The sequence below is a fragment of the Chamaea fasciata genome, unplaced genomic scaffold, assembly GCF_029207755.1.
Source record: "Chamaea fasciata isolate MVZ Bird 193981 ecotype frontalis unplaced genomic scaffold, bChaFas1.0.hap1 SCAF_7, whole genome shotgun sequence".
Classification (NCBI taxonomy): Eukaryota; Metazoa; Chordata; class Aves; order Passeriformes; family Sylviidae; genus Chamaea; species Chamaea fasciata.
The window spans coordinates 3090132-3376398 of NW_027094092.1; the positions used below are offsets into that span (position 1 = coordinate 3090132).

Genomic DNA, 286267 nt, shown 5'->3' on the forward strand with positions numbered 1-286267 from the left:
CACTTGTTTCCCATAAATTATGGAAATGTGGTACAGAACTGAGAACTGTGAATAATTGCAGAAGACACTGCGCTTGGCAAGTGAAAGCTGTCAGTGATCAGTGGCTGGGCCAAGGTTTGTTGCTTGGGCTCAGCCATCAGTTCAGCTACATTTGAGAAGCTGATTTTCAGACAGCAGTGTTCCTTTTCTGGAGTACTGAACTCTAAAACAACCTTTACTGAAATGGAACATGGCACAAAATGAAAAGGAAAATGATTTGTTACAGCAACTATCTAGGAAGTCCTGTTCTCATATAGTTGAAAAAGAGAACTGTATTTGAAAATTGTGGTTGAGAAGAAATCATTCCCACATAATTAACCATTAATTTTCTTTTTGCATTTTATTGCATTATCTTCAATTACAGTACCGTGCTTAGATAAAGCAAAATAAGATGCTGCCAATATCTAAGTAAAGATGCCAACAGCTGCAGGAATTCAGTCTTAACTAGGTTTTCTCTTGCCACAGGTATCACACTAGTAACAAGTAAGAATTTAAAATGCTGGTATTAGCCAAACACACTGGTATCTTCAGTTCTCTGCATTATTAACCAGGGGAAGACCAAAGTTATATTTATTCTTAAAAATTAAAACTTTAAGATTCTAAAATGCATTTACCAGTTGGTCTACCCAGACCAGGAAAACATGTAGAAATCTTAAAAAAATCAACACCTAGACGAAGAGTTTTTCATTTTTAACAAAAAAAAAAAAGTAAGTTTATTCTGAAACCATATTTTACTCATCCTTTCCCCAACTAAAAAAATTGACTAAATCTTTAGATAATATCATTTCTAGCAGGGGTGGAAAAAGATTTGCTTTCTCTTTCTTCCCCTTCTCCATTTAAAAAAAAAAAATACAAGCAAGCAAAAATGATAATATTGATTTGGCAGGAGTTCTGCTATCTTTTCATTTTTGGACCAAACACAAAATATTTTCTGTTTTCTAGAACTACATATTCCATGAAAAAGTAGACCAATTCAAATCTTTAACTGAGCATAATAGATAATCTAGTCCACTGAGACTAGAAAAATGTAATTTATTATATTGCAGGAAAGCAATATTTTCTTTGTTAAGGTCATATGATGACCATAGGAAGCTTACACTGAGACAATGCAAAGTTCCACTAAGTAACAATACAGAGCTGAGCTTTTCCCCAGGGAATTTTCGGATGAATCTTGCCTTCGGGTGAGGGGCACGTGGCCAATAAACAATAATCAGAAAATGCAGGAAAAACCATATCAAGTTTTTGTACCAATAGAAAGAGGAGATAAGGTTGGCTACTCAGCTGAGGAATCAAGAACATGCTGATAATGAATTTTCCTATAAATTATGCATCCAATAGAAAATTTCTAAAAAGAACTGTAATCAAAAAACTCTTGTTAATGCATCACTACCAGCCCTGGGTCTGTGGTTTTTGGTCAAATGAGAGAGACACTACAGGGATGAACTCCAAGCATCTGTCAGTCTTTGGAGAAATCTTTCCTCATTGATTAGAAAGACTACTCACACAAGCACCTTTAAACTGGCTCAAATCACTCAAAATAAGACAAAAATTGCAAAAGAGTTACCATTCTTGAAAAAAGATCCATATACAGCAGTTTGCCTGTCCATATTAAGAAGGACATGTTGTAAATACATAGTAAGCTACTCCTAAGGTAAAGAAATGTTATTCTAGTTACATCAAAACTCTGTCTGTGGTCTAAGAAAAACCATTGCTGAAGCCCTGGACTAGCAAAAAAAATCATGTTTTTAGAAAAAAAAAAAAAAAAAAAAAAAAAAAAAGAAGCTACAAGCTAGAAATAACCAGCATATTGAGGCTGATAGAGTGGATTGGATAAACTCAACAGGAAGGCAGAGAAGGCAGGAGACAAAACACCTGACTTGGATGACATCCAGACACCCCCATCTGCACCTCATCTGCCTCCACACACACACACACTGCTCCTTATTCCTGCTCCAGGAGTCTGAGCCTGAAAAGAGAAACCTCATGCCTTTAAGCCACCCTGCAGCTCTACTTTTATGAGTGGATTACTCCTGGTAATCAATTGGCTTTGTTCTATCCTGGGAGATACCAGTCTGGAAAAGTTCCTCTCCTTGGAGGCTAAGCTGGAAAATCAATTGCCCTGAGTTCTAAGCAAGACAGTAGGAGCTGGAAGAGAAATGAGATCCAGGACAATCTTTCCATCCTGGGGTGGCTGCTGCAGCCTGGCTTTTACATGGTTTGTGACGCAGAGCCTGACAAAGAGGGATTATATTCAATTCAGTTGCTGAGTGCTGAAGCTGTGATCCACCAGAAGAATCTAAAACTACAGAACTTGCACTCCACTCCTCGTGATGCTCATTTTTCCTACCAACGTCTGTAGACACCTCAAACTTTAAGAAATGGGGAAAAGGTGGGAATCAGATTCTCTGGTCACAGTGGGTTCAGCTTTCCCTGCAGCCTGTTTCAAGGGGAACAGCAAAACCCACATTCTGACTGTTGAGAGGTATTTCCAAAAAAAAAACAATCCCTGAATCACGAGGAGAAAAATTTAGCAAGAGGCTCTGGGATAGGAAATAAGGCCTGAGAGGAATAACTAAGCCAAATAAGTTCACAGAAAAATGAGGAGCATTGAAAAGCAGCACAGTGACAGAAGAAGGATTTACAGACTCATGTTCTCCAAACTCACTGATCTTTTACATGAAAGCAGCCACTGAACTCAAGGTTTCAAGGGCAGTGGTTACAGACAATTCTAAAGTATGAGACTACATCAGAAAACTGAGACTTAGCTCTGAAACAACCAGAAACTCATGACTGGTTTTTTTGCAAGTAAATTTATCTCAGTATTACTCTCCTGGATAGCTCAATTTTTTCTTTCTTTCTTTCTAAAAGTAGCAGCATTTAACAAACAGGGAGTGCTCACACCACACACACATACAAATGGAGTCAGGTAGCTTTATTTGGAGTCTTTTCAGGCTGGTTTGTACATGTTCTGCCTGTTAACTTCGGCTATTTTGATGTTACTCACACAGCAGGGATGTGGTCATTCATATCAACATCAGCACTGGGCAAGCTGGGGTTCAGGTCTCATTCAGAAAAGAGTGACAAGGGGACACCGTCGCTCACACAAAAGTGGCACTGAAATCTGAACGTGAGATGAAAAATGTTATGTGAGCAAAACCAGCAGCACAGAATCCTGTCTACATGACAACAAAATACATGGGAAAAGGTCCACAGCATGTTCTTTCTCTGCCCTGCCTCCACCCCCAAGGAAAAACCAGTTTTCTGGTGCCATAACATGGTGTCACTTCTACTGCTGGCCTTAAAACTGCTTTGCCACCAATGGCACGTGTGCTACCATCACTGAGCAGAAATCCTGGATAAGTGGGTTCCCTGTGCCTGTGAAGGGGAAGAAGAAAACCCCTTTCTTGGATTGTACACAACTAAACCTTAAAATGCCCCCTCGCAGCATTGCAGCTATGGCACCACCATTCATTGCCTCCTGTTTGAGTGGGCCTGCCATGTCCCTGTGGGAAGAGCCACATGGAATTAATTTTACTTTCTTTGCACAGGCCACTTTTGAGTGCTAGAACGCTGGGAAGAGTTTAAGTAACTGATCAGGCACTTTGTTTGTGCTTGGTGAAAGGAAGAAGCTGAGATTCCCTCCCACCATCAATTTTCCTGACAGCCTGTCTTCTTTCTGTGTTATCTCTTTCAGCCTTTTATGAGGAAAGCTCCAGTGAAAGATGTTTCAGTTAAAGGTTTGCTGTCACTGCAAGACTATCTAAAAGAAAAGCATCACCTGGGACCAGTATAAAGCCTAAAAATATTACTAGAGGCTTTTGGGTTGCTTCCTTTGTGAGAGGATACGGGGGAAAAATATGTCTATCAAGACCTTTTTTCCCCCCTTTAATAATTCTGCCTACCCTGACAAATATATTTTTCACCCTGCATTGATATCAAATGAACATGATTCTGTGATTGCAGCAAGCAAGCTTGGCTTGCAGCAACAAGGATGGCTTTAATAGACTCCTGATGGAATTCCTATTAATTTCTCCTCCCTTATTTGTGATAAAACATTTAGCTCTCAGTCTCCATTAATCTAAAACTTGGTGCTCTGAGCCAGCTTATACAGAATGCCCACATTTCTGGCTTCTCAAAGCAGTGTAACCCAGCACAACAGAGGATTGGGGGCCTCTCCTAAAAGCTAAAGGTATTGCCTGAAGTTGACATTTTGGCACACAATAGACTATACTGTATAACAGAATAACAGACTTTTCTTGTTATCAAGAACAGATAATTGACCCAAAAAGTCCTTGCTGCATGATCAGATGTTGTGCTGAATGGCAAGATTTGGGGGCTGTTTTTTTCATACTTGCTAGCAGGAAAATTGAAGAAATAGAAGAAATAGGGGGGGGGGGTGTCTTCTTTATTCTGATAGATATGGAAAGCAATAGGGTTTGGAATTGTTTAAACCTTTTAATAGGTGTCTTGGTTTGAAAGACAGGTGTCTGCTAAGGAAGGCAGAAGTCTCCCTTAGAATGGAGAATGTAAACCCCCTCCCTCTGAATTACCATCATTTTGAAATTAAGGGGCTCTCAGGCAAAGATATGGGAATAGGAATAACAGTTCTTTACTGGTATGTATAATAAAGCAAACAAACAACAACAACTATGGCATTAACACCAAACAATCACAAACCCAGTACCAGCCTTCTCAGCCACAGGCTCTTTCCCTGGTCAGCAGGAAATGAGCAAAAATAAAGAATAAGTCCTGGGGAGGTGGAGGAGATGGATCAGGAGCTCTGGAGCTGTGGCTGGAACCAGGGGATGTCCTGGCAGACAGGGGTGGGAGAGCAGCAGCCCGGCTCCCAGTGATGCCTTGAGAGGCTGAACCTGGAACAGAGACTGGACAGAGCTAGAGAATAAAGTAGATATTTATTAAAAGGCCTTTAAGGACACACCTTGGGCAGGACAAGAGCCTGGCCAGGGCTACACCCAAGGTGGACCCAAAATGGTCACAAAATGGTCATAAAATGGACACAAAATGCACAACCAGTCATGAGGTCTCACGCTTTTATAAGTTTTGGTCCATTTGCATATTGGGGTTAATTGTCCAATTTCAGGTTATGAAGTCCCATCCTTCTTGTTCCTCCCTTCAGCCCACCATTGTTTGTGCTTTTGGGCCTGAAAATTTGTAACAGTAGTCCTTGGTGTCCAGCAGGAAAAGGATTTGTTTTGTCTCCCTGCTCTGTGCAGAGAGCTGAGTGACGCTGAATGTGAGACTCAGAACTGCACCCCTGGGCAGCACAGAACCTGAAATACATGGAAGCTAAAAGTGAAGGCATCACCAGCAGGGCAGAGGGGCAAGCTCAAGACCCCAGGGCACCCAAGAAGATGGGCACAGGTCCCCCTGCTAGTGAGGTGGGTGTTAATAAGGTCCCAGTTCCGTGGCTGCTCTTACAAGCAAAGGCTCACTCTAAGGCAGGAGAAAACAGGACCGAGCCCCTTTATCTGCCCAATTCTCACTGTATCTCTGCCCCTCAGAGAGAAACCCCCAGAAAAGACAAGCGCAGCCCTTTCCCCTGAGCTTGGCCACTTCTTTGTCTTCTTAAGTACCCAGTGTGTTAGTGTGTCCTAGCAACTTATGGGAAAAAATCCACAAGTGAGAAAGGAACAAAGGAAAAGAAACCTAACCCCCAACAATAGGGTATATTTCTGAAGATGTTAATTTGTTTAGTCCTTCTTCCACAATACAAATTGCTAAAATATTCAGATTTGTGCCCCGAGTAATTTGTGGAACCTTTGTTCCACAAATTCCACTTCTGCCTCTCATTTCAGTAAATTACCAGCCAAAACTAAACAACAATTTTTTGAAATTACGCCTAAAAATCTTTTTGGCTCATTGGATTCCAGTGAGACAGTTTCACTGATAATTTCATAGCATTATTTCTTTCGACCCCTTCTCAACAAGGCTGAGAGGGCAGCACCTCTACTACCAAAATTAGATACCTTATGTTCTAAACCTTTAGTTTTTTTGGTCCTTCTGTGCTTCAGCAAGGAACAAAAAGTACAACTCGAAATTAATATATTTTTAAAAAACGAACAAAAGAGAAGAAATCATTTCTTCTGCCCTTTTGTAGATCACTTTTGTCAGATACCATATTTAAGATAATAATGAATTGCACACAGACATTCCCCCATATTCAAGAGAGGACCACAGAACTTCTCAGTAGACCCTTTGCCTTTTAAGATGTATTTCTCTATCTAAAACAAAGTTCTGGAATCTCCCTTTCCTTCACTCACAACAGACAGCTTCAATTATAAAACCTGCTGAGATAAGGTCTCTGCTTCATGAGACTAATGAACACTTGAAATGATGCACTGAACTAATGGGTATTGAATACAGAATAGCTATTTGTTGTGTGAATTCCATCACCCCTTATTCCTTGGATGTTATTTTCAAAAGGCAGTAGCTTGTAATGGAAAACTATTGATATAATAAAAAAAATTAACTCTCTAGAAGCCAACCTGAAATATTTATTTAAATGAAGGCTTTGTTTTGTGGTATTATATATGAATAAGTTACTTGGAAATGTGGATTTTCAATTCAGATTATATTAATGTAAAAATCACTTGGACAAAATAATAGTTTTCTTTTTCAGTTATTTATCATCAAAATAAAACTCTGCAGATGGAGGATGATATCTCAAATTAAAAAAGGGTATAAAAACTGCACAGGAGGAAGGTTCAGTTGGTCAGCTGGAAATGGGCTTAGCCAGGGATGCCAACACACCAAAACTGATCACTTTGTGCTATTACCTTTGATTTAAAATTTTGCTCCCTCCCGCAACAAACAGTCACAGAATATGAAAACAAAAACCTCTGAAACTGTGAAATAAATTTTGAAAATATTCCATATTTTTTAAAAAAACTTCTAATTTCCAACCTATTTTCTGAAATCACAAAGCTGGAAATTTTTATTTAGAAAAACAAAATCAGCTGGAAGTTCATTTCAATTCAATTTTATCCTTTACTGCTGGCCAACAACAGAGTCACCCCCAGCACCTGATGTTGTCTCTACTGCTACTCCAAAGACACAAAGCAAGAGGTCTTGTGGGCTTAACTTGCAATTGAAACAAATGAATTTATAAATTTTTCAATTTCAGCTTTTGATAACCCCCTAAAAAGGCTCTAAACATCCTGCATAATTCTCTCTGAAAGAGGAAAAAAATGCTGGTGGTTTTTTTCTAAGTTATGTTGGGAGCTGGCAGAATTCAAGCCACCTGTGAGGAACTCCAATTTTCATGTTTGTTTCCAATGATTTTTTTTTTAAAGTCATTGAAAGTTGTAATAAAATTGAAATAAACAACTGTTGCCAAGTACAAACTCTTGGTACAGACTGTGCAAAATTGCTTTCTATTTGCAGAACTCTGCTACTGACCAGAAACAGAACCTGGCACAGCTGCCTGGCAAGTCTTTGCACTAGAAATGGTCTTCAATAATGTTCCACAGGAAACACTCGAGCCTTGTGCATCCTTCTGCCTCCAGCTGAGCATCTTTGGACCCGGAAGTATGGTCTGATTCCTCAGTGACCAGGTGCAGGGTGTCAGTTTGGAAAGACTTGCCAGGGAAAAGCCGGAGCTTCCCTTGGAATGGAGAATGTAAACCCCCTTGCTCTGAATTATTACAATTTTGAAATTAAGGTGATTTCAGGCAAAGATATGGGAATAGGAATAACAGTTCTTTAACAGGAATATTAAAAATGCAGTAATACAAAAAAAAAATGAACAAAGAAAGAAAAAAATACTGTCGGAGTCAGAACAGAACACAACCTGCCACCCTGTTGGTCAGGGTGCTGGGAGCAGTCCAATCAAGTCCTCCCGGAGTGACAGATGTGGTTCTGTGGGAGCAGAGATGATCCTGTGGAAGGGTCCAATGGTGGTGAGATGGGTCTGGCCTTCCTCTGGGAATCCAGAGCAAACAGGCTGCTCTGGTGTTCTTAATCTCAGCTTTTATCCAGGTAGGAATATTTGGCTCCTCCCCCTGGGTGGAGCATCTCCCAATGGGATGATGTAATTGTATCAGCCCTGCAGTGAGCCTCAATGGCCCACGAACAGCAGATATCCCCTGGAGGGAGGATGGGTCATGGAAGAGATAAGGAACACTGCCCCGCCTGGTTTTAACAGCTGGCCCAGTAACAGAGGATCCCCTCCGGAATTATGAGGGCTGGGTCATGGAAGAAATAAAGAAAACACTTCTTCAACCGGTTTCAACAGATGGGAATAGAACACATCTCGCATTGCAACCCAAGACAAGGAGTGCTCGGGCGTTGCTTCATTATAGAGTCATGTAGAATCTCCAAGAAGATTCATCTCAGCAGCATGAGATGACACTGAAATGTCTCCTACAAGTGGAAGACAAACACTGGCAGGGCTGGAAATGGCACCTGCACCCCTCAGATTGAAGTGACATTTAACAACAGATCTGCCCATGAATGAATTAAAAATCAAAAGTATTTCATCATATGATCATATGCAGTTTTGGGAAATCTTCCTTGCACAGACAGAAATTCTTAGAGTACAGCAATATATGATGTAAGAAATCACAGAAATGGGGCGGAGAGAAGCTACTAAAATCTCAAGAGAAACACGAGGCTGAGCTAACTGTGGTGATCAACCGAGTTATTTTACTCATGCCCGGGCAAAAAAAAAAAATTAATCTGGATGCTTCCTTAGTTCCCTTCTACAGCACCCAGTGGGATTATGAGGAAATGCCTGGAAGCAGGAACACACCCAAAAGAGGTCCCAGAAACAGACTGGCTGTGAAGCAAAAGATTCTTCTTTTCTCAAGCACAGAGAAAATGTTCTTGAGTCATCTCCAAGCATAACTAATAGTCATCTTTAATTGATGTCTCCACTGTAAGGGTGGAACTTCCCAAGCAGGTAAACCACCCTCAAACCCTGAACTGACCTACCTGCACAGCAGGTGGGGCTAAAATATGTTCCTGCGGAACAGTTCAGTGGTGAAATCCGTCATCTCTCCACTGTGATTCCAGCCAGTGCAGGGTGGGATCCCTCAGAGGTTTATTGGCTGCTCATGCACTTCAAACAGTGCCATGAAGGAAAAAAGGGAAGCTGGCTAAAACCCTTGGGCAAAAAACTGACCAAAACCTACCTGATTCTGAGGTGTTTCTAGTACTGACAGGGTTGTTTAACTACAATAGGGATGGCTCACACGTGCTCATCAAGCCAATTTATTACTACACTGAATCACACATTGTGTCTGGGAGAGACACATATATCCTCCCTACTACAGGAACATGTTTGTACATAAATTTAATCTGGCGTGACTGCAAACCTGGGAAACTCAGATGAATCCAGGTGATGCCCTAGGACAGATATGCAATTTATTATTGATGTTGTTGGGTAGGAAAGGAGATTTATACATCTCTATCATGAGTAGATCTATCCCCAATTGCTCAGTCAGAGCCTTTTAACACATTCATTTCAAAGTTTTCTGAAATCTGTTTTCAATAGTAAGAATTTCTCAGCAGATTTTCTTCCTGGCCGTTTGAAATTTAAGTAAATCGAACAAGCTGAGCAAATATCTGAGATCTGCCTGCCCTCTGTCTGGAAAAAGGATTTCTCATTCTGTGTATCACTCACAAATGACTGAGGAGCTCACACAAAGTTAAAACCCAGGCTTATCACAGTGAAGGTGAAGCAGATTTGGTTTTGATTAGAAGTTAGATATAGACCCATCTTCAGTGCCCTGGGTTAATAACAGCAAAGTCACACATTCAAAAGTCAGGAGATTATGGAGCACCTTCAACTTCTACTTGGATCCAAAATAATTCAAAGGTATAAAGCAAATTACTGTCTTGGATCGCAGAGGGAAAACTAGGAAAGAAGTGCATAGTACCAGGAAACACTCCCTGATTTAAATTATCTAATATCTCTACAGGGTGCTACGTGCTCCAAATACCTTGGCTATCAAACACAAGGAAAAAATAAAATTTCACAGTAGGTATTTCTATGATTGAATTGCTGCCAGAGGATGTTGCTTCCCTGGGAACACCCATACGGGTCACCACAGTTTTACTCAGTACTTTACCCAGGACTCCCAAGCTTTACCAGTACCTGCTCTTCAAGATTATTATTACAAGAGAAGAGAAAATAATTTTTTAAAAAAGTTTTATTAAATTTAGTGACCTTCAGGATGCCTCAGGTGCATCTATAAAACTATTCTAAGTTTTCCAATCATTTTCATATGCACATACATTTTATACTTTTGTTCTTTTAATAGCACAGATCTCTAAATCTAGTTACACAGCTTATACAGCTCAGCATGATTCCACCGAGAAATAGCTTGGAAGAACCAGAAATATGTTTCTTTAAAAAACAGAAATTGTTTATTGCAAAACAATCTAGTTTATAAGCTAAGGAAAAGCAGTTTGAGGGAACATAAGAAAATAGTAATATAAAAAAAATCAGAGCAAAATATCACAATTTTTAACAAGTATTTCCATTAATTTCCAAGCCAGCAGCTCAGTATACTGAAAAATATGTGTTTTGGTCTGTGGCAAAGAGCCAGAAATTATAGTCATAGGGTATTCCTGATCCACAACAATAATAACAGAACGTCTTCCAGCAAAATCAGAGGAACAACACAGCCACAAGCAACTGACAAAACTAGGGCAAAAGAAATGCCAAATAGCATATGAGAAGCGAGGTAAAAAAATCTTCCAAACCATTCTCAATTGTGTTTACATGGACACCTCTACAATCATAAGAAATGAATTGTGTCCGAGGAACATACACATTACTGCACTGCATCTTAGTTACCAGCACCAGAACTTGTGAGCAGGCTGTCCTACGCGCGTAAGGAATGTGGTTTTCACTCACCAGGAAAGGCAAAATCCAGTACTGAACTGCACTTCTGCAGTGCTGTATCCATCTTCTTAAGGGGAGCCTCTAAAACCTGCAGTTTCAAATCAAAGGAGGAAACTGGAGATTACAAAGAAAGTGTTGCACCCTCGCCGCAATAAAGCCATTTTTACTAGGAATGCATTATTCAAAATGAATCATAGGGTTGTGGCAAGTAAGTGGCATTACAAAAAACCAAAACAACCAAAAGCAAGTGTTTGAATTTACTTATAATTATACCTTACGCAGAAATTTACTCAATTCAGAAAGGAAGAAGTTGCATGAAAGCGTAAACAAGCCAAGCGGAAGTAATTATTTAAATATTAAGCTGCAAGAAAAGTTTTTCTTAAAGCAGTTGAAGAAAAACTGTATCTCTTTAAATGAGCAACTCAGTAGGGTGGAGCCATTAACACCTTGCATTTGTTTTCTGAATGCTACATGGATAGGACTCATGATCTTAAAAAGACCAACCAAACAACCCCTCAATATCTGACAGGAGAGGCGGAAACTCTTAATTCATTTTGTTCCCAGAATTTCATCTGTATGACCAGGACGTGGCAAGAGCCATTGTTGCCTTTCCCAAGCTCATTCACGCTCCACACTCAGACCTTTCCCCATCCATCCTTCCTTCTGTCACATTAAATATTTAGGTTGCAATTATGAGAAACTGCTCCCTGAGACAGAGATGGGGAGAAATAATGAATTGCAGCTGGAAGGGATGGCCTGAAGCGTGATGGCAGTGGGCATTCCCTCACAACTGCAACATAAAACTTTCATATGCCAGGAGGAGGTAACAGCACAAACATCCAGGTCAGTATTAAAGAGAATCAATTTCAGCTGAACTGTGGTTTTAGGGATATTGGGGCATTTAAAAACATCGTATATATGTAATGGCCAGAGAACAGGAGTGGTAGAGTCCTCGAAGGAAGGCAGTTTGGCTTGGGCATTAATTCACCATGGGAACTCTGCCATCCAACTGTGCCTCCCTATCTATTTCATGGACAGGTTTAATTCTGGCAGCACAAGAAGGATGGATGTCATCATGACCACACTTGAGATACGCCTGCAAATTAGTGGACTATAAATATACTTGACAAAACATTTTTATTTGAATCACTTAGCACTTACTCTGAAATAACTGGGTTTAAGGACATTTTAGCAGGACTATGCTAAAACATCGCACATTTTGGTTCTAGAATCACTGAAAAGATGCATAATTTTTATCTTATATGATTTAATATTATTTTACTCCTTCAAAAAAAAAATCTAATGGATCTCATCAAAAATTCACAGGGAAGTTTTCAAGTACATCCCATTATTTTTTTATTCTCTATTCACTGCGTGTTTTGTTTAATAGAAATTCTTCCATTTGCTCAAGTTCCAGAAATACTACTTAAAAGGAACATTTCAAATTATTTGGGCTTGCTTTCTTATTCTACAACCATTAAATACAGTATCTGTTAAAGTTCATTCACTGTTTTTCACCTAAATTGAATTCCTTTTTTCATTTTGCACTCTAATTTTTCAAAAAGTCCTTATCAGAGGAGTCTAAAAGCATTAATATTCCACATTTTAATCACTTACATTCCTGAACTGTTGATATCCAGAAAAGTTAAAATGGAAAAGAAGAAAAAAGGGAACCCCCCAGATACTCCGTTTATTCTCTTCATAAGAGAAACAAAGTACAGAAGAAAATAGGAGAAAATGAAAGATGAGCTGCCCTGAGGGAAGAAATCAAAACACTTGGATAATATAATTTTGTTTAATTTATCACTTTAATCTAAAACTTAAATCAAAAATGCTTTTCCATCCATGGCTTGTTTTATTATCTTTCTTACTGTGAATTTTCTGCGAGATCCAAAAGAAATTTTCAATGTTATGCTGAGGTAATAAACACACGGAGGGGCTGACTTGAACAGCAGTGATATTTTTATGGGGGGCAGACCAGGGACTTTCTAGCAGATGGGCGTTCCAAGATGTTCTCATCAAGCAAGAAGCCATTAAGTATTTTCACTATTTTTTGCAGTGATTTTGCTGCATCCTCTTCTCTGAAAACCGTGCATAAAGTGCTAAGGGGGTAATAATAATTTAAATTTACCAATAGAGGAATCAATATGCAGAGGACATTGTCAGCAGGACAGATCTGATTTGGGCATCCAAGAAAGGCTGAAATATACCTGCACTTCATCATCACCCATCCACTGCATTCTCTAAGGCAGAAATTAAGAAGGCTTCCAAAAACCATTTTCATTTTTGGGATAGGTTTAAGGCTCTGGTGACATCACAAGCAAGAGCTGAAGTTAGGGATCCTTAGCACTGTCTTAAAAGTCTGAGTGAAAATACAAGTTCAGAATGTTAAGAGGCCTAATCATTAATTTCTTGAACTAAAAATAACATTTCACCCTAAAAGTATCCCTAGGAGATGAAATTAGAGTAGACTATTTTCTAACCAGTTGCTAGTGGATGAAGATTTTCAAGACATCTATGTACATAAGTCTCCTCAAGTGAATAATCAAATTTACAAATATGCAAGTAAATCTTCATAAATATGCAAAAACAAGTCCTTGTACGGCATCAAAGTCCCACTCTGACAGTTATTAAATCATCACCCAAAGAGGATGCTAGAAGAATACTAAAGTGGCAAATGTCAATCCTGTAAAAGCAATCAAGCCCCAGCACAAAACCTGTGTTCATGTACTATAATGTGGTTGTGGTCACGTTTACCCACTGCTAATTCCATTTACAGACGAACTGACCTCTTTAAGTTAGAATATCCGTTAAGTATTTTCAGCATTTTTTTCTAGCCACAAAAAGCTCCACAATCTACTTACTGAACACTGATGATAGAATTATATGTATTGCTCATGGGATTTTCCAAGACACTTTTCACAAATCCTAGTGTGGTTCCACAGCTTCCAGGAGGCAAGGGGGTGGAGGAGCCTTTTTGCAAATGGGGAGATGACACCTGCGGAAGTTATGATCAAAAGTGACTTTTCATGTGTGGATCCGAGTTAAAGGCCTTCCATCAGGTTTTTCAGAGTAACTCTCATCATATAAAACTACACTGAACATTTCCAATGCTTCTGCTGTTCCTAGGAATGTTTGGAGATCAGAGGATTTAAGCTGCTAACCCAACACGCTTTTACTGTACATGCGCAAAGTGCAACTTTTTGAAGCCCTGAAGGTTGGTTAAATTCGGGGTATTTTCAGAAAATGTCACATTCCTGATTCCCCACCAGATTTCAAACCCTCATCCAAATTAACATACCAAATTTCTCTTCAACTGAATACCACTGATTTTTTTTTTTTTTGACTATCATTTCTCTCAAAAATGCAGTGATTTTACCCAGAAATTTCTATGTTATTTCTAAAAAAACACCTTGGGAAAGGGGAAAACAGTATCTGCCCAAGAAATTACTGTCTGACAAGGCTACAAGCGTGCCACTAACTTGCCCATAAGCATCACCAGCAGGCACATCCATATCATAAAGATGAAATATGTGGGGGAAGACTCAAACAGGGTCCTGAGCAAGAAATCCAAACAAGCCAAGAAAGCGTTGTAAGGATTGCAGTGTTATTATTGCAGAGTCACCGTGGGTTGTTCCATCTGTTTCCACTTTGTCCTGATGAAGCTAATTTTAGAGGGGTTTTGGTCCAATTTCCTCTTTCTCAAGCCCTCTAATTAGGTACAAAGGAATTCCAGTTTTATGACAGGGCTTGAAGAGATTCAGTGGTCAGCAGTAAATCTGCTGTCACCCTTCTGAGGGAGAGCAGAAACTCCGAGGCTGGCTCCAAACTTACTCCCCTTTACACCAGAGGAAGAAGCCTCAAAGAACCTCACCCACCAGATACAACCAGAGGCAAAATACTAGCTGATCTGCAAGTACCAATATTAAATATTTTGTTGTTGAAGGTATAGCTCTATTTGGTTTCCAGTTCAGGATTAAATGCACTCTCCAGCCAAGGGATGGAGCTGAGCCCTGAGTGTCACAGCAGGCACAACACAATGACCCCAAGACAGAGAGGGAGGTGGCAGAGCACCTTTTGGTCTTGCTGCTTCTTTTCCCAACATGCTCACATCTGCCATGGTAGATAAAAGCAATGCCTGAATCCTAATTTTGTCTTCTTTAGCTTAAAGCACCTCTAAAAAAGAAAAAAAAAAAATTAAATGCCTCAAAAAATATTTCAAAAAATGACTGACATATAAATCTAAAACTCTTTCTTTCTTAGCAGTTCATAACTGGCAAATGCTATCTCCTTGTGCTTATGCATGCTACACTGAAGATGAAATTTTGGTTTTATGTTTATTATCACCACTCTCACATCATATTTGATTTTAGAAGTAAACAATATGCGTATGATTTCACGGATCAAAAAACAAGTCAAAAGGCATTTTTATTTTGAAAACTGCATCAATTAAAACAGTTTACAGCTCAACAAAATAATAAAATTAATGGAAAATTCTGAAAGAGATTTCCATTTAAACATAATTTTACATTTTCTAATTGAGACCCTCTTACATAAATTTCTTTCCTCCCATCTCTTGAAAAATCAGGACACAGGGTTATTTTAGGAAACTCCAGAATATGCGACTGCTAGGTCTGCATGCAGCACCAGCACTCCTGTAAATCAATATAAATATAGGGCACAGCATCCTACACAGCCAATAATCTAAAAAGCATGTTTTCAAACACCATAAATACTAACTTTGAAATTTATCTTATAGTTATCTAACAATAACAGGTCTGAATTGTTCTACACTGCCATAAAACTGCACTTTTTGAAGGCTCTCATTTCCCCACTGAAAGCTTCTGATGAGCGTGGTGGCATTTGTAGATCACCACCTGTCAGTGTCATGCGGCGATCTGATGCTAATAATAGGCATTATGCCTTCTGTACTGTTTGTTGAACTTGGTTATGTTCTATAACTTCCTGTTCTGGAACATTAAATGTAGGCTTTTTTTTTTTTTTTTTAAGAAGTCATTAATATTTTAGTTGGAGGGTTGTTATTACATTAATTGCAATCTGATGTTTCTTCTCCTCAGCAGAGATATTTAATTCTACTCAGGGGACATGGAGGCCCTTCACAATAAAAAAGGATAGTGAAGGATCACCTGTAGCAAGTGAGGACAGAAGTGGAGGAAACAGAAAATTCTGTCTCCTCTTGCACATTCCTCAACTCCGGTCCAATGTCTCTATGTAGCAATTTAAATATGAAATGTAACTTTGCCAATCCACACAGAGATGTAAAAGAATCTCCCTGAGCAAACAGAAGCATCTAGGGCAGTTGAGACTTAAATACAGAATTGATCACAAGTAGCGTAAACGTGACAATCCAATACGTTTAAGAATCCATCCTCACTTCGAAAAAACAAATTTTGGCGCACAACCAATTCAACATTAGGTTGAAGTTTAGCAGAGATGTCCGAAAGATGAAACAGCATGAGATGTCAACCTTTTTCTGTTGTCACTTCACAAGCTGATAAAAATGAAACTCTACTTTTTAAATGGTTGAAACATTCTAAAGCACATTTCAGGAGGTATTTCACACTTCCAACAGTTTCCAGTTGCTTTTTACGAATAAATCTATTAAAAATAAAATAAATGTAAGACCTTTGAATGCTGTATTTAAGGGGAATTACATGTCTAAACTTTCTAAATTGCTTTCCCAACAGTTTAAAAATCATTGTTTCTTTTCCGGTACTTTTGAACGTGATTAAGAAACGTTCCCTTTTTCTTTTGCAGGTGACTTTCATTCACTTAAAACTTAACTGACGCCTTCTCTCAGCATTCTCCATCAGTTCCCACCCTTAATGTGGTGCTAAAAGCTCCTCTGGCTTAGATGTGCCTGAAGTTTTCAGCCTCAACTTACTCTGTGATGGCTTTAGAAGGGAGAGACCCAAACTCAATATAGCTCAGAGGTCTGAATCTAAAAATCAGCATGCATAGCAAGACACACAACACAGCCCCAAAAGTAGAGTACCAGGTCTGGTGAGAATGAAACCCCAGAGAATTAATTTGAAATCCCTGGAGAAGTAATTTTGAAGGAAGACTTCAAAGGATGCCAAGAGGTTCAGAGCTAAACTGCAGCGAGACAGAAGCAGCAGGGACTAACTCAGGAGTGGCAATTTTTAATTTATTGCTTGGATCCTTGGCTAAGACAGACAAGGAATCATCTCATAGTAATTTGTGCAGTGAAGGAGTTTTCCACTGCCACACCCAATCCACTCTGCTGAACTGCACATCTCTGTGAAACCTCCAGGCTCTTTTGGAAATCTCATCAACAGGAAAAAATTCATTACTTCCCTTCCTTTGGGGACCATTATCATCATACTACATCCATTCAAATGTCTTTGTTTTGACTTTTGACTCAGTCCAAGAAAACCTTTTTGAATCCAACTTACAGCTCTGAAATTTTGACGCCTGTAATGAACAAATAGATTGAAAAGGACAATTTGCCAAGTTAAGGCAGTCCCAAACACAAAATAACTAATATGCTATGGGAAGAAATCATCAGTATGATGGAAAAAAGGGGCTGGGAAAGCTTGTTTCTAGACTCAATGGCAAACACATAGCTGTTCCAGGTAACTGATCCATGATTCGATCATAAATCTAAAAGAAAATGCTAAACCTGTTGCTACAGAGGTTCTGGAAAGTCCTCCCAGAGCAAAGAACACAGAGGAAAAAAATTGGGAAGAAGATCCTAAATGGATCTAAATGGATGCTATTTCATGGCCAGAGGCAAACATGCAAAGGTCTCCACAAAAGAGATTCCTACAACCAAAAAAGACAGCAGTCTGGAATCATTAAATTACAGCCAAGCATCCTTTGGGAAAGGCAAGACATGCATAGAACTGCTTTCCTTTCAAAGGATATCCTACATCCTGGATTTATACAGATATTTCTGTATCCACAGGATACAGATACTTTATACAAATGAAACCTTCATTCACAAGCATAATTAAGAATTAGTAGACCTAAGTCCTGTACCTGTCATTCTGAGCAAGTGCTTTGAAAATATCAAATGGCACACATGCTACATTATAACTGTACGAAAGCGTTTTTTAAAAAATAAATAAAGGAAAAACAGAACAATTTCCATGTATTTGCTCGGAAGAAATGTCTTGCATCCTTAACATATATTGCTGATAAAATGCTCTGGGTTTGGAAACACTCTCCACATCTGCATTCCACTGTCATTCTTTGTGCTCCAGCATTTTTACAAACTGCACCTGTAGCTAACTGTATGGCTGACACATCATGGAAAACCTTTGCATTTACATTTTCCTCTTGCTATTTTATGGTCACTCGTAAGTTGTTCAAGGCCCTGCTCTGAGTGACTTGCTCCTTGCTTCCTAGAAATAAATTCAATTAATTACATTCTCCAACCGCATTTCAATTTCTGTTTCTATTTTGTAAAGCAAAAATCCAAGTCATATCAGGTTTGGATTGCAATCCACATAAATAGAGCAGCCCCACCATGATGCCAGTACCTTCACACACTCAAGAAACTGTGTGCCATGTTTTATTTTTGGGTCAGCAGATGTCCTTTCTAAGCCCCCTTTACCACACACTCTTTTTGTCACAGATCCTTATCAAACTGTGCATTGGCCAGATAAGGCAGGTGCTACATATGAATAAGTTCATTTTCTGTATCAGGACCAGCTTTATTTATGTCACTTGGCATGCTATTGAGCATAGATATTCACAGACCAATGCTTACATTTCATAACTGTGAGAATACTGTGGTTTAGGACCTACGAAATTAGAGAGTTTCGTATTGTTTGTCTGTTTGTTTAGCGTAGGAGTTCCAGACAAGGCATTTCTAGTGCATAAGTTAACGTATAGCAAAAAATTAAGAGGTACTATCAGTCTGTGCTTTTGACCAATTTGTGCAAAAAGAGTGGAAATTATGGAACATCAACAAGAAATTCTCAAATAGCTTATTCAGTGGTGATGGAATTCCCTGAAAGAACTCATCCACTGAAATGATAATTCATCAGATATTAATAATATCAAACAGCTGGGTTAATGTGTGCAATCATTACTGCAGGCTAAAATTTCCAATTCAAAAATTAAAAATCAAGCAAAAAGAATTTCTATTGCAAAAAGAATTTATATTGCTGGTGCCTTGCACTATGAGATTCATCTGGCTAAATGTGGATAGCTAAAATGTAAATGAAAAAAATTCTACTTAAAAAAAAAAATAAAAAGCCTCCATCTCAGCTCTTCCTTTTAAGTTCCCTTAGTAGGCAGCAGGAAAAAAGGGGAACACTTAGATTAACCATATCTTAAGAATTCTTTTTCTTTTCCTTATCTTTGAAGGGAGCGACAGGCGACAGGCTCAGATGCAGATATCAGACACAGACACTGTAGACACCAAAAGGGAGGTGAGAGCAAACACACTCGAAGATCCTGTTCCAGAATTTGCCTTGGCAAGGTGAACAGGATTCTCACATTCCACAAGTCTTCAAAAAGAACAGTTAGGTATCCACATGATGTTCCAGAACTGAAATATTTTATGGACTAGGACTGGCACCAGATACCTTGCCACAAGCACCCACCGCTGTGAGGTAAGCGGACCTCTAATGTGGGCAAAACAGGCAAGATATGTCTGAGTTAGATGGATTTTTCCCACTAAAAAAATAAAGACGCTGAAAAATGAGATGCCACCTTGTGAATCTGAAAAGCTTGTGCTGCAGCCAGCACAAGTGAGTAACATTCATCTACAGAGCATCCCTTCCTTCAGCCCTCCTACGCCCAACCTGCTTCAGGGCTCCGGAAAGCAAACCAAGCTGCTCCTCATGGGGAGTCCCCAGGGAGGTTCTGGGGCTCTTTATAACTGGGGCATTCATAAAACATAAACCCAGCAGTCACTGGGGCTGCCAGACACAACAGCAGCCTGGCTGGAGCTCTTTGTCCCATCCATTTCATCAGCAGGTTAAGCCATTTAGTGCCGTGCTCTGCACCTCATCCACGGCCTTTCCTGGGAAAATGATCTTTGCACACAGAGGTGGAGCACTATCAGCCATCCCTCCCAAGGCTCAGTTTGAGCTGCACGCTCTCTTTTTAGCTGGTGTTGTCCAACAGAACATCACACAGAGCGGTTTGAACAAAGGAGATAATCGCTGTTTGGTCGTGTTTTCATTTGCTCTCTGTACTTACTCCAACGTTTGTCAGAGGAACAAAAGAGCCAGTTGGGAAAGGCATAGTGAGAATATGCATTTCCTTGAAGGGGCACGAGAAACAAGATCGTGCTGGCCTACTTCCAGACATCCTGAAACCGCTGTGGAAAGTAACACCTACTGATCATCTTTTAAATCTACTTTTTTTTCGCTTTCACACCGTTAATTAATTTCCATTCCCTTCTAAGTAATAATGTAACAGTGCTTTACCTGTGCTTTATCATAAACCTGAGTTAAACACGTTCATGGCACTGCAGTGAAAAGGGGCAGTGCCCTCTCCATGAGTGTGTGCCTGCCTGAACATCATATTTCACATTTATACTCTGCCTGGAAGTTGTCAGATATATTATGTCATGCCCAGAAAGTACTTTGTAAACATCATCGTATTTTAGCGAGAGCAATCTCTTCCTGCGAGCCTGTATAAGGTGATACATCTCAGCAAATAAAATTCCTGATTGAAAGATTACTTCCTTATCTGCTTTGTTTTCCTTATATTAGTTCTTGAAATATTGAATCTTTTACTTCATGTCTCTACACTACTTCGACCCTACTGATAGCACATAGCCAATTTTACTCAAACATTTTACTTCTGTCTTGAAATTAACTTCCTCAAGACAATTTCAGCCTTTTCTTTCAATTAAATACATCTAGAAAATTTTGGTTTTCATCTGGATAAGTTGAAACGAGGAATTTTTTTTCTCATTGCTGATTTGAACCCTCCAACACCAATTGCCATAAATTTGTGGCATAAAGACAGCAGAAGTGTAGCTTCTGTTCCAAGAGGTCAGTCAAAACATTTCCCCCCAAGCTCCGATTTATACAGGTGGCATTAAAACACAGCATGTTTTCCCCAGTCAAGATTCAAGGCATAGAGTTTCCTCTAAGACAGCTCCATACCCACTCCCTGGTATAAATTCACTTTAATGTTGAACTGTATTTGTGACATACACATTTTTAGGATTTTTTTTCAAGGAGCTTGGCTTAAGCTCTGGGCTAACAGAAAGATTGAAAAACTTGTCACTTTTGTAATCTAATTTTTTTTTTTTTTTTTACTGGTATACCGAAAGTTTTCAGCCTTTTATTTGTTACACAGAAATTACTGAGTGGTGGTTCCTATATTATTTCATTTGAATCAAAGACATCCAATTTAATACAAGCCACTACTGGAGGAGCAGTTATGTTAACAATACCTAGAAATGAAATTGGCAAACAGGCTGTCCCTTGAGGTTCCTTCTGGTGGCTTTACAAGTGAGACTTGAGGCTTACTCTGAATCCTCCTCCCCTTGGAGAATTTCTTTAAAGAATTTGCAAACTGCCCAGCTCTCTGCATAGATCAGAAAATGAAATCTCAAGGTTTTTTCAGCATCTGCAGAGGAAGAATATTGCATTTACCTTGCTTATAGTGCAATGAATCAGTTTAATTTTTAAAAGAAGAATCTGAGATTCTATACCCTTCCCCCCCCCCTCAACCTTTAAATTTCAGAAAAACATGATAATAAAATTTACAATAAAATTTGTCAAACGCAGGTCTGAAATCGTGACACCTGAGTTTTAAAAGGATGTGGCCGCAAGAAATCCATCTGTAGTACCCAGTTAATTAAGGCCTTGCATTCCTATTTATCAGGAACAACCTGAAACAGGGATGTTTTTAGACTGAACATGAAAATTTCCAGCCACTTTGGCATGTGTTAATTTTTAAAATATTCACTGCCTTTTTATTTCCTTAAAATCCGTTGGTGAAGGCAACATAATTTCATATCAGTTGTCAAAAATTCTTTCATCCAGGACGTGAAGTAGTATGACTACTAATGGTCCAAAATAAATAACACATAATGTCCATGTTTTATGCTGATTTAATGCCAGAAGTTGCAGTTAAAATTGATTCATAGCCTGACAACAGTTCCAAAATCACAGCTCAAGCTGGGAGCATAAAAGCTACTCTGAGACCCTAATTTTGTGGGTAGGAGGTACAAACCTGGCTCTCTTACATCAGGCAACTTTCCCAATGTCAGATATGATGATATTACATCTCTTTTTTGTAAGTGGTACCTAATTACCTCATGATACATTCTGTTAATTTAAAAAAACCCAAACAAACTAAAAAGAGCAGTTTCAGTTTTATCTTTCCCTGGTTTTGTGGGAAACATAGTTTCAAAGGAATAAGTTCCAGTTGCCTCAAAACTCCACTTCTCACGGACCAATAATTTCTCAGAATGTTTCTATTTTGTTCCCAAATTTTCTTTGTGTGCTGATTTCATGCTGCTAAAAATTAGCAGTCTGCAGCATGTCAGAACACGTGTATCGAACTGTCAGTTTCGTTCATTAACTGATAATTAGACTAATTTCACAGGGGCAAGAGAGGCACCAGATCTGCATTGGGAGCTGGCGGGGAGCAGAACGAAGGGAAGATCACAGAATTAATGTCTGTTTGTACAGATTTCTCTCTAAAGACAACAAGGTTTATTTTCTTTCCTTACAGCACCCATATACTCAAGTGAATCACTCAAATACACGAATATGCTGATTCCTCAGCGTTTAAACTAATTTATGCATAATGGGATTAACTCATTTGTGCGCAAAGAAGAAAACCAGGAGAAAATAAAGAAAATACCTAAAACCAAACACTCTCAAGTGCTTGAGATACCAGTTCCAGACACTGCTAGGCACACTGGACCGATAATTGGCTGTATGCACGTGGAAATCCATGGAAGACACCATATTATTGCACTGTTAGCACTGAAGGGGGGCTCAAAAAGAGATTAGATTAGTTTATGGAGAAGAGATCTCACCCCTCAGTGGCTATTAAGCATGATGATCCAGATGAGCCACTGAACCGATATCTTATTCAGAGGAAACCACAGCACTTGACATCTACTGTCTTTCCTACACTCCTTATCTCCTTTTTTTGGTAACACAGAACACATCAAGTGCCCTTTGGGGTCCATCTCTTTCAGATTTAGCCCTGTTCCAAAGAGCACGCTCCATCTACAACTGCCAGCTTAAGTGTGTGTCTTCATAATAGAATTCATTGCATTGGGCTTTATCTTCATTTTCCACATCAGCTCCATGAGTAAACAATAATTACTGATGATAATTTATCAGTGTAACTTCTCAAAAGCTTTTAAGAGCTGATCTGCATAGATATTTTGAAAATTTTTTGAAAGGACTGAACTCATCAAGATCTGCAACATCTATTGAATTTTAGGTAATGGTTATTTCTGTCCAGGGCCAGAGGAGCTTGAGTGGCTTTAGTGGGTAGCCTGGCTAAAACCACCACGCACACTCAGCCTCCAACAGCAACAGCACAAACCACGCACTGCACATTAATAATTGTCATCCCTGCACCAGATTTAGAACAAAAACTTTGTCACTCCCAAACACCTCTGAGGTATGCAAGAAAATGTAATTCCTGTTTCTGAACTCCGTGAACGAGTTGAATGCTGTAGAAGTGTGTTCTTACTGATGGTCTCTGTAAAGGTATTTAGAAAACAGATAATACTTAGATAATAGATAATTTCTTAGATAATGCTTAGCAGGACTGTTCACATTTGCACCCAAATGACCTGTTTAGAAACTGCAATGCGATTCATCATTCTGATTCACAGTGCAGGATTTCTCTGCAGATTCAAAAGCCTTTGTTTAGCCAGGATATCTCTTAGCTCTTGATGCTATGTGCAAATTAGCATCCATTTTATAACCTCTCTGCTAATTGTTATTTGCAGAAGGATTAGCACTCGGTGTCAGCAGTGCTTTAGTTATTTTATGAATATTCATTAGGATTTTATACATAACCCCCTCCCTATTTGCAGCTTAATCTCTTTATTTTGTGGTGCTCCTGCTTTACCCATCTGTGCAAGTAGCTGCCATTACCACAATCACATAACCATCCATGTTTTAATCGGAAGATCTGTTTTCTTTCTACCCCTGCATGATCTTCTGCAGGTGCCAACACAAATTACAGCCCTGACAGCTTCTCACATGTTTTATCCAGGCACACAAAGGTGTTTCTGGTCATTACAGAAACTGAAGTAACTTTACAACAATGGGACAAAGAAGTGGTTGCATGGAGTTTTGATGCAAAGCCCTAAAACCGCTCTGTTCAAAGCCCACGTGCCAAAAGAACATTTTCCAGGGGTGATCAGGACCTCAGATCCTGTGGTGATTGTACAAAACACAAAAAACAGTATAAATTTGGAATATTGTCTCTTAACAGTAGAAGCGTATTTACATGCATGTGTGTTTTACCATCACCAGTTATACCTGAGGAGCAATCGAGACCCAAATTTAGAATTCTTCATTATACATTTTGTAGAATTCTACGTGATCCTTTGACACATGTATTATTAACAGAATCTTCAAATTTCAATTTTTTATCTCAATTCACTATTAATTTTTAAATACTGTTTCATGGAACAAGTTCATCTTTTATGAAATGTGGTTTTTTCCCAAGATTTAGGTTTATGCTTTTGGGTCATTTCCTTAGCCATTTGTTGTTGTAGGACACAAAAGAAAGGTGAGAGACTCCAAATATTTCAGAAGGCAAAGAGCATAGAAAAAAAGGCTTTATTGTCTAATTCTTACTACCTTTTAAAAGGTGTTCCAAAACAGACTTAACACGATTGGTGAATAGGAACCGCACCTCTCTAATCCCATGGGTTAAACTAGAGAAACAGCAAAACACCACCTGGAGATAGATAGTTTTGAGAAAGGATAGTTGTTTACCAAGATTGTTTTGAGAAAAAAATTTCTAGAGAAATTTTTCCTTGGGAAAAGGTTAGCAGCTGCTAGCAGGCTACAGTCTCTCAGACCCAGAAGTATCAGGCCCACAGCCATTCCTTTTTTTTTTTTTCCCCATTAATAAACTTTGCTATTGACAATGGTTGTTCCTCCAGTACTTTTAGGAGTTTATTGTTTCTTAGTCACCTGGGGCTTTTTTACAGATATTCTTATAATTTTTTTTTTAGCGTTGTCCTCCTATCTCTGTTTCATAAAGCTCTCTCAAAACCTGGGGTTTTTTTGATACAAATATTTATGATCATCTTTTTCTTTAGATGGAGAAGCCATTCTTGAAGGAATAAATCTAGCCTGTCCAGTTTGAAACCATATATCTGACTACTGTAATTAATAGGTGCACAAGGCTTTAATTCTACTCAGCCACCAAACACTATCTCAACTGACGTGAGCATCCTGAAGTACTTTAGCAGTACTGAAAAACAGTAGTGGCAAATGTTAATTTATCCATGTTGTAGCAAGACATCAGAAAAACCAAAAAGTACGAGATTCAAGAAACACTTGTTCATTTAAATGTATGTACTTCCTAATAAGAAAAAAAAAATACAGAACTTCAATAGTAAAGAAAGATTTGGAAAGCACTAGGCCTGAGAAAAAGAAACCCCAACGGGGATATGACAGAGCAACAAACAGTTTCAATAAACAACAAATAATGCAACTGGGGAAAGATGAGCACCTCTGTTAACAGAAAAGATTGATATAGTAAGCATGTTACTGGTACAAAAATCCACAGTTTTGATGTGTGCCTTCCTGGGCCTATTGAACAGGATCATGACCATACCAGGTCTTTTTTCCCTGTATCTTCACAAGTGGAAGGTGACAGCTCTAAGTATGGTTCACACTCTGGGTGTTCAGGCAGCTGGTAATCGCAGACTTTGAGAATTTCCTCTACCATGACACTTTGCCCTTTAAAAGCTGCAGAAAGTCCATCAGGTAGCTGAGAAAACTGCAATACACAATACAAGCTGCTCTAGATGGTCTTAAAAACTTTTCTCTAGAAATACAACACGGCTTTTTCCTAATGCAACAATTATGTCACCCACTTAGTACGGCAGAAAAATACAAGGTCCAATTTGTGAGTAAAGCACACAATAGTGTGCCAAAAATGTTTACATTATAGGAACGTTATATGCTATAATCATGTGAAATGTGCAAAACATTTCATTTCAGTTTAATCTTCTTTTTTCCCATCATTTTTAGTTTCTTTTTTCTTTTCTTTATCACTCAGGATAAGGCATCTTGTAAAAAAGAGAGTGTATATTCAAATGTGCTACATAAAGATGAAAAGACATGCTCTTCTAGCCTACTAAACTGTTTAGTCATTCACCTAGTCTGAATGCCAGGAAAAATTTACCATGGCAAAGGAGCGGATTCATCCCAGAGGTAAAACAGAGGAAGGAAACAGACAACAAATGAAAATGTGTGAGAGTATTTCATGGGACAGACAGGGTAGAGTGGATCAGGTGTAGGGATACACTGAGACACAAACCTGCCTAAAATCATCCTGCTCTCATCCCACCATAGTGACCATTTTAAATGCTTCCTATCTCCATCTAACTTAATGAACTGTATTCAGAAATAACAGGAAAATACCAGGAAGGAGCCTGATGAGTTTCCGTAAGGAACGGGAATACATCCTGGTAAATAAGTCAGGAAGCTGTGTAGGGGCAAAACAGTGTCTCCTCTTTGATCACTTTTGCTTTCAGCACAAAAATCTGGTCATTATTTGTGACTAGATAGGGTGACACCATACAAGGACACAAAGCCACTAACCTATTTCTAAGCCAAGCTAGAAGAGGACCCAAATACTCATGTAATTGAGAAGTCAGATGGAAGAATTTAGGTCAAACTAAATGATCTGAAACTTGCTTAAGCAGTGGTAAATTAAGAGAGAAAAAAGGCTTCAGCTCCTCTTATCTGAATTTTTGGAAACTCCAGAGTCATATTTTCAACTTTCCTCAGCAGTCAATTACGCCTGAAAGACAAATTCTTTTAAAAATGAAAGCTGAGACTCTTACATCATTAAGTGCCTCTAGCCAGTGAAGAAATATTGCTAGACTCCCCCCCCCCCAAAAAAAAAATCCTAAAGAATCATTTTATATGAAATCACAAGGGATGAGAGACCTCTGTTAATTATATTCATAGACTCATTTGTATTCCTATTCTTCCAAAAGGCACAGTTTTCTACAGGGGAGTTGTTTGAAAAGATTAAAAAGTACCAGTCTCACTGATATTTTCAAGGCAGTACCCACTACCATGTGGTCCTCATTTTACCAATCTAGTAGCACGTCACAAGACTGTTTTATTTACTATCTCAACTGATGTGAGAATCCTAAACAGTATTTCAGCAGTACTGAAAAACAGTAAAGTGGCAAATGCTAATTTATTCATTCACGTTATAGCAAGACATCAGAAAAACTGAAAAGTACAAAATTCAACAAACATTTGCTCATTTATTTGTGCGTTTTTCCTGAATTTCCAAATAAGAAAAAAAAAATCAGAACTGACATCGTAAAGAAAGATTTGGAAAGCAGTTATTCTGAGAAAAAGAAATCCAAATGGGGATGTGGCATGGCAACAAAAATAGAGCAGGTGGACCTATGGCCAGCTGATGCTAATGCTCAGTAGCTCTTAGAAATGGGCTGTTCACAAATAAGGGATGGCAGGAAAATAAATTTTAAAAAGGAAAAAAGAAAACGTGAAAAACCAACCACAGAAAGCTTAAACATAAATCTTCACAGAAAAATTAAGATTGGATACTAACCAATCAACAACTGAACTACGGGGGAAAGTAGTTGTCCAGAAATATTCGATGAGCCAACCACTTAGGTAAAAGGGGAATTGTTTCATGCGATACCTAGGGCTGTAACAGCAAAAAATAGGATGAAATTAAGAGGGAAGATTTAGGCCAGATATCAACAAAACATCACAGCAGAGTTATTGTGCTGTGAAATGATCTCCCAAGGGATGCAGCTGAAACCCCATTGGATGGGAAATTGAAAACTAGCTCAAATTAGAGCGAAAAACTTCAGTGCAGCAAACAATGCTGCCTCCATGGAATGATGGCCTGCATTGACTTGATAGCTTTTTTCTCCAATTTCTATTCTCCTCCATCATAGAATGCACAATGTAAGACAGTTTTAGAGGAAGAATGTTTTTAACAAAAGACACAGTTTTAGCTAAGTGCACTGAAGTTTAAACATCTCCTCTGCCAGCCATTACTACAGTATCTGAACATGCAATATGGACAAGGTTTTTTTTGTGTGTGTGTGTGATCCTGGCCTTCAAAGCTCTGTTTGATCTCCCATTTTAATAGCTGAAGTAGATCAAGCTGAAACTCCACCTGAAAAGATGATTAGGAGCACTCACCATACATAGCAGCATACCAAAACCAGGACAATATTACTGCCAGTCTAAAAAATGGATGCAATGTTTATCACACAAAAGCTAAAATCCCCTTAAAAAGACAGTGAATTGTAGCAGTTCCACACTCTTCGAACTTACTTATGCACAAACAGTTTGCCAAAAACTGCTTGTAGTTTGCTTGTTTTTCATTTCCCAACACTGGAAAGAGGCAATCCCTCACTTTATATCTTCGCAGAGCTCCCAGGTGACCCTATGAGTGATAAATCCATGTGGAAAACATACTCAGGGGCATAATCCTTCCTCATAAAATGCACAAGTCATGCTATGATTGTTTGATGTAGTTTTTTCCTCACCCAGCTAAACATGAAATGAGAAGCACCAGTAAGACTGGCACACCCAGAGTTTTTCCTACATATACCTGTCCCTGGTAATACAATTTTCTACTGTTCCCATTTGCCTTCTCTTCAATGTTTTCTGCAGCACTCTCTGTGGTCAAACTGATGCAACAGCCAGGTGATGAGACACAGGCAAATTTCAGAAATTACCAATTTACACTATGCATGAGCAACTGAAAAGAGAAGAAAGCACAGCAACTTCAACAAAATTATAATAAATGCTTCACTTCCTTCTGCTTCTGTAGGACTCTTTGTATGATCTAATGGCTGCTTTTGAGTCCTGGTAGTAGCTGTAATACAAAGGAATTAAACTACATCTCCCTGAGTGCAGAAGACAGTCCAACCATATTCAATAACTGTTGGGTTATAAGCAATATCCCATAAAAGATGGACTGGACTTTTTCTTAATAGACATTTGAATTAATCTAGAGAAACCTCCTCTTTTTTGACAGTACATAAGGGTGTACATAAGCACATAGCGTGTGCTAATTTGAAGCTAAAATTCTGCATTAAAAAAACCCCACCTGTAATATTTTCCCTAAACTGTAATTGGTTCTGCTGTCCAGAATTCAAAACCTTTCAAGACATGTGCTAAGTCGCAAATTTTACACATAAAAGTATGTTTTAATGCTTCCCTAATGACATCCAGGGCATGACATAGGCAGGAGATATTACAGTGCCAGGGGCGAAACTCTGGGTGCATTTTCCACGTGTGCCAGCGTGGAGCAACATTAAACCCAGAGACTATTGTAACAACATCAGGACCTCAGCTCACATTAACCACTTGGAAAGCCACAAAAGCTGTGTGGACTCGCATCTCCAGTTTTCTAGGAAAATTTTCTCTGCCACCCTGGCTGTTGCAAGGTGTCCTGAAAGTACCCGGCTGCAGAAAGCATTTTGCAGCAAAAATGACCAGTGCCGCCAGTCTCCACAGAATCCTCACCAGGCCTGGAAATATTAGGGATTTCATGGGGCACATTCATGACATTCATCCCAAGCAGTCGCTGCCTTCTACCAAATGCATGTAAGTTATCTGATGCTAATGTGTGGTGCAAGGGCTGGTAGAAAGTTACTATCAATTTCTAAAAATCACTCACTCAGGGAAGTCTTACAGCTCTCTTGCACTAAAGGTGAATTTTCACTGTCTCCAGTAGCTATGGTTGGATGATCCAGAGGGACCTGGCAGCAGCCACAGGATACAGGAAGATGGTTATGTTCTCTTTGGCTTCCAGAAAGTGAATCCCATCATCTTCCCAGGAAGTGAGAAGAGTTAAATGCATGGGAACTGCTGACACTTGCAAGAATTTGCAGAGCAGTTGTTTTCTGTTTTAAATAGAAAAATCCACAGGAAGTCTGCAACCAGCAGGTAAAGAACCAATTTTCAGAGCAATTTTGCTTTTGCATCTGCATAGCAGCCTTCACCAACAACACAGCTCAAATTAAAAACATGGTTGCATAGATTTAACACAGATACAATTCTGGGTGCTTTCAACAGAAATCTAGGACTAGACTTCCAGCTGAATGAGAAAATTTCTGAGAAATTTTTGATGGATTCAAGCAGGAAAACTTTTGGTATTGTGGAATATCCAAAGCACAGGAATTGCTACACTACAGTGCTCTACCACCACATGGAAAAGAGTGAGTGGATAATCCTCAACTATTACTTTCAGACAATTATTATTTTGGCCCATCCCTCTCCTTAATAGGATTTGCAAAGAAAAAGGACTAATTAATTTAAAAGGATGCAATTTAGTAGGATTTGAGGAAGCATTAACACAGACCAGTTTTGATATTGATGCATGTCTAAAAACATGCAGCTTTATGTTGCTCATACTGTGTATTTACCACATTTAGTCCCAGTAAAACCTTCAGGTTCTTATAGTAACCTTAGCACTCCTAAAGATAATGAGCTACCTTGCCAGGAGCAAACCTCACACAACTTTTTCTGTCATTAAAGAGTGTGGCACCTTCAGCACATGGTGTACAGACCTTTATTCACAGAAACACAGGATGGTTGAGGTTGGAAGTGATCTCTGGAGGTCACCTTGTCCAACCCCTGCTCAAGTAGGGCCACCTATACCTAATTGCCTAGGACCACATCAAACGGCTTTTGGATTCATCTTCAAGCAGAAAGACTCCACACCCTCTCTAGATAACCTGGGTCAGTGTCTCATCACCCTCACAGGAAAAGGTGGTGCTTTTTTTACCCTCTTATGTTTAAACAGAGTTCCCTGCATTTCCTTTTGTGCTCATTGCTTCTCAGTCTGTCACCAGTCACTGCTGAGTATAGTCACAAAAAAAACCAAACAAACAAAAAAAACCCCAACCAAACAAAAAAAAAACCAAAACAAAAAAACCAACCAAAAAAAAACAACCAACCACATTCACAGGAGGTGACAGTGCTAGTCAAAAAAAGGTATATACAGAGTTCTCATTCTCCTACAACTCAGTGATCGCTGTTTGCTTTGCCTCTGCTTCTCCAAGCTACGGCTCTGAAAGCTCAGCCTGACCTGTGTCTTTCCTTGAGTTCCCCTCTCCAAGTCCAATGCAGGGAGTCAAAGCAAAGCCATGGAGCACACAGAGAGCATGAGGAAGATCTGTTTTCCCATTCAGAGTTGTTGCAGCAGCCCTCTTATCAGAGGGTAGAAGTGAGGCAAGACACAGACTCCTTGTTTATCACAGCATGAAAAGGGCCCTGGTTCATTCCTCTTTCCAGCTCAGCCATCCTGACTCCAACCATTCACTGACTCTGGCTGCAGCAAGCTCCTGCTGGAGGTTTCCCTCATGGTCTCTGACTGCTGGTAATTTCCTGCTAAACTCTGACCGCAGCCTTTTACCCAGCTAGACTGGCTGCAGGTTCTAACAACAGGCTCTGACTGCATCCCCAGACTGACCTCGCAGTGATTCTCTCGCCTCAGGATCCTTCTTCTTCATGGTCCTCAAGGCTCCTCCTCCTTCATAACTCCCTTCCCCAGCTAACCCACTTCCTTTCATCACACTTATCTTTATTGGCTATATTTGTGACTCATCAGGGGCGAGGCTGAATTGGGTAGTTAACACAGCTGTTACTTATCAGAGGCGAGGTCCTGATAAGGACCTGTATTCCCTTCTCCTACAATTAGAGTAAGCTGTCTCTACTGCCAGTTTCATTAGTCTTAAAATCAGGGATTTCAGCAAATTAATAAATCACTGAGCTCCACTAAAGCAGCTGTGAATAAGAGTGTCCCTAATAATGATTTAAAAAAATTATTTTAAAAGCCCCACAAAAACCAACAAAGCAAAACCAAAAATAATCTTTAATCTTTTAATTCCTTTCTTTAAAATGGAGACTCCACCACTCACCCCTACCTGACAAGAGCATTATGAGAAAGAATGATGTGTTTAAACTTTAACATAGTACAGACCTCAAGAAGACAATGTGGTTTGGACTAATTTACCCAAACTGAACACAATTTTCACTGCTTCCTTAGGAAAACGGCTCAAAATAGGGCAGAAGTACGAATGGCCTGAAATTCTTCTTAGTGCACACAGTAATTCTAATCCACTGGAACACCGAGTGTGCCAGCACATCTGCCCTTACCATGGAAGCACCTGCCAGCAGCATCTGACAAATCTGGTATCAGAGATATTCGATATCAAAAAAAAAGAAGGAAACCTGTCATACAAGAGCATCAAAAGGCGATGGAGGAAAAGCTTTATCCCCACGTCTGCTGCAACCACGTTTTCATTCCAATTAAACCTACCTAAATACGCAGGGGAATTTCAAAGCAGTGATTTCACCGTGGAGCTCACACTGCCATTCCTGGAAGTCAGGGTGATAAATCCCTTCCCGCTGCTCTGAAAGTTCCTCAGCATGTTGGAGGCATGTGTCAAAGTCAAGAGAGCTCTCCTAATGAGAACTGCTGCCTTTGATGTTTCCTCTGGATAGCAGATCTGGCACGGAATGCATATTTTAGATGTCTTATGCAAAAAAAAAGTCAGAGAGTTTAAACCTCTGATAACCATACATCTTACTTTAAAGGCTTTAACTTCTAAATATTGGGGATGAGAGGTGATTCTTTTATGTCTTTTTGTGCCATTGAGAAGTAATGCTCTTTTTTTATTAAAAATGAAGAAGGTTTCACATTTTGCAGCCTGGGTACACTCAGCCAACCAATGACATGCAGGTTAGAAATCAATACACACAGTTAAGCAGTGTTAATGGGCAGCTTATTCTCAATTAAAAGTATTTTAAAACCGACCACATTCATTTTCAGGTAGCCATATGGAAAAGCCTATGGAGAAAATACCTGGAATCTTAAGGACATTAACCAGAGATTCTGCTGAGCCAGACCTCTGGGTGCAAAGTTCAATTGACAGGTTTGATTTTAGCGTCCTTAGGTACAGTGTTTGAGGTTCACAGCAAAAAGTAAAATAGAGAACATCAGGCACTGATTTTCAATAATGCTAATCAATTTCCTTAAGATGAACTTGCAAAGGAAAATATTCTGCCTCTTTTGTGCAATTAATGAGACATCAGAAATTCACAGCAAGGAAAAAGGTCAAATAGGCAGAAATTAGAAATCCCTAAAGAGCAGGAAAATAATTTCTCCTATTGCTGTTTTTGCCCCATATTTGCGAGCCTCCCCTTAGTTTTAGAGAAGAATGAGAGCCCCTGAGGTTTTGGGATGATCTCTTTGCTGATCTAAGAGGGTCTATGCCTTTGCTCATTCAAGAAATTTCAGAACTTGAAGAACTCATCAGGTCAGAGTGCACTTCAGAAAAGTCCTAAGCAGGTTCTGGGTATATTTCAATGGAAAGCAAAATCCCAAAATTCAGAAAGCACACAACAGAGCTCATCTGGGGAAGATTTTCAAAGAGGTTTTCAAAGCGCAAAACATGATTTAGTACCCTGATCCTCCAGCTCCAAGGGCAACTCTCCTTGCTCAGCCACAGACCAGAGCCTCTGGAGACACAGCCATGCTGGCACTGAATGGCTCAACAGGGAAAAGAGCATCGGGAGCTCCTGACTTGTGCCCAGCTGTGTCTACAACAGCAAATCACACTCTGGTCCTGGTTCTGTTCGAGAAACACAACCACTGATCTTCAGAAGATTTGATCAAATGGCACATGCAGGGTATGACTTGGTGCTTTATGCTGAGGTCTCCTGGAGACTGTACCAAAATCCCTGTGCTATGACAAAGGCTGCCTGAGGAAATGGAAACTCTTCGTGATGATTTCTTTTCACCTTTTGTTCTGCTCCTCTGTAGGGCAGAAGTCTCACAGAAGATTTTCTTGCTCACTTTTCCTGTGCAGGTGCAAGGACACTCTCAGCACAGTACACCCAGGACAGGTTTTTTCCAGTCTCACAGATACACCCCGTGAGAATATTTCCACAGCTACAGCCAGACACCAGAAATACTGAAAATAAGAGGTGACCTCATGGTTTGTCATGGGCTTTCAACCAGTCTCAACCCACAAGGTTGGTGGTGTAGACTAAAATTCCTAAAAGCACAGTCAAGGACACGATTCTGCCACTCCTGCCCAGTCATGTCTTTGTTTGAAGCTTGCTGATTCTTGCTGATTTTATTTCATATTTCAGACATTACATTCACAGAGTTACACCAAACACAGGACCTCAGTGAGACCCTTCACAGGGTTCTGAATGTACAGCCAAATGTATAGAAGATGATTATTTTGATTTTCAATTATGAGGTAAATTCTTGAATATCTAACCATCCAGCACTGATGAGATGATTATGAAAAGTAGATTTTAATGTGTGGTTAAGTCTCTGAGTACGTTTTGGGTCATATGTAACAGACTAGCAAAGGGAAAAAATCTTTATTTCACCATTCTGATGGATATTGTAAGATACATCTTCCAATGTTCTGGGTACCACCATCTCATTGTCATTTATCTGTATAAGCAACCTTCTGTGTTCCACTCCCCATCCCTGGGCTCCTGGCTCAGTGTCCCACTGCTCCTGCCTACCTCACGAGGAGGAGCAAATGATCCAGAATGCATTTTAATACCTTCCTCTCCTGCAGAACCAAGACAGTTTCCAAAAAAAACCTGCATTTGCATTTGACAGATTTCCAGCAATACACAGCACTGCCAAGAAAAAACAAAAAACAAAAAACCAGAGTGCTCAACAGAAACTACAATAGAAGGTTAATATATGAAGCAACTGGGAGTTGACAAAAACACAGGAGTTCCAAATTACATGGACTTTAAAAAAAAAAAAATTCTGTGTTACCTGACATCTGGATACTTCAGGAACTTAAGTACTGCAGCACCAGTGCAGTGCAATCACAACATTGGGGCACTGAGTAATAACGGATTTTAGTACACCTGAACAGCAGGAAGTAAACAAACGAATGGAAGACGTTCCCTGAATGGTGCCACAACTTTTGCCTTGGATTCTAACACATCTCCCGTCATTAGAAATTGAAATTAAATCTAAAAAACGCCTTTTGCACGGCCCTATGCAGAGCCAAATTTTAGAACAACTCCTTGACGGCACATTTGGAAGAAATTAGCTTTAAACGAGAGTAATTGAGAATTCTTTGCATCACAATATATTTAGTGGGAAATCCCCTCACCCTGGTTGACCCTTCAGTACTGTATCAGAAGCCCTGGCCCTCCTCAGTGTGCTTTAGGCATAACACACACCAAGCTGTAAGAGATAAAGCTGGCACAGCCAAAGTCAAGACCTACACAATGAAAACACCGGGGTTTTCGGTATGCATTAGAAGGAAAAAAAAGTAAACTACATGATTGTCAGCATAGATTTTATCTGCCACTTGTTCCCTCTTTTCAGCCATCCATTGTGATGCAGACTATAAGTACACGATCTGTTATTTTTCCCCCAAAGATTATGATCCATTCAGTACACAAACACCTGCTGAAGAAAAATTCAGCCCTAGCAATTAACGTTTGGCAAAATTTACTCAACTGACAATGGCATTAAGCTCAAAGCAGAGCATTCAGCTCAATCTGAAATCCATTAAAATTATTGTATTTTGATGAGCATCTAAAAAAGACAGTAGGTTTTGGAAAAACAGCCTGACACAAAGCTGCACATACAACAGATAATATGCATGAAGTAGAACTCCTTGTCAGAAGAGAGACTTCTACTGAAACCAGCAACATTCATTTAAATGGATATTGTCATGGAAAAAAAGGTGAAAGGTTAGAAAATCAAGGAACTGCAGTAAACAAAAGTTAATCTCTTCTATTCTGCAACATCTAATCATGCCAGCCTGTGGGCATGCAGGTGAGTGAAGAGCACTCATTTAAATTTGAAATATCTCTCCCAAGTTTCAATAGTTTCTTTTGTCAATAGTTTTCCTTTGCCTTGTTTGGTTGATAATGATTTCCTGAATCTGTCATGGTTTAACCCCAGCCAGCAGCCAAGCCCCAGGCAGCTGCTCCTCACTCGCCCTCCAGTGGGGTCAGGGGAGAGAACATGAAGGTAAAAAGCTACAAAACTTGTGGGTTGAGATAAGGGCAGTTTAATAGGGAAAGAAAAAGCCACAGACACAGAAGGAAAGGGAAAAAAATGGAATCAATTAATTGCTTCCCAAGGGCAGGCAGGAGCTCAGCCTTCTCCAGGAGAGCAGGGTCCCATCACAGGTGACGGTGACTTGGGAAGATGAGCACCACCACCCCAAATATGCCCCTTTCCCTCCTTCTTTCCCCCAGTTCATACATTGAGTATATTGTCCCCTGGTCTGGACTCTCCCTTTGGTCAGTTGGGGTCACCTGTCCTGGCTGTGTCCCCTCCCACCCTCCCAGGCACCCCCAGCTCCCTCACTGATAACTCACAAAAAGCAGAGAAGGCTTTGGCTCTGTGCAAGCCCTGCTCAGCAATAACAAAAACATCTCTGTGTTATCGACCCAAATCCAAACACAGCCCCACACCAGCCCCTGCAAAGAGAATTAACTCTACCCCTGCCCAAACTAGCACAGCACCCCCCTCCATTGCAGGAGGGCACCAGTAAATGATGCACAGAAATATTCCATAAAAGAAGCCCTAACTGCTGTGCCATGCTATCAGGCTGCCCCAGGATCCTATTTATTAATTTCCTTCACTGCTTCTGTTGCTTACTGAGCAGAAAGCAACCCTAAAATTTGGCAAACACCTAAAATGCTCTTGGATGCCCCCTTTTTATGCTCATTTTTTACATCCATTCTAGCATATCCTCACAAGCTTTAAGATTATTCAGACAATAATCTGACTTTCTGCAGTCCTAAGACAATGTTACAACATGGGTTTAAAACCCTGAACTGCTTTCTTGTCATAGCAGGATCTTCCTCCAACGAAAGAAAAACATCTGAAATCTAGTGAGCTAAGGAGAAAATCACTATTTTATTTCTGTGAAGCCAGTCATTAGTGGGGTCCTCCACGGGGTCAGTTCTGGGGATGATGCTTAACATCTTCATTAATGGCCCAGTCAGTACATTTTAGAAGGCACTTTGGCTGGGGACAAAGTGGTTTCCTGCTATTCTCTTTGAAAAGGAAAAAAAAAATCATCAAAAAGGGAAAAGAGAGGAGGAAAATAAAGGAAAAAAGACTAAACGGGAAATAAGAATTTTAGAAGAAGGAAGCTCTGACCTAAGAACAGCTCTAGTTATTCAAGCACAGCTCTGTATTACAAAATTTCCAATACTTCTAAGATCCAAAATCTCTTAGCATTATTACACCATTTGGATCTTTTTTTTTTAGTAAAAATTTGAAAACATCACACTTATCTAAATTTTCAGTTCTAATTGACAACCGCATTTTATCATAAATCAGCTTCAAAAACACCGATTTTAGTTTTGCCTAAAATTTATTTTTTTGGTGATGAGTGCACTGAACTCGTGAAAAATCTAAGAGTTTTCCACTGGTTTAACTCAATTAATTTGAAATTCTACTATTCATGAAAGTGGAACAATTCTGAATACCTGTGACGTAATCTGGGTGCCTAAATCTCATAAAATCGAGTGGAAGGCAACTCCTAAGTGACTTGGAACCTTTGGCAACTTTGTCTCAGAGCCCAGCTCCACTTCCAATATCTGCACCCTGGATCAAGACTGGGAAAATGGACAAGATAGCACTCGCATGGGCACACCTTTGCAGCCTGCTAAAAAGCTGTTAAATGCAGGATTTAATCAGAGTTGTACCTTGCAAACTCTTTACCTGTAGGTAAGAATAGCTTTTAGAGAATTGCTCAAAGCAGTCTTTATTAAACCCCTTGCTAAAAGAAACTGTTCTCTCAGTTTGCCTTGCTGCAGATAAGGACAAGGTCACACACTTCACTCCCCAAATACTTTTTTTCAGCCTGTTTGCTTTAACCCAGCGGTTGTCAGGTTCGTTTTGGATTATAGCCTAGTTATTCTCTCCTGCACCAGAGCATCAGGCTCTTCTTCCTACTTACTCCATCCTCCCAAATCCTTACAGCAAATCCTTACCACAGCAGACACAAAGTGCCTGCCACTGAGCACAGCCAGCTTCAGCAAACACAAAATAATTCTTCTAATCAGCCGAACAAAAGAATTTTGTCTTTGTACCTTGTTTCTTAATGCAGCCAGTTCTCAGTGTTTTCAGATAAGGTCACCTATGCCACTTAAATAGAGAATATAGGTTATAAATTCATATAACTGTATAACTATCAGTGTGGGATTAAGATTTACCTGAAGGGAATATTTGAGTACAAGGCATGAGCAGCTGCCTCTCAGTTTCTGCCAGTTATTTTTGTCATGGTTACAGCCCCTTTGAAAGCTCTCAAGGACACCTAATTACGTACTTCCACTGGGTCCCAACTCTACTGCATCCTCCCAGTATTTTGGGTTAGCACACACCCAGAGAAGGCAGGCGCCCCAAGCAGCACTCCTGAAGCCTGTGCATCCCAGGTGTCAGCCTAAATATTCCCCTCTGCTACTGCAGCTAATTATCACCTCCACCTCTTTGGATCAAACACCAAGGCCTCTGCAGCACCCATTAGGGCTAATGATGTTGGGGGAATAAGTACGAAGCTGCTGAGACAGATGTCAGACACCTCACAAGGACCTCAAGGTAACACAAAAGTGGCAATTAGTTGTTCCTTCAAGAGCAAGGCTGCTTTCTTGGCCGCGGAAAGCGTGAGTTTGCACAGAGTGCAACGATTTTCCATTCGAAATCTGATTTTTAAAAGTACTTTACAGCTCCTGCAGAGATCGATCATTAAGCTTCAATGCCTTTAACGGACTGTGTAAAGCTTTAAAAATAATAATGAAAAAATTTAGAAAAGAAAAAAAAAAAGTTTTGCCCTTTTGAGAAACCTCTTGAAAATACGAAACTACTAAATTTTCCAGTTTTCACTTAGATGAAAGTGACGTCCTAAAATTATCCTGCACCAAGAAGAAAAAAGAAAATTTTAAAAAAGGGCAGAAACAAAAGCAAACCCCAAACAGGGGAAAAAAATATATTACTCCTTTACTAGCAGAAGGATATTCACAAGTGAGTGTGAGCACGCTGACTCATGGACTCATGTCCTTGCCGTGCCATTTTCCTACATCACGTGCCTTAGGTGTCAGATTGCATGGGGAGGGTCTTCTTTCTCTTTTCTGCCCCCAAAATCTGGTCCAAATATACCTTTTTGGATAACTTCTTTCCCCCCCATAAGTGGAATGTTCCCAAGAAAATGTCTGGTTTCAATAATTCAAGTATTTTCTGGAAAAAAAATCATAGAACAAAATAATTGCTGAGCAGTTCTGGCAATGTGTGATATAAAAAGAAATACTTAGGCTGAGATCTTTATTAAAGAGTCTTCCAGGGAAAAATGGTTTCCTCATTCCAATGGGCAGGGGTCACAACAGTGAAACACAGGGAACATAGAGAGAATTTCTGCCATAGTAGATTGGGGTTTACAAGCACTCAATAGCTAAAGATATGTTTAAAGCACATGGAAAAGGACAAAAAAAACCCCAAAACACTAATGCCTTAAAAAAAGGTTCTATTTCAACCTGTTTCTAAAAATTAGTAAAACCATGCAGAAACTTGAGGGGGATTTTAGGTCACGATGTAGATAAATAATTCGATTCAGATTAATCTGTGGTTTGAAGAGTGCATCAACCTGGCTCAGGATTTGAACATCAGTAAAAGTAATGTTGTTGTAAAACCCCAGCTTTCATCACCTCATCTTTTTAAGAATCCCTGAAGTCCTTTTTGGACTCTAAGATTTTCTCCAGGACCTGCTTGTGTGTGAGAGAGTTACCTGAGCAGTCCTGATCTCCCCAATTTTCAGGAAGATGCTTCTTCCAGAAAAATTGTCAATGTAAGGTTCCAACAACAGCCCCAGCTGATGTTTGGTTACATCTGTACCAATAAATTAAAAATAGTCAGAGCAATTCTCCCTGTTCCAAATCCTGTGGAACTGTCCACACAGAAATCAGTAAATCTCCAGCACTATGCTGGCCTCATCTGTCTGTGGGAGTAACTCTCAAAATATACCCAGGAATTCTCCAGGAGGACAGGTTAGGGATCAAGAGAACGCTTATCAGTACCTTTCAACATCTTTGTTTGTGTGCCTGCAAACTGCCACTGTTGAATTTGCTGGATTAAAGGCATACAGGCAGCTTTTGCATTTTTTTTTTTTAATTATTTGAAGTGCCACAAAAATGAGGCAGTGTCACAGCTTGCTGGGTCACACACATATAGGAATGGTGCATTTTAGAGGTTGGTAGATTACTGTGGTTCAGCCTTACTTCTAGGTAAAACTTAAATTTATGCATCTTTTCAAAACCACAGATTTACATAAATAAGAAAAATATATGTTGGTATTACTGCAACAAATATGTTGCAGTAATACCAACACAGATTGAAATGACTTCTTATATCAGAGATTGACTTGGCTTCTCAAATGGCTCCTAGAGTAGGACAAATATCTTCCACAACGTACCCCTGACTGGTCTGGGAGTTAAATACTGCTTGGTCCTGTCTCACAGACCCCCTAGTGTCATCTTCAACATCCTTGTACCATTGTACCTCACAGTCAATCTACAGCTCATAGGTGTTCTCAAAATTGCCCCCAAAAAGCATTTCCTTTGCAATAAAGAAGACCAAAATGAGAGACAACAGGAAGAAACTTGTTTACACCCAACGTACTTGACCATGCTGGCAATGCAGAACTGGGAAACTTCCCCCCTCTGCTGTTGTTGATGTACTGGTTACAGACAGGAGAGGAGTTGTTCTGATATAACTTCTCCTGAAACTTCTTTCCATCCTTTTCCATTCCTCGCCTTGAATTATTTTTAAATGTGCTCTGAGCTACAGGAAACATACATTCCTTTTCCCAGGAGAACGCTGAGAGCTTGCAGAGCTGTCACTTATTTCACAAGATTCGTTAATTTTTTGTTTAGTCTGGAGGAAAGAAGATTTTTATAACACTTTGGTTTAAAGAAGGGTTCCAGCAGCATGATTTCTTGTTACAGCAGTAGCTACTCCACAGCTTCTTGTACTTCTTATCACCTTCCTTGATAAAAGAAAATGGCTTATTTTAGAAGAAACCGTCAGTGGCATTGAAAAGAATCAGAATCGCTGCTTCAGGGTTTGCAGAGGCTCTGGAGACCAGCAGTAACATTTTTTCATTGTCACAAGCTGGTATTAATGTGGCATTTTATTTGAGAATTTCAGCACCCAAAAGACAAAAGTCACTCCAAGTCCTTGAGGAGGGGAAGGCTGCAGACTGGTGTCTGTTCTGCACTTAGCACTCCACAGTTCACCTGGGACTGTGCAGAACAGGGGCCAGCAAACCCAGCACGGCAAAACCTTGAAGCCGCCCCTTTGTGGTGCAAGAGGAACAAAGTTTGCTGCATCACTGGATTCACACCAGCTCGAAATATTGGCTCAGATTTGGGCCTGACCTCCACTTACAAACCCATCCTGAAGGATGGAGGAGCCTCGTTGGTGTCTCCCCATTGATGGAGATTTGTCCTTGCAGAAAGGTTTGCTGAACCCGTGTACAAAACCAAGCCCCAGTGGCAGGCAAAAATGAAGAAAAAGTTCTCTGTAGGAAAGAAATTTAACAGCTGTGAGGATTGCTGCACTCCTGCTGCTTTAATCACTGCCAGAGCTGCCTTCCCTGCTCTGCCCAGCCTATAAAAGAGAAACCTTCATTACCTATTAAAGAGTAATTTTCTTACAGAAACAGATTTCTTGGGATGCATATTGATAGTTTTATTTGCCTCCGGTGGAGAAGACAGGCTGTTTAAATGTCCAGAAAAGGTATTCTACCCACTTGCCTTTCTTGCAATAGTTAACAAAATAGAAATTGGAATAATTACCAGTGGAGGCATCTCCAGTCCTTCTTACCAACAGGATTTTCAGACCTGGGAAAAGTTTTATGACCTATAAGACAAGAGATGGATGAATTTAACCACTGGCTGAATTTAAAAAGATAATCACTTGCAAAATCCTCACAGAAAAAAAAATCTTACACTTTTATTTTTGAAATTGATAATACATTAATTTGTTCACCTAATGCATCATTAACACACTGCTTCATCACCTGAACATTCAAATGCACAAGAAGCAGCAGTGCCTCATAACCATTGCAAACAAAAGCCAATGTTACTCTGGAAAAGGAATGGGCTTTGATTTTTATTGAATTATAAAAACACTTTCTTCTTATTTATTTTTTTTTCTTTTGAAATCATACCAGAAACACGTTTATCTAACTTTGGAAGCCAATAGACTTATAGCTTGCATGAGGGAAAAATCTGTGTCAGGGTTGTTATTCTTCCTCAGAAGAAAATGGAAACAAATAATACGGTTTCATACCAATTTACTGTTGATGGGAATATTGGAATTCCTTGTATCCCCTCCCATGAGTTACACAGCCTTTGAGCAAATTACATCGTGTTCAGCAGTCTCAAATTGGGAATTACAAACAATACAACAAAACCCTCCAGCTATCAGGCATATAGTGGTAAATATAATTTGCAGCAGATTACATGTTTCTAAAGTTGTGTTATTGTTACCTAAAGAGCGATCCGTGGAAAATATTTTTTTCCATTTTCCTTACTTTTATAGAGCCTGACAAAACACAAATAGATGTTTCACTGAGGAAAACACGTATCTGTAAAATGGTGACAAGTAATTACCTTCATCAGTGTCTCAGAGAAATAACACATTTGCTGGTTTTGGTGTTTCCAGCTATAAACAAAATGCCTCAATATTTTAGCATGATATGTCATCTGCATTCACTGACCAGGTATTTTCTGGGCAGCTCCCTCAAAGAATAATTTTTCCTTTTCTTTTCTATGGACTGCCAGGTTGGAATAGCATTCACATGTTTTGATAGACACTTTACAAAATAAAATCAATGTTTGCAGGAAGTTGATAGCGCCCAACTTGCAAGTGACTGAGAAGTCTTGTTCTATATTTGGTCTTCAACTTAGGGGCCAAAAACATAAGGAATAACTCTTTTTACTAGACAATTTAAGCACTATTAATATATTCATTTCCACGACCGGGAATAAATTAACAAAAAAATTAAAAGGGACATTTTTCCCAGTAAAGAGTGCAACGGCGACAGAATTTTTAGCATCCAGAGGAAGTTACTATTTTCAGCCAGCAAATATTTCCCACCAGGTTCAGTGCATCTGTTGTAAGTAATGAGGACCCAGAAAACAAGGCAGGGATTGCAGCCCAGAACTAGCACTCTGCTTGCACCTGCTGTGATACTGGGAACGGACAGAAAACATCTTCAATATCTTTTTGTTTTAGATGTGATTGACAAGTTCAATTTATTTGATGTACTTCTTAGTTATGGGAACAGCAATAATGCAACAGAAGGATGGTGCAGAGTTGCCGTGGCAACAAAGCACTCAAAGTCAAGGCATGAAACATGAAGGGACTGTGTACAGAGAGAGAATTCTCCCCTGGCATGGGAGAAGGAGAAGTTTTACGACAAAAGGCAAATTGAAGTAATATAACACGCCACTCGCCCCTGGCGCTGGTAATATCCAGAATATGTGACTCTGAACGTCCTCCTTTACAGCTCCCAATTTGTGAACACTGATAGCAGCCAGAAAATCGTGGCAAACACAGAAGTTAACAGCGTAAATCTATATGATAAACCAGGACATCATTGTCCACTCTAGTGTCTTGCTGCTTGAAACAATGAAACTTAGAGAAAAACAGATTTCCTGCTGTCCCTCTTGCCACCCCGTGCCCTTGCGCAGGTGAAGGTGCGAGTCCACTCAGTATTCTCCCCAAAGTAGTGATACAGAGTTTTCAATGCTCTTATTTCCAAAGCAAGTAATATTCAGGACAGATGGATGCAACAGCTTCCATTTTCATTAGCTTCATAATCACTGGAAAGTGCCAGAAAAACATACTGTATTTTGAACAAGAAAATTTTCATGGGCAATATTTTTAGGCCCCACTGCAAGTATTTCCTTGTAGCAGGCGCTTCCTTTGCTTCCATCACTGGGAAATCAAATGTTAACCAGAAATGCTAAGCTGTGCATACTAATGGCTGAGAAATAATTGAAACACAGTACAGTTACAACAGTATAAACTGCAAGGGACTCAGCCATCTGGAAATATTGAAATCCCTCTATGTTTCATTAGTTTGAGTATTCCTGTGGTGCTGCCTGGCTGCACAGAAGGGAGCCCAAACCTCCCCAGAGTGCATACCCCACCTGGGCTTCCTGAGGCAACCCAGACACAGAGGCACTGTGCAGGGGAAAAATGTTTCAGGGAAAGAAAAGGACTGACCTTTTCCAGCCACCAGAGCTGCTCCAGTGAGGCCTGTCACTGGAAAAGGATGAGAAGAAATGTTACAGGTGGCAGCCAGCTGATGTGGCCCTTTGTAGGTCAGATGGGAAGGGAGGAAGATTTTAATTCAATACTTCTTCTTGAGTTCCATTGTGTCTCATTGCACCTGCAACTCGCAACTGAAAGCAGTTCCTTTTTTTACTGTTTATGTCTTCTTTGTAACTTTGGAATCTTTTACGCATGGCATAAAGGAAATAATCGCATCTGTGACTTACAATGTAGTTACTTGTGCTGTAGAATTTGCTTTCATTATAAAACATCTGCCCTGCTTTTCAGCATGAACATACCTTTGCTTCTGGAGTGCTTTATGTAGTTTATGCACCAGTAAAGTTTAAGAGATCTTCTGTTCACTTTGCAAGTGGCTTTACGATGAGCAGTAATAATACCATTATATTTCCTCTATATATCTTTTTACCAGGGCTGAAACTGGATCAATACTGTAAACCTCAGCCTGCTGCATCTCTCAGTAAAATGACTTCAACAAGCTGCATTAATCAGTTCATGGTCATGTTGATAGCATCAGGCATCCTTGAAATGTTTCTTGATATTTAGCCACTCCCATGCTGGACGGCTGTAGAGCTCATTCTACAGCAACCATGACAAAAGTTGCTCCTCTGCCAGGAGTACCCTGAGCACAAATCACTATAAATCCAATAACTCTATAGGCTGTACACTATTAATTTCTCACACTCATGTCCATTCCAGGGCTCTGTAGCACCTTTACACCAATGAGTTGGCTGTATTTGATCCTCTGTCTTTCTGTTTTCATTAAAAGCACGGAGGGAAAAAAATAGAAGCAAAAATATTTGCAGTGAAACTTTACTAAAAACAGAACCTGTTAAAAATTAAACGACTTTCTGGCAACGGATGGAAAGGCCTGATTGTATTAAGACTAAAACTCTTGTTAACAAAACAATTTCTATTGTTTTGTTAACAAGACAGTTAACAAAAAATAAAGGTTCTTTCTAATTAGAGGTAAATATGCTTGTAATAAAGATGCTTTCTAATTACAGGCAAAATTACAAGGCAAAATCTGGTTTTATGTCAACACAAGCACTTCATACTTTTTCAGTGTTCTACAATATATTAGTATCTTTATGTACTGGATTTATTCTCTACAACGAAACAAATGTTAAGATACCTCTTTTGTTTCAACTGGTGGTAACTAACTGCTTTTCTTGGCAAATCTTTCCTTTGGAGTTTCAGTCAGATTTTAAGATAATTGCACATCTCAAATCAAAACCATCTGTCAAAGCACAGAATTTTCAGAATTTGAGGGAGATTTTACCTCTAAAAAGAGTTTTAAAGAAAAATTTCGTCCGCTAGCTTTAGTGAACTTCCTTTGATTGCTAAGTTTAGTGAAAAATAAATGTCATTTAAAAATAGTCCTCTATTTAACTAAATCAAGTTTACTATTAAACTACATTTAAGTTAAATTTCCATTTGGGTGCATACAGTCAAACAAATTCCAAGTAAATAACATTAAGGAAAAAAGGTTGCCTGATGAAAACACAAAAATGAAGTCTCTAAATAAATGTATACAAAGCTACAGAACTCAGCATTCTCCTGAAGAACAGCACGACTCTGAGTTAGAAACAGACTCCTGAAGATTCTGTGCATTGTGAAACAACCTTTACTTAGGGAGAAAAATAAAAGGATGAAGCATGAAGTTTAACCAAAAGTTCCAACAAACATTTTAGAGGGAGTAGCACCCTCAGCAGAGCAAGACCTGAAGCCACTGGCCTAGAGTGCCCCTGCAGCCACTCAAATAAAGTGCAGAAAGCATCTTTTTCTTATTGCAGTGCAGGAAGCCTGGGAAGGAATTATTTTCTCTCTTCATTTGGCTGTGACTGAAATGCTTTCTGGAGCCCACGACACTCCTGGCTGGGCTACATTTTCTCCTTACTACAAAGCTTTGGCTTCAGACACACAGGCAGGAGGTGGTTCCTTTGAAAAGATATGGCATTTTCCTGAAAGTAAAATAAAAGAAGGGTGGAGGGGAGACACATCCTGCGAGGCTGTGGAAAACCTGCCCTTACAGAATGCTTAAAACACAGCCAGGCTGGGACTGAGGACGTTGCTTTCCCACTCCGGCTCCCGGGGAAGCATGACGGCTCCCAGGAAAGCAGGCTGAAGTTTAAAGATAAACCAGCTCCATCCTGCCAAGAGAAACATGGTGTCCCTGTCTGCTGGAGACAGCCCTGCCACTGCAGCTCCTCCAGCTGCCAAAACAAGAGATGAGCAGAGTCCAGCTGCTGGGTAAGGGAGGGATCCAGCCGCAATCCCACCACCTCGGCTCCACGCTCCTGAGAGAGCTGCGACTGGCACTGGAGCTAGAAGATCCTGCAAGATATTTTCCTCTCCACCACTTGCTTAGCTTGGAAATTAAAAAGAAGCCATTGATGGCAATTTATGTGCACCAGGATGGCTGGGAGAGGAACTTGAGCGTGGCTAAACTGCAAGTGATAATTCTGTGACAGCTTAACAGAAATTGACCTCAAAATTTGAAAAGTAAGATTGGGTAAAAGGACAAGAGGACAAAGTCCTTCTCCCCACTCTTCTCACAATGTTTTTCTTTATAAGCTTTCCAATGAAGTCTCTGATTGGGGACGGGAATTTAAAAGTCCCTAAGACACTGTGGCAATTTCTGCAAGAGGACACCTGCATTAAAACCAAATCTCTGTGCATGAGTTTAATTCAAAATCTACCCAAAAGCCAAACGGGCTTCTCATTTCCATACCAGATCAAATTCCACTTTGATGGGAATTACAGGCAGTCAAATGGACAAGAGACTAAATTTTATAGACTGGACATCTCTTTTGTTTGTACCAGTAAGCACAAAATCCATTTTTCATAGAGGCCCTTTCTGTGGAATGTCCATATCAAGAGCTAACTACATATTTCCAGTTGGCTCGTGCTCCACAACTCCCATTATCTTAGGAAGGGGACTTCCCTTCTTACCTTCAATTACAATTTGAAATTTTTTCTTGTCTGTTTTCTTATCTTTTCAGCTTTAAATCAATTTTAGCAGCTTGAGAGAAATGTGGATACTTGGTGCAAAGATGAAGGCATTGGCAAAAGGCTGACAGAACATGCTGGAGCCAGCCAAATACCTGAAGAAAGGGAGGAAAAGGAAGGAGACCAAAAGCAGAAAGGAAAAGGGATAGATGCGCACACACACTGCACACACAGCTCAGGTAGAGATAAAAAAGGTGCTATATGTAGTAAGTCCTCTGCTGTTTTGTGATAAATGGAAATATGGTAAGTGGTATTCAATGGCACAAATCCCTTTTCCAGGAGCAGTGCTAATCCCTAAAATCTCAGGCATCTGAGAGACTCCACACATCCCTATTAAGCTACAACAGCAGAGTCAAACTGAGTCTTTTTAACTTTGTATGAATAAAATAATTTATATTGCTGATTCTTTCCTTCACTGACTCATATTCCCACACATTACTTGTTGTGCTTAAACCTTACGATTTTCAGATGGCAAATTAAGGGTGAGAAGATTCCTCACATTTGACTGCAATTCATCTCACTTTCCTGCTCAGTTCATAAAAGCAAGAGGGAAAAAGACATTTCACCTACCACCTCTTATTTCTTTTAAAATGACAAATGAAACAGACTTAACTGCATTTTGGAATAGCGTACAGAAGAGTTTGCTTTTGCCACCAGCACCTTAATGAGATGGAAAGTATCATCAGCAAACCCACTCTTATCTGAGTTTTGGTATTACCCACCTGACACCACTAGTCAGTAGTCAATTTGAGTGAAATAAAGCTTATTTTTCCACAACCTTTAGATAGAAAAAATATCTGAAGGCAAAAATCTTCTCTGTGGGGGTTCTTTCTATTCTTACAGCAAGCAGGCAGTCCGCATTTTACTCAGTACAAAAGAGGTTTCACTCACCTGCTCCCCTCTGCCTTTATTTCCAACTTTCCTCACGTAGCTGCTCCCTTACCTGCCGTGATTGCAATTGGTGCCATAAACCAGCCCAGCAAAGAACTTACACAGCGAAATTCATGGCCAGCAGCAACAACAGCAGAGACTTTTCTACACCACCAGTGAAACTAATCACATTAACCCCAATAATTACAGCTGACAATGAGCACAGCTGTGAGCCAAATTGATCTCACAGGGGTGCCCACAATGGCATTGTCCCTGCTGGCACCTCGCAGAGCTCGGGAAGCAGGGGGGACAATAAGTGGGAAGTCACTTTGCATCCAAGTTGGCATGTCAAGGATAAAATACTGTCTCCTGAGGAATGTTTGCGTAAATTGAAGGGAAAGCAAATCCTCAGCAAAAGCCCTGAGATCTCCAGATCTAGTCTGTTAAAGGAAGGGCCGGCCCAGCCTGGCTGCAGGGGGTCAATAAACAGCATTAAGCTCTTTTTCCATATCTGTAGTGAGAATCTTGTTCAAAATGTTGTGTGTGACACAGAGGCCTCCATTTCATCACTTTCCACAAAAGTTGAAAGATACGCTGTCTGAAGATGTGCTATCTACAGCCTGGATACAACTGAGCAGAGCACATTCCCACAGCAATGGAGATACTGATTTGTAAAATACCTTTGTGTCTTGCAGAACTGATTTTCCACAGGCTAAAGCCCCTCAGAAAGAATAGCATGGCACAACGTGGAATGAGAGGGTGGATCTGCACTAGCATTTCATTTGGGTGAGGAATAGGCACTAGAAACAAACCTCCTGATGGCTTCTGCTCCCAGTGCTCCCATTTGCTCTGGCGAGCTCCAGGTCTGAAGCCCTTGGTGTGAACAGAGTAATGACACATTTTCCCAACCTTCCCTACTAAGGGTTGTGATTTGCTGTTTGTTGCTATTGCTCTTTGCAACTTTTCACTTAAAAAACCTCAGAAACACTAAAAATCACCTGTGAAGGAACTGTGTAACATATTCAATTAAACAAAAAGTCCTGTTCAGGTCAGTATTGCAATGTTTTATTTTATTTTATTTTATTTTATTTTATTTTATTTTATTTTATTTTAGACCGTCTTTACAAGGCACCAAAAGTGCACTGGTGGGTAAAAAAACAAACAATGAAGGAACAGATTCTGCAGAAGTAGTTCATTTATAATCTTGGAACAGCAGGTCATAATAACATTTTTAGCAGATTACAATGTATATCCTTGTTATACATTTAAAATTCCCCTTCATCAAGGCAAGTGGCTATTTCAGCTGAAATTTTGCAGCACACTTATCAATGTCATAATTCAGAGTTCCTAAACAGACCATTCTGAGGAAGACCATTTTCAGTGTTTAAATAATCCCTACAGGAGTTGGATGGGTTTAACGGGGACAGATTTTTTGTCTGCAGGAAAAGAAAGGTGGTAAGAAAACAGACCAAAAAAATGCATTTAGGACAGTAGCAGATCATCAGTAGGAAGGTCTGGAGGCAGAGGGGACAATTCAGGAACTGAGAGAAAGATGAGATAAAGCATTAGACATTTTGAACAAGGACAGAAAGATGCAAACATGCTTTTGCAGGGCAAGAAAGGTCTATTTTTACCCTGCTTTCTCCACACTAGAAGATTCCATGATGGAAAAGAAAATAACGCTGTAAGAGAAAACGATTGTGACCTCCACAATGAACCTGACCTCTGCTAGAGAATGTGCCAGTGTGATGAGGGAAATGAAGAATCTTAATGAGGTAAGGGGAAAGCCAGTCATCCTGATGCACTGGGCTCCCCCCAGGAGATCAGCTGGAAAACAGCATTCACTGCATTTTGCAACTTTATTTGAATTCATCCTGATTTGTCTTTGAAACAAAAAGCAGGACAGACAGAGACAGAATCTAACTGTGAAATTCTTTCCCCACCCACCCCTCCCTCACATTTTCCCCTGAAGACATAAAAGTGTGCATGTAAATCCTGGCAGCTGTAGGACAGTTCCGTGGCAGAGGGGTCTGAGGAGCCTGTGCAGAAGGCTGGGGACAGAGAGTTGGCCACATTTGTGACTTGCAGGAGGAAGACAGGGTGACAGGCAGCTCAGAACAGCACTTTGTCAGTCCAAGACACACCTGTGTCCCTCAGATCCATTCCTGTGCTACAGAAAACTGGTAACCTGGTGCCTGCATTTCCTAATACCTGGGGCATTAGGTCAGACTGTGCTAGAACAGGATCTACCTTTCTCACTCAAATCACACCACGCAGAGCCAAATGTAAAAATTATGTCTGTGGCACTGAATTAAAGAGGCCTTTTCCCTTTCCATGGCTTAGCCTAGTTCTTATCCATCCTGCTGTGGAGAGCTGTCCCTCAGCGTTCACACAATTCCCCAAATCCTCTGTTTACCTCGACCAGGAGTTGCAGGGTCCCAGCCCTGCCATGCAGCACACAAGCATTTAAGTGTTATAGCTGATCATGTGCCACTCCTCAAACCTGTCCTCTAGCCATCTTTAGTTTATTATTATGAACATGGCATTGGAAGCCACATGGGCAAGACATAAACCCCTCAACCTCAGAAAAATAACCTAAACAATTCCCATGTGGACAGATTATCCCACACATGGCCCGAAGGTGAATACGGGCCATGACAATACGTTACTGTCAACATTACCATTCTTTCCCCTTTTATCCATTGTTTCCTTTTTCTACATCTCTTTCACAGGCAGGGAAGCAAATTTAAAAATGAAGCTCTTTTTTGCTTGAAAAAAGTTCCTGACTGGTAGCCCCTTTTAATCTTCTCCTTTTGTTCCCAGTCAGCTGCTCTTCTAACACAACCTGGATTTGATAAAAGAAAGCTGAATATAGAGGATAAAGCTTTGTTTTCCTGAAAAAGCATCTTTTGTAGAAAAGCTACAGAAATTATTAGATTTCGGGTGCTCAGTCCATTTGAAAGTTGGAGATGATTGTCCTGAACAATGGCTGCTTTTTAGGCTCTGGAACTTGCAGGGTTATGGGGGGTTTGAGTTTGGTTTGGTTTTGTTTTTTTTTTAATAAGATGGGAATTTTCATGTAATTTCCAATTTGATCAGGTGAAGAATACTAGCCCATCACTTTGCCTTCCGACACCTCACTTTCTACCTTATGCATTTCTTTTTTAGGCCTCTGTGTGACCATTTTCACAAATGGAGTCTTTTTATAGGATCACAGAATATTTAGGTTGGAAAAGACCTTTACAATGATCAAGCCCAACCATTTTTGTCTCTCATTTGTCTGTCCAGATAATAAACAGGTAATTTAAAAATGCCCAAATCATATTGTGTTCACTGCAGTGCAGGGGTGACAAACCAGCAGAGGACGTCTCTGCTCACAGCATAATTCCACACCCAGCTCTGAGGCTCAGGAGGTTCAGTGAGCTCCATCAAGCACTGCTGATTCTCCCACACCATAACATTCTGTAGTACAGGAGTGAGAAGCAGAGTTCTGCTGCAATTCTTGCTCATTTTTCCCTCTTTTTTGCACACAAGATCTTCTCTGAAGTGCAGAAAACAGTGCGTGAACTTTCACTTCATCTTTGCAATAGAGCAAAGATGTATTTATACAGTACAAGAATGGCACACGCATAAGTGCTGCAGCCAGGCATGACCTGGAGTGGTCTTGATTCCCTTCCAAATTTCAGAGATCAAAACAAGCCCAGCACGCCAGCAAGAGAGAAACACTTGATCCTGCTTAGCCACCTCTTTCTTCATCAGTGGTACAAGGAGCCATTCAACCTTTTCATTTGCCATTTGAGCTGCTTTCTGAACCTTTAGCAGATTCAGTGGTGTGCTCTGGTGATAGCTGTTTTCACTTCAAGACATGGCAGTTGATAGAACCAAATGCCCTTGAACAAAACACGGTGCTGATATGAAAACTCAGTGTACTTGTTACTCAAACAGCACATTCACCTCGTTCAGAGCCTCATGTCCTGACAAGCCAGACAGGTGAGTAATTCAGAAAAAACAATACAAGGAAGGGCTGTAGTGGTGGTCAATAGTAGCAAGCTACTGTCGGCAAATGTTCTTTTTTGGGCAACTTGGCCTCCACCTCTACTTGAAACCCTGTGGTGGGTGCTGAACACTCTCCTGCTTGCTGGAACCAGAGTGGGCTCAGCTGAAGTAACAGAGACACAGTTAATACAGGGCAGCAGGTCCCACCTTTTTGAGCCAATCAAGCAGATAAAATACCCTCTGGGATCCAATGTGACCTTAATGAATGAGCCACTTGGAGCATAAACTCCAAACTTGGTGACTATTATGACTTGGTGACTTTATGACTATTGGACACAAAAGGTTTGGTGAGATGACCCCTGCATGTGCTATCATAGTGATTTTGGTTTTCAAGGTTTTTACAGCATCCTGTTTGCCCAGCAGTGCCAGCCTTCTCTACTTTTGAAAAACAATGACTTTGCCTCTTCTTTATGTGCCAAAAACTGCTTCTGTTCGAGTTCATGAAGAATACCAAATATTAAAAGTCCAATTGTCATAATGTAGCACCAAATCCATTTTGTCGAACTTCAGGTGCCAAAAAGTTTCAGCCAGATGCATTTCATCCTTGTTGAAAAGTTAACAGGCATAAACAGTGTGGCTTTTAAGGCTTCAGCGGGATGAACCCAGAGCTCTGAGACATACTTAAGATGGCCCAAAAAATACGGAAAAATAACTTCTGTACCTCCTGGATTCTCACAGTTTGATGCCAACATGACCCCCCAGGACAGGTAACAGATAGTTGCCACCCAAAATAACCCAGTCAAATGGTACAAAGACACAATGACCGACAATATTGGCAGAAACTGGCCATAACATGCTTGGGAATCAGAGATGGATACAGAAGTCCTGAACAGATACAGAAATTCCTTGGGTGCTGTATTGTACCAAGAAGTTGGTTTGTTTTGCACTGGGTGTTTTTGCTTAGACTTTCCCACGTACCTTTGCACTTCCGTCACCAGACACGGCCCATATCTCCCCTCGCTCTAGGTCAGTCCCCATTGCTTAACAGACGCCCGCCCCTCCCACTCTTCCCTACTGCTTAAAATTACCCACACGGGGGGTCTGGCTCTCTCTCTCCCCTCCTGGACGCGAAGGTGTAGGTTCTACATTAAAGCTGTGGGACTGCTCTCCATGAGGATTAAGAGCACCTCTTGTCTTTTATCTTTGTCCTCGTGCAGACCTGCCCCTGAGGTCCATAGCAAACATGGGCGAGACCGCAGGGGCGGGGGAATGCATGCAGATAACAATGAGCGGAATGTTAAAAGTCACTTTGACAGCCTTTCAGAGGAGCTCAACCCGTTGCTTGAGGTGGACCTGGAGAGAGGTTGCTCGATGATTAGTTACCTGATGGGCAAACTGACGCACATCTTTGGACAAGGCTTGTCCAACAGTTTCTACCCCGTGCCACAAGATGCCATCGGAGTGGGCAGCGCCTTTGAAGGCTGGAGTCCCCGGGCAGAAGGTGCTGTCTATCGTGTGCTTGTGCCCCTGAGTCCCCCTCCAGGACACAGATTCCAGCTGGAGCTGGACACCGCAGGGATGCCCCAGAGGACCTTCCGTGTGCGTGTGGAGCTACTGTGCACCTGCACGAGGGAGCAGCTGGGGCAGGACATGCTGTGTTTCCTCCACCACCCTGAGGAGGAGCTGAGAAGGAAACAGAAGCCCAGCCTCCTGCACACCCTGTGCACTGGCTCCTACCTCGATGTGGAGATAACTGCCCACTGGTTCTGTCGGTTTGTCAGACTGGCCTGGCTGCTTTTGCCTCTGTCCCGCCACTGGTGTTTCAAGTGGCAGCCCTGCAGCCGCTCCTGTAAATTTCAGCTAAGCAAGGACAAGGAAAGCTTCACGGCTGAGGTGGTCTTTGGCGTGCGGCGAGGAGACTCCGATGTCTTTGTGAGCAGCCAGCCGACAGAAGCGGGCGTGCCGAGCACGACGTGGCTGGAGACTTGTGCCGTGGCAGAGGCCAAATTCTTCCGGCACATTGCCAGGCAGACCCCCTAGGACAGCTGGCACTGCAAGTGCCTGCAGCTGCTCAGCCGCTCCCTGCTGGGTGTGGGTTTCTCCAGCTACACCTTGAAGACGGTGCTGATGCACCTCCTGACCACCATCCCCCTGACACGGTGGCGCAGGGGCGATTTCCGGCAGCGGCTGCTGGATATCTTGAAGTTCCTCCACGGCTCCCTGCAGACAAAGCGCCTCAACCACTTTGTGATCGGCAACGAGAGGCTTCCTCTGGAGATCAGCCTGCCCTCAGACCTGCGGGTGGCTGAACCGCCCAACCTGCTTCAGCACCTGGCCAGCGATCTGGATGCCCACCTGAACGCCGTGCAGGAGTACATTTCTCTGCTGAATGTATTCCAACAACTGCTGATCCACAGGCACTGAACGAAAGGGCTGCTGGTGCCCAGAGCTGTGCTTGTGGAGCCTGCTGACAGAGCCTCTATAGAGTACCGTCCCATAGTTAGCACATTTCCCGTATATATGAACCTCCTGGAGTTTTAGCACCTCTTGTACATGTTAATAGCCGGTAAATAATGCATTTATTTTATTTATTAAACCCCCCCCCCCCAATAGTGCTCTTACGATATATATTGAGACCCTTTAGTTAGTGCCTTTAGTAACCCTGAATTCTCTTGTTATTTGTTACAATAAACTGGACTTTTACTGTATCTTGCTTGCGCAAGTTTCTTCTTGAACTCCACCGGAGTCCTAGTCTTGCTGAGCTGCACTAGTGAATTTGTGACTGGCTGGGAGTAGGGACTGGTATAAAAAGCCTTTCAGAGCAAAGGCACACCAGTTCTCACTCTGCAGTGCTCCTCTCCACGGTCTCCCTGGTGCAGCAGCCACTGCAGACCACGGTGGCTATAGAGATGATCTTCAGCTTGTGTTCCCCTTGCACTCTCAGCCCATTCACGTGGGCTCTGAAAGTCCCTGGCAGCTGTGGAGGGGCAGGGAGCAAGCAAGAGGCACTGCTGCTGCGCCTGCTTGTGTTCACTGGTGAGACAATGAAGATTCTGCACATCCCACACACTCGGCAGGGCTTTGGCACCGCACAAATGCACTTGCTGGACGTGCAGAATGCGGTGCTCTGTGGGCTGTGGCAGGTGCCCACTGGAAACCAGCCCCCACACCTGCTCATTGCCCCGGGGACGTGTCTGCTTGCAATCCAGGTCCTCTCGCAGTGGCACTGCAGGAACAGGGATCCTGCCATGGAGAAGACCCAAGCCAGCACCAGGTTATTCACCACTAGGCACTCAGGGGTGTCACTTAGGTGCCAAGAGCAGCCCCACAAGCACGGAGCTCAGCACCCAGGCAACCTGTGTCATCTGACAGCAGGAGATTTCACAAACAAAGCCTTTGTGGCCATGTCCCCAGTTCCGTATTTGAAAAGGGTTTGGGGGCTTCTGTCTGGGGGTGGTTTTTGGCCCGTTGAGGCGCGGGCCGGCACCTGGCGCATGTCAGGTGTTTGGTCCCCGGGGCCATGGAGAGCCCACCCAGAGCTGAGGTGGAGATGACGGCAGGGCCGGGCTGGCCGGGCCGCTCTCTGCCGCTGTGACATGGCAGCGCCAGCGTCACAATGGGGGCAGCCAGAAACAGAAGCAGCAGCTAAAAGGCTGCCCCAGTGCAGCCCGGGCCAGCGGCCAGCGTGCACGCAGACAGGAGGTCGTGCTGAGCACTGAAGGAGGGCACAAAGGCGAGTCCCCGGGGAGCCGCTTCTCAGCGGGCATCCAGAGGCCGGTTCGGCAGCCTGCCAGCTGCCCGGGCCCTCTGCTGCCCTCACATCCCTGGGGCTCCTGTCCCCCCTTCCCCTAGCACTGCCTCCCATCCCCAGTGAAGCCCTTGCCACCTGCTGAGGCCATGGTGGCCACTATGTTCCTTCTCCTGCTGCTGCAAGGCCTCATCCAGTGCCCGCGGCAGGCCGGGGACGGGCTGGATGAGGCCACACGGGAGCGCATGCAGCAGCGGGCTGAGTACATGGACCAGGAGATGGCTCGGCTCATTCAGGAGCTGAAGCAGAAGAGCCTGGAGCAGAGCCATGGTGCCTGGGGAGCCCTGCTCGTCTGGCACTTCTGGGCTCTTCTGGGGATCCTCCTCGTTCTCCTGGTGCTGTGCTTCAGACTTGAGAAAATGAGACGCCATCCCAACAACAGCGGCCAGAAGGAGAGCTCCAGCAACAAGGACATTGTTGCTGAGAAAGAAATACAATACAACGAGTCAAATGTGGAAGAGAACAACGCGGGATGTGAAGCAGGCAGCTGTGTGGATGCAAAGGAAGAAGTAAACAATGATGAGAAAAGAGAGGACATCAATGGTGCTGGACATGAAGAAGACAAACAGGATGCAAAGGAGGAAGATGACAAGCAGAATGTTAAAAGTCACTTTGACAGCCTTTCAGAGGAGCTCAACCCGTTGCTTGAGGTGGACCTGGAGAGAGGTTGCTCGATGATTAGTTACCTGATGGGCAAACTGACGCACATCTTTGGACAAGGCTTGTCCAACAGTTTCTACCCCGTGCCACAAGATGCCATCGGAGTGGGCAGCACCTTTGAAGGCTGGAGTCCCCGGGCAGAAGGTGCTGTCTATCGTGTGCTTGTGCCCCTGAGTCCCCCTCCAGGACACAGATTCCAGCTGGAGCTGGACACCGCAGGGATGCCCCAGAGGACCTTCCGTGTGCGTGTGGAGCTACTGTGCACCTGCACGAGGGAGCAGCTGGGGCAGGACATGCTGTGTTTCCTCCACCACCCTGAGGAGGAGCTGAGAAGGAAACAGGAGCCCAGCCTCCTGCACACCCTGTGCACTGGCTCCTACCTCGATGTGGAGAAAACTGCCCACTGGTTCTGTCGGTTTGTCAGACTGGCCTGGATGCCTTTGCCTCTGTTCTGCCACTGGTGTTTCAAGTGGCAGCCCTGCAGCCGCTCCTGTAAATTTCAGCTAAGCAAGGCCAAGGAAAGCTTCACGGCTGAGGTGGTCTTTGGCGTGCGGCGAGGAGACTCCGATGTCTTTGTGAGCAGCCAGCCGACAGAAGCGGGCGCGCCGAGCACGACGTGGCTGGAGACTTGTGCCGTGGCAGAGGCCAAATTCTTCCGGCACATTGCCAGGCAGGCCCCCCAGGACAGCTGGCACTGCAAGTGCCTGCAGCTGCTCAGCCGCTCCCTGCTGGGTGTGGGTTTCTCCAGCTACACCTTGAAGACGGTGCTGATGCACCTCCTGACCACCATCCCCCTGACACGGTGGCGCAGGCGCGATTTCCGGCAGCGGCTGCTGGATATGTTGAAGTTCCTCCACGGCTCCCTGCAGACAAAGCGCCTCAACCACTTTGTGATCGGCAACGAGAGGCTTCCTCTGGAGATCAGCCTGCCCTCAGACCTGCGGGTGGCTGAACCGCCCAACCTGCTTCAGCACCTGGCCAGCGATCTGGATGCCCACCTGAACGCCGTGCAGGAGTACATTTCTCTGCTGAATGTATTCCAACAACTGCTGATCCACAGGCTCTGAACGAAAGGGTGCCCAGAGCTGTGCTTGTGGAGCCTGCTGACAGAGCCTCTATAGAGTAACGTCCCATAGTTAGCACATTTCCCGTATATATGAACCTCCTGGAGTTTTAGCACCTCTGGTACATGTTAATAGCCGGTAAATAATGCATTTATTTTATTTATTAAACCCCCCCCCCAATAGTGCTCTTACGATATATATTGAGACCCTTTAGTTAGTGCCTTTAGTAACCCTGAATTCTCTTGTTATTTGTTACAATAAACTGGACTTTTACTGTATCTTGCTTGCGCAAGTTTCTTCTTGAACTCCACCGGAGTCCTAGTCTTGCTGAGCTGCACTAGTGAATTTGTGACTGGCTGGGAGTAGGGACTGGTACAAAAAGCCTTTTTGAGCAAAGGCACACCAGTTCTCACTCTGCAGTGCTCCTCTCCACGGTCTCCCTGGTGCAGCAGCCACTGCAGACCACGGTGGCTATAGAGATGATCTTCAGCTTGTGTTCCCCTTGCACTCTCAGCCCATTCACGTGGGCTCTGAAAGTCCCTAGCAGCTGTGGAGGGGCAGGGAGCAAGCAAGAGGCACTGCTGCTGCGCCTGCTTGTGTTCACTGGCGAGACAATGAAGATTCTGCACATCCCACACACTTGGCAGGGCTTTGGCACCGCACAAATGCACTTGCTGGACGTGCAGAATGCGGTGCTCTGTGGGCTGTGGCAGGTGCCCACTGGAAACCAGCCCCCACACCTGCTCATTGCCCCGGGGACGTGTCTGCTTGCAATCCAGGTCCTCTCGCAGTGGCACTGCAGGAACAGGGATCCTGCCATGGAGAAGACCCAGGCCAGCACCAGGTTATTCACCACTAGGCACTCAGGGGTGTCACTTAGGTGCCAAAAGCAGCCCCACAAGCACGGAGCTCAGCACCCAGGCAACCTGTGTCATCTGACAGCAGGAGATTTCACAAACAAAGCCTTTGTGGCCATGTCCCCAGTTCCGTATTTGAAAAGGGTTTGGGGGCTTCTGCCTGGGGGTGGTTTTTGGCCCGTTGAGCCGCGGGCCGGCACCTGGCGTGTGTCAGGTGTTTGGTCCCCGGGGCCATGGAGAGCCCACCCAGAGCTGAGGTGGAGATGAGGGCAGGGCCGGGCTGGCCGGGCCGCTCTCTGCCGCTGTGACATGGCAGCGCCAGCGTCACAATGGGGGCAGCCAGAAACAGAAGCAGCAGCTAAAAGGCTGCCCCAGTGCAGCCCGGGCCAGCGGCCAGCGTGCACGCAGACAGGAGGTCGTGCTGAGCACTGAAGGAGGGCACAAAGGCGAGTCCCCGGGGAGCCGCTTCTCAGCGGGCATCCAGAGGCCGGTTCGGCAGCCTGCCAGCTGCCCGGGCCCTCTGCTGCCCTCACATCCCCGGGGCTCCTGTCCCCCCTTCCCCTAGCACTGCCTCCCATCCCCAGTGAAGCCCTTGCCACCTGCTGAGGTCATGGTGGCCACTATGTTCCTTCTCCTGCTGCTGCAAGGCCTCATCCAGTGCCCGCGGCAGGCCAGGGACGGGCTGGATGAGGCCACACGGGAGCGCATGCAGCAGCGGGCTGAGCACATGGACCAGGAGATGGCTCGGCTCATTCAGGAGCTGAAGCAGAAGAGCCTGGAGCAGAGCCATGGTGCCTGGGGAGCCCTGCTCGTCTGGCACTTCTGGGCTCTTCTGGGGATCCTCCTCGTTCTCCTGGTGCTGTGCTTCAGACTTGAGAAAATGAGACGCCATCCCAACAACAGCGGCCAGAAGGAGAGCTCCAGCAACAAGGACATTGTTGCTGAGAAAGAAATACAATACAACGAGTCAAATGTGGAAGAGAACAACGCGGGATGTGAAGCAGGCAGCTGTGTGGATGCAAAGGAAGAAGTAAACAATGATGAGAAAAGAGAGGACATCAATGGTGCTGGACATGAAGAAGACAAACAGGATGCAAAGGAGGAAGATGACAAGCAGAATGTTAAAAGTCACTTTGACAGCCTTTCAGAGGAGCTCAACCCGTTGCTTGAGGTGGACCTGGAGAGAGGTTGCTCGATGATTAGTTACCTGATGGGCAAACTGACGCACATCTTTGGACAAGGCTTGTCCAACAGTTTCTACCCCGTGCCACAAGATGCCATCGGAGTGGGCAGCACCTTTGAAGGCTGGAGTCCCCGGGCAGAAGGTGCTGTCTATCGTGTGCTTGTGCCCCTGAGTCCCCCTCCAGGACACAGATTCCAGCTGGAGCTGGACACCGCAGGGATGCCCCAGAGGACCTTCCGTGTGCGTGTGGAGCTACTGTGCACCTGCACGAGGGAGCAGCTGGGGCAGGACATGCTGTGTTTCCTCCACCACCCTGAGGAGGAGCTGAGAAGGAAACAGGAGCCCAGCCTCCTGCACACCCTGTGCACTGGCTCCTACCTCGATGTGGAGAAAACTGCCCACTGGTTCTGTCGGTTTGTCAGACTGGCCTGGATGCCTTTGCCTCTGTTCTGCCACTGGTGTTTCAAGTGGCAGCCCTGCAGCCGCTCCTGTAAATTTCAGCTAAGCAAGGCCAAGGAAAGCTTCACGGCTGAGGTGGTCTTTGGCGTGCGGCGAGGAGACTCCGATGTCTTTGTGAGCAGCCAGCCGACAGAAGCGGGCGCGCCGAGCACGACGTGGCTGGAGACTTGTGCCGTGGCAGAGGCCAAATTCTTCCGGCACATTGCCAGGCAGGCCCCCCAGGACAGCTGGCACTGCAAGTGCCTGCAGCTGCTCAGCCGCTCCCTGCTGGGTGTGGGTTTCTCCAGCTACACCTTGAAGACGGTGCTGATGCACCTCCTGACCACCATCCCCCTGACACGGTGGCGCAGGCGCGATTTCCGGCAGCGGCTGCTGGATATGTTGAAGTTCCTCCACGGCTCCCTGCAGACAAAGCGCCTCAACCACTTTGTGATCGGCAACGAGAGGCTTCCTCTGGAGATCAGCCTGCCCTCAGACCTGCGGGTGGCTGAACCGCCCAACCTGCTTCAGCACCTGGCCAGCGATCTGGATGCCCACCTGAACGCCGTGCAGGAGTACATTTCTCTGCTGAATGTATTCCAACAACTGCTGATCCACAGGCTCTGAACGAAAGGGCTGCTGGTGCCCAGAGCTGTGCTTGTGGAGCCTGCTGACAGAGCCTCTATAGAGTAACGTCCCATAGTTAGCACATTTCCCGTATATATGAACCTCCTGGAGTTTTAGCACCTCTGGTACATGTTAATAGCCGGTAAATAATGCATTTATTTTATTTATTAAACCCCCCCCCCAATAGTGCTCTTACGATATATATTGAGACCCTTTAGTTAGTGCCTTTAGTAACCCTGAATTCTCTTGTTATTTGTTACAATAAACTGGACTTTTACTGTATCTTGCTTGCGCAAGTTTCTTCTTGAACTCCACCGGAGTCCTAGTCTTGCTGAGCTGCACTAGTGAATTTGTGACTGGCTGGCAGTAGGGACTGGTATAAAAAGCCTTTCAGAGCAAAGGCACACCAGTTCTCACTCTGCAGTGCTCCTCTCCACGGTCTCCCTGGTGCAGCAGCCACTGCAGACCACGGTGGCTATAGAGATGATCTTCAGCTTGTGTTCCCCTTGCACTCTCAGCCCATTCACGTGGGCTCTGAAAGTCCCTGGCAGCTGTGGAGGGGCAGGGAGCAAGCAAGAGGCACTGCTGCTGCGCCTGCTTGTGTTCACTGGCGAGACAATGAAGATTCTGCTCATCCCGCACACTCGGCAGGGCTTTGGCACCGCACAAATGCACTTGCTGGACGTGCAGAATGCGGTGCTCTGTGGGCTGTGGCAGGTGCCCACTGGAAACCAGCCCCCACACCTGCTCATTGCCCCGGGGACGTGTCTGCTTGCAATCCAGGTCCTCTCGCAGTGGCACTGCAGGAACAGGGATCCTGCCATGGAGAAGACCCAAGCCAGCACCAGGTTATTCACCACTAGGCACTCAGGGGTGTCACTTAGGTGCCAAAAGCAGCCCCACAAGCACGGAGCTCAGCACCCAGGCAACCTGTGTCATCTGACAGCAGGAGATTTCACAAACAAAGCCTTTGTGGCCATGTCCCCAGTTCCGTATTTGAAAAGGGTTTGGGGGCTTCTGCCTGGGGGTTGTTTTTGGCCCGTTGAGCCGCGGGCCGGCACCTGGCGTGTGTCAGGTGTTTGGTCCCCGGGGCCATGGAGAGCCCACCCAGAGCTGAGGTGGAGATGAGGGCAGGGCCGGGCTGGCCGGGCCGCTCTCTGCCGCTGTGACATGGCAGCACCAGCGTCACAATGGGGGCAGCCAGAAACAGAAGCAGCAGCTAAAAGGCTGCCCCAGTGCAGCCCGGGCCAGCGGCCAGCGTGCACGCAGACAGGAGGTCGTGCTGAGCACTGAAGGAGGGCACAAAGGCGAGTCCCCGGGGAGCCGCTTCTCAGCGGGCATCCAGAGGCCGGTTCGGCAGCCTGCCAGCTGCCCGGGCCCTCTGCTGCCCTCACATCCCCGGGGCTCCTGTCCCCCCTTCCCCTAGCACTGCCTCCCATCCCCAGTGAAGCCCTTGCCACCTGCTGAGGTCATGGTGGCCACTATGTTCCTTCTCCTGCTGCTGCAAGGCCTCATCCAGTGCCCGCGGCAGGCCAGGGACGGGCTGGATGAGGCCACACGGGAGCGCATGCAGCAGCGGGCTGAGCACATGGACCAGGAGATGGCCCGGCTCATTCAGGAGCTGAAGCAGAAGAGCCTGGAGCAGAGCCATGGTGCCTGGGGAGCCCTGCTCGTCTGGCACTTCTGGGCTCTTCTGGGAATCCTCCTCGTTCTCCTGGTGCTGTGCTTCAGACTTGAGAAAATGAGACGCCATCCCAACAACAGCGGCCAGAAGGAGAGCTCCAGCAACAAGGACATTGTTGCTGAGATAGAAATACAATACAACGAGTCAAATATGGAAGAAGAGAACAACGCTGGATGTGAAGCAGGCAGCTGTGTGGATGCAAAGGAAGAAGTAAACAATGATGAGAAAAGAGAGGACATCAATGGTGCTGGACATGAAGAAGACAAACAGGATGCAAAGGAGGAAGATGACAAGCAGAATGTTAAAAGTCACTTTGACAGCCTTTCAGAGGAGCTCAACCCGTTGCTTGAGGTGGACCTGGAGAGAGGTTGCTCGATGATTAGTTACCTGATGGGCAAACTGACGCACATCTTTGGACAAGGCTTGTCCAACAGTTTCTACCCCGTGCCACAAGATGCCATCGGAGTGGGCAGCGCCTTTGAAGGCTGGAGTCCCCGGGCAGAAGGTGCTGTCTATCGTGTGCTTGTGCCCCTGAGTCCCCCTCCAGGACACAGATTCCAGCTGGAGCTGGACACCGCAGGGATGCCCCAGAGGACCTTCCGTGTGCGTGTGGAGCTACTGTGCACCTGCACGAGGGAGCAGCTGGGGCAGGACATGCTGTGTTTCCTCCACCACCCTGAGGAGGAGCTGAGAAGGAAACAGAAGCCCAGCCTCCTGCACACCCTGTGCACTGGCTCCTACCTCGATGTGGAGATAACTGCCCACTGGTTCTGTCGGTTTGTCAGACTGGCCTGGCTGCTTTTGCCTCTGTCCCGCCACTGGTGTTTCAAGTGGCAGCCCTGCAGCCGCTCCTGTAAATTTCAGCTAAGCAAGGACAAGGAAAGCTTCACGGCTGAGGTGGTCTTTGGCGTGCGGCGAGGAGACTCCGATGTCTTTGTGAGCAGCCAGCCGACAGAAGCGGGCGTGCCGAGCACGACGTGGCTGGAGACTTGTGCCGTGGCAGAGGCCAAATTCTTCCGGCACATTGCCAGGCAGACCCCCTAGGACAGCTGGCACTGCAAGTGCCTGCAGCTGCTCAGCCGCTCCCTGCTGGGTGTGGGTTTCTCCAGCTACACCTTGAAGACGGTGCTGATGCACCTCCTGACCACCATCCCCCTGACACGGTGGCGCAGGGGCGATTTCCGGCAGCGGCTGCTGGATATCTTGAAGTTCCTCCACGGCTCCCTGCAGACAAAGCGCCTCAACCACTTTGTGATCGGCAACGAGAGGCTTCCTCTGGAGATCAGCCTGCCCTCAGACCTGCGGGTGGCTGAACCGCCCAACCTGCTTCAGCACCTGGCCAGCGATCTGGATGCCCACCTGAACGCCGTGCAGGAGTACATTTCTCTGCTGAATGTATTCCAACAACTGCTGATCCACAGGCTCTGAACGAAAGGGCTGCTGGTGCCCAGAGCTGTGCTTGTGGAGCCTGCTGACAGAGCCTCTATAGAGTACCGTCCCATAGTTAGCACATTTCCCGTATATATGAACCTCCTGGAGTTTTAGCACCTCTTGTACATGTTAATAGCCGGTAAATAATGCATTTATTTTATTTATTAAACCCCCCCCCCCAATAGTGCTCTTACGATATATATTGAGACCCTTTAGTTAGTGCCTTTAGTAACCCTGAATTCTCTTGTTATTTGTTACAATAAACTGGACTTTTACTGTATCTTGCTTGCGCAAGTTTCTTCTTGAACTCCACCGGAGTCCTAGTCTTGCTGAGCTGCACTAGTGAATTTGTGACTGGCTGGGAGTAGGGACTGGTATAAAAAGCCTTTCAGAGCAAAGGCACACCAGTTCTCACTCTGCAGTGCTCCTCTCCACGGTCTCCCTGGTGCAGCAGCCACTGCAGACCACGGTGGCTATAGAGATGATCTTCAGCTTGTGTTCCCCTTGCACTCTCAGCCCATTCACGTGGGCTCTGAAAGTCCCTGGCAGCTGTGGAGGGGCAGGGAGCAAGCAAGAGGCACTGCTGCTGCGCCTGCTTGTGTTCACTGGTGAGACAATGAAGATTCTGCACATCCCACACACTCGGCAGGGCTTTGGCACCGCACAAATGCACTTGCTGGACGTGCAGAATGCGGTGCTCTGTGGGCTGTGGCAGGTGCCCACTGGAAACCAGCCCCCACACCTGCTCATTGCCCCGGGGACGTGTCTGCTTGCAATCCAGGTCCTCTCGCAGTGGCACTGCAGGAACAGGGATCCTGCCATGGAGAAGACCCAAGCCAGCACCAGGTTATTCACCACTAGGCACTCAGGGGTGTCACTTAGGTGCCAAGAGCAGCCCCACAAGCACGGAGCTCAGCACCCAGGCAACCTGTGTCATCTGACAGCAGGAGATTTCACAAACAAAGCCTTTGTGGCCATGTCCCCAGTTCCGTATTTGAAAAGGGTTTGGGGGCTTCTGTCTGGGGGTGGTTTTTGGCCCGTTGAGGCGCGGGCCGGCACCTGGCGCGTGTCAGGTGTTTGGTCCCCGGGGCCATGGAGAGCCCACCCAGAGCTGAGGTGGAGATGACGGCAGGGCCGGGCTGGCCGGGCCGCTCTCTGCCGCTGTGACATGGCAGCGCCAGCGTCACAATGGGGGCAGCCAGAAACAGAAGCAGCAGCTAAAAGGCTGCCCCAGTGCAGCCTGGGCCAGCGGCCAGCGTGCACGCAGACAGGAGGTCGTGCTGAGCACTGAAGGAGGGCACAAAGGCGAGTCCCCGGGGAGCCGCTTCTCAGCGGGCATCCAGAGGCCGGTTCGGCAGCCTGCCAGCTGCCCGGGCCCTCTGCTGCCCTCACATCCCTGGGGCTCCTGTCCCCCCTTCCCCTAGCACTGCCTCCCATCCCCAGTGAAGCCCTTGCCACCTGCTGAGGCCATGGTGGCCACTATGTTCCTTCTCCTGCTGCTGCAAGGCCTCATCCAGTGCCCGCGGCAGGCCAGGGACGGGCTGGATGAGGCCACACGGGAGCGCATGCAGCAGCGGGCTGAGTACATGGACCAGGAGATGGCTCGGCTCATTCAGGAGCTGAAGCAGAAGAGCCTGGAGCAGAGCCATGGTGCCTGGGGAGCCCTGCTCGTCTGGCACTTCTGGGCTCTTCTGGGGATCCTCCTCGTTCTCCTGGTGCTGTGCTTCAGACTTGAGAAAATGAGACGCCATCCCAACAACAGCGGCCAGAAGGAGAGCTCCAGCAACAAGGACATTGTTGCTGAGAAAGAAATACAATACAACGAGTCAAATGTGGAAGAGAACAACGCGGGATGTGAAGCAGGCAGCTGTGTGGATGCAAAGGAAGAAGTAAACAATGATGAGAAAAGAGAGGACATCAATGGTGCTGGACATGAAGAAGACAAACAGGATGCAAAGGAGGAAGATGACAAGCAGAATGTTAAAAGTCACTTTGACAGCCTTTCAGAGGAGCTCAACCCGTTGCTTGAGGTGGACCTGGAGAGAGGTTGCTCGATGATTAGTTACCTGATGGGCAAACTGACGCACATCTTTGGACAAGGCTTGTCCAACAGTTTCTACCCCGTGCCACAAGATGCCATCGGAGTGGGCAGCGCCTTTGAAGGCTGGAGTCCCCGGGCAGAAGGTGCTGTCTATCGTGTGCTTGTGCCCCTGAGTCCCCCTCCAGGACACAGATTCCAGCTGGAGCTGGACACCGCAGGGATGCCCCAGAGGACCTTCCGTGTGCGTGTGGAGCTACTGTGCACCTGCACGAGGGAGCAGCTGGGGCAGGACATGCTGTGTTTCCTCCACCACCCTGAGGAGGAGCTGAGAAGGAAACAGGAGCCCAGCCTCCTGCACACCCTGTGCACTGGCTCCTACCTCGATGTGGAGAAAACTGCCCACTGGTTCTGTCGGTTTGTCAGACTGGCCTGGATGCCTTTGCCTCTGTTCTGCCACTGGTGTTTCAAGTGGCAGCCCTGCAGCCGCTCCTGTAAATTTCAGCTAAGCAAGGCCAAGGAAAGCTTCACGGCTGAGGTGGTCTTTGGCGTGCGGCGAGGAGACTCCGATGTCTTTGTGAGCAGCCAGCCGACAGAAGCGGGCGCGCCGAGCACGACGTGGCTGGAGACTTGTGCCGTGGCAGAGGCCAAATTCTTCCGGCACATTGCCAGGCAGGCCCCCCAGGACAGCTGGCACTGCAAGTGCCTGCAGCTGCTCAGCCGCTCCCTGCTGGGTGTGGGTTTCTCCAGCTACACCTTGAAGACGGTGCTGATGCACCTCCTGACCACCATCCCCCTGACACGGTGGCGCAGGCGCGATTTCCGGCAGCGGCTGCTGGATATGTTGAAGTTCCTCCACGGCTCCCTGCAGACAAAGCGCCTCAACCACTTTGTGATCGGCAACGAGAGGCTTCCTCTGGAGATCAGCCTGCCCTCAGACCTGCGGGTGGCTGAACCGCCCAACCTGCTTCAGCACCTGGCCAGCGATCTGGATGCCCACCTGAACGCCGTGCAGGAGTACATTTCTCTGCTGAATGTATTCCAACAACTGCTGATCCACAGGCTCTGAACGAAAGGGCTGCTGGTGCCCAGAGCTGTGCTTGTGGAGCCTGCTGACAGAGCCTCTATAGAGTAACGTCCCATAGTTAGCACATTTCCCGTATATATGAACCTCCTGGAGTTTTAGCACCTCTGGTACATGTTAATAGCCGGTAAATAATGCATTTATTTTATTTATTAAACCCCCCCCCCAATAGTGCTCTTACGATATATATTGAGACCCTTTAGTTAGTGCCTTTAGTAACCCTGAATTCTCTTGTTATTTGTTACAATAAACTGGACTTTTACTGTATCTTGCTTGCGCAAGTTTCTTCTTGAACTCCACCGGAGTCCTAGTCTTGCTGAGCTGCACTAGTGAATTTGTGACTGGCTGGCAGTAGGGACTGGTATAAAAAGCCTTTCAGAGCAAAGGCACACCAGTTCTCACTCTGCAGTGCTCCTCTCCACGGTCTCCCTGGTGCAGCAGCCACTGCAGACCACGGTGGCTATAGAGATGATCTTCAGCTTGTGTTCCCCTTGCACTCTCAGCCCATTCACGTGGGCTCTGAAAGTCCCTGGCAGCTGTGGAGGGGCAGGGAGCAAGCAAGAGGCACTGCTGCTGCGCCTGCTTGTGTTCACTGGCGAGACAATGAAGATTCTGCTCATCCCGCACACTCGGCAGGGCTTTGGCACCGCACAAATGGACTTGCTGGACGTGCAGAATGCGGTGCTCTGTGGGCTGTGGCAGGTGCCCACTGGAAACCAGCCCCCACACCTGCTCATTGCCCCGGGGACGTGTCTGCTTGCAATCCAGGTCCTCTCGCAGTGGCACTGCAGGAACAGGGATCCTGCCATGGAGAAGACCCAAGCCAGCACCAGGTTATTCACCACTAGGCACTCAGGGGTGTCACTTAGGTGCCAAAAGCAGCCCCACAAGCACGGAGCTCAGCACCCAGGCAACCTGTGTCATCTGACAGCAGGAGATTTCACAAACAAAGCCTTTGTGGCCATGTCCCCAGTTCCGTATTTGAAAAGGGTTTGGGGGCTTCTGCCTGGGGGTGGTTTTTGGCCCGTTGAGCCGCGGGCCGGCACCTGGCGTGTGTCAGGTGTTTGGTCCCCGGGGCCATGGAGAGCCCACCCAGAGCTGAGGTGGAGATGAGGGCAGGGCCGGGCTGGCCGGGCCGCTCTCTGCCGCTGTGACATGGCAGCGCCAGCGTCACAATGGGGGCAGCCAGAAACAGAAGCAGCAGCTAAAAGGCTGCCCCAGTGCAGTCCGGGCCAGCGGCCAGCGTGCACGCAGACAGGAGGTCGTGCTGAGCACTGAAGGAGGGCACAAAGGCGAGTCCCCGGGGAGCCGCTTCTCAGCGGGCATCCAGAGGCCGGTTCGGCAGCCTGCCAGCTGCCCGGGCCCTCTGCTGCCCTCACATCCCTGGGGCTCCTGTCCCCCCTTCCCCTAGCACTGCCTCCCATCCCCAGTGAAGCCCTTGCCACCTGCTGAGGTCATGGTGGCCACTATGTTCCTTCTCCTGCTGCTGCAAGGCCTCATCCAGTACCCGCGGCAGGCCAGGGACGGGCTGGATGAGGCCACACGGGAGCGCATGCAGCAGCGGGCTGAGCACATGGACCAGGAGATGGCCCGGCTCATTCAGGAGCTGAAGCAGAAGAGCCTGGAGCAGAGCCATGGTGCCTGGGGAGCCCTGCTCGTCTGGCACTTCTGGGCTCTTCTGGGGATCCTCCTCGTTCTCCTGGTGCTGTGCTTCAGACTTGAGAAAATGAGACGCCATCCCAACAACAGCGGCCAGAAGGAGAGCTCCAGCAACAAGGACATTGTTGCTGAGATAGAAATACAATACAACGAGTCAAATATGGAAGAAGAGAACAACGCTGGATGTGAAGCAGGCAGCTGTGTGGATGCAAAGGAAGAAGTAAACAATGATGAGAAAAGAGAGGACATCAATGGTGCTGGACATGAAGAAGACAAACAGGATGCAAAGGAGGAAGATGACAAGCAGAATGTTAAAAGTCACTTTGACAGCCTTTCAGAGGAGCTCAACCCGTTGCTTGAGGTGGACCTGGAGAGAGGTTGCTCGATGATTAGTTACCTGATGGGCAAACTGACGCACATCTTTGGACAAGGCTTGTCCAACAGTTTCTACCCCGTGCCACAAGATGCCATCGGAGTGGGCAGCGCCTTTGAAGGCTGGAGTCCCCGGGCAGAAGGTGCTGTCTATCGTGTGCTTGTGCCCCTGAGTCCCCCTCCAGGACACAGATTCCAGCTGGAGCTGGACACCGCAGGGATGCCCCAGAGGACCTTCCGTGTGCGTGTGGAGCTACTGTGCACCTGCACGAGGGAGCAGCTGGGGCAGGACATGCTGTGTTTCCTCCACCACCCTGAGGAGGAGCTGAGAAGGAAACAGAAGCCCAGCCTCCTGCACACCCTGTGCACTGGCTCCTACCTCGATGTGGAGAAAACTGCCCACTGGTTCTGTCGGTTTGTCAGACTGGCCTGGCTGCTTTTGCCTCTGTCCCGCCACTGGTGTTTCAAGTGGCAGCCCTGCAGCCGCTCCTGTAAATTTCAGCTAAGCAAGGACAAGGAAAGCTTCACGGCTGAGGTGGTCTTTGGCGTGTGGCGAGGAGACTCCGATGTCTTTGTGGGCAGCCAGCCGACAGAAGCGGGCGTGCCGAGCACGACGTGGCTGGAGACTTGTGCCGTGGCAGAGGCCAAATTCTTCCGGCACATTGCCAGGCAGACCCCCTAGGACAGCTGGCACTGCAAGTGCCTGCAGCTGCTCAGCCGCTCCCTGCTGGGTGTGGGTTTCTCCAGCTACACCTTGAAGACGGTGCTGATGCACCTCCTGACCACCATCCCCCTGACACGGTGGCGCAGGGGCGATTTCCGGCAGCGGCTGCTGGATATCTTGAAGTTCCTCCACGGCTCCCTGCAGACAAAGCGCCTCAACCACTTTGTGATCGGCAACGAGAGGCTTCCTCTGGAGATCAGCCTGCCCTCAGACCTGCGGGTGGCTGAACCGCCCAACCTGCTTCAGCACCTGGCCAGCGATCTGGATGCCCACCTGAACGCCGTGCAGGAGTACATTTCTCTGCTGAATGTATTCCAACAACTGCTGATCCACAGGCTCTGAACGAAAGGGTGCCCAGAGCTGTGCTTGTGGAGCCTGCTGACAGAGCCTCTATAGAGTAACGTCCCATAGTTAGCACATTTCCTGTATATATGAACCTCCTGGAGTTTTAGCACCTCTTGTATATGTTAATAGCCGGTAAATAATGCATTTATTTTATTTATTAAACCCCCCCCAATAGTGCTCTTACAATATATATTGAGACCTTTTAGTTAGTGCCTTTAGTAACCCTGAATTCTCTTGTTATTTGTTACAATAAACTGGACTTTTACTGTATCTTGCTTGCGCAAGTTTCTTCTTGAACTCCACCGGAGTCCTAGTCTTGCTGAGCTGCACTAGTGAATTTGTGACTGGCTGGGAGTAGGGACTGGTACAAAAAGCCTTTTTGAGCAAAGGCACACCAGTTCTCACTCTGCAGTGCTCCTCTCCACGGTCTCCCTGGTGCAGCAGCCACTGCAGACCACGGTGGCTATAGAGATGATCTTCAGCTTGTGTTCCCCTTGCACTCTCAGCCCATTCACGTGGGCTCTGAAAGTCCCTAGCAGCTGTGGAGGGGCAGGGAGCAAGCAAGAGGCACTGCTGCTGCGCCTGCTTGTGTTCACTGGCGAGACAATGAAGATTCTGCACATCCCACACACTTGGCAGGGCTTTGGCACCGCACAAATGCACTTGCTGGACGTGCAGAATGCGGTGCTCTGTGGGCTGTGGCAGGTGCCCACTGGAAACCAGCCCCCACACCTGCTCATTGCCCCGGGGACGTGTCTGCTTGCAATCCAGGTCCTCTCGCAGTGGCACTGCAGGAACAGGGATCCTGCCATGGAGAAGACCCAGGCCAGCACCAGGTTATTCACCACTAGGCACTCAGGGGTGTCACTTAGGTGCCAAAAGCAGCCCCACAAGCACGGAGCTCAGCACCCAGGCAACCTGTGTCATCTGACAGCAGGAGATTTCACAAACAAAGCCTTTGTGGCCATGTCCCCAGTTCCGTATTTGAAAAGGGTTTGGGGGCTTCTGCCTGGGGGTGGTTTTTGGCCCGTTGAGCCGCGGGCCGGCACCTGGCGTGTGTCAGGTGTTTGGTCCCCGGGGCCATGGAGAGCCCACCCAGAGCTGAGGTGGAGATGAGGGCAGGGCCGGGCTGGCCGGGCCGCTCTCTGCCGCTGTGACATGGCAGCGCCAGCGTCACAATGGGGGCAGCCAGAAACAGAAGCAGCAGCTAAAAGGCTGCCCCAGTGCAGCCCGGGCCAGCGGCCAGCGTGCACGCAGACAGGAGGTCGTGCTGAGCACTGAAGGAGGGCACAAAGGCGAGTCCCCGGGGAGCCGCTTCTCAGCGGGCATCCAGAGGCCGGTTCGGCAGCCTGCCAGCTGCCCGGGCCCTCTGCTGCCCTCACATCCCCGGGGCTCCTGTCCCCCCTTCCCCTAGCACTGCCTCCCATCCCCAGTGAAGCCCTTGCCACCTGCTGAGGTCATGGTGGCCACTATGTTCCTTCTCCTGCTGCTGCAAGGCCTCATCCAGTGCCCGCGGCAGGCCAGGGACGGGCTGGATGAGGCCACACGGGAGCGCATGCAGCAGCGGGCTGAGCACATGGACCAGGAGATGGCCCGGCTCATTCAGGAGCTGAAGCAGAAGAGCCTGGAGCAGAGCCATGGTGCCTGGGGAGCCCTGCTCGTCTGGCACTTCTGGGCTCTTCTGGGGATCCTCCTCGTTCTCCTGGTGCTGTGCTTCAGACTTGAGAAAATGAGACGCCATCCCAACAACAGCGGCCAGAAGGAGAGCTCCAGCAACAAGGACATTGTTGCTGAGATAGAAATACAATACAACGAGTCAAATATGGAAGAAGAGAACAACGCTGGATGTGAAGCAGGCAGCTGTGTGGATGCAAAGGAAGAAGTAAACAATGATGAGAAAAGAGAGGACATCAATGGTGCTGGACATGAAGAAGACAAACAGGATGCAAAGGAGGAAGATGACAAGCAGAATGTTAAAAGTCACTTTGACAGCCTTTCAGAGGAGCTCAACCCGTTGCTTGAGGTGGACCTGGAGAGAGGTTGCTCGATGATTAGTTACCTGATGGGCAAACTGACGCACATCTTTGGACAAGGCTTGTCCAACAGTTTCTACCCCGTGCCACAAGATGCCATCGGAGTGGGCAGCGCCTTTGAAGGCTGGAGTCCCCGGGCAGAAGGTGCTGTCTATCGTGTGCTTGTGCCCCTGAGTCCCCCTCCAGGACACAGATTCCAGCTGGAGCTGGACACCGCAGGGATGCCCCAGAGGACCTTCCGTGTGCGTGTGGAGCTACTGTGCACCTGCACGAGGGAGCAGCTGGGGCAGGACATGCTGTGTTTCCTCCACCACCCTGAGGAGGAGCTGAGAAGGAAACAGAAGCCCAGCCTCCTGCACACCCTGTGCACTGGCTCCTACCTCGATGTGGAGAAAACTGCCCACTGGTTCTGTCGGTTTGTCAGACTGGCCTGGCTGCTTTTGCCTCTGTCCCGCCACTGGTGTTTCAAGTGGCAGCCCTGCAGCCGCTCCTGTAAATTTCAGCTAAGCAAGGACAAGGAAAGCTTCACGGCTGAGGTGGTCTTTGGCGTGTGGCGAGGAGACTCCGATGTCTTTGTGGGCAGCCAGCCGACAGAAGCGGGCGTGCCGAGCACGACGTGGCTGGAGACTTGTGCCGTGGCAGAGGCCAAATTCTTCCGGCACATTGCCAGGCAGACCCCCTAGGACAGCTGGCACTGCAAGTGCCTGCAGCTGCTCAGCCGCTCCCTGCTGGGTGTGGGTTTCTCCAGCTACACCTTGAAGACGGTGCTGATGCACCTCCTGACCACCATCCCCCTGACACGGTGGCGCAGGGGCGATTTCCGGCAGCGGCTGCTGGATATCTTGAAGTTCCTCCACGGCTCCCTGCAGACAAAGCGCCTCAACCACTTTGTGATCGGCAACGAGAGGCTTCCTCTGGAGATCAGCCTGCCCTCAGACCTGCGGGTGGCTGAACCGCCCAACCTGCTTCAGCACCTGGCCAGCGATCTGGATGCCCACCTGAACGCCGTGCAGGAGTACATTTCTCTGCTGAATGTATTCCAACAACTGCTGATCCACAGGCTCTGAACGAAAGGGTGCCCAGAGCTGTGCTTGTGGAGCCTGCTGACAGAGCCTCTATAGAGTAACGTCCCATAGTTAGCACATTTCCTGTATATATGAACCTCCTGGAGTTTTAGCACCTCTTGTATATGTTAATAGCCGGTAAATAATGCATTTATTTTATTTATTAAACCCCCCCCAATAGTGCTCTTACAATATATATTGAGACCTTTTAGTTAGTGCCTTTAGTAACCCTGAATTCTCTTGTTATTTGTTACAATAAACTGGACTTTTACTGTATCTTGCTTGCGCAAGTTTCTTCTTGAACTCCACCGGAGTCCTAGTCTTGCTGAGCTGCACTAGTGAATTTGTGACTGGCTGGGAGTAGGGACTGGTACAAAAAGCCTTTTTGAGCAAAGGCACACCAGTTCTCACTCTGCAGTGCTCCTCTCCACGGTCTCCCTGGTGCAGCAGCCACTGCAGACCACGGTGGCTATAGAGATGATCTTCAGCTTGTGTTCCCCTTGCACTCTCAGCCCATTCACGTGGGCTCTGAAAGTCCCTAGCAGCTGTGGAGGGGCAGGGAGCAAGCAAGAGGCACTGCTGCTGCGCCTGCTTGTGTTCACTGGCGAGACAATGAAGATTCTGCACATCCCACACACTTGGCAGGGCTTTGGCACCGCACAAATGCACTTGCTGGACGTGCAGAATGCGGTGCTCTGTGGGCTGTGGCAGGTGCCCACTGGAAACCAGCCCCCACACCTGCTCATTGCCCCGGGGACGTGTCTGCTTGCAATCCAGGTCCTCTCGCAGTGGCACTGCAGGAACAGGGATCCTGCCATGGAGAAGACCCAGGCCAGCACCAGGTTATTCACCACTAGGCACTCAGGGGTGTCACTTAGGTGCCAAAAGCAGCCCCACAAGCACGGAGCTCAGCACCCAGGCAACCTGTGTCATCTGACAGCAGGAGATTTCACAAACAAAGCCTTTGTGGCCATGTCCCCAGTTCCGTATTTGAAAAGGGTTTGGGGGCTTCTGCCTGGGGGTGGTTTTTGGCCCGTTGAGCCGCGGGCCGGCACCTGGCGTGTGTCAGGTGTTTGGTCCCCGGGGCCATGGAGAGCCCACCCAGAGCTGAGGTGGAGATGAGGGCAGGGCCGGGCTGGCCGGGCCGCTCTCTGCCGCTGTGACATGGCAGCGCCAGCGTCACAATGGGGGCAGCCAGAAACAGAAGCAGCAGCTAAAAGGCTGCCCCAGTGCAGCCCGGGCCAGCGGCCAGCGTGCACGCAGACAGGAGGTCGTGCTGAGCACTGAAGGAGGGCACAAAGGCGAGTCCCCGGGGAGCCGCTTCTCAGCGGGCATCCAGAGGCCGGTTCGGCAGCCTGCCAGCTGCCCGGGCCCTCTGCTGCCCTCACATCCCCGGGGCTCCTGTCCCCCCTTCCCCTAGCACTGCCTCCCATCCCCAGTGAAGCCCTTGCCACCTGCTGAGGTCATGGTGGCCACTATGTTCCTTCTCCTGCTGCTGCAAGGCCTCATCCAGTGCCCGCGGCAGGCCAGGGACGGGCTGGATGAGGCCACACGGGAGCGCATGCAGCAGCGGGCTGAGCACATGGACCAGGAGATGGCCCGGCTCATTCAGGAGCTGAAGCAGAAGAGCCTGGAGCAGAGCCATGGTGCCTGGGGAGCCCTGCTCGTCTGGCACTTCTGGGCTCTTCTGGGGATCCTCCTCGTTCTCCTGGTGCTGTGCTTCAGACTTGAGAAAATGAGACGCCATCCCAACAACAGCGGCCAGAAGGAGAGCTCCAGCAACAAGGACATTGTTGCTGAGATAGAAATACAATACAACGAGTCAAATATGGAAGAAGAGAACAACGCTGGATGTGAAGCAGGCAGCTGTGTGGATGCAAAGGAAGAAGTAAACAATGATGAGAAAAGAGAGGACATCAATGGTGCTGGACATGAAGAAGACAAACAGGATGCAAAGGAGGAAGATGACAAGCAGAATGTTAAAAGTCACTTTGACAGCCTTTCAGAGGAGCTCAACCCGTTGCTTGAGGTGGACCTGGAGAGAGGTTGCTCGATGATTAGTTACCTGATGGGCAAACTGACGCACATCTTTGGACAAGGCTTGTCCGACAGTTTCTACCCCGTGCCACAAGATGCCATCGGAGTGGGCAGCGCCTTTGAAGGCTGGAGTCCCCGGGCAGAAGGTGCTGTCTATCGTGTGCTTGTGCCCCTGAGTCCCCCTCCAGGACACAGATTCCAGCTGGAGCTGGACACCGCAGGGATGCCCCAGAGGACCTTCCGTGTGCGTGTGGAGCTACTGTGCACCTGCACGAGGGAGCAGCTGGGGCAGGACATGCTGTGTTTCCTCCACCACCCTGAGGAGGAGCTGAGAAGGAAACAGAAGCCCAGCCTCCTGCACACCCTGTGCACTGGCTCCTACCTCGATGTGGAGAAAACTGCCCACTGGTTCTGTCGGTTTGTCAGACTGGCCTGGCTGCTTTTGCCTCTGTCCCGCCACTGGTGTTTCAAGTGGCAGCCCTGCAGCCGCTCCTGTAAATTTCAGCTAAGCAAGGACAAGGAAAGCTTCACGGCTGAGGTGGTCTTTGGCGTGTGGCGAGGAGACTCCGATGTCTTTGTGGGCAGCCAGCCGACAGAAGCGGGCGTGCCGAGCACGACGTGGCGGGAGACTTGTGCCGTGGCAGAGGCCAAATTCTTCCGGCACATTGCCAGGCAGACCCCCTAGGACAGCTGGCACTGCAAGTGCCTGCAGCTGCTCAGCCGCTCCCTGCTGGGTGTGGGTTTCTCCATCTACACCTTGAAGACGGTGCTGATGCACCTCCTGACCACCATCCCCCTGACACGGTGGCGCAGGGGCGATTTCCGGCAGCGGCTGCTGGATATCTTGAAGTTCCTCCACGGCTCCCTGCAGACAAAGCGCCTCAACCACTTTGTGATCGGCAACGAGAGGCTTCCTCTGGAGATCAGCCTGCCCTCAGACCTGCGGGTGGCTGAACCGCCCAACCTGCTTCAGCACCTGGCCAGCGATCTGGATGCCCACCTGAACGCCGTGCAGGAGTACATTTCTCTGCTGAATGTATTCCAACAACTGCTGATCCACAGGCTCTGAACGAAAGGGCTGCTGGTGCCCAGAGCTGTGCTTGTGGAGCCTGCTGACAGAGCCTCTATAGAGTAACGTCCCATAGTTAGCACATTTCCCGTATATATGAACCTCCTGGAGTTTTAGCACCTCTTGTACATGTTAATAGCCGGTAAATAATGCATTTATTTTATTTATTAAACCCCCTCCCCAATAGTGCTCTTACGATATATATTGAGACCCTTTAGTTAGTGCCTTTAGTAACCCTGAATTCTCTTGTTATTTGTTACAATAAACTGGACTTTTACTGTATCTTGCTTGCGCAAGTTTCTTCTTGAACTCCACCGGAGTCCTAGTCTTGCTGAGCTGCACTAGTGAATTTGTGACTGGCTGGGAGTAGGGACTGGTATAAAAAGCCTTTCAGAGCAAAGGCACACCAGTTCTCACTCTGCAGTGCTCCTCTCCACGGTCACCCTGGTGCAGCAGCCACTGCAGACCACGGTGGCTATAGAGATGATCTTCAGCTTGTGTTCCCCTTGCACTCTCAGCCCATTCACGTGGGCTCTGAAAGTCCCTGGCAGCTGTGGAGGGGCAGGGAGCAAGCAAGAGGCACTGCTGCTGCGCCTGCTTGTGTTCACTGGCGAGACAATGAAGATTCTGCACATCCCACACACTCGGCAGGGCTTTGGCACCGCACAAATGCACTTGCTGGACGTGCAGAATGCGGTGCTCTGTGGGCTGTGGCAGGTGCCCACTGGAAACCAGCCCCCACACCTGCTCATTGCCCCGGGGACGTGTCTGCTTGCAATCCAGGTCCTCTCGCAGTGGCACTGCAGGAACAGGGATCCTGCCATGGAGAAGACCCAGGCCAGCACCAGGTTATTCACCACTAGGCACTCAGGGGTGTCACTTAGGTGCCAAGAGCAGCCCCACATGCACGGAGCTCAGCACCCAGGCAACCTGTGTCATCTGACAGCAGGAGATTTCACAAACAAAGCCTTTGTGGCCATGTCCCCAGTTCCGTATTTGAAAAGGGTTTGGGGGCTTCTGTCTGGGGGTGGTTTTTGGCCCGTTGAGCCGCGGGCCGGCACCTGGCGTGTGTCAGGTGTTTGGTCCCCGGGGCCATGGAGAGCCCACCCAGAGCTGAGGTGGAGATGAGGGCGGGGCCGGGCTGGCCGGGCCGCTCTCTGCCGCTGTGACATGGCAGCGCCAGCGTCACAATGGGGGCAGCCAGAAACAGAAGCAGCAGCCCAAAGGCTGCCCCAGTGCAGCCCGGGCCAGCGGCCAGCGTGCACGCAGACAGGAGGTCGTGCTGAGCACTGAAGGAGGGCACAAAGGCGAGTCCCCGGGGAGCCGCTTCTCAGCGGGCATCCAGAGGCCGGTTCGGCAGCCTGCCAGCTGCCCGGGCCCTCTGCTGCCCTCACATCCCCGGGGCTCCTGTCCCCCCTTCCCCTAGCACTGCCTCCCATCCCCAGTGAAGGCCTTGCCACCTGCTGAGGCCATGGTGGCCACTACGTTCCTTCTCCTGCTGCTGCAAGGCCTCATCCAGTGCCCGCGGCAGGCCGGGAACGGGCTGGATGAGGCCACACGGGAGCGCATGCAGCAGCAGGCTGAGCACATGGACCAGGAGATGGCTCGGCTCATTCAGGAGCTGGAGCAGAAGAGCCTGGAGCAGAGCCATGGTGCCTGGGGAGCCCTGCTCATCTGGAACTTCTGGGCTCTTCTGGGAATCCTCCTCGTTCTCCTGGTGCTGTGCTTCAGACTTGAGAAAATGAGACGCCATCCCAACAACAGCGGCCAGAAGGAGAGCTCCAGCAACAAGGACATTGTTGCTGAGATAGAAATACAATACAACGAGTCAAATGTGGAAGAAGAGAACAACGCTGGATGTGAAGCAGGCAGCTGTGTGGATGCAAAGGAAGAAGTAAACAATGATGAGAAAAGAGAGGACATCAATGGTGCTGGACATGAAGAAGACAAACAGGATGCAAATGAGGAAGATGACAAGCAGAATGTTAAAAGTCACTTTGACAGCCTTTCAGAGGAGCTCAACCCGTTGCTTGAGGTGGACCTGGAGAGAGGTTGCTCGATGATTAGTTACCTGATGGGCAAACTGACGCACATCTTTGGACAAGGCTCGTCCGACAGTTTCTACCCCGTGCCACAAGATGCCATCGGAGTGGGCAGCGCCTTTGAAGGCTGGAGTCCCCGGGCAGAAGGTGCTGTCTATCGTGTGCTTGTGCCCCTGAGTCCCCCTCCAGGACACAGATTCCAGCTGGAGCTGGACACCGCAGGGATGCCCCAGAGGACCTTCCGTGTGCGTGTGGAGCTACTGTGCACCTGCAGGAGGGAGCAGCTGGGGCAGGACATGCTGTGTTTCCTCCACCACCCTGAGGAGGAGCTGAGAAGGAAACAGGAGCCCAGCCTCCTGCACACCCTGTGCACTGGCTCCTACCTCGATGTGGAGAAAACTGCCCACTGGTTCTGTCGGTTTGTCAGACTGGCCTGCTGTCTTTGCCTCTGTCCCGCCACTGGTATTTCAAGTGGCAGCCCTGCAGCCGCTCCTGTAAATTTCAGCTAATCAAGGACAAGGAAAGCTTCCTGGCTGAAGTGGTCTTCGGTGTGCGGCGAGGAGACTCCGATGTCTTTGTGGGCAGCCAGCCGACAGAAGCGGGCGTGCCGAGCACGACGTGGCTGGAGACTTGTGCCGTGGCAGAGGCCAAATTCTTCCGGCACATTGCCAGGCAGGCCCCCCAGGACAGCTGGCACTGCAAGTGCCTGCAGCTGCTCAGCCGCTCCCTGCTGGGTGTGGGTTTCTCCAGCTACACCTTGAAGACGGTGCTGATGCACCTCCTGACCACCATCCCCCTGACACGGTGGCGCAGGGGCGATTTCCAGGAGCGGCTGCTGGATATCTTGAAGTTCCTCCACGGCTCCCTGCAGACAAAGCGCCTCAACCACTTTGTGATCGGCAACGAGAGGCTTCCTCTGGAGATCAGCCTGCCCTCAGACCTGCGGGTGGCTGAACCGCCCAACCTGCTTCAGCACCTGGCCAGCGACCTGGATGCCCACCTGAACGCCGTGCAGGAGTACATTTCTCTGCTGAATGTATTCCAACAACTGCTGATCCACAGGCACTGAACGAAAGGGCTGCTGGTGCCCAGAGCTGTGCTTGTGGAGCCTGCTGACAGAGCCTCTATAGAGTACCGTCCCATAGTTAGCACATTTCCCGTATATATGAACCTCCTGGAGTTTTAGCACCTCTTGTACATGTTAATAGCCTGTAAATAATGCATTTATTGTATTTATTAAACCCCCTCCCCAATAGTGCTCTTACAATATATATTGAGACCCTTTAGTTAGTGCCTTTAGTAACCCTGAATTCTCTTGTTATTTGTTACAATAAACTGGACTTTTACTGTATCTTGCTTGCGCAAGTTTCTTCTTGAACTCCACCGGAGTCCTAGTCTTGCTGAGCTGCACTAGTGAATTTGTGACTGGCTGGGAGTAGGGACTGGTATAAAAAGCCTTTCAGAGCAAAGGCACACCAGTTCTCACTCTGCAGTGCTCCTCTCCACGGTCTCCCTGGTGCAGCAGCCACTGCAGACCACGGTGGCTATAGAGATGATCTTCAGCTTGTGTTCCCCTTGCACTCTCAGCCCATTCACGTGGGCTCTGAAAGTCCCTGGCAGCTGTGGAGGGGCAGGGAGCAAGCAAGAGGCACTGCTGCTGCGCCTGCTTGTGTTCACTGGCGAGACAATGAAGATTCTGCACATCCCACACACTTGGCAGGGCTTTGGCACTGCACAAATGCACTTGCTGGACGTGCAGAATGCGGTGCTCTGTGGGCTGTGGCAGGTGCCCACTGGAAACCAGCCCCCACACCTGCTCATTGCCCCGGGGACGTGTCTGCTTGCAATCCAGGTCCTCTCGCAGTGGCACTGCAGGAACAGGGATCCTGCCATGGAGAAGACCCAGGCCAGCACCAGGTTATTCACCACTAGGCACTCAGGGGTGTCACTTAGGTGCCAAGAGCAGCCCCACATGCACGGAGCTCAGCACCCAGGCAACCTGTGTAATCTTACAGCAGGAGATTTCACAAACAAAGCCTTTGTGGCCATGTCCCCAGTTCCGTATTTGAAAAGGGTTTGGGGGCTTCTGTCTGGGGGTGGTTTTTGGCCCGTTGAGGCGCGGGCCGGCACCTGGCGTGTGTCAGGTGTTTGGTCCCCGGGGCCATGGAGAGCCCACCCAGAGCTGAGGTGGAGATGAGGGCAGGGCCGGGCTGGCCGGGCCGCTCTCTGCCGCTGTGACATGGCAGCGCCAGCGTCACAATGGGGGCAGCCAGAAACAGAAGCAGCAGCTAAAAGGCTGCCCCAGTGCAGCCCGGGCCAGCGGCCAGCGTGCACGCAGACAGGAGGTCGTGCTGAGCACTGAAGGAGGACACAAAGGCGAGTCCCCGGGGAGCCGCTTCTCAGCGGGCATCCAGAGGCCGGTTCGGCAGCCTGCCAGCTGCCCGGGCCCTCTGCTGCCCTCACATCCCTGGGGCTCCTGTCCCCCCTTCCCCTAGCACTGCCTCCCATCCCCAGTGAAGCCCTTGCCACCTGCTGAGGTCATGGTGGCCACTATGTTCCTTCTCCTGCTGCTGCAAGGCCTCATCCAGTGCCCGCGGCAGGCCAGGGACGGGCTGGATGAGGCCACACGGGAGCGCATGCAGCAGCGGGCTGAGCACATGGACCAGGAGATGGCCCGGCTCATTCAGGAGCTGAAGCAGAAGAGCCTGGAGCAGAGCCATGGTGCCTGGGGAGCCCTGCTCGTCTGGCACTTCTGGGCTCTTCTGGGAATCCTCCTCGTTCTCCTGGTGCTGTGCTTCAGACTTGAGAAAATGAGACGCCATCCCAACAACAGCGGCCAGAAGGAGAGCTCCAGCAACAAGGACATTGTTGCTGAGAAAGAAATACAATACAACGAGTCAAATGTGGAAGAAGAGAACAACGCTGGATGTGAAGCAGGCAGCTGTGTGGATGCAAAGGAAGAAGTAAACAATGATGAGAAAAGAGAGGACATCAATGGTGCTGGACATGAAGAAGACAAACAGGATGCAAAGGAGGAAGATGACAAGCAGAATGTTAAAAGTCACTTTGACAGCCTTTCAGAGGAGCTCAACCCGTTGCTTGAGGTGGACCTGGAGAGAGGTTGCTCGATGATTAGTTACCTGATGGGCAAACTGACGCACATCTTTGGACAAGGCTTGTCCAACAGTTTCTACCCCGTGCCACAAGATGCCATCGGAGTGGGCAGCGCCTTTGAAGGCTGGAGTCCCCGGGCAGAAGGTGCTGTCTATCGTGTGCTTGTGCCCCTGAGTCCCCCTCCAGGACACAGATTCCAGCTGGAGCTGGACACCGCAGGGATGCCCCAGAGGACCTTCCGTGTGCGTGTGGAGCTACTGTGCACCTGCACGAGGGAGCAGCTGGGGCAGGACATGCTGTGTTTCCTCCACCACCCTGAGGAGGAGCTGAGAAGGAAACAGAAGCCCAGCCTCCTGCACACCCTGTGCACTGGCTCCTACCTCGATGTGGAGAAAACTGCCCACTGGTTCTGTCGGTTTGTCAGACTGGCCTGGCTGCTTTTGCCTCTGTCCCGCCACTGGTGTTTCAAGTGGCAGCCCTGCAGCCGCTCCTGTAAATTTCAGCTAAGCAAGGACAAGGAAAGCTTCACGGCTGAGGTGGTCTTTGGCGTGTGGCGAGGAGACTCCGATGTCTTTGTGGGCAGCCAGCCGACAGAAGCGGGCGTGCCGAGCACGACGTGGCGGGAGACTTGTGCCGTGGCAGAGGCCAAATTCTTCCGGCACATTGCCAGGCAGACCCCCTAGGACAGCTGGCACTGCAAGTGCCTGCAGCTGCTCAGCCGCTCCCTGCTGGGTGTGGGTTTCTCCATCTACACCTTGAAGACGGTGCTGATGCACCTCCTGACCACCATCCCCCTGACACGGTGGCGCAGGGGCGATTTCCGGCAGCGGCTGCTGGATATCTTGAAGTTCCTCCACGGCTCCCTGCAGACAAAGCGCCTCAACCACTTTGTGATCGGCAACGAGAGGCTTCCTCTGGAGATCAGCCTGCCCTCAGACCTGCGGGTGGCTGAACCGCCCAACCTGCTTCAGCACCTGGCCAGCGATCTGGATGCCCACCTGAACGCCGTGCAGGAGTACATTTCTCTGCTGAATGTATTCCAACAACTGCTGATCCACAGGCTCTGAACGAAAGGGCTGCTGGTGCCCAGAGCTGTGCTTGTGGAGCCTGCTGACAGAGCCTCTATAGAGTAACGTCCCATAGTTAGCACATTTCCCGTATATATGAACCTCCTGGAGTTTTAGCACCTCTTGTACATGTTAATAGCCGGTAAATAATGCATTTATTTTATTTATTAAACCCCCTCCCCAATAGTGCTCTTACGATATATATTGAGACCCTTTAGTTAGTGCCTTTAGTAACCCTGAATTCTCTTGTTATTTGTTACAATAAACTGGACTTTTACTGTATCTTGCTTGCGCAAGTTTCTTCTTGAACTCCACCGGAGTCCTAGTCTTGCTGAGCTGCACTAGTGAATTTGTGACTGGCTGGGAGTAGGGACTGGTATAAAAAGCCTTTCAGAGCAAAGGCACACCAGTTCTCACTCTGCAGTGCTCCTCTCCACGGTCACCCTGGTGCAGCAGCCACTGCAGACCACGGTGGCTATAGAGATGATCTTCAGCTTGTGTTCCCCTTGCACTCTCAGCCCATTCACGTGGGCTCTGAAAGTCCCTGGCAGCTGTGGAGGGGCAGGGAGCAAGCAAGAGGCACTGCTGCTGCGCCTGCTTGTGTTCACTGGCGAGACAATGAAGATTCTGCACATCCCACACACTCGGCAGGGCTTTGGCACCGCACAAATGCACTTGCTGGACGTGCAGAATGCGGTGCTCTGTGGGCTGTGGCAGGTGCCCACTGGAAACCAGCCCCCACACCTGCTCATTGCCCCGGGGACGTGTCTGCTTGCAATCCAGGTCCTCTCGCAGTGGCACTGCAGGAACAGGGATCCTGCCATGGAGAAGACCCAGGCCAGCACCAGGTTATTCACCACTAGGCACTCAGGGGTGTCACTTAGGTGCCAAGAGCAGCCCCACATGCACGGAGCTCAGCACCCAGGCAACCTGTGTCATCTGACAGCAGGAGATTTCACAAACAAAGCCTTTGTGGCCATGTCCCCAGTTCCGTATTTGAAAAGGGTTTGGGGGCTTCTGTCTGGGGGTGGTTTTTGGCCCGTTGAGCCGCGGGCCGGCACCTGGCGTGTGTCAGGTGTTTGGTCCCCGGGGCCATGGAGAGCCCACCCAGAGCTGAGGTGGAGATGAGGGCGGGGCCGGGCTGGCCGGGCCGCTCTCTGCCGCTGTGACATGGCAGCGCCAGCGTCACAATGGGGGCAGCCAGAAACAGAAGCAGCAGCCCAAAGGCTGCCCCAGTGCAGCCCGGGCCAGCGGCCAGCGTGCACGCAGACAGGAGGTCGTGCTGAGCACTGAAGGAGGGCACAAAGGCGAGTCCCCGGGGAGCCGCTTCTCAGCGGGCATCCAGAGGCCGGTTCGGCAGCCTGCCAGCTGCCCGGGCCCTCTGCTGCCCTCACATCCCCGGGGCTCCTGTCCCCCCTTCCCCTAGCACTGCCTCCCATCCCCAGTGAAGGCCTTGCCACCTGCTGAGGCCATGGTGGCCACTACGTTCCTTCTCCTGCTGCTGCAAGGCCTCATCCAGTGCCCGCGGCAGGCCGGGAACGGGCTGGATGAGGCCACACGGGAGCGCATGCAGCAGCAGGCTGAGCACATGGACCAGGAGATGGCTCGGCTCATTCAGGAGCTGGAGCAGAAGAGCCTGGAGCAGAGCCATGGTGCCTGGGGAGCCCTGCTCATCTGGAACTTCTGGGCTCTTCTGGGAATCCTCCTCGTTCTCCTGGTGCTGTGCTTCAGACTTGAGAAAATGAGACGCCATCCCAACAACAGCGGCCAGAAGGAGAGCTCCAGCAACAAGGACATTGTTGCTGAGATAGAAATACAATACAACGAGTCAAATGTGGAAGAAGAGAACAACGCTGGATGTGAAGCAGGCAGCTGTGTGGATGCAAAGGAAGAAGTAAACAATGATGAGAAAAGAGAGGACATCAATGGTGCTGGACATGAAGAAGACAAACAGGATGCAAATGAGGAAGATGACAAGCAGAATGTTAAAAGTCACTTTGACAGCCTTTCAGAGGAGCTCAACCCGTTGCTTGAGGTGGACCTGGAGAGAGGTTGCTCGATGATTAGTTACCTGATGGGCAAACTGACGCACATCTTTGGACAAGGCTCGTCCGACAGTTTCTACCCCGTGCCACAAGATGCCATCGGAGTGGGCAGCGCCTTTGAAGGCTGGAGTCCCCGGGCAGAAGGTGCTGTCTATCGTGTGCTTGTGCCCCTGAGTCCCCCTCCAGGACACAGATTCCAGCTGGAGCTGGACACCGCAGGGATGCCCCAGAGGACCTTCCGTGTGCGTGTGGAGCTACTGTGCACCTGCAGGAGGGAGCAGCTGGGGCAGGACATGCTGTGTTTCCTCCACCACCCTGAGGAGGAGCTGAGAAGGAAACAGGAGCCCAGCCTCCTGCACACCCTGTGCACTGGCTCCTACCTCGATGTGGAGAAAACTGCCCACTGGTTCTGTCGGTTTGTCAGACTGGCCTGGCTGTCTTTGCCTCTGTCCCGCCACTGGTATTTCAAGTGGCAGCCCTGCAGCCGCTCCTGTAAATTTCAGCTAATCAAGGACAAGGAAAGCTTCCTGGCTGAAGTGGTCTTCGGTGTGCGGCGAGGAGACTCCGATGTCTTTGTGGGCAGCCAGCCGACAGAAGCGGGCGTGCCGAGCACGACGTGGCTGGAGACTTGTGCCGTGGCAGAGGCCAAATTCTTCCGGCACATTGCCAGGCAGGCCCCCCAGGACAGCTGGCACTGCAAGTGCCTGCAGCTGCTCAGCCGCTCCCTGCTGGGTGTGGGTTTCTCCAGCTACACCTTGAAGACGGTGCTGATGCACCTCCTGACCACCATCCCCCTGACACGGTGGCGCAGGGGCGATTTCCAGGAGCGGCTGCTGGATATCTTGAAGTTCCTCCACGGCTCCCTGCAGACAAAGCGCCTCAACCACTTTGTGATCGGCAACGAGAGGCTTCCTCTGGAGATCAGCCTGCCCTCAGACCTGCGGGTGGCTGAACCGCCCAACCTGCTTCAGCACCTGGCCAGCGACCTGGATGCCCACCTGAACGCCGTGCAGGAGTACATTTCTCTGCTGAATGTATTCCAACAACTGCTGATCCACAGGCACTGAACGAAAGGGCTGCTGGTGCCCAGAGCTGTGCTTGTGGAGCCTGCTGACAGAGCCTCTATAGAGTACCGTCCCATAGTTAGCACATTTCCCGTATATATGAACCTCCTGGAGTTTTAGCACCTCTTGTACATGTTAATAGCCTGTAAATAATGCATTTATTGTATTTATTAAACCCCCTCCCCAATAGTGCTCTTACAATATATATTGAGACCCTTTAGTTAGTGCCTTTAGTAACCCTGAATTCTCTTGTTATTTGTTACAATAAACTGGACTTTTACTGTATCTTGCTTGCGCAAGTTTCTTCTTGAACTCCACCGGAGTCCTAGTCTTGCTGAGCTGCACTAGTGAATTTGTGACTGGCTGGGAGTAGGGACTGGTATAAAAAGCCTTTCAGAGCAAAGGCACACCAGTTCTCACTCTGCAGTGCTCCTCTCCACGGTCTCCCTGGTGCAGCAGCCACTGCAGACCACGGTGGCTATAGAGATGATCTTCAGCTTGTGTTCCCCTTGCACTCTCAGCCCATTCACGTGGGCTCTGAAAGTCCCTGGCAGCTGTGGAGGGGCAGGGAGCAAGCAAGAGGCACTGCTGCTGCGCCTGCTTGTGTTCACTGGCGAGACAATGAAGATTCTGCACATCCCACACACTTGGCAGGGCTTTGGCACTGCACAAATGCACTTGCTGGACGTGCAGAATGCGGTGCTCTGTGGGCTGTGGCAGGTGCCCACTGGAAACCAGCCCCCACACCTGCTCATTGCCCCGGGGACGTGTCTGCTTGCAATCCAGGTCCTCTCGCAGTGGCACTGCAGGAACAGGGATCCTGCCATGGAGAAGACCCAGGCCAGCACCAGGTTATTCACCACTAGGCACTCAGGGGTGTCACTTAGGTGCCAAGAGCAGCCCCACATGCACGGAGCTCAGCACCCAGGCAACCTGTGTCATCTGACAGCAGGAGATTTCACAAACAAAGCCTTTGTGGCCATGTCCCCAGTTCCGTATTTGAAAAGGGTTTGGGGGCTTCTGTCTGGGGGTGGTTTTTGGCCCGTTGAGGCGCGGGCCGGCACCTGGCGTGTGTCAGGTGTTTGGTCCCCGGGGCCATGGAGAGCCCACCCAGAGCTGAGGTGGAGATGAGGGCAGGGCCGGGCTGGCCGGGCCGCTCTCTGCCGCTGTGACATGGCAGCGCCAGCGTCACAATGGGGGCAGCCAGAAACAGAAGCAGCAGCTAAAAGGCTGCCCCAGTGCAGCCCGGGCCAGCGGCCAGCGTGCACGCAGACAGGAGGTCGTGCTGAGCACTGAAGGAGGACACAAAGGCGAGTCCCCGGGGAGCCGCTTCTCAGCGGGCATCCAGAGGCCGGTTCGGCAGCCTGCCAGCTGCCCGGGCCCTCTGCTGCCCTCACATCCCTGGGGCTCCTGTCCCCCCTTCCCCTAGCACTGCCTCCCATCCCCAGTGAAGCCCTTGCCACCTGCTGAGGTCATGGTGGCCACTATGTTCCTTCTCCTGCTGCTGCAAGGCCTCATCCAGTGCCCGCGGCAGGCCAGGGACGGGCTGGATGAGGCCACACGGGAGCGCATGCAGCAGCGGGCTGAGCACATGGACCAGGAGATGGCCCGGCTCATTCAGGAGCTGAAGCAGAAGAGCCTGGAGCAGAGCCATGGTGCCTGGGGAGCCCTGCTCGTCTGGCACTTCTGGGCTCTTCTGGGAATCCTCCTCGTTCTCCTGGTGCTGTGCTTCAGACTTGAGAAAATGAGACGCCATCCCAACAACAGCGGCCAGAAGGAGAGCTCCAGCAACAAGGACATTGTTGCTGAGAAAGAAATACAATACAACGAGTCAAATGTGGAAGAAGAGAACAACGCTGGATGTGAAGCAGGCAGCTGTGTGGATGCAAAGGAAGAAGTAAACAATGATGAGAAAAGAGAGGACATCAATGGTGCTGGACATGAAGAAGACAAACAGGATGCAAAGGAGGAAGATGACAAGCAGAATGTTAAAAGTCACTTTGACAGCCTTTCAGAGGAGCTCAACCCGTTGCTTGAGGTGGACCTGGAGAGAGGTTGCTCGATGATTAGTTACCTGATGGGCAAACTGACGCACATCTTTGGACAAGGCTTGTCCAACAGTTTCTACCCCGTGCCACAAGATGCCATCGGAGTGGGCAGCGCCTTTGAAGGCTGGAGTCCCCGTGCAGAAGGTGCTGTCTATCGTGTGCTTGTGCCCCTGAGTCCCCCTCCAGGACACAGATTCCAGCTGGAGCTGGACACCGCAGGGATGCCCCAGAGGACCTTCCGTGTGCGTGTGGAGCTACTGTGCACCTGCACGAGGGAGCAGCTGGGGCAGGACATGCTGTGTTTCCTCCACCACCCTGAGGAGGAGCTGAGAAGGAAACAGGAGCCCAGCCTCCTGCACACCCTGTGCACTGGCTCCTACCTCGATGTGGAGAAAACTGCCCACTGGTTCTGTCGGTTTGTCAGACTGGCCTGGCTGCTTTTGCCTCTGTCCCGCCACTGGTGTTTCAAGTGGCAGCCCTGCAGCCGCTCCTGTAAATTTCAGCTAAGCAAGGACAAGGAAAGCTTCACGGCTGAGGTGGTCTTTGGCGTGCGGCGAGGAGACTCCGATGTCTTTGTGGGCAGCCAGCCGACAGAAGCGGGCGTGCCGAGCACGACGTGGCTGGAGACTTGTGCCGTGGCAGAGGCCAAATTCTTCCGGCACATTGCCAGGCAGACCCCCTAGGACAGCTGGCACTGCAAGTGCCTGCAGCTGCTCAGCCGCTCCCTGCTGGGTGTGGGTTTCTCCAGCTACACCTTGAAGACGGTGCTGATGCACCTCCTGACCACCATCCCCCTGACACGGTGGCGCAGGGGCGATTTCCGGCAGCGGCTGCTGGATATCTTGAAGTTCCTCCACGGCTCCCTGCAGACAAAGCGCCTCAACCACTTTGTGATCGGCAACGAGAGGCTTCCTCTGGAGATCAGCCTGCCCTCAGACCTGCGGGTGGCTGAACCGCCCAACCTGCTTCAGCACCTGGCCAGCGACCTGGATGCCCACCTGAACGCCGTGCAGGAGTACATTTCTCTGCTGAATGTATTCCAACAACTGCTGATCCACAGGCTCTGAACGAAAGGGCTGCTGGTGCCCAGAGCTGTGCTTGTGGAGCCTGCTGACAGAGCCTCTATAGAGTACCGTCCCATAGTTAGCACATTTCCCGTATATATGAACCTCCTGGAGTTTTAGCACCTCTTCTACATGTTAATAGCCGGTAAATAATGCATTTATTTTATTTATTAAACCCCCCCCCCCCAATAGTGCTCTTACGATATATATTGAGACCCTTTAGTTAGTGCCTTTAGTAACCCTGAATTCTCTTGTTATTTGTTACAATAAACTGGACTTTTACTGTATCTTGCTTGCGCAAGTTTCTTCTTGAACTCCACCGGAGTCCTAGTCTTGCTGAGCTGCACTAGTGAATTTGTGACTGGCTGGGAGTAGGGACTGGTATAAAAAGCCTTTCAGAGCAAAGGCACACCAGTTCTCACTCTGCAGTGCTCCTCTCCACGGTCTCCCTGGTGCAGCAGCCACTGCAGACCACGGTGGCTATAGAGATGATCTTCAGCTTGTGTTCCCCTTGCACTCTCAGCCCATTCACGTGGGCTCTGAAAGTCCCTGGCAGCTGTGGAGGGGCAGGGAGCAAGCAAGAGGCACTGCTGCTGCGCCTGCTTGTGTTCACTGGCAAGACAATGAAGATTCTGCTCATCCCACACACTCGGCAGGGCTTTGGCACTGCACAAATGAACTTGCTGGACGTGCAGAATGCGGTGCTCTGTGGGCTGTGGCAGGTGCCCACTGGAAACCAGCCCCCACACCTGCTCATTGCCCCGGGGACGTGTCTGCTTGCAATCCAGGTCCTCTCGCAGTGGCACTGCAGGAACAGGGATCCTGCCATGGAGAAGACCCAGGCCAGCACCAGGTTATTCACCACTAGGCACTCAGGGGTGTCACTTAGGTGCCAAGAGCAGCCCCACATGCACGGAGCTCAGCACCCAGGCAACCTGTGTCATCTGACAGCAGGAGATTTCACAAACAAAGCCTTTGTGGCCATGTCCCCAGTTCCGTATTTGAAAAGGGTTTGGGGGCTTCTGTCTGGGGGTGGTTTTTGGCCCGTTGAGGCGCGGGCCGGCACCTGGCGCGTGTCAGGTGTTTGGTCCCCGGGGCCATGGAGAGCCCACCCAGAGCTGAGGTGGAGATGAGGGCAGGGCCGGGCTGGCCGGGCCGCTCTCTGCCGCTGTGACATGGCAGCGCCAGCGTCACAATGGGGGCAGCCAGAAACAGAAGCAGCAGCTAAAAGGCTGCCCCAGTGCAGCCCGGGCCAGCGGCCAGCGTGCACGCAGACAGGAGGTCGTGCTGAGCACTGAAGGAGGGCACAAAGGCGAGTCCCCGGGGAGCCGCTTCTCAGCGGGCATCCAGAGGCCGGTTCGGCAGCCTGCCAGCTGCCCGGGCCCTCTGCTGCCCTCACATCCCCGGGGCTCCTGTCCCCCCTTCCCCTAGCACTGCCTCCCATCCCCAGTGAAGCCCTTGCCACCTGCTGAGGTCATGGTGGCCACTATGTTCCTTCTCCTGCTGCTGCAAGGCCTCATCCAGTGCCCGCGGCAGGCCGGGGACGGGCTGGATGAGGCCACACGGGAGCGCATGCAGGAGCGGGCTGAGCACATGGACCAGGAGATGGCTCGGCTCATTCAGGCGCTGAAGCAGAAGAGCCTGGAGCAGAGCCATGGTGCCTGGGGAGCCCTGCTCATCTGGAACTTCTGGGCTCTTCTGGGAATCCTCCTCGTTCTCCTGGTGCTGTGCTTCAGACTTGAGAAAATGAGACGCCATCCCAACAACAGCGGCCAGAAGGAGAGCTCCAGCAACAAGGACATTGTTGCTGAGATAGAAATACAATACAACGAGTCAAATGTGGAAGAATCGAACAACGCTGGATGTGAAGCAGGCAGCTGTGTGGATGCAAAGGAAGAAGTAAACAATGATGAGAAAAGAGAGGACATCAATGGTGCTGGACATGAAGAAGACAAACAGGATGCAAAGGAGGAAGATGACAAGCAGAATGTTAAAAGTCACTTTGACAGCCTTTCAGAGGAGCTCAACCCGTTGCTTGAGGTGGACCTGGAGAGAGGTTGCTCGATGATTAGTTACCTGATGGGCAAACTGACGCACATCTTTGGACAAGGCTTGTCCAACAGTTTCTACCCCGTGCCACAAGATGCCATCGGAGTGGGCAGCGCCTTTGAAGGCTGGAGTCCCCGGGCAGAAGGTGCTGTCTATCGTGTGCTTGTGCCCCTGAGTCCCCCTCCAGGACACAGATTCCAGCTGGAGCTGGACACCGCAGGGATGCCCCAGAGGACCTTCCGTGTGCGTGTGGAGCTACTGTGCACCTGCACGAGGGAGCAGCTGGGGCAGGACATGCTGTGTTTCCTCCACCACCCTGAGGAGGAGCTGAGAAGGAAACAGAAGCCCAGCCTCCTGCACACCCTGTGCACTGGCTCCTACCTCGATGTGGAGAAAACTGCCCACTGGTTCTGTCGGTTTGTCAGACTGGCCTGGCTGCTTTTGCCTCTGTCCCGCCACTGGTGTTTCAAGTGGCAGCCCTGCAGCCGCTCCTGTAAATTTCAGCTAAGCAAGGACAAGGAAAGCTTCACGGCTGAGGTGGTCTTTGGCGTGTGGCGAGGAGACTCCGATGTCTTTGTGGGCAGCCAGCCGACAGAAGCGGGCGTGCCGAGCACGACGTGGCTGGAGACTTGTGCCGTGGCAGAGGCCAAATTCTTCCGGCACATTGCCAGGCAGACCCCCTAGGACAGCTGGCACTGCAAGTGCCTGCAGCTGCTCAGCCGCTCCCTGCTGGGTGTGGGTTTCTCCAGCTACACCTTGAAGACGGTGCTGATGCACCTCCTGACCACCATCCCCCTGACACGGTGGCGCAGGGGCGATTTCCGGCAGCGGCTGCTGGATATCTTGAAGTTCCTCCACGGCTCCCTGCAGACAAAGCGCCTCAACCACTTTGTGATCGGCAACGAGAGGCTTCCTCTGGAGATCAGCCTGCCCTCAGACCTGCGGGTGGCTGAACCGCCCAACCTGCTTCAGCACCTGGCCAGCGATCTGGATGCCCACCTGAACGCCGTGCAGGAGTACATTTCTCTGCTGAATGTATTCCAACAACTGCTGATCCACAGGCTCTGAACGAAAGGGTGCCCAGAGCTGTGCTTGTGGAGCCTGCTGACAGAGCCTCTATAGAGTAACGTCCCATAGTTAGCACATTTCCTGTATATATGAACCTCCTGGAGTTTTAGCACCTCTTGTATATGTTAATAGCCGGTAAATAATGCATTTATTTTATTTATTAAACCCCCCCCAATAGTGCTCTTACAATATATATTGAGACCTTTTAGTTAGTGCCTTTAGTAACCCTGAATTCTCTTGTTATTTGTTACAATAAACTGGACTTTTACTGTATCTTGCTTGCGCAAGTTTCTTCTTGAACTCCACCGGAGTCCTAGTCTTGCTGAGCTGCACTAGTGAATTTGTGACTGGCTGGGAGTAGGGACTGGTACAAAAAGCCTTTTTGAGCAAAGGCACACCAGTTCTCACTCTGCAGTGCTCCTCTCCACGGTCTCCCTGGTGCAGCAGCCACTGCAGACCACGGTGGCTATAGAGATGATCTTCAGCTTGTGTTCCCCTTGCACTCTCAGCCCATTCACGTGGGCTCTGAAAGTCCCTAGCAGCTGTGGAGGGGCAGGGAGCAAGCAAGAGGCACTGCTGCTGCGCCTGCTTGTGTTCACTGGCGAGACAATGAAGATTCTGCACATCCCACACACTTGGCAGGGCTTTGGCACCGCACAAATGCACTTGCTGGACGTGCAGAATGCGGTGCTCTGTGGGCTGTGGCAGGTGCCCACTGGAAACCAGCCCCCACACCTGCTCATTGCCCCGGGGACGTGTCTGCTTGCAATCCAGGTCCTCTCGCAGTGGCACTGCAGGAACAGGGATCCTGCCATGGAGAAGACCCAGGCCAGCACCAGGTTATTCACCACTAGGCACTCAGGGGTGTCACTTAGGTGCCAAAAGCAGCCCCACAAGCACGGAGCTCAGCACCCAGGCAACCTGTGTCATCTGACAGCAGGAGATTTCACAAACAAAGCCTTTGTGGCCATGTCCCCAGTTCCGTATTTGAAAAGGGTTTGGGGGCTTCTGTCTGGGGGTGGTTTTTGGCCCGTTGAGCCGCGGGCCGGCACCTGGCGTGTGTCAGGTGTTTGGTCCCCGGGGCCATGGAGAGCCCACCCAGAGCTGAGGTGGAGATGAGGGCAGGGCCGGGCTGGCCGGGCCGCTCTCTGCCGCTGTGACATGGCAGCGCCAGCGTCACAATGGGGGCAGCCAGAAACAGAAGCAGCAGCTAAAAGGCTGCCCCAGTGCAGCCCGGGCCAGCGGCCAGCGTGCACGCAGACAGGAGGTCGTGCTGAGCACTGAAGGAGGGCACAAAGGCGAGTCCCCGGGGAGCCGCTTCTCAGCGGGCATCCAGAGGCCGGTTCGGCAGCCTGCCAGCTGCCCGGGCCCTCTGCTGCCCTCACATCCCCGGGGCTCCTGTCCCCCCTTCCCCTAGCACTGCCTCCCATCCCCAGTGAAGCCCTTGCCACCTGCTGAGGTCATGGTGGCCACTATGTTCCTTCTCCTGCTGCTGCAAGGCCTCATCCAGTGCCCGCGGCAGGCCAGGGACGGGCTGGATGAGGCCACACGGGAGCGCATGCAGCAGCGGGCTGAGCACATGGACCAGGAGATGGCCCGGCTCATTCAGGAGCTGAAGCAGAAGAGCCTGGAGCAGAGCCATGGTGCCTGGGGAGCCCTGCTCGTCTGGCACTTCTGGGCTCTTCTGGGGATCCTCCTCGTTCTCCTGGTGCTGTGCTTCAGACTTGAGAAAATGAGACGCCATCCCAACAACAGCGGCCAGAAGGAGAGCTCCAGCAACAAGGACATTGTTGCTGAGATAGAAATACAATACAACGAGTCAAATATGGAAGAAGAGAACAACGCTGGATGTGAAGCAGGCAGCTGTGTGGATGCAAAGGAAGAAGTAAACAATGATGAGAAAAGAGAGGACATCAATGGTGCTGGACATGAAGAAGACAAACAGGATGCAAATGAGGAAGATGACAAGCAGAATGTTAAAAGTCACTTTGACAGCCTTTCAGAGGAGCTCAACCCGTTGCTTGAGGTGGACCTGGAGAGAGGTTGCTCGATGATTAGTTACCTGATGGGCAAACTGACGCACATCTTTGGACAAGGCTTGTCCGACAGTTTCTACCCCGTGCCACAAGATGCCATCGGAGTGGGCAGCGCCTTTGAAGGCTGGAGTCCCCGGGCAGAAGGTGCTGTCTATCGTGTGCTTGTGCCCCTGAGTCCCCCTCCAGGACACAGATTCCAGCTGGAGCTGGACACCGCAGGGATGCCCCAGAGGACCTTCCGTGTGCGTGTGGAGCTACTGTGCACCTGCACGAGGGAGCAGCTGGGGCAGGACATGCTGTGTTTCCTCCACCACCCTGAGGAGGAGCTGAGAAGGAAACAGAAGCCCAGCCTCCTGCACACCCTGTGCACTGGCTCCTACCTCGATGTGGAGAAAACTGCCCACTGGTTCTGTCGGTTTGTCAGACTGGCCTGGCTGCTTTTGCCTCTGTCCCGCCACTGGTGTTTCAAGTGGCAGCCCTGCAGCCGCTCCTGTAAATTTCAGCTAAGCAAGGACAAGGAAAGCTTCACGGCTGAGGTGGTCTTTGGCGTGTGGCGAGGAGACTCCGATGTCTTTGTGGGCAGCCAGCCGACAGAAGCGGGCGTGCCGAGCACGACGTGGCGGGAGACTTGTGCCGTGGCAGAGGCCAAATTCTTCCGGCACATTGCCAGGCAGACCCCCTAGGACAGCTGGCACTGCAAGTGCCTGCAGCTGCTCAGCCGCTCCCTGCTGGGTGTGGGTTTCTCCATCTACACCTTGAAGACGGTGCTGATGCACCTCCTGACCACCATCCCCCTGACACGGTGGCGCAGGGGCGATTTCCGGCAGCGGCTGCTGGATATCTTGAAGTTCCTCCACGGCTCCCTGCAGACAAAGCGCCTCAACCACTTTGTGATCGGCAACGAGAGGCTTCCTCTGGAGATCAGCCTGCCCTCAGACCTGCGGGTGGCTGAACCGCCCAACCTGCTTCAGCACCTGGCCAGCGATCTGGATGCCCACCTGAACGCCGTGCAGGAGTACATTTCTCTGCTGAATGTATTCCAACAACTGCTGATCCACAGGCTCTGAACGAAAGGGCTGCTGGTGCCCAGAGCTGTGCTTGTGGAGCCTGCTGACAGAGCCTCTATAGAGTAACGTCCCATAGTTAGCACATTTCCCGTATATATGAACCTCCTGGAGTTTTAGCACCTCTTGTACATGTTAATAGCCGGTAAATAATGCATTTATTTTATTTATTAAACCCCCTCCCCAATAGTGCTCTTACGATATATATTGAGACCCTTTAGTTAGTGCCTTTAGTAACCCTGAATTCTCTTGTTATTTGTTACAATAAACTGGACTTTTACTGTATCTTGCTTGCGCAAGTTTCTTCTTGAACTCCACCGGAGTCCTAGTCTTGCTGAGCTGCACTAGTGAATTTGTGACTGGCTGGGAGTAGGGACTGGTATAAAAAGCCTTTCAGAGCAAAGGCACACCAGTTCTCACTCTGCAGTGCTCCTCTCCACGGTCACCCTGGTGCAGCAGCCACTGCAGACCACGGTGGCTATAGAGATGATCTTCAGCTTGTGTTCCCCTTGCACTCTCAGCCCATTCACGTGGGCTCTGAAAGTCCCTGGCAGCTGTGGAGGGGCAGGGAGCAAGCAAGAGGCACTGCTGCTGCGCCTGCTTGTGTTCACTGGCGAGACAATGAAGATTCTGCACATCCCACACACTCGGCAGGGCTTTGGCACCGCACAAATGCACTTGCTGGACGTGCAGAATGCGGTGCTCTGTGGGCTGTGGCAGGTGCCCACTGGAAACCAGCCCCCACACCTGCTCATTGCCCCGGGGACGTGTCTGCTTGCAATCCAGGTCCTCTCGCAGTGGCACTGCAGGAACAGGGATCCTGCCATGGAGAAGACCCAGGCCAGCACCAGGTTATTCACCACTAGGCACTCAGGGGTGTCACTTAGGTGCCAAGAGCAGCCCCACATGCACGGAGCTCAGCACCCAGGCAACCTGTGTCATCTGACAGCAGGAGATTTCACAAACAAAGCCTTTGTGGCCATGTCCCCAGTTCCGTATTTGAAAAGGGTTTGGGGGCTTCTGTCTGGGGGTGGTTTTTGGCCCGTTGAGCCGCGGGCCGGCACCTGGCGTGTGTCAGGTGTTTGGTCCCCGGGGCCATGGAGAGCCCACCCAGAGCTGAGGTGGAGATGAGGGCGGGGCCGGGCTGGCCGGGCCGCTCTCTGCCGCTGTGACATGGCAGCGCCAGCGTCACAATGGGGGCAGCCAGAAACAGAAGCAGCAGCCCAAAGGCTGCCCCAGTGCAGCCCGGGCCAGCGGCCAGCGTGCACGCAGACAGGAGGTCGTGCTGAGCACTGAAGGAGGGCACAAAGGCGAGTCCCCGGGGAGCCGCTTCTCAGCGGGCATCCAGAGGCCGGTTCGGCAGCCTGCCAGCTGCCCGGGCCCTCTGCTGCCCTCACATCCCCGGGGCTCCTGTCCCCCCTTCCCCTAGCACTGCCTCCCATCCCCAGTGAAGGCCTTGCCACCTGCTGAGGCCATGGTGGCCACTACGTTCCTTCTCCTGCTGCTGCAAGGCCTCATCCAGTGCCCGCGGCAGGCCGGGAACGGGCTGGATGAGGCCACACGGGAGCGCATGCAGCAGCAGGCTGAGCACATGGACCAGGAGATGGCTCGGCTCATTCAGGAGCTGGAGCAGAAGAGCCTGGAGCAGAGCCATGGTGCCTGGGGAGCCCTGCTCATCTGGAACTTCTGGGCTCTTCTGGGAATCCTCCTCGTTCTCCTGGTGCTGTGCTTCAGACTTGAGAAAATGAGACGCCATCCCAACAACAGCGGCCAGAAGGAGAGCTCCAGCAACAAGGACATTGTTGCTGAGATAGAAATACAATACAACGAGTCAAATGTGGAAGAAGAGAACAACGCTGGATGTGAAGCAGGCAGCTGTGTGGATGCAAAGGAAGAAGTAAACAATGATGAGAAAAGAGAGGACATCAATGGTGCTGGACATGAAGAAGACAAACAGGATGCAAATGAGGAAGATGACAAGCAGAATGTTAAAAGTCACTTTGACAGCCTTTCAGAGGAGCTCAACCCGTTGCTTGAGGTGGACCTGGAGAGAGGTTGCTCGATGATTAGTTACCTGATGGGCAAACTGACGCACATCTTTGGACAAGGCTCGTCCGACAGTTTCTACCCCGTGCCACAAGATGCCATCGGAGTGGGCAGCGCCTTTGAAGGCTGGAGTCCCCGGGCAGAAGGTGCTGTCTATCGTGTGCTTGTGCCCCTGAGTCCCCCTCCAGGACACAGATTCCAGCTGGAGCTGGACACCGCAGGGATGCCCCAGAGGACCTTCCGTGTGCGTGTGGAGCTACTGTGCACCTGCAGGAGGGAGCAGCTGGGGCAGGACATGCTGTGTTTCCTCCACCACCCTGAGGAGGAGCTGAGAAGGAAACAGGAGCCCAGCCTCCTGCACACCCTGTGCACTGGCTCCTACCTCGATGTGGAGAAAACTGCCCACTGGTTCTGTCGGTTTGTCAGACTGGCCTGGCTGTCTTTGCCTCTGTCCCGCCACTGGTATTTCAAGTGGCAGCCCTGCAGCCGCTCCTGTAAATTTCAGCTAATCAAGGACAAGGAAAGCTTCCTGGCTGAAGTGGTCTTCGGTGTGCGGCGAGGAGACTCCGATGTCTTTGTGGGCAGCCAGCCGACAGAAGCGGGCGTGCCGAGCACGACGTGGCTGGAGACTTGTGCCGTGGCAGAGGCCAAATTCTTCCGGCACATTGCCAGGCAGGCCCCCCAGGACAGCTGGCACTGCAAGTGCCTGCAGCTGCTCAGCCGCTCCCTGCTGGGTGTGGGTTTCTCCAGCTACACCTTGAAGACGGTGCTGATGCACCTCCTGACCACCATCCCCCTGACACGGTGGCGCAGGGGCGATTTCCAGGAGCGGCTGCTGGATATCTTGAAGTTCCTCCACGGCTCCCTGCAGACAAAGCGCCTCAACCACTTTGTGATCGGCAACGAGAGGCTTCCTCTGGAGATCAGCCTGCCCTCAGACCTGCGGGTGGCTGAACCGCCCAACCTGCTTCAGCACCTGGCCAGCGACCTGGATGCCCACCTGAACGCCGTGCAGGAGTACATTTCTCTGCTGAATGTATTCCAACAACTGCTGATCCACAGGCACTGAACGAAAGGGCTGCTGGTGCCCAGAGCTGTGCTTGTGGAGCCTGCTGACAGAGCCTCTATAGAGTACCGTCCCATAGTTAGCACATTTCCCGTATATATGAACCTCCTGGAGTTTTAGCACCTCTTGTACATGTTAATAGCCTGTAAATAATGCATTTATTGTATTTATTAAACCCCCTCCCCAATAGTGCTCTTACAATATATATTGAGACCCTTTAGTTAGTGCCTTTAGTAACCCTGAATTCTCTTGTTATTTGTTACAATAAACTGGACTTTTACTGTATCTTGCTTGCGCAAGTTTCTTCTTGAACTCCACCGGAGTCCTAGTCTTGCTGAGCTGCACTAGTGAATTTGTGACTGGCTGGGAGTAGGGACTGGTATAAAAAGCCTTTCAGAGCAAAGGCACACCAGTTCTCACTCTGCAGTGCTCCTCTCCACGGTCTCCCTGGTGCAGCAGCCACTGCAGACCACGGTGGCTATAGAGATGATCTTCAGCTTGTGTTCCCCTTGCACTCTCAGCCCATTCACGTGGGCTCTGAAAGTCCCTGGCAGCTGTGGAGGGGCAGGGAGCAAGCAAGAGGCACTGCTGCTGCGCCTGCTTGTGTTCACTGGCGAGACAATGAAGATTCTGCACATCCCACACACTTGGCAGGGCTTTGGCACTGCACAAATGCACTTGCTGGACGTGCAGAATGCGGTGCTCTGTGGGCTGTGGCAGGTGCCCACTGGAAACCAGCCCCCACACCTGCTCATTGCCCCGGGGACGTGTCTGCTTGCAATCCAGGTCCTCTCGCAGTGGCACTGCAGGAACAGGGATCCTGCCATGGAGAAGACCCAGGCCAGCACCAGGTTATTCACCACTAGGCACTCAGGGGTGTCACTTAGGTGCCAAGAGCAGCCCCACATGCACGGAGCTCAGCACCCAGGCAACCTGTGTAATCTTACAGCAGGAGATTTCACAAACAAAGCCTTTGTGGCCATGTCCCCAGTTCCGTATTTGAAAAGGGTTTGGGGGCTTCTGTCTGGGGGTGGTTTTTGGCCCGTTGAGCCGCGGGCCGGCACCTGGCGTGTGTCAGGTGTTTGGTCCCCGGGGCCATGGAGAGCCCACCCAGAGCTGAGGTGGAGATGAGGGCAGGGCCGGGCTGGCCGGGCCGCTCTCTGCCGCTGTGACATGGCAGCGCCAGCGTCACAATGGGGGCAGCCAGAAACAGAAGCAGCAGCTAAAAGGCTGCCCCAGTGCAGCCCGGGCCAGCGGCCAGCGTGCACGCAGACAGGAGGTCGTGCTGAGCACTGAAGGAGGACACAAAGGCGAGTCCCCGGGGAGCCGCTTCTCAGCGGGCATCCAGAGGCCGGTTCGGCAGCCTGCCAGCTGCCCGGGCCCTCTGCTGCCCTCACATCCCTGGGGCTCCTGTCCCCCCTTCCCCTAGCACTGCCTCCCATCCCCAGTGAAGCCCTTGCCACCTGCTGAGGTCATGGTGGCCACTATGTTCCTTCTCCTGCTGCTGCAAGGCCTCATCCAGTGCCCGCGGCAGGCCAGGGACGGGCTGGATGAGGCCACACGGGAGCGCATGCAGCAGCGGGCTGAGCACATGGACCAGGAGATGGCCCGGCTCATTCAGGAGCTGAAGCAGAAGAGCCTGGAGCAGAGCCATGGTGCCTGGGGAGCCCTGCTCGTCTGGCACTTCTGGGCTCTTCTGGGAATCCTCCTCGTTCTCCTGGTGCTGTGCTTCAGACTTGAGAAAATGAGACGCCATCCCAACAACAGCGGCCAGAAGGAGAGCTCCAGCAACAAGGACATTGTTGCTGAGAAAGAAATACAATACAACGAGTCAAATGTGGAAGAAGAGAACAACGCTGGATGTGAAGCAGGCAGCTGTGTGGATGCAAAGGAAGAAGTAAACAATGATGAGAAAAGAGAGGACATCAATGGTGCTGGACATGAAGAAGACAAACAGGATGCAAAGGAGGAAGATGACAAGCAGAATGTTAAAAGTCACTTTGACAGCCTTTCAGAGGAGCTCAACCCGTTGCTTGAGGTGGACCTGGAGAGAGGTTGCTCGATGATTAGTTACCTGATGGGCAAACTGACGCACATCTTTGGACAAGGCTTGTCCAACAGTTTCTACCCCGTGCCACAAGATGCCATCGGAGTGGGCAGCGCCTTTGAAGGCTGGAGTCCCCGTGCAGAAGGTGCTGTCTATCGTGTGCTTGTGCCCCTGAGTCCCCCTCCAGGACACAGATTCCAGCTGGAGCTGGACACCGCAGGGATGCCCCAGAGGACCTTCCGTGTGCGTGTGGAGCTACTGTGCACCTGCACGAGGGAGCAGCTGGGGCAGGACATGCTGTGTTTCCTCCACCACCCTGAGGAGGAGCTGAGAAGGAAACAGGAGCCCAGCCTCCTGCACACCCTGTGCACTGGCTCCTACCTCGATGTGGAGAAAACTGCCCACTGGTTCTGTCGGTTTGTCAGACTGGCCTGGCTGCTTTTGCCTCTGTCCCGCCACTGGTGTTTCAAGTGGCAGCCCTGCAGCCGCTCCTGTAAATTTCAGCTAAGCAAGGACAAGGAAAGCTTCACGGCTGAGGTGGTCTTTGGCGTGCGGCGAGGAGACTCCGATGTCTTTGTGGGCAGCCAGCCGACAGAAGCGGGCGTGCCGAGCACGACGTGGCTGGAGACTTGTGCCGTGGCAGAGGCCAAATTCTTCCGGCACATTGCCAGGCAGACCCCCTAGGACAGCTGGCACTGCAAGTGCCTGCAGCTGCTCAGCCGCTCCCTGCTGGGTGTGGGTTTCTCCAGCTACACCTTGAAGACGGTGCTGATGCACCTCCTGACCACCATCCCCCTGACACGGTGGCGCAGGGGCGATTTCCGGCAGCGGCTGCTGGATATCTTGAAGTTCCTCCACGGCTCCCTGCAGACAAAGCGCCTCAACCACTTTGTGATCGGCAACGAGAGGCTTCCTCTGGAGATCAGCCTGCCCTCAGACCTGCGGGTGGCTGAACCGCCCAACCTGCTTCAGCACCTGGCCAGCGACCTGGATGCCCACCTGAACGCCGTGCAGGAGTACATTTCTCTGCTGAATGTATTCCAACAACTGCTGATCCACAGGCTCTGAACGAAAGGGCTGCTGGTGCCCAGAGCTGTGCTTGTGGAGCCTGCTGACAGAGCCTCTATAGAGTAACGTCCCATAGTTAGCACATTTCCCGTATATATGAACCTCCTGGAGTTTTAGCACCTCTTCTACATGTTAATAGCCGGTAAATAATGCATTTATTTTATTTATTAAACCCCCCCCCCCCAATAGTGCTCTTACGATATATATTGAGACCCTTTAGTTAGTGCCTTTAGTAACCCTGAATTCTCTTGTTATTTGTTACAATAAACTGGACTTTTACTGTATCTTGCTTGCGCAAGTTTCTTCTTGAACTCCACCGGAGTCCTAGTCTTGCTGAGCTGCACTAGTGAATTTGTGACTGGCTGGGAGTAGGGACTGGTATAAAAAGCCTTTCAGAGCAAAGGCACACCAGTTCTCACTCTGCAGTGCTCCTCTCCACGGTCTCCCTGGTGCAGCAGCCACTGCAGACCACGGTGGCTATAGAGATGATCTTCAGCTTGTGTTCCCCTTGCACTCTCAGCCCATTCACGTGGGCTCTGAAAGTCCCTGGCAGCTGTGGAGGGGCAGGGAGCAAGCAAGAGGCACTGCTGCTGCGCCTGCTTGTGTTCACTGGCAAGACAATGAAGATTCTGCTCATCCCACACACTCGGCAGGGCTTTGGCACTGCACAAATGAACTTGCTGGACGTGCAGAATGCGGTGCTCTGTGGGCTGTGGCAGGTGCCCACTGGAAACCAGCCCCCACACCTGCTCATTGCCCCGGGGACGTGTCTGCTTGCAATCCAGGTCCTCTCGCAGTGGCACTGCAGGAACAGGGATCCTGCCATGGAGAAGACCCAGGCCAGCACCAGGTTATTCACCACTAGGCACTCAGGGGTGTCACTTAGGTGCCAAGAGCAGCCCCACATGCACGGAGCTCAGCACCCAGGCAACCTGTGTCATCTGACAGCAGGAGATTTCACAAACAAAGCCTTTGTGGCCATGTCCCCAGTTCCGTATTTGAAAAGGGTTTGGGGGCTTCTGTCTGGGGGTGGTTTTTGGCCCGTTGAGGCGCGGGCCGGCACCTGGCGCGTGTCAGGTGTTTGGTCCCCGGGGCCATGGAGAGCCCACCCAGAGCTGAGGTGGAGATGAGGGCAGGGCCGGGCTGGCCGGGCCGCTCTCTGCCGCTGTGACATGGCAGCGCCAGCGTCACAATGGGGGCAGCCAGAAACAGAAGCAGCAGCTAAAAGGCTGCCCCAGTGCAGCCCGGGCCAGCGGCCAGCGTGCACGCAGACAGGAGGTCGTGCTGAGCACTGAAGGAGGGCACAAAGGCGAGTCCCCGGGGAGCCGCTTCTCAGCGGGCATCCAGAGGCCGGTTCGGCAGCCTGCCAGCTGCCCGGGCCCTCTGCTGCCCTCACATCCCCGGGGCTCCTGTCCCCCCTTCCCCTAGCACTGCCTCCCATCCCCAGTGAAGCCCTTGCCACCTGCTGAGGTCATGGTGGCCACTATGTTCCTTCTCCTGCTGCTGCAAGGCCTCATCCAGTGCCCGCGGCAGGCCGGGGACGGGCTGGATGAGGCCACACGGGAGCGCATGCAGGAGCGGGCTGAGCACATGGACCAGGAGATGGCTCGGCTCATTCAGGCGCTGAAGCAGAAGAGCCTGGAGCAGAGCCATGGTGCCTGGGGAGCCCTGCTCATCTGGAACTTCTGGGCTCTTCTGGGAATCCTCCTCGTTCTCCTGGTGCTGTGCTTCAGACTTGAGAAAATGAGACGCCATCCCAACAACAGCGGCCAGAAGGAGAGCTCCAGCAACAAGGACATTGTTGCTGAGATAGAAATACAATACAACGAGTCAAATGTGGAAGAATCGAACAACGCTGGATGTGAAGCAGGCAGCTGTGTGGATGCAAAGGAAGAAGTAAACAATGATGAGAAAAGAGAGGACATCAATGGTGCTGGACATGAAGAAGACAAACAGGATGCAAAGGAGGAAGATGACAAGCAGAATGTTAAAAGTCACTTTGACAGCCTTTCAGAGGAGCTCAACCCGTTGCTTGAGGTGGACCTGGAGAGAGGTTGCTCGATGATTAGTTACCTGATGGGCAAACTGACGCACATCTTTGGACAAGGCTTGTCCAACAGTTTCTACCCCGTGCCACAAGATGCCATCGGAGTGGGCAGCGCCTTTGAAGGCTGGAGTCCCCGGGCAGAAGGTGCTGTCTATCGTGTGCTTGTGCCCCTGAGTCCCCCTCCAGGACACAGATTCCAGCTGGAGCTGGACACCGCAGGGATGCCCCAGAGGACCTTCCGTGTGCGTGTGGAGCTACTGTGCACCTGCACGAGGGAGCAGCTGGGGCAGGACATGCTGTGTTTCCTCCACCACCCTGAGGAGGAGCTGAGAAGGAAACAGAAGCCCAGCCTCCTGCACACCCTGTGCACTGGCTCCTACCTCGATGTGGAGAAAACTGCCCACTGGTTCTGTCGGTTTGTCAGACTGGCCTGGCTGCTTTTGCCTCTGTCCCGCCACTGGTGTTTCAAGTGGCAGCCCTGCAGCCGCTCCTGTAAATTTCAGCTAAGCAAGGACAAGGAAAGCTTCACGGCTGAGGTGGTCTTTGGCGTGTGGCGAGGAGACTCCGATGTCTTTGTGGGCAGCCAGCCGACAGAAGCGGGCGTGCCGAGCACGACGTGGCTGGAGACTTGTGCCGTGGCAGAGGCCAAATTCTTCCGGCACATTGCCAGGCAGACCCCCTAGGACAGCTGGCACTGCAAGTGCCTGCAGCTGCTCAGCCGCTCCCTGCTGGGTGTGGGTTTCTCCAGCTACACCTTGAAGACGGTGCTGATGCACCTCCTGACCACCATCCCCCTGACACGGTGGCGCAGGGGCGATTTCCGGCAGCGGCTGCTGGATATCTTGAAGTTCCTCCACGGCTCCCTGCAGACAAAGCGCCTCAACCACTTTGTGATCGGCAACGAGAGGCTTCCTCTGGAGATCAGCCTGCCCTCAGACCTGCGGGTGGCTGAACCGCCCAACCTGCTTCAGCACCTGGCCAGCGACCTGGATGCCCACCTGAACGCCGTGCAGGAGTACATTTCTCTGCTGAATGTATTCCAACAACTGCTGATCCACAGGCTCTGAACGAAAGGGCTGCTGGTGCCCAGAGCTGTGCTTGTGGAGCCTGCTGACAGAGCCTCTATAGAGTACCGTCCCATAGTTAGCACATTTCCCGTATATATGAACCTCCTGGAGTTTTAGCACCTCTTGTACATGTTAACAGCCGGTAAATAATGCATTTATTTTATTTATTAAACCCCCCCCCCCAATAGTGCTCTTACGATATATATTGAGACCCTTTAGTTAGTGCCTTTAGTAACCCTGAATTCTCTTGTTATTTGTTACAATAAACTGGACTTTTACTGTATCTTGCTTGCGCAAGTTTCTTCTTGAACTCCACCGGAGTCCTAGTCTTGCTGAGCTGCACTAGTGAATTTGTGACTGGCTGGGAGTAGGGACTGGTATAAAAAGCCTTTCAGAGCAAAGGCACACCAGTTCTCACTCTGCAGTGCTCCTCTCCACGGTCTCCCTGGTGCAGCAGCCACTGCAGACCACGGTGGCTATAGAGATGATCTTCAGCTTGTGTTCCCCTTGCACTCTCAGCCCATTCACGTGGGCTCTGAAAGTCCCTGGCAGCTGTGGAGGGGCAGGGAGCAAGCAAGAGGCACTGCTGCTGCGCCTGCTTGTGTTCACTGGCGAGACAATGAAGATTCTGCAAATCCCACACACTCGGCAGGGCTTTGGCACCGCACAAATGGACTTGCTGGACGTGCAGAATGCGGTGCTCTGTGGGCTGTGGCAGGTGCCCACTGGAAACCAGCCCCCACACCTGCTCATTGCCCCGGGGACGTGTCTGCTTGCAATCCAGGTCCTCTCGCAGTGGCACTGCAGGAACAGGGATCCTGCCATGGAGAAGACCCAAGCCAGCACCAGGTTATTCACCACTAGGCACTCAGGGGTGTCACTTAGGTGCCAAGAGCAGCCCCACAAGCACGGAGCTCAGCACCCAGGCAACCTGTGTCATCTGACAGCAGGAGATTTCACAAACAAAGCCTTTGTGGCCATGTCCCCAGTTCCGTATTTGAAAAGGGTTTGGGGGCTTCGGTCTGGGGGTAGTTTTTGGCCCGTTGAGCCGCGGGCCGGCACCTGGCGTGTGTCAGGTGTTTGGTCCCCGGGGCCATGGAGAGCCCACCCAGAGCTGAGGTGGAGATGAGGGCGGGGCCGGGCTGGCCGGGCCGCTCTCTGCCGCTGTGACATGGCAGCGCCAGCGTCACAATGGGGGCAGCCAGAAACAGAAGCAGCAGCTAAAAGGCTGCCCCAGTGCAGCCCGGGCCAGCGGCCAGCGTGCACGCAGACAGGAGGTCGTGCTGAGCACTGAAGGAGGGCACAAAGGCGAGTCCCCGGGGAGCCGCTTCTCAGCGGGCATCCAGAGGCCGGTTCGGCAGCCTGCCAGCTGCCCGGGCCCTCTGCTGCCCTCACATCCCCGGGGCTCCTGTCCCCCCTTCCCCTAGCACTGCCTCCCATCCCCAGTGAAGCCCTTGCCACCTGCTGAGGCCATGGTGGCCACTACGTTCCTTCTCCTGCTGCTGCAAGGCCTCATCCAGTGCCCGCGGCAGGCCAGGGACGGGCTGGATGAGGCCACACGGGAGCGCATGCAGCAGCGGGCTGAGCACATGGACCAGGAGATGGCCCGGCTCATTCAGGAGCTGAAGCAGAAGAGCCTGGAGCAGAGCCATGGTGCCTGGGGAGCCCTGCTCGTCTGGCACTTCTGGGCTCTTCTGGGGATCCTCCTCGTTCTCCTGGTGCTGTGCTTCAGACTTGAGAAAATGAGACGCCATCCCAACAACAGCGGCCAGAAGGAGAGCTCCAGCAACAAGGACATTGTTGCTGAGATAGAAATACAATACAACGAGTCAAATATGGAAGAAGAGAACAACGCTGGATGTGAAGCAGGCAGCTGTGTGGATGCAAAGGAAGAAGTAAACAATGATGAGAAAAGAGAGGACATCAATGGTGCTGGACATGAAGAAGACAAACAGGATGCAAAGGAGGAAGATGACAAGCAGAATGTTAAAAGTCACTTTGACAGCCTTTCAGAGGAGCTCAACCCGTTGCTTGAGGTGGACCTGGAGAGAGGTTGCTCGATGATTAGTTACCTGATGGGCAAACTGACGCACATCTTTGGACAAGGCTTGTCCAACAGTTTCTACCCCGTGCCACAAGATGCCATCGGAGTGGGCAGCGCCTTTGAAGGCTGGAGTCCCCGGGCAGAAGGTGCTGTCTATCGTGTGCTTGTGCCCCTGAGTCCCCCTCCAGGACACAGATTCCAGCTGGAGCTGGACACCGCAGGGATGCCCCAGAGGACCTTCCGTGTGCGTGTGGAGCTACTGTGCACCTGCACGAGGGAGCAGCTGGGGCAGGACATGCTGTGTTTCCTCCACCACCCTGAGGAGGAGCTGAGAAGGAAACAGAAGCCCAGCCTCCTGCACACCCTGTGCACTGGCTCCTACCTCGATGTGGAGAAAACTGCCCACTGGTTCTGTCGGTTTGTCAGACTGGCCTGGCTGCTTTTGCCTCTGTCCCGCCACTGGTGTTTCAAGTGGCAGCCCTGCAGCCGCTCCTGTAAATTTCAGCTAAGCAAGGACAAGGAAAGCTTCACGGCTGAGGTGGTCTTTGGCGTGTGGCGAGGAGACTCCGATGTCTTTGTGGGCAGCCAGCCGACAGAAGCGGGCGTGCCGAGCACGACGTGGCTGGAGACTTGTGCCGTGGCAGAGGCCAAATTCTTCCGGCACATTGCCAGGCAGACCCCCTAGGACAGCTGGCACTGCAAGTGCCTGCAGCTGCTCAGCCGCTCCCTGCTGGGTGTGGGTTTCTCCAGCTACACCTTGAAGACGGTGCTGATGCACCTCCTGACCACCATCCCCCTGACACGGTGGCGCAGGGGCGATTTCCGGCAGCGGCTGCTGGATATCTTGAAGTTCCTCCACGGCTCCCTGCAGACAAAGCGCCTCAACCACTTTGTGATCGGCAACGAGAGGCTTCCTCTGGAGATCAGCCTGCCCTCAGACCTGCGGGTGGCTGAACCGCCCAACCTGCTTCAGCACCTGGCCAGCGACCTGGATGCCCACCTGAACGCCGTGCAGGAGTACATTTCTCTGCTGAATGTATTCCAACAACTGCTGATCCACAGGCTCTGAACGAAAGGGCTGCTGGTGCCCAGAGCTGTGCTTGTGGAGCCTGCTGACAGAGCCTCTATAGAGTACCGTCCCATAGTTAGCACATTTCCCGTATATATGAACCTCCTGGAGTTTTAGCACCTCTTCTACATGTTAATAGCCGGTAAATAATGCATTTATTTTATTTATTAAACCCCCCCCCCCCAATAGTGCTCTTACGATATATATTGAGACCCTTTAGTTAGTGCCTTTAGTAACCCTGAATTCTCTTGTTATTTGTTACAATAAACTGGACTTTTACTGTATCTTGCTTGCGCAAGTTTCTTCTTGAACTCCACCGGAGTCCTAGTCTTGCTGAGCTGCACTAGTGAATTTGTGACTGGCTGGGAGTAGGGACTGGTATAAAAAGCCTTTCAGAGCAAAGGCACACCAGTTCTCACTCTGCAGTGCTCCTCTCCACGGTCTCCCTGGTGCAGCAGCCACTGCAGACCACGGTGGCTATAGAGATGATCTTCAGCTTGTGTTCCCCTTGCACTCTCAGCCCATTCACGTGGGCTCTGAAAGTCCCTGGCAGCTGTGGAGGGGCAGGGAGCAAGCAAGAGGCACTGCTGCTGCGCCTGCTTGTGTTCACTGGCGAGACAATGAAGATTCTGCACATCCCACACACTCGGCATGGCTTTGGCACCGCACAAATGCACTTGCTGGACGTGCAGAATGCGGTGCTCTGTGGGCTGTGGCAGGTGCCCACTGGAAACCAGCCCCCACACCTGCTCATTGCCCCGGGGACGTGTCTGCTTGCAATCCAGGTCCTCTCGCAGTGGCACTGCAGGAACAGGGATCCTGCCATGGAGAAGACCCAGGCCAGCACCAGGTTATTCACCACTAGGCACTCAGGGGTGTCACTTAGGTGCCAAAAGCAGCCCCACAAGCACGGAGCTCAGCACCCAGGCAACCTGTGTCATCTGACAGCAGGAGATTTCACAAACAAAGCCTTTGTGGCCATGTCCCCAGTTCCGTATTTGAAAAGGGTTTGGGGGCTTCTGTCTGGGGGTGGTTTTTGGCCCGTTGAGGCGCGGGCCGGCACCTGGCGTGTCAGGTGTTTGGTCCCCGGGGCCATGGAGAGCCCACCCAGAGCTGAGGTGGAGATGAGGGCAGGGCCGGGCTGGCCGGGCCGCTCTCTGCCGCTGTGACATGGCAGCGCCAGCGTCACAATGGGGGCAGCCAGAAACAGAAGCAGCAGCTAAAAGGCTGCCCCAGTGCAGTCCGGGCCAGCGGCCAGCGTGCACGCAGACAGGAGGTCGTGCTGAGCACTGAAGGAGGGCACAAAGGCGAGTCCCCGGGGAGCCGCTTCTCAGCGGGCATCCAGAGGCCGGTTCGGCAGCCTGCCAGCTGCCCGGGCCCTCTGCTGCCCTCACATCCCTGGGGCTCCTGTCCCCCCTTCCCCTAGCACTGCCTCCCATCCCCAGTGAAGCCCTTGCCACCTGCTGAGGTCATGGTGGCCACTATGTTCCTTCTCCTGCTGCTGCAAGGCCTCATCCAGTGCCCGCGGCAGGCCAGGAACGGGCTGGATGAGGCCACACGGGAGCGCATGCAGCAGCGGGCTGAGCACATGGACCAGGAGATGGCCCGGCTCATTCAGGAGCTGAAGCAGAAGAGCCTGGAGCAGAGCCATGGTGCCTGGGGAGCCCTGCTCGTCTGGCACTTCTGGGCTCTTCTGGGAATCCTCCTCGTTCTCCTGGTGCTGTGCTTCAGACTTGAGAAAATGAGACGCCATCCCAACAACAGCGGCCAGAAGGAGAGCTCCAGCAACAAGGACATTGTTGCTGAGATAGAAATACAATACAACGAGTCAAATATGGAAGAAGAGAACAACGCTGGATGTGAAGCAGGCAGCTGTGTGGATGCAAAGGAAGAAGTAAACAATGATGAGAAAAGAGAGGACATCAATGGTGCTGGACATGAAGAAGACAAACAGGATGCAAAGGAGGAAGATGACAAGCAGAATGTTAAAAGTCACTTTGACAGCCTTTCAGAGGAGCTCAACCCGTTGCTTGAGGTGGACCTGGAGAGAGGTTGCTCGATGATTAGTTACCTGATGGGCAAACTGACGCACATCTTTGGACAAGGCTTGTCCAACAGTTTCTACCCCGTGCCACAAGATGCCATCGGAGTGGGCAGCGCCTTTGAAGGCTGGAGTCCCCGGGCAGAAGGTGCTGTCTATCGTGTGCTTGTGCCCCTGAGTCCCCCTCCAGGACACAGATTCCAGCTGGAGCTGGACACCGCAGGGATGCCCCAGAGGACCTTCCGTGTGCGTGTGGAGCTACTGTGCACCTGCACGAGGGAGCAGCTGGGGCAGGACATGCTGTGTTTCCTCCACCACCCTGAGGAGGAGCTGAGAAGGAAACAGAAGCCCAGCCTCCTGCACACCCTGTGCACTGGCTCCTACCTCGATGTGGAGAAAACTGCCCACTGGTTCTGTCGGTTTGTCAGACTGGCCTGGCTGCTTTTGCCTCTGTCCCGCCACTGGTGTTTCAAGTGGCAGCCCTGCAGCCGCTCCTGTAAATTTCAGCTAAGCAAGGACAAGGAAAGCTTCACGGCTGAGGTGGTCTTTGGCGTGTGGCGAGGAGACTCCGATGTCTTTGTGGGCAGCCAGCCGACAGAAGCGGGCGTGCCGAGCACGACGTGGCTGGAGACTTGTGCCGTGGCAGAGGCCAAATTCTTCCGGCACATTGCCAGGCAGACCCCCTAGGACAGCTGGCACTGCAAGTGCCTGCAGCTGCTCAGCCGCTCCCTGCTGGGTGTGGGTTTCTCCAGCTACACCTTGAAGACGGTGCTGATGCACCTCCTGACCACCATCCCCCTGACACGGTGGCGCAGGGGCGATTTCCGGCAGCGGCTGCTGGATATCTTGAAGTTCCTCCACGGCTCCCTGCAGACAAAGCGCCTCAACCACTTTGTGATCGGCAACGAGAGGCTTCCTCTGGAGATCAGCCTGCCCTCAGACCTGCGGGTGGCTGAACCGCCCAACCTGCTTCAGCACCTGGCCAGCGATCTGGATGCCCACCTGAACGCCGTGCAGGAGTACATTTCTCTGCTGAATGTATTCCAACAACTGCTGATCCACAGGCTCTGAACGAAAGGGCTGCTGGTGCCCAGAGCTGTGCTTGTGGAGCCTGCTGACAGAGCCTCTATAGAGTAACGTCCCATAGTTAGCACATTTCCCGTATATATGAACCTCCTGGAGTTTTAGCACCTCTTCTACATGTTAATAGCCGGTAAATAATGCATTTATTTTATTTATTAAACCCCCCCCCCCCAATAGTGCTCTTACGATATATATTGAGACCCTTTAGTTAGTGCCTTTAGTAACCCTGAATTCTCTTGTTATTTGTTACAATAAACTGGACTTTTACTGTATCTTGCTTGCGCAAGTTTCTTCTTGAACTCCACCGGAGTCCTAGTCTTGCTGAGCTGCACTAGTGAATTTGTGACTGGCTGGGAGTAGGGACTGGTATAAAAAGCCTTTCAGAGCAAAGGCACACCAGTTCTCACTCTGCAGTGCTCCTCTCCACGGTCTCCCTGGTGCAGCAGCCACTGCAGACCACGGTGGCTATAGAGATGATCTTCAGCTTGTGTTCCCCTTGCACTCTCAGCCCATTCACGTGGGCTCTGAAAGTCCCTGGCAGCTGTGGAGGGGCAGGGAGCAAGCAAGAGGCACTGCTGCTGCGCCTGCTTGTGTTCACTGGCGAGACAATGAAGATTCTGCTCATCCCACACACTCAGCAGGGCTTTGGCACTGCACAAATGAACTTGCTGGACGTGCAGAATGTGGTGCTCTGTGGGCTGTCGCAGGTGCCCACTGGAAACCAGCCCCCACACCTGCTCATTGCCCCGGGGACGTGTCTGCTTGCAATCCAGGTCCTCTCGCAGTGGCACTGCAGGAACAGGGATCCTGCCATGGAGAAGACCCAGGCCAGCACCAGGTTATTCACCACTAGGCACTCAGGGGTGTCACTTAGGTGCCAAGAGCAGCCCCACATGCACGGAGCTCAGCACCCAGGCAACCTGTGTCATCTGACAGCAGGAGATTTCACAAACAAAGCCTTTGTGGCCATGTCCCCAGTTCTGTATTTGAAAAGGGTTTGGGGGCTTCTGTCTGGGGGTGGTTTTTGGCCCGTTGAGGCGCGGGCCGGCACCTGGCGCGTGTCAGGTGTTTGGTCCCCGGGGCCATGGAGAGCCCACCCAGAGCTGAGGTGGAGATGAGGGCAGTGCCGGGCTGGCCGGGCCGCTCTCTGCCGCTGTGACATGGCAGCGCCAGCGTCACAATGGGGGCAGCCAGAAACAGAAGCAGCAGCTAAAAGGCTGCCCCAGTGCAGCCCGGGCCAGCGGCCAGCGTGCACGCAGACAGGAGGTCGTGCTGAGCACTGAAGGAGGGCACAAAGGCGAGTCCCCGGGGAGCCGCTTCTCAGCGGGCATCCAGAGGCCGGTTCGGCAGCCTGCCAGCTGCCCGGGCCCTCTGCTGCCCTCACATCCCTGGGGCTCCTGTCCCCCCTTCCCCTAGCACTGCCTCCCATCCCCAGTGAAGCCCTTGCCACCTGCTGAGGTCATGGTGGCCACTATGTTCCTTCTCCTGCTGCTGCAAGGCCTCATCCAGTGCCCGCGGCAGGCCGGGGACGGGCTGGATGAGGCCACACGGGAGCGCATGCAGGAGCGGGCTGAGCACATGGACCAGGAGATGGCTCGGCTCATTCAGGCGCTGAAGCAGAAGAGCCTGGAGCAGAGCCATGGTGCCTGGGGAGCCCTGCTCATCTGGAACTTCTGGGCTCTTCTGGGAATCCTCCTCGTTCTCCTGGTGCTGTGCTTTAGACTTGAGAAAATGAGACGCCATCCCAACAACAGCGGCCAGAAGGAGAGCTCCAGCAACAAGGACATTGTTGCTGAGATAGAAATACAATACAACGAGTCAAATGTGGAAGAAGAGAACAACGCTGGATGTGAAGCAGGCAGCTGTGTGGATGCAAAGGAAGAAGTAAACAATGATGAGAAAAGAGAGGACATCAATGGTGATGGACATGAAGAAGACAAACAGGATGCAAAGGAGGAAGATGACAAGCAGAATGTTAAAAGTCACTTTGACAGCCTTTCAGAGGAGCTCAACCCGTTGCTTGAGGTGGACCTGGAGAGAGGTTGCTCGATGATTAGTTACCTGATGGGCAAACTGACGCACATCTTTGGACAAGGCTTGTCCAACAGTTTCTACCCCGTGCCACAAGATGCCATCGGAGTGGGCAGCGCCTTTGAAGGCTGGAGTCCCCGGGCAGAAGGTGCTGTCTATCGTGTGCTTGTGCCCCTGAGTCCCCCTCCAGGACACAGATTCCAGCTGGAGCTGGACACCGCAGGGATGCCCCAGAGGACCTTCCGTGTGCGTGTGGAGCTACTGTGCACCTGCACGAGGGAGCAGCTGGGGCAGGACATGCTGTGTTTCCTCCACCACCCTGAGGAGGAGCTGAGAAGGAAACAGAAGCCCAGCCTCCTGCACACCCTGTGCACTGGCTCCTACCTCGATGTGGAGAAAACTGCCCACTGGTTCTGTCGGTTTGTCAGACTGGCCTGGCTGCTTTTGCCTCTGTCCCGCCACTGGTGTTTCAAGTGGCAGCCCTGCAGCCGCTCCTGTAAATTTCAGCTAAGCAAGGACAAGGAAAGCTTCACGGCTGAGGTGGTCTTTGGCGTGTGGCGAGGAGACTCCGATGTCTTTGTGGGCAGCCAGCCGACAGAAGCGGGCGTGCCGAGCACGACGTGGCTGGAGACTTGTGCCGTGGCAGAGGCCAAATTCTTCCGGCACATTGCCAGGCAGACCCCCTAGGACAGCTGGCACTGCAAGTGCCTGCAGCTGCTCAGCCGCTCCCTGCTGGGTGTGGGTTTCTCCAGCTACACCTTGAAGACGGTGCTGATGCACCTCCTGACCACCATCCCCCTGACACGGTGGCGCAGGGGCGATTTCCAGGAGCGGCTGCTGGATATCTTGAAGTTCCTCCACGGCTCCCTGCAGACAAAGCGCCTCAACCACTTTGTGATCGGCAACGAGAGGCTTCCTCTGGAGATCAGCCTGCCCTCAGACCTGCGGGTGGCTGAACCGCCCAACCTGCTTCAGCACCTGGCCAGCGATCTGGATGCCCACCTGAACGCCGTGCAGGAGTACATTTCTCTGCTGAATGTATTCCAACAACTGCTGATCCACAGGCTCTGAACAAAAGGGTGCCCCGAGCTGTGCTTGTGGAGCCTGCTGACAGAGCCTCTATAGAGTAACGTCCCATAGTTAGCACATTTCCTGTATATATGAACCTCCTGGAGTTTTAGCACCTCTTGTATATGTTAATAGCCGGTAAATAATGCATTTATTTTATTTATTAAACCCCCCCCAATAGTGCTCTTACAATATATATTGAGACCTTTTAGTTAGTGCCTTTAGTAACCCTGAATTCTCTTGTTATTTGTTACAATAAACTGGACTTTTAATGTATCTTGCTTGCGCAAGTTTCTTCTTGAACTCCACCGGAGTCCTAGTCTTGCTGAGCTGCACTAGTGAATTTGTGACTGGCTGGCAGTAGGGACTGGTATAAAAAGCCTTTTTGAGCAAAGGCACACCAGTTCTCACTCTGCAGTGCTCCTCTCCACGGTCTCCCTGGTGCAGCAGCCACTGCAGACCACGGTGGCTATAGAGATGATCTTCAGCTTGTGTTCCCCTTGCACTCTCAGCCCATTCACGTGGGCTTTGAAAGTCCCTGGCAGCTGTGGAGGGGCAGGGAGCAAGCAAGAGGCACTGCTGCTGCGCCTGCTTGTGTTCACTGGTGAGACAATGAAGATTCTGCTCATCCCACACACTCGGCATGGCTTTGGCACCGCACAAATGCACTTGCTGGACGTGCAGAATGCGGTGCTCTGTGGGCTGTGGCAGGTGCCCACTGGAAACCAGCCCCCACACCTGCTCATTGCCCCGGGGACGTGTCTGCTTGCAATCCAGGTCCTCTCGCAGTGGCACTGCAGGAACAGGGATCCTGCCATGGAGAAGACCCAGGCCAGCACCAGGTTATTCACCACTAGGCACTCAGGGGTGTCACTTAGGTGCCAAGAGCAGCCCCACATGCACGGAGCTCAGCACCCAGGCAACCTGTGTAATCTTACAGCAGGAGATTTCACAAACAAAGCCTTTGTGGCCATGTCCCCAGTTCCGTATTTGAAAAGGGTTTGGGGGCTTCTGTCTGGGGGTGGTTTTTGGCCCGTTGAGGCGCGGGCCGGCACCTGGCGCGTGTCAGGTGTTTGGTCCCCGGGGCCATGGAGAGCCCACCCAGAGCTGAGGTGGAGATGAGGGCAGGGCCGGGCTGGCCAGGCCGCTCTCTGCCGCTGTGACATGGCAGCGCCAGCGTCACAATGGGGGCAGCCAGAAACAGAAGCAGCAGCTAAAAGGCTGCCCCAGTGCAGCCCGGGCCAGCGGCCAGCGTGCACGCAGACAGGAGGTCGTGCTGAGCACTGAAGGAGGGCACAAAGGCGAGTCCCCGGGGAGCCGCTTCTCAGCGGGCATCCAGAGGCCGGTTCGGCAGCCTGCCAGCTGCCCGGGCCCTCTGCTGCCCTCACATCCCCGGGGCTCCTGTCCCCCCTTCCCCTAGCACTGCCTCCCATCCCCAGTGAAGCCCTTGCCACCTGCTGAGGCCATGGTGGCCACTACGTTCCTTCTCCTGCTGCTGCAAGGCCTCATCCAGTGCCCGCGGCAGGCCGGGGACGGGCTGGATGAGGCCACACGGGAGCACATGCAGCAGCGGGCTGAGCACATGGACCAGGAGATGGCTCGGCTCATTCAGGAGCTGAAGCAGAAGAGCCTGGAGCAGAGCCATGGTGCCTGGGGAGCCCTGCTCATCTGGAACTTCTGGGCTCTTCTGGGAATCCTCCTCGTTCTCCTGGTGCTGTGCTTCAGACTTGAGAAAATGAGACGCCATCCCAACAACAGCGGCCAGAAGGAGAGCTCCAGCAACAAGGACATTGTTGCTGAGATAGAAATACAATACAACGAGTCAAATGTGGAAGAAGAGAACAACGCTGGATGTGAAGCAGGCAGCTGTGTGGATGCAAAGGAAGAAGTAAACAATGATGAGAAAAGAGAGGACATCAATGGTGCTGGACATGAAGAAGACAAACAGGATGCAAAGGAGGAAGATGACAAGCAGAATGTTAAAAGTCACTTTGACAGCCTTTCAGAGGAGCTCAACCCGTTGCTTGAGGTGGACCTGGAGAGAGGTTGCTCGATGATTAGTTACCTGATGGGCAAACTGACGCACATCTTTGGACAAGGCTTGTCCGACAGTTTCTACCCTGTGCCACAAGATGCCATCGGAGTGGGCAGCGCCTTTGAAGGCTGGAGTCCCCGTGCAGAAGGTGCTGTCTATCGTGTGCTTGTGCCCCTGAGTCCCCCTCCAGGACACAGATTCCAGCTGGAGCTGGACACCGCAGGGATGCCCCAGAGGACCTTCCGTGTGCGTGTGGAGCTACTGTGCACCTGCAGGAGGGAGCAGCTGGGGCAGGACATGCTGTGTTTCCTCCACCACCCTGAGGAGGAGCTGAGAAGGAAACAGGAGCCCAGCCTCCTGCACACCCTGTGCACTGGCTCCTACCTCGATGTGGAGAAAACTGCCCACTGGTTCTGTCGGTTTGTCAGACTGGCCTGGCTGCCTTTGCCTCTGTCCCGCCACTGGTGTTTCAAGTGGCAGCCCTGCAGCCGCTCCTGTAAATTTCAGCTAATCAAGGACAAGGAAAGCTTCACGGCTGAGGTGGTCTTTGGCGTGCGGCGAGGAGACTCCGATGTCTTTGTGGGCAGCCAGCCGACAGAAGCGGGCGTGCCGAGCACGACGTGGCTGGAGACTTGTGCCGTGGCAGAGGCCAAATTCTTCCGGCACATTGCCAGGCAGGCCCCCCAGGACAGCTGGCACTGCAAGTGCCTGCAGCTGCTCAGCCGCTCCCTGCTGGGTGTGGGTTTCTCCAGCTACACCTTGAAGACGGTGCTGATGCACCTCCTGACCACCATCCCCCTGACACGGTGGCGCAGGGGCGATTTCCAGGAGCGGCTGCTGGATATCTTGAACTTCCTCCACGGCTCCCTGCTGACAAAGCGCCTCAACCACTTTGTGATCGGCAACGAGAGGCTTCCTCTGGAGATCAGCCTGCCCTCAGACCTGCGGGTGGCTGAACCGCCCAACCTGCTTCAGCACCTGGCCAGCGACCTGGATGCCCACCTGAACGCCGTGCAGGAGTACATTTCTCTGCTGAATGTATTCCAACAACTGCTGATCCACAGGCACTGAACGAAAGGGCTGCTGGTGCCCAGAGCTGTGCTTGTGGAGCCTGCTGACAGAGCCTCTATAGAGTAACGTCCCATAGTTAGCACATTTCCCGTATATATGAACCTCCTGGAGTTTTAGCACCTCTTGTACATGTTAATAGCCTGTAAATAATGCATTTATTGTATTTATTAAACCCCCTCCCCAATAGTGCTCTTACAATATATATTGAGACCCTTTAGTTAGTGCCTTTAGTAACCCTGAATTCTCTTGTTATTTGTTACAATAAACTGGACTTTTACTGTATCTTGCTTGCGCAAGTTTCTTCTTGAACTCCACCGGAGTCCTAGTCTTGCTGAGCTGCACTAGTGAATTTGTGACTGGCTGGGAGTAGGGACTGGTATAAAAAGCCTTTCAGAGCAAAGGCACACCAGTTCTCACTCTGCAGTGCTCCTCTCCACGGTCTCCCTGGTGCAGCAGCCACTGCAGACCACGGTGGCTATAGAGATGATCTTCAGCTTGTGTTCCCCTTGCACTCTCAGCCCATTCACGTGGGCTCTGAAAGTCCCTGGCAGCTGTGGAGGGGCAGGGAGCAAGCAAGAGGCACTGCTGCTGCGCCTGCTTGTGTTCACTGGCGAGACAATGAAGATTCTGCACATCCCACACACTCGGCATGGCTTTGGGACTGCACAAATGCACTTGCTGGACGTGCAGAATGCGGTGCTCTGTGGGCTGTGGCAGGTGCCCACTGGAAACCAGCCCCCACACCTGCTCATTGCCCCGGGGACGTGTCTGCTTGCAATCCAGGTCCTCTCGCAGTGGCACTGCAGGAACAGGGATCCTGCCATGGAGAAGACCCAGGCCAGCACCAGGTTATTCACCACTAGGCACTCAGGGGTGTCACTTAGGTGCCAAGAGCAGCCCCACATGCACGGAGCTCAGCACCCAGGCAACCTGTGTAATCTTACAGCAGGAGATTTCACAAACAAAGCCTTTGTGGCCATGTCCCCAGTTCCGTATTTGAAAAGGGTTTGGGGGCTTCTGTCTGGGGGTGGTTTTTGGCCCGTTGAGGCGCGGGCCGGCACCTGGCGTGTGTCAGGTGTTTGGTCCCCGGGGCCATGGAGAGCCCACCCAGAGCTGAGGTGGAGATGAGGGCGGGGCCGGGCTGGCCGGGCCGCTCTCTGCCGCTGTGACATGGCAGCGCCAGCGTCACAATGGGGGCAGCCAGAAACAGAAGCAGCAGCTAAAAGGCTGCCCCAGTGCAGCCCGGGCCAGCGGCCAGCGTGCACGCAGACAGGAGGTCGTGCTGAGCACTGAAGGAGGGCACAAAGGCGAGTCCCCGGGGAGCCGCTTCTCAGCGGGCATCCAGAGGCCGGTTCGGCAGCCTGCCAGCTGCCCGGGCCCTCTGCTGCCCTCACATCCCCGGGGCTCCTGTCCCCCCTTCCCCTAGCACTGCCTCCCATCCCCAGTGAAGCCCTTGCCACCTGCTGAGGCCATGGTGGCCACTACGTTCCTTCTCCTGCTGCTGCAAGGCCTCATCCAGTGCCCGCGGCAGGCCGGGGACGGGCTGGATGAGGCCACACGGGAGCACATGCAGCAGCGGGCTGAGCACATGGACCAGGAGATGGCTCGGCTCATTCAGGAGCTGAAGCAGAAGAGCCTGGAGCAGAGCCATGGTGCCTGGGGAGCCCTGCTCATCTGGAACTTCTGGGCTCTTCTGGGAATCCTCCTCGTTCTCCTGGTGCTGTGCTTCAGACTTGAGAAAATGAGACGCCATCCCAACAACAGCGGCCAGAAGGAGAGCTCCAGCAACAAGGACATTGTTGCTGAGATAGAAATACAATACAACGAGTCAAATGTGGAAGAAGAGAACAACGCTGGATGTGAAGCAGGCAGCTGTGTGGATGCAAAGGAAGAAGTAAACAATGATGAGAAAAGAGAGGACATCAATGGTGCTGGACATGAAGAAGACAAACAGGATGCAAATGAGGAAGATGACAAGCAGAATGTTAAAAGTCACTTTGACAGCCTTTCAGAGGAGCTCAACCCGTTGCTTGAGGTGGACCTGGAGAGAGGTTGCTCGATGATTAGTTACCTGATGGGCAAACTGACGCACATCTTTGGACAAGGCTCGTCCAACAGTTTCTACCCCGTGCCACAAGATGCCATCGGAGTGGGCAGCGCCTTTGAAGGCTGGAGTCCCCGTGCAGAAGGTGCTGTCTATCGTGTGCTTGTGCCCCTGAGTCCCCCTCCAGGACACAGATTCCAGCTGGAGCTGGACACCGCAGGGATGCCCCAGAGGACCTTCCGTGTGCGTGTGGAGCTACTGTGCACCTGCAGGAGGGAGCAGCTGGGGCAGGACATGCTGTGTTTCCTCCACCACCCTGAGGAGGAGCTGAGAAGGAAACAGGAGCCCAGCCTCCTGCACACCCTGTGCACTGGCTCCTACCTCGATGTGGAGAAAACTGCCCACTGGTTCTGTCGGTTTGTCAGACTGGCCTGGCTGCCTTTGCCTCTGTCCCGCCACTGGTGTTTCAAGTGGCAGCCCTGCAGCCGCTCCTGTAAATTTCAGCTAATCAAGGACAAGGAAAGCTTCACGGCTGAAGTGGTCTTCGGTGTGCGGCGAGGAGACTCCGATGTCTTTGTGGGCAGCCAGCCGACAGAAGCGGGCGTGCCGAGCACGACGTGGCTGGAGACTTGTGCCGTGGCAGAGGCCAAATTCTTCCGGCACATTGCCAGGCAGGCCCCCCAGGACAGCTGGCACTGCAAGTGCCTGCAGCTGCTCAGCCGCTCCCTGCTGGGTGTGGGTTTCTCCAGCTACACCTTGAAGACGGTGCTGATGCACCTCCTGACCACCATCCCCCTGACACGGTGGCGCAGGGGCGATTTCCAGGAGCGGCTGCTGGATATCTTGAAGTTCCTCCACGGCTCCCTGCAGACAAAGCGCCTCAACCACTTTGTGATCGGCAACGAGAGGCTTCCTCTGGAGATCAGCCTGCCCTCAGACCTGCGGGTGGCTGAACCGCCCAACCTGCTTCAGCACCTGGCCAGCGATCTGGATGCCCACCTGAACGCCGTGCAGGAGTACATTTCTCTGCTGAATGTATTCCAACAACTGCTGATCCACAGGCTCTGAACGAAAGGGCTGCTGGTGCCCAGAGCTGTGCTTGTGGAGCCTGCTGACAGAGCCTCTATAGAGTACCGTCCCATAGTTAGCACATTTCCCGTATATATGAACCTCCTGGAGTTTTAGCACCTCTTGTACATGTTAATAGCCTGTAAATAATGCATTTATTGTATTTATTAAACCCCCTCCCCAATAGTGCTCTTACGATATATATTGAGACCCTTTAGTTAGTGCCTTTAGTAACCCTGAATTCTCTTGTTATTTGTTACAATAAACTGGACTTTTACTGTATCTTGCTTGCGCAAGTTTCTTCTTGAACTCCACCGGAGTCCTAGTCTTGCTGAGCTGCACTAGTGAATTTGTGACTGGCTGGGAGTAGGGACTGGTATAAAAAGCCTTTTTGAGCAAAGGCACACCAGTTCTCACTCTGCAGTGCTCCTCTCCACGGTCTCCCTGGTGCAGCAGCCACTGCAGACCACGGTGGCTATAGAGATGATCTTCAGCTTGTGTTCCCCTTGCACTCTCAGCCCATTCACGTGGGCTCTGAAAGTCCCTGGCAGCTGTGGAGGGGCAGGGAGCAAGCAAGAGGCACTGCTGCTGCGCCTGCTTGTGTTCACTGGCGAGACAATGAAGATTCTGCTCATCCCGCACACTCGGCAGGGCTTTGGCACCGCACAAATGGACTTGCTGGACGTGCAGAATGTGGTGCTCTGTGGGCTGTGGCAGGTGCCCACTGGAAACCAGCCCCCACACCTGCTCATTGCCCCGGGGACGTGTCTGCTTGCAATCCAGGTCCTCTCGCAGTGGCACTGCAGGAACAGGGATCCTGCCATGGAGAAGACCCAAGCCAGCACCAGGTTATTCACTGTAGGAGATGAGTTGTACTTGAAGCATCCAGACTGAGCAATATGCTAGGCCTCTAGGCCATGGCACTGAGGCCTGTGAGGTTGTGGCGCAGATAGAAATTAGTGCCAAGTGTCCGTCGCAGAAAAAATATTCACTTCAGATGTTGCAAGAGTCAAAGGTTTCATGGTAGTTATCAAGTATAGTAATTGGTGTGGACATAGTAGCTACCTTAAAGAGTTTATAAAAGAATAGGTGTTTGCATTCTTTCCTGTGCCATGTAGCAATGAGAATGTATCTAGAAGTGTAAACAATATAGACTGTATAAAACCTGCCGTCTTACACAGAATAAAGGAGAAACGTAGCAGTAATCATATTGGTTGGACTGCGTTTGCTCTGCCGACTTCCTTTTATTATTTCGGGGTTTCCCTACGACTTCGCCTGGCGCCCGAACGGTAGGACCCTAAGAAACGCATTTAAGCGAATCCGGATTCCACGAAGACGTCGGAGACCCTTCTCTCGCGGGTTGGGGAGCGGCTCCGGCGCACGTTAAGGCTTTGCCGAAGGCGGAGCACCTTTAAACCTCCCTGTTCAGTCGTCCGAGGCTGGACGGAGCGAGGGAGTGGGACCGCGACGAAGGTGCCACCGTCGCGGGAGAAGGAGAGCCGCGGGGAAAAACATCAGATAAGAAAGATAACATGGATGCGGAAGCGGAATTTAAGGCGGCCACGCGGCTTTTACTGAATCTCCTCTCAAAGAGAGGTGAAAAACTAAAAGAACGTGACTTAGAGCAGTTGGCTCTCTGGGCAAAGAGTAAAGGGAAATTACGTGAGCCATTTCTGATGGTCAGCGTCTCCGAATGGCACGAAATCGGCACTTTGCTTTGGGACACAGTGATCACAGGCGACAAGGACGGGAAGGTCCAGCGAGAGCTGGGGGCGGTGTGGAGGCTATCTCTGCTGAGAGACAAGCTGTCGCAGCTGCCTTTCAGGCTTTTGAAGGGGCGGAGGCTGGAAAACTACATCCACAACCACCGCCGCAGCTGCACTCGACAATGGCGACCTGGTTGCGTTTTTGTAACTCGCGCCCGATGAAGGGTTCGTCTGCGCATGCCCGTTCCGGTCCCCGGGATGTCCTGGAGCATGTGACACGGGCGGCGGAAGTGTCCCCTCCGCTTGCCAGACCGACTGCGCAGGCGCAGGACGGGACTCCGCGGTCCCCGTCGGGGGGCGTGGTGAATGCCGTGAGCTCAGGCGGAGCCAGAGGCGGGACGGAGCGGAGCCGAGGGGCGGGACACCGAGGCGGAGCTGAGGGTGGAGACGGCGGCGATGCGGAACCGTCCGCTCACTCTCCGGCCTCCCGCGTCTCTCACCCGCGCTGGAGAAGCCAGCGGTGCGGGGAGAGCAGGCGCCGCCAGGGAAGAGAGCACGGCAGAGAGAGCCGACCCCAACCAGCGCAGCCGCCGCAGCGACAGAGACGGCAGCAGACCACTCTGGCCCTTTGTCTCGAGAAAGGCAGTGACAGCGATTCAGAACAAAGAGTGCAGGTGAAATACATCATCAAAGTTCGAAACTTGCCCAAGTAGCACATCAACAAAATACTTTAGAGAGCCGCGAAACATCACATCCTCGAGTGTGGAAGTCGGAGAAGCACAATTCCCTCCTTCCTTTGTCAAGTAACACCTGACAGCGACTCCAGAACATAAAATACAGCGGGCAGCTGTGAAAAATATCTGAATTGGCTGACCCCAAATGCACAAATTTTTCCCTCAGATTTTCACCTTGGATGCTGCTCAAAAGCTGTTTGAACAATGACAATTTACAACCATTGCAAGACGGTGACGACTCAAACACTCGACTCTGTACCCCCCACACGACAGACGTTCTTAAAAAAAAAAAAAAAAGGACACGAACCCTCTCTTTTTCTCATTGTTTTCCTCTTGCAAAAGAAAAAGGGGGAGAGCCGGGACCGGCTGGAAGCGACCGCCTAGAAGCGGCTGGAAGCCTGAAAGCTTGATTAAACATTCTATTAAGATGAAAGAGCGCTGCATCGACGATTTCAGATTCCTCGGAATGAAACATACAAACAAAGTGACACACCCATCATAGTATGGGAGAAAGACCTAGTGTCCTGAAACAGGAATGAATGTTTGAGTGAATGTTTGATTTTTATGTGCCTGCAGGTCGAGTTGTGGTTGATGTTGCATTAATATTAATCTAATGTTAAGTTTAGATATTGTTAAGTATAAGTTGCATTTAATGTTAAGTACAAGTTGAATTGTGTTTGGAGTTGTGTTTTTAGTGTTATACATTTAATATCTGCAAATTTTTTATTATTCTAGGTTTCAATTGTTTTAGGTTTGTTTTAGGTTTTGTTAAGAAGTTTTAAATTGTTTTAAATTTTATCAAGATATACTGATTCAATTTGAACAGTTGAATCGTTGTGTCTTAGAAGAAACTTCGAAGGGAAAACAGCAGTGATGGAGCACTGAGAAGTGTCACCTGTTTATGTGACTGGAAGAAGACACAAGTTTTACATCAAAATTGTTATAAGTTATAAATTCTTTTGTAAGATTTTATGTTTTATTTTAAAGTAATAAGTTTTGAGATAACAAATTAAGTAAATTAAGTTCAGTAAAGCTAAGATCTATTATAGCCTCAGTTTGGCTGATTCAAAAGAAAAAGGGGGATTTGTAGGAGATGAGTTGTACTTGAAGCATCCAGACTGAGCAATATGCTAGGCCTCTAGGCCATGGCACTGAGGCCTGTGAGGTTTTGGCGCAGATAGAAATTAGTGCCAAGTGTCCGTCGCAGAAAAAATATTCACTTCAGATGTTGCAAGGGTCAAAGGGTTTCATAGTAGTTAACAAGTATAGTAATTGGTGTGGACATACTACCTTAAAGAGTTTATAAAAGAATAGGTGTTTGCATTCTTTCCTGTGCCATGTAGCAATGAGAATGTATCTAGAAGTGTAAACAATATAGACTGTATAAAACCTGCCATCTTACATAGAATAAAGGAGAAACGTAGCAGTAATCATATTGGTTGGACTGCGTTTGCTCTACCGACTTCCTTTTATTATTTCGGGGTTTCCCTACGACTTCGATTCACCACTAGGCACTCAGGGGTGTCACTTAGGTGCCAAAAGCAGCCCCACATGCACGGAGCTCAGCACCCAGGCAACCTGTGTCATCTGACAGCAGGAGATTTCACAAACAAAGCCTTTGTGGCCATGTCCCCAGTTCCATATTTGAAAAGGGTTTGGGGGCTTCTGTCTGGGGGTGGTTTTTGGGCCGTTGAGCCGCGGGCCAGCACCTGGCGTGTGTCAGGTGTTTGGTCCCCGGGGCCATGGAGAGCCCACCCAGAGCTGAGGTGGAGATGAGGGCAGGGCCGGGCTGGCCGGGCCGCTCTCTGCCACTGTGACATGGCAGCGCCAGCGTCACAATGGGGGCAGCCAGAAACAGAAGCAGCAGCTAAAAGGCTGCCCCAGTGCAGCCCGGGCCAGCGGCCAGCGTGCACGCAGACAGGAGGTCGTGCTGAGCACTGAAGGAGGGCACAAAGGCGAGTCCCCGGGGAGCCGCTTCTCAGCGGGCATCCAGAGGCCGGTTCGGCAGCCTGCCAGCTGCCCGGGCCCTCTGCTGCCCTCACATCCCCGGGGCTCCTGTCCCCCCTTCCCCTAGCACTGCCTCCCATCCCCAGTGAAGCCCTTGCCACCTGCTGAGGCCATGGTGGCCACTACGTTCCTTCTCCTGCTGCTGCAAGGCCTCATCCAGTACCCGCGGCAGGCCGGGGACGGGCTGGATGAGGCCACACGGGAGCGCATGCAGCAGCAGGCTGAGCACATGGACCAGGAGATGGCTCGGCTCATTCAGGAGCTGGAGCAGAAGAGCCTGGAGCAGAGCCATGGTGCCTGGGGAGCCCTGCTCGTCTGGCACTTCTGGGCTCTTCTGGGAATCCTCCTCGTTCTCCTGGTGCTGTGCTTCAGACTTGAGAAAATGAGACGCCATCCCAACAACAGCGGCCAGAAGGAGAGCTCCAGCAACAAGGACATTGTTGCTGAGATAGAAATACAATACAACGAGTCAAATGTGGAAGAAGAGAACAACGCTGGATGTGAAGCAGGCAGCTGTGTGGATGCAAAGGAAGAAGTAAATGATGAGAAAAGAGAGGACATCAATGGTGCTGGACATGAAGAAGACAAACAGGATGCAAAGGAGGAAGATGACAAGCAGAATGTTAAAAGTCACTTTGACAGCCTTTCAGAGGAGCTCAACCCGTTGCTTGAGGTGGACCTGGAGAGAGGTTGCTCGATGATTAGTTACCTGATGGGCAAACTGACGCACATCTTTGGACAAGGCTCGTCCGACAGTTTCTACCCCGTGCCACAAGATGCCATCGGAGTGGGCAGCGCCTTTGAAGGCTGGAGTCCCCGGGCAGAAGGTGCTGTCTATCGTGTGCTTGTGCCCCTGAGTCCCCCTCCAGGACACAGATTCCAGCTGGAGCTGGACACCGCAGGGATGCCCCAGAGGACCTTCCATGTGCGTGTGGAGCTACTGTGCACCTGCACGAGGGAGCAGCTGGGGCAGGACATGCTGTGTTTCCTCCACCACCCTGAGGAGGAGCTGAGAAGGAAACAGGAGCCCAGCCTCCTGCACACCCTGTGCACTGGCTCCTACCTCGATGTGGAGAAAACTGCCCACTGGTTCTGTCGGTTTGTCAGACTGGCCTGGCTGTCTTTGCCTCTGTCCCGCCACTGGTGTTTCAAGTGGCAGCCCTGCAGCCGCTCCTGTAAATTTCAGCTAATCAAGGACAAGGAAAGCTTCCTGGCTGAAGTGGTCTTCGGTGTGCGGCGAGGAGACTCCGATGTCTTTGTGGGCAGCCAGCCAACAGAAGCGGCTGTGCCGAGCACGACGTGGCTGGAGACTTGTGCCGTGGCAGAGGCCAAATTCTTCCGGCACATTGCCAGGCAGGCCCCCCAGGACAGCTGGCACTGCAAGTGCCTGCAGCTGCTCAGCCGCTCCCTGCTGGGTGTGGGTTTCTCCAGCTACACCTTGAAGACGGTGCTGATGCACCTCCTGACCACCATCCCCCTGACACGGTGGCGCAGGGGCGATTTCCAGGAGCGGCTGCTGGATATCTTGAACTTCCTCCACGGCTCCCTGCTGACAAAGCGCCTCAACCACTTTGTGATCGGCAACGAGAGGCTTCCTCTGGAGATCAGCCTGCCCTCAGACCTGCGGGTGGCTGAACCGCCCAACCTGCTTCAGCACCTGGCCAGCGACCTGGATGCCCACCTGAACGCCGTGCAGGAGTACATTTCTCTGCTGCATGTATTTCAAGAACTGCTGATCCACAGGCACTGAACGAAAGGGCTGCTGGTGCCCCGAGCTGTGCTTGTGGAGCCTGCTGACAGAGCCTCTGTAGAGTAACGTCCCATAGTTAGCACATTTCCTGTATATATGAACCTCCTGGAGTTTTAGCACCTCTTGTATATGTTAATAGCCTGTAAATAATGCATTTATTGAATTTATTAACCCCCCCCCCAATAGTGCTCTTACGATATATATTGAGACCCTTTAGTTAGTGCCTTTAGTAACCCTGAATTCTCTTGTTATTTGTTACAATAAACTGGACTTCTACTGTATCTTGCTTGGCAAGTTTCTTTTTCAATTCCACCGGAGTCCTAGTCTTGCTGAGCTGCACTAGTGAATTTGTGACTGGCTGGGAGTAGGGACTGGTACAAAAAGCCTTTCAGAGCAAAGGCACACCAGTTCTCACTCTGCAGTGCTCCTCTCCATGGTCTCCCTGGTGCAGCAGCCACTGCAGACCACGGTGGCTATAGAGATGATCTTCAGCTTGTGTTCCCCTTGCACTCTCAGGCCGTGCTGCCCATTCACGTGGGCTCTGAAAGTCCCTGGCAGCTGTGGCTCCTGTCGGACTTGGTTTTTCCTCCGGCTGGAGGCAACGACGGCAGGAGAAAGAAAGAGGGATGCTTTTGAGGGTTCACCAAACTGGGTTTATTGCTCCAGAGGGGAGACAACTAAAGCCAGGGTGTCTGCCTCAGCAGAGCCGAGGTGCACCCTTGAACAGGGTCTTTTGTTTCGGGGTGATACAGGTATATGGGTTCTGCAGAGGTGCAATCAACAGTAACATGGGAGTGGCTCTGAGCTTAACTGGCATATAAGGTAACAAACCAAGATGGAGCAGGAGGGGAGAGTTGGGATCCTGCGCAATCACTCAACGCTCTTCCTGGAACTTTCTAGGCACAGTGAGAGGCCTCGGAGTCATGGACAGGACTCAGGGATTACATCACAGAAAACTGAGGTACAACTGTAACAAGGAGGGAACCAAAGGGAGCTAACTAACAGGGGTACGTGGAATGAACCATAACAGAGAACTAGCGTATGAATACAACAAAGAACATACAATAACAGAACCAGAAAATGCACCGCCACAGCGCTGCGCTTTGGACTTGAGAAAATGAGACGGCATCCCGACAACTGTGGCCAGGAGAGCTCCAGCAGCAAGGACATTGTTGCTCAGAAAGAATAGAACACAACCAGTCAAAAGTGGAAGAGTACCACGCTGGATGTGAAGCAGGCGGCTGTGTTGATGCAAAGGAAGAAGTAAACAATGATGAGAAAAGGGAGGAAGTCAATGCTGCTGGACATGAAGAAGTCAAACAGGATGCAAATGAGGAAGAATGTTGTATTGCACTAAATAGTTCTTTTTGCACTGTTTGTTTTTGGTTAGACTTTCCCATGTACCATTGCACCCCCTTCACCAAATACCCCCTATATCTCTCCTCCCCCTGGGTCAGTCCCCATTGATCAACAGACCCCCTCTCCTCCCCCTCTTCCCTAGGGCTTAAAACTCCCTGCACGGGGGTCTCACTCTCTTTCTCCTCCTGGACCCAAAGTTGTAGGTTCTACATTAAAGCTGTGGGACTGTTTTCCATGAGGACTAAGAGCACCTTTTTGTCTTTTATCTTCATCCTAGTCCTGATTTCCCTCCGAGGTCCACAGCTAGCCAGGGCTGGACCCTAGGGGCGAGGAAACCTGGGCACTTGGGAACTCAGGGCCAGGCAAACTTCTCACCAACAGAAGGAAGGAAATTCTTTTCTCTGCAGGCTACTCCTCTCTCACAGTCCCAGCATGATCTGACTAGTGTGCTCTAATGAAAACCATTTCTCACAAATTTTGCTGTTTTCAGCTCTGCAGAGCCACAAACAGTTCTGGGAAACAGTGGAGGAGCTCTCCACTGAATAAGCAGAATTGTCAAGCAAGTTCCAATGGCTGAACCAGAACTGCCCCCCACTTATCTGTACCTGCCATCACGTTAAATCCGATGATAATTGAGTTGAACAGATGTGTAAATCATGGTAGAATATGACCTGCCAGATCCCTACTCTTAGGGATGGTAAAAAACTCAGCTTGACTTTCAGACTCTGGCTGCAACCTGCATTTCTGCTCATTAAAGAAACGAAGTCTTTCTCCTTTTAGGCTGTCTAAATTTTGAATTAGAATAAATAGGGAATAAAACCCATAGTCCCTAAATTCTCATTTTATGACACCAAATAAAACTACACATACAGCAAGTCTGGGAAGAGGGGAGAAATATCAGCTAAGCCTGGGCATACAATGTGAACAAACACTGTTAAGAAGAAGATTTTCAGCAGAAGCCATTATTCAAAGATGTCATTAGCACACAAAAAAGCAGGAGTGGATATCTTGCACATCCTGGTTTTATTCACAATTAATTATGTTTCCTTATCTGGACAGAAAATGTTTAAATCACATTTTCACTGCTAGGGAAAAAAAGCACTACCCTTCTCAGAAACGGCAATTTAAACAATTCCTGGCGTTTCAGAAATGCTGCTTTATCACACAATGGATATGCTTTCAAATTGCCTGTTCTGCTCGACACTTGTGAATCAATTTGTGATAACCAGGCAGGGAGGACCTGAGGGCATGCCTGCTCTGGCTGCTCCTGGCTCCAGCAGGATGTTGTGTGCATGCTCCCCATCCAGCATGGCAGGACTGCCACCACTGGGAGCCACAGCTACCCCACATTTCATTTTTTCCCACTCAGCAGCCAAAACATGCATGGTTCCCGTTTACACAGAAGACAGGGCACACGTGTTCAACACTCTCTCCACAGCAAAAGCCAAAATATATTCCCAGTGTTGAAAAATGGGGTGCATTTCATCCCCACCTGCACTGCCCCTCAGTATCTCTCATCCATGGCACCCTCCTGGCTGTGCTCCAAAGCCAATCCAGCAAATCCCATCACTCAGGAGTCCCTCACAGTGCTCCAGCTGCATGGAATAATTCCAACCAGCCCCCACGAGTCTGGTGCAATCGCCATTAATGTCAGTCACAGCTACATCAGCTATTTGCATAATTGAGGCTGCACCAGGGACTGAAATCCCAAAGGAGGCGTGATCTGTGTCTCCCATCCAGACACTGAAAATTACACCATCCTGTTCTGATTCCATGGATCTACATCTCCCACGGGATTTAGAGCTGTCAATTAAAAGAGCAATAAAGTGGTTGGCAAATAACTGCAGACCACAAAATTTGAAAAATATCTGAGAAAGGAAAATTTGCAAATGTTAAATCCAACTCAGTTGTTGGGATTCTCTAAGTTCAGTTTTTTGACAGGAAAATCAAAACCATTAACCGCAGAGTAAAGGTCTTCAGTGCAGAAGTCTTTAATCTCATTGAATGGCTGATTTTTATCTGAGAAGCTCCCACATAAAATATTTCTCAATGATTAATAAGTAATTACCATGCATTGTTACCAGTAAGAATGTCTTATGATGTAGGGCATAGATGTATTAAGCTCACAGACAACAGACTGAGTCATGAAGTCCTTTACAGTAACACTACATGAATTTTTGTTCCAAGTTCCCTTCAAAGAAGTTGGCCATTCCTAAAATTTTGTTTCTTTTTCTTCCTTTAGATGTCTTAATTGGAGAAAACAGGCAGAACAGAAATCATCCAAAGACTAAAAATCAAATTCAGATGAATTCATCCACTTGTTTTGTTCTAACACTCTGTGTAACTACAGTGTCACAGGGACATGTGAGCTGGAATAGAGGTAATAAATTATCTACTATACTGTCCAATTCCTTAATTATCAAGAAACAGTTGTATTGAAATATACTTCCCTTATCTGTTGGTTTGGAGTCTTTTCACAATGCTTCTTCTCATACTGCACTTTTTACAAAATAAACATCTTCTTGCAGAACTTCTAACATGGTTTTTTTAGCACTGAAGAGGAACTCAGGAGTTGTGGTTGACATTTCACCTCCTGCAGCCCAGAAACTTAATTCTACTGGAAAAGTGCTTGCTCCTATCTTTTCACTTTTAAATAACAACTATTTAAATTATTAACAGTATTTTTCTCTGTTATTTAAATTTAATAATTTTTTATTCTCCAGTGCCTGAATACAACTACTTTTATTCTTGAAACTGGCAGAATTCTAAATGTATGGATTCACTCAGTAAAAAAATCTTGCCTTTTGGTTCCCCAGAGCTTCAAAAATTCCAGTGCTGAATAACGAATTATCATTTTGACAGACACCCTGAGTGGTTTATCCCAGACATAGTCATTACTGCAGCCACAGTCCTGGAGTAGGACCAGAAAATCAATTCTTCAGTCATCTGTAAAGGGAATTAAAAATGCTGTCCTTGAGCTGTGATACATACAAATTTGCTTATCTTCCTGAGTTTCAGTGGCTAGAATTTCCTCGTGCTTTGTTTTCTTTCAATAATTGATGTATTCCTTAGCACATGGAAAATATCAGGGCCTGTGATCAAGTCAAATCATGTCACACTCAATAAAATATGGCTCAGAATTCTCGCCAGTTCCTGAAATATCTTTAATCTTTAATTTGCAATTTAAGATTGATATCCAAAAGAGAAGCTATTGAAAAAGAGTGCCACTAAGAAAATATCAGCCCTCTGAAGACAGAGATTTATTAATGTTACATATAATATTTAAAGTAAATCTTCAAAATTAGACATTTAAGTAATACATAGAAATTTCGGTTTCTGAAAAAGGAGAAAAGTAAAAAAAGGCAAGCAGAGATGAAGAAGTTTTGACGTAGTGCAGACATCTGCCTGTGCAACAGCAGTATATTACCTTTAAATAATACATAGATACTGTGTAAATGCACTCTAGTTATTAGCATTTTAGAGGAGACCATGATTGAAATCAGTTCTCATTATGTGTTAGCGCAGTATTTGACAGAATTCCTTTAATGAGCATTTAAATGTGGGCATGCAGTGGGTTTTGTCGTACACAAATACATAAAATCAACTACAGAAAAATACTGTTGTTTTTATTAAGTTGTAAGTAATAAATTTAAAGCAAGAATAACAGTGTGTTCTTTCTTAACTTCCCTCGAAAGTTGCTGTGACCATTTCTAGCTCAGTTATATAAATACAATTACCTTCTTTGAAGGCAGACATGTGAAAATAAATCTATCAAACTTTAAAATCTAACAAATCATACCACACATACTGACATGGTATGGTGGTTTACTATTTTGTTTCTTGCTGTTTGTTTCTTTCCTTGGCGCCAGACACCAGAGTTAAGCTTTTTATTTATTTTGAGGACACTCCCAAACAGTCCAAGCCCCAGTTCACTGTAGGTAGTGCTCCACTAATAATTGGAAATACTTCTACTTAAAGCAAAGCAAGGATGGACTAAGTGAAATCACACAGAACCATCCTCTCTAAACCTCTCCAACCTGTCAATTTGGAATAGAAGTCACACCAAATTTAGATCCCTTCCTGGGAAATTTGCTCCTTTCTGCTTGCCAGAGGCACTGCTTTTAGAAGACCTTTCTGTCCAATATTTCAATAGGTTTTTTTAAAACATGCACGTAAATGTTGAGCTGAGGGAGTTTAAAAAGCAACCCAGATAATGAAAAAAGCATAATCTGGTTTGTTCCAGGTCACATGGGCTGGGCTGTGGCATTTCCATGTTAGTATAGACACACCTCTGTGTGCTCTGCTCAGGGCTGGGGGGAGCAGTTAAGCACATCACACACCCTTTTTTGGGAGCTCTTAGCTGGGGTCACCAGTGGGCAGATGGTTCAAAAACGAAGGGGGAAGGGGGGAAAAAAGGTGATGCGTAAACAATTAATGCATCTGTGGCAAAGTCTCAAGTAACTGGGCTGATTTGCCTTCTGCTACTTAATTAGAACGCTCTGTTCAGTACATACTGTGTCCCCAGAAGGAAACGCCTCCCAAGCAAATTGAAAAGAGAATAATAAATCTTGCTTTTTTTTTTTTTTCCTTCAGTCATACAAACCTCTCTCTACACCCAATATATACATATGTAGGGAGAGAGAGAAGACAAAAATTAAAGCTGCGGGAGAAAAAGAACAGCAGCCATCATGTTCATTTTTTATCTCCCTGAGAAATTAGCTTTGAAGGGCTATAGAGCTGATGACAGCCTGCACAGACTTTGGAGAATAATTCAGACACAGTAATTTTTGGATATATCTCAAAATCTTGTGCAAATGCCAAAATCAGTTCAGATCAGTTAACTGTACTTCCATGTCTGAGAAAAAAGCAGCAAAGTGTAAACCAGTTCATGTAAAAGTTTGAATGGACATCCATGAAAAAACGAATGCCGTGATATACATCGATTTTCTCATGGCAACAGTTTTATAACAATCATAATGGATTTCAACACTAAAGATAAATCTTCTACCTAGTATGTCTTGCCGTTATTTTTTTTCTGCATTTGACTCAAGTGGGAGCCAGCTGTAACAACTGAGTGTTTTATCTTACAAGTCATAAATGCAATAGCAAAAGGTTTGGGCTTCTCAGCATCAGTATCCGTGTGCTTTTCAAAATGGCCACACTGCAAAAGATGGTGCTCACCCAGCAAGGGAGAAAAAATGTTGCTGTATTAAGGCAGAATAGTTTACAAAAGCAGTGAGAGACCTGAAGTGATGCACAGCCTGTGTTTATAAAAATTCATAAGCATTTCAAGTGCACTCCTAAAGGAATCGTGTAGATGCTGCAACAAATTATTATATAATATAATTAAACACAAAAACCTGGAATAGCAAAATAGCATTAAGGGACAAATTTTCATTGCTGTAGCAGTGGCAGACTGCAAGCAAAGATCCCATTAGAGGTAATGGGAGCTGAAGTTATAATCCACTGCACAGTGTCAAAAATAATATCCCTGTGGCTTTGGCTTAAACTGGCAGAGTTAAGGCAGCAACCTGATTTCTAAATCTCCCCATTGTGTGCAGACAGGAGTCCTCACAATGTCTCTCTTTCCCGTATTTCCCTCAAACACATTTTAAAAAAAAATCACATTTGAGCACAAAGGAGGAAGGGAAGATCAGGCATGTTATATATGACTGTGCATTTCCTTTGCTTTTGTTGGTATAATCAAGTTTTACTTCATTTTAGCATGTCTAACACTTAGAGCAAAGTGCTACCACTGAGAGTTCTGATGCTTCTCACTCGGAAACCCTGGATAAATCACCTTTGGACTGATGTAGACAGGCTGTCAGCAAGGTGAAGCAAGCTGTCCCACCCCCTCTCTAAAATCACCCTTCCCCTCTTGCAGACACAAATTGCATCAGCCTGTGGCCATGCACACCACAGGCATCCCCCAGTGCTATGGCTGGTAGCTGCATTTCTCACATTAAATTTGTCCTGTGGGGCCACTTTGTGCCCCTCAAGTTCCTGTTACCTGCTGTCACAGGTTCTGCTGTCACCTGAGCTGTCTCAGAGTTCTGTCAGCTTTAAACAGACTGGATGCCCAAACACAAATGCTGCAGCCCAGCTCCAATCCAAACCTGTGGGCTTGGGCTGTCTCCCATCCTTCGATTAGACCTGCCAGCTCCGAAATGTTGGAATAAAAACAGTGCCCATGTGGAATGTGGACAAATGTGCAGAGGGTTTTTATCAGTTTTCATAATTTCTAAGGGTTTGGAGTAGCATGTTTCTGTAACTGCTGGAAATGAGCCTTACCCATGCTGGGAGAGGAGCTGAGCTTTCACACCCACAGCTCATCAGCAGGGCGGACAAACTTGCAGGTGACACCAAAGAAGGCAAGGCAAACATTCAGGGGGAACTCAACAAGCTGGAGGTAAAATCATCAGAAACCTCACGAAGTCCAAAAAAGGCAGATGTAAAGCCCAGAATGGGGGCTTGACCCACCCCGTGAATCCCTCCCGGGAGGGGACTGACTGGCTGGGCAGCAGCTCTGCAGAAAATAACCCCAGGGTCCTGATGGATGAGTATTGACCCCTCACTTGAACCCCCAGCCTGAATTTCTGTATCGTTCTCCCTTCCTACAAGCTCATGGTAAAGCTATCTTACACACAGAATGCATTATCTGCTCTTCTCCTCCATCCAAACGTGGCAGGGAATTAATCCCGTTTTATGTCAAGGAAAACAGGCGCACACAGACATCTGCAGTATGGCACCGACCACACAGTGAATCAGTGGCAGAAGCAGAACTAGAAAACAAGAATTACTGGCTTCCAATCCTACCTATTATCCATTCAGCCATGAAGATTTCCCATGAAAACTTTGTCTTGCCTGAGACTGCTGTCGTGATGTGTTTTAACAGCACTGAGCACAACAGCTTTCTGGCCTACGACTGATAATTCTTGGCATTACTCTGATGCAGATTATGCTAATTATTAATAATGTGCTGGGGTAGGAATAAATTATGTGTAATACACAATATTATTCTGGTGCAGAGCAGTGAGCTCTAACACAACAGAAAAAATAACTTCTGGCAGAATAAGTGTAGTAAAGTAATAATTGTCACACAAGTGATAATCACATGGACAAAAGGGTTTTTAGGAAAGAACTGGCTTTTTCATGAACGTTTGTACAGGATTTAGCACTATCCATAATCCAGCCTGCTACATATGATTATGGTCCAAATAAATTTTAGAAAAAAGAAAATAAAGAAGACGTAAATACAAAATCTGGGACTATAAAAACCTTTTCTCCAATACAGAAAGACAAAAAGGTGAGCAGTATTCACGCAGCAGGGGAAGAGGTTTGCTACATCTACACCTCTTCTTCCTATCTGACCATCTTGACAGAAAAAAAAATTAAAAACTGAGTAATCAGAAAGAATATTTCTGAATCAATATTCAATAAAATAAATAACCCTGTTTTTAATGCAATGCATTTTTGGATTTGGCCTTCTGTTCAAGCCACTTTTATGCTCCCCTATAAAAACTAATTGCAAACATCAAAGTGAATATTATTAGGACAATAAAAAAGGGTTTTGAAGGTATTGTCCTGACCCCAGCTATTCTGTCATTTCTAAAATTTCATGGACCTTCTTGTCCAGCAGGTTCAAAAGCTCACTCAAAAAAACCCTCTCTGTGTGACCCAGGCTCATCTCCCAGGGAGAATACCAGGAATCCACCAAACCTGGCAATTCTCTGTAGTGAAAAGGCCAAGTACAAAGTCATGTTTTACTTGAATTTTATTCTCTCCTGGGGGGAAAAAAAAAAGTTTCAGATGAACTGAAAAAAGGAAGAAAAACCCCAGAGTAACCTGTGTCCTAAGTCAAGAGGCGAAGTCCATTAATATCAGCCTGAAAGGATGAGAGGATTCTCTGATCTTTTTAAAGATACCTGGGTTGACTATTCCACTTTCTGCATTGCTCCTGTCACCAACTCTCTATTAATTGTTTGATTGTCCTCTGCTTTGGAAATATCTCTTAATACTTCCTGTGCTTAATGTTGCCAGACACGAGTATGAATTACAAATGAAGGAGTACGAAGAGGAGTTGATGGCAGAAGCTGAACAAAACCACAGTTTATATAAATAACGTATAATGCCTCCCTTAAAAGGTTCAAATCCTGACCCCAGTAAAGCAAATCACAGAACAAGGCATTTCATCCCACCTTGTGGTACAGCTCCATCAGTGTACTTGAGATATAAGCAAAAAAATCTAGGTGGCCAAGGAGTATAAACCCCATCATCCCTGGGTTTTCTGGGTGGCTCCTGCTAGAAGAGGAGCAATAATTACTGATGATTGGGGCCTCAGTGTCTGTGATCACAGGACAGCATGGGTGACTCACTTTTCCTAGAGACAATAGGAAAGAAAACTATTTTTAGCTCTTGACTCTATTTTTAAGCATTTCCACAGCATCGTTCACCGTAGTAAGAGTAAAGATGCTGGATTCTAAAATGGAAAGTCTTCACAGACAACCATTAGTCCCCTGGGTCATTTATACACAGGGCAAAATTTGTCACACATCCTTTAGAGTATGCAAAAATATTCAAATGTAGCTCTTAACATGCATGAGCACAGTATCCACCCAGGAAATGCATTAATCTCTTGGGACTTTAACATGAAGAGCACTTTTCTAGCAATGGCTTGGAACTGTTGAAGTCATGGGAACATGTTCAGGACTGGTTTAAGTAACTAATTTTGTCACCAAACAAAATTGCTGTTTCATGTTTAATTCAGCAGAGACTTGCTGAAATATTATTAATTTATAATCTCCACTGAACAGAAGGAATCCACATAAATTGTACATTTTGATGAAGTCCTAACAATTGTACATCTAGAGCTACATCATAAGTATTGCAAAAGTTCGTTCTTTACTCAATTTATGATTCAAAAAATATCCTTTTTTTTTTTCCCCCTCAGAATTCACTTATTTTTAGATAAATCTAGAGTAACTCTGTTCCCTGGAATTTTTAATAACACATAATATTCTGTGCCTAGAAATGTTTGCAGATCAGAGAGGAAACAAAACAGGAGCTTTAAAGAGGAGTTAAAAATTGATTTGTTTCTTACACGTTACACATTCTTGAACATGGTATTGTAATTATCAATAATAAATACTGAGATGTCAAAGTCAAGGTGTGCCAGAAACTGCACAAACACAGAGACTACAGGAACTGCCAATGTGAACAGCCAAATTAGCACATGGAGAAGGAAATGTGTGGGGTGATTTCTTCCCCATATCATTATTATTACTATCATCATCATCAACAACAAAAGCTGTGGCTTCCTTGGTCTGGTGGGATGCAATGTCATTTGTGTTTAGGCTACTGAAAATAAAGCTGGCAGTAACAAGCAACACAGGTCTGTAACACAGCCCAGTGCCCAACCTTCCCTATTTAGTTTATTATTTAGTTATTTTTGAAGCATCATGAAGCAGAGGAAAAGACCGGAATATCAGTAAGCCTCACTGCTCTTGGCATCACTAAAGCAAAGGAAGACAGGCAGCCGGACGATAAATATTAAATTGAACAGCAGAGATGCATTCTCTACACACAAGAGAGTTCCTTCTAAAAACGAAACTGGCAGATTTGACTATAAATGTTTGTTCATTCTTGATATTTTGGCACCTGCAGGTGTTACACGGTGCTAGAGATTGCAAAGTCCCTTTGTTTTGGAAATCAGGCATTGAGCATTCTGATAGCAGGAGATGGGAAATAATTCTTCTCTGTAAAAATAATACTTATTTTATGGCTCTCCTTTTATCAAGGCTTCATTTAAAGTTTCCAGTCTCTCTTGTACTGAAAAAAAAGAGTTCTGACTCTGCAGGAAACACTCTCAGTGGGAGACCGCTCATAAATTAATACACAAACTTGGGGAAATCTCTTACAGCACAGGGCCGTAATCTAGAAATAATTCAAGGAAACACAGATTAAAAAATGACCAGGGAAAAAAACCTCCTCAAAAACAGAGAGAAATTAAACATTAGAACAAGCAATTCCACCACTTGGGGTGCATCTACACAGAAAATTGGGCCGTGACAGGAGCACTGGCCCTCCCAGTTGAGAACCAGTTTGTCTGCTGGGCTGTCCAGAGCTGCTCGTTCCAAAACACACAGGACACTGCCATCGTACATCATTGTCCTGGGGTGACTTCATGATGCTTCTATCCCCAATTGCCTGTTCTGTTTATGTTGGATATTGAGTTTTTTATGCTTGTGAACGCTTTGCTTGTTGAATAAACAGTTTTTTCCACTTTTCTCTAAGAAAATTTGTTCCCCAACTGGTTGGGGGAGGTGCTGCTTGAATTTGCTTTCTAGAGGGACCCCATTCAGAAGTTTCCTCACAAAATTCGCCCTAAACCAGGACAATGGAAAATTGGAACAGAAATTAAGGAAGGTACATAACTCCCCGTGTTCCAGCACTGCTCATAAACCTCACTGCACTGAGCCCGAGCCAGCTGCACAGCAGGCTGGAAATGGAAAAGTGGTCTCCCATCCCAGCAACACCCCAGCAGCCCCCCCCTGAAAATCAACTGGGAAACAAAAAAAAAAAAAAAAAAAAAAAATCTGTTGGAATGGTGGAGGCTGAAAATTTCAGGCTTTCTGTGCTAAAAGGTGCCGACCCTCAAGCAAGCACCACATTTGACTTGAGGCCTTGGAACAGGCTCCTGAGATTGAGTGATAGCACGGGGGCTGTGGGTGTGTGGTTTGAATTGCATTGTGCGATCTCACAGGGTGAAAAACTTAGATTTAAGATTTTAGTGTATAGTAATATGTAGGGGGAAAGACGGAAGACTTTGGGCATTGGGTCCTTCTTCACCTTCTTCCTTCTTTTTCATGGGTTTGTGTGGTTTTCTGTAACTGGTTGATGGAAACTGCATTGCAGACTTCAGGTAGTTAGTTATTGGGTTTAAAGTAAAAATAATTTAGGTGGCATTTAAGGACACGTCATCCTTAAAAAGACCTTGGAGAGAGAGAGAAGCTCTCCATTTTACCTAATTTCTCTAACTTGCTAGATAGAGCTCATGGCTCGTGAGTCTGTAAATAGATAAATAATAAACATCCGAGTCCGAACACAAACTGTGACTCCCACGTATTAATCCTGACCTTGGCAGGGAAAAAGAAGCCAGAACCATCACATGTATCCTCCTTTAATCCAAGGCGATGCTCACACAGAGTGGCCTGAGGTCCCAGTGAGTTTGGAAACACTCCTTGGGAGGGAAGCCGGACCAAGGAATGCTGTGGCTCATCCCCAGCGCCGCAGGCAGAGCCACTATCAGACAGGCAGGGACCCTGTGACCCCTGGAGGCCACAGCCCAGGAGTGCTCACAAAGGGCATGTGGGGCCCACAAGGCAGTGGCTAAAATGTTCCTCAGGATGTCAATTGGACCTCAGTTCTCCTCAGGAAGAAGGGAGCAGCGCTGGCAGGAAAGGAGGATGACAATGGTTGCATTCTCTATTTTTACGTGCATTATTCCCATTGAGCTGAAAGAACAGCAAAGGCTGTGTGTGCAAAGGCTGCAGTAGAGTGAAATATGTAGCACAGGGCAGGAATTTTGTCTCTTTCCTATTTCTCATCTTTTTCTGCAGTTTTACAGATCGTGTTTTTCAGATGGGAACCGGTAGCTGATGCCATCCCACCCTTTGCTTTAGCTTCTTGTAAATCCCTCCTGGGTTAAGTTCTTATTTAGTAACTTGGTGTACTCTGAACTGACTATAGATCCCCGCTCCAGCCAGGCAAGGAGCCAAAGTAACTGTACTGTGAGAGGGATGGGCCTTGGCTCTGCTCTTGAAAATTTAACACATTTTAACAACTGGTTTTCAAATGAAACATGCCTATGTCACATCAAACCGAGCAATATTGGGTTTCCTCCATTATTGGTGCTGCTGAATTCAGTTGCCTCATTTGATCCTAATTGCAGTTAATTAAAAAAAAATTAAATAAAAGAAAAATAATTTTAAAAAAGACAATCGTCCTCTCACTTTAAAAATACTCAGAAGAATAAAAGGGTAACTGCTTAAAATGCATCTAGCAACAACCTGGGAATCAGCACGGGCACTACAAAGTAACTGCAGTGCGTATGAAGCAACAAAGAACACAGAACCTCATCCTGATTACACCTGCAGGTTCCAAGCCATCCCTAAATGTCCCTTTCCCAAGCACAACAGAAGTAAAAGTTTGCCGTGCCAAAGGCAAGCTGCAGCAGAACTGCCCCAAGAAGCCTCAAACAGCCCAACAGCATATGAAAAAACAGAGCCCTGCACATCTTTACATGTTCAGGAGCATCTTAGAGGAAAGCTCAGCAACATGCCCCAAATCTAAATCAAAATTCCCATATTCCAAGGCTATTCCTATCATACTGCTGTTTCAAAAAACAAGGTGACTTTTCTTATCCTGGTCAGGTCTCTCTCATCCAGGCCCTGCCTGAAGGAACAGACAGGGCCCTCTGCCATCCTCATCCCTTCAAATCACACAGCTCCCACTGCCTCCTCAGCTTTGCTTGGATGTTTTCAAACACATCCCTGACTCGCTGTGGACTGGGTATTCCCAGAAAGGAAGACACCACATTAACTATGCAGATTCCCTTTTTCCCTGGAAAGACTTCATTACAAGTGCTGTGTTCTTTCCTGTGAGAAGCAGCAACCTTAAAATACATTTCCCTGTAGTGTACCTCATTACAACCACAGAAATAACCAGCGTGTTTGCTTTGATCTTCGTAACAGCTGCAAATTCCAAATACTGCATTAAATGTATAGGCAGACACCGTGTGCAATTGTGTGTATTTCAGTCTTTTGCAATTACCCAACCAATATTCATAGTCACTTTCAAAAAAACCTTCATAACAAGGACCTTTGGGTACTTCAGCTTAAAATTACAAAGAAAGTTCAGATGGATAATTACAAATCAGGATAAACTGTGCCTGCAGCATATATTTATTAAATTTTGCAGAACGGTTCAGGCAAAAGTTAACTGAATGTAGTATAACATGAAGTTCATATACACTGATAAAAACCATATAAAAATAGTATATGAGCATAGAGCACAGAATTGCAAAGATCAATGAAATAATATTTACTTAGATACATCTTAATGTGAATGAAACCTTGAATAATGGCATCCTAAGTTTAGCATTTCTTGTGTCTTGCTTTGTATCACACTTCTGGTATCATTTAGGAATCATGTAATCAAATAATTCAAAAGTAAATTTTAGATGCTACATGAAAGATTTAACAAGACATTTCAGAAATTACCTTTCTAAGGAAAAAGTATAAATAATACTACAAGGCTTTCTAAATCAGGCTTATTTTTCCTTGATATTTTTGTGCAGCACTAAAAAAAATAGATTGGGGTCTTAAAATAATAGAAAATGAAAGTGTCTATATCCAGATGTACATCTACTTTAACTTCATAAATGAAATATAAAACATAAAATCTCAGATGGTGAAAAACATATTAATTTCTAGTATCAATCGGCATAAATGACTTAAACTATCTATGTAGCTTTTACAGCTGATTTTATTAGAAGTTTCATGGGAGATGTGGGGTTTATACTATTTTCCAGCAGGGTTTTTTCCCTCCCTAGAAAAAGATAAAAAGATATCCTTTACTAAAATTAAGTGCAATTACATTAAAATTCAGAGGTTTTTACTACGTTTACAGTAAGTTTATGTAGTCTGACCCAAACCTTTTTGCTGCCAATAAAAATATCCCCACTCACTTCAAATGCAATATAATATTTAGACTATCCAAATTGGTTTCAAAGTTCAATTTACTAACAGACAAAGCAGCAAAGGACCACCGATGTTGCACAACTTGCACAATGTTGCAACAACACCGACGTTTGCACAGTTGTCATCACCAGAAATGGGACGGAGAGTTGTTTCCTATCATAGAAAATGCTCACAGAACTATTTGGTGGGATAATTTAGGTGGGATGAGGCCACCTCGTCCTCCTGCCTGCTCAGAGCAAGGTTGCATGGAGTGACCAGCGCAGATCAAACCTTGCAACACTGAAGGCACCACAAGATGAAACAGAAGAATTACGTGTGGTACCTGCCGCGCAGCGCTAGAGAAAAGCAGAAATAATTCTGATTTTGCCAATTAGATGCAACCAGCAGAGATTCTAAGCATCATTTGAGCAATATTTTCCCCATCTCTGCAAACTGCAGCACTGTTAACAGCCATCAATTAATTGACCATCCATTTTTTAAAGCCCAGACACCAGTCCCCATGTCATAAAATCCACAGCAGCAATGAACATGTGCTGATCCATATTACTGCTGTTCAGAGACGGTAAAACGATATGAGATCCAGGCAAGGTTGAAAAAACAGGAATGTTATGACTGCAGTGTCCTTATTCTTCTGTTCTTATTCCAGAGGTGGATTGCTACTTAAAGCCAAATGGCTTGGATTCCCACAGAATGTGGTGCAAGCAGGAAGTTTCTCCCTTCCCAGCAAAGCATGGCAATTCAGTAAACAAGTGTTAATGTCATGATCAGCAATTTAACCCAATTATTTATCAGCAATTATTTATCCTTTCCTATCACCAAAACCCACAGTCATCATTCTATGCAGCGTTCACTCTACACAATCTCGCACACAAGTGGAATAAGGTCTGAGCAGCTGTGCAGAAACACAGCTTCCAACAAATCAGTTTGTGTTTGGAGAGAGACCTTCCACCATTTCCTGGGGAATGCAGAGAAACAGGACGCAGCAGCTTAAAGGTTAGATTTGCAAGGAAAACCCCACACTGACATTTTCAAAGCCATCTGGGAAAATGGACACCCATTTTGCCTTCATCTTAAAGGTAATTAGCCTAAAAAATCCAGGATTCTTCTTCCTTTTGCATATCTGGGATCCTACACTCACAAAAATCTCTGCTTACAGGCTTGGAAATAAGACTCTCTTCCCTCTTCTTTGTTACAAAGTTATCAAGGGCCTCTTTGTTCTTATACTGTATGGTTCATTAAAAAAAGGAGAACTTTCATTTTCCCTATAATGGAAGTTGTGCCTTCAGAAACTACAAACATCCCTGAAACAACCCCACGTGGAATCTGTTGATATGAGATACGTATTTCCCTCAGAAACACTCTCACAATGAGAGAAAAATAGCTTTTCATAAAGGAAACTAAAAGAACTTGAAAAGTAATACAAAACACAATAAAAGAATTTATTTCTAGCAGAGCTCCTCTGAAGTATCTATCCTTTTGGAGATGTATCAGAGTTTCCTAAAGGGTTTGTATTAAAATACACTTTAAAGACACACAGCAGGTTTCTTTAGGGTTTCCATCAGGCTTCATTTCTAACTGATTCCCCAGAAGTGTATTTCTGAAAAGAAAAAATTCTGCTGCAACTAAACACTGATGTCAGGTGGCAGATAAGATCCTCCACTCTAGCACTGTACTCATGTTGCACCCGAAGAGGAGTCACTCGGGGGAATTCCTTGCTCCACCTCTAGAAAAATAAATCTTTGCTCTCACCACACCCCACCTGGACCATTATTGAGGAAGCTGGGTGTAAAATGCATTTGCATTTCAGTAAGGTGTATTTTCAAGAGCCTGCTAATTCTGCACATGGCTTCCTTTGACACACCACCCCCATTTTCAACTGGCATGGTAAAATTGGACCCTTTCCATTGCCCTGTTTTCCCCACTCAATTATCTCTCCAATTTCCGAGGTTCCTGATCCTTCCTGTGAACCTTTATCTCAGCAGCAGGCTGAAGCACCAGGCTCTGCTAACAAGGAGAAAGTCCCCAGTGAATCCTTGTCCGGTTTAATCTTTATTTTCAGACCACTTCTTCAGCAACATATACTAACTAATTACTTTCCACATTTGCTTGCCAAACTCTATTCTGTAACGAGTGAATCTCCACTGTGACTTCTCCCCCTTTCTCTCTGACATCCTTTCCAGCATGTCAGAATTTCTGCCACCCACCAGCACAGCTGGAATTTCAAGCACATTACATCTTTGACCTGTCCCTCTACTGAAAAAAGACAACTTTAGCCTTGCCTTCATCTTCTCAGCACCTCAGCAGCCACCCCCTGAAAAGCTTTCCCTTCCTGTACACCAGCCTCAGTCAAATTCCACTTTGCTCAAACTTCTCCTCTAATTCCACCTTCTCCTTTAAAAACTTATTTCAGTATTAGCAAAAGTCAGAAATATAAAAGGTTATAATAGCCATTGGCCACCCCTACTTAGATTACTTTATTATTTCAGCTCAGAATATGAATTGGGGAAAATGATCTAAAAGGGCACTTGAGTAATTTCATTATTATACCAGAGGTGTTTTCCCTCAGCTTTAGGTAAGAGATTTTTCTTTCAGCTAGATTATTCAAGCTTTGTCTGAGCCCTCACTTTTTTTCTGTAATAATCTTCAGCAGGCAAACCAAACGAGGTATTTCTCAAAATGTCCTTCCTGGAAAGCATCATTCCATTATTCTTTTCCGTGGCAGTGACACAGGCATGGGTGACATTTGTGCATATTCTTACCTCGATACATTCCTGCACAGAGCAGGACTGCAGTTCTTTGGGAAGAGCTGGAACGAGGCATTTCCCTGCTGTGCACGAACAGTAAATCACATTTCACTTCAGTGCTGTGCCATAATCAAGAGAGACATCTGCTGGCAATAACATCAAAGAACCACCACCACCAAAGCACTCCGCAAACACCTGTATGGATATACACCTACCCATGAAAATGAACCACTCAGGGCTAATTAGAAATACCCAATCTGCTAAACCCACATATTTGCTTTCATCACACCCTCTCCCAGGTGCATCCTGTTTCATTTGTGATGTATTTCCCCTGGGTTTGGTGGATGTGGTTTGCTGCTTTACTCCACAAATGAGGTCAGCGGGATGGATGCAGGTTAACACAACAGGTGTTTCTTTACCAAAAGGGTCACACATCTGGTTCAAAGCTGGAATACATGCTTTGAGTGCAAGGTATTTGATAAATGTGAGTCCTAGAATTTTAGCAAACAAATGAGAGGATGCCATCCATTAACCAATTAGTGCACAGCAATTAATTGTAAACGATCGAGCTTTGATGACACCTTAACTAAGATCACCCACAGCGATGGCACTGGCACCAAAGGAGGTGTGATCGTTGGCACAGCTCCAGGGGTGTGAGAATCCAGCCAGCCTTCCAGTGCTGCAGCTATTTCCCGATCAGCGGGACAAAGATGATTTTTAGCCAACTTTCATGGGAGCTGTGAAGAAAAAAGCCTTCTTAGCCAGTGCCTTAAAGTGACACTTAACCACAGCCTTGTTAGCTTGGTTCGGCTTGTGGCTCAATATTCACCTTTTGAACTTTATCAAGAGCCAAGGAGGAAAATGTGCCGCGGGCGTCCAGCAAGGACACTTCAAACACCCAGCGAGGCACAAAGCAACCCAGTGCCAGGCTGCTGCTGCAGCTGCCCGGCATTTCGTTGCACCCACGTTTTAAATTGGCCAGCCTTCTTTTCCCGATCATCGAGCAATGCCTTTCAGCCGGGCTCCGGGAGGAGCCCGTTGTTCCACCATCCCCCCGCAAGGTGGGAGATGGCACCAGCAAGCAGCAGCAGCTGTTGCTCCCTCTCCAGGACTTAGCCTTCAGTCTTAGGAAAACTCTTGGGATTTCCATTTTCTTTTGGAATGTACCAGATTGCCCGTAATACCTGATTTTGAGAAAGCAGCACTCTGGAGGGGCACCTTATGCTCGCGGCAGGACACCTATTCACAAGGTCCTCCTTGTGTCCTCCCTGCTCTTACTTCTCCCTCCAGGTCATTTTCACTGACAACTGCCTCCTTTAATATTTTTGTGAGTGTGTAGCAATATTCACTGTATTTTCCCTCCCTCTACCCCCAAATGTGCCTAAATGAGATGACCTGCTCATGTTTTTGCTATAATTTAGTACTGAAAGTAAGAAAACCGCAGAGATGGCTCAGGATTAACTGAAAGCTCATCTTTCATTGGATCAGGCCATTCAATTGCTGTCCAAATGAGTCAACTGCAGGGACAGGAAAACAATTTTACAAGAGGCAGCAGAAAATTTACAGTCACACACCCGCCTAAATAGTAAAAAGCCCTAGAAATACTAATGCTCCAGGGAACATTAATTTTAAGCAAAGTTAAGCTAATAACAGAGGAAAGTTAAGCAATCAGTCAACAGACACACATTGCTACTCCTGTTTCTGAACCACACATCTCGTTTGGACACTTTAATAAAGCAGCCTTAATAGGCTTCAAAGAAAATGTTACTTTTCTCATAATTTCTCTTCATCCATGCATGGCACCAGTAAGAGTGAGCAAAGGCCTCTCGTTCTGACACACTGGAATGACATTTCTGCTCTGATTCTGCTGTACTGTGTGATCAAAATTACTCTTAATGAAACCCCTTCTACCATTATAATACAGTTTCAACTGCAATCACTGTGCTTTTATGTTTGCATGAGGCAGTCTTCAGTATCCTTAGTTAATGTAAGTAGCGAAGATTGCACTTGCTGATAGGATTCCACGTTCTTCGATGGGACAGGCTGCAGCTCTGAAGAGACTCAGCAGTGAATCAGAGACCACTCACATTCCTCTGATCCCATAATTAGAAACCATCTACATCTCCAAACTGCAGCACTTCTAATCCTGAGGATAACCAGGACAAACTATCTTTTACAGAAACTACTGCAAAGCATGGGACAAAACCCCTCATTTTACATGCCAATAATACACAGTTCTGAAAAAACATTACACAATTCTGACCCTCAAAGATGTGGTGAGCTTTTAGCACAATGCTTAGTGCCAATTTATAGTGTAAACTATTAAAGAACAAATCTTACAGACCCCTGAAAAGGCTTTTTTGTTAATGGCTCTTTGAATTAAGTTATGAGCTTATGTATATTTACAGTGCAATCCATTTGGATTTTAGATGCATAAAGCCTCCCAAATGCATTTTGAGACCTATAGATCACCCCATCATCTGAAAATGCACAGATCTATGACGGTTGCAATTCCCAACACACAAAGAAAAATGTCTGGCTGACATGTGGATTCTCTCCCAACACCTCTCAATTCAAAACAGGAAAAAAAAAAAAAACCCACCCAAAATCTGAAACCCATTTGAATACTGCTAAGTAAACTTTATTATTGTAAACACTAGTAGCGCTTATTGAGCCAAGATTAAATGGTTCTACAATAGGAATTTCAGAAGGTGTTGGGAGTGTGGCACAATAGCAGCCAGGAGCAAGATGTGAGTCGGCCTTCAGGACTATTCATGAGTTCTATTATTTCAAAGCTGGCATGGATTGGGATCTCTTTAATTTTTTCTGTGGTGAACTGTGCCTTTTTTGAGCAACCTCACCTGCTGTGATGACTCATTTCAGTAGCACTGAACCCAGATCTCATGTCTAAAGCTCAGTGGAATTCAGCTTTCTCATTTCACAGGAGGTCTCATTATTTCCTTTAAATTGCCAAGTACACAACTAAAACAACGTAGTCTCCCGAAAAGAGACAGACTGTGAAAAATTACATCTCAGAAACGAGGTCATTCTAGAGATAAATTTGGACAGAACCATCAGGGTTTGACAAAGATTCATGTTTATAGAAAAAGCACCCATCATTAACTCAGGTGCAAGGCCAGCTAATCAAAGTATTTGCCTGCTTAATTAATATGCCAACATTGCTCTATCAAAATAATCTCATTTCTTCTCCATCACCCTACACATATTCATGCAGAAGATAAAATTCATAAACCCAAGGAATTTCAAGAGAAATTTTTTAGAAAACCTGCAGGTAGATCAGTTTTTTAATGCCGCTTTTATTCCATTTACCCTGCTCCATTTTGTCTGGTAAAAATGCAACATGTAAACCACTCCTGAAGCCACTGGATTCCCATTCCCAACACTGCATAGAACAGAACAGAATGGCAGAGGAGAAAAACCTCAAAATATAAAAAGGTTCCCCAGTTACCAGATTTGAATGCCTTTAAGCGACTCTTGTCCTTCAGAAAACTCCTTGTTTCTTACCTCCTGTTGTGTTCTTCAAATAAGGCAGGGGTTATGAACTCAGTGGCACAGAAATCATCAGAAAGAGGCAGAGTCATGGCTCCTCTGCCAAAATCTCCAATTTTTGTGATTGAACACAACCATAAACACCGTAAGACTAAAACAACACTAGAGAAAAAGAGTTTGATTTGTACCTTCTAGCCAAAATAGCACAACTTCTTCAGGTCCTAAACATGGCACAGACTTACCTGAAGAGAAAATTAAAAATTCATTTCTTACACAGCTAGGGCTTCTTTTTTTTTTTTTTTTTTTTTTTTTTTGCATTTCTGTCAATCAGTCCAAATTTCTATTTCAGGCACTAAGTCTCTGGTTAATTTTGTATTTCAATTGAAAATTCATCTCTTAAAAAACTTTTTAATTAGCACTTCTTTCAAATTGTATAATTGTTAATTAGCTGCTCTCTGTTAATTTTAAGTTTGCTGGCAAAGTGCTCTGAGACTTTATAAATAGCCCACTTCATATTTGGTTTGCATTACTGTGATGTGACACGTGTGGCAGGCCAGACACACATCAGGGTAGGGAGTGGCATCCTTCAGAATCAATTCCACTGAGAAACCCTGCAGGTTATGAACTGAAACCAAGACGAGCTCAGGAAAAACAATTACATGTTATTAACATCAAATGAAATGTCTATTTGTAATAAATAATTAATAATTAACAACATGACTACATTTTTTGTTATGCACGGTGGTAGAGGTCAAATGTCCAAATCAGGATTGGGTGGAGCACCACCAACACCTTTTCCAACAGAAACGAGGGATAAATGAAGAGGCAGGACAATCATCCACACACAGGGTGGGGCTCTTCCACTTCTCATCAAGAAACAGCACCACAAATGTCACAAATGTGAGAGACAAGGAGCACAAGCAGCAGAAAGGAACGAGGGAGCAGCAAGGTCACAGCTCACTGCCTGCAGACAGGCTTTGGGAGTACAGCACAGCAGCTCCTGGAGAGATTTTTAGAAGCTTTTCCCCTGGAAAGGAGAAAATCCCAGCCTTTTCTTTTTTTTTTTTTTTTTTTTTTTGCCTGTCATTCAGATTCTCCATCAAAAATTGCTGTATTTTCTCCTTTCCGGGGGAAAATACAGCAATTTTTGATGGAGAATCTGAATGACAGGCAAAAAAAAGCTGGGATTTTGGGCGCTGAAAGTGGGAAGTTGATATGAAATATATGATTGGACCAACAAGGAACTCCAATACCATGAAATCGACTATAAAGGGCAGGAAAAAAGACAACTCAACTTAAAAAAAAAGCAAAACTAAAAAGAAAAGATGGCAGAATATTCATGCTTGAACACCAGCACGAATCTGTGCAACAATGTGATTTATTAGTACACATTTTGAACAACACGTTGGATGTTAAATCCAACTTTTTGCTATAACCTTTCACGATACATCAGTGATGAAAATCTGGAGGGTTTTAACTGACATCAAAATTTATCGTAAAAGGGGAAGAGCTGTAACTTTTGTGGCTTCTACAGATTCTTGGAGCAACCTGTGTGAAAACATGAATTCACACACACACACTCAACATTTCTGGGTATCAGTAGTTATTGTCATTAACACTGCAGTCTAACTACTACTGCCAATAATATGAGAATATTTCAGCTGCCCTCAGACGTCATAATTTCAATTCACTATCCTTGACAAAGACTTTCAAAGAGCTGTTATGTTTGTATTTGGAGAAGTAGTGGAGGGAATACTGTCACTACAGACTTTACTGGCTAGACAAGTAAAAGATTTGCTTCCCCAAAACACTCTCATAAGCACTGTGGGAAACAGAAAAAGCAGAAAACTCTCAGAGCTGTGTAGATGCAGGCCTAGAGATAGAAAGATAGAGGAAAAAGGACATGGAGTAATAAAACTGTGTTTCTGTGATGTGTAGAGGTAGGCCTTAGCAAGCACAAAAATATGTCAAGCAAGAGAATAGAGAAGTTTAACAATGAGGCTCTGTGCTTTGTTTATAGAAGGGTATAAAAAGCTTCCGAATAGCAAGAAAAATAAAGCAAGCACCTATTGTTAGATATAAGGTACACATGTAGTTTTAATGATTGGTTTTGAATCATTAAAAAAAATATGAATATCGTCCTAATGCCGATATCCAACTGTGACGGACAAAAGACTCTCTAACAGTTTAGAGTTAGAAAGTGTATGTTTAATTACGACGCCGAGCAGCGTGCGGGATAGCTCCCAAACACACGCGCACTCACAGAAGATCACAGGGTCTTTCTATGTACAGAAGGATTGAATACCCAAAACACAAATGTATATTCATGACTTTAGGACATCCCATTCCCCGCTTCGTATGGTAATTAGCCAAAAGCTATTAAGCATGCGTGGTTTGTTCTTTGAAATGGGTCGGTGGTCTTTTTTATGGGGCAGGGTCTCAAAATGATGAAGGAAGTGAGTCTTCTTCGCTTTGACTTTTTAACCTTTTAGCGTTGCGTGACGACTGAATCCTGTTTTCCCAGGAGTATCGGATTTATGAATTCATTGTCTTTCTTGAAGCCTATTGATTAGCCAGAACACACAAACATAAGTTGACAGGCCCCGTGATTTATCAGTTCCTTAAATCCGGCTTCTGCTTATCAAAAGGGAAGTCTATCTGTCTTACTTCAGCAATATCTGGTTTAACTAAAATCTTTAATTCTTCAAAATTAATGTTTCAGTTTGTGCAGATATCTGTAAGCTCTTAACAATTTGCTATTGGTTAGAAAACTTTTTAAAACTCTTGTAACAAAGAGAACTTCGGTTGCTGTTATCAAGACGTGAGCTGTTGCCATCTTTCAATTGTCTCACCCTGTAACGAGGCTGATGTTGCAATAAAAGCCCGAGGAACGTCTCCCAGCAGTCCCGCTCCGCTGTTTGGAAAAACTAGATCCAACAAAGCACTTCAAATATCAGCACTTAAACACACAGAGATGAACGTGCTGAATGTGACAAAGGGTGACACACCAACAGGTGTGTGTCTGCCTCCCCCTGCCGGATCACATCTGTGCAGCTATTCACCTCGGCGCAACTGCTGGCCAAAAATACACAACTTTTGTCCCAAAGCTCTGTTCTTTGTACCATTTATGGTCAGCCTGTCTATAGGCAGAACCCAAGATTAAATGTTCCCAGTTTTGGTGACAAATTTTCAATGCCAAAGGTGAAGGCAGGTGTGTGACCCATGTGTAACGCTATAAATGAGGCGCTTGTGTCTTTGCTAAAAGCCATTTTCCTCACCTCTCATCGCATGACAGTCCTGATGGGGAGAAAAGAACTGTCTGAAATTCAGCCAAGACCTGCACCTGGGGAGGAACAGCCCCATGCACCAGCACAGGCTGGGGGCCGACCTGCTGGAAAGCAGCTCTGTGGAGAAGGACCTGGGGGTCTTGGAGGACAAAAAACTGTCCATGAGCTAGCAGTGTGTCCTGGAAGCCAAGAAGGATAATGGTATCCTGTGGTGCATTTTCCCTCCCTCTACCCCCAAACATTGCCAGCAGTTGAGGGAGGTGATCCTGCCCCCAAATGTGAGGGAAAGCTGCTTTACTGCGCAGGTGACTGAGGGCTGGAACAGGCCGCCCAGAGAGAATCTTGTTATCAGACTTCTCATCTGATCAGTGTTTATTTCAAACACATGTGTTCCATTTACAAAACATGCAACCTGTACTGGGATTACACAGGCACTGGAATTTTAATTAGGTAAGCAACACTGCATGTAACACAACGTGAGTTAACTCTAACTCAGAGCTGCTTCCTTAACGCTGCACATCAAAATAAAATACTGAGTGGCTCCTGCCACTGTTTTTCTGTCACCACCACTTTTCAGGGCACTGGCTGTCACTCCGGTAACAGCTAGCATCTGTAAATCTGACAAGTTTCAAAACATTCACATCAGCATTGGCTCACAGCTCAGAGCACTGCACTTCAAAGTACACAGAAGTTCTGCTTCTAGAAAAATCTTTTTGTTTTATTCAAGGGAAGGCTTGAAAAATGGAATTTACTCCAGAGTATACAGCAGTCCCTTAGGGGCTGTGTACTGTTGAAGTCTGCTCAAGGCTGCATTAGTAGTGCAGGGGGATTTTCACCTCGTTTTAAGTGAATTTACTGATCCTGACTAACCTCCACAGCCCCTGCAGTCAATCAATACTTTATCAACTGGTACAGCACCTCTCTTACTAGGGCTGTCCAGAATACCTCAAGTCAGCTTAAATCCATCCCGAAAGTCCTCCTGCCGGAAGCCTGAGAGGATCTTTTTGGGCCGCTCTGAGCTGCACAGAAGCAATCAGCAATGCCCTCACTTGCTGCCTAGGGCTGGACGAGGGGCGTCATATTTAATGGAAAGAAGTAAAGCTAAAGAAATAGTCACCAACCAGTCACCTGAAGATTAACTTTTCCCTCATTTCATCACCAACATCCTTCCATCGTCAGTATCTGGCTTATTTCACATACAGCCTTGAAGACAAACCTCTAAAAGTTAAGACTTCTAGGACAGCGCCTTCCTCACTTCTTTTAACCAATGCTACTTCCAGAGTTTGGTTGCACCCTTTGAAACACCGCGTTCCCGGCCCAGAAATAAAACCGCGGGGCGAAACACCTGCCCTTCCATAGGAAAACTGGGAACACGCTGGGGAGAGAAGGACCAACAGAGGGAAAGGAACGGGGCAGCCTCCGGTCGGAGAGGAACGTGCCGAGCCCAGCCCGGGCGGCTCTCGCAGCCGGGGACAACCGCGGGGACAACCGCGGGGACAACCGCGGGGACAACCGCGGGGACAACCGCGGGGACAACCGCGGGGACAACCGCGGGGACAACCGCGGGGACAACCAACCGCGGGGACTGTCCGGGACGCCTCGGGGATAACTGCGGGGACTGTCCGGGACGCCTCGGGGACAACGGCGGGGCTGTGCCGGGGAGCCTCGGGGACAACCGCCGGTCTCGCCGGGCTGTCCCGGGGACAACGGCCGGCAGCGGCCGCGCTGAGGCTGCGCCACGACCATGCAACGCCCGTCGTGGCCACCGCTGTACTTCCTGCACTTCCACGGCACCGAGCCGGTACCGCGGCCGGCCGGCGACGCCTGGGCCCCGCTGGCCGCGCTGAGCTGGCTTTGGCAGCAGCTGCCGGCCGCGGCCGGGCCGCCCCGCTACGCCGCGCTGCCCGCTCCCGTGGTGCCGGAGCCGCCGCGCTTCTGCTGCCCGCCCGCAGCGCCGCGGGCCGGGGAGCTGGCGCGCCGCCCCCCGAAGCTGGCCCAGCTACAGCTGCAGGAGGAGATGTGCGAGCTGGGCATCCGCCTTAAGGAGCTGGAGCTGGCGGCGCTCATCGGCGACGGCTTCGACGCCAGGCAGTGTGCGTGCGCGTCCCGGCCGGGCGGGGCGGGAGGTGCGGACGCACCGCCCGCAGCGGCTCCGCCCGGCAGGTTCCCCCGAGGCCGGGTGCCAGCGGGGCGGGTGTGGGGCGACTCCGCTCCGCAGCGCCCTAGAGCCAGCCCGGGGACGCGCTGAGGGCAGCGCAGGGGCGTGGGGGAGCGAAGGCAGCGTCCCGTGTCAGGCACCGAGCACCGGCTCAGGGCGCGGGTTTAGAGGAGGATGGCAAGTGGGAGGTCGCTGTCGCACAAATGAACAATAACCCCCCGAAGTCATTAAGTGACAACAGAAAAACCAACCGGGCAGGCACCGGTCAAGTGGTAAGGAGTTCGTACATGCAAAATGTATCGAGCGGTAATGAGACCCTGCGGTTGTACGTCAGCTTTGATGTAAAATAAAGGCCACAGGTGGCTGAAGGTGTAAAAAAAATTCCCAAAACCAAAACACACACGCCCCCCCCCCCCCCCGCCCGCCGCCCAAAAAGAAAAAAAAAATAAACCAAGCAACTCACACCAAAAGAAACCACCAACCAACCCTCCAGTTACATGATAAGTGAGCTTGGGGTTTTAATTTTGCAACCTGCTGGTCATGAAGAAAATGCAGGGGGAAAAAAAATAGTGCAGCAGATGATGATGAGAGTTCCAGTGGTGAGGCTGTAAGGATTTGATGCTCATCCTTTCCTGCAAGGCCACAGGCTGCCAGTCAGGAAACTTTGAGTAGTGCAAAGGTTACAAGAACACTGGGAAAATGTCCCTCAGCTTTGCATTCAAAGGAAGATCTCGAAAGAAATTCCAATTGGGAGTTTGCACGTATTTTTCCCTTCATTATAGCAATACACACTTCTTTCCATTTTTAATACCTACTAGTTTGAGGAGCCGTAGTTTTCAGATATTTGCTAGCCAAGGCATTGTAAAGACTATTCGTTTGCTTAATACGTTTTTAGATTTACTTAAATGTATTGTAAATTATTAAATACATCATTAATGACAAATTGTGTTTCATTCCTGTTTAGATAAAATCCTGAAGGCACTGGAAGAAAAGAAGATACAAAGCATGAAAGCAATGCAGAACCTGAAGTAATGTCCACCAACAAATTGAGGATTGTTTCAGCTGGATATTTTGCCACTATCACTGTGGAGTGTTTTAATGGGTCTTCAGTATTGGGTTTCTACTTAGTACATGCAGTTCTCCTTACAAATTAAAAATATAGCATATTGTTGACTTCTTTTGCGTATTATTTTTCTGGTACTGGTTACTGATAACACTGCTGTATATTTTAACCTTTTTTTTTTTTCTCCAGTTACTTTATGCAGGAAGCATATAATATTTTCTTAAAAAAAAACCACTAAGAAATTAACACTGTTTTTGTCAGGATTCCAAGCAGTCTATATCTATACCTGGGAAACACAGAAATAGCAATATAAAATATGGTTGGGTTTGGTTTTGTTTTAGTTCTAAGTACATTAATTATTACATACTCAATACATACTCAATTTTGAGTAAATAGGTATGGCCGGAAGTCCTACGCCTCTAAACCAACTTAAAAAAACTACTTTCATGTTAGCATAAAAATCTTCGTTACAGTCACAGTGTATTCCTTTATTGTCTTTACTGTACCACAAAATTACAGAAGTCGTGTCTTGAGTTGGTTTTTAGCAGAGCAGTCACATGACATGGACTTCCAGCTGACATTTTACTATAATTTTAGGAATAACAGTGCGTAGGCTAAAGCCCGTGGCAGCTTTTGAAATTATAACATCCTTATGTTTGGATGGCACATCCTTACACGAGTAAAAATGGACAGAGGCAGGGATGGCAGATTGAAGATCTGGACAACATTTAGCATTCAAAAATAATGCCACATATTAATTAAACACCACAAAGTAGTAAATAGGCTCATCAGACTGATTAAAAAAAAAAAAAATTTACTTTTTCCTATTCCATTTCCAGAGCAGTAGGTGGCAGCATGAAATAATAAAGTTACCGACCCTGAAGCTGCAATATTTTTAAGAGTAGTATTTTAATCTGTTTTTCTAAACCGTGTTCAAATTGCTCAGCTGTGAAATGTTTTAACACAATAAAAAATCAAAATTTTATTTCCTCTTTACTGCTTATTGCAACATTCATCCTTATACTGCCTCAGTCTTTCCAGACAGATTTTGATCTACTGTACACATAGTTTACATTGAAAAAAAAAATAAATTAAAAGTCTAGTTTATAACTCCCATTTTTCAATCATCGAACTATAGCAATCACATTTTTATGTGATTACAAATGAACACCAGAACACTTTGGAAATCTGGGCTGCGGTGTTTCACTGCTCCCTCTGCCGAAAGAGGATAAAAAAGTCTCTCAAAGGGTTTTGAGGCTTAAGCAGAAATGGTTAATTGTTGTGAAAATGTGAGTGGTTAAACTGAAATTGTTGGTTACTATGAAAATGAGAATTGTGTTAGTGCCCAAACCAAACACCGGAAAACAAATTTGGATTGGACAAATAGGGCCAATGCACAGAGGCCTTCAAAGGCTTTGTGCTGAAGTGAGAGCTTTAAAATCAAGTTAGGTACTGTCTTCATTTTCCCAATCTCCAGATCAATTTCATTCCCAAACCACCCTAAATTTTCCAAGGCTATTGCAATGCACTACAAAGGTTTCCATTACATGGAATTGCTGCCACCTAACAATTACTTCTCAGCTTTTACCAAGTCTTTCTCTTTACATCCAGCTCTCATCAGCCATTATTCACTCAGGTTTTCTTGGCTTAAACAGAGCTGCTTTTCATGGCACAGAGTTTAAATATTTTCCATCTGTTCTGTTTTTCGTATGGCCTTTATGCTGAAACAACACTTGGGGTTTAATTACTGGGTGATAACACAAGGAATAACATCAGGTAATTGGTAATCTCAGAGTTAATCTCAGAGTTGCCTGGGGACACACATCTGAAAAAAATCATCTGGATCATGGTATTTAGCAGAACAGTTACCCATGGCCAGTGTCACCCACAGCACTCCTCCATCAGGTCAAAACCCTTCCTCTGGAAAAAAACAGGCTATCGATACATAATGGCATATATGGTGATTTTCATTTGCTCCTAAACATTTTACTTACCTTTACTTTTCTGCTCTGTTTCCACCTGACCTTGTTAAACCAGTAATTTGCTCTCATCTGAGGGCTTATGGTTTCATCTTGAAGCTGATCTCTTTATAGTTGCTTTTGTAAAAATTAAGCCATGTATTAGACAAAATAGAACAGCATTCTTTCTGCATTTTCTTTTATTCACAAAAAATGTGTCATTCATTTTAAAAATCGTTTCTGTTCTCCTGGATTGCTCAAGGGAGGCTAAACCTGACATTTAGATGCTGGCACAGTTCAGATCTCTTTCATGTAGCTGCCTCGCGACTCAACAAATCTGTCCCCATTGCATTCAAGAAAGAAATTTTAGGCGACAAATTTGATTCATAGGCAGAACGAGCATCAAAATATCAGTAGGTTGCTCCCATTTCCAATCCTAAACAAAGCAAGCCTCTCAAAAAGCAGAGTGTCACACCTTCACAACCAGCCTGAGGGCTGAGCTGTGAAACAGCCATGTCTGAACCTGCAGGGACACCCAGGTGCTCCTCAAGGAGAGCCCTCAGTCCTCACTTCTGAAACCTCAAATGGCCTTGGCTGCTTTATGATGGGAAAAATGAGATGCAAAGCTATTCAAAAACCAGAATGCATTTCAACTTCAAATTATTTTACACCAAACAGTTGGGTCCATTAAATTTCAGACTGCTGTGTTTGAGTTTGCCACATTAAAATTCTCCAAATAGATATTCAGCCTTATTACAATGGATCATTAGAATTTAAATTAATCTTCAAGTCAAGCTGCCTTAATTAGTTCAGGGACAGATTAGAAGGGAAATCCAAAAGCAGTAAGCCATCATGAAATGATTTTTTCTGTTTTCAGCAGCGTATGCTGCATCTTAGATTCACCTGCCTTGAATATTCAGAGCTGATATCTCAACATGAAGTAGGGAAATTGAGCAGCACTTAACTCTGGGAAACTCGTCCTCTTTTGTTGGTTTGGCAGGTAGAGTTTTTTAAGGTCGCTGACATCTAGATGTTGAATCAAGGAGTTGCCAATCAGGAAGCAATTCCATAAGTCTTGCATTTGTCTTTTCCAAGGAAACGCATAATTATCAATAACATGAGCCAGCTGAGTTCTATTACACACTGAAAACATACATTTGTGAAATCGGCTCAGATTTAAGTGTACGTTGAGGAAAGCCAGAACAACTCCTTGAGGCAGTTTAAGTACTCGCAGTCACAGCACGTATATCAAATACATAAATACATACATACATACATACATTTTAAAAAATTATATCTTAACTAGGCCATCTGTCTAGAACCTTAGTAGTGATAAGTACACTAGGAAGTTCATTTATCCACTATTTTTGGAACATCCTTCCCTGCTTCTTTTTTCCTCTGAAACTACAAAGTAGTAGTAAAGGATCTTTTTATTCCAAATTTCTTGCATCACAAATTACGCAGAAGCAGCCCTGTCAAAATCTGCATTTCCCTCTTCCTTTTACCTCAGACTGACAGCACAAGGCCTGAGTAAATGATATTAAAAACCACAAAAAATGGATCTAAAGAGGAGGACACGGCAGAAACAACCAGTAAGTAGCAACACGGATTTTAAGACATATTTTATTTCATGTGCAAAATTGCCAAGGAAAACACGTGTACAACTTCAGCTAAGCTATAGCCACTAACATGAAAGGAACTACTACGTACTCGTAAGCTTTATTTCTAGAATCACCCTATGGCTCAGAGTAAAAACATAGTAATTTGGTAATGACCCAGAACATTTTAAATCCCTCCTTTTCAGCCATATGTAAAATTCTACCATCAGCATGTAGTTTCACATAACAGGTCTTGGAGATTTTCCTTCTGATTGCATAGTATAAAATTTTAATTATTTATTTTTTTTATTCTCTCAGTTTAATCCCTAGACTAGGCTTTAAATTTGCTCTCAATTTCGCAGCTTCAGAAAATTAATTTTCCCACTTACAGCTGAAACACTCATAAATTTTGAGCAAGTTTCACAGACACAGCCATTACAATTCAGTTGAATCAAGCTGTGGACACCAAAGATAACATGGATATTTGTAATCATGCAGAGCTAGTCCTTTCCACAATTCAAAGACGTAACAAAAGTTCATTTCCTTGGAAAGTGAGATCTGTTGCCTGGGAAGTGAGGCGGTTTACTGATATAAATTCTGTAAATCTCTGTAAAAAAGTCTAGAGGCTGTTACTGGAAAGGCTTCCTAGAGCATACTGAAATATTATCAAGAGGTGTTTTTTTTTTTTTTTGCCTTGTAAATTCACATCTATTAAAATGCTACCATAGCAACAGGTAATTTATAGTCCTGAACAATTCCCAAAGATCCATGAAGTAATGAATAGTGCTTCTTACTGAAGTATCCACTGCAGTCCAGGGCTGGTGTTTCAGCAGGGCAGTGAGGAGAGGCAGTCCCTTCACCCTGCCCCACAGATGGGACACTGAGGCACAGACACATTTTGGACCAATCCAAAATCCTGAAGAAAAGCAAACTGACCTTCCATTTCCCAATTTCCAGCCACCCATAACCAGACAGCATCCTTCCTCTCTTGGCACAGTTTTAAGACACTTGTGCTAGCTAATTTACTGGGGGGTTGCTGGCTCAGTCCTGTTCTTGAAGGGCACAGGTGTTTTGCCAGTAATTTCAGTGGAAAATGTTACCTAATGTGGGAAATGAATTTGCAGAGAATTCTCAAAGCCTGGCAGAAGGCTCACATAGTCTTGGGCATCTGCACGCAAACCTTGAGATAAGAAATGCTGACTTAGAAATGCCATGGAGTAGGACGGACATTGCTGAGAGAGAAATGGAACTGGAAACAAGTTTCAAATGATGGATTTGCAAATAAGACTGAGTACTTTGGAGAAATAGAACTATGAAAGATGCATTGTAGTGGGACCCACGAGGGGTGATTTTAGATGATTGGCTTCAAAGCATTAGCAGCATTATGTGGCAGAAGCTGATAGGCCAAGCAATGCTTATAATGTATTGTAATTAGGAAATATTTTGGCTTCTGACTGTGATGGTGTGCATTATAACATCTGTACTGTCTCACCCCTCACATGAGACTGAAAATGGAATAGAAGTTTTTAAAACACCTCTCAGTTGCCTCATCTGTAAGTGAGAAAAAGGGATAATCCAACAACCTAACACTAGTAGGAGAACACACACAGCACAAGGTGGGCTGAAGCCATGCAATGCCATGGCTATTTAAAAATTCTGTCTCATGTTGGTTGCTGCTTCTGCCACACCAGCAGCCTGTCAGCAAGGAGAAGAGTGCACTTCTTTGTGTACACGATGTAAAAGCCAAATTCAGAATGCACAGTGATGGCCGGAAATGAAAATAAAAAGTCAAAAAGCATAGGAATATCTGTGCTGGACAAACATGCTTTCTGATGAGACCCAAAGAACAGCCCAGAACTGACCCTTTTGTTGGGCCTGAGCTGTTTCTGTTGGGTTGCTAAATCCTGCGTCAAAATGTAGGCCTCGGCAAGATGGGTTCTATCTATATTTTCCAAAATTCTTGGCCTCACTCTCATTTTTTTTCTATCAAGTATGATGTTGAATACAGCTTGCAGAAGTCAACACCAGGATGAAATGAAAAAGCCTTCCCAGTCTCTTTGTAATAGAAAGAAATACTATGGATACAGGATGGTATAGATAAAGTGTTTGGGTTTTTTCCTCACTGCAGTGTGGAGAGTATCAGATAAGTACAGAGACAAAGAATAAACTTCAAATTTACTTACATCCAGATCTCCTTGCCAGATACACAGGACCTTAACTGATGCCACTGTGTTTGTTACGGTGTTTAGATTGGTTTACACAGCACAGAAATGCTCGGGGCTTCAGTGAAGAGGGAATACTTCGGAAGAGAAATTCACCTGCTCTCTAAACATTGTACTCAGTGGAATCACCTTTCTTTGGGATTTACAGTCCTTTTGCAGCCATTATTGCCCAGTAGGTAAATGTGCATTTATAAAGTTGCAAAATTATTCACAGAACGCAATATAGTAACAGCTTACTCCTGGGGTATGAATTGAATGTGGAAAATTCATGAAGTCAGACTTCTTAAAACAAGAATTATTTTTAACAAATTAAAAAAAAAAAATCCTGAAACACCTCTTCATGATACTTGTAATTATTTTCAAGACATCTCTTAAAAATTTGACCACCTAACTATTTAAAGCCCATTTCTCATCTTTCATGAGCTTCATAACAGAACTACTCTGAGATTTCTCTCTTCATTACTGCCTCTGTACCCCTTAAGGAATCTGAAATGAATGGGGACAAATTGAGGGACAAAAGTAATCAGTTTTGAAAAAACATTTTTTGACACACACACACACACATAAATACACATGAATACGATACAATATCCCTAAGAAGATGGTCTTAAGGTGATTTTAAAAGCATGAGATATTATGTAATTTGGAGGCATTTCAACTATTTTTAAAATCAGGACCTAAACCACCTTGTGCAATGCAGTTATTCTCAGTAGAGATTCTGCAGTATTGACCAACTTTGCCTCTATGACTTGGCCATGTTGAAAGATTTTTAAAGAGCAAGTCAGGATGCAATTTCTTTACTGACCTATATATAAATCTCACTTCCACAAGTTGAGGTTTGCATTATTTATTTCTGAGAGGCAAAAGTTTTTTAAAAAGGCGTTCTCAAGGAGTTAAAAATTAAAGAAACCCCCCCCCCCAACTTTGAATTATTCTGATAAACAAAACAAAACAAAACCAACAACAAAAAAAAGTGTTGCTCATTCCTGGAGTTAAAAATTAACCCATGAAGGGAAAGCTGCCAAACACAAGCATTTTCTAGTAGGTATGAGTGACATGCAAGATCCCTCTCGTTCTGCCATTTCGTGTCAGTGGGGGCTGGGAATCGACTGGGATTTGTTAATGAGTAAGAAATGCAAGACCAGGACAATAACTGGTTGGACACAGTGTTTGGGGCTGCTGGGGCGTGCACAGGATGAGCAGGGGCAGCTAAATGGAGTGAGCTCAGAAAACTTGCTGCTTTCAAATTCCCTCAGACTTCTAGAAGCTGGCAGTCAGCTCTTATATTGGCAATGCAGGGCTAAAAAAGCATACAGGAAAATGTGATTAATCCTTTAACAGTCAGACATCTTGAAATGTGGTCAGCTTGGTACGTACCAGCCCTTAAACAAAATAATTCTGCCACTCAACCCAATGTTGCATTTTCTACCTGCCTCTCATTTTTATCCTGCACTTCTTATGTGTCTCATCTTCCAAAGAGAGTCTGAAAAAGAAATGATCACCGCTTAAGATAATATCCTCATTTCTATATGTAGGGTTTGCATGCACTTCTATCAAGTTCTACCCATAATATTATGACATACAAATATTACTCATATTTCTAGACTGAGTGCTGGAGCTTCTCTCCAGTACAGACAATATGTCAAGAAATGACTACCAACAAGTCAAGAAATGACTGCCAACAAGTTCCCTTTTATCCTTTTAAAGTTGTTCTTCTACTGATGCTAATAAATATCACACATAGTTTTTTTCCAGCTGAAAGTGGTTCAGTACACAGGTACCAAGAAGGAATTTTGTGTTGTTTCACTTGCAACTGTTTCTACTGATGATTTACAGATATTTGTCAGAAAATCAACATTTTGTGCACACAGTAAACAGTACTTTCCCCTAAACATTTAACATATCTTTAAAGAAAACTGGGGTATTGAGTAGAAAAAGCTAAATTACTATTTTTTTCTCGGTAAAAATGGCACGGATATATCTGGACGAGGTTATCACTTCAAACACAAATACTTTCTTCTTTGAAATCAGTATTGAAAAACTATATTGTAATTGTAGCCATACAAAATGTTTATTATATTACAAATTATTTGTACACTATATTTTCACTTTATCATTGCTTTGTGCTCAGACAGTATAAATATTACAGCATGATTTTTCTTTCCCAGGAATGTCCTAACTGTCTTGATATAATCTTACTTTATACTTAAAAAAAAATACAGAAACATATTACAAACAGGATAAAAAGGCATCATGAATGAAGAATGTAAGATGGTTTTCTGAATAAAGTGCACCACAATGATTTCAGAGTGATGGTTCAGGAAATATTCAATAGACTGCACGTCATCCATAATAATACTAAACAAAATTAATTTTGAAACTCTAACAGGTCTTCCTCAGAAGTATGAAGAGTACTTCGTTTAACTTTCCTGAAATGTTTTTTCTTTCCAGAAGGCTACTTAAATGCTTTTGTTTGGGGGTTTTCCATTTTCTACAGACATCCAAACCCTGGACATGTCTGTATTTTCCAAAACTCTTAGTTTCCAGCATAGCAAGATACAAGATTCATTGTGTAAGATATATGAGACTTTACCCTCACACATTTTTCAGCAGAACTATTAAATTGCTAAAGTTTAAGAATGGGAACAGACTTACAAACAGAGTGAAGTGTCCAAAAGATGCTGTTTAAAACTGGAATGCCCTGCTTCCCGTGACTTTTTTGGGAATACATTGTCACATTATCCTTTCCGTCTCTACGGCTTCAGCGCGCCCATCCACAGGATCGTGGCTGCTTCCATAACTTCAGCCTCAGGATACCTCTGCAAAACTGGAGTCTAAGCTAGAGAAATTTATTACACAGCACATTTCACCCCCACTGCTTAGAAGGGCCCATTTACTTGCAAAATTTCTCTGGGCTACATAGAGGAATCATTCAAAAACTGAGATAATAAAGCAGATGCAAAATGTCTCTGACAAGACCTGGTGTAGGTTTCTCGTCCCAGGTTAGGTCAAGCCAGCTGTGAACCAGCTTAGGCTAAATGAAAGTCAGTTGCTCTTCCATTATGTCTGCACTTAAGTTACAGTGATCCAAATGACTGAAAAATAAACAGAATTCTGTTCAAGGGGTCTAGTGAAATTTGCTTTTATAGACAAAGCCCAGTAGAGAAACTCAGCCTTGCTCTCAGTGAGTGAAATTTCCTCTGAAGCCAACCAGAACCAGTCTTTCTGTGGCACACTGAGTTTGGCCCTGTATTTTTCAGTTGTTATTTTAAAGTGTGATGCTCTTAGCCAGCTATTAATTCAACCCAATTTGGCTGTGTTGTGTTACACTGATAATATCAGTATTATCTGCTGACAGGTAACTGAGACAGCAGACAGCCTTTACTAGACTTGTATTTATAAGAAACATTGAGTTTCTTTGGTTGCTTAGTATCCAAGTCACCCAATTGTATATTTGTGTACTCCAGACGTAGCATGTTTATATTGATCAGTAAAATTACCGGGGTTTTTTTTTTTCCTTCCTTGTTTTTTTTTTTTTTCTTTCCACTTCGTTTATGGAAATTTTCTGACTATAGCAGACTAGCCACTTATATAAATATACAGCAATATATACATAGAAATTACAAAAATACATTTTATTTATATCTGATTTTAAATAATAAAAATTAAATTTCACATTTATTGAAAGATTAACTAGCATTCCAAATGCTTCTGCAATATTCAAGGTATTGGAGCAGAAGATGTCTGTATGGTCTAGGATAATTACTCATCACAGTCTCAGTCAGGGTTTATAATATAATTATTAGGGGGAAAAATAGCTCTGTTTAAAAGTTTGTGCTTCATCAATTTCTTCTTCTATCCCCTAGTCTAGTCTTCTCTCTCCTTCTCTCAATTTAGTTATGGCCAAAAAGCTAAACCAAGTTCCCTTTCCCACATCAGTTAAGACCAAAGAAACTCAGGGAAATGAAATGATCGGACAAAACAGTAATTGAGGATAACTAAATAACCTACAGAAATGAAGGACATTACCTTTAACTCCAGCTGACATCAAACACGCCCAACACAACAAATTTTGCAACAACTTCAGTTCCTGGATCTAATTGCTGAAGAAACTGAAAACAATTGTTCATGATCTCCAACTAGTTTTTACAACTGCAAAATATTAACTACTGTCCCATCCAAGTGGTTTGATTTTCTTCTGGGATTGGATTCCTACCGCAACTCTGTGTAACAATCAGTGACCTTTATCTTGCACAATATAAAGTCGACATAATTTCTGGCAATGTTCTCTTTTTCACAGAACATTAGTAATTTTGTTAATCCGTGTAACTGTTAGCTTATTTACATGTTAACATAGTAATTAGGTCCTCTACATTCAGAACTTCCTGGGTGCGCATTCGCCGTGCCAGCGTAATCAAAATCAACTGCAGCTTCAGGTAGCACTTCCTGGCATCACTTTAGTAGATAGCATTGTTAAAGAAAGAGAAAAAAAAGCACTGTGTTGAACAGATGTTTCCTTGTCCAAGCAAGTGTATTCCTTTTTCCAGGTTGGAAGGATTTAAAGGTGTCAGGTTTACCAGCATCACATGCATTCAGAGTGAAAAGCCCGATTACAGAGCAAACACAAATAACCTTTCTTCATTTCTCTTGGAAGATTTTAGCACCAATATCCTTTGCTGGCTCTTCATGCACTGTATTCTCTCACGCCAAAAAAAAAAAATCTCCTCCACAACTCATCAGTGGCACTGAGGGACAAGGTAGCCACCAAATATCGAAATGTCATTCACCTTCTTCACAGTCCTCTCTTCTTTCACTTCTTTGTACTGTTAATAGGATGCAGAGACTCTGAGCTATTTACAGGGCTTTTATTTGTATTACTTAATCATGTTGAATTCTTTTGGTTTGAATACAGTCTCTGGGATGAAAAGGCTGAATTGACTCTGCACTGCTGAAATCAGCACCCCTTATACAATGTCCCGCAGCAAACAATTAACATGGCCACTGCCACGCCAGCCGCGGCCTCCAGCAAACCCTGTTCTGCACGTTTTTTCTTCTTGAATCAAAGTTTCGGCATGCAGAAGTTATTTTCAGCAGCTCCACCTCTGGGCCCGCAAATAAAACTTCTTGTGGCGCAGACACGTTCAGCAGCATCTTTAGTGATGATGGGTCATAATACAAGAGCAAAGGGACAAACAATTGCATATGGTTGATTTCATCAGTATGAAACAGTTTCCTGGCAGCTTTTCCTTAGCTGGAAAGCAGAATTTCATGTCTTCAGAGTCCCGTTGCTCTGCTTTAAGTCATTTCATAGTGTCGACTTTTCAGACAGATTAAGATGCCATCGCTTTGGCACAACTCACAGAAAGCTTGTAGCTGAAAATTAAATTAAATTAAAGGAGTCCCTTTCTTAGCTACCTCCTTCTTGGCAGGATACAAACACTATGCACAGCAGATATATTAGACCTGGAACTCAAACATATCTGTTTGCTTCTTGGCCAGCTTGGCCACTTCTTCTCTTATCGCCTTGACGAGGGCAGCGGTGGAGATGTTGGTGAGCGGCGCGTCCGAGGGGTCGTTGTCGGCCAGGCTCTGCTGGGAGGCGGCGGCGGAGGCCAGGGGGGCCTGCTCCAGGCTGGGGTGCAGGCTGCCCTGCTGGCTGTACTGCCGGGGCAGCCGGGATGGGGAGCTGTGCTGGTAGCGGGGCCGCGGGTAAGCCTCGATGTAGCCAGGAAGCGGGACCTGCGGGGAACGGGAATTGCACAGATATTATACGGGGCGATCGACCCGCCAGGGACCGCAAACCTGCCCGGGGCACTGTCAGATGTGACAGAGAGGACCAAATGAAGGGAATTCAGAGCATAATTCAAACCTCCGAATTCCCAGCTTCTGCTCACAAATGCCTATCCCGGCACGTGCCATTTACGTCCCAGCTGCAGCAGCAAAAACCTCTGCTTGTCCTCATCTGTCATCACCTCCAAAATCCAAGGGAAAAGGTTTTTCTGAAAGTGTGCTCTGTGCTTAGCAAACACCTTGGTTTTAAACAAACAGCATGGTTTTAGTACACCAAAAAGCCCAGAATAGAAAAGCAGAGTTTTCTGATTTGCAGCCACTGTCTAATCCAAGCCAGCTAAGTGTCTGGTGTCACTGCTCCTAACAGAAACTCACCAGATCCAGACAACAGGGATAAGCTCAGGTGCGCCAGTTTGGAAACTCAAGACTCAAAGGGATATCCGACTGCTCAGAAGTGTCAGGATTTCTGGTCATGTTTAACAGAATTACATGAGGGATTCATCGGTTTTGTAACTTCACAGATTCCAGCCCCATGTTACACCAGCTAAAACTAAAACAGTAACATAGGCCCTTTAGTCACAGTGAGAGATTAAATTTCTTTCTCAAATCAATGCACCACAATAGCAGTCTTTTTGGCACTCAGAAGATTTTAACACATCAAATAAAAAATAGTACTTATGATTTCCAAAAGTCCATAAAACAGGAATCCACAGGCCTTAATTTTGATGAAGGCTTTATGCCTGAAGCCTGAACATTAGGATTTACACATCCTCTACACAGCCTTGGGTATCCATCAAATGCTGAAGAGAATGTCAAACACGTTCACTACAGTGTGATGAGACAAATGCAGGAAGCAGGTATGCTATGAAAGTGATCGTTAGATGTAGGCACCTCTGTTTAGTTCACAACAGGCTCTTCAAAAGGTGATTTTACTAGAACATGTGAACAGGCCACCAGAGACCACCAAGTTACTGTTTTCACTGAGCAGCATCCAGCAGTTGGGGAAACAAGTGCTTTGTGGATAGTTGCCTTGTCGCACAGAACTTAGTGTTTCAGTACTTACCATTTGTCTCAGAGAATAACATAGTACAGTAATTGAGCTTATAAAATAATTCCTTGTTGTCAAATCTCCTGTTTCCTCTATTCCCTTGTTTACAGTCTAGGCTAGAAGAAATGTGTGAAAAATAAAGAATCTTATAGATGACACTAAGCCTCTGTTCTCAAAACTTGTAAAAAAATCTTGGAAATGTGATCAAGCTATAATCTAAAAGCTCATAAACCAGGACATGTCCAGAAATTCAAATCCTGAGTATTACTTTGGATCTTCATGCTATTCACTTTTATTCAGGCTTTCTGACTGTGCTATGTTGCTAGCGCTATTACTAGCTCCCCAAGTAATGATTTTCAAATAAAGACAATTTCTCGACAGATTTGCAAGTTCATTGTGGAAACTGCAGTAGTTTCTGCATTTTTACCTCTGCCGCAAAGCCACCTGAAAATCTGCGTAACAAGGAGTTGTTAAAGCTCTGCCATGGGTAAGTGAAGTTAGAGGGGACATTTGTTTCCTTTGAATTCTATATTGCCATGGTTATTTTTCAGACAAATTCTTGCATCCCTCTCCATTTCTCTTTCCCTGAAGACACGGAAACCCACAACAGGGTTATACTCTTCTTCCAGAGGAAGGAGCTGGGGGCTGGAGACTTCGTTTGCGGTTTTGATCCATTTGTTTCAGTATCCACTTTTGACAAGTGACACCTGACTCTTTTTCCAGGGGACTGCAGCCAAGAGTAGGGATACAAAAGGGAGGATGAATGGAAGACAAATAAAATTTCCTTATTTGTTTTGTGGCTTTTTTTTTCCCTTCTTAGAGAAAACGTTTTAATTCATTGCTAATGTACAACGGGCCTCCTGGGTTTAAGATGGCAGAAGGATTAAAAACACATGTAAAACAAATAAATAAACAAAAAAACCCAAACACCACCACAACAACAAAGGAAAATAAAGCTTTTCATGCTTTAAAAGGCAGCTCTGAGAAGAAAATTTATACCAGAGCACCACAAGCCTCCAGGTGTCAGGGGCACGTCAGCAGGTGTGCTCAGCTTACAAATGAGCAGCTTTTTTTCTGACAGTTCAGCCTCCAAATTCAAACTTGCATCTCAAAGTCATACCAAATTCTTTTCCTCACAGGCATCAGGAGCAGTAATAAAGAGTGAACAACAAAAAGCTGCCCCCTGGAACATTGATATGACTCTGTTGTCTCTTGCTTAGCTGCTCAAAGCCAACTTAGATTTCAACTGCAATTCATTAAAATGTTCTGTTGACGATTTGCACAAGGAAATTGAATCTATCTCCCAGGTTTTTTGACTGGAGTGGTTCTGCATAAATAGCAGATGTGAGCTCAAGCAGAAGAACTGATGTTTTTTTCCCCTAGTGTAAAAAGAAAGCCCTACATTTGAGAAATTGTTTCAAACACGATAAACTACTGCAATTCATTTCAGGATGTTTCAACTTCAGTTCTTTGAAATGTAGGTTTACTTTGGGCTAAAAATTACATCTGTTCCAGTCTGGGTTTGTGCAATTAATTATTTAATTTATGATCTGTCACGCCAGCCTTTGGGGGAATTTGAAACACTGCACAGCAGGATTGCAGCAGTGCTGGGAGGTAAGATTTGGGAGCCAAGCTGTCTTGAGAGAAGCCTCCAGGAGCGTAAGATGCTTCCCCAGCTTTCAAACAGCTCAAGGCTGCCCTGAGATGCAGCATCACCTTCTTCTGACACATGTCTATCCAAAAATTTAACCTTTCTTGGGAAAGAAAAATGACATTTAACCCATCCACTTTAAACAGGTGCCAGGCCCTAACCTAGTGAATGATTCCACCCTCTAAAGACCTTGCTTATAGTTCATGTTATGAACAGCTGAAGTATCTATGCCATCTCTTACGGCTTTTCACTACTAGAGACTATTCCCATTCAAGGAAAAATTATTCTTTTTCAGCTTCTTTGTAGACCAGTGAATATTTGCTGAAAACCCCTCTTGTGCAAAACACAGCAAACACAGGTGGTTAGAGAAGCAAGGATGCTTACAGAATCTGCCCACTGCCCTGGCAACTCATTCTCTCCAGCATAGGGCATCCAGGCTTGGTTCCTGTAGGCAGTGGGAGGAGTTGGGATAAAATAGCCCGTGAAGCCAGGTCGGTTTGCTGGAATGGCAAACACTGCTGGTACCGTGTTTCCTGTCAAATAAAAAAAAGAGTAGGCATCATTAATGGCTGAGATTTTCAGCTGTAAGTCAGAAGACATTGCTTATGAAATATGGATTTCATGTTTGTTTGTTGGGGTTTTTTGTTTGGGGCTTTGAGTTTGTTGTTCTGGGGTTTTTTTGTTCCATCCTCTGAGTAGAGCATCTTCATAACCCTGGGAAATACTGGAGAAGGCAAGATTTGCAGTTGTCCTCATAACCATGTACAGCCTTCAGGTGAAGTGTCCCTAGAACTCGATCCTTGTAACAAATGATCTTTGTCAACACTTTGACCCATTAGACAAAAGGCTTTTCTTCCCTTAAGTTTGCTTCCTTGCATTCAATTTTCAGCTGTCGTTACCATGGGTTTCAGTGTAGTGCACCTTTCTTTTCACAGTTTACACAGTCCTTCCTAATATCTCTAGGCAAAAAACCTACCAAAACAAGTGACTGATATGTTTAACAGGCTGTACTCTCAACAATTCCATCATAGAACTACAATGCTTCTGCAAAAAATACCAAGGTTCTACCTGCTCAGTTCCTTTCCCAAGAACGGTCTATGACTGCCATAAATTACGCAGCTACAACTTCAATAAATATTTGTTGATTCCAAGTCTGGTTTATCACCTCTTGATTAAGATGCATGCATAGGAATATCCAGGAAGCCTCTTGGATTAAAATCCCACTATCACACTCCAATTTGTGTGGAAGGAGCCAGCCATGCTGGCATAAGTCTCAGCCAAATCCCTGGATATAGTCACGTCTGCTCTCAGGGAAGTTTTATTCCTGTGGCCCACAGAGATGCAGAGAACAATTTGGTACAGAGATTATCCACAGGCTACAACTGGTCTGTCTGGAAGACCAGCATCCTAATGTGCGTATTTCCCTTGAGATTTGCTTTCATAACTCCATGTATTTGCCTAGTTAAAAATAGAATACAAACAACTTTCTTGCCCTGTCAAGTCTTACTTCCTCTAGTGTCTATTTGCAGGCAAAGACAGACTCCAGCAGTGAATCACCAACATCACACTGAGGGCGTGAAATCCTCATCCCTAAATCCTGGATGGGACAGCTGCATATCGTCTTTATCAGTTATTAGGTTTCTTGTTTCTTGAGTTATACTACATGGACGTGTATTTTACTTTTCAGATTCACAGAATGTAGCAAAACTAACATAATTTACATGAAAGCAGAAGGGCGCTAAATCCTTTAAAAACACAACAAAGTACAACTCCAACATTTTCCACTGAGGAATGGAAGCCCAGGAACATTACACAGCTGGGCAGATTCTCTGTACTAGAATCAATGCAGAGAAAATAAAATTTCTCCCCCTTCCAACTGCACGTCATTTGAATATTGCTACTAATTGCTCTCAGTAGCTATGATATCACTATGCTGACAAAATCACAAAGACATGGGCCTTTCCCTGAAACTCATATGGAGTATAATTGAATTAGCATCAATTACTGGCTGCTTCAAATACCCATCCCCCAGAATCTCATTTACAGCCCTGGCACATTTTTGGTCCTGAACAATCTTCAAGAGGGTTATGCTGCCTGCTCTGACAGATGCTGGGACATTGCCTAGGCATGTGCACAGAGATAGAAAGACTCCACCAGTGACATCTATCCCCAAAGCAGTCTCCATAAACCCAGATATTTACACTTTCTCAATGACCTCCCATGCAGCCCCAGGCCAGAATTGCTATGGATGCAATCAGGGCATGAGAAGAGGAGTAAAATATGGTTTGTAGCACATTTTTCTCCAGAGCAGAAACACACCACCTCTATCCCAAATCCTCCAGCCCCATCGTTTGGAAGAGGGTGGGCTAAGGGAAGAGGTGTGGTCAATCACTTGTCCTTCCAGGTCATAAACAGCACAAGGATTGCTATTTTCAATGAGTTAGCAAAGCTAAAAATGAGCATTCTTCATACATGTACAGAGAAGAAAGTACTGCCCCTGTACATGGCACATGGCTTCTACAGCAAAACACTCTTTCAATTTAACCACAGCAAAAGGAGCTACTACTCAGAATGAATATTCAATTGGTTGATGTAATTCCTTATCCTAAATTATTATTGCAACATCCTTATCTTAGAGCTGATGCTGGGCTGGATGAGAGTGACATTAGGCATTAATATTCCAAATCAGCACCTGCAGCAATGTTTCTTCATGTACTGAGGCTATAAAAACTTATTTTCATATCAGAACGTTAGAAGCCTTGTATTACAATTGCACATTTCTCACAATTGTCCTTGTCCTTACTTGTGTTACAGCCTTTTGTAGCACCTCTCATATATGAAAGTTTCTTTCAACTACTCCCAGAATTATTCTGGCAAACTCCACAACATACAGGAAGGTCATTTTGTCTCTTCTGAACTGCAGCCACTCTTCAGCAACCCACAGCAATAAAATCTCCTCATTTCTGGATCCAATAAAAAAGTGTATCCCACGGATCACATTACTGCACACATAAAGAAGAGGTCTAGGTAGCGTGGCATACTTTATAGCTTGAAATGTGTTTTGAAATGGGAGGGTGAGTGAGCATCTGCTCCTTTCAGGTCCTGCAGCATTTGCAGAAGGTATGACAAGAAGTGAGAGTAGAATGGATCCTTCAAACCTACTGTATTTAATTAAGTGACAACACATTTGCTTAGCCACATTATGATTCTCAGCAGATGATGTCAAAGACAATGCAGATAACGCTCTATTACTTCTGAGGAAGCTAAGAAAGGATTTTTTTTTCTGGCAGATTGACAGAGCAATGTCTAACAAACTTATCAATTTCCAAGCTTTGAACTAATGGAAAATTCCTTTGAATATTGTAAGCTCTTTTCCATAACTCTTCAAGGAAACACATTTTGCCTATAAGAAGCCATTTGAAATATTTTCTTCCAGCTAAATATTATCCAGACACCATCAAAACAGTATGACAGCTTCATCTCATGATTAAATCAATAAATTTATAAGTATAACTCATATCAAAATGACCCAGAACTGACTAGGCCTTTAAAACTGGGACTTTTAGACCCAAAACAAGTTCTGAGCAGAAACTGTTTTCTCCAGAACAGGAGGGGGGAAAAGCTGACAGATTACCTTTGACTGTGCAATAGCACCACGGCTTTGTGTTTTGAAGGGAAGGAGCCACGTACCTTCCATTTGCCTTCCTCTATAGCCCACTGTTGTGACAGGAGTAGGGGTAAAGTTTCTCAAGAGGAAACAGGGAGCTTTAAAAAAGTTTTCAGGCACTTGGATCGATAACCTTGGCTGACAAAATATTGGAAGGATCAAAACCATTTCTCCCCTCATTTCTCCCCCATTACCTGTCTCTCCCACTTTGCTTGGTTGGTACAAAGTGCAGCACAAACAGGTCACACAGCGGTCCCAATACTGCAATTTATTTTGCCACCAACACCCTCTAAGCCCTCCCTAAAAACTCTACTGCATTTTGCAATACAGATGACCAGTTTTGCTGGGTTTTATCAATTCAGGGTCCTGATTAACGTGCCAACAGAATCCCATACTTGAGCACAGAACATCTGGGACAATACTGCTGGATCCTACCTTCAGAAAAGGCCATTTCCTGGTGCTTCTGCAGGATGAGTGTTTTACGGTGCAGCTGGTGATGCACTTACAAAGGGACAGGCCACCCTCTGGAAGGCTCCTTCAGCTGCACCAGGAAAAACCCCACCAAATACAGTCTTCCTCCAAATAATCATCCTTACTTGCTATACCCTATTCATTCATTTATATCCAAAGTAACTTATAAGGCTCTCAAAGCTCCAAGTTGAATCTGCATTATTTTTTCACCTGAGTGAAAAGCCGATTGCTCGAGTGGACCAACAGACATGGGAGCTCTTGAACCCGGTGCAAAAGGTGTCTGATCGTGATGCTGAGCCTGGTCTGCTCCACTGGACTCAGGTATTCTCACTTTACTGCCGATATCTGATGTAGACCTGTGCGTTAAGAAAGATAAAAAATAGAAATTTTTGTCACTCTGACCCACAGGTGAGAACTGTTGCCACACAGAGGCCTGTCACCTACAGCAGGACAAGCCAGTGAGGAGCAAGCCACCCAACTCTGCTCTGGCATGACAGAGGTCTCGAAAACAACTGGACAACAGGAGAAGTTTGGAGAAGTCTGGAGAAGTTTGCAAACAAGCCTTTTAGCCTGGTTGCCGTTTTATCAAAGCATGTTATTACCACCTTACAGGGGCTTCGCTTGCTGCTTCGAACAAATGCCTGTGAAATACAACACCAAAACCAGAGCTTTACCATAATTCACCAGAGCTTTACCATAATTCACCAACACAGTCTACAGACAGTCACAGCAGTGTACATACAGTAGGAGACCACTGTGGTAAATAACATTAACTGCACTCGGGAAGTGCTAACGTCTTTGGAAATGTTGCAAGTCCTTACAAGACAGGAAAGCAGGAGAATGATGGTGTGAATTATCTGCATCAGTCCAGCACACCATTATGAGAGCTGAGGCAAAGAATGCTTTCAGAGAAAAAAAGAGACTGCATTTCCTATTTTTTTTATCGACACAGACTAGCTAACAGAAAATTCAATGTTATTTCGTTTTGTGTTAAAATGAAATAAAACCAACACGTTTCTAATTTCATGGATGTATCTTTTTTAAGTGCATTGTAAGCACCCCTTCAGGGTTTGCCCCAATTCTTATTGACAGTGCGTTTTAGAGACCGTGCCTAAAATAAAATAACAGATAAATACCTCCTGAGAGAGGCAACAGCCACAGGACCTGTTCTGGGAGGGACTGGAGGGGGAGGAGAACCCATTACCATCTCAGGAAGCTGAGAAAATCTGTAAGCCTGTAACAGAGGAAAATAAATATTTTCTGAAACATCAGTGGGTCTCAGTAAAATTGAAAAACAAAACAAAATCAGAAATTAAATACTTGCTCCGTGTGCCAGTCAACGGGAAGCTAACTTTTTGTGGCATCAACAATAATTGCATTTATTAGAGAATTTACAGTGCTTTGGTGACTTTTGAATGTGGAAGAAAACCTGAAAATGAGCTCAGAGACAAGAGGAAGTCTAATTAAAATAAAATATATGAAACACCATCTCTGTGACATTTGTAACTTGCTGGCAAAGCAGGTCTATTGTGATTATGTGGGACTCAGCATCTGCTTTGGATCATGGGAAAAAGACCTGAGTATTTTCACTTTCTCCAGGAAAAAAGTATTTCAAAGATCCAGAAGGAATCCTCAGAGCAGTGTGTACTATGGGGAAGCTGCCTGTGAGCAATCCATATTTCAACCTCTTCCTTTCAGCCTTCAAGAGATGAAAAGAAAACTTTCCACAAAACTCACAAGTTCTGTAACTTTCCAACACAGCAACGGAGGCCTCAAACAGTTCTGAAAAGGCAGACTGACCCAGAGGAACACCAGGCCTGACCCACAAAGTCACAAAATTAGGCAACTTGCCCACAGTAATTCTGAATTTCGTCACTAATACATGTGAAGGAGGAATAATTGCAGGCGTGAAACCCACGGTACCCAAGAAATGATGTGCAGGAAAAATTTTTCCTCCTAAATCCTTTGCACTGCCATAGATTAGAGGCCGTAATTTCTCCAAATCACTTAGAGACAGAGGAATGATTTCTCAACTAGATGCTTCACTTAAATTTTTCTTTTACACATCACGGGTGGGGGTTTTGTTTTCCTATGGGGTTTTGGTTTATTCTTTGGTTGTGATTTTTTTTCAATTGCGGTTTTCCTGACGATGCTTCAGAGCAATGTACAGGATTAAAGATAAAATCAGAGCAATAACAAATAAAAAATTTTGGAAAGGCTGACCACTATCAAGACAATGGCATTTTAACAAAAAAAAGTGGAGTGCAATGATGGGACTTTGGCCCTCTAAACAAGAAGAATCTGGTTTTGCCAGAAAAGCTTCTCCACAAACAGCAGTGAAAGTTAAAAACACATTAAAACACATGGGATGAGTCACACTCTATCTCCTGCCCAGAGAAAGAACCTACAGGATTTACATGATTATTTCAGACTTACCACCTACATTTAGGTTGGAATTGGGAAATATAAATCTTACATTATATATCAGAAAACACTGTCTTTCAGTAATCATCTTTTAAAATTACATATTTAGACTGTATTCCAAATACCTTCATTCTCAAACACCTGCAAAACTAGGTCAACAAAAAGGAAAGGTAACTTTATCAAACTGATTTTTGATGTGTCTCCAAGGGAAATGCAGTACAGACCCAGCATCTTTCTCTATCCTCTCACTGCTATCCCTTTTAAAGCAGGTTAGACACCCTCAAAGGCATATCTCTGAAAATAATTTTTTCTTTCGTGCCACCTACAACGTCTCCTAATATTTACTTTTACCATGCTATCATGATATTTAAAGAATTTCTACATTTAAGTGGGGGGGAAAAAAAAACCATCTTAAAAGACACTGGTACATTTCTTAGCCAGGGGTTGGAAATACTGATTTTTAATGAAAGAACTGTAGGGAAAAAAACAAATGTTATGCGCATCAAAGAAAACCTCAATTATATTTCTCCTGGTAGTGCTGGATGTGAAATGGTCTGCAATGCCTCTCCTGCATCTCAAAAGCTGGCAGTGCCCTCACAGGCTGACTGAACACTCCCTTCTGGCTGCACAAGCCTTTCATCCCACATCTTGCTCTCAGCACGCATTTGTGCCAAGTATGAAATCCTTTTTATTCCCCCTATTTTAAAGGAACAGCACACAAGAGAATGTTTTGGAGTGCAAAGTGACTCCAGACGCTGTTTAGCAGGGTAGGCAGAGACTCAGAGGTAGATTTGGGTTTTCTCTTCTCTGTTGTGCTTTGGAACATGGACATCAAAGGAGGGATTAGGTATTTTAAGGGATCACAGTTCACAAAAATATGCTGTGACTTGCACTGGAAATTTTGAGGGAAAAGAAGTAAAATAGAAAATCTAAGCCTTTATTTTGTTGCTTACACGGGAGATGAACAATTTTGAGTGAGTGGCAATATTTTGCTAATGGCTGGGCAGAAAAAATCCTGTTAAAGTGAAAAATCCTGTAAAAAGATCTGCTACACCACACGGAGGAACAGTCTGTCCAGAGGGGAAAGGAGTCAGCCCTCGTTGCCCTGAGCTGCCACACACACCAACATTGTGGGACGGAGCTCCAGTGAAATTTCTAGAGTTTCTCCAATGGGTTGGGGCATTAGTGTTTTCCTGCAGGCAACATATAAATGGGAAAAAAGTGTTCAGAAGCTGAATGAAATCAAAGTTTTACCACAGAGGCCTGTTAAAGATTTTTATGGGCCCATATGCTCTTGGCCAACCAGCATGATTGTAGAATTGAAGTCACTTCACCATTGTGAAATGAGTTAGAGAGGAAAACAACAAAAAACACAACCCAGCTGATTTCACAGATTTGCCTAATTTTACTCTTCAAAATATATTTATCCTTTTTAAATGATCCTTTGGTTATTAGCAAAAAAAAAACCCAAACAAAACCCCAACCAAACAGAAACAAACAAACCAAAAGCCCAAAAAGAACAAAAGTCTTAAGAAGGAAAACATTCTGCATGTGTTCCAAACTCCATTTTTTGAAAAATGAGAACGTCTATAATACAAAGGCTATAACAATCACTGGCAGAAGTAATCACACTTGAGATCCAGAGTGCAGACCCTGTGCCACCCTTCCAGTAAGAAATGCCAAGGAAGGAATCTGCTGCGGCTAGAACACTGACAATTTAAAAAGCAAACTAATAAATAATGTTCAAAAGTAGGAAGTGCAGTTTAGCAGCCATTGGGCCAAGGACAATAAATCCCCTGGAGGACCAAAGTCCAGCCACCAGCAGACACCTGCACCATTGTCCCCTACAACCCACGACAGCCCAGGGTAGCACCCGTCAGGATGTAGAAAAGAAAAATCACAGAATGGTTTGGAAGGGACCTGAAAGATCATCTAGGCCCATGCCCCTTGCAACAGGCAGGGACTCCTTCCACTAGACCGGGTTGCTCAGAGCCCCATCCCGCCTGGCCTTGAACACTTCCACAGCTGGGCCACGCACAACTTTTTGGGCAGCCTGCTCCAGTGCCTCACCACCCTCCCAATACAGAATTCCTTGCCTGTATCTGACCTAACCCAACCCTGCCTTCTGTCAGTTTAAAGTTTTAGGACAAGTTTTACTTGTCCTATCACTACATGCCTGTGCAAAAAGCCCCTCTCCAGCTCTCTTGTAGCTCCTTTAGGTAGTGGAAGGTGCTCTAAGGTCTCCCTGGAGCCATCTCTTCTCCAAGCTGAACAATCCCAAGTCTCTCAGCCTGTGTTCATAGGCCAGCACACAGCAACTATAGGGCAAAGCAGAAACTTTGCATTTAGTTTCAAGGCTACAAAGTTCCTAGTTCCAATATTGAAGTATTTTACCACCTTCCACTTACAGATTGGTCTTGGGTGAAAGTATTCTGTGTTGCCTTCTAATTACAGAAATAGCCATCTCCTTACATCTCACCAGAGGAATTAAAAGGCCAGTGTCCTTGTTAACTTGTAGAATGATTTAACTTATTTGCTTATTAAATTGTAATCCAGGAATAATGCAAATTTATTGATTTGGCTTTGCCTTTATAGCTGTCCTGTTTTTAGATTAAGCAGCTTCAGAAAGTGGCTGAATTTTGGTAAAATACTCCCACTTTACCTCTGTTCAATGAAGGGGAGCTCTGAGGACAGGGATGCTTTACCAGTCACTCAGGCTGTAAGTGCTGGTCATCAGTGCCTGTTTGTGGTGCTGGGTCTCAGTGCTCTAGATGGAAACTGGTCCAGCTTTGTGATGGAGAGTTTTCTTCTCTGGTCTCAGCTCTCACTTGACCCAGCTGAGCAAATTTCCAAAATTGCAACACGATCAACCAAGGCACGGAGCTGGTGGTCGGGCTGGTGTCACAAGTTCAACTCTTTAATTCCATCCTCCAGTCATAGCACACCAGCTGGGTGCCAAGGACTCAGCCAAGTGTTACTCAGCATGTTTTTGGAAGCTCCAGAACAACAGGGAGAGTTTGTATTTCACTGGCTTTCCTCTGCCAGGAGAAGGCGTGAGCCCTGTGTGGAGGAATCCTCTTTTCACAGGTGGCCCAACAGGCAGGTTGGCAAACAGGCATTCCCTCACAAGAGCTACAGATAATTTTGGTATTAATGGCAGCATGTACAGAAAAAACCCAAACAAACAAATAAAAACCACACAGAAAGCCTCAAAAGGGAGAAGAAAATGGAAAAGGAAGAAAAGGGTGCGTGCACACTCTGGAGAGATACACAAATGTTTGATGGTGGGACTAGACAAGAAGTTGACTACAAAAAGTTAAAGATCCACAATTTGAACTAAACACTCTTTAGTTCTGTGTTTCTTCTGCACTTGTTCCATCCAAGCACAAAAAATGCTCTTGAATTTTCAAAGTTTACATTTTCATTTTCAAAATGCTCAGTGTTTTGAATTGTAACAGCATTGTTGATGTTGACTTTTAGTTGCCGCTAAGAACTGAATTTTAAGAAAGGGTAAAAATTACTAATTCTTGGTTTACAGAGGTAACAAACATCCCAGTGCACAGGCACCTCTCATCCCTAAAGCTGGGGATATTTTCAATTCCAACCCTCCATCCCCATGAGAACAAATCAGAAAACGGGGTGGTTGGAGCACAGTGCATATTCCTGAAACTGATATGCAGAAAACTATCAATTACCAGCCCTTATCCAAAGGCAGTCTGTGCCTATCCTAATCTGTGGCAATCAGCTATCTTCAGGGAATTGAATTCCGTCCTCAGAATGCTGGAAAGATAAGCAAAAGGTCCCAAATATGCAGATGATTTAGGAGAGCAATAAGTCTTAGAAAGACAACAGTGAATCGTTCATTTATCAGTGAATCATCACTCATAAAAAGAGTGGCTATTGTATTTTTTAAAAACCTCTCACGGTATAATATTTTTAATTTCATTTTAGATAGATTCTTTGAAGTGTCGAGGTAATTTGACTCCCCATTAGCTGTCTCTTAAGCTTTTAATCGAATTCTAACCATAAAATATGATTATATGGTGTACGAATTTCATGGGACCAATTTCAAAGTGCCAGAAATAACCTTTAGCATGATTTAAATAGCACCAACCTGAACGTTTGCAGGCAGTGCCACTGGCTTTCGGCTATGTTCAGAATAGCTCAGAAGCAGCATCCTTTAATGTATTTTTTATTGTCGTGGAAGGAAGTCATGGTAATGGTTATTTTGAACTGAGGACATTTTTCGGCATTATCCTCTTATTCTGGCCAGAGTTAAGGACCCAGTTTGAAACACATTCTTTAAAAAAAAATAATTTATGACCAAAAAAAGCCTTAGAATGAACGGTTTATCACACTGGTATTGTTAGATGGGCTATTTCTTATCTGAAAGCAATCACCTCTGGTTTAGATTTGTATCTGATATAAAAGAAAATTTATTGCTGAGTTTCACGTTACCATACGTGGGAATTCAGGGGCAGTTTCACACGTGCGGGTGTGCACAGTGCTAGTGTCACTGCTGTCTAGACACCTACAAAATTCCCTTAACAATTTCCACCCTTGGGTTTAAGTTCCTAATTCATGTATTACTTCTGTGAGGTGAGGACACGTTAGCTGCTGCTTGAGGCTAGAAAATGCAGGAGAAAGTGAGTTATGAGGTCAACTAGGAGACCTGCGGAATTAAATCTTCTCTAGATTTCTTCTCTAGAGACTCAAGCCAATAGCTGTAAGTGCAAGACTACCAATAACAGCCCACATTTCAGACTGCCCTTGCGGGTGAACCTCTCCAGTGATGCCGAAGTGTTGGTATTCCCTACCCATATGTCACCATAGCTATTCCATAAAACCCCACTGATTCCTAATAAGCATTCACCGAGTTTGGGAGCTGTTGAACAGCCTGCGGCCTATTCTTTTAATTCTTAGTGCAACTTAGACAAGACAACCTTGCTGCTAAAATAGATACTGAGTCTTTCACGGTGTATGCGTGTGGCTCACTCATCCTCCCAACTGCAAACTCCAGGTTTGTATATAAGCAAGCACATATGTGTGTGTGTGTGTGTGTGTGTGTATATATATATGTGCACCACTCTACATGTACTTATTTCCTGTAAGCATCTGGTTTTAAGCACATAAAGGGGACTACCGTTGGAACCCTGGTCACTGAGAATTTCAGGCTTTCTGTGCTGACAGGCACTGACCCCCAGGCAAACACTGCCTTTGACTTGAGGCCGTGGAGAAGGCTTCCAAAACTGAATGACAGAACTGGGATTATGGGTGTGGAGTTTGAATAGAAGTGTGTAATATCACACGGTGGAAAACTTCGAGTTTGAGGGTTTAGAATATAGTAATATATATCTTGAAAGATGGAGGTTTTAGGGCGGAGGCCGGTCCTCCTTTTTCACCTTCTTCTTTGTGGATTTGGGTGGTATTTTGTAATTGGATAGAAAAGTCCACATTGCGGGCCGTGAGTTAGTTTATTGGGTTAAAAGTAAAAATAATTGAGGTGTCATTTCTTAATTGGACAGTTTACCCTTAAAAGGCCTTGGAGAGAGAGAGATAGGGGCCATCTTTAAGTTTGTTAGCTAGAAGTGCTGTAGAACTCACAGTTTGTTAGACTGTAACATAGATAAGAGTTAATAAACATCTGAGTCCCAACGAGAAACACCGTCTCGCCCATTTAATCCCGACCCCGGCAAAAAAAGAAGATAAAACGCGACAGACTGCTTTAAAAAACAAAAAAAACCCCGTGGCTCAGAAGAGAAACCCCTTTCTGACATTACAGCGTAGAGAAGCTCCACTTACGGGCCTGGGCAAGCTGTACTGGTACATTTCCGGCCTGTAGGTGGGCACCCACTGCACGCCCGCCCGAGGACGGGTCATGGTGCCCGGGGCGCTGGTCACCACCTCGGAGTAGGGCAGGTGTGGGGCCGAGCCGTAGGCGTCCTGCCGGGGCTGGCCCCCGTGGCCAGCAGAGGCCAGGCTGAAGGCCTCCTCCAGCAGCATGTGCATCTGCTGCCGCACCTCGTCGATGGACGGCTGCGAGCTCAGCGTCGACGTCTCCGAGTGGCCCTTGGCCTGCCGGGCCCTGCCGTAGTTCCGCGGCTCGTTGACACGGTCAACGTTGGTCTCTTCTATAATTTCAGGCTCGGTCTGGTGGGGGGAGTAAAAGTGTGCGTCAAAGGTTTTACAAGACAGCGTTTGTGCTGCTTCAACGTTCTCAAACACAGACGTACAAATCGGGAATTGTGACAGCGTAGATGCACGACAAATACTGGAAAGAAATTGCATGATGCAGGGGAGTATAATAGCCTCTTATATTCTACATTCTTTGGTGGGAAAAGTAGCAGGGACACTCTGTGGCAGATTAAACTGTCAACGACTCACTTTAAAACAATTAGAACTAATGTTTGAATTCTTGTCTTAGTTGTGGTATCAATGGCAGTACGACTGTGCCTGTGCGAGGAAGAGAATGGTTCCCTGAATAGTGCCATCACTGTGAAGGACCCCCTACAAGGGACAGCTTATTAGAGCTAGAGGGACTGAAATTCCTTTGTTCGTGCTCTCACATTAAGATCTCTGAAGAACAAAAGCTTAGGAGTTTCTCTGGACTTCCTAACAATGACACCACACACTCAGTCCTGCTCCTTGCAGAGAACACCCTGGCCCAGCTCAGGGGTCTTACCCAGCCCCCAAGCAGGAGTGAGAGGTATTCATGCAAAGTTAACCTGCGAACAGGGAATGAAGCACATTCTCCAACAAGCAGATATTGCCTGGGCAGCTTAGCTTGAAGGGTTACATCCTAGGGTGATTCCTTCTGTACAGGTAAGTACAAACAGAAATCACCTCCCTGATTTTTTTTTTTTTTTTGGAAAACAATCATCACATTGCAAGGAGTTGAAAGTGGAATACCGCCCTTCATCTGTACTTTGTGAGACCAGTTTTACACCCCGGAGTTTTAAAAACATATGTTTTAAACCAGCAACTGATTCCTTATAATTCTTTAAATACCTGTAAAATGCATGGACTATGCCAGGATAACTGGGATGAGCAATAGGATACGTGCATCCTTCTATATATAGCATGTGGTTAGAAACTGTGCTAGCGTTTAAAATAGCCATAAATAAAAGAATAAAACAGGATGTTCTTGTTAAAAATTCCAGCGCTATCCTGATCCATTCAGTGTTCTGTAGCTCCAAGTGTGGCTTTTTTTTTCCCTTGTAATAGTGCTTTTACACACCTGAACAGATAAGCGACTGTGCTCCCAAGCTTTTACAAGCTGTAGGACAATCATAATACACATTTCTTCCTTTTCAGAGGGAAATATCAAACTGAGTTTCTTCTTCTGTAGTCAGCCACTCAGAAACGTACACTGATAGTGAAAATTGATAATAAACCTAAGTAAAATATTAATTTGCTTTCTCTGTTTTAAGTATCGCTATATTTTGTATTTAATGGAAATACGGCTGTAAAACACGAGAAAAATTGAGATAAAAATTAATGATTTGCACATTAGAATTTAACCATAATTTTTATAGTCATGGTTATAAAGTATATTGTCTAAATTCAAAACTACAAACTCAAATTCAGGCTTCCCAAGTGGTACACACATCAGATTGGGAAAGGGAGAATGCAACTGCACCAAATGATCTTAAATGGACAAAACTTTGTAGGACATCTTCAGCCATACACTTTCCCTTAATTTCCTTGCTGCATTTTGATTCCATTATTGTTTGTGTTGCTACAATATATAAAAGCCACACCCTTTTTAGTAGCCTGACTATAAAATGCAATGGTAGTTTTTGTAAGTGCAGCCAAAGAGCCTCTGAAATCATAATGTCCTGACTGGATGATTAATAACCATGGTTCTTCGATTTGCTCATGACTGCAAAAATGCGAGTGGAATCCCACACAGACCTATTAGTACCCAAGGCTGAAATAAATCAGGTTTTCTACTACAACTCACTGGTGAAGCCATGAGACCTCCACACAAGGTTTAAAATATATCACGTGTATACAAGATGCATACTAGCAGCCAACATTAAGGGAGCTTTGATTTATCAATATAAAAGCTGACATGAAGATTTTGGAGGAGAGTAATAATCATTCCTGTTCCTCGTTTTTTAAAATCTATTTCCACTCATCCTATCACTTTCTGAGGTATGCCATTTGCTATCCTATCAACTGAAACATGTAACTATCATAAATAGAGGCCACTATACATTAATGCAACCATTACATAAAATCATACACGGATACTGTATAATAGAAGGAACTAGAGGTACATGAAGAAAGCAAACAAAACCCTGCAGTGAGAGGCAGACTTTCTATACCTCTTGAATAATTCTGCTGCTGCAACTTTATCAGTAAAATTCTTTGTGTGAATGTTAATCTATAAGCTTTGGGATGGATTGCATTCATTTAGCTATATCAACAAAATTATGTCCATGAATTCTTTTGTATACTGATCTCTTAGACGTGTATAATAAGGTCATTTTCTTCCTTTTATCCCAAAAACAGCCTAAATATTTTCTGCTCTGTATGAATCTCATTAGAGCAGTCTAGAGGTTCTAAAGTCTTTCGTTATGGCATTTAATCTACACACGGTTGTTCATGAACTTGTTGAAAATAATAAATGTGTTAAGGAAGTCTCCTTAATCTAATTCCTAGTTAAAGGGGATGGCAGTGAAACCTGTTGAGATTCTTTCAAATGGAAAGCTAGGTACTGTTCAATAATAATTCATTTATCAAAGACACTATAAAGGCAATTAATATACTGAGAACATCAAATAGTAGAATGTACACTCCAAAATAATATTTAAAGCTACATATTCCATATGGACAAAGGTAAAATATCGTATCTTTATCCTCGTATCTTTACCAGTTTTTAGCTCTGAGAAAGAGAACCGTGATTCAGAGAAATATCACAAAAATTAATTATAGAGAATGAAGTACTTTTAGGAAAGTATGAATGAAGTATTTTAGAAAACCATTTAGAAATTCATTATTGAAAGGAAACCTTGTGGTTGTTCGCATGAGTGAAGAATTCTTAAGGTGTTTTCTCAAAGAATCTGGGAGATCTCAAGCTCTCTTCTTTAAAAATAAAAGCATTATTATTGTTGGGAAGAAAAACCTCAACACATAACCTGGGTGCACTGGTAACAGCTCCAATTCCCCCCGCAATTTTTCATGCTGAAAAAAAAGTCTCACGACATGAAGGCAATACAAGCTATTTGATTCATAAATTGAATTATTTGGCACTGCTTATAAAATGCAAATTTCACTATTCTTTGGCAGGACTTGCTGCTAAATAACGTGCTGGGAGGAAGAGGTTAGCAGCAGTCTGAGAAGGCTGGAACACTTAATATGACAAATCGGATGTCAAAAATGGGTACCAGGTGCTGCTGTATGAGACAGAAAGAGTCAGCACTCAGACCAGCCATTTCCAGAGGTCAGATTTCCAGAGGTGGTTAGTTGGTGAGATCCATGAATTCCACGGATGCAGGCACCAGTGCCCGCCCGTGGGTATGCTGTCAGACACAGCTCCGAGGAGCCCCAAACAGGAGCAGGGGACCAGCTCACGCTGCAGGCTCAGGCTCAGCTGCATTTCAATATCCTGGCCCATTTTCCCAGCAGCATTTCTGTGCTTTCAAATGCATTCAGAGCTGGGAGAGGTGCACTGCAGTGAATCTGCAGCGCATCGGGCAGAGGGATTTTATGTAACTTATCAGCGAAGCACTGTGCCAGGGACAGGTCGCCTAAGTGCAGTGCCAAAGGCTAGGCAAAAGCAATTTTTTTCTGTGATGTGCACGCATCTCAGAGTTTGTAATTACTCTGAGGACACTTCGGAATCTGCATAAGCTCATTAATCTACTTTCAAGGTTTTAAACAAATTTTCTTTCAAATATGCTTCATATATAGTGTGCACAATATACTGAAATGCATTTTTATAATCTGCTGCTGTGCCTGCTCCCAGAATGTTTTCAACATTGATTTTCAGGGAAATATCCCCTGTGAAAAACTAGCTTTTATTAGCATAGTATTGACATCCTAATTCCTCAGCAAGCAGTGTACCAGTCAGCCCACTCACACAGCCCCACATGACTCCTGCTGTCTGATGGGAAGTGTCCAGATGCAGGGAATCATTTCAGAAATCTGACAACTACAACGTCCCTGAAGAATTCTGCAAAATATTTAAACTTTCCTGAACACATCCCCCTAACTTTGGTACTTTCTTTCACCTTGCTAAAAACACAGTCCTGGCAGACAGAGGGTTGACAATGAAACACCACACCCCCCCTCCACCCCCCAAAAAATGTTTTTCACCTACAGTGTTTCGAGGATGGGTAGCCGCAGGTGGATTTCCTTGTTTTCCAGAATGGTTTAGACTCTCTGTAGGGACTGATCTTCAGGGCTGGCTGAGCTACAGTAGTTTGTACGTGTGACAAAGGATTGAAAAACTCAACATTGCCCCAGCGTGGGGGCTATTTTTAATCCTCTTTCTGGGTTCACACAGTGTCAACTTGCACCCAGTGTTTGTTCAGACTGCACAAGAAAACTTCTCTGCCCTGTGCTGGCTGCATGAGCGCCATGGACCATAAAGCAGCATCTCCTCTGGCGGGGTTTGACATTTATCTACACAAAACTCTCCCAGTTCTGATGGGAGCAAGAGGACAGCACCTGTCCCTAGGGGACTTCTACAAAACACTGACATTGGGATTTAGGTGAAAATCCTAGAAGTTGGCTGTTCATTCTTCTGAACCAAGAGAGCAGTTCCAGGCTGTTCCTCAGAACAAACAGAGGATTTTAATTGCAATGAAGAAAGCTCACTGTCAAGTAGCCACACACTTAGAAGAACTATCTAAATTCAAGATTTAATACTTCAGCAAATAATGGGGTTTGGACAGACATTTTGTTTACATTTCAGACTGTAAAATGATGTAGACTGATAAAGTACATGAAAGAGCTTTTTTCAGGATGCTGAGTGCACATGAACTCCTGTAACACAAAATATCTCATGGCAATCTGTCTTGTGGCTTATCAATAGTTCCCTGGGTTTAGGAGCAAGTTAAGACTTTGCGGAGCAGATTTCACTGCCTCTACCCAATGGACTTACATCATATCCACTGTTCCTGATGCCACGTCTAGGCCTTTCCCGAGTCACCAGAAGATCCATCTCAGTTTCCCCTGGGCTGGGACTGTTCAGGGACTGCCTGCTTCTGTACACCGAGTTCTTCAATGGCTGCCTAGAAAACACGAAACGAGGAAACAGTAAAATGAAAACAGAAATTAATGACAGGCAGTAGCTCTGAATACTCACCTTTGTTCTAAAATCATGACGTTCATAAAAATGCCCCTTTGTTACAGGATATTCTTTCTACATATATGAAGTGCTAGAAACCAGTAACCTTATTAAGAGATGATTAATTGCTTTTTTAGGTTTAAGGAAAATAGAAGTTATTTAAAAGGCATGGACATTGTATGTGGGAGCTTATCAGATGAAATATGTCCCAAGAAGATATCAGGACCCTTTTAACTTCAGCTGATATGATTCAAATTCATTAAAAAAAAAAAAAAAAAAAAAAAAAAAAAACACATAAAAATATAACAGGATCTCCCACATACACAGATGGGGAGCGGAGATTTTGGTTGCTGATCCTGAGCAAGGAGAGGGAAGCAGAAAAACATTCCACTGAAACAAACCCCCAGCAAGGGGAACAGGAAGAGACACAGCAGTGGGAGGAAACTGCTTGCAAGATGCTGGTTTTAAATAGCCAGTTCGGTAACTGGCCACAGCTTTCTCAGAGAGCTGTGCTTCCTGGGATTCGGCTGCTTCACTGGGACAAAGTGCTGCTCATCCCCGGGCATTGAGCTTCCCCTGCTGGGTGCCCCAAACCAAGGGGAAGCAAATGCAGGAGAAAGGCAGAATAAAACTGAATATCCAAAATACCCAGTAATGTCTCCAGCAAAACCATTTCTGCCCTTGTTGCTGGTTACACAAAAACAAATGCAGCATCCCTCTGTGAAATGCAGAGCATATCTGTACATATCTGCAGGAGGGTTTGCCAAATGGTGGTGCAGGAACTTTACGAGTTGTTCTCACACTGTATCTGGCCATTACTCATTTTGTTGCACACTCCAGAGAGGCACTGCTCCTGAAGTAGATCAGTAGCAGATGAAATAACGGCCTGCCAGCTTCATTTATTGACGCAGTAATTACACTGCTAGAGCCTGATACAAAGTTATCTTTGCCTAGCCATGCTATTTTTCTGCCTTGTGCAATTACTCCATTCAGAATATTAAAATTAGATCAGGTCATCTAACACGTCTCTGTGCTGTATTTCACACAGGGGACCTGCCAATGCTCATAGTGAAGTAAGACAAGTTGCGCTACTATGTCTGAAGTCACACTTTCAAGTCACTTCATGGTTTAACGTCTCAAGAACCATCAATGAAACGAACAGACAAGGCAGTCCAAATTAATTCACTGATAAATAATTCTTCAGTTATTCCAGATCTTGTTAACAGCACTTTTTGCCGTGACAGATTAGAGCAACTTTCTACTTTCTGGTTTGCAGAAATCCAGAAAGTAGGACATTTACATGATCAGACAGGATAAAAGGTAGGGGGAAAAAATGTCAGTTTCACGCTTCTGATTAAATAAATTACTCAGGCATGTACTTAGTTTTAAGGCAACTTTCAAAAACTTCTGCGTGACCTTTGATCACCAAATCCCCATGCTCGTGTTTGAAAGTCCCAAATGCACTGCCAAAGCAGAAGACAAGCAGAGCTTTAGGAAGAAGTTTCCCCTACAAAAATAATATTGAATAAATTCTTTCTTCCTATGTAGTCTTTCTCTGACTAAACCGTTGATACCACCAGAAAACAGGGTTGTGCACAGGGTAATCAGATCTAACAGTCTTCATCTTCTTACATCAAAGGTCTCTAAAATTTCATATGTTTTACAATAGGTCCATAAATACTTAGTTGAGGCAATTGTGATGTATTTTCTAAGGGATTCAAATATACAGCTCCATAAAACGTGCATATTCTTGACCTGATTACAAACTATTAAAGAAAATCCAAGAATAGTGCATATCATCAGTAGGCTTTTAAAAATTACTTTGAGATTGCCAATTACCTCATTTAACAGAGTTTTACTAATGAGAAAGGAGGTATGAATAGGAACAACTGGCATTCAAATGGGTTAGGAAGTGCCTTCTGGGAACACAGCTGGAATGTTTTAAAACACAAGGATTATGGCACCGATGACTGAAAGGTACCTAGAGCACAAAGCTCTTTGTTCTGGAAAAAAAATCAAATCATTTAGCAGCAATACTTTGTAAATCACTTTAGAATACAATTTAAAATTAATCCAAAATACAAAGGTAGCCTTGAGTAATCAACTGCATCCCTATTTTCTGATATGTTTTGGAAGTGTTATAACAATGTGACTTAAGTTAGAGACTTAGGTTAGTGATTTAGAAAAGAGTAGAATAGACCTCTTCCCTAGAAACTTTGAAATCTTTGACTTAGTTTTTAGTGATGTCATTTTAAAAATGGCAATTTTTCAAGTTTTAATTGCTGTAACAATGATTCAAAACAAAAAAAAAGATTTTTTTTTCAATTATATGCTTACCTAGATGGCTTTTAAAGCAATTTTATTTCATTACAGAAATGCAGTTGTATTGATTCATTTGTCAATTACCAAATCCCACATCACCTTCTAGTATTTTTCAAGGTTTTCCTCCAGCAGTGTAACATTTTAGCCATCTTATTTTTGCTTGAAAAATAAGGACAATAATCGTCATGTGCGTTGCAGCATATCAAATTCAGTTCCAGGTGCTAGTATGGAAATTTTAGCACAGAATTCAGAACTGATTTGTTTGTAAACACCTGCAGCGTCTGTAAAGTTCTTTAAGTGTTCTGTGTCTTCGCAGAAAGCGCATCAGAAGCGGTTCTCTCTCTTCATGTAGGGATACAGATAATATATTTAACAAGTCCAGCAGCCAGCCTTTTATGCTGCAGCCACATATTGGAATCGTTCCTCCACAGGAGTTCACCTGCCTCCCAGCAGTTTCTATCATGCCAGGGACCACTGTCTCAAATACGCTGTGACAGGTTTACACAACACACTGGAAAACACGCAGGAAAAAAGATGTATGGGATCTTCCCACACGCTGGCACGTGAACAAACAACACATCAGTGCATTTAACAAAAAGCCGCAAAGTGTGGTTGTGTTAAAGCTTCGGTTTGATGTTTTAAGCATCACCCTGTGACACATAATGAACATCCCAATTAACGCCTCAATCAGTCACAGCCACACCCATGTGTTGAGGGAATTTTCCGGCTCCCTGGACTAAATGCATTCCTCAAACAGGGTTCCCAGTGCAGCCCTGGGAACCCCTGTTGAGGAAAAAAATTGGAAAATAAATAATAAAATAAATAAATTGGAAATAAATTGGAAAACTGCACGAGGAAATGATGCCCCAGGACATTCAGCGAGAACATAACACACGGTTGAGTCAGCATCTTTTCTCTTCATTGACCAGCGCAGCCCTGGCAAATAGCTCTTCCAGGGCAGTATCCCCCAGCCACTGAACTCTAGACCTACAGAAATTTATCCGATCTCAGCTCTTGCTTTGTCATTCCCATTACAGTCTTTTTCATCCCTGTGCTCTGAGGGCAATTGCTGCAGTGGCACTATGTGCAATGCCTGTGTCACCAGCCATGCTTTGATTGCAGTCAGTTTAGGCTCATAGGAAGATTTTGGTCTGTGCTTTCCAGGAGATGGGATGCAAGATTGCATCTCCAGGCGTGAGGGCCATTTCCAGAGGAAAGGTACTTCTGTATCCCTTTTTCTGTCACGGATCAACTGATGTCAGTCCCTGATTACAGTAAGAACCAGAGCCCTCCTGTGCAAGGGGTAATGGCAAACATGCTCTCTTATCATCCCTCACACCCCCAGAACTTCCAAGGAAGAGGAATCTACACACTGTGCCGTTCCTGGGTGTGATCTCCTCTTTCCAATGTGCCAGTTTGTGTTTCAGAGAGCACCAGCAACAGAGCAGCCACCCACGACAGCGGCTCAGGCACGATCAGCACCTGCACTCCCCCCTCATTTCTAAACTGGGATTTTGAATGCTACTGGTATGTCATCCTCAGGAGACAGTGAAGTGTTAATCAAACATTGGTAATGTTATACAACACGCCAGCTTCACGTGACAGATGAGCAAAATATGAATTTCTCTGTTAAAGGCACAGGAAGATCACTGATAACAGGCACACACAACACCTTACAGGTACTATTGCTGCAGGACTTACATGAACAACGCACTGGTTCTGCTAGCTCATGCCCACTGCAATAGTTACATTCAGATTAAAATAATAACAAGATAGTAACACCACTGTATTTTGAGAAAGAACCAATTCAGATGCTAACTTCCTGCCTAAAGTCTGTTCTGAGTATCACCAATAACATTACTACCACTTTTTCTGTTTACCTTTGAGAATGACTCACAAGAACTTGTCCCTTCCCTTATTTTTTTTTCTTTCCATTTGTTTGTTTGTTTTTAACCACACTGCAGCTTTACCAGAGGACATGCTTTCCATGGGTTATATGAATTTTCTTCACAAAGCAGAAGGGACCAGTGACCACACAACAAACACCTGGCTCATTAAAACGGCCCCTCTGACTCCCAGGACAGCAACTCTCCTCCCAGATGAAGAACTGCAAATAAAAACTCTCACCTGTTCTTAGGCTCAGCAAATGGAGATGAGACATCTGCATCTGGATCCAAAATGTGGTCAAGTTCTTTCTGGTTTTTCTCATACATCCTTTTTCTGTCTGTCAGCGCCTTGCTGTTATCAACCTGTGGGAAATCATAGTACCCTTTCCTCTTGGCTTTCAGGCGCAGCTTGTTGCGGTAGTGCTCTATATCAGACTTCTGCTTCAAAGCCTTGTTCACCTAAAAGGCAAGAAGATGTTTCAGGGCTGCTGGTGGGCTGGCTACCTCCAAAGGATCCTGTCAGCGCGTGTTTGATGCGCCGCGTGTGTCATCCCTCTGTACCACACCGTGCCATCTGCAAGCAGCGAGGAGCTGCAAGTGAACAGAGTCGCTGCATTTTTATGGCTTGGCAGATGGTTAAATAATTTTAGCCTAAAAAAAACTGTGTACCATTACAACAGTGACTCAGAGACACCCACTGAGGAAAAACATGGCTGGTGTCAGCCAACTGCCGTGACCCCAACGCCGTGCGTGCTTCGGAGCACTGCGGGCACAGCTCACCTGTGAAAACTCTGCTGGTGTGCAGAGACATCTTCCCTGACTACACAAAACCTTAAATAAGTCACCACTGATGGCTGGGGAGGAGCCCCAGTGAAATGTCATCAAATGTTTCTTTTGTTTACACGATTTCTTACAAATCTCTTATGGTGTCCTGTCAGAAAGGAACCTTGAAAAAAGGGGTGATTGGTCTGTCCCGGAATAGCTAAGTGCCATGGTTTCTCTTAAGTATTGAGAAAATTTCCCTCCTGCTTCAAAATGCAAGTTACTTGGAAATCAGGAATTTACTTGAGCTTTGTGCTTCCAGAGTCAAATTCTACAGTCTTCTTGAACTACAGGAAGCGTGTGTGTGTAAGGGTGCACACAGCACCTAGTGCCTTACAGAAAAGAGATGCTGAAAGTTAAATAAGCCTTTCTCTGAGTTTGGAAGCTGCATGACACATCAGGACTGAAAATACAAGTAGGAAATGGAGCACAACAGGCTGCAATAATCCAGGCCCACAAGGGACCTCTGATGACACTGTCTTCTACACTGTCCCTGGCAGCAGCCCTCCCTGCTGCTTTTAAACTGTTTTTAGCTGTTTAAACAACTGTTGCAGTGTGAGTTTGTAAACAAGGCACCTCTGTGGCTTGTTCCCATCATGTTCAACGACTTCTTAAAAGCCTCAGTCCTTTGTAAGTGGACTGGTCTTGATTAAATCTACATCAAAACATGAGTATAAATATTGCAGTCAAAGAATGGTTTTAGGCCAGCATCTGGAGCAGACACTTGTGCCACCCCACATTTTTTCTTTGAAACAACTGCACCCTCTGTGCACAGGCTGGAGTGCAGGGCAAGGCCATGGTCCCACTGCACCCCTTCTCACTCCGATTGAGATATAGTGCTCAGGACAGAAAGATCAACTTGGCACCCCTGATGATCTATACGTATTTTCATTCCCAGCCACAGAATTCACACAGGAAAAGATATTCTGCTTTCATGACTCACTTTTTTAAATAGGAGAGAGGGACACTGGGAGGGTGGGAGTATAGAAAATTGCCTCTTCCAAGGTTGCAGGCATTCACAGGTGCATCATGAAAGAGCAGATCTTAAATTCTCAGATCTCTGAGCCCACAGTGCGAATGGAACGTTATACAGCATAAAGGTGAGATGCTCCTAGCAGCCCCCAACTCTAAGAGGCTTAAGAGCATTCCACTTGTGGCTGTAGCCAAGGAAACACCTGGAGACACTTATCAGCCAGTCCTTACCTCCCCGTTGATGATGGCAGACTCCTGGCTCCTCTCTGAAGCAGCATGGACAGCAGGGAGGGCCACGGGTTTGATGGCGATGAGCTGCACCGAGCCCGAGGAGGTGTCGAAGGGGTCGACGGCAGACTTGGCGATGTTATCAAAGAGAATCCCTCCTTCCTCTTCATCGCTCACAGCCACTAGAGCACATCAAACTCACTCAGCACAAAGACACAGACATTTCTGCCGCACGCTCGAGGGGAAATTCAGCAAGCACACGCTTTGGATTAATGATGTGCTTCAGTGCACTCGAGGTGCAGGCCTGGGAGACCCTTACACCGGGGAAAAACATCCCATTAGATCACAGGAAACATTGTGTATTCTAAGGGTTATCTGTCACTTCCCCAAAGAAGGTTGATGTCCAATCTGCACTAATGAGACGGAAAAAAGGAGAAGAGTGACACAGGAAATTGTATGAAAATGACAGGGAAAGTTACAGTAAATGTTTTCCTAGGTTTCACACGGAAATGCACACACACACACAGAGGTGCCCATGTGCCAAGGCATCAGTAGCTACATCTGATCAAACCCAAGAGTGCAGCTTTTTTCTGTCTTAATGTGCAAGAGGAAGGGCAGACTCAAAATTTGCTAAAATAAGTAGGCTTCTTTTTCAAAACTTATTAGTGCTAAAAATGCCATTTATTAAAATAAAATCATTTTCTGATGTGTATTAAAAATGGTTAAGAAACTGACAGTGTCGAATCTTAGGTTAATTTTTTGCTTTGCAAGCAGTACCTCGGGTCCCAGTGAGGTTAAACTGTTAAAATTTCTTAAGAGTCAGAAAAAGGCTTCCATAAATCTTTAAAATTAAATGGCATGGCAAAGCATCTTTAGCTTTAGATTTCTATATAAATGGATAACTCTTCCATGTGCGATTGGGCCGTTTCTCCTCCAAATTTTCTTTGCAAACCTGCCTCACTATGTCAGTTGTTGAATCTAAAAACTCTTACTCACATTCTGAAGTGAAAGAATGACACTGAAGCATGAGCGCAAATTCTACAAAGAGATCCTTGCAAACATTTTTGAATAATTATGCTATTAAAGGGAAGAATGCTTGCTCCATCTCCTAACTGACAGGAGCAGAGATCCTCTGCTAAAGAACAAAGTGGTCTGCTCTAAATTTATTTCCTCTGAAAATACGCTCTGGTTTAATATTTAATCACTGCACAAATTACAATGGACTTGTATAAACTCAGCAGTTTAGACAGCCAATGATTTCGGTAAGAAAATATTTGACAGCAGTAACATAAAATATGAACCCACTGAGTAAGCTCATTATCTCTGTCTGCGCTCAGTGTGACTCGAGTTGGCACCACCACTTGAGCTCTCGAGCAACAGATGGGTTAAATCCCTGTGTCATTAAATATTGTCCCTGCAGCTCCACAGAACTATCCGAACACCACAGAGGCTTCAGTGGTCTTGAATGCCCCTGTCCATCCAGGGGTTGTTCAAACACTCCAGACGTGCGTGCTCAGCGGGACGAGCGGCTCACGAGCCCGGCACAGTGACAGTGACCTGGACTGCCACGGGCAACCAGGACACCACAGCAGCAGCACCAGAGAATGAGGGGATCCTCGCCTGGCACTGGCCACACGTGAGCAGGGAGGCACTCACATCGCAGTGACTGTAAAGGTGAAGAATGGACGCTCTTCCCTGAGGAGATTTTGAAACCCAGTAGCCACAGAGAGCTCAGCTGCCTGCAGATGCATGGTGCGTCCCCTCAGACCGCGTTTCAGGAGCAGAAACCAAGAGTTTTTGCTAATGAAACAGAATTCCTCTAGGACTCTTTAAAGGAAAGGAAAATTAAGGGTGAAAAGAACCAGAAACCACAGATGACAGCTAAATCTGATGGGAAGCACTAATACCACAGAGCATCCTGAGTATCAGCCCTCTTACAGGTGAACACAACTCCTGCACCTACTGCAGCACTATCAGCATGGAAATGAGAGCCAAATGGGACCAGAAATCGGAATTTTATTCCACCTTACCTTGGCATTTGTTCATTTATAATCTAAAAGCAGGGTTTTTTCCCACTGTCCCTTTTTCACCTGTAGGTGATAAAGAGAGCCTGTGAACTGCAGCCACCGGCACACTGCTGTAATCTGCATTGGCAGTGAACCATAGCAAGCACTGGAACTTCCATCATTTCCTCCTATCCATCTCCTCCCAAGAGAACTTACAGCAACAATTTATGACATGACTGAACCACAACAACCTCCAAACCCCGAAAAACAAACCAAAGGAAGCTCAGAGAAACGCTGGAGAAGTGTTTGTTTCTGCTGTGTATCCTTTCCCTGGGCCAGTCCACCCATCCCAGCACCTCAGCTGGGTGAGCAACTGGCCAGTATGGGAAACTTCAGGAAACTGCCCCACACACTCCTTGTAGTCACTCACAATAATCAACCTTGCTTATTATAGTTAGCAACATGGCTCAGAAGTGACGCTCTAAATTCCTGTTTTCAAAAAGATGCATTCCTGCTCCATCGTGGAGTGGTTCTACTCGTGCCTGCACTGTCTGTGCGAGCACAGAGACGCAGAAGCTCGGTGGCAGAAAAGGGCAGAACCCAACTTAATCACTACTTAGCAGCAATTTCCCATCTCTGAAGTATCTCACGCTAGATATCTCACGCCACACGATCCACTGAGATCCAATCACTCCTCCTAATCTCTTTGTGACTGCAGCACATGAAGATCTGCCCAGAGCAATCATTTATTCCAGGCGAGTTCCAGGTGCAGTGAAGGGGAGCATGGCGCAGGGTCGCTGAGGAGCAGGAGCATCCCTGAAGCTCTGTCTTCACACCACTGCAGCCATCAGTACACGAGATCTGCCCCAGGGATGCTGTTCTCCCGTTTCCACCCGGCTGTGCACTGTTCCAGCCGGCAATGCCAGCAGGTGGTGCTACCCACTCGTGACCAGCTGGTCCCGTGGAAAAGGGGCTGTGGGGCTGCAGCTCTCAACGGTTAAAAGACAATGAGACGGGTGAAGTATTCTGGTTTCATCTAGTTAATAATTTAGAGTTTTTTTTAAAAAAAAAAAAAAAAAAAAAAAAAAAAAAAAAAAAAAACAAAACCAAAGTGATACTTTTGTCAGCCAAAGATTTCAAGGAGGGCCACAAAACATTCCTTGTCTCCTCTCTCTTTTGCTCTACCTTGCCTTTCCTCCCCACTCCCTCATCAAAATACATTGGAATGAAGAAAAAAAAGGACTGAAATACTTGCACCTAAAAAGAAAAAGTAAAATTAAGGACATTTAAATTGCCTGCGAATCAGGTAACCTTCCAGCCAAATACCTGAAACAAAGCTTTGTGCTGTCCTGCTCAGAAGCAACCATTTGAATGATTTTGGAAGCCCTCAGAAAAAGAATGACATCAATAGAGGAAAAACACATAAAGCCAAAACTTGGGAAGCCCCTGCAAGCAGGTGGACATGCTCTGCCTTTTCTTACATGACTCAATGAAGTATTTTTCAAGATTTATTTTACATGAAGGGAAGGCAAACATTGCAACCATACCTACAGAATATACCTGCAGTTTGACAAAGAGCAAGCAATGTCACCTAGCTAAAATAGCTCCTTGGGAAAAATCCCAGGTATCAGTAATTCAAACAGAAACCCTGATTCCTGAACATGATTTAATAATGGGGAGCTCATTTTCATTTTAGAGAAAATCTCTATATAGAGAAAAAAAATAGACTTTTTCAATATCATCCAAGTCATTCCATTGGTCAGATGACTATCTCCAGAAAGATACAAACTTGAGCTTCGAGCAAAAAAGAAAAACCATCTGTTTCTGAAGGAGTTTATAGCCCTGTAAGTAAAATACAAGTTTCCCAGCATTATGTCTGAACCTGTCCAGGAGTACCTCTCTGTAAAGTACTGCAGTGTAACAGAAATCACACTTGTGTGCACACACACCTTTCCGCAGTCACACCCAGCTCTGAGACAGTGCGATGCTAAACCTCTCCCAAACTGCACCAATATTGTATTTTCAGAAGCAGACAGCTTACAGACTAATGGAAGCAGCTCATGGTTCCTTCTGGACAGTATTTCCTTAGGTGTCAAGTCTGCTAAATGCTTGGTGATGTGCCTGAGGTGTTGCAGTCCTGGGTTTGCCTGGGATCCTGAAGCAGGATCATTTGAGATCCCACCTGGACAGGTCATTTGAGATCTCCAAAGTGGTATTTGCAGGTTTCCAATGAAACTGTGTACACAGGGTGAATACTTGTCCCTTAGCTGCCTGTTTTGTTCCCTTTCTGTGAAGGTTTCCTGCCCTTACAAGCAGGAGCAAGGATATCGCTCTCTGTGGTTGTCATCTTCTCCAACCACATCTCCCTCACCTTTCTAAACATCAAAGTCTTTCAAAAAGAGACCACATATTTCATTCATAATGTTTCCAGTGAATCCACCAGCCCCTTTTCTTGGCTGACACTTCTGTAATAAGTAGGTACATTCACTAATTAAAAGAAAATTATTTAAATGACAAGGATGATGGACACACGAAAGACAGGGAAGACATGAGAGACTACATCAGAAGCTTCTTTAAGGCAATGGTGCCCCAGGAGTTCTGAAAACCTTTGCAGAAATAGTTTTCTGTTTGCACAATAAATCAGTACATTCGTCTTCTTCAGTGCTGACATATTAGTGAAAAATCTCAGCCATCCAGACTGCCACTGGGTCTGATGGCATGATCATCTACTTGCTCCTTACACTACTGCTTGGATGAAAACTCCTGTCAGACTCAATTAGTGGCAGAGCAAAAGTCATCCAGAGGGGAAGGCAAATGCGAATGAAGAAATATTTAATTGTGTGACCACTTGCAGATCCCAGACCCTTAGAGATCTGCTGCAACAGGCACCTTAGAAACACAGCACTCAGTATTTTCTTGCCACGAGAACAGCAATCAAAAAGGGCCCAAAGAAAGAGAAATTATATTGAGTAAGCCTGAAGGAAAAAAAAAAGCTTTACGGTCACCAGCAGGATACTAGCAGGGTCACAATGTTCTCACTATTTAAAGCAAATAAACAACAAAAAGAGGGGCAGTAGAAGAAATGGAAACAGGGGAAGAATTAGTCTGTGTCACATAAGCTGAAATCTTGGGAGAAAAGGGAATCAATGTGTAAAGCTTCTGGGAGGTTCAATTACAACGGGTACCAACGCACAAGATTTCAGTTAAACAGGTGGACTTTGTTTATTCTTGGGGATTTTTACCCCCCTGTGGTTAAATGAAGCAAAATACTCCAAAAAGCCTAGGAGTTTGCTGTGAAGAGGAGAACAGTCAGATGAAATCCCTAATTAACACTCTTTTGGGGCCAAATCAAAATAATTCTTCAGGATGAGGGAATGGATGATGAAAAGAGTAGGCTCCTTTCTCTACACCACAAATGCTTCCCAGCACCCTGATTTCTTAGCCTTTTAAAGATATAGGCACCATGAAGGGGAATCATCTCACTCCAAATCTGCACAGCTGCTCCAATGCAGTTGTCAGGGCTCCTTTCCGACTGAATCTTACCTCCAGAGATCTGTCCCAGTTGGCCATGACCCTCTCTGGAAGTAGCCCTTTCCATTCTGCCTTGTACTTCACCCAGCACAAAAAAAGGCAGAAGAAGGGTGGCTGGACGTTTGCTGGGCTCCCCCAGACAACTCTGTGTCCAAGCTGCTACATCACTGCCACTAGGCAACGTTGCCGTCGCCATATTTCACTTTCTGTTTGGAGTCACCATAGACAACTGCTCAGAAATTCAGAAAAACAGGCTCTGATGCTGAGCTGCCACACCAGAGTGAAAACTAGTGGCCCACACTTCTGTAGAATAAAGGAGGCAATATATCATAGCTAGCCTGAGTTACATCAAAAAATCCCTTTGATTTTAGCTAAACCAATAATATAGACAAGTTTTTTCCCCTGCTACTTTGCTCCTGTAGACAGCTCTTGCCTGGACAAAGAAAGTAATAGTCTTAGAGACTGGTATTTTTAAAAGGAGTGAACGACTTCTGAAAAGTTACATCTGTTTTCAAAGACCAAATGTCCAAATGACTGGCAAATGAGAAATTGATCCAGCTGGGGAAGGTTTCTTACACAAAGAAGTTTGACTCTTTGGGAATGCTGCTTGTACATCTCCACCTGTGGCGATGAGGTTTAAGTATAAACCTGAGTTCAACTACACAAGCTCTTAGCCCAAAATCTGGGGAGTCATGTGCTTCAAGAAGAATTGATAGCAAATCAAAACTTTTGGTTTTCTCTAAAAAAAAAAGAAACAAGCACTCACACTCTTCCAAAGATGTTAATGGGAAGGTTGCAAGATCAAGCACTTAAAGGTTGAAAAATGACCTACATCAATTTCATTGGCTTCATTTAGTGAGGAGCTGGTGAAAGGAAATGTTGTAGTGCGGGCTGGTTTAGTCCTCCAGGTCTGAGTGGGTTCAGCCATTTGCTTCTCCCTGAATGATGTCTGGCCTGATAAATGATAGGCAGAACTGCTAATATCCTGTTTCTCTTTTCCACATTCTCTTATAAACCCATCTCAGAAATTGCCAGTGCCTCTGTTGGCTGATTCATCCATATTACAGTCCTCTAACATACATAACTGGGCACTCTTAAAAAAATGTTTGGGTTTTTTTAAGTGCCTAAAGTAAATTAATGTAGAACTCATCAGCTTTTGGAAAGAAAACTTTCCATTAATATAATACTAAATGTTCTTCCAGAAAATACGTGCCATTATCTTACAAAAGCCTATCAGTCTTTGATTCAAGTAGGTATTTTTTGTTTTCTGTAGAAATAAAGCTCAGCTGAAGAGTTCTCCTTGTCCTCCAAAGCATCAGGTCCTGAAGCCAAGCCTGTCAGTCTGTGCTGGTTTCACATTGTTCACTCACAGCCCTGACACGCTCCATGTGGAGTCAAGTTTGATACAAGCCATATAGAATTTACGTACCGAGGCAACATCCAGTGCTGTCATTTCTCCCTGTAACTAAATGTCAGCAAGAAATAGAATCTAAAATTGGTCTGTAACTATGGCAACTAATGAGCCACTCTGACTTGGAGTCCCCAAATCCAACATGTGATCATCAAGGGATTCATTCCAGTTTGAAGATGCTGCTTCTCAGAGAAGAAAATCTGCTGCTGCTTTTGCCGACGTGCGCGCAAGAGCCACCAGCCAACAGCCAGGCTGGGGAGCTGGAGCGGGCTCAGGCAAACAGCTGGGAGAAAAGCAGCCTCCTTCGGAAACTGGGAGGAAAAACAGACACCACCTTCTGTGGCTGCTAAACACTCTGGGTAAAGGTAAAACCCTGCAGAAAGAACAAAGCGTCAGAGGTGACAACGGTGTTCGGTGTTCGTAATCACAGCACGGGGGAACAAAGTGCAGGCTCTGCGATGAGAAGTCATGGGTGCCTTGAGGTTTTGTCTTTAATTTCAATTTCAAATAGACATTAGTGATCACACAAGTCCAAACTCCATTAATTCTGACAAGAGGAGGTCATTTCATCTGCCATGACCACATCCTCCTTCTCAGAAGCTGTTCTGAAAGGGTCGTTTAAGGAAACTCTCCTAAACATACCTTAAAAATATGCCTACAGCTAAAAGCTTCCCATCTCTTTACCAGGGAACAAGGTATTTATTCCTTCTCACATCTGTGCCAGATGACCCTATTTAGGGCCATGGCAGTCGAGTGAAGAGAGTTCCTCCAGGAGGGCTCTGCAGATGAGGTGTCTCATGCCCAGGTTCCTCCTAGATTCCAATGAAATTAAGATTTAAAATAAAGGGTCACTATTTCCTTCTACTACATTCAGAGGTTTATTTAGTTACCATGTGTATGTTCTAGAAATGCACTAGTTCAGAAGTAAGGATGTTAAGTGCTAGTCAATTCTTTTAAACAAACAAAGAAAACTGAGTTCTTACCAACTTTTTTTTGAAGATGTAAAACCTAACAAAACAAAAAACACCTTCACTAAATTATTTTGTCTGCCCATGTAAATAGCACCTGGAACTGATTTGAATATTGGAATTCCTGGATGGGTAAAAAAAAAAAAAGAGATCAAAAATCACAGCTCTTAACTGTGGAAAACATAAATATGGTTGTCTTGTAAAATGAGCTACATTTGATACAGTGAAAAAATAATTAACCCCCTTGAAACTTAGAACCTGTTAGCCAGTTTTCTACTCAAAAGGAAAACATAGCTATGGGAACAAAGCTATAACTGAGGAAAAATAAGCAGAGAGAAGAAAAGCAAGGAAGAAAGGGGATTGGCTACTTCTCTTATCAGCTGTTCCCCATACATTTCAAGTCACAAGGTCACCACCATCAACCAAGGTCTTGACATCCCAGGTGCATCAGGAAAAGCTGATAGTAAGTGTTAATGACAAACAGGTGTGCCAAGGGTGTGCGAGGAAAGACAAAGCACTGAATGTTTCACACGATCTCAAATTAATTTTTATCTAATTAATTCATCTTCATCAGATCTGGGCCAGCTTAGCAGCAGCAGCAGCAGAGGAAATTAATATCTTAGGGATCTACACAACAAAAAAAAAGCTGTAAACCCTACTAAGAAGTAGGATTGGAATATACCAGTAGTTTACTGGTATTCCAAGAAAAAATTTGAAAGGGGGAAAATCAAAAGAGCGAGAAAACTTGCAAAAGGCCCGCACACAGAGCAAACACCACGAAGTTTCATGGGATCTGGAGAAACAGTCAAGGCAGTAAAGAGGAAGGAGAAAACCCCACAGATGAGCCACCCAAAATGCCCAGGGACTGCCGAGGGTACAAGAACTCGGTTCCAAGGTCCCCGGTGGTGTGTGGGCGTGGCAGTGGGAGCGAGCACAGCGAACACTTCTCACCGTTCCTTTTCCTCCCCTCGTCCTTGGCCGCTTTCTGCGGTGCCATCACTTTCTGCAGGGAGCTCCGGCCGGAGCTGGGCTTTCCCGACCCATTGCTGAGGATGGAGCCGTTCTGACTCGGGGACTGGCTGCAAGTAACCATAGCAACAAGGCAGGACGTGAGTTCTTCCTCCCAAACCTCATTTCAAGGTTATTTCGTTCGCACGGTTCGCATCACTGAGTTTGCAAGCCCGGTTTGGTACCAAAAGGAGGCGGAATAGAAACAGCACACAGCAACACAGTGAAGGTAGGAGCAGAGTGATGGGAGGTGAGCAGGATTTTCTCAGTTAGTTCAGGGCTGATGGGCATCTTGGTGGCTTGGAATGCAACTGCTCCTCATGCACAAGCCCCACAATGATAAAAGTGACACCACTGAGGACAAAAAGTCCCATTGTCAATTCAGTGTCATTAACCCAGAAAAAATAAAGTAGACCTTTGTTTCAGGATGCGTGGCTAAACCAATTCCTTTATTATTTAGCCTGCATTTCCAGTCAACTGTTTGTCAGCCACAATGCAAAATAACACTCACTCACTTTGCACATACGCACACACAGAGTGATAAGACAATTCTCCTTTTCTCCTTTGGGCACATACCCCAGTTTAACCAGCGCCCTCACCGGCTGAAACCCCTAAGAAAATGCTTGTTTCAATCAGCTATTGCACACCCTTGTCCTGAAACTGGTCCAGGGTGAGGAGGAGGGCAGGGCAGAAACAACTGTGCCTTTGGTCCCAGCAAGGAGCAGGAACAGAAATGAGCAGAGTGCTCTGGGCTGCGCTGGAAGCCAGATCCCACCACAGCTTCTCTGCTATTTGGGGTGGGCAAGTTACTCAAATCCTAATGCACAAGTTGGGAAAAGCAGGAAACACAGCAGAACATAGTACGTTTGGTGCTGGTCTGCATCCAGACAAAGTTACATTTTTTTTCCACGTGTGAAACTTGCCATAAAGGGAATGAAAACTCTCCACAGGACCTGTGTAATTATTCAAAAACCTATCTGCAACCTACCACTGAGTTGTCATGGGCAGTGACAGGGTGATGTAAAGAGGTTACATTAGAGAAAAAAATATGGGCCTGGTCACAGAGGCTTCCATTTACAGAGAAAAGGAATCAAATCAAGTTCTATTGCTGCCACAGTGATTTTATAACCAGAAAATGGTACTAAAACAAAACAACTGTCAAAACCATCCTGAAAATCATTGCCAATACTGGATCATCAGCTTGAAACTTTCATTTACCTCCAGGTCTGGCCACCCTGCCTGGTGTAAGTAGAAAGCATTTATTGTGGTCAGAACAGCAAGGGACAAAGATGAGGAAAGCAATTCTTGGGGATTCCCTTTTGAAGACAGCCTAGGTGAAATACACATCATTTGAGACAGGCTCTTTCCAGCTACAGGGCTCTAGGAGAACTCAGCATGCAACCCAGCTCAGCCCAGCCTGAGGGTTTCCTTGTAAAATTCTATTGAAAATAAGCATTCTTGAGAAGCAGGATTCCTCCCTATAAACCTGTCCGTCGCTGCTAAATGAATAATCCCAGCCCAGTAAAAAAAATCCATCCAGGGACAGACCGATACCTGGAGAAAATCTGCTCAACTTGGGAACACAGAAAAGAAGTGAGCATGGATAGCTTGCACAACGATTTCTGTGGTGACGCTAATTCAAATATTCATTCTTTTTAAGTGGCCCTCAACTAAGAAGTTTCTTTCAGTGGTGATAGCAGAGAAGATAGTGTGATCAGTTGCCAGCTACTTCAAGGCTGTCTGGTTTGAATTGACCTTTCCAGGCTGTAAAGTACCCTGAATGAAGGAGCAAACACATAAAGGTCAAGAAATATTTCTTCATCTTCAGCAACCATTCAATTCCATTTCCAGACACAGCTCCTGGGAATGAAAAATACTGAAATTGTACATGTTCTCACTTACTCAAGTAATCACCCTGAAGGAGGGAAAACTAACTCTTAGTTATTTGCTTAGAAGGGCACCAAGGCTCAGCACATTTTACAATCAGAATAACTTTCTTGGATCGAGTTTGCTTATCAGCATTTGTTTTAAATGGTGCAGATTAGGTGGGGGATTTCTGAGCTCACTCAAAGCACTGAGTGAAGTGCTTAATCACTTTGGTTAGAGGATTAATTAACAGAGCTGGTTTGCATTTTCTTATGTGTATTTACACATGGCTTTGGAGAGGCTTCAAACCATTTTAAAGAACAATTCCTGCAAAGACTTGACCTGCCCAGCACCAGCAACCACCGTGGGCATCACGGTCATCTTCCATTTGTCATTTCTTCAAAGGGTGGAAGACTTTGAAAGGGACAGGTGCTGTTTGGTTAACGTGGGCTGTAGGACCTAACCCTCACAATTGCAGTAATTTGTAGTGTGAGCAACGCCTCTCTGGCATTAAATGGCAGAATAACAGTTTACATCCAATTGCAGCTGGCTCGCTTTTATCTATCGGCATGCCCTGCAGACAGCTCTTTCCACATTCCTGGTGATTTACTACACAGCCAAAGGAGTAAGACAAACCAGGCACCAGCTCAGGATCCTTCTGTCTGTTTTTCTGCAGGGAAAACCTCAGCTGGCGACCACTGGGGATGTCTACGATCCAGAAGAGCAGCGGTGTGGGTCCACACCATGCTGGCTGACACCTTCCCCTTCCAGCATGTCCCTGTCACAGTGTGCAGCAACACTGTGCTGAGTATCCCAAGCTTTCCCGTTATTTCAAAGGGGGAAATATTGGACAAGATGATGTGACTCAGCTTGGAAGGCTTGGTTTTCTCTAGAACTGCTCTGCATTAGTTGGCTGCTTTTCTTGTATGTTATCAAATCCCTTCAAGAGGCCAGGCCCGTGTAATGCCCGTGAGCTACACAACAGCTCCCTCTATTCAGGCTGCTTACCTGACAGGTTTATTCTCCTCTCTTCCCTCCAGTATCTGGCCTCAGCTCCACTCTCATTTAATACCAAGGAGAGTGGGTCAAGGAAAAACTGGCCTCAAAGCAAGCAAAACAGCTGGGGTAAGGGGATAATCTGCTTTCCTTGCCTGCACGGACTGAGACAAGAAATATTCAGCTGTTCTGTTGATGGCTGAGGGTAGACATGAGGTAAAACTTCCTAAAACGAAAGGCAGGAGAGAACAGATTGCTGGAGGAGGTTGTGATCATCCCACCAGTGGAAGACTTTAAAACAAGGCAGATAAAGTTGAGTCAGGGGGGTGTTGGACCCTGCAGCAGAGAAGAGGAGCCATGTAGCTCCCTGTGGATCTTGAATCCATGATCCTACAAGCCTAGAGACTTCATTAGGAAGAGAGTGCAAACGTGGGACACTTTACCCTAGACACTGACATTATCTAGTCTATTCTCACACTTCAGAAGTTTTGTCCTGCTGTAGATGCTTTGGATCTAGATGTTTTCCATAATTTAGTGGGTGTTCAGGGTTTCCCCTTCTGCTAGTGAAGGCGCTGGGTCCAGTTCTGGAGTGACAGAGCCTGCCAGTGGAGTGACAGCAATTTACTGAGGGCCTGTCTTTTGGTTCCTTGAGGAATTACCAGTGTTCAAGCTACAGGTCTCACGTTTCATTTGGGCTCATCTCTTGTGCAACACCAACATGCACATAAAAGCCACTTCAACTCCTCGGTGAGACTTCACTTGGGTTTATCCCATATTTTGCAGCAACCTTACACATCCAGAACAGGCCAGTGCTACGCCAAGGATCCATCCTTGAGAGGAGCCATCTGCCACTCACAGAGCCCAGGTGCCAAACCTCACAGCACGCAGCAGCAACACACATCCTATTAAAGCCCTCTGTGGAAAGGCACCAGCTGCCAGTCCATACCTTTTCCTTGTTTCGTTGGATTTGGCAGTTTTGATGGTGCTCCCATCCTGTGTAGTTTCTCTCTCCTGGGAGGCAGGAGCATCTCTGACTGGAAGTGGAAGGATGACAGTCTCCTGAGTCACAGGTAGAACCTCATCCTCTGCTCCCTGCTGACCCAAGTGTTGCTTGGCATAGTCAAAGCCTTGTACTGGCTGCAAAAAAAAACAGGAGAAATAACAGAAATTTCCAGCGCGTATTAGATTTAATATAAATTTTCAAATTCAATGTAAATTTTTCACTACTCCTTAATTTTTTTAATTAAGTGAGTGACAGGTAAAAATACATAGATTACCATGTGAATGCCCAAGAGAAAACCAATTTTCTGATGAGATCTCTATTCCATACATTTTAAACATGATTAGTATAAAATTGATCTTGGCTAACCTTTCTTACCATGCTGTAACACCCCCAGAAATTACTTTGACAGACAGTGGGAGAACAAGGATGTGAGAGAAAAAATTAGGAGTTAAAAAAAAGAAATAAAACCATATAAAAAACTTTCTCTGACAAAACCCTTGTATTTCCAAAGAGGGTGGGAGTAATTTATTCCCAGTCAAGCCAAAGTTAAAAAGGCACACATCAGAAAGTTTCATGGGCAACATTTTCCAGAAAAGAATCTTTTTCAGTGAAATTGTATTTCCCCTGGCTTGCCAATTGCCTACTGGGAAGGATATTACTGACTTCACTTTTTTCTCTTGGGAAGTGACATTTCACCAGAGCCTTGCAGCAAGGCAGTTCTTGCCCAGCGGAACTAACACATGCCTTCTGGGCAAAGCAGCCAAGAAAAGGTGGATTCTCTCAATGGAAAAATTAAACATTTAGACAAAACTTGACTTTCCAAACTACATTTTCAATTGGAAGGAAAAGAGAAAGAAAAAACAAACAAACAAACAAAAAAACAACCAAAATCAACCTGTATGATCTGTTGGAAAAAAAAAAAATCAAAGAAATTCCTGACCATCACTGGAAAATGTGATCTTGCTACACTAAATAAAATCAACTTACCAAAAATGGGAAGGTTGCTCTTCCTGAAGTACAAAGACTATTGAGAAAATGCTAAGGACCACAAAACACTTCAAAGTTGAGAAAGCGGTGAGTTTAAACCTCACACATACTTTGGGAAATACTTTGGAATTAGTCCATGACTGATTAGTCTCTCCACATTCCTGCCATGTCATCCCTAAATATTTTAGTTCCAAAAGAAAATCGGCAGGAGAAAAAAAATTGTTGTTGACACAGGAAAAGGATGAGCTCTGAAAAGCATTTTCTCTTGTCGTGTCCCTTGCTAAATCTGGGCTGCAGCTCTAAATTCAGATACATTTCACAGGTGATCGCCGTCTGAAAAGAATGGGGCTGTTTTTCACTTTTTGAAACATAACAAATGCTTTTTCTTTATGTGGACCTGCATGGTGTTCCCAAGCTCCTGTTCAGACTGAGGCTAATGGTTCCTAATGTGTTTCCATACACTTCAGCAATCCTCTGACAAAAAGCTTCAGCGCCTTAAGGAGCGGGCTAATGCTGATAAGGGGGAGCAGACAACTCCACAAATCACCCCCATGGAACTTGCAATACGTCAGAGAAATGCTAATTCACCCCTCCATGGCAAGCAGGGTATCACAAAACAGCCACCAAATGAGCTAAAGAGGCAGCAAATGAAGGAAGGGAAGCAGAAGCTGTGTGAAGGACAGCTAGGAAAAAACACTGCACAACATCCTACATAATAATATTGTTAACAAAAATAATGTTTTTCAACCTCATTATAAATATTAAGTGTCAGTTAAGACACCCCTAGATATTCTGAAAATAGGTAACAGGAGAGAAGAGGTGATTAAACCAGTTATTTCTCCCTCTATGCCTTTAAAAGAGTAAAAAAAGTTTCAACTTCATATCTTATTTTAAAAAAATAAACAAACAAAAAACCCAACAAAAACAAACGCAAACCAATAAAAACTCTCCAAACAATAAACAAACCAAACCAGAAACAGCAGGACATGAGAATTACTAAAGAATTCTGCAGTGTCCCAGCTCAGATCTGCCACAGGAAGAAAATGAAGGATTATTTTAATCAGAGTTCTACTTACCACCATGTCCAGTAACAAACTGCAATAAAAGGAGAGCTGAGAAAGTCATCCTCATCAGCAGACATATTGCATTAAATAAAATTTGCTCTTGGATTCCTGATCTGTAAAAGCCCACAGGAGCAGATGGCTCTGCTACCCCTGGAGGGAACTGGCAAGGCTAAACCACGATCAGGCACGGCTGAAGCACTGCAAACGTAGATGCCAATACATCCAAAATACTGAAGGGCTGAGATTCTAATATTGCTTTTGAAATAGTGAATGGATAGGGAGAGACCACTAGATCACACTGCCTGGAAAAGGGCAGACGGAACACACTGAGAGCTGTTTCTGGACTCTTTTTCCTTGTAGTGACCGTGAAAAGGGAAGGGAAGGGAAGGGAAGGGAAGGGAAGGGAAGGGAAGGGAAGGGAAGGGAAGGGAAGGGAAGGGAAGGGAAGGGAAGGGAAGGGAAGGGAAGGGAAGGGAAGGGAAGGGAAGGGAAGGGAAGGGAAGGGAAGGGAAGGGAAGGGAAGGGAAGGGAAGGGAAGGGAAGGGAAGGGAAGGGAAGGGAAGGGAAGGGAAGGGAAGGGAAGGGAAGGGAAGGGAAGGGAAGGGAAGGGAAGGGAAGGGAAGGGAAGGGAAGGGAAGGGAAGGGAAGGGAAGGGAAGGGAAGGGAAGGGAAGGGAAGGGAAGGGAAGGGAAGGGAAGGGAAGGGAAGGGAAGGGAAGGGAAGGGAAGGGAAGGGAAGGGGAGAAAGAGAGACAAATCAGGCCCTCCCCTCTATTTGTATACCCAGGTACAGTTTATCTGACTTTTTTTCTGTGTGCCCTTTATCAAACTGATAATGTTTGTTTCCCCATGGCCTGCAGCACTTGCTCTTGCTTGTGGATTTTAGACTACAGACCTTATCTCTCTTTACCTGCAAACCAATTGTTTCAGGGTCAAAAAAAAAAAAAAAAAAGGTGAGGGGATAAAAGAGATTCTAGACTGTAAAGAAGCATGCTGCAAATTAGAAAGCAAGGCAGACAAAACTTAACATCCATCCAAAACCTCAAAGCAAAAACAGCTGCCTAAAATAAAAAGAGCACTGAAATAACACTAAAATAAAATCCCATCAGAATTTCACCAATTTGAATTTACACTTCTTTCATTTCACAGCTAGAGAGAAATTTGGGGGGGGGGGGGGGGGAAATGGTATTTTTCAATTTTCCTTTTCCCTGGAACTGCATTCAGATGTCCCTGACTGCTGAGGCAATTCAGAACAACAACACGATTCCCAAGAGAGATCCTATAAACGGCGGCTGCGTACGAAGAGGTCACTTCGCAAACTTCATCCATCTACCCTTCAGTCTGCCACAACACAAAAGTCACGCCTTAATTACCAGGCTCAGGCAGCAGCCCTGCTGCTCCGCTGCATCACCTCATCACCTCCCGCTGCCGCACACGGGTGTGGAACGCCGAATGTGCCATTCCCCCGTGTCCGTGCCCGGGCTGGCTGCGGGATGCGGAGCTGTGCTCCGGCGGGAGCCGCAGCCTCCCTCCCTCCTTCCCTCCCTCCCTCCCGCAGGATTGCAGCACCGAGCAGCCCTGCCCTGCCAGCCCCCTTGGAGCAGGGCTCCTGGAGCTCCGGCACGGCTAACCAACCTGAGATCCCGGCACGCAGGTATCCCGCGGGAGCCTCCTCTCCTCCCTGCGCAGGTTGCTGGATGTCCAAAAAGGTATCACAAAATTGCGCCGGCAAATCTCAGGCGCACAGAGGCAAAGTACTAAAACGGCCGCTTAAACTACAAATCACCCCGCTGTGACTCCACTTCCAGCAGAGTCAGCATTAATCAGCAGTCTCAGGCACTTTCCCCAGCCATGAGGTACAACAGACTCATTTTAAATGTGACACGGATACGGGCTCATTTGTACTCCCAAACTGCAGGAAATATGGCAATTACGGTTCAAGCAATTACCACTATCTCTAACACAAATTAAAAATAAAACTAAAACTCTTCAAAATGACCATCTTTCATTATCTTCTCAAAATATGTTTCTTAGCCTTATTTTAATGAAAGATGCTGAAATCAGGAATGCCCAAACCAGTCCATTCCTGGTTCCACTGCAGGATTTATCTTCCACAGTCCATACACGAGCGTAAACTCCAAACTAGACCTGGCAGAACCTTTCTGATGGAGCCGTCATTGTAAAACTAAATGGAAAGCAATTTAGCTTTCATTTGGAAACGCATCATTTTTCAGGTAATGAATTAAATTAAATTTTGTGGAGTCTCAAAATAAACCGGAAAGGGGAAATGCACTCTGGAAGGGAACCTTCCGCACTCCAGCTGCAAGGAGAATAACCCTGCAGGAAAAGCTCCTGAAAGGACTCTGGCATGGGTGCTGGGAGCTCAGAACCAATGGTTCTGTTCCAGCAGTTTTAGATCCGGCTCCTATCTGAAGCATTGACAGCTGATGCAAATGTAACCTGACTGAACAGGCTTTAACCTGAGCACGTATCTTACAGCCTGATTAAATCTGGTTTCTCAGGAACAGTAAAAATCCAATTTTGTCTTTCTTTTTGGAATGAAAACAGTGGAATAAAATATGAAAATACTTTCAAGTTTTTTCTGTGCTGCAATTTCAACCAGCAGTAGGTCGCTTCGGGGTTTTTGTACACAGCAACTTTCTTCAGCTGGTAAGCATCCCATATTGATGGGCAGTTCTAAACAATGTACAAGTCCTGTCTTATTTTTCTTCTTTAGCTGGGACCAAGGTTATACATAAAAAAGAATCAAATGGTGCACAGCATTTGCAACAACCCCTATTAAAGCATAATTTGCATTTTAGGGGCTTCAATGGGCCATCAAATGGCACTGCAGTGATATTAATTCTTGCCTGTGTTTGTGATAGTGTGTGTTTCACTTTTGCAGATCTAGTCTTAACACTGGATGGATAATAGTGGATAAATAGACAAGCATACTGGAACCAAAATGGAAATGTCTTTTCTGTATCGTTTTTGATACAAATGTCTGGTTTCCAACTGGCACCAGCTGCACCCATCTGCATCGAACCTAAGATAAGGAGAAAAGAGCTGTCAAATGCATCATGCTTTCCTTCAACTCCTCTTCCAATCTACATTTTTCAGCAGAAGCAACAGAGCTGAAAGATCAATAATCCTGCTGTCTGTAGCATTAAGAAACCAAAGAAAAAATTCATCATCTCAATCCCGTGCCAGTGGAGAAGAACAAAGCCAGCTTAAAGGGCAAAGGAACAGTCTGACTTACACACAGGCTTCATAGGCTAAAAACTCCTCTCTTTGGGTGGACCTGATCAAGAGCCATTGAATAGCAGCATTGAGAGGGCAGACTTTTTCACTATGGAGACAAAACTGTATTCTGTGACATTTTTCTGTCAGAGGATCAAACTGGAAGTGCATTTGATTGGGGGGGGGGGGAATCTTGTAATTGATATGGATTAGTGACTTTAAGAAAAACGTAATTGTTTGAACCCAACCAGCAATGTACATAAAAAAAATTAGAAAGTCCAAAACACATTTAAAAAAAAAATAGTAGTAGCAGAAAAAGAAATTTTCGAAGTAGGTCTATTCTGGATTAGCAGTTTGGGAGGAAAACTTTGGTTAGGGCCAGGTCTGAACTGCTGCCAAACTTCAGACATCCCCACCTTTAGCAGGCAGGAGCAGCTCAGGCCATGGGGTTTGGGGTCCTAGAGGAGATGTGCAGATCCAGGCTATGAGTAACAACCCTTCCCACTCCAAACATCCTCCGACTGCATCTATCCAAGAGTCACAGCCTCAGCAGGCAAATGGACTTCTGGGTCTAGAGCTGGGTCACTGACCTTGGCTCTCTGAGGCAGGTTCATCATGGTGTCTGGTTTGAAGTCGTTCTTGTTCTTCCTGCACAGCACGGCGGTGATGATGATGATGATGACGGTGACCACGGCGATGGGAGCCAGCACGGCTGCGATGATCCACAGGTTGTTTGGGGGGTTCTTCACCACAGCTGCAGAAAAAGGCAAACCGACACTTTTAAGCTTCACTGGGCAAGGTTCCTGTTGCTCCCAGCCTTCAGTTGCCTCCATGTAGAAGTTAGTATAAGAGCACTGTAAGAAACCTAGCTTTCTAACAAGGGAATACCTTTGTAATACTTTACGAGGCAAAAAAAGGGGGGAAATCAGCAACACTGTTGAATTCACAGATCCCTGAGCTCTTTTCTCTTAGTTTCATGCTACCTGGTTATATGTAAAAGCAGACATCCACTCCAAAGTCAAGACGGATGCAATAAAAGATATCACTCCAATGGCTCATTTACAATAAACAAAAAAATAAAAGGTTCAAGGAATGCATCCTTAACTATTTTTCAAATCGGCTTAGAGCAAAGTAGCATAGCACCTGTGTGAAAAGAACACACATGGAGTCCATACATGGTGTCAAAGACCGACTGGCTCAGCAGGAGCAAACTGGCAGAGCTTTTTAAAAAACAATGAAACTAGCTAGAATAGTTATTATCAATATCAATAAGGCAACAGGAAGATTCTTTTCTTGTGCTCTAGAAATAATTCATCACAGTTAAGGTCAAAAAGAATTCATCATTTCTGAAGGAGTGGAAATAACGAGGCTGGACAAAGCTACTTGCAGATATATTAATGATGGCACCAGGAAAAGGGTACGTTTCAGAAATGCAGTGAGGCAAAAACATTTTAGACTCCATTTCATCAGAATAATCTCTCTTAGTATGAACCTCCAACTTGTTCACACATAGGAGGTCCTCCTGTGGCACATTCCCAGTTCGCTCATTTCATTCCGTTTCTTTTTGGAAAAACAATCAGACAACCTCCTTATAATGCTGAGCTTTGCTGTAATGAAATACTTAGTAGGCTTCCCCATGCTATCCCTGTTTATTTTGCTGTAGCACTGGCTGCTGGTGTGGGCAGGCCATTGTGAGAACACCAGCGCAAAGCAGCCGCTCCCATTTCCTGGGGGACCGGCGCTCTCAAATGTCATTGAGCTTATGAGCTGTCAGAGGCACTCAGCATCTCTCAGGATCAGACTTCAAATGCAAACCAGCTCATTCTGCAGCAGTTATTAGGAACTTTTCAGTTCTCCAGTTGAAAGCCTGGCTGGAGCCTGAGCCTGGATTTTTTGTACATCTGCAGTTTTTTGCAAAACCGGTGAAGTTTCTGGGTGATGTAGCAACAGCACTATTAGGCTCAGAGCTTGAGCACTAGACTGCAAAAAGGCCAGGTTGGAGACTTTCAGGGTTCACTTTTCAACAGACTCACAGAATTCTTAATTATTGACTTTGACATTTAGTTTGAGGATGAAAGGGCTGCGGGGAAGGAAACGGAATCTGAATTTTAACAAATAACAAAAACTTTAATTATAGACTGCTGCTGTGGAAGCAGCAAACAAGGGTTGAAAACTTACATTTATTCCTCCTAAGAGATGGAGAGGAAATTACGACCTTATGGCTAATAGGACAGACACTTAGGAGTCCTAATTTACATCTTTAATTCAGTTACCAGACTCCAGTGTGGCCTCAAGTCAACCCATGGTTCATTCAACTCACTAAGACTTCAGTGGAATTTGATGCAAGCCTTTCATTCTGTTGTCATTTCACTCAGTCCCTGGCTCATAGCACAGGAACATCCATTTTTTGTGTTATTATTCATCTGTCTCGCCTAACCCAGCTATGAGCTCCCGAGGGTATGAGTCTTTTCTTACAGTATTTTGGGACAGAACTTTTCATTCTGCTAGAACAGAAATTACAATGAGCAAAAATGAAATCCACACAAAGTATTTTCTGTGGCAATACAAAGACAGACTACAAATAACCGTGTCCAAAAGGAAAGAAATTGGGTTTTTTCCCCATAATAAGGTATAAAGATGGAATTACCTCCTGCATTTCAAATACTCTACCTTCAGAATCTCAGTTACCTCAGGTCACAATTTCGATTTCTGTATCTTCTGGTTTTACAGTGATCTATGCATACATGGCTGGTATGAAAATCTACAGATGAATAAGGCTGCCTCATCAGACCATGGAAATACAAAGTTAGAAGATGAGCAGTAGATTCCATAAATACTAAATACTTGCACAAATATAAATCACGTCACTGCACAAAGAGCTAGGAAACTGTTATATCTATACCTTCTTTACTAAAAAAATACATTAAAGAAATATTCTCATGGAAAACAAAATTACTTAGAATTTAAATGCTGGAATTTATGGAATGGAGATGCCCAGGTTCAGCTGAGTTAAAATCAGTAGCAGGCCATGATCAAGTCAAGGATCAGATACAGTACATGGTGCATTCTCTGGAAATTGTATCATATTTCAGTCTTCTTACTCAATCCTACGTTTACTGATGACATATAAATTACTCATTACAGTGGTCTCTTCTTTTCCTGTCACCATTACACGTAATCATTTCAGTGTCACCACTCCTCCAGGCAGATATAATTACACCAGGGACATCCATTTTATGTGCTGTTTCAGCAGTAAGGAGATCCAGTGCAGAAGTCCACTATATAATTTTGATTCCTTCTAAAGAAATACTTCAGCAAAGTGGAGAAATCCAGTTAGCGAAAGGCATGGATTTATACACTGAGCTGTTAACTGTGTGAAAAAACACTCCAAGCTTCTCCACAGGTTTATGACTATGGGCCAAATATATAGGAATATCTAAAAAAAAAAAATTAAAGAAACCTGTGTCCATAATCACTCAGTAACTGAAGAAGGTCTTAAAAGAGAAATTTGAAAACAATTTACTTTTCAAGAATGCATTATTTTTGGCCACGTTATTCTGAATGATACCATCCTATCTTGAATCTGAAAGCTGCCCATCAGCACAAGTAGCTCTTTTCAACTGAACTTCTCTGGCTTGTGTCCAAACAATATCTTTAACAACCATGTCGTTTTCTTGGTGAAAATTATTATTAAAAAATGTTATAACCCCTTTCAGATGGAAAGAATCTACATTATTTTGATCAAGTCAAAAATAAGGGACATCTTAATAGCCATCACATTCTACTTTTTTGACCAAATTATATGAATAGCAACTTTGTGCCAGTCATCATTAGTCTGTGGTGTCATGGTTTTGTCAGCATCAGAATTAATTCTGACTTTCCATAGTGTTCAGTTCATGGAATAAAGCAACAATTAGGTATGGAATTTTTCAAGGGACTCTTACGATCAGCTTGAACTTGGATGACATAGCCCAGCGTCAAGGCCATCCTCTGGGAGTCAACCGTACTCAAAATTTTGGCAGCTGCAGTGCCCAGCAAAGGCTTCCCGTTGTATAAGGTGTAATATGTCAGTTCAGCTGGCTCCTTGGGTCCTGGAATACGTTGAATTTTTACCATCTTTAAGGGAAATAAATAAATAAATAAATAAATAAATAAATAAGGAGAGAAAGAGAAATAATCTATGTTCGTGTTATACCACTGCAAAACTTGCCAGTAGCTATTTGGAGGCAGAGCCCACAGGAACTTCTTCAAGACCTCCTAAAAGCATAAGCTCCATGCAAATATTCTCATAGGATCAGAGCTTCTCCCCTTCAGAGCCCAGGCTATTAAATCAGTCAGTCAGAGAATTGACTAAAATTTTTCTTAAAAAAAATTTAAACATAATCGTAAGGTAAAAGCCTACACTAAGAGAAGCATGCAGTAAAAAGGAAAGGATCAAATTTTTGGACATGACAGTCCTCTGTAGAGGGGGAATTCTTATAATCTGTTCTAATAGTGAAAACTCTACTGGCATACTGCAGATAAAAAACAGCCTCACATTTCTTTTCTATACTCATTACGTTTTTGTCCCAGGTTGATAACAAAGGGGTCACGCTTTTCCCATTTTATTCTGCAGAACACTGGCAGAATTTTTCCATTGTACCTCTACCTTTCCTGAGAGTGGAGAAAGTGTCAAACATCTCTAATGATGAGAAGAAAAAGGAGCTTTGTGATTCTTCTCTGTTATGTTATGGACTAAAATTTTCAAAAGTTCACACTTTTGGCAAGTAAAATATGTTTCTTCATTTAAATTTTTTCAGTGGAACAATACAAAGAATTGTGTGGGCAAATGGGAAATGTAATACCTTGGGCTTATACCTTAAAACAAACAATTTGTGAAAAACATAATTTAATTTTTTTAAATAACTATTTTTTGAAGATTGAAGAAGAAATCTTTTAATTGCCCATAGCATCAGTTGGCTCAATTGGAGAGAAAACAAAATACTATCAGTTCAAAATACTGAAATTAAAATGTTGTAAATAAGAGAAAAATGATTAATAAATTACTCAGGTCTGAAGTCTCTACTTCATAACATGATGTGGAGCCACATGATTTGATGACTAATCCTGCATAAATAAAGGCTGCTTCTTACATTTTTTTTCCAACAAAAAGAAGGAAAAAAAATTTAAAAAAAAAAAAGAGTTCTAGCTTTGAGTTACCTAGGAAACTTATATCATGAAGAAAAATCTTGGAACTCTTCAATATGCTGAATACGCTAAAATATGTGCTTTGTACCAACCCTCATAGCAACCAGAGAGAAAATATTTATGAACACTGATTAACTAATGATGATTTCTGGAGGATGACAGGCATGCCAACACGGCTGGCTGCAGAAAAAGGCACGGTTAGCAATGCCAGGCATTCTGCCCTTGCTGCTTTGATATCCACGAGAAGCACAGGAAATTTCAGCCTAGAAATTAAGTTAGACACATCTTTTACGGGAACCGAAGCAGGACACACGCAAGCAAAGCACTTCTTTTAACACAGGTCCATTGAGCACCTGCACAGTGTAGCTGCCCACAGTAGTGGCACGTCGGAATCGCCTTCCCTGCTGGTGGGACATCATGAACAGAGGGGCCAAGCGCTGCTCCATCAGTCTGGCAAAGCTCTGGTTGTTCAGCCCCAGCAAAGCAATATCCACCCCTTGGATGACTGTGGGAATGGAGAAATAAAACATGTCAGCACTTCATGCACAGGCAGGTAAAGTAACACGTGGTCTGTGGGATAGTTTGGGACAGGGAGGCGCAGACTAACTCGAAAGAAAAACACCTGGACACTGTTATCCCCTCTCCGTAATTCCCCACGGGGATTTAACACACTTCTGTTTCAGTCCCTGCACTGCTCATCTCAGATAATATCAATGATGTTTCAGAGAGTAAAAATCTCAAAATACCATTTCGAGGCCTTCAGTTTACCAAAATGGCGCAGGGGAGCATCTACTCTATGATCTTCGATGTAAAAATTAGGTTCAAACCTATTTGAGAGCTGCTGGGTTTATGCTAACTGCCAGATGCTCCTGTCAACCAGTTTCTGTCCTGAGGATTTGAACTCTGAAGTTGGGATTTTGTACAGTCTCAAGCAAAACATCCTGTTGGAGAGCACTGAAACCCAAATAGGCATTTCTGAACTATAAATGAAGGCATCTGAAGTATAAATGATTGCAAGATTTGAAAGACACTGGATTCCAAAGTTCAAAAAAAGTGATATGACATGCTGATTCAATTCATTCATGGATTTTCAGTATTATTTCAAAAAAGTCTTCTGGGACCACCAGGATCTTTTTGAAAGCAGTTTCCATTGTAATATCAAAAATAATCCATCGCAGCAAGTGCACAGGGGCAAGAAATGGAGTATCAAGTTCACAGGGGTCCATACTGGGAGGAGCTGTACCCCTCCCTTCAGAGGATCATAATCTCTGCATAATCTTACATTTTATTTCAAATTTATGAAAAGATGGAACTGGAACCAAGTCTATTTCATGTCAGGGCCCTTTGCTCTTGCTCTCCTGAGCATTAAACAATTCCAGGTACAGACAGAACAACTAGAAAGGCTTTGGTCTGAGGGAAAGGGCCTCTTTCTTGCCCAGTTATCATTTCTGAAGTCAAAACAATTGTGCATGAGAATGTGGCACCTTAATGAGTTGATAAAAGAAGTATTTTGAAGCACAAGAGCTTCAAGTGAAAGACGCAAAAATCCCTGCACCCAGATGGTCAGCAAATCACGACAAAGTTCCTTGGTGTAACAGCTTCACCTTTGCTCCTGGGTTATGTCCACGTGTTTCTTTTGATTTCAGATTCAAATCCATGTCCCAGGGTATTTTTAAAAATAAAATTAAAAAAAAAAAAGGTCTGTTTGCATCTCAAAACTCTCAGAAGATAATGCTGCTCTCAGAATTGTTTCAACCAAAGTGCTATAAATTCTGAAGTGGGTGTTGGTCGCTGGAGATGTCACTGTTCAAGGTGATCAATCCCTTACGTCGCAGAGTGACTGTAAGTACATTTGCCCAGTTGAAGCCAGGTTCAGTGGGCAGCCACTTATTTCTGTGTAAAAATACTGCACCGCTGTGTTCATATAAATGAGCACTATAAAACTGTTACCTTGAGCGCCCAGAGGAGGGAAGGACATTAGAGAGTACCTGTTATCACCCAGTAGTCTCTAGTTGATTCCGAGACATCAAGGTTTGGATACTCCAAAGCTTTAAAAATAGAAGATTAAATTATGTCATAATATTGCAGCATCCTACACATTATGCATCCCAAAACTGGCTACCCTGGAAGCAATTAATAAAATTGAGCTACAGCCCAAGAAGAGATCTAGAGCATAATTTTCAGGGTTACAATTTCTTTTCTGTCTGAAAAAGAACACCAACTGTAAACAGGAGAAGCACTGCCATGCAAAATAGAACATATATCTCCTGTTGCCAAAATACTGGCTGGGACAGAGTCTAGGAGGAAGTCCAGGAATGCCTAGAACCAAGAAGGATAGGTAATAGATGTTGTATTCATCTCTGCTGCTTTCTCCCCTGCAGAAAACCAGATGAGATTTCATGATGATTCCGTGATTAATCCCTATATACCCCTGACCATAGTTTTAGCCTAAAATAATATGAAAATATACCAGGATCAGACCCCACATGGATTGCAAACGAGACTAAGAAAACTGTGAGCACACCTTGGAGTGTGGTGCTCTCTCACTGTGCGCTGTTTATGGCATTACTACCATATGTGTCTGCATCTGTGAGAAGCTGATATTTGCTGTTGTGATGCCTTTTGTTAGCTCCTCCGTCTCCAAAGTGCACTAGGCTGTAAAGCTCAATGTGCTACCAATTCATTACGCAGCTCAGCATTTGTTCAATAGATTAATACCGGGAACTTAATTCAGAAAATATCCATGCTCTGCACGTTGATAGGCTGCTATGGAGTCACCTTGATTTTTAAAGCCCAAAGTGGCTCAGAATAGTAAATGTTGTAAAGGATTTGATTATGCACAGTAGCTGCTTTTGAGAGGGATTTCGCAGCGTGCCCTGAGTTGTGCGTTTCCACGACAGACTGCAAAGGCTCTGGAGGAGCCACTGGAGCCTACTGGGAAATAACATGCTCGGAGAACAACCTCAATATTTGTTTGATAAACTGAGACAACTACACTGCCACATGAATAAGCATCAAACACTCTTCAAAGGAAACGTTTTCCAGACACACTATCGGTCTGGAGCCATAAACACTGCGCGTGCATTAAGTTCATGAGTTTGCAGTACAGCTGCTGCACTGGGAATAAAACCAAGAGCTCCAAAATGAAATATAAGCCATTAGTTGGTAAAGAAACAGTAGCTAAAGACTTTATCAGGTCTGTTCATCATGTGTGGGGATCAGCAGAGAACTGCAGTGCCACACGAGACTTGCTGCGTGACAAATGGCTTGCACAGCTCCTGACTACCAAGCACCACAATCCTCTTCCTATGCAATATGCCTATTTTGGAGGCTAAACACTTGAACTGAACAGAGACAGCATCAAAACTTCCTCCAGCTTTCTCTTTATGCTCCCGGATGGCCCACGAAGACATGTCCTGAACACAGGGCATCCACCAGCCTTCAAGAAGGAGCCTGTCTGATGAGGAATGGGTCCATGACCACACCCTTTATCAACAGCCTCTGCTTCCCCTCACCTGTGGAAAGACTTTATGAAAATACAAGCCCACCTTGAGACGTCTCTTACCCTGTGATGGAAAATCTGATTCAAAAGTGTACCAGCACAGTGCAAGAACTTATAGGGCAGCATCACCTGTTTCCAAATATCATAATTTGATAGGTAATGCCTCAAGAACGACATACAAACCTCCTTTCCCAAAGATCTGCACAGTCCCCTAAGCTAGCAGTGATTCCTGACTGCCTCACAGCAGAGAAACCACTTATCCCACTGAAAGCTCATCATGCAAGTCACTGATGAAGGATTGCACCATGTAATTTCTCTGCTGTTGAGCTGCTTGCTAACAAAGTGGACTGACAAAAAAAGGGTAATTTGTGTTCTCCTCAGTGCTCACTTTCCAGCAGTCTGTTTCTGCACTGATGTACCCAGCATGTCCCTGCCTCTTGTCACTCCCAGCGAACACAGAACCCCAGTCTGCAGCGAGCCTAATTTCATACATCACATTAACAAGCAGATTAAACAGAAATCCCCGTAATCAAGTGTCTTGGCCCTTTAATGATTTTAAAGAAATTAGCATGCAGAGTGAGTGAGCACATACACCACACGGGCTGCCCACACAATAGTCTCCAGCTCTCTGTACCTCAGAGCCTTCACAGCAACTGGGATGCAAAGAGAGCTATTGATGCCAAAGTGCTCAGAGCACGTGTAAACTGAGGATGCAGTTCAGCAAATACACCAACAACTTTTAAAAACAGAAGCACAGATGGAGCTCACCCCACTACCCAAACACACAGTCTGATCCCAGCCCCTGGACCAACCACTGGGGCTGAGGATCCCACTGAAGCGAAGGGCTATGCTGAAGCAGAAGTTCATTCAGTGCTGTGCTAAGTAGTCCTGAAATGAAGGCTTTGGGGCCTTTTGTGCTTTGCTTTTCACAAAACTACAATTTTTATTTTGTTTGAAACCTGGCACAGAAATATTTTTTCATTAGTGACAGAGTATATATGTTTTTCCTTAGTGTTTTGCCAGTGTTGCTAGCAGCCAAAATAAACACTGAACCCAGGGAAATAAAATAATCATCTAATTTCCATCCCCCCTCCTTTTTTTTAAACAAGATACATTTTTAAAAGCAGCCAGAAAAACTACCTACAATCCCTGAGCTTGACAACAAAGCCAAATTCTGGTGCTGCCTAATCTTGATGCTGGGAAGCACATACTTACATTCAGCAATGGTGAGAGGTGGGTAGGTGAGGTAGAAACCCACCAGCTCAGCTGACAGCTGATTAAGAAGGTTGCTGGAAATAGTGCCATTTAGAATTGTGCTTTGATTTTTCACTACGTAAAACAGAGTGACAGCTTGGGAGACATTGGAGGTGTTCAAAATCTGAAACAGAAGCAAAAAATAATGCGTTGCTGTTGTCCAGCTGACTAAAAAAAAAAGGCAAACAAAACCAACAACAACAGAACAAACAACCAACCCTCCCCCCCCAAAAAAACAACAAAGAAAACCCACCAAAAAACACAAACCAAAAGAACCCCGCCCCCCAAAAACCAACCGAAAACAAAACAAAAACAAAAAACCAACCAACCAACCAACCAACCAACACACCAACCACCAAGGCAGTGCAAAGAAAAGAAACTGGGGAAATGTTAACCTGAAGAATGGATTAGCTCCATCTCACTCAACTTTACTTTACTTACACTTACTAAAGTGTGATACTTTAATCCCTGCTTTAGCACTTGCTGGGTTCCTGGAGGACAGCAGCAGGCACAAAAGGCGCAGTCAGGACTGAAAATGCCAGGAAATGTGGGATGAGGGAGAGGATGCTTATCAGAAAAATCATCCAGTGTTCGATGCAGAGAAATTGTCCTGTTTATCTTGCTGTCTTTGCTGCCTTCCTATTCTTGGTTTCTAGACCTACACATTTTCCTTATGAAATTAAGGGATATCATGTCTTTCTGTTCCTAACATCAGGTGAATGCCTGCTCTCCTCCCCACTCTAGCTCAGTGCCAGTCTCTTCATGAGCCCATATTTGGTTACTACATTCTGAGGACCAATTCTTTTCAGCAAGTACTGGATGAGATTCTCAAACACCAGGAACAAAACCCACATGTTTTCTTGGAAAACTTATCCTCAAGGGGAAGAGGGATGGGGTTGTTTGGCTATTGATAGGTAGGCCTGACAGCATTCATGAAAGTAATTTAAATGCTTCATTTTTATGCTTTGGATCACCAAGTTAAAAGAAAAACCATGGTATTAAAAAGCAACATCAGAAGAGCCCAAGGTCAGACCAAAAGTCTGCCTAGCCAATGTCCACTTACAAATGGCTGGAGCAGAGGGATGGAGAATTAGCACAGGACAAGAGGAATAAATGCCTTTTGACAGTGTAGGATTATCCCACAGCTATGTCAAGAGCCATAAATCATATGCCTGGGTTTAAAAAGGGTTGACGACTTTTTATGTTATATCTTTGGCCAAAAGTTTTTTGTAATTTCTGTATTTTTTTCTCCAGTTACATCTGGACATCTTCATCACACAGTGTGGGAAAGGATGCTTCTTTTTCCTTATTAAAATTTGAGCAGTTCTGTTATGGGAAACCCCAAGTGACCTCTTCTGATTCACTAGAGCACTCGTGGCTGGAGAGCCATGGCCAGTTTCAGTTCTCCTTGCATGGAAGACACTTCACGCCTTTTACCCACCTTCCCTCTACTCTCCTAGGGCAGCAATGCCTTTTCTAGACTGGCTCTGTCTGCTCCAGAACCGTTCCCCAGTTTTCAATTAATCTAAAGCCCTCATGCAGTGTTTTGTTGCACAGATTTAGTCTTTTGCATGATACTGGAATAAATTCAGAAAAATTTATCATGAAGATCACACCCTTGAGCCTCTCACTTCCCAGCTTATATGTTGCCTCCAGGACCTCTATCCTACCTCTCATTAAATTGGCAATACCCACAAAAACAGCCACTACCTTCTTCTAGGGCCCTTTCCAAAATTGCTCAGGTGCTTTGTGAGATCTGACAATTCCACCACGAGCAAATCAGCCACCATGAAGTTCCCCTCAACACCACAGATCCAGCTATTGAAAAGGTTGATAATCAACTTTACCTACTGTGGTAGTCCCTCTCTTGCCCTGTGCTTTGCTGCCTCTCTGAGCTCCTCCAGTTTGAACACAAGCTCACAAGAAACAGCACCAAAATAACTCAGCGGAGCGCTGATGGCAAATTTTCTCCTTCTGAGGAGCACAATCCATACAACAGAGTTTTATCATAAATCAAAAACATATTGTAATATGGCCCAGAGGATCATTTCTTTAGTCCTGAAGTATGGCATAGAGCATAAGAGTGTTGGCCCATATAAAGGTGTGTAAAAATCAGGCCCCTTGTGGTGAATTTGTACCTGTGAGCATGAAACTGAGATGCCTACCAAGAGAAAGAAATCTATTCCATAATTTCAGATCTTAAAAACAAATGTGCCTAGCACCATCTTTACACCTGAATAGCCTCGCTGAAAGCAACTATGCATCAGAATAGCATGCTCAGTAAAAACATAAATTCGGAAGACTGTTTTTATACTCAGAATTTCATTTATATGACTGAACTGCAAACAGAGAAACTCCAATTCATGAAAAGCAACAGCCTTCTATAAATCATGCATTTATAAGTTTTCCTGCAATGCATAAAACAATCTCATTTCAGATGAAAACATAAACTTCCTTCCACGGTGGCTGGCAAAGGCACTGTGCTGGAATAATAATATACATGTGGCAAGGAATAACCAGGAGGATTTGGCAACAGTCCCTGGCCAAGCACCCAACACTGTACCTGAACAGTTAAGTTGTTGCTGGTGTTTAGGACCTTTCTTTCAGCATCCTGAAATGCTCTCTGGAGCCGCTGTTCCATGGTCTGAACAAATTTACATGAGTGAATGTTGTCTGTTTGACCCACAAACTGCAGCTCTGGAAAAAGGAAGGCATTAGCATGCGGACAAAGTATTTTCAGTTGCAGCACCAAGAACAAAACGATCAATTTACACATTAAGCAGGTGAAAATAATGCCACTTCAGGAACTGCACTAAATTAGCCCTAATTAAGACAAAATGTAAGAATTAAATTGCATTATTAGAGCTGGTACTCTCCACAAACAAATGGAGATTGCTTCTGCAATGATATATAAGATGGTGGGGCCTGTTCACTGCGCATAGATTTGCTCAGAGCCAGGCAGTAGGTGAAGCCATTCTAAAAGACAGGTTATAATCTTAAATCTAGCAGCTCATTTGGTCCTGCAAAATCTACTCAATCATAACACTGATTCTCATCCTGTTTTATTTTCACCCTAGGAAAAATATACTTAACTGCCATAAGCATGTGTATACAAACACTGTAAGCACACATGCAGGAAATGTTTCTTATCATTTAATACGTCATTTCAGAGCACTCTGAGCTCTCCTAGTTTATAGTGCTCTGCAAATATTCTGCACTGATGCTTGCTGCCACCTCCCCCCGATGCCTTTTTGGGATCACCTAACAACAGAGGCCAGACAAAAGTAAGAAAATAAAAAGCAGTTACATTTATTGAAGGGCCTTCAGGTACATTTTGGGCAGACAAAGCCCATCCAAGGGCTACACCCAAAAAAACGGACAAAGTTTCACAGGTTTCCATTTGCATATTGGGGGTTAATCTTCCAATTACAGCTTCAGGTAATGAAGTCATTTACTCCAAGTTTGCTCTCCCCCAGCTCAATTTTGTTTATATTTCTCAGGGCCTGAGGCAGTGAGATGTCCTTGATTCCCAGGCCCAGAGAGGAATTGTGTCTGACCAGAATGGGAGAACAACAGCTGAGGGAAGGGAAGGGAAGGGAAGGGAAGGGAAGGGAAGGGAAGGGAAGGGAAGGGAAGGGAAGGGAAGGGAAGGGAAGGGAAGGGAAGGGAAGGGAAGGGAAGGGAAGGGAAGGGAAGGGAAGGGAAGGGAAGGGAAGGGAAGGGAAGGGAAGGGAAGGGAAGGGAAGGGAAGGGAAGGGAAGGGAAGGGAAGGGAAGGGAAGGGAAGGGAAGGGAAGGGAAGGGAAGGGAAGGGAAGGGAAGGGAAGGGCCATCCCAAGCAGGTCAGCCCTCGCTCACCCGTTTTCAGCTGGAAGTGGTAGGCGGGCAGGGGCTGCCAGGGCAGGGCCAGGGCCACCACAGCCTGCAGGTGGGGCACATGCTGCTTCATGTCTGCCGTGGCGTTGCCGATGCCGTAGGCGAGCAGCTTCTCGGCGGCAGCAGCCGGCGTGAAAACCAGCCTGCCCCGCGTCACGTAGTAGCCCACCGTGAGGTTACTCGATTGCTCCAGGATTTCCACCTAAAACACACAGGGAAGCATGGTTTTTTCGTTATTTTGATTGCAGTTCAGCCACTGTTTGATGGGGTTTCTCACTCTGAATGGACACAGTGTGAGTCAAAACATGAGCTGAGTTTTACCTCAAAAATCTGTATCTTCCAAAAAGTTTTAGCCCTGGAACTGGTCCTCCTCACTAAGTTTTAGCTGGTTTCCTCTCTTAGAAAAAGGCAACTCCTCTCAAGTTTGCAGAAAGGTAGGGGACTAAACCTGGCAGGTTTTATTGCTGCTGCCAAGGAGCACACAATTCCCAAGCCAAGTGTGACACCCTCCACACTTGCAGCAATAAAGCGTGAGGACCGAAGTCAACTTGATGACCTCTGTTTTGAGAAAAATTACATTTTTCCCTCCGAGATGCTTGGTGAGTGTGACTCCTAACAGCCTTGGACCCCACACAAACCCCAGCCTCAGTGCACAGGAAGCTGTGTCCCAAGGAAAAGGGCCCTGGCCGCCCAGCCGAGCCTGCTCTCACACACAGCAGTGCAGAGGTTCGTGCAATTTAGCTGCAAAGTGAGGAAAACATCACCTCACTTTTTTTTTTTCAATAGAACATGCTTCCTCCATGTTCGGGAGTCTTGTCCCTGGGCAATTGCACCTGCCAGGTACTGGGTTTTCAAAGCAGGGAGAGGACTGACAGCAGTGACATCCCATTTACCAGCCACGCTCTTGCCATTGTTCCAGGCTGAGCACAGCAGCACTCGGCTGCCCCTGAGCAGAAGTCACTCCTGAGCTGCAGGGGGAAGAGGAAACTGCTGTCAGTAGTCATTTCCCAGAGCACACTAAAAAGAAGTTTGCATTTCTCTCTTCTTCTTCATCAAATAAGCTTCTAAAATTTTTGGAGCATTCCTTACATTTTTAGAGACTAGAGCAGGTGCCAGCTCTGCCTGCTCTGCATAGGAAAATCTCAGTGCTCCCCTCCAAGAGGTTTCCTGCATCCAGAGACACCACTGGAGCTGCAGCCAGCTGTGGTTCTTTGGTGGGAGAGCTGTTTTGGTGAAGTCGTGCACGGAAAGCCAAGCACGCTTACCTGAGCACTGACGTTCTGGTTGAAAGCTTGTCTCAGCACTTGGTTGAGGCCTTTTCTCACACTCTCCCTGAAGGCATTGCTGATCATCATCCTTCTTGTGTTCAGAAACAGAACTGTGGAGCAACAAAAGCCACAGGGTGGTTTGAGATATCACCGTGCTCCTATTTGCTTTCCTTAATTGTTTTACATTGGGCTGGCTGTGCAGGGATCATCAAAGCAGCTTGAATTAGCAGCAGCTCCAAAGAAAAGGACTGCAGGGGCTCAGCAGCTCCTGAGTTCCCTATTCATCCCATGGCAATAGCCCATTGTTTCCACGTTTCCAGAGCAAGGTCTAACAAATGCAATTTCTTTAGCAGCAACAACAAGTCTTTGCCATGCTGCCTCTCCAAGGAGGCAGAGGCTGCTCACTGCCTGAGGACAGGCTGGCACAGCATTCCCAGGGGGCTGAGCCAGAGCTGCACAGGCAGGCTTCACATCTTCATGGCCACACTTACATAAAAGAAATCTGCTGCTCCACTGTTACAATTATTTTCTATTTAGGAAGCATCTGCATTGCTTTCTTTTATAAACCTATCACTATCTTCTTCTTTTTCTCTTATGATTTGCAGAAAGTTTTAAAACTGTACCTTCTATTCTTTACTGAGATCTCCAAGACACACACAGCTTCTGGTGCTGTGCTGCCACAAGGAGTCCATGAGAAGCCCGGGCAAGGTACCTCTCCAGGCCCCTTTAGTTTAGAGCTCTTGCAGCTAAGGAGAAGCTGTCCATGAAAAAAAAACAGCCAGAGCCAGAAGTGGCACTGTTCACATAGAAAAAAAAAACCTCAAAATCCTCCCATTTTGAAGTGTGCAACTCTAAATGCTAAACATAATTTTCAAATGGATCTGTAATGATAGAATTAGGTGTTCATATTAGAACAGAATTAGGTTTTTGTGCATAAACAGGGCTGAGGACCAAGGCAAGTTACTGCACCATCCTCTTCAGCAACACAGACTCCTTTTACTGCAAAGCAGGCACCAAGCCATCCCGGCTTACAGGGCTGTCCCTCCACACAGGTGGTCCTGCAGTGGCCCCCTGAACACCACAGCAGCACCTGATCTCACCACTTCATTTGACACGCTCGTGTTCAAACCCAAGCCACAAACAAAGCCGATGCCATTTCCACCCAACAACCCTGCTCGTGTCCACCCGGCCGGTCAGCGCAGCAGATCCCTGACACTGGGCTGTGCCTCTCACACCTCACCAGCTGCCCCTCGCAGGCACAGGAGAGCCCTGTGGCAAAGCCCGCGGCCGCACGTACCTGTTTTCACCATCATGTTGGCAGAGAGCCGGCAATCCAGGGAGGGAGCTGCCGTCATGTTAGCGAAAGCGGCTGCTGCCGTGGTGTCGGGAGGAGCAGGGGTGAGTTCCACGGCAGGAGGGGGGAGCCTAGTTGTTTTCGCTGATGCTGTAATAGATGTCAAAGCTGCTGTCATTGTCAGTGGGTACGGGGTTGGCGTTTGGGTGATGTCTGAGCTCGGGAGCTTCTGGGTGTCAGTTACTGTTGTTTCTATCTGCCTTGGTACATGGGCTGTGGGTGCGAGTGTGGAAGCTGTGACCGTGCTGCTCTTGGGGGTTGTGAGCAGAGCTGGCATGTCCAGAGGTGAGGCAGTCGTGTTTCTCGTTGCAAAAAGAAAATCTGCCTGTGTTCCTACTGGGCTTAGGTCCGATGTCAATTTTGTGGCAGTGTTATTGTTTGTTAGTGTCGGTATCGGTGTGCTTAGAGCCATCACAGATGGCAAAGGTGTGTTTGCAGTGCCTAGAGAAAAGAAGGAAGAGGCTGGCACTGGAGAAGCTGGAGATGGTTTTCTTGTTAGTGGTTTTGCTTCTGAAGTTTCTACTGTAGGTATTGCACCAGAAGATACTCCAGATAACACTGTAAGAACAGAATGGGTAAAGTTGGTTGTTGACAAAAAAGGAGACTCTATCTGTGTTGGTGATGCATGGACAGAAGTTATGATGACTTGACTGCAGACCACTGGTGCTAGGGGTTTGCAATGGGAACCCTTTGGTAGCTTTATTAGATATGTTACTGGGAGCTAGCCTATGACTTGTAGCACTTGTGTCCCACTCCTCCTCACTGAATGTGGCTGGATATTTATCAGCTATAACCAAATAACCAGGGCACTCCAACTGGTTGTCTGCAGGTTCTGGAAAACTTCCAGAACCAGTGTCCTCTGAGATAAAACTATTCAAGAGAGTTGAGCCAGAAGGCTTGGTTACAGAGAAGGGGGGCTGGGCTGGCAGTGTGCTGAGGGTGACACTGCTTCTGTTTGGGGCTGAGCTAATCAAGCTGTTAGTGAGCTGAAAAGCCAACACTGGTGCTGTGCCTAATGTTTTGGTCAGTAACCTTTCCAGCATCACTTGTTTGGGATTCTAGGGAGCTAGGGAGAACACCCGCAGCATTAACAGGAGGCACATGTAAATGGAGAAGTGTTTCTTCATGTGTACTGATAGGAACATCTCCAACACAGAAGAAATCAGCAATGTCTTCAGCCGTGTTTCCATGCTTTTTTTGCAGAGTCAGGCACGGTCAATGTAGTAGCAATGGATGAATACTGAACAGGAGATGTTTTCAGTGCAAATGCATAGTCATCAAATTCTGCAAAGTTATTCAGCAAAAGGTAAATTTGAAATGTTTTGACTATAGGATGCATATGTATAGCTTGCTAAAGGGGTGGAGAAGAGTGGCTGCTGATTTGTATTAATTTTGTTTTGCAGACTTGACGCTACCAAGTATGGTGCATGGTACTCATCTTCCAATGGAAAAGTACTTGGAGCAACTTCCCCTTTTTCCATTTGGACTGAAGCTTTTACCGAAGGAATACTGACGCCAGCTGCAGACAGCAATGCTTTATTGGTCCACGCAGAAGCTGAAGTTACAACTTCAGGAAGGCTGACAGGATCTAAATTGCTTTTAGAGTCTGCATTCAAAATCCTGGAAGAGCCAGAACTGTGGCTGTCCATCATTGCTGTCATGGAAACAAGTGATGGCAGCGTACCCCACGCTGGAGGCATGACAGAGGCGAGTGGCTTTTTATCAACTGAATGCAAAGTCTGACCAGAGGTTAAACGATTTAAAGCTCTTGGAGATGAATATTCTGCATGTGGGGTCACAAGAGTGGGTACTCTCCTCTTTCTGTCTTCGTTTACAGTTACACCTGAACTCTCTGCATCGCCAGGTGGAAGATGTGCAGTCACAAAAACATTAGCGGCAGAAGTATTTGTGGTGGCAGGCTCAGGTTTTGAAAGGCGTACAGTGGAAGAAATTAATGACACTGCAGCTAGATCAAGAGGCGTCATCACCATCTCCAAAACAGTGTCTAGTACCCTTGATCCTGTGAGGAGTGCACCAGTTTGGATATCTGGAGAAACTCTGGAAAGCTGAGTTCCATAATGCAGAACATTACTAGCGTTAAAGTTCACGGACATCTTTGCTGTCACTCCTCTTTTGAAAGGCTGTTGAGCTATCCTTGCCACAGGAAAGCCACCAGGATTTGGGAGAGCAGGGCAGAAGCAGCTGGGAGTCTCATGCTATTTGCCTGCTAGTTTCCATCCATCAGGCCCTTTTGCAAAAGTCTGATTCCGAGGCAGCAGCAGGAGAGATTTGCAGCCTGTCCTGGTTGGCTGCTGCTGCCCTGGGACTGGCTGTTCGTGCTGCCCCAGTAAACACCTCGTTTGTCTCAGTTAGCAAGGGAGACCTTGGGCTTGTTGGAGACGAGTGTGTTGCATTTCTAAAGAGAAAATCTGTTTTGCTTCTAAATTCTCATACTGGCAGCACTGCACTGCGAGCGTGCTTTGCATGTGGAGTAAGTGATATTGGCAGTGAAAGGGAGGACGTGCTCTGTGTGGAGCTGGAGACCTCAGCCGCCTCTTGGAGGCTGATGACATGAAAGGTGCAGGGTTAGAGCCTGTAGTGCAATTAGTCAGTGCTGTGAAAGACTGAGGGTGACTCAGTGGCAGCATTGGATGTGGAGTACCCTGCAGCACGGAAGACTGATGTAGGAACCTCTGCTTTCTCCTGAAAAACTGATGATGACAGAAGAGTGATTACCGCTCATTCTGCCAGTCAGTGCTGCCCTAAATGGCTCCAGTGGAAGAGACATTATGCATACTCTCATTAAGGAACCATGACAAACTTTTGGAAGTTACTGCCAGGGGAGACTGATGCATTTTTGACCGAGGAATGTCAGAGTATACAGATGGCTAAGAGGTCCTTTCCAAAGGAAACCCTTTTCCCACTAACCCTGTGAAATGCACTGTTGCTGATCCAATGAAAGGCATGGCCCCCTAAACAAGCTGGTCGATTCACCACACTGGAATGCACCACGCTTAGAGCACTGTTCCTGCTTTCACTAACCTGTGAGCTAGCTGAATCTGTGCTGAAGAAACCTTCAGTATCTGCAGACAAAGGCACTTGGATGGGCAGTACAGCTGGTTTAGAAAAATTAATGGCATGAGGTGACTGAATTACCAATGAGGAGAATGATGGTGATGGAACAGCAGCAAGCATGTCTGATCCTGGATGTGCTTTCTTTCGAAATGGAGTGTGTTTCTAATGGCACTGGCTGGGATGGCACAGCTGTACTCGAATGTGTCACTGGTGGTGTGGAGGACAGTGTGGCAAGCATACCAAGCTGAGGCAAACCTGTTAGAGCTGCTGTGTCATCTGCATCTTGAGACGACGGCCTCAGGGGCGACTCAGCTGAGACCTCGGCGGGTTCCTGGGGTGCACTGTTCCCACTGCCTTGATAGAGGGAGGGTGACAGGTGCAGCTGATCCAAAGTCCTGCTGCGTGCGCCAGTCAGCGTCGTTTTTATCATCTGAAGCAAGTCTGCGTTCTCCAAAGTCTGTCCCAGAGAAATATCAGCTCCTGAGGGAGGCTTAGTTTCTGTGGAAGGCCGTGTTGGTGACAGTATAGATCTCCAATTAGGAAAAGATCCTGTAGAAGGAGCATCATTGATATGCTGTTGCCTGATACCTGTAAAATAATAAGTAAAATGAGTATATTCTTCCCCAAAATGAAGAGTTGTTATCTTGCTGCTACAAATCACAACGCAAAATGCATTAAGTTTGGTAAAACAAGTGAATTTTTTGTTGTTGTTTCCGGAGCGCATAAAAATTCAGAGAAAGTTTACTGAAAAAAAATCCCAAACATGAAACCCAGTGAAAGGTCCAACACAACAGATTTTAAACCCCTCAATTCGTTTCATCTGACAGAAGAATAAGGACAGCTGCCTAGGTGATGCTACTCCAAAATCCGACTTTTACCAGGGATGTCTCAACATACCAAAAGACACATTCTTAAGCCTGAGACAAATCGTGAGGTTACCATGAGTCACCCTGTGTCAAAATATTGTGCGAGAAGATGGGTTTAGAAGCAGTGCAGAAAGGGTATGGGTTTTGACAAGCAAGCTTCACTGCCTTGGCATGCAGTCTGACATGGGAATAGAGTCAGCACTGGCTGCGTTCCTGTAGGATGCATCTGGAGGTGCTCATCCTGCCAGCTCTAATAACGCCTGCAATTACAGGCACAAAAGGAAGAAAATAAAACAGGGATGAACAAGAGGAGAGGGGGGCAAGATCCAAAACAAATCAGGACACTAAACTATTTTTTTGACGTGCGCAGATGTACAACACATAATTTCAAACAGCAGTTTACTCTGCATTCAACACCATAATGTTCCTAGGCTTTGTTTCCTTGATATAATTACAGTTATTCTAAAAATCACAGAAGGGGAATGCTCGCATTTTTACTAATTTAAAGATTAAGATTCACTCAAGAGTAAAATTCAAGGTGGTGGGGTGTTTTTTCTTCCCTTGCCCCACTTCAAGACAATAGATCAAAACTCAGTCCTGGCACTTGGTACCATGCCAATCTATGTCCCCTTGCATAGCCAAGCAGAGGAAAAGCATGGAGCTAAATCCTGCCCTCCAGCTGCAGCACATCTGGATCAGACACAGGGGATGCCAACCTCCTCCAGAGCCCCGCGAATAACTCAGCACAGCGGTGTGGAAGAGCAAGCAGAGCAGATCTGGACATTGGGTACAGCCACCCATGAGCCCAAGGGTCAGCAGAGCCAGCAGCACCAACTGGGATCAGCTCCCATGGATAGGAGTCAGGGGTGGGAGACCTTACAGCACAAGGGAGGAAAATGGGTCATGTTGCACCTATGCAAAGCTATGTTTCTTTCTTTCTACAGTTTTCTTTCCTCCTAAGTTTCTACACCACCCATCATCCATATGCACAGGCCACAGTAGGTGATTAGACCAGCTCCTTCAGGCTCCCACGTCCATCCCACAGGAATGAGCTGGAATTACATTCAGCACTTTCTCTCTCTAAAAGAAAAATAAATACACACACACACATACAAAAAGAAAAAAAAAAAAAAAAAAAAAAAACCAAGAAAACCAAAAAAGAAAACCCAAACCAATGAAAGATCTTCATTTTATTCCTGTATTTAAGAGTTTTATTAAGCCATGGCGGAAAATGGCCATTATTACCTCCTTCACTGAGATGCAAGAATGAATATAGTCTCCAGAAGCAATTTGGTTTAGGAAAGCAGCTCCAGGATGGGCAACAGAACAGAGCTCTGCCCTGCAAGCAACCAGAGAAGTCTCCAGACCTTCCACTTGACACAGGTTAACTTGCACACAAGTGATCTGGAGAAAAGCAAAGGGAGGCAGACACAGGGCTACCTCTGGCAATGTGAGACAAGCAGGGGAACAGGGAGCACAGTCCACTTTTATGGAGCTGCTCCAGAAGGTCAGCAGGCTGGACAGGAGGCTGCAGAGTCCACCATGGAGCTTGACCCACCAGGAGACGTTTACAGCACAGAAGGGACACTTTTATATTTGGGCCACAGCTGCTGATGTGTCACCAGGGGACTGGAGACTGGTGTGGCCTGGTTTCTGATACTCTACGTGCTCCACCCTGTGTTGGAAGGCACATTGTGTTCTAGACTGTGTTTTGGTGGCTTTTCCTTCCTTGTGAGTCGGGCAGATTTTTAACAGAAGGTAGGAATGAGGATGAGATGAATTTTGCTCAGCTAGAAAGGATTCAAATGTGTGTTTGAAATTAAGAACTAGCTGATGTACTTTGCAAAACCAAGCTTTAGGCAACCTGCAGCTTAAATATCTCTGCTGGTGAGGTCATTGTTACCCAACCTGTTACACCTCTGTCTTGCTTCACCTCAGAACTGAAAAGTGACTGTAAAGCCTTTGTGCAGGATTTCCTCTAGCGTTTAGTCCTAGAACCAGTCTAGCATGAGTCCTAAAGGGGAAATAAACAAGCCAATGTTTTCTTCTTTTCTAAAACAGCAAAACCTGTCAACATCAATCCTCTCACAGACTGCACCATTCTTCATACATTTCTTCACACATTGGTTTAATGAGAATGATTACAAGCAGAGGGACACCATAAATCTGGAAAAAGCATTGATGTTACTGCATATTGACAAGAAGTGAAGAAAAGTTGAAATATTGCAAAGAAGATAAAACACCAAATAAAAATATCCTCTAGCCAGTGCTTAATTCCAGTCCTTCAGTTTTTGTTCCTTCCATTCCCTACCAACTGCCAATTTCTCTGTTTATGCCCATTAATGAAGTAAAGCTCCCGAGTTACTGAAGCTTTAAGAAAATAATACAATATTCTCCAAGCTATATATGATGCTGGCATTCCACTGCAGCAGACTTTCTTTTCTTCTGTGCCTATGGAAAGATACTGACTGTCAGTATCTGTTTCAAACTGCCATAAATGCAACATCCTGGTAGTAACCAGACAGACACAAGACATGGAGTTTAAACTGAAGGACATGCTCTTTGCTTGAGAATTGTTAGGATGGCATCGACCACTACAGCTCCCTTATCAAAAACTGTGCAAACCAAGACTGTATCACATGGAAAAAAGGGCAGGCAGGAAAACATTTCACTTGTACATCTGTCAACAGCTGAACACACTTGATGAAGGAGGAGACAACCAATTCAAATCAACAGGAAAGCCAGAATGAGAACTCTCCACAGCATGCATTGTGCACTGTACACACCAGTAGCTGCTCCTCCTGCCCCTAGATTATTTGTCACTCTTTCATATTTCAGCCTGTCGATGAACCACCACCTCCAACCATCCTAAAATCCGTCTAGCAGTAACCTCATTACAACAGCCGTCACTGATGAGGGACTTTTCTGTTAGCAATAACGAGAAACACTTCCAATATGCTAGAGCAGGACGTTAAAAATCAGTCCAGTTTGGAGAAAACCATGTTGCTTACATTTCTGAGCACTTCTGTGCACACCTAAAGGCATGATAAGGACCCTCACCTCTCCCCTTTAATAAAGTGAGGGTCCCCTTGAGAAAGGTGTAGGCTGCCATGAGGGCACCCCTCACCTTCTCCAAGCTGAGCAAGCCAAGTGACCTCAGTCACTTCTTCCACATCTTGCCCTCAAGGCGTTTCATCACCTCCACCACCCTCCTCTAGACACACTCTAACAATATCCGTCTGCCACTTCTGAGCCAATATAAAATATCAACTCAAAGGCATCTTTCAGCAACAGAAAATTTTTGTTGTCTCGACTTTGGTTGCATTACTTACAGATCACCTGGATTAATAACATTTAAAAGTGAAGCTGATAAGGAGGATGTTCAGAAATTTTATTGCGTGACTGACAAAGATATCTTCCCCATTATATGTCAAATATGTATCTTTTCAAAGCCTTCAGCATATTGAAGACAGAATTTCAATTTTCCAATCAAGTTGCTTTAATTATTAATTTTTGAGACCAAAAAAAAAATTACAAAAAATATCCCCAACCGCTGTTAAGTAGTGTAAAGGCTAAATTTTAGGAATACACTAATACTCATATAAGGGTAGCTGTAACCATGTAAAGCACAGCAGAAATCTGAACATTATATTACATCAGCAATCTGGATTTTATACAGGTCTAAATCAATTAGCCCTAAGGGAGAGTAACTCCAAAGACACCTTATAAAAAATCAGATCGTGAGAAATACAATTGCTTGCAAATAAACACTTCAGCAAAGCGTTTGATAATGTCTCCCAAACTTTCTCCTGGAAAAGCTGGCAGCCCATGCCTTGGACAGGAGCACTCTTTGCTGGTTAAGAGCCGGCTGGATGGCTGGGCCCAGAGAATGGTGGGGATGGTGCCACATCCAGCTGGGGACAGTCATTAGGGATCAGTGTTAGGGCCAACCCTGTTTAATATCTTTATGGATCATCTGAGTGAGGGGATCAAAGGTATCCTTGAGAAGTTCACGGGCAACATGAAGTTGGGCTGGAGTGCTGAACTGCAGGAGGGTAGGAGGCCCCTGCAGAGGGATCTGGACATGCTGGAGGGATGAGACAAGGCCAACAGGATGAGGTTCAAAAAGGTGAAGTGCCAGGTCCTGCACTGGAGTCACAACAATCCCATGGAGTGCTACGGGCTGGGGAGGAATGGCTGGAAAGTGGCCAGGGAATAGGACCTGGGGGTGCTGGTCAACAGCAGCTGAACATGAGCCAGGGCGAGCCCAGGTGCTCAAGAAGGCCAACGGCACCTGGCGTGGATCAGCAAAGGTGTGGACAGCAGGAGCAGGGCAGGGGCCGTCCCCCTCTCCTGGGCTCTGCTGAGGCCACGCCTCGAGTGCTGTGTCCAGCTCTGGGACCCACTTCAGAGGAAGGACATGGAGGGGCTGGAGCGAGTCCAGAGAAGGGAAACGGAGCTGGAAGGGTCTGGAGAGTCCTATTAGGAACAGCTGAGGAAACTGGGGGTGTTCAGCCTGGAGAAAAGGAGGCTCAGATGTGACCTCATCACCCTCTAGAACTGCCTGACAGGAGGGGGAGCCAGGTGGGGATCAGCCTCTTCTCCCAGTCAACCAGCAACAGGATGAGAGGACACGGCCTCAAGCTGTGCCAAGAGAGGTTCAGATCAGCTATCAGGAGGAATTTCTACACAGAAAGGGCTGTCCAGCGTTGGAAGGGGCTGTCCAGGGAGGTGGCAGAGTCTCCATCCCAGGAAGTGTTCAAGAAATGACTCGATGAGGCACTTGGTGCTGTGATTTAGTCAGCATGGTGATGTTTGGCCAAAGATTGGACTCGATGATCTCAGAGGTCTTTTCCAACCGTAATGATTCTAGAAAAACAACAACCCACTTACAAGTATTGCTGAGAGAGCCTTTAGCATTTTACCCCACTCTATCCAGTACTAGACAGGGCTATCCTAAGGCTGCATCTCCTCTCTAAAACAATGCCACCAGTGTATCAAAAAATGCATTTATTTTTCTTCTCTAAAGTACGATGCTTCCTGCTTATTATTGTTTTACCACAAGAGATTGAGTGACCAAAGGTCAGATATGACTGGCAGGGAATAGGATAAGAAAATTAACAGAATTAACAGAAATTAACAGTGATCTCTGTTACAGCAGTGAAAAAATGCACAACCTAATCACAGGGTTCTGCAATTTACTTCCACTGAAGAGCATTAAGCCTACGCTGTATGATGATGGCACCACTTCAGAGTTTTCCTAATGCTATCATTTTTTTTCCATTATTCATTAAGAGTTTACAATTTGAGAAATGGCACAAAAATACAAATTTCATGAGCCAAAGGATGTGAAATACGCTACCAGAGAAATACAAATGCTCAGCAAAGCATTTATAAAAATATCTATGTAGCACATCAAAATTTTGCTCACTGTGCAGAACGGCAAAAACTATGCCTTCATAATATGTTATCCCAATTATACATTGATGAGATCATTACATCACAACCTATGTATCCCATACAGCTCCCAAAAGGCATCATTCCACAGGCATTCGCAGCTCAATCAAACAAAACAATTAACATGTCAGTGTTTTCTAGCCCTGACAACAAGCCAACCTACAAGACACCTGTCCTGAGCCCTGGCTCACACAGGCCAAGCCATGCCTGCTTTTCTGCTCAGTGTGCTTTGTGCTCATCCTCCAAGGGATCTGGCCTGGAGGGATCACCAGGATCATAGGAAGGGAGAGCACAGGTGGTTTTGGCAGCTGCCAAACCCATAGCTGCTGCAGCAGGAATGGATGGTGGAGAGCCAGAGAAAACTGCAAAAGGGCGAAGGTAAAGAAAACAGAAAACTAAATCCTGTTCTTCACAGGTCTCTCATTAATATCCATTTTTTTTCAGGCAGATTGTAGGAAAAGTGAAGCAGTTCAACAGACACCTTCTCACATTTGTTTCAGCTGTAACTTTTCCCATATTAAGTCTTGACCTTCCAAACCCAAAAGTCTGTCCTGAAGGATTAAACTCGGATTATTTTACCAACAGCTGAGGTTTTTCACATCCTAGCCTCTATTTATCTGTCAGTGTCTACAAGAACCAGACAATAAAAAAGCTCCATTACATCCAAAAAAAAGCCCTTTCTCCAGTGATCTTAGAAAATTATAACTGAAACCTATTGCTAATTTATTTTTGACAACCAGGAAAAAATATTTTGTCCCTATACCATCAGAATTCAGTTGAAATGAAATAGTGTTACTGTGAAGGAAAATCTCTGTGAGGAGGTACAACATTGCACAAGGATTCCTTCCCCACAAACAAAAGCTTGGACTTTATAATAAACAATAGAAAAACTTTTGGACACGATTATTTGGTCATTTCAACTGCGCTGCCATGTGTTTTCTCACGTGAAAACCAAAGCAGCAATCTTCTGTTTGGGATGCTGGTGGACTTTCCTCGCCCTCACCGGAGTAAGTTCCCTTTGGGTCCTGACGCTCCAGCAGCAGCAGAGCCTTGCATCAAGGACAACCTCTTAATTAAAATAATTAATTAATTTATAATCAATTAAAATGCGGTGAAAATGCCCTTTCCTCCCGGTTTTTTGTCACGGCCTGCCTTCCTGGCTTGCCCAGCCCCAGTGTCAGCTGCCGGGATTCGGGATGCTCCGCGGCTGTCACCAGCCCCGCTCCGGGAAGCGACAGGCGGCTGGGACTCGCACCGAGTGCCCGGGGCTCCAAAAACGTCCCCTCCGCCACCCGTGCGGCTCTGCTGGGAGCCTTTAATGGGCTCCAGCAGCTGGGAGGGAGGGGAAGAGCAGCGCAGGAGACCAGGGATCAGCCAGGGCGAGAAAACCACGCTGCGGCGGCGGGGGAAGAGCTCTGCCAGCGGCGATCCCAGCTGCATCATCTGCATCCCGGCCTGGCAGAGCAGATGCTCGGCTGGATCATTAGGAAATGCAGGGAGAGGAGGGTTCATCACCGCGCCGTGCCACGGGATAATTGCACATAATCACACAGAAACCGGGACCTGCTCCGGGGGGCTCTGCCCTTGAGCTCGCTGAACGTCCCCGTTACCATTTCTGCTTGAGCTGATCTGGTTTTTCACGGAATTCAAGCGGATAAATGGCATAGATAGATTGGTATTTGTTATTATTTTATGTATTTGTTATTAAGTTAATTTTTAGAGCTTTTCCAGCAACACTTTCAGGATCAATACCTTCGTGAGCCTGACAGCCTGCTTTAGCATGCTGCTTTATCTATTTATTTGTAAACAGACATTCACCCAAACCTTTGCAAAGGAATTGTGTTTATTCAGGAGAGTTTCTGTAGACAATGCTAGCATCAGCATAAATTGTTTAATGAACAACGTAGCAAAAAGATTCAAGGTCATCGGGGAACATACAACAGCAAAGCTGCCACTTCTCCTGCTTTTACCTTGAGTTTTACAATACTTTTTGAGAGGCTTTTTTACGGAACAAACAAAAGAAACACCCCTAAAAAATCTTAAGTAAAACACACCGTATTAGTAGTTGATTTTTCATTCTTTAAATGAAAATTCTGAGTTCTTGATGTTGTGGGGGAAAAAAAAGAAAACTAAACTATTTTTAAATGACATGATTTTGAAGGATATGACATTTTTACAGGGCTGGTTAAAGTTATTTACTTATTTTAAATTTCCAGAGCTAGGATAGACTGTAAGGGTGGCACCAAATTCTCAAAAAGCATGAGAAGAGTTTGGGTTGCAAACTCTGATCTTCTTAGACTCTGGAGTCAGGCAGCAAAATACAGGAAGCATGTGGCAGTTTCGCTACTGTCAGTAACTAAGCAGACAATAATAATAATAGGAGTACAGCTTTATTATTATATGCAACAGATATGTATTTCCTTAACTAGAAGCTACTCCTTTAATAAAGCTTTCAGTGTTAAAACTCCCTGGCAAAATCAACAAAAGAGGAGACTGCAGAGAGCTCCTTTGGAGATTATTCTCCAAAGGAAACAAAAAAACCCCTCAAAACTATTGTTTGCAGAACTTTCCTAAAGAAACGATAGCACTTTCAAAAGGTTGAACTGTGGGCCAAATTACATAATACAATATATTCTGACATGCTTGTTGAGCAATTGTGAATGTTCCCTTGAGCCAAAAAGCTTTCTGCTCACCAACCCGAGCACGTCTTCAAGGGAACATTTGAGGCCACAGCCCAGGAGCGCAGGAGACCCTCTGGACCATGTGCAGCTCAGCCAACACACCCCCCTCGGGAAGGGAGACCCAAACTGGGGCTGCAGCAGGAGGCTGAACCAGGACACCAGCACAAGGACGTGCAGGGGTGCTCCTGACGTGCCTGGGGTGCCAGGGGGGGCCACACCTCAGCAGACAGGAGGAAACAAAACAGCTTGGCAGCACCAGCATCTTCAGCCACGGCTGCTCCTAATTGAGCTCAAGTGTTAGCACCCTCATACTTGTTAATTTCAACTTATTTCAGAGCTTTGGGGGTTCAGTTCGTGGAGGTAACGCACACACATACACACACGAGGCTGGGAGAGGACAAGCTCTGTGTGCTTTTCAGTGATTATTTCGGGCCAAGACATGAAGGGCACACAGGGAGGCTGTGCCTTGGACCCCCCTGTGCCCAAGAAGGCAGATCCCATTTGGGGTCTGTTCCAGCAAGATAACCAGGACAGAAGTTAATCCTCCCTGAGGAGAGATGCAATCTCAGAGGTGCCAAGTGCACAGGATCGATACAAGGACCGAGGTTTCCGCAAAGTCTTTTGCTGCTTTCGAGCTCTTTCCACCGCTTGTGATGAAGGATAAAGAGGTGAAGACCAGGAAAGAAATATAGGTCACGCTCAGAAGTATCCTGCTTTCTCTGTCTGCACAGTGTTCAATATTGCCCCACTGATAATGCTTTCAGAGTACAGAAGTGTCTGCTCTTAAAAAAAAATTATATTAATTTTTAGATTAGAAAGCTTTGAGGTCAAACTGAAGAGAGGGTGTGAAAAGAACAAATGAAATACTTTTTTTTTAATGCAACAAAATTATCAAATCCAAATTCTATTTTCTCTTCAAGATTTGCCCCAAATAACCAGAGTTTCTCCAGCCTGGTGTACCATGTAATTTCTGAACCCAAAAAAGTGCAGTCTATTACACAGCCCCCAAATGCAGAAAAGTTAAAATACTGAATATATGAATGAGCCAACAGACAAATATTGAGTTGAAATTTTGGGACATTCTTCTTGGGAGAGGAATCCTCCTTATGACCATGAATGGGACTACAAACATAAGGTGTTGCTGGGAAAGAGTCCACACAAAATGCATGCTTTTTCTTAGTTTAGAAAACTATATTCTGGAGCAGGATTGACAGCACCGAAGGTAAGGGACAGCACAGAAAGCTGCTTTGGGATTTTCCTCTCTCCCCACTTAAAAAGGACAGAAACTATGGAAAAAGTCTTATACACAACACCTTGTTCTTCCTTACATATAGGCTCTTTGGAAATTATCAATTTAAAGGCAATCCCTTTTAAAAAACATCTGATTTTTTTTTTTCTTTTTTAGTTCAATATTGCCCTTTGATTCCTACCTTTTACAAATGTAGCAAAGGCCCAGTCTCAAAAAGGGAAAACCACTTCCCTGTGGAGCAAACTTTCAGCTTCCAGGAAGCAGTCAGAGAACATCATGAGGTCAAGTCAGGATGACAGGCAGCAATTAAATTCTTCTGAACAACAAATCAACCTACAACTTTGCTATGACCTGCTGTGGGTATTCAACATGAAGTGCAATATCCATTTCCTATTAATGAACCACGCATATCAACTAGGTAATTAATTCCTGAGCTCCTTGTCTGTTCTACAGTAAACAAAGACATGGCTCAGGCTAGAAATTATCATGAAGCTGTTTAAAAGGTATTTCCATTTTCTATGACTTTCACTGTGCACAGCCCATTAAACTTTATTTTCAGGGTCTTGTCTTTGCAGCATAGAAGTGTCAATAGCTCAAGTTTATAACAATATGTTGCCTCGTTCTCCTTTCTCACATCTTGGAAATCAATGCAAATATTTATGTGCACTGTCCATAACCAAAAAAAATCAGCCACACTCACACACATAGGACAAGAGGCTAAAAGCAGCAAGGGGGAGCCCAGTCACTGGTGGCAAAAGGCTAAAAAACTGCCCAGTCAAATCTCACATTTCAGTCCATAATTAAAAGCCAGAAGTAACATAATACAGATGCAAATATATGATAATTGCTTCTAAATCTGAAAAATCAATAGGAATATTGGCAAACTTTGGGGTTCCCAAAAATGCTGGAGAATTACTTTAGCTCCCAGCCCAGCTCCAGGCTCCCCCAGGAGCAATGAACCCTCAAACCACCACCAGGACAAGGTGCCCGCACCTGCTCCTCACCTATTTCCCTGCAAAAGTGATGGATCTGTCTGAATCATCCAGGAATTTCATTTCCAGGTATCAAAGCAGCAAACTCCAAACCCAGGAAGACCCAAACACAGGGATAAAGCAGGTAGATGCACCCAAAGGTGGTAACTCTGTGCTTGCATTGACTGCCTAAGCACAAAAAAATGTCACTACGAATCAGTGATGTGGTGTAAAAATGTTGATTCTTCTCCCTAAGATAAAGGCATTAGCATTTTCTGTCAAATCATTAGACAACATCTTCCCTGTGAAATGACAGGAGCCTTAAAAAAATCATTTTAAAAAAGCAGGATCACTGCCACAAGGCCCACAGTATTCTACTAATAGCTGAAATCACTTTTAATCGTAAATGGTGAACGATTACCAAGTGACCAGCTGGTATCCCAGAAACAAGACACTGCCTGGAAGAAAGGGCATTATTAGAAAAAAAAAAAGATGATGCCATTTCCAAACAGTGAAAAGAACTGCACGAGTTAGTGGATCTCCCAGTTTAAGTCTCCAAGGTACGGGAGAAAGATTTGGGGCTCTTGAATAGGTGGCAAGTAAAAGATTCCCTTTGAAAAGTTCAAAAGAAAGCCAAATAAAATGCATTTCTTCCTCCACAGTAACATGATTTTCTTGGCTGCCTTCTGCTGTGCTTGCTCATGGAACCCACATGCTCCATCACATTGCACCTCACAGAAAGGCAAACATGGCTCTAGTAGGACAGCAATTGAAAACCTTCCCCCCGGGATCCCCAGCTGAACCCCATCTTTCTAACTTCTAGCTTGACTCGGAACGAAACTCGAAGAAGCCCATCTCTGTGACCCACTTTGGGTACTGCCACGATATTTCTGTGACTTGATTGCTGCTCTTTTTGCTAAAGTTTCATAAGATTCTGTTCTCCAAAAATTTCTGGCAGCTATTTCTAAAAACAGCCTCAAACAAAAACAGACCCTAATTTCTTTCCAGCCACTCAGTTAATCTTTAGGGACATGCGTAGTCACTTCTAACAAAAAGAGAAAGACGATGCCATACTCAGACAGGCTTTTCCTTTGTACACACACTGTGGAAACATTTTGCCTTCGTGTCAGTATAGCTGAATATCTGGATTTGAAAGCCCTCAGCCTAACCGGGATTTTAGGAGCTTTAATGCTACCCTGTCAAACACATGCGCTATACAGTATTTGAGAAGGTTTTCCATTAATCTGCTCTATGCTGGTATTGTTATTTAAATGAGCTAATTCAAATGAGATAGGGATAACCAAGGGAAACTAATGACTAGGGGATATTTCTTAAAAATTAAGTAAAGATATATGAAGAGAAAAGGCAAGAAAGAAGAAGGTGCTAAAGCTTTCAGGTCATGCTGTCATTTATCACTCATTTTACTCAGTCAAGAGTTTCTCAGGTGCAAAAGGATCAGCATTAAGAGCCAAGTACCTGATGCTACAAAAAGGCATCCCTGACCATCCAAGGCTTTGCTCCAGGAATCAGATGCAGAAGGTGAAAGCTTCTTCCCATAACCTTCCCGACATGTGACATATTGCACAAACCAGGGCGGCGCATCAGCACATTTCTGAAGCCAGATTTCTGCCACTTCAGGTACTCTTTCAACACATGCTCTTCCTCACTGTCAAGATTTACTGCCCTGCATGTCAAGGAAAGAACTCCGGAACTGTGAGTGCAAACATAGAGGTGACACACCACACTCATGAAAAGGAATTTTTATCCAAAGGTTGCTGCCTTTCTGTCATCAATCAGGACACGGGCACAGAAAGCTGGTGACTCCATGGGTGAACCATGAACTAAAGCTGTGAGTACAGTACAGAGTTACGGTGTGGATGCAGAACAGGGAAAGATCAGAAGATGCTCGTGACAATTTTGCGAGCAGAAAAAAAAGTATCTAAATTATTTTTCAAATATTTATTTGCCTCAGGTCCATCCACCTCATGATTTTTAAAATTCTCCCAATGAAGGGTGCTTCTTTGCCACCTCTTCCTCCAGGGTCATCTCCTTCTCTGCAAGCCCCAAGAGGAACATGAGCTGTGGGACCTGTCCTGCTCCCCAGCGGGTCTCACACCACGCCTATTGCAGCTCTATCTGCTTTCCTGTCCTCCTGCAACTCTTCAAGGGTCCCAGGCAGGAGTGGGGATCACGAATTTATAAAGAATTAGAGTTCCTTGGAGCAAATTTAGCCACAGAGAAAGTCTGGTTTACATGGTGCCAAAGGGGCTGCCTTGAAAGTGCAGAGCAAAGCAGCTGAGGGGTACGGGGAAAAAAGCCGAAAAATCAAAGACAGCTTCTGGTTTCACAATTTTCTGTGACCAGAGCAGGAGAAGGAAAACCCAAAATACTCCTTTGCACCTCTGTAACGTGGTGAACATCATTCTTCCAGCAGTCCCTCACCCTGCTGGAGGCTCCTCTGGCCCCACAAGGAAAGGGACACACCAGACCCCCTACCTCGACGTCTGGGCTCACAGACAGGTGCTGTTCTGAATTACCTTAAGCTGGAGCCAAATGCTTTATTTGCAGGAAAGGGCAGAAATGAGATTGTGAATTCTGGTCATAGTCCAGAGATTTGTCTTATTGGCACTCCCAATAATTTCCTTCTCATGGTTTTACCAAAAGCGACCTGAATCTTTAGTAAAGACTAACAATTAATTTCATTCTTCACTGGCTAGTGCTTTTTCATTAGCAGGTGATGCTTAAAGAGTACGAGGAATGGTCCCAGAATTCCAATTAAAAAATGAAATGACAATTTTCCACAAAGATCCGTCATCTCAGAAGTTCTCATTTCAAAATCCTAAGTATGCTTCAGTCACATCCCCATCCTGCAAACCACGGGGCACCGTATTTCTCAACCAAAAGCTTCTTTCACTGCATCAGTTATTTAAAACTCTGCCTAGGAACATTCCAATGCTGACAATAACCAAAATACATTCTGACAACAGAAGGCAGCGTATTACATGACTTAATAGCATCAATCACAGGACCTCAGTTTGCAGGATCACAATGAGGCTGCACTGTTATGAAATAAGATGGTTCGTTGGCAGTGCAAAATTTAGCTAGAAGCTAAAAAAATTAATACCACGCCTTTCTCCCCAGCACAAAGAAACAACGTGGATTAGAAAGGGAGCCCACACCAGAGGTGAGCCAGGATGGGATTAAACTCTGTCTCCTTGTTTGTGACTTGCTGTGTTCTGCCATGAAAGCCCAACTCTCTCATCTTCTCAGCAAAGCCCTGCACAGCAGCATTTGCACAAATACCACTTCCATTTGTTTAGGAGAAAACTCTTTAAATGGAAATACAGTCACCTTTCTTCTCAGTCAACTTTTTTTTTTTTTTAGTTATTTCCATAAATACATTCCAACCTACTGCAAACGTGGTAAATCCCCATTGCCCTGAACCTACTGAACCACTTGAGTTTTAGTAAAGCTCATCTTAACTGTGGTCACTTAATGCCGTCTCATCCAAGGAAGGGACTGGAAGTGCTAAAATATCTTGGCTCCTGTTTTTAAAACCTATCCCTTCTAAGAATAAAGGCTCATCTGTTGATCTGGCAGCATTTTGATCTTGCTTTTCACAGCTGCAAACAGCTGCAAGAGCAGCAGGGCAGGGATGAATCACACCTGCTGCTTCAGCACTCACATCCAGAGAGCTCTGGAAAATTTCAGGTGTTTTTTTAAAACCCCATAAAAATATGCCAGAAATCATCAATTATTTCTATCTTTCAATTATTTTTACCCTTTTTCTTTGATTTTTTTTCTCCTTAGTTTTGGTCCCCAGCTTTCCCAGGGACTCAAGGCTATTGAGAGAAGGAAAGTACAAATGAGATTTCTGGGAAATCACCCAGCAGCACACCCAGTCAGAACAGGTGTAAAAGCAAAGGAAATGGATAATCCTACAGGCAAGTCTTACTTTCTGAATTCCAATGAGAAATAAATTAATTTTCATTTCCAATCCTGTCTGTAGTTTTTTTCCCCCCCTTTTTTGTAAGCCTTTTTGTAAGCTATTCTGTTAATCACCTTCATTCTCAGGTGATTCTCATCTCTCATATGAAACATGTGAAGAATCAGTAATGAAGTGTACTATATACCTGCAAGTAATCTAGCCAGAAAAAAAAAGAACCAACCCCCAATTTAAGTCAGATACTCAGCAGATCAAAATTGAGTAAATTACAGACAACAGGTTAAAATGGGAGACTGCACCTCTGCTAAGGCAAATTCAGCAAATCTAATTTACCAGGAGCACCAGAATGGATGCAGTGCAATTACTGTAACTGTCAGCCTCAAAGTCTTTGAAATCTCTTGGCACTATCATATGAAAAAAATAAATCTTCAGGAACTTTATTTAATTGTGGATGCACATTAGTCACGCTGTCACACAGCACTTGGTACCACACAATGTGCCTCGAGGTATTGCATTCCAGTTATCCGAGAAGCACCACAGCCAGCGAAGTGAAAAAGAGCATTTAGGAGGCAAAAAGTATCTTCCAGTGGTTCCCCTCCGTGTGGCAAAGGGCTCCAAGGTTAAAAATAAATCGGTATATTTAGTCTTCTGTAAGAGTTCAGGCATTCTGCACTGATTCAGCCTCTGAGCTGACCTGAGCCAAGCCACGTTTGCTGAGGGATTTGGAGGAAGAGACACCAGTGATTTAACTACAAAATTAGTCCTTGCTGGCCCACTGTTTCTTCAAGAAAACGTGGTCTCCCTAAGCAGAGACAAATTATTCTTGGGGTAAGGTTTGCACCAATGCTGAGAATGATGTTGCTCCCTGCTTGCAAGATAGACTGCCAAAAAAAAAAAAAAAAATATATATATATATATATCCTTAAGATAATACCATTCCCTTAGGAAAACAGGCAGAGGAGGAATCTGTGTTCAGTGCTCAACGACCTGCTGCCTGGCTACAAACTACCTCAGAATTTAACAAGCAGGCGTCTCTGCAGACAAGCCACTCCTTTAAAAAGAAAAAAAAAAAAGAGAAAAAGAAAAACATCATTGCGTTTTTAGGCAGACAATAACGCTTCTTTTGATTTTCTTTTTATTATATAGTGAATAATATAGAAAGAGCTGCCTTGGTAAACTGCAACGCAACCTCATCAACATCCAGGTGAGTCTAAGCACCATCAAGAAGTTTCTATCCAAAATATCGAGTATCTTCTTTAACTGAGCACCCAAACATTACTTTCCTGTGGCCACTGCTTTTCCCTTTTTACCTTCTCTGCTCTCTCTAGAACGGTTTCAGACCCAGCTTTGCCTGCCAGGCATCCAAGGAAAGCTGCTCTGAACCACAAACCTCACCAAGGCACAAGTTTGGAGAGGTGGTTTGGACACTCCTACCAAACCCACTCTTGCTGCAAAACATTTCCCTGCTGGGGCAAATCCCATCTCCATGTTCACCCACAATTCCTGACTCATGGACATGCCCCCTCAGAAAGGATGTGTAGGTCTGTGCAGAATTTTCCAGGAAGATATTTATTCTCTCCGTGGGAAGGAGGAGGTTATCCAGAAACATCACTGAATTCTGTGCCCAACCAGCCTCCCTTCCTTCCTTCCATGTTCCCAAGGCATGTAGGGACCAAGTTTGGAAACAGTGATGGTGTTGTGTGATATGTCAGAGGGAAACTGCCCAAAGCCTGCCCCTTCAGCAGTTTTATTTATTTATAGCAACATTCACAAACTTGGTGGACTAAATTCCAGACGCAGTCACCAAAACAGAGCAACCTGTTTTCCTGGGCTGTATACTTGCTCATCACCCAGTGACCCAAAATTTCAAGAATGATTTCCAAAGATAGCTAAATGTGTGATTCCTGGCCCCAGACTAAGATGCACCCCCCTCCCCCAAATGCATGCATTTCAGCTATTTGGCCTAAAGTTTATTTGTTGCTGAGCAGAGACACGTTAATTTCTAAGAAAATGAAAATAGAAGGAGAGGAAGCTGGAATTAACAATATTGCGTTCCTGTGGGGCTTCTTCTCACCATCCCTCTACAATGAGTTCACTAAACAGCAATTTTAAATTCTTTGCGTCAAAGATTTATATGGTATCTTGGTCTTCAGCTTCTGAAATACATAAACACTTTAACACAACAAGAAGGATGCTCAGAGATTTGTCACAGTTCAGGGAGCTTTGGAAGTTCTTTCTGTGTTTTAAGTACGTGTATACACACACACACGTGTATATATATATATTTCTCAAAAGAGAGGCTCAGTTTGCAAGCTACTCATCAGCTGAAGTGCCTGAAAATAATTTCATAAACATCTAATAAGCACTTGGCATTTACAAGCTGCCAGGCACACGGCAATCAACGTTTTCATGCAGAGTCTGGACATCTGCCCTCTCTGATCTGCACTTTTAAAAACCAAAATTAAATTTTAGGTTAAAAAAACCCTTACGTATTGGGCTCTTCTTTTCAAGGTGATTTTATCGGGGTTTTTTGCCCTAAAGAAAAGAATCTTGGGTACGTTGCTACTTTGGGTAGATCACTTGAGTATTTTTAAGAAAGGTGAAATTTAACAAGTGCCAATATGTGGAAATAAATACACTTGATTTTCAAGCATACGCCGGTCTAAATGGTACTAGAATTAAAATAAGGGCAGAAAAAAACCCAGAGAATTATTCCAATCCAGATGAAGAGAACAGGAAAGAATTTTTAATGAAACTATTTAAAATTCAATAAAAGGCAGGTAAATTATCCAAGCCATGAAAGCATTTTGATTTAAGAAACAGAACAAGTCCAAAAAAAAAGCCCCACAACTTACAAGGAAATATTCTTGGAAATAGACTATTTCAGATGAAACTTTTTTTTTTTAGACCTGCTTAGAGAATAAGTAATCTTAACGTAAAATCTGAATGTCACCCAGTGAGGTGACAAACCTCCTGCTGTGGAACAACCAGGGAATGTGGCCAGGCACCCACTAAAGCCTCTCCACCACTCCACAGCTGGACAGGGGAGAGAAACTATTAAAAAGGGTTGAGATGAGGTCTGGGGTAGACCACTCACAAAATACCATCAGAGGCAAAACAGGCTTGAATTAGAGGTATTAACTGAATTTATTACTGACAAAACCAGAGCAGGATAATGAGAAGCAAAATAAATCTTAAAAACACCTTCCCTTCACCCTTCTCTCCTTCCTTCACAGAAGGGCAAACACTTATTTCTATATCTACACTCTCTGACTGGGATGCTCATTCCGGATTCAATTTATTAGAAACCCACAAACCATGAAAACAGATGTGTTTGTACGCCAGAAATAAAAGCAGATCATTCTTCAAAAAAAAAGCTGAGAGAAAACAAATATTTTCTTCTGTCAGTAACGTAACAAATTTGCTGCACTTCCAATGAGACCAAGAACAACCTTTTCCACACCAAAAGGGGCAAGATCTTACAAAGTATTCACCCAGAACTAATGTCACAGCACCAATTCCCAGGGGCTGCTCATTAAAATATCATAGCGCTAATAGAGAGGGCATAAAATACGCATTTCCCTAAATTCTTCAAATGCCAGCAAGATGAAGAAATGCCTCTCAGCGTCTCACCCAAGAGAAAAGCAGTTAGAGCTGGAAAACAAAGAGGACAGGCTTTCTTTTCACTCTGCCGACCCCATATGACCTTGAATCATCCTGGATCCTTAGTCTGAATTTGGAGCCCAAGTCCTGAGCTGGTTTAAGTGGCCATGGCCAGGCTTGCTGACCATTCAGCAAGTGAAGGGGACAATTTCCCCGGCTACCTACTACCTTACCCAAACAGTTTTGTTTTTCTTTTTTTCCCTAACTTACTAAGATAATTATTCTACCCAGACCCACGTGGGGGGAAAAAAAAAATACTGTCTTCTTTACAGGACAAAGAAGAGAGCCCTGCATGCACATCCAGCCCTCTGGAATGTTCCCCTGGAAGCTCCAGAGGAGCTCAAGCACACCTTTACACATCACTGCATCCCTGCAGCAATCAGCTCTGTTAATTCTGCCAGCCTGGAGACAGTTCATGCTTGTTTTCTGTGGCGTGCTCTCTTCTATCTGTTCTCCAGTGCAGACGTTTTGATTACCATTAAAACCAATGCTGTGTCATGAGTGAAGTCACAGCTGGACAATTCCTGTGGCTCTGGAGAGAAAGATTTTGGAGTTCTTTTTCCCTGTCCCTGGCTCTGCAGCCCAGCCTCGCCACAACATCTGCTTCACCCTGCAATGACCATTTTTTTTCTCTGCTCGTTCATGCTGCAAAACAAATTTCTCCTCTAGGACAGACACTTCCAGCCTGAAATGCTACATATGCTGCAAAAGCAGCTGCAGGAGCCCTTCAGTGAGCTGTCAGATTGGCCAAAACCTATGGGTCCCACACCCTCAGCAGGAGTAAATCAGCCAGAAGCCTGGAGTGAAAAAGTGAGGAAAATCAGGTCACACCAATAAAACCTCACCTTTACTTCAGGTCTGGTCCATCCATCCTGATGTCTACAACCCAGCAGAAAATTCAGCCTTTACTAAAACCAGGTCATTTCTTTCTAGGGGGAAAGAAGGGGCCCCCGTGGCCCAGGGAGGATTTTCTTTCCAGACATTCCCAGCAGCTCTGTGCAGTGCTGCTGTCACCTCGGAAGATCAGCCACAGCACCTGCCCCTCCTGATTTACAGCCCTGCCCTCAACGATTCCCTGGCAAACATTTACAACAAGGCAGCTAATTATGGGAGTGGATAAGCTGGAGGTGATTCCTCATCAGGGGGCAACTCACCTTCTCGCCTCGATGAAGCCCACTAATAGGTTTAGCAGGTTATTATTAAAATGATTTTCTGTGTGAGGGATTTTCTTTATAATCCACAGTCCCAGGGCACAGAGAAAACACACTTTTCCAATTAGTTAACAACCATTATTTTATTTTTCAAACTGCCTAAATAGCCACAGGACGATAAAAATCTGCATTAAATGACTCATTTCTGCTCACACACCTGCTTCCACAGAGCACCCCACAGCACAGTGCCACCGAACAAGCACACCAAAACGACAGCAAAGGGAACTGCAAGAGTCAGAAGCCAAATTTTGCTCGGATTCAAGGCAAAGAAAATTCACAGGTCAAACCTCTAGGTACTGAGAAGGTAAAGTACGTTTCTATTTATCACCCCACCCCATTCTTTGTTTGCTCATCAAAAGCTGGGTGTCGATCATATCAGTCAAACACCAAAGTGATACCATTTACAATGCTATATTTTGCCCTAAACGGCTCCACAAGTTTTTTGTAACTTATTCAAAAGCAAATGTCATTCACACGTTTCTTGCACATATTACTGTGGATACACAGACAACTGCAGATTGATATATGCTGAGAAAAACACCTCAAATTCCTCAAAAGAATCGGGAAAATAAGTAAAGCGTAGGAAAAATCAAAAAGAAAATTGTTGAAGCTTGGTTCTTTCTTTTCAGTTTACCCGCCGTAAAGCACACCAACTCACTAGGCAGAAGTAAGATTTTTGCCCCATCATCATTATTACAACTTCATGATTCCTTAGCAAATTAAAAGCAATTTGAAAAAAAGCATCTGCCAGTTGTATTGGCAAAATACAAGAATGCAGGAAATACTCCAGAAACTGCTTTTGTGGAGAGAAATCATTTCATTTTGGACACAGGGAGAGACTGATGCACACACAAAGGCTGAAGAACATTCTTCTCTGAAGCACAAATCCATCTTGGCCATGGTTTACATTTTTCTCAGCAACTTAAGGCCAAACTAACCCATAAAACCCTGAGGTGAAGGGGTTATACCAATCTGAACTGTCAGCATTACAAGAGCAGCTCCTCTGCCTTTCGCCTCTAGAGCAACTCTGCAGCCAGGCACAGGTTTTTTGGTTTGTGACTTTTTTTTACAACGCCAGGAAGAGTTTTCACTGTACTAATTCCAACAAAAATGGGAAATTCGAATATTTCCTATGCTTAGACCAACGACCCCAGAAGTGTTCAAATGTCACTTTGCAGCAGAAATAGCTGCATTTCAGGCAGGCAGCCTGAAGCTCTCAGTCACGGCATTAAACACACCTTGCGCTGCTTGATTGAGCTGAATATACAAAAACATGGCTTAATCTTTTTGATTTCTTTACCTTTTTATTTGCAGTTACAACAGTACGCAAAAACTTCAGAAGTAAGGCGAGGTGGAATGGTGATTTGACTTCAGGAGAACACTGGGTTATTTTTATAACCCTTTTATCGCTGGACTACGCAACAGCAGAGCAGGTCTCCTCTCCTCCATCTGGAGAGGAGAGGAAGAAAATTCTTAAAACCTCTCCGACCCTGGAGTTTGCCCTGATTCCCCTTCCTTCAAAAGAACCACACGTGGGCCACAGCAGCTCTTTTCAGGCACTTCAGCTCGTTCCTCCAGCCTGGCTGCTGGAATTCTAGAGGAACTACAGCTTTGGCCTTCAGCAGGCGCATCTCACAATGGCTGGAGACAGGTGGGAAAGATCTCAAAGCTTTTCCTGAGCAGCACAAAGAGACTGAAGAACTGTGGTGCTGAGGAGCGGTCACTGCCCTCCTCTCCCAAACACAGAGACCAGAGGTGTCCCATTCCCAAGACCCCACCTCTCCACAACATCTCTGCTGAAGGCAAAAGGGACAAGTGGCGCTACCCAGGGTGCATTTCCTTGTCGTTGAATGAGAAAAGATAAGGAGTAAATGCTGAAAGTCCTTAGCGCGCTGGAACAGCGACTCACACCCACAGCCGAACCCCTTCGGAACACTCCCTCACACACCTGACCCACTCCCAACACCTCTTTCTCCAGGACGCAGCCCCAGGAGTGACAGATGCTGTGCCCTTTGGGGACGCTGCCCAGCGGACACGGGGAGCAGGCTGCAGCCAGCACAGCCTGACACAGCCGCGCACGGGGCTGCAGGACAGCCTGACTGCAAGGTTTTATTGTAAAACAAACCTCCTTTCACTCGCTCACGTCCTCCAACCCACGCTCCCAACACATGCCCAGAGGAGTGTGGTGAAGACCTTTCGACAAAGAGCTCAGTGACTCCCTGTTTGCAGAATGTCCTTTGTTTCAGTCTGGGTAAACCCCTCCCGGCTGGCGTGTCCTGAGATGTGTTTTCATTCTGGCACCTTTTTTTCTGCCATCCCTTCTGCCCCCAGACACCCCCAGACCCTCACACCGATCTCACCAGCCCTCCCTGAAACCACGAACACGCGCTCTCCAGATTTACAGTTTGCGCTGTGACATCCACGACGCAATATTCCAGAGCGCGTTTCGCTCCAGCTCACCCCGTTTGTTCCTCCAACACAAATCCTGAAAAGGCAAGGAAATGCCAAACAAGTGGGAGCTTTCTAGTAGGTGTTTCACCTACAACAGTCAGCGAGATCGGCATGAAGGGAGACTGATGGTGAGTGAGCAACTCAAGTGAGTAATTAATTAGGGAAGGATGACTTGATAATAACCTCATAAATGGACTGCCAATTAGGTCAAAACAAGATGAACTTCAGAAATTTTCCTCGATTACCACTTATTTAATGGCCTGCCAGACTCAGAGGCCACACAAAGGCTGCTTTTTTGTGGAAAACCCAAGACTCTGAAACACAACAAATTGCTAAACAACAGTCTTCCCCTCATCGATAAAAATAGGGGTTTAAATCTCACCTGGTGGCTTCAAGACAATTATAAACATAGCAAATGGGTACATTGACTAAAATAAAATGAATAGAAATAAAAAATATTAGTAATTCTGAATAGCTTCTCACAAAGATACATCTGATGATACATCTGGCAATAGTTTTAATATATAGGAAGCCTGAAGAAGAGGAAACCAGTCGGTGGCAAAGCAACCTCTCCAGTCAAACACTAAACTTGTAATCCCAGCTTCGGAACACAGAAGCAATAGATTTAGTTTCAACATTAAAAAAGAAACAAAAACAAACAAACAAACAAACAAACCCACTGATAAATAACAGTGAAAATATACTGTGATCCTCGTAAAAACCAAAACCAGTGACATTTAAGGTAGGTAAAAAGATGAATGAAACTTCAATATCCTAATAGAAATGGTTCTATGAGTCATTCGTAAATGTTCCTTCATTTTTTACACGTCCTGTAATGATAATTCACAAAGAAAATCATGGAATTGGGAGTTCGATAATCATGCTGTGTGCACAATGAAGCAGAGGTTACTCCAGTAATGCGTTCTTCTGCATACAACACTGAGCTGATCCTTTCATAAAGTGATATTTCAGAATAGAAACTACCATTGTAAAGTTCTGTCATTTGGTGGTGCAGGATCTGGCTCAGCTGGCAGGGTGACTTCTCCAGGGTCTCACAGCAAGTCAGAGGACAACACATGCAACACCAAAGGCTGAGTCTTCACTCAGAGCCCTGGGTCTGAGCAGCTCAGTGCCATGTTCTCCCTTTCTGGTATTTCTACTGACATGCCAAAGATTTTGTACAACAGTGCTGAATATTGCATTTAATCAAAAACTGAAACCGGATGTTATGAATGTTACTCAAATTGGAAAGTCAAGTGCTCCAAAATTAGAAAATGTTCCTCTTACAACAGCCTTTGATTGCAGACCCTTTCCTCCAAATCCTTGCCTCATTCAGCAGTGGAATTGGATAGCAATCAGGAATTAGGATGTCAGTTCACTTTTTTTTTTTTAATCATCCCCTTTACACCATACATTTGCCATATTTGCTGCGTGCACCACGTTTCAGTCATGAGTTCCTGTTTCCTGTTTATCACTGAGGATGCTCTCCCTAAGAAAATTGTCTCATGCATTCCCGGAATGAAACGGATAAAAAAAAAGAGTTTTCACATCAAGAATCTGAGGTACAAGAAAATTAATGCCAAAATTCATCCGCTCCTCCCTGCTTTCGGATACAAAGTTTGAATCCCAAGAACTTGATTCTTCCGAGCCTCTTGCTCTTGGGGTGTCAGAGTCCAAAGCAGATACTAGATACTCATTTTCTATACTGTCTTTTAAAGAAAAACAAGACAGGAAAATGTAAATAGAAGTGTAACTGACATATCTGTAAGTATGTGGTATCAGGAAACTGAAAGAACTCAAGCCCTGTACATTTTTCATGTCTTAAAGAGCAATCCATCTCTTTCTCATAAGGTCCTCAAAGTTGTTCTAATTCATACCTCTCTAACTATACTCTGAGCACCTGTATTCATGCATGTAGCTTTGCAAGTTGCTGCTCTTCTCTCAGATCTAAAAGATGCAGAAAGGCTTGTGCATCTAAAACAGGAATTCTGCCAGCACTGCAAGTCGTTCCCAATAAAACATCGCATCTATAAACATTGTCCGGCTTATAACTCTACACCATCCCAGTTGCGGCAGTGCCACGACCAAGGGGAGTTTAAAAAAGCGCAAAGATCATTACACAGAAAAAGAGTCTGTGAGATGATCTTTTTCCCTCTATCCTTTCACCCTGATTGGAGGTTTTGCATACATTTTATGGACAAAAGCATCAGCAGAACATGTACAAACCCTAACCCCTAATAAACCAAAGGCACAGGGAAGGGATATACAAACTCACTTATCCAGATCTGTACAGACAGCAAAGAAAAATTTTTTTCACACTTGGTCTTGGTCTGTGAAAACACCAAAGTCTTATTGAAAATGACCCTAGGATTTGCATCCTTTGAAAAAAAACAGCCTTTAAATTTTAAATATGGACAGCAATAGGCTCCACAGCTATTTCCAGTGAAGTTGGTGCTACATGGGAAGGTGTAAACATTTCTGCTGAATTAGGGAAAAGTCAGCTATTGATTGCAAGGGGTTAAAAATAGCTAAGTCGAGTGATTAAAAATCATTAGTGTTTGTATTTTCCTTTGTTCCTGTTGAATGCAGCAAATATCTCATTTAGCAGAAATACTCATGGTTAAGAGACGATTTCTTTGCAGAAGAAAGTGAGACAAATGGCATATTTTTAGGAAACGCTATTAATTTCCAGAGTGGGTTTTGATGTGCCTCTGAATGGCCATATTTCTGGCTTGCCCACAGTTACAGAAATCAGTGCTTTCCTAGAGGAGTCTGACTTGATGTGTTTGCTTCATTTTTCATACCACTCAGCCCCAAACCAGGAGGCATGACTGGTATCCCTCTCTTCAAAAGACTTCCACACGTCCAAGCAATTCTTTCTATTCAGTATCACCGCAAAGTGTCTATGAAGTAAACAAGCACAATGCAAGCCAACAGCGCATTTGGAGCTGTTGAATTAAATGTAGGGCTACCTCTGCTCCACACGCTGCAATCAGGAGAGGTAGGATCAAAGCAGGGTCAAAGCCACTGTATTAGCCACTCCCACTAGGTAAAATGGCCAGATTTTATCTGTCATAAATCAGTGTAAATCCACTGATGGTCAAAGTATGCCAAGAAGAGACCTGTCCACTTCAATGTTGTTTCATAATCACTTAAAGAAGTACACATTCTTCATGGAAGCAAGAGCATCATGTTCTGTTGCAATTATCTAGCGCTTCAACGATGCTGTCACTTGTGATCGCCTTGCTTGGAAAGTATTTATTTTAAGAGAAGGATTTGTAATTTCTCCCCTTTGGAGTTTATTTAAATGCCTTAAAAAGAGCAAAGAGGGATTCCTTTGGAGCCAGTCCTGACTGTAGTACTTGAGCAGCACTGACAGCATGGCCAGTGAGGTTGTGGTCCCTTTTTCTATTCCTGGGGAAGGAGGCTGTGCCCAGACAAAGGGAGCTTTCCTGAGCCAGGGCAGGGGGAAAGCAGGTGGGACAGGCAAGCCAGAAGGAGATGGGGAGCACGTGGGAGGCGTGTGCAGGCAGGGAAAGTGTGAGAAAAGAACTGGTGCAGTGGGATCAGAAATTATGCATCCACACGTTTTATCCAAATCATTTCCGAGCACAAGCTGACGCAACACTCCCTGCATGCACCGTGACAGTAAAGCCCTTAAACCAACCTCACTGGGTGGACAACAGGGAAATAAAAAGAAAGATTTAGACTTAAACTGCCAAGCTGAAAAAGAACTAGAGTGCTCCCTGACACTGGATGATAGATTTATTATTAACTGAAAGGATTGAATTGGAAGCACCTCTAAAAAGCAAGTGACAGAGCACATGAGACAGTCTTAAAAACAACTCCTAGGCTTTCTCAGAGGGAAGTAGACATTTTCACAAAATGCACAGACATAATACAAAAAAAAAAAAAAAAAAAAGAAACAAACCTAAAAAAAACCTATTAAAATATTCACCAGAGAAATACAAGCTAAATCAGAACGTGAAGAGACTCAGATTTTCCTCTCAGGCTGTGAGATGAAGATTTTCAGGGCAGCAGCTTGGCTTGCATTTTGATAGTCAGAGCAAGCAGACATTCACCTGCATGTTACCAGCTAAAAGTGCACGTGCTGCAATTATATTCCACTTCAAAAGGTGTTTTTTAAATGTCTTAGCAATTCACTTTCCTGCATCAAAGTCACAGAAGGCTTCAGTACTGCAACAGCCTCTGCAAATATAAAACCTTGCCCTGCTATATCAGCTCCTACAAATCTGAGACTCACAAATCAAAACTCTGATACCTTTTCTACAGACAGGCTTTAATAAACGTGGAGTAGTTAAATCAAGAGATCAAAGATACTTTCGTTTTGTGGATCATGTATACTCAGCACCCGAGGGAATTGTGTGAGAGATTCCTCCAAATCTGAATGTTTTTGGATTTTGGACTCCAGGGCTCAGCTTTGGACAATAATTCCTTGTGTGAGCCCCCTGATAGCATTTAATTTCTTCATGTTTTTGTGCCCCACTTGCAGTAGGTGTAAAGAGTGATCATGTGAGAGGCAGTGGTCTCATTTGAATTATTTTAATATTTACAGAAGTTCAATGAAATTCGTGAATACAGGGATGAATAAAGGTGTTGGCATACAGCCTCATGGCAAAGCTGTACCTAAGGAAGAGGAGTGAGGTATTTCAGAGCTGAGAGGAGTGGGGGTTTATCAGGAGAGGTCTCTGCCAACTAGGCTAACTGCCTGCTGGGTTAGAGACCTCTCCAGCCAGGGCTGTGATAGGGAGAGACATCAAACGAGAAAGAGGCAAAAAAAGAAAATCCTAAATCTGTAAAATAATTTGTTTTCAAAGCTACTGTAGAAACACGGATGCATAAAAATTCAGCAGCACAAGACTGAGATAGTGATCTGTTTATTCCAGAAGGTTTCTGTTTGCCAGAGTGACCCAGATGATCAGTTAGTATAGCAAACACTTCCATGCAGTTCCCTGGAAAACAGCTCATGGTAATGAATAAGGCACAAAGTAAACACATCTTATACGAAATTCACTCTCGTCACACACAGCTTTAGAGCTGCTGTTATAAATCCACTGCAAACAGTCAAAGCTCCCATCAGCCAAAAAAGGATCTGCCCAAAGCATCTAAAATTTGCAGGAGGTTATAGGAGGTCTGTCCTGATGGGATTAACAGCCTAGGTCTGTGCTCAGAACATTTCTATTGTCAAAAAATGTAAATTTGGTCTTTGAAGTGGTCCTCCTATAATGAACCTCACTGGTTTTTAACCAAAGGGTATAGAAACTGCAACACACAGAAATTGTAAAAAATCAGTTTTTAGGTGAACCCTTGGTGCTGTGACTGAGGCAACGATATTCCGTGCTCTGGATGAAAGAGCAATAATTTAGCATTGGAAGACACAAAAGGATTCATTTTGCAGCGCGCAAGATCCAACCAGCATTGCAATGATTTATTTTATGGCCTTAAACAAATAAATATTGAACAAGTAAAGAAACAAACCCTTTTTAGATTTCATTTTCAAAGCAACTCTGAAACGGCTATTTTGGGCGGTGTGTCGTAATGTAATTTTTACTGAACGAGAGTTGCTACTACCAAGAGATGGAGTCAACATCCCTGTCAAGAAGACGCAGATCTTCATGTCTTCTTCCCATGGCTAAGGAAGTATTTTTACAGAGTAAGCCATTCTGGGGGAAGAGCTTTGAACGTGCAGCCCTTTCAGCACAAGCCAGCCTTGCAGATGGCAATGAAAAGAAATGAGTCTGGACCCCACCAACCCTAAGAGCAGTTGTGCAGCAGGATTCCCCTGTTCAGACAGAGAAGGAACCGTAATTCACCTGTACTTTCAGCCATTCTGCCACAATGCTTACAAGGCATTTTTTCAAAGTGGTAAGTGAGGAAGCAAAGCCAGGGAATTCTAGCCCATGGATTAATGGAAGTTTTATGGCACCACTGAGCTGGTTCTGGCTGCCCTTCTACTCATAAGGCCTCCCCACTGGCAAATATTGTCTGAAAAATACCAACTGCATGTACAGCAGGAAACAATACCATGGTAATAAGGAGATCAAATTTGTATTTATCTAATCTGTGCAGGGGGAAAAAATTCTACAGCAGTAGAAGGCATTAAAGGCAAAAAAAGTTGTGCTAACAGAGACTTTACTGCTTCCCAGGAGCACAGATTAACACCTAGGGTAGCTGGTGAGTGGGAAGCTGCCTAACAGGCAACGGCAAGTGAGTTGGTAGATGTGTCACTAGAGCTCCATCAGCAGCTGTGTAATGCAAAGATTAGATATTGGTTACATTTTGTCAGTCTTCCCCAAAGGACTTAAGAGCTCCGTTTCTGTCCCCAGGCTAGAGCATAATCACCACCCAGTCAGAAATCTGCATTCTGTGGTGCACTGGCATGTATCCACAGTGGGATGGAGAAGCCTGTTAGTCACAGCACCGAAAATGCATCTGTAAGATGAAAGTAAGCTGTGAAAGGGCTCAGGAGTTAGGAGCAATAAATAAAATGCTTGTTGTGTTACCAAACACTGATTCATTCTCCTAACTTCTCTACATTATCAAAATTACTGTTACAGGCAACAAGTGCAGAAAGCAGCATTAGGTAATACCCTCTCAGATATAACAATAATAATAATAATAATAATGCATCTTTCTCATCATACGCTGGCAGCACAAGAAGCTCTGAGGTTTTTGTCCAGAGAATCCAGTGAATTTGTCACGCTGTCCTGTACACAGAAATGCATCTGCAGCTTTGCAGTTTTCTTCAAAGCCCAGATCTTACAGCAGTTCTGTTGGCTCCCTCTCTATTGCTTTCAAATTCATTTTATATTTTTTTCTCCACACACACTATCTGTATTTTTTTCATGCTGTGGAGTGTCTGCAGGGCTGATTTAACAGGCTCTGCCTATCCCAGTCAGATGTTGTATCCCGATAACTTCTGAGTTAACCTCCAGAAGATGCACTGCTCCTGTCAGTTCGTGAGGTATGAGAACAGCAAGTGTAGGAGATGGTTCTTCCGATGGCAAAAAATTTTTAGTAAAGCTAAACCCCTCAAAAAAAAGCAGTAGACAGGACACAGCAATATTTTTTCCTACCTAGACAAAGCTTAGGACTGAGAAAGTGCTTTGAATGGATGAACTGAGTGTCTCCAACGACTGGGACACACTCAGCAAGACCGCACTGAAAACAAGTACATGCATGGATAAAATAAAACACAAAACAAGGCCAGGAAAGTTAACAGCTAAACTATCCCATGGTACAACAGGTATTTAAATAGAAGCGATAACCTAAACTAAGATTATAGCGCACTGTTCTTATAGTCTGGTTTTGTGGGATTACTAAACACAGTTCAGCTCCATTTTGCAGGTCCAAGTTTTATCCATTTTTTTCCTGTTCCATTTCCAGCACTGGATTTTTAAAGTTTCACATAAAGAGTTTGCAGCACAGAATTTCTTAGGAGTTCCTTGCTCTTCCACAACAACACTATAATTTATGTGCCATATTTTTCCATTCCTCATTTAAGCGCATCATATTTCCTTGCAGTTTCTTTTTACTTATACTAAAATCTAAAAATAGTTGACATCAATGTATAAATGTATCTACTAACGGGAAGGCATGTTATGAGTAATATCGAATTATTAAATTAGGATTTCCTTTGTCAGTAAGGAGTAACCGCTACATCCTCTACAAAGCTCTCAGAGTAACCGAGAATGAATCAGACTACAATGTCTACAGGACATCTCACAAAAACAAAGGGAGAAACAACCACCGCTTTCACATACCCTGGGGAAGGAGATTCGACGCTCTGTACTGATTTACTCCCGGAAGATATCAACCCAAATGTAATTGTGATGAAAAAAGATTTTCCACCACACTAGGCCAAGACAGACACGTACAGTCAAGGATTTCTCAGGCTCTACGGAACTATGAAGTGATTGCCCCTCGTCCCCACACTCACACTTCAGTCAGCAAATACTGTGAAATAACGTGTGAATCACCTGGGGGAAATGTAATTTTGGGCCGCATGAAACAGTTATCAAGTTAGACCAGTCTTTTCAGAGAACATTTTGTTGAGTGTACTGAAAGTTTCCATGCTTCTTCCCACGGCCCTGCCAGTCGAGTTTTCCTGCTGCTCACAGTTCATCTGAGAACACTCGGGTTTGGAACAAGTAAATAACAAGTGACAGGTGTGACTCAGCCAGCTCTAACTGAAACTGAAGCAGCACAGTAGCTATTGACAGATTGAGGGGGAAAAAAAAACGGGAGAAAGGAGAGTTATGGTGATGGTCTCAGCCTAGGAGTCCAAAGGATATTTACACAGCCAGCAGATTGACTCGTACGGCCAGGTCTAATTCACAGTGGGGCTGTGGCAGCAGAGGAATGTGTTTGCAAGAGATAGAGAATGACAGGGCTATGGCAAGACATCCACACCGTGCCTGGCTGCAGGGTAATCCGTCCTGGCCAGTAAAAATGCCATCACCTCTCACTGGCAGATAGCTGCATTTTATGTCTAACGCGAAACTGCAACCTTTCGGCCGTGCACAACGAAAACCCCTGGTGAATCTTAGGTGTTAAGTTGCCTCATCCACCACAGAATTATGAGGCCTTTTCAAAGTAAGTCTAGCTGGAGAAGTTCTTGGTGCAGCTTGAAAAGGACATCCTGATTAGGCTGCAGGACTGCCTGTGATGGCATTCAACATAATCTCGTGTTTTCTCTGTCATCTGCTGGAGTTCTTCTGCCCATTCATGTAATTTTGCTCCTGAATACCAACTGATTCAATGTTTCAGTTGATTTAAGAATTACAGCTGACATATTTTATCTTGTCAAAAAGCATTTGCCTCTTGAGGAAAGTCAAACCAGGAAGCAAGATACCAGAGGGAGGTTCCTTCACTGCCCCTGCAGGGCGCAAAACCCTTGATACCACTTGACGTCCAAAGGACAACGGCGGGACAGAAAGAGATATGGAAGCCAAGAAAAAGGACAATGAAAATGCAGACCTTCAATCAGGCCAAGTGTGCTGTATCAGTAAAGATTAGATTTTGATTAAGCAGACCACTGCTGTATGGAGGAGAGCACCCAGAGTGTGTCAGCTCAGGACAGTCTGTCAGCTCGCTGCTGCCACTGGAAATATCGGCTTCAGGAAACCGCAATACAACAACAAAAAAAATCTCTAAACACAGGTGTATACCTGCCAATGAAACCTGTCACATTTCTGCACTGTACCTTAAACTGGACCTTTGGAGCCCTTTCAGAGCGGGCTGGAAGGAGCTGTGGGCAGAATCCTGTGAGCAGCATCACAAAATGCCTGTGCTGAGCAGAGCCAATTTGCTGCAAAGCATTTTGCTGCAAGGCAGCAGTAACATCTACATCCCTCCCCGCTCCGTTTTGCTGATGCTAGTTTTTATGTGCTACTGGATCACTCTACGTAGTGACCCATGTTGAAATCATTAGCAAAGAGTTCATTAATGATTGACACAATAAACTGTGTCTTATTTAACTGTTCCATTGTCAGAGCTTATAAACATAACGTTTCAGAGCTAAGCAGGTCAGCTCATTTCAGACTTAATTTTTCACTACCTTTCTTTCTAATGGTCTTACCCAAATCACAGAGGGATACTTCCAGTGTAAATTTGAAACCCTGTGGAATAATTCCTATATGTGCATGGATGGTGAAAATGAAGCTGCAAGGCCAAATTTTACCCCTGTGGAACTGCACAGGATGAAAGGTGAGTTGAATTAAACCATTAGGAGGGGTGTTGAAGGGATGAATTTGAATGCAAACACTGATTGTTTGAAGCTGTACTATAAAACTGCCTTTCTTTGGTCTAATCCCAGACAAAAGCTGAGGCCATAATAATAAAGTCCGACATTCCCAGTCTCAGATCTCTGTTTCCCTCTGGCAGTTCTAAAAGCACACTTCCAACCTGCTCCACATTCAAAATACCATGGTACCCTGGTTTGCAAGCTTAGCTCCTGTACTGATTCCGTGATTTTTACACACTCTATGTCATTTGGTTTTGTGGGTGGCCTCCAATTGTGCAAAGGCTTTCAGGTGTGTTGTGATAAATTTAAGTCTGAAATGAGCGGACCTGCTTAATTTAGGATGTCCACAAACTTTAATGGAACAATTCAGTGCTTCAGGTTTTTTTGGGCCAAAGGCTCTTGATTTCTCACAGCTACAACAGAGACATCTAAACTCAATTTGTCATTTATAATGATGTTTATAAAAAATTCTGCGCAATCTGGTCACATCATCAAAGCCTGTCTCTCCTGGGGTGTATCCATGTAGTGGAAACCTTACTTTTTGTATTTGACTCGCATCTTCCTGGAGAATCTTTAGTGCCTCTCCCCTTGCTTTGGGGGAATAATGTATTTCGTGATCTCAGGTCTTCACAAAAAGGTGGACTTGGTTCTGCTGCAGAGCAGCACCTGTGGTGGCCAGAGCATCAGCTGGAGAAGGCACAATGTTCACCTCTGTCACACAGGGGCAAGCTCCTGGCAGGGCAAGGAAAAACGAGTAGGTGGTCCACATTTCTGAACAATTAGTCCAATTCTTCCTTGTTGGCAGATGCCATCTTCTGTAGAGGACACCATCTTAGACAAAAGCTCGTGTTACCAAAGTGCTAACTACTTCTCCTACTTCTACCTTCTGCTATCTACTGTTTCCCTGAGCCATTTCAAAGCTGGTTCTTAGTTATTGTCTTCTTCCAAGCAAGGCAGCAGAAGCCACGCTGCTGTGGCTGAGGTCCTGGGGTTCATGGCTTGGACCACCCCTGTTTGCATGATAAAACTTCTCCTTCCTGAAGGGGTTTTGCAAATCATCGCCCCGGCCTCTGCGCAATGTTGCAGCACAGAGAAGTGTATTGTTGTATATATTTCACCACCCTCACAGTAAAAGAGCTTTTTCTGCCAATGAGAACGGCGCAGTGAGTAAGCAGAGGTTATAAACTATTTTTTTAACGGTGAAATACTTCGAAATTCAACAAATTTCTGTGGAACCCTTGAATGACCATGTAGGAATTCATAGAGTGCTCTCTGCCGAGCTCTAGAGATTTTTAAAGGAAGTCATTTCTATAAAGCCCACCAATTACACCCATCTAAAACTCTATAGGCCTATTCTCCTGGGGTTTGTTAACCCAGAAATACCGGTCAAGAGCTGTGTTCAGCTACCACTCACTCCACAAATCAGACAAAGAGGGGTTGAGACTGCACAGCATGTTCTGCAGTTGGGCAGATGCCTTGACCAGCATCAGTGCTACCCCTGCAAGCGCTGCAGGTGATACTCACATTTTTCTTACAATAAGGAACCAAAACGATCTAATCTGAGCACAGCAAACTGCCACTGGAGAATTGTTCACTATGAGCTAGACACCTCCAAAATAGTCACAAAAGTAATTGCTACTTAACTGTGGCTGTATATTAATGGACATAAAATAAAATAAAGAAAAAAGGCTGATGCAAGCTTTTGATGCAACAGGGGTTCCATAAGTGAGGAGCAGCCCAAATGGTGCCAACTCCAGTCACTCATGCCACAAAGCCACAGGAGGAGCACTTTCCAAGCAGGGAAGAAAAACGTCTCTGTTCCTCTGTTTATTGCACCAGCAACTGAGTCATCACAGCCTCAACAAACATTCCTTAATTAGACCTGCTCATTTTATCAATACTAAGGAGCTCTGGAGAAATAGCTGTAAATATTTATTACCATTCCAAGACTGAAGTACTTCTGCCACGCTGCACCCCGCCAGGTACATGTCTTGGCAGCTCGTTTAGAGGGGAATGAGCATTTCCCTCTGAAAGGAAAGGGAATGCTGCGACGCCCTCCTAACAAAGCACCACGAATCACAACCCACGGAAGACTTAAAAAGGAGGGAAGGCAAGAAATCCCCCAGTGCTGATGTACCGGACTGGTACATGTGAGCTGAGTTCCCAGATCTCATCTGCAGCTTTGATGGTGGCACTCCGGGTGTGACAGGCAGGGCAGTACCAGAGGCATCCCTGCCAGGGACTCCTGCAGCTGAGCCTGCTGAATTCTTGCCACAATGCCCTATTTTCACTTCTTTCTGTTTTCTAAACTGGAATATTCAAGAGGAGGTTTTATACAGAGACGATCCTTGAATCAGACCTGGAGATAAAGGGATGTGGGTTTTCAATAAAAAAAGATTACGGAGTTGGGGTTTTTTAGGAAAGAAAATTCAGGATGAAATGTGCTATTCTGTCTTCACAGAAATTCCTGCAGCTCTTTCTTTGAGAAATACAAGCATACGAATTCTTCTGAGCAGGAGTGTGAAATACAGAAATGTGTCATTTGCTGTCCCTATGATTATCCAGCCAAATCTACTCATTACGAGCCTCTGAAAAATGACAATTCACTCATTCAAAAGACCTGTTAGAATTTGGCAGCATCGTCAAAACTCCCTCTTCTCAACACGTATTCTAAATCAGGCCCTAGATTTCTCAAACTAGACACTCAGCAAAAGGGTAAACTCAATTTTGATTTGAAACATTTTGCATTAGCATCGTGAAGAAACCCTCTTGTGCTCACTCTTTGCATTCCAAAGCACCGAGCCCGTGGCAGCTGCCTTGTCCCAAGAGACCTTTCCCTTTCTGCATTTGTTCTCCACAGAAAAATCATCTTCCAAATCCTACAGCTGAGACAGTGCTCTCACTGATAAGAGCCCTTGCTTCACAGCCCTGGTTCATTCCTAGTTTTTGATCCATTATTTACTGAAACAGATAAAAATTTTCAAGGGCTTAAAAAGTAAGCAAGAAAAGAGACTGTGAAACTAAAGACTATTCTGTAAGTATTCAACAGCAGAGTTTCCCTGTTTCCCGACTTCTGCGCCCTCCTTGCAGCGTCACTGCTGTGTCAGTGCATTTACTCTGGTTGTACGCTAATAAAAACCAACAGCAACAACAGCTTCCCCTCACCACCAAATAGTCCCCAGGTCTGAGCATTGCTCATTAAGGTAAGATTCTTTCCAAGTATATGACCGTAAAGGGGCAGGTCATTAAATGATTTTACTCCGCAATCTGAAATGCTGTCTGGTAAGACTGCCCAAGCGAGGAAAAAAAAGGTGATTTATCCAAGGAACCATTAAAAACTCCTTACCTTGGCTATAACTAGTGAGGTTTAGTGCGAGCTGTAAATTGCACTGGTTACACCTGCCACTTGAAATCCAGTCACCTCATCACTTGACTGTCAGCATACATGGCTCGATAACGGTTCACTTGTTTAATTGCTGTAACAGGGAATTCTGCTAAATATGTAAAGGTAAGGGTTGGCAAATCATGAGACACCATTGGAGTGCTAGGACCAAACTGGAGTGCTGTCAACAGCAATTCAACTACAGCAGTCACATGGAGGCTTCTACGCCGATCAGCAATATTCAGCCATTTTCAATAAATTAATAGCAAATTAATTCCGCTTGCAATAATGAGCACACTTTAGCTGGAGAGAAGTTCCACGGAAGATGCTCCAGGTGCCTCACTCCACATTCTCCCTCCACTCACTGAGCCCCTTTAGAGGAGAAATGAACTGAGAGGTTCAAAGCAGAGAGTACAAAAAGAGGTATCCTGTGTTATGACAAAAAATTACCAGGTGTGAATCGACACCAGACTTCCTGATGCAATAAACCATTAATAACAGGAACGCTGCCAATGCACACCTTGCGGCAATAGCGTAAAACTGCTCATAAACGACATTAATAACATAGCGAGTGCTCTGCAGGTGAGGAAGATCAACACTGCCACGAAATCACTGCGTTCATTTAGAAACGAGCTCAATAAAAACGCAGGAAAATTAGTGATTAGCCCTACTCAACACATGATTTTCCATTTTGGTATGAATATGAGTTTATTACACTGCACTTTCAGTCCAAATATCTGCCATAGCAATTTGATATAATTGGTTTTTTCTGTTAATTTCACTGAATTTCTTTCAGTGCTCTAAGTAGTAAAACGCTGACTCCATTTCACTGCTGACTGGCAGACTCTGCTCAGTGTACCTTGTTCACCCTCAAGATTTAAACTATGTTCATACAATTTGAAAACCCTGCCAGCCCTCAACCAGCAGATTTGAGGATGTTTCCTGAGAAGCAGCAGCCTACCTTAATGTCATGTTTTACAATAACCATGTAGAATTCCGTAGTTTCCTAAGAATTAGAAATGCTGGCAAAGAAGGTAATGGAAGGGAAGAAGGTTTATGGAAGAGGTTTGATTGAAAAATATTACCTGGGCATAACAGAAGGCAATTTTGGAGAACCTCACTGTACTCCCTCTCCTTTATGTTTGCAAAATGATAATTGGAAAACAAGCCTGAGCTACTGAGTTTAGTACCCGTTACGCCAACCATGTAATGCAACATCAACAATTACGGGAAGGATTAATTTAAAAATGCCCCATGTAGCTCCCTGAAGTAAATTGGCTGTACTTTCAGCTAGGGAAAGTTGAAAGACTGACATTTTCTCACTTGCAAATGCTTTCAACAGCAAAGAACGCATGTCTGGGGAAAGGGAGCAAAATCCAGTTTTGTGGTGCCAGATGTTCACATCTCATTCCTGAATACCTGATCTAGGAACTGTGTTGCCTGTAAGGGACAAAACACCCATAGAGCAATTTGGGAAGTTGAATGGAAGAGGAAAACCACTCCAGATTAAGCTCAAAGCAGCACAAAAGGCTTTGCCCATCAGCAGTGGGCTGAACAGGACACAGAAGCATTGTGAGCTGCTGGGGAAAGGTGACCTTTGAGCCTGGTGTTTGTACAGCAGCTACTGGTAAGCAGCCCTGGTTTAGAGAGACACGTAGCAAAGAAATACAAACAAATAAAAAGAGCCAGTAGAGAGTCTCTATTCACCACCTTGATCCCTTCCATGAATGGCAATCCAGGATTGCAAAAAACTCCCTTCCTTCATCTTTTTCAGGCTAAAGCATTTTAATATGAGCAATGAGCAAATCTCTGGCAGTGCTGGAGACATCCAGAGAGCCGGGCAGGCAGGATAAACAGTAGTGTCCATCCATCTCCTGTAACAAACATGTCACCGTTCCCATGTTCCTGCCACATTAATTCCACTGCTGAGCACTAAGGAGAGCACTCTGTGACAGGAGGCACAGGGAACCACCCTGAAAACGTGCACATCCCTCCTGTGGCCACGCACAGGTCAAAGCACGCGTGCAGAGTGCGCGTGGCACCTTTGGTGTGAAATGCTGCAGCACCTGCAGTGCTGCTGCTCATTCCACCAGCTCTGGGTGTGTGCAACGTGTGCTGCAGGGAGCAGAGGCTGGAAGGCTTGCTCAATTCTCCCCAGTTTTTTGAGACAGTTCTGTGAAAGGGCTCTCCGGTGTGATTATTCCCAGGGTTCTGCCCAGTTCTCACTGGGCAGGTGCCTGGTGCAGTGGTGTGTGGAGGAGCTAAAGGGGAGTTTGGAAGGAAGACAAAGTCTGCAAAGGCAAAGAAGCAGTGCGAGGTTAAACATACCAAAAACATGAAGAAATCCTGCAGACTGTTCAGTGTGATATCCCAGCTTGGTGTCTGGCAGAGGTGAAACCCTTGCGGCATCCCCTGGCCGAGCTGGGCAGGCAGCCCTGCTCCTCACTGCAGGGGAAGGCAGACGTGCACCCACACACTGAGTGTGGAGACTGCTCTGCTGCAGAGCCCTCCCCAGCTACACCAACCTGTGTGAAGCAGTGTGGGTGGCTCTCGAGTCAAATGCAAATCAGGAGTGAATACAAATTGAAGGAAATAAATATAGGGAGAGAGCTAGTTTCCATTTCTTTCATATATTCTGAAATTGCAGTGATTGTTAATTCATTAACATAATTCACGGAGCTGGGCACCCTAAATCAGATCAAATATTCATGAAAACAGCAACTCTAAAGATACCACCTTCACATAAACAGATGATGGCCTCACAGAAACGTGGAGGGGGGGAAGTAGGGATACAGAAAAGCACATACATCTGCATACAAGCCATACATTCACACACAAACACATTTACTTAATATTTCAGTCTAGCACAGCTACCAAAACATTCCTTGCCATACGAACACACACACAGGGCAAAGATTCTTCACTTTTAAAAGGGCATTTGTGCCTCTTGAGAGCCATAAGTCAGTCAGAAGTAAGCAGCAGTCTTTGCCCACAAGCAGCACTGAATAGCCCAAGCAACCTTGCATCAACTCTGCTGAACTACTGCAACATTAACGCTGGTGTGTGCCAGCTATTTTTAATTCTTTAAGTGTTAGCAACACGAAGGGCTGGTGCTTTATGTCTAACACTAAAGGCAAGTAAAGAGACTTTGAGCTGAGTGAAAGCTCCTCAAAGAATGACCTGCAATACGTAACCTTGCAAACAAACCAGAGCAGGCAGTGCCTGCACGGATGACAAAACAAACACGAAACTAATACAGAGCTTGGAACAATTCATCCCAAGTGCCTAAGGGGCAGATTTACAAATGAGGCATGTAAGCGCCTCGTAAGACTTGCAGGAGCTGCCAGCTAACACCTACTCACTTGAGAAGCCACCAGCTCCTTGAAGAGGCAGTGCAATTCCTGTGCCTAAATTCCTCCAGTGATCTTGCAGGCTCCCATCTGCAACTGCAGGCACCTAAACGCCTCTGTAACTCTCAGCAGCCAGCGCTCTGGTACCACTGACTCACTGAAAATTACTGAGCCTTTAGAAACCCCTGGGTACTTAGAACGTTGGGGTTTTTTTACCTTTGAAAAAAAGGGGCAAACATGAAAAGAAATAGGCTATTGTAAAACCTCAGCTTGTGGCTCACGAAAGCCTTGATGTAAATCTGGGTTGTAATATTACACCCAGTAATGAGGAGTAGCACGCCAATACCTAAAACACCGAATATCAGGACACGGGGAGGAACCATCCAGGTTGCTGCATTGGGTTGTCATATCCAGAGAATCACAGGCAGAGTTCAGCAAACTCAAAATAGGGACGACTTCCTACCAGGATCCTCCCTTTTCACTCCTGTAACCATGGGAGCACCTTCACAAGCCCTGAGCCAGCTACCAAGGAGCAACGAGCAGCTTCGAGTTTCATTCCAGGAGGAAGCAACTGGGATGAGCAGGGAGAGAGAAGCTTCCAAGAGGCCGACTTGCTATTTACTTCTAAACATTTTCTGAAAGCTCCAACTGGAACATATTGCTATTTTTGCACCAAAGTTTATGTTAATTTCATCTTGTTTTACCATAAAAGCTTAAATCACACTTTGTGATAATGTAAATCACTGATCTGAAAACTCCCCACTGCAGCATGTCCTCTTTTTTTTTTTTCTCTCTCCAAAGAAATGGCTGAGCACCAGTGATTTGCATCACCTCTTCATGGAATTACCCAAAAACTTGATACCAGTTAGTTAACAGTCTTTGAATAATCTCTCAGAGGAAAAAAAAAAAAACAAACATAAAAAGCTAATTTTGAGAAAGCGGTTGAGTATTTGCCACTTGATAACTTAAATGCAAGATATCTTGGAAGACAAAATATTATTTTGTATCTTTGAAATGTGTACTGAGGCAGCTAAGGATGGTTGGTTGGTTTGGGGGGCTTTTTCGACAACTGCGCTGTGGAAAACTGCTGAAAAGTTTAAATAACCGCCACAATGATAAATGCAGGACCCAGAGCTGCAAGGGAGCAGTCAGCAAGATAATGCTCATGAAATAAAAGAGGACTATTGCATGGGTGCATATGCTTGTGTAAACAAGACCAAGGTCTGACAGGAGTTTTGTTTCAAATGAGAAAAGCCTGGAGAAATAGGTCAGACCTTTTAAGAGATAATTTGTATTTCTTGGTTCTGTGTGCTGGAGGAATGAAACAACAACCGTGCCAGTAATTTCCAGTCTTTCCAGTGCACTTATGGTGTTTGGTTCCTGGGAGATGCTTGTCATCCCTCTCTGTCCCTACACCCAGAAGTGGCTCCTGCCTCCCTGTTGCAGCAGCCCTCTTGCTAGAGGGTAGAAGTGAGCCAAGACACAGACTCCTCGTTTATCACAGCACGAAAAGGGCCCTGGTTTATTCCTCTTTCCAGCTCAGCCATCCTGACTCCAACCATTCACTGACTCTGCCTGCACAGCAAGCTCCTGCTGGAGGTTTCCCCTGCAGCCTCTGCCTGCAGGCTTTTACCCAGCTAGAATACAACTGCAGGTTCCAACAACAGGCTCTAACTACAGACCAAGACTGACCTCAGAGCAGCGATTCTCTTGCCCCAGAATCCTTCTTCTCCATGATCCTCTTCCTCAAAGCTCCTCCTCCTTCATGAGTCTCCCCTCCCCAGCTAACCCACTCCCTTTTATCACACTTATCTTTATTGGAGACAGCTGTGACTCCTGAAGGGTGAGGCCGAACTGGGTAATTAACACAGCTGATACTTATGAGGGGTGAGGTCACCTGTATTCCCTTCTCCTACACATCCCCACCCAGCATCATGGCCAAATTCGTTTGTTTCCCAGGGTCAGGGCACAGGCCAGTGCCCCTCAGCCACAATAAAACAGGAATTGATGGGGAAGTCACCCCTAGCAGAGGAACCCAGCTCACCCAAACCCTTTCCCTCTTCCTGCCTGTCTCTCCTCATGCCAGCACCCCAGAGCTCCCAGCCCTTCCCCCCTGCCCAGGCTCCCTGTGTGCCACCTGAGACAGCTGCTCCATCACATGCCTGTGCTGGCTGGGAGCATCAGGAAATGGCAGATAACAGCCCAGCATTTGTTATCAGCTCCCCTCCATCTCTGCAGGCACGGAATTTTATGAAAGCAGGAAGAACCTGAGACAGCAGACAACTCCATCTCTGACAAACTTGATGGAAACTGGCCAAAGGATTAAAAAGTTACTGAGAAAGGTTGTATTTTGTCAATCTTTCAAATGGACTGGGAATAGAAAGGTAAAATCCGTGGCTTAATTTTGTTTCCCTAGGAAAGCAACCAAAATATTTCGAAAAGTTACCTCGTGTTTCTTGCACTATCAAACTGCATCAAAAACCAATGCATTTGCAAAATCCCAAAGAAGTCAGAACCGTTTTTGCAAAAGACTTCTGCCAGCACCATCAGGCAGGGAGCTGCCTGAGGAAAGAGAACCGTGCACCTCAGGGCTCCAGGCAGGCTCTGCACTACATCCCCCCTGCTTTGGGTATTCCAAGCTTCAGGGTCAGTGCTCCCACCCTTTCCATGGGTTCTGTGCCAACCACTAAGCAGCAGAATCCAAATGTAACTCAAGAACAAAATGCTACATTTGTTTTGATCACATTAAAGTCAGAAGGAGCTATTAAAAGAAGTTGTAGCAGATGACTGGGTCTCAAAGAACCACAGGCAATAAATTCACATGGCAGTTTTGTTTCATAACTTCAGTCCTACTTATTCTTTCTTTGTCTATTCTAATTACTCCCCGATATGGAATTAATGTAGAAACCAAATTAAATGCTCGGGAAAGTCTATGAATCAGCTGGCCTGAAAGAAACAACCATTAAAAACAATTAGATAAAAACATCAATTTAGAAATGCACAACGCGTTTCTGCCGGAGTCAAAGAACAAACACAAAGACAAAATGGAGACCTGTGATGCCAGGAAAGGAGCAGCCTCTCGGGGTGTTATGGAGGTGTTTGACATCACCATGCTGGTGGCAGGTTGGTGGCCTGCTGCCTTCAGAGAGCATCAGGGCTGGCAGGTGGCACTGAGGAGTGATACATTCACTCCTGAGGAGAAATACTCTCAGACCTACGTTGCCTCTTTGCTGCAAATCCTCCCCAAAGAGTGCTGTCACACTGGAATGGCAAACAATGTAAACTTGGAGCAGGGATACAGAACTGGGACCCACACAGATTGTCTGCTCTGAGTCAACCCAAGTTAACATAAAGTGAAGCTGAAAATTTGATGTTTTAGGCTGAGGTTAACTCAGCAAAAGCAAGCACAGGTAAGGAAATACGTCACAGTAAAATGGATTGGGGCCCTCTCTCTCCTCAGGATTTAGAGACAGAAACTACCCCGTGACCACTGTTTCCCAAGAAATACATAAAGAAACGGGGTTTAATGCAGCAAGATCTGTGAGTGTATTACTGACTCTGCACTGGTGATGCTCCTGCAATCCATGACATTTTGGAAGCAAAATGTGCAATAGCGTGGATTGTGAGAGCCTGAGTTCACTGAATGTAAATACTGCTGTCGGCGTGGCGAGCGCAGACGCTCGTTAGGGTACATTAATTCTCTAGAGCTGATGGAATGAATAAATGTGCATAATGTCATCTCTGAACAGCTCTGCCAGCAGGAGCTGTGCAGCGAGGCCCAGGCAGAGTTTAACTAAAACCTTTCAGACACATGCACACCCCAGGAAGGACCAGAAGTGTTTGACACCGTCTTAGTTTGGAAAGGCAGGTGTCTGCCGGGGAAAAGCCGGAGCTTCCCTTGGAATGGAGAATGTAAACCCCCTCCCTCTGAATTATTAGAATTTTGAAATTAAGGGGCTTTCAGGCAAAGATATGGGAATAGGAATAACAGTTCTTTACTAGGACTATTAAAAATGTAGTCGTACAAAAAGAAAAAAAGCACAAAAAAGAAAAACACTGACAGAGTCAGAACACGACCTGCCACCCTGTTGGTCAGGGTTCTGGGAGCAGTCCAATCAAGTCCTTCTGGAGTGACAGATGTGGTTCTGTGGGAGCAGAGATAATCCTGTAGAAGGGTCCAGTGGTGGTGAGATGGGTCCGGTCTTCCTCTGGGAATCCAGTGCAAACAGGCTGCTCTGGTGTTCTGAATCTCAGATTTTTATCCAGGCAGGAACGCTTGGCTGGGTGGAGCATCTCCCAATGGGATGATGTAATTGTATCAGCCATGCAGTGAGCCTCGGTGGCCCGTGAACAGCAGATATCCCCTGGAGGGAGGATGGGTCATGGAAGAGATGAAGAACACTGCCTCACCTGGTTTTAACAGCTGGCCCAGTAACAGAGGATCCCCCCCAGAATTATGAGGGCTGGGTCATGGAAGAGATAAAGAAAACACCTCCCCAACTGGTTTCAACAGATGGGAATGGAATACATCTTGTATCGCAACCCAAGACAAACACATGGCCACGCTGTACTTGAGGAAAAGCGAGCTTGGAGTCAACACGGGAAGCACCTGCTACCCAGAAGCCCCACAAAAACAAGAGCACGGCACATGCAGCACAATTCCTGACATGGAAACCCCACAGAAGAGCTGAAAAACTCCAGATGAACCAAAAAGTCCCTGCACCACAGCCACTGCCTGGTGGGGACAAGCTTGGTGTGGACTGCGGGATGTGACCCCTCTGTTTCCTCGAGGACATGAAGAATTTCCCCTGGTTTCCCAGCTGAGAGAATACGAAACAGGAGCACAAACTCCTCGCAAGTGCCGAGGCACCCACAGGAGACACTTCCTTAAGTGACTTCACTATCTCTCTTCTCTTGAATACTTCAATACATGTTTTCTCCAGCAAAGCCAGCTTACCCAGTGAGCCTAAAAATACCCCTGAGAACAATTTTTAGCACACAATGGGATATGTACAGGTTGGCAAGCATTTAAAAATAATCCCGACTGCACCCCACTGACAAAAAGCCAACCCAGAAACCTCATCTAAATGCCACGCTATCAACACTGTCAGTACACATTTTAGGAATCAAAAATGAATTCTTGCATAAAACGCCATTTATTCTAAGTGTCCCAAATCATATTGCCACCTCAGTCATAAGAATCCACTTGTATTAAATAGAAAGTCTTTCTGTGATCCAAATGGAGATTACATTCTCCTTTTAGACATGAAAATTATCAAAGGTGCAGTGTTAATAGTCACAAAAAGTCATTCCCCTAAGGAGACTGTGGCATCAGCTAAAATAGGCATCTTTCAGGTATTTACAAGAACAAATCCCAATATTATCACTGGGAAAAGTACTGGTACAGCAAAAGAATTCTAAGTGTTACTGAGATGGGGCTAAGTCTTACTTCATACAGAAAGAGAGAAATAAAAGACATAACTTTTCATTATGTAATTGCTATCATTTTTGTATAACTTTTCACATGTTTAAATAGCATTGAAGAGAAACAATGGCTTTATTCTGATACTAAAAAGTCTGTAAAAAGAGGAAGGTGCTCTGGGCTCTGTAATTAATAATAAATGTTTGTTTGCAGGGGCAGACATTGAGTGCTTAAGAGGCAAAACCATATTATTGCTATCAACGTGTGCTGAAACACCCAGATATACACAAAGGTACTGAAAAGGGGGGATTTGCTTGTCACAGCTTGCACACAAACAATTTGACTTACTCTTTAGTTTATTGGTGGATGATGTGAGGTAAGATCTATGCACTTTTCAAGTTAATTACTCCCAAACTAGATTTCTACAAAAGCACAGGAAACAAGAGGGAGGATGAATCACCCTACTTGTCTCTATTCTCAACAAAAATGTATTTTGATTTAAAAACAATACCAAAAAAAAAAAAAAAAAAAAAAAAAAAAAAAGAGAAGAATTATAAGCATATCACTGTATTTCTTTCTTCTTTCTGGAAAGAGAAATCAACAATATCAAAACAACAACTGTGCACCACTCTGAACTGGTATGAACCATGAATAAAGTTCACAGCATTCCTGAAAATGTCACACTCACACAGAGCAGAGGCAGAAATGTCTCAGCACTGCACCAGTTCAACTAATGCAGGTAACTTTCCCACTCTGTTGTCTGGCTAACAGTTATATCTCCTGAAAAGACCTGCCATTTATTGAAGAGGGAAAGCCAATTTTAAGAAGGCACAGATAACTCAAATACCACACTGCAGTTATTAATCTTCCAGATAAATCTTTACTCTAGTTCTTTACGCAGTCCTAGTCACTGAAGGGCTCAAGAGATGAGCAGTACAACTTGTTGGGCACCTTAAAATGGCAACTTCAGTTTGTTTAAGCCTGCAGTGTAGGAGAGCATCAGTGTCATCTTCTATACTTGATGCTCTCCATACCAGTTTTACCTTTTTCCTTTGTTGTTATTGCAGAACAAACAAGAAAAGTCCTGAAAACCTCCTGAAAACCTCTCCCAGCTGGATCCCCACAAACTTAGTGGAGAAACAGCCCATACTTCAGACCCAGCTCAATGCTCAGAGACTCAGTCCCCCACCCACCGATGTCCCCAGGATTTCTCCTATCCCTTCCCTGGCCAGCCCAGACCTCACAGTCAAGATACCCCTGGTTAGACTGAGTAAGTCCCAGAAACACCCAAGTACTTTCAGCAATTCAACATCAGTTCAGTGAATTCAGGCTGGCTACAATTTTAAGAATTTTGCTCTGTTTGCATGAGTAGATGGCATTGATTTCAGCAATAATTGCCTAGAAAGACAATTTCAGAATCAAATTAGCAGTTAAATAATTGTAGAAATTATACAGAGATATTTCTTTGATTGGACAGTTGTAATAATAGCTGCAGAAATCTGTCCTACACAGGCTCTGCACAATATGCTACATTATTGTAGCCTAAAAGTTAATATTGTTGAAAACGCACCTCATTCCAAGAACACGCTCCTCCTGTAAGATTATTTCTTTCGGGTGATTTTAATTATGTGCATTAAACCGAAAATATTTGCCATACTGAAATATCTGATAAACCTTGAATATTCCACATTCTATCATCTCAGTCCTGCTCTTATTATCTATGACACTTAATTCACCACTGATTTTTTTTTTCCAACGAGCTGTTGGTTTTCCAACAGAACACACAGTGCCCGGGCAGCCCACCCAGCAGGGATGAGTGTTTTTTCAGATGGAGTGTAATTTCAGATAAGCATTGGACGTGCTTCCCTTCGAGCATTCCAAGGGTTTCATTAATTGCAGCGGCTGACTTGGGGCCTTTTAGAGGACAAAAAGGAGATTAATATCAAGAAGATGCCGTTCCCTTCTCCTACCTAGGGCACCAAGGCCTCTGCAAAACAGAGGAAGCCGAAGCTATGACAAAAGGAAGAGTCCTACAGTCAGGGGGAGAGTGAAGCATCCTCAACTTGAAATAAGGGTTTGTTGGGGTTTTTTTCCTCAATTGTTGATTGTCTCCTTATTGCAAGTGCTAGGAGACAAAGCAAACAAAGAACAGCATTCACCTTTGTTCTAAAATATTGTGACATTTAAACAGGGTAAATGGGAACTGTCAAATAGAGATTTTGATATTGATGACAATGATAGACTGGATTAGCAGAGAAAGGATTTGACTGATGATGGAACAAAAAGAGGATGGAATAATTAATGCCCAGGATTGAATTTTTACAGACAATGAGCCACTTTAAATTCATTTTGTATTTCTATCAGACTAAATTTTTGATCCAGTATTCTTAAATTTCAGCGAGGCATTTGACTTTATATCTCACATTTTGATTAATAAAGCATAAAATTGATACGGTGCCTATGCAGTAGACTTTAAATGATTAAATTGAGCAGCAGTGGTTTCAATAGACTCACGCGGGCACTGATTCGCAGCCTTGCAGCCAACATTTTTGTCAGGAGGAAGTCAAAACCATCTGGTAAAAGTTGTCAGATGACAAGTGGGGAGGTGAGGAACAATGAAGCCCAGCAGATGCAGTCAAGTACCAGACACACACCTAGAAATAAGGACTGAAGACCAATTTTACAGGGTAAGAGAGTCTGTGAGGGCAGCTGTGATGGAGGGCTGTGGCTACTGAGCAGCTTCCACAAGTAGGAGAAGCACTTGAGCTGCAGGGTGGTTAATCTTGCTTCTCTCAATTACACCAAAGTCTGCAGAGTAGACTCGTTCTATTAAAAAAAAAAAAGTAAGTCTTGGAAGCAGAGATGAATAATCAGATCAATGGACGCCACTACAGAAGCAACCTTAATTCAACTTTTCTATTTGGGAAGATCAGCACTACAACAAAAACTTTTATTACATCTGACACTGCTGCTGATGCCCACTGCTGACAAGCCAGGGACACCAGACCAGCTTGGAGGCTGCCGCTTCAGAGGGACACCAGACTGAAAACATTTCAAAGGGGAGTCACAAGAATGATGAAAGACGTGGGAAATACACCTTTGATGGAACCCTCTGAGAACTCAAAAGCAAAAGGCATGACTTGATCACAGTGCAAAAGCAGCTGCGCCACGTGTGCATCAGTCACTAAAACAAAGAGGAAACGAATGGCTCACATTATTCAGAAGGCAAATTTGACACCAGTGGGTCCTTTGTGACCTAAATGCCTCGAAATGTTTTACCAGAAGAAGTTTCGCCGTGTTCTGTACTCCTTCTTATGGCCAACCAGTACCCTCCCCCAGCTTGCACTTATTTGTTCTTTTGACTATGGGATTACTGGAGGAAAAGCTCCAAGCGCAGGAGTAACCCCAGCTGGTCAACAACATTTTTGTACATGGACTCTCAGTAAAACATAAAGGTTTTACTTCACTCAGGACAACACAAAGAGCTCTTGGTAGGTGATAATCTGGTGAAATGCCTTTTGAAAACAACTCAATAACTTCATGTTAATTATGTGATAAGAGTTCATAATCTTTTTATAGGTGTTTCAATGGCCTAAAGAAAGCTACACGGAGAAAATAATGCGCTTTTTTAATAGCAGGAGAGCTACAAAGAACACCTCATAAAATGTCTAATCAACACTCCCATTTATTTATTTAGCAAGAGATCACTGCCTGTAGGCAATTTAGAGGTCAAGCTCTAATAGTCCGGTAAAGTCAAACATTTGTTTTTAAACAGCAACACATTTTAGATACCAAACCTTGTGTAGGGAAATACACTGATAAATTCAGGAGGCTGCAGCTTTGAAAACATCCCTGTAGTATCCACTATGAGAGCTCTCGTCTGTTTGTGGACTGACAGCCAACAGCGGACAGGTGTTTTTTCAAGTCTGCTTCTATGTGTACCAAACAAAAAAAATCCAACAAAACCAACCAAATAAACAAAGAAAACCACACATCAGGGTTTGAGACTTTCAGAACTGGTGAGCACCAGGAAATTCAGACAAACCCATCAGGGAATACTGGACAGCTACAACAATCAATCCTAAAGTAGCCTTGAAAACATTCAGCCAAGACCATGGGATCAGAGAAGTACTTTTGAAGTTAAGAGTATCGTGGAAGGCCAGACCAGCATATGCTAAATAACCCCAAAAACATCAGTTTTAAGAATTTTTGAAAACTACCCCTAAAAATTTCAGCTTCAAGACCTCTCATCAAAGGCAATGACAGAAAACTGTCCTGATTAGCCATGACCCCTATGAAAATCCAATTTTTCACTAATGACACATTCATCTGCCAACGCTACTCATCAGATTAAAGGAAAACTACACAAAGGAAGAACTCGTCAAGTCTGTAATGGTTTCTTTTAAATCAGTTTTTCAGAACTTGAGCGGCAAAGAACATCACATAAGCTAAATCATTTTCATTATTTTCAAAACAAAGAACAAATATCTGGTAAGAAACCGCTTCCTCAGATAAACTTCCATATTTCAACTCTTTTCTTACCATTTTTACATTGGTTGCCAAAATATTTTGCTGGTGTCAGTTATTTCATTGTTTAAGAAATACCACAGAAAACTAATACATCTTTGTTTCCCATTCCTTTGGAATCTGGGGGGTTTTTTTGACATTTTAATTTCCATGCATTTAAATGCCTAGCCTTTTTCTTGTCTCAGAACAGTTAAAAATCAGTCTCTCAGCCTTGTGAATGACATGCATTTGTGTATCAGTCTTGCGTTAAGCCTAGCTAGCAATTATACCAGGTTTAATTTACAAAATCCAGACCCCTCAAACCCAGGGCACCGATTTGTTTAAAGACTTTTCACATCTTTTCAGCTGCAGACACTGCAGTGAGATCATCACATCACTAAGCAGCGGTGTGGTGCAGGATAGTTCTGCTGCTTTTTTATTACCTGGGATACAGATGGATTGCAATTTATAGCAGCTCCCTCCAGGAAGGTTTCATCACCACCCATCTGCAGGAGCACTGAGGGAAGCACACCCCGGTGGGTATCTCGTGCACGGAGGCTTTCCTAGAGAGCAACCAGAACCTCTGCAGTCCACACAGAGGCTTTCCAGCCACAACGAGGAAAACGCAGACACACCAGGGCGATTCAGGAGAAATTTCCGAAGAAGAGCTACAGCTGCTCCCCTGCTGACTCACCAAACCTGATGATAATACCTGAAAATCAGAGGCCCAGACTTATGCTATGTGTTTGCAGTCTTACACGGATTTTGCTGTAATTTCTCCCACGTATCCTTCCCATTCAAAGTCGGTAGGAATCAGCCAGAGCATTTCCCTGAAAAGGTTGCTAACAGGTGTTAAAATGACAAGACAAGGTGTTGTAGACAGTTTCACATCTACAGCAATGCACAGTAGAGAAAACATGGAAATGGACACTGTCTTATAGGTCCGGGTTTTTATTGTTTTCATCTTTGAGTGTTCTTTCATTTTCCCCTCTTTCCTCCTGCTCCCAGAATGCAGAAAGGTATTTCTTTTGACTAAACCTCCAGATCAAGTAGAAATATGTGTGTTTACATTTATATGCCGTATATACTTCTTTAAAGTAATCATTTTTAAAATATATTATTCATATTAACTATACATATCATATTACATGTTAATACATAACAATATATTGTGTATAATTAATTGTATATTCTAGATTAACCTCTATTAACTTCTAATTAATTACCCTCACTGAGAGTTTTTCTGTGTGCTGCTTGAGCTGAGAAATGCCCTGTCCAAAGCCCCTCAGTGCTATCTCACCTTACTGGTTTAGAAGTAAAAGGCAGGTCAGTTCAGGAAGTGCAATAGTTCCTCCACTGGACTCAGCAGAAGGGAGTGAGAACAGCAACTAACCACCAAAATGCTCATTTCTTTTTTCACGAAATGTTGACGTGTTTGGACATTGAAGCCTAAATTCATCTGCAAACATTATCAGTATTTACCGCAGCAGAAACAACCTTTCCCACATGACTAAGGAAATACCTTAAACATGCAATACACTGCTGGGTGAGTGAACATGTCAGAAAATGAGATTTGTAAGTTCTTTTACCATAGGCCTCAAACAGCCAGTCAGCATTCCCTACAGGAAAAACATGGATACCCCTCCACCTACTCTGAGCTCCTTGCTTGTCTTAATCTACAGAGAACAGCTTCGCCCAAATGGGTTCAGTATATATTAATGTTGAGCATTCTCTATTTTTATGGATACTAAAACCAGGATATTATTTATTATCAGCTAATTATTTATTATCAGCTCAGATCCAGGAAGGCAGTGGAAGAAGGTAACTCGTGGCTGGAGGATCTGTGCCAAGGATGCCCATCAAAACCTCAAATCCTGCCAAAGCAGCACCTTCTTGCGTGCTCCTGGTAGCCCGTTCTTTCAGTCCTTGATGTAGATCCCTGTTTTGATTCGACTAAAATGGGGCAGAACTGGAACTTTTCACTGTTCTTTCACAGGGTACCTGAGATGTCTGCACGCATTTTGCACTGTTGGGGTGATCAGAATGTTGAAAGAGCAGCACGACCAACCTGAGACTATTGATCTTCCAAAATGCTGGACTGGTAATTGTGGAGAGCAGCCACAGGAGATGGAGGGTGCCTTTTTCTGTGTCCTCACTCCTTTCCATAAGGCAGAGCTGGCTCTAGGGAAGGACTCGTGCCTCATGTGCTCACAGCCCTCACCCCTGCAGCACCTCCTCTGGCAGTGAGAACACCAGCCCATGCACTTCCAGGTGCCCCAATTCTGCTGCTTTTTGGGGAGTGTCGGGAGCTGAGAGGCACCGAGTCAGTGCTCAGTAGCTGCCATCCATCGGGAGCCAGGGTCCGTGGGAGGTGGCACTGGCAATTTAGCAGCTGGCACGGAGCACTCTCCGAGTTGTTCAATCAAAGCTCCAGCTGTGAGAAGCAGCCACAGCGCTGGAGGTGTCCTTTTTGTTTGTGAAATCATTGTTAATTAAGGTGAGATCTCACTGTGCTGGTGTTCAGGAAGCACAGGGAGAAACGGACCTTTCCCTGACAAGTTTATCATTCAAACAGGCTACACAAGCAAACGTAAAGGATGGTTCAAAACGTAAAAGGTATATTTTATTGTTTCTGAAAACTTTATTTCTGCAGGCCCCCCACTGCAGTCCCTCTGATTAGCTGATTAATCTTACGAGCAACACAAGCGTGAGCGATGTGCCTTTCCCTCTGTTTTACCCAAACCATAGCGACAGAGGCATGAGAGATGTCCCACCAACACCAGATCAGCTTTCAGCAGCTGCCTTTCAAAACGGTGTCTCTCCTCCCAGAGGAAATGCTTGCCCACGGTTCACAACTGTGGGTCACAAGCGAGTTCTGCCTGGTTGGAGCATGATAGGAGTCAACCCAAACCCTCACATTCCCTCCTTTGATTCCTGGTGCTTTACTTTTTTATCTTTCTTGACAGATACGTTCAGTTTGACCTAATTTTTGCACTGGCCACTCGGTAATTCTGATTATGGTGGGCAGTGTAAAACTTTGTTTTCAACCTGAACCCCAGCAGTGGTCCTGGGGGTGACGTATTGTGGAAATTAATCATTAGCTCTGCATGTCACTGGGCAGTACGGCACCGACCCAGCTAAAGGATCATAAAATACTTGTAAAACTACAAATAAAACTTCTTATCTGATGTTTGAAACCTAATCACTCTGCAGTCCATGGTGAAAGTGTCCCAGGGCGCTGACCAGTACTAAATGCTCCTGGTTCCCTGCTTTGCCTTCACACACTGTGATGCCAGGTGTTGCACACAAACCCAAAAGAAGACTGGAGCATTGATCCATGAGTGTGTGCATCTGTACAGATATCACCTACCCGGAGAGGCAAATATTGCCCAGTGGAGGAAGCCGTAGTAAAAATGGTGCATGACAAGTGCTGCTCCCAGTGTTAACTGCACCCTGTATCACCACTTGGACTCCATGGCAGTAGATCAGCTCTATTAATCACAGACATTCCCGCAGCAATCACCAAAATGAGCAAAAGCACATTTGCTTAAAAGAAATCCAGGCCTAGACTGCTCCTTATGAACATTCTTAGGCACAAACGACGTTCTTGATTGAAAATTTGGCTCTGCCTCGTTTTGCTCCTGACTTCAGCGAGAGGCAGCATTGCATGTGCTCTACACCTCTGGAAGGCAGAGCTTTTAAGGTTAATTGACATCCAATTTATGCACCTCAGCAATCATATCTAGTGATCAACACGGCACAGGAGTAGTAAAGTTTTATTTGCAATTTCAGCTGTAAAGCCCAAAGCTATCAAGTAAAACAAATTATGTTTAGTATCTCCATGTAACTACCCAATAATCTAAAATTCCCAGGCAAAGCCTATCAGTGACAGTATTTTCCACTCTGTGGGCTGTGTACGCTGTGATTATGTACTTTGGCTTGGTGCTGTTGTTGCTTCTCACCTCTTTTTCTCTTTTCCAAGGCTATGAGATACCTACAAATACGTTTTTTAACTCTACTGGACTTCTTCGTTTACAAATGAGATCATGGCTGTGCCATAAATACATGCAGACCACAAAGGAAGAAACGGAATATTAACACTTTTCATCCTGCTCCTCAGTCTCATCCTGGAGCGTGAAGAGGTGTCTTGTTGCATTGCCAGAAATACCTCAGCTTTGGCAACTGAGCTCTGAGAGCCTGGCTGCCTCCAAGTGAAGGAACACATCTCATAACTCAGGTGTGGTGCGAGAGTTCCTGTGACACCCAGACTGACATGACAAGCAAAGGTAAAAAATAAGCCATTCCTCTGATGATGGGTCCATCTGTCTTACAGAGGTAAATCAGAATGTGGTATTTACATGCCCAGCAAAAGTGATGCAGTAAGAGGCACTGTTCCACCAACCTACAACCTGCAGAAGACAAACCTTACTGTGTTATGGCTGTAAAACTGACACCAATTGTATACAATTACGGAACATACATATCAGCAGCTTCAAAACGTGGACTCACGTCCCTAGTCCTTTCTTAAATCCATAGGAATAATCTAGCCCTATAACATTTTAGCCACTTAGCATAGCCTCAGAATTATATTTGGCATCTCTATCTGGCACACACAATAACTGCCAGCAACAGTAACCATTTCTGCATTGAGGTCACCGAGTATATTCACTGCTGTGAGAAGTATGGAGTGCACAAGACACTGCCCGACTCAAAAAGTCCAGCGAAAAAGGCAAAATATAACCCAAAAATTGTCGGAGCTCTCAGCTGCATGTGAGATGTAGCGCTCAGATCTCAGCAGAGCTTGCCCTCTCCTAACCCCTCCTTATCTTCCCCTCCTCCCCACCACACACACACATACACACACAGAGGGAGAGAGAGAGAGAATCACTAGAATTGATCCTCTGGTTTAACAAAAGCCTCCGTTCGTCCCTTTCTCTAATCCAACTACCCCGTCCCATAGGAAATGCGCCAGGCAGGCAGCCCGCGGGTGATGGCAGCGCCGGCTGTCTCGGGGAAAGGCACAAAACCCGAGCATTCCCTGCCCACAGAGCATCCTCTGTTCCGCCAGCAGTAAAAAAAAAAAAAAGGATGCGGCAGACAAAGAGAAGCGCCTGGCCGTTCCCCGCTCCCGGCGGTGCCGGGCACCGGGCACGCTGCACGCCGTCGCCGCGTCCCCCCCGGAGCATCGGCCGGGGCCCCGGTGCCGCCGCACAGGTGAGGCTGCTCGGCGCAGGGCAGCCCCGCGGAGCCCGCGGCCGGGCCGGCGACGGCCCCGCGCTCCTCCCGCGCCCGCTGAAGCTGCTGCTGCTTACCCGGCTCGGCGCGGGCGCTCGGCACGACGGCCACGGTGACGGCGAGCAGCAGCAGGACGGCCGCGGCCGGGCCCGCTCCGCCGCCCGCGGGCCGGGCGCTGCGCGGGGCCGTGGAGCCGGGCGCTGCCCGGGGCCCCGCGGGGCGCGCCCCGCTCCGCCCGCCCGCCCGCCGCATCCCCGCGCCTGGCACGGCCCCGCCGCGCTCAGCGGGCAGCGCTGCCCATCGCCGGCCGGGCTCTGGAGCGGCGGCTCCGCAGGCGGGCGGCGGCGGAGGGGGCGGAGCGGGGGCCCCGCATGCCGCCCGCGGCTCTGCCCGCACGCCGCGGGACGCGGGGCCGGGGCTGCTCGGCGGCGGCGGCGGCGCGGCCCCTCGGGCTCCGGCGCGGGGAGCGCCGCGGAACGGAGCTTCACCCACAAAGGGCTCTGGGCGCCGCCAGCGCCGGCCCCGCTCCCCGCCCTCCGAGCGCGGGGAGGCGGGAGCGGGGGCGGCGCTGCCGGGGCCGCGGGGACCCCTCCGCCGCCCCCCGCGCTCCGCCGGGGCCGTGGCAGGGACGGGGGCTCGGTCCCCGCCCGCCGTGCCCGCCGGGGCAGGTGCGGCGCGACAGCGGCTCCCGGGGATCTGTCACCACACCCCCTCGGGTTTTGAAGCCACTGTGCCCGGCGCTACCTTTGGGCGTAAACGGAGGTGCAGCCGCTCGCAGCGGTGCTGCGACCTGGCGAGGCTAAAAGTCCCTCTCTGCCCGCTGCGGGAACCGTTCGTTGGCAGCTGCTGTCCCGACCTGGGAGCCGCCGGGCCGGGACATCTCCAAAGATGTCCCACGTTATCCCAGGCACCAGCCAGCGCCTCCTCTTGGCAAAGCAGCCCAAGCCCTGCCACAGCGCTGATCACCACTGGCAGCATTTCTGCAAGTGCGGAAGCGGCTCTGAGAATAAAGAAGCTTGAGCGTACCGCAGGAGGTGACCAAAGCGGCAGCTACGTCCTCAGCCACCCGCTGTGCAAACACAGGAGAGGTCTTCTCTGCTCGCCCCTCTCCTGCGCTCGCTCCATCACTCCCTCCCTGCCTGGGATGGGGCTCAGACATCCAGACTCAAAGGGAAGCTCCAAGACAGAGGTTCCTCCCTGTTTTGCTTTAAGGTACACCGGGAGATCAACATGAATGAAGGGCGTGAAATGTGTTAGGGACAGCAGAGGGGTGAGCCCAGCTGCTGCCTCAGTCACGGTCACACCCAGCACTGGGGCAGCTCATTTAGTGTTTTCTCTAAGTCCTGTTTGCAGCAGAGGCAGCGTGAATTCCTTATTCTGGTGTCGTCTCTTTCCTGAACTGCATCCGTGAGTTCTTTTAGTTCCAGACCTTGCCTGCGGGCAACAGGCAGTGATGGTGGGAGGAGGAGCAGTGCAAAGGTGGGTTTGGGGCACCACACGCTCCAGGACCCCGAGAGCTGATCCTGAAAGGCTGCAGCGTTGTTTACATGCAGGAAAGCCGTCCCAGCCTCCCAGCAATTCTGCTCTGCTGGAAGTTGTCGTGCTGAGAAATTCTTAGAAGTCAGGTTTGAGGTGGAGCAAGCCTCAGCATGGGCCAGCCACAGCTTGACACCCTGGTGCTCAGCCACTGGCAGCATCCAAAGCCCTGACAACCCATAATTAGCCGTTTATCTGACTGCTTCAGCACACTCCTGGTGTCACCAACACAATTATGCTGTCCCATTTCCGCCGTTTTACTTTTCCCCCAAATCACTAATTCATTCCGTGCAAAATTAGCTTCCCCTTGATGAGTGCAAGCGATTATCCAGAGCAAAGATGGCAGTTTATGATTATTATAGTGAAATGGAGCTTGCTCATCACTCTGCTTAATCCAGGACCAGCACGTTTAGTGCAGGGCCCTCTGCTGGCACCCTCAGGGAGCCCTGCACAAACCTCAT

General features: G+C 45.9%; 11 protein-coding genes, 2 long non-coding RNA genes and 14 pseudogenes across 15 annotated transcripts; 24 read left to right on the plus strand and 3 right to left on the minus strand.

The window, feature by feature from the left end:
- Positions 1-10231: 10231 nt before the first annotated feature.
- LOC136291664 (uncharacterized) lies at positions 10232-31650 on the minus strand. Of its 2 annotated transcripts, none has more exons than XR_010721648.1 (4): positions 31574-31650; positions 14984-15085; positions 13774-13907; positions 10232-10997 (listed from the first exon to the last, which is right to left on the minus strand). It is a non-coding gene; the product is annotated as an uncharacterized lncRNA (long non-coding RNA). The 2 variants fall into 2 exon arrangements; XR_010721647.1 differs by lacking the exon at positions 31574-31650 and adding an exon at positions 21318-21489.
- Positions 31651-36476: 4826 nt separating this feature from the next.
- Positions 36477-48486, minus strand: LOC136292024 (uncharacterized). Of its 2 annotated transcripts, XR_010721819.1 has the most exons (4): positions 48377-48486; positions 44408-44446; positions 41968-42031; positions 36477-41690 (listed from the first exon to the last, which is right to left on the minus strand). It is a non-coding gene; the product is annotated as an uncharacterized lncRNA (long non-coding RNA). The 2 variants fall into 2 exon arrangements; XR_010721820.1 differs by lacking the exon at positions 44408-44446.
- A 4615-nt stretch (positions 48487-53101) lies between these two features.
- Positions 53102-54775, plus strand: LOC136291580 (inositol 1,4,5-trisphosphate receptor-interacting protein-like 1; annotated as a pseudogene).
- Positions 54776-56248: 1473 nt separating this feature from the next.
- LOC136291581 (inositol 1,4,5-trisphosphate receptor-interacting protein-like 1) lies at positions 56249-57886 on the plus strand. Its single transcript, XM_066186756.1, has one exon. The coding sequence runs from the start codon at positions 56249-56251 to the stop codon at positions 57884-57886; it is 1638 nt and encodes a 545-aa protein (XP_066042853.1).
- Positions 57887-59350: 1464 nt separating this feature from the next.
- On the plus strand, positions 59351-60988 carry LOC136291582 (inositol 1,4,5-trisphosphate receptor-interacting protein-like 1). Its single transcript, XM_066186758.1, has one exon. It carries the CDS (start codon positions 59351-59353, stop codon positions 60986-60988), a length of 1638 nt encoding a protein of 545 aa, XP_066042855.1.
- Positions 60989-62459: 1471 nt separating this feature from the next.
- On the plus strand, positions 62460-64100 carry LOC136291583 (inositol 1,4,5-trisphosphate receptor-interacting protein-like 1; annotated as a pseudogene).
- Positions 64101-65572: 1472 nt separating this feature from the next.
- On the plus strand, positions 65573-67210 carry LOC136291584 (inositol 1,4,5-trisphosphate receptor-interacting protein-like 1). Its single transcript, XM_066186759.1, has one exon. It carries the CDS (start codon positions 65573-65575, stop codon positions 67208-67210), a length of 1638 nt encoding a protein of 545 aa, XP_066042856.1.
- A 1471-nt stretch (positions 67211-68681) lies between these two features.
- LOC136291586 (inositol 1,4,5-trisphosphate receptor-interacting protein-like 1) lies at positions 68682-70322 on the plus strand (annotated as a pseudogene).
- Positions 70323-71784: 1462 nt separating this feature from the next.
- LOC136291587 (inositol 1,4,5-trisphosphate receptor-interacting protein-like 1) lies at positions 71785-73425 on the plus strand (annotated as a pseudogene).
- A 1462-nt stretch (positions 73426-74887) lies between these two features.
- LOC136291588 (inositol 1,4,5-trisphosphate receptor-interacting protein-like 1) lies at positions 74888-76528 on the plus strand (annotated as a pseudogene).
- A 1471-nt stretch (positions 76529-77999) lies between these two features.
- LOC136291589 (inositol 1,4,5-trisphosphate receptor-interacting protein-like 1) lies at positions 78000-79639 on the plus strand. Its single transcript, XM_066186761.1, is given in 2 exon segments — positions 78000-78996; positions 78999-79639. Coding segments are annotated over 2 exon segments (1638 nt in total).
- Positions 79640-81110: 1471 nt separating this feature from the next.
- On the plus strand, positions 81111-82751 carry LOC136291590 (inositol 1,4,5-trisphosphate receptor-interacting protein-like 1; annotated as a pseudogene).
- A 1471-nt stretch (positions 82752-84222) lies between these two features.
- On the plus strand, positions 84223-85863 carry LOC136291591 (inositol 1,4,5-trisphosphate receptor-interacting protein-like 1). Its single transcript, XM_066186762.1, has one exon. It carries the CDS (start codon positions 84223-84225, stop codon positions 85861-85863), a length of 1641 nt encoding a protein of 546 aa, XP_066042859.1.
- A 1471-nt stretch (positions 85864-87334) lies between these two features.
- Positions 87335-88975, plus strand: LOC136291592 (inositol 1,4,5-trisphosphate receptor-interacting protein-like 1; annotated as a pseudogene).
- Positions 88976-90448: 1473 nt separating this feature from the next.
- Positions 90449-92089, plus strand: LOC136291593 (inositol 1,4,5-trisphosphate receptor-interacting protein-like 1; annotated as a pseudogene).
- Positions 92090-93551: 1462 nt separating this feature from the next.
- LOC136291594 (inositol 1,4,5-trisphosphate receptor-interacting protein-like 1) lies at positions 93552-95192 on the plus strand (annotated as a pseudogene).
- A 1471-nt stretch (positions 95193-96663) lies between these two features.
- On the plus strand, positions 96664-98304 carry LOC136291595 (inositol 1,4,5-trisphosphate receptor-interacting protein-like 1). The gene has a single exon (XM_066186763.1). It carries the CDS (start codon positions 96664-96666, stop codon positions 98302-98304), a length of 1641 nt encoding a protein of 546 aa, XP_066042860.1.
- Positions 98305-99775: 1471 nt separating this feature from the next.
- Positions 99776-101416, plus strand: LOC136291596 (inositol 1,4,5-trisphosphate receptor-interacting protein-like 1; annotated as a pseudogene).
- Positions 101417-102889: 1473 nt separating this feature from the next.
- LOC136291597 (inositol 1,4,5-trisphosphate receptor-interacting protein-like 1) lies at positions 102890-104530 on the plus strand (annotated as a pseudogene).
- Positions 104531-106002: 1472 nt separating this feature from the next.
- Positions 106003-107643, plus strand: LOC136291598 (inositol 1,4,5-trisphosphate receptor-interacting protein-like 1; annotated as a pseudogene).
- A 1471-nt stretch (positions 107644-109114) lies between these two features.
- Positions 109115-110755, plus strand: LOC136291599 (inositol 1,4,5-trisphosphate receptor-interacting protein-like 1; annotated as a pseudogene).
- A 1473-nt stretch (positions 110756-112228) lies between these two features.
- Positions 112229-113869, plus strand: LOC136291600 (inositol 1,4,5-trisphosphate receptor-interacting protein-like 1; annotated as a pseudogene).
- Positions 113870-115331: 1462 nt separating this feature from the next.
- Positions 115332-116972, plus strand: LOC136291601 (inositol 1,4,5-trisphosphate receptor-interacting protein-like 1). Its single transcript, XM_066186765.1, has one exon. The coding sequence runs from the start codon at positions 115332-115334 to the stop codon at positions 116970-116972; it is 1641 nt and encodes a 546-aa protein (XP_066042862.1).
- Positions 116973-118443: 1471 nt separating this feature from the next.
- Positions 118444-120084, plus strand: LOC136291602 (inositol 1,4,5-trisphosphate receptor-interacting protein-like 1). The gene has a single exon (XM_066186766.1). The coding sequence runs from the start codon at positions 118444-118446 to the stop codon at positions 120082-120084; it is 1641 nt and encodes a 546-aa protein (XP_066042863.1).
- A 4559-nt stretch (positions 120085-124643) lies between these two features.
- Positions 124644-126281, plus strand: LOC136291604 (inositol 1,4,5-trisphosphate receptor-interacting protein-like 1). Its single transcript, XM_066186767.1, has one exon. The coding sequence runs from the start codon at positions 124644-124646 to the stop codon at positions 126279-126281; it is 1638 nt and encodes a 545-aa protein (XP_066042864.1).
- Positions 126282-152685: 26404 nt separating this feature from the next.
- Positions 152686-154194, plus strand: CUNH11orf91 (chromosome unknown C11orf91 homolog). The gene is made up of 2 exons (XM_066186819.1): positions 152686-153034; positions 154064-154194. Exons 1-2 carry the CDS (start codon positions 152686-152688, stop codon positions 154129-154131), a joined length of 417 nt encoding a protein of 138 aa, XP_066042916.1. The 3' UTR covers positions 154132-154194.
- Positions 154195-163550: 9356 nt separating this feature from the next.
- On the minus strand, positions 163551-230627 carry KIAA1549L (KIAA1549 like). The gene is made up of 20 exons (XM_066187226.1): positions 230370-230627; positions 226983-227597; positions 225683-225795; positions 224400-224619; positions 223106-223239; positions 220504-220666; positions 217775-217834; positions 216140-216291; positions 214544-214715; positions 211190-211353; positions 205253-205443; positions 201388-201515; positions 192524-192702; positions 190740-190957; positions 186105-186234; positions 180794-181141; positions 173704-173801; positions 172778-172923; positions 168814-168962; positions 163551-165679 (listed from the first exon to the last, which is right to left on the minus strand). Exons 1-20 carry the CDS (start codon positions 230542-230544, stop codon positions 165398-165400), a joined length of 3837 nt encoding a protein of 1278 aa, XP_066043323.1. The 5' UTR covers positions 230545-230627; the 3' UTR covers positions 163551-165397.
- Between the last annotated feature and the right edge of the window lie 55640 nt (positions 230628-286267).

What these genes read in the sequence shown, in the direction of transcription:
- LOC136291581 (XM_066186756.1), top strand. Translation starts at nt 56,249, where the DNA reads ATGGTGGCCACTATGTTCCTTCTCCTGCTGCTGCAAGGCCTCATCCAG.
- LOC136291582 (XM_066186758.1), top strand. Translation starts at nt 59,351, where the DNA reads ATGGTGGCCACTATGTTCCTTCTCCTGCTGCTGCAAGGCCTCATCCAG.
- LOC136291584 (XM_066186759.1), top strand. Translation starts at nt 65,573, where the DNA reads ATGGTGGCCACTATGTTCCTTCTCCTGCTGCTGCAAGGCCTCATCCAG.
- LOC136291591 (XM_066186762.1), top strand. Translation starts at nt 84,223, where the DNA reads ATGGTGGCCACTACGTTCCTTCTCCTGCTGCTGCAAGGCCTCATCCAG.
- LOC136291595 (XM_066186763.1), top strand. Translation starts at nt 96,664, where the DNA reads ATGGTGGCCACTACGTTCCTTCTCCTGCTGCTGCAAGGCCTCATCCAG.
- LOC136291601 (XM_066186765.1), top strand. Translation starts at nt 115,332, where the DNA reads ATGGTGGCCACTACGTTCCTTCTCCTGCTGCTGCAAGGCCTCATCCAG.
- LOC136291602 (XM_066186766.1), top strand. Translation starts at nt 118,444, where the DNA reads ATGGTGGCCACTACGTTCCTTCTCCTGCTGCTGCAAGGCCTCATCCAG.
- LOC136291604 (XM_066186767.1), top strand. Translation starts at nt 124,644, where the DNA reads ATGGTGGCCACTACGTTCCTTCTCCTGCTGCTGCAAGGCCTCATCCAG.
- CUNH11orf91 (XM_066186819.1), top strand. Translation starts at nt 152,686, where the DNA reads ATGCAACGCCCGTCGTGGCCACCGCTGTACTTCCTGCACTTCCACGGC. An exon ending in CGGCTTCGACGCCAGGCAGT is followed by an intron (nt 153,035 to 154,063) that starts GTGCGTGCGCGT and finishes ATTCCTGTTTAG; the next exon opens with ATAAAATCCTGAAGGCACTG.
- KIAA1549L (XM_066187226.1), bottom strand. Translation starts at nt 230,544, where the DNA reads ATGATAAAAACGACGCTGACTGGCGCACGCAGCAGGACTTTGGATCAG. An exon ending in GCAACAACTTAACTGTTCAG is followed by an intron (nt 220,667 to 223,105) that starts GTACAGTGTTGG and finishes CTTCTGTTTCAG; the next exon opens with ATTTTGAACACCTCCAATGT. An exon ending in TCAGGAACAGTGGATATGAT is followed by an intron (nt 181,142 to 186,104) that starts GTAAGTCCATTG and finishes TCCCCCCACCAG; the next exon opens with ACCGAGCCTGAAATTATAGA.